Genomic DNA, 288,358 nt, shown 5'->3' with positions numbered 1-288,358 from the left:
TTTCCAATTCTCTGGCCACGCGGAGCCCACATTCGGGCCTAGTAAGTGCCCAGGAGCTGGGCTACAAATGCAGCTACCCCCTTTAGAGTTGGCCTTGGTGTCCACAGGCCTCTCTCCCAGGGGCCGGGTCTGCTCAGGCCTGTGGACACCTCTCCAGCCCTGCTGGAAAAGTGCAATTCCTGGAGTGTGTTCTGACCAGGAAGGACTCCTCAGAGCTCCTGAGGAAGGCATGGGCCCCTGGCCTGAGGCTCACTGCAGCTGTCCCAACCCTGTCACCACCTCTGGGCTGTGGTTTGGTTTGGTTTGGTTTGATTTTAGAGACACAGTTTCACTCTGTGATCCAGGCTGGAGTGCAGTGGTGCAATCATAGCTCACTGCAGCCTTGAACTCCTGGCCTCAAGTGATCCTCCCACCTCAGCCTCCTGAGTAGCGGGGACTATAGGTGCCCACCACCACATCTGGTTCATTTCTAAATTTTTTTGTAGAGATGTTGCCCAGGCTAGTCTTGAACTCCTGACCTCGAGCAATCCTCCTTCCTCAGCCTCCCAAAGTGCTGCAATTATAGGCTTGCGTCACCCCACCTGGCTGATTTTTATTTGCCTATTTATTTATTTATTTTTGAGACAAGGGTCTTATTCTGTCACCCAGGCTGGAGTGCAGTGGCACAGTCATAGCTCACTGCAGCCTCAAACTCCTGGCCTCAAACGACCCTCCCACCTCAGCCTCCTGAGTAGCTGTTCATGCTCAACACCTGGCTCATTTTTAAGTTATTTGTAGAGATGGGATCTTGCCATTTTTCCCAGAGTGGTCTTGAACTCCTCCTGGCCTCCAACGATCCTCCTGCCTTGGCCTCCTAAAGTGTTGGGATTACAGGGGTGAGCTGTTGCACCAGACCCCAGTGTTTGTCTCTGAGGGACTTCCCTACACATGACCTCACCTGACCTTCAGAGAAACCATCCAGAGGGAAAAGAGACAAGGTCATTACCTGCGCAGGGAGAGCCCTTGGGCCAGGTAAATGGCGCAAGGTATGGGCTGAAGCTTCCCTTGGGGAGGGAAGGGACATAGGTCATGGGACAAGGTGATGTGGCCTGGACACGGTGGGGCACTTTGTCATCCTGGGTGAAAGTAAGGACGTAGGAAGGATGGGAGCATGGAGTAATAGCAGAGTGGGTGACATGAGAAAGTGGAGGCCCGGCCTGAAAACGGAGGGGGACAATGGTGGGAGGTGATGGGCAGTGGAGATGCCAGCCCGGCCCAGCAGAGACTCAGAGCTGTGGCAGCGGCGCCCCCTGGTGGCCGTGATGGTGCCTGCTTCCCCTTCCCTGGAGATTTGATGGCAACATCACGGGAGAAATGATTCAAAGCTGAGCAGGTGCCAGGCACCGTTCAATGTACACAATACATGGGTGTTTCTCTTTTAAATTTTTTATTTAAAAGATTATTTTAAAAAATTTTAACAGGCAATTTTCCTTGGGTCTTGAAGTCATAATTTCTTTTTCTTTTTTTCTTTTTTTTTTCTGAGACAGAGTCTCATTCTGTTGCCCAGAATAGAAAGCAGGGGCACAATCACAGCTCACTGCAGCCTCGACCTCCCACCTCCCAGGCTCAAGCAATCCTCCCACCTCAGCCTCCCGAGTAGATTGGACTACAGGTGCACACCACCACGCCCACCCAATTTATATATATTTTTTGTAGTGATGAGATCTCACTGTGTTGCCCTGGCTGGTCTTGAACTCCTGTGCTCAAGTGATCCTCCCACCTCGGCCTTCCAAAGTGCTGGGATTACAGATGTGAGCCGCCACGCCCAGCCTGCGTGGGTGTTTCTACAAAATCTTAAGTATCTCTCACAGCAACCCTGTGATTGCCACTATTATCACTATCCCTTTTCACAGCTGAGGAGACCCAGGTTCTGAGAACTGAGGACCGTGATATATCCTATGCAGTGCTATACTGGGATTTGAGAAACCCAGGCCCACCCAACCCACTTCAAAAACAAAAGTAGGCCAGGCGCAGTGGCTCACGCCTGTAATCCCAGCACTTGGGGAGGCCGAACCAGGTGGATCACTTGAGGTGAGGAGTTCGAGACCAGCCTGGCCAATATGGTGAAACCATGTCTCTACTAAAAACAGAAAAATGAGCCAAGCATGGTGGTGGGCGCCTGTAGCCCCAGCTACTCGGGAGGCTGAGGCATAAGAATTGTTTGAACCTGGGAGACGGAGGTTGCAGTGAGCTGAGATCGCGCCATTGCATTCCAGCTTGGGTGACAGAGCAAGACTCTGTCTCAAAAAAAAAAAAAAAAAAAAAAAATGTAGATCCAGCAATTCCACTTCTGGGTAGATGCTCCAAAGAATTGAAAGCAGGGACTCCAGCTGATATTTGTGGGATTTTTTAACCTCTTTTTTTTTTTTGAGGTGGGGTCTCACTCTGTCCCCCAGGCTGGAGTGCAGTGGCAAGATCATAGCTCACTGCGGCCTCAACCTCCAGGCTAAAGCAATCCTCTTGCCTCAGCCGCTCAAGTAGCTGGGACTACAGGCATTCCCCACCATGCCCAGCTAAGTTTTTTATTTTTTGTAGAGATGGGGTCTTGCTATGTTGGCCAGGCTGGTCTCAAACTCCTGGCTTCCAGCAATCCTCCCACCTCGGCCTCCCAAAGTGCTGGGATGACAGGCCTGAGCCACTGCACCCGTCCTCAACAGATATTTGTACACCCATGTTCATTGCAGCATTATTCACAATAGCCAAGAGGTAGAAGCAACCCAGGAGTCCACCTACCAATGAATGAACAAAATGTGTCTATCCATACAATGAAATATTATGTAGCCCTGAAAAGGAAATAAATGCTGACACCTGCTACTGCATGGAAGAACCTTGAGGACATTATGCTCAGTGAAATCAGACAGTCACAGCTGGGCGCTGTGGCTCACACCTGTAATCCCAGCACTTTGAGAGGCTGAGGTAGGAGGATCACTTGGGCCCAAGAGTTCAAGACCAGCCTGAGCAATAAAGTGAGACCTCATCTCTACAAAAAAATTTTAAAAGCCAAGTGTGGTGGTGTATTCCTGTAGTCCCAGCTTCTAGAGAGGCAGAGGTGGGAGGACTGCTTGAGCCAGGGAGGCAGAGGTTGCAGTGAGCAGAGATCATGCCACTGCACTCCAGCCTGGGGGACAAAGCCAAACCCTGTCTCAAAAAAAAAAAAAAAAAAAAAAAAAAAAAAAAAAGAAGAAGAAGAAGAAAGAAGGGAAGGAAGGGAGGGAGCGGAGGAGAGGAAATAAGTCAGTCACAAAGAGGCAAATATAGCTGGGTACAGTGGCTCACACCTGTAATCCCAGCACTTTGGGAGGCGGAGGAAAGTGGATCACTTGAGGTCAGAAGTTTGAGACCAGCCTGGCCAACATGGTGAAATCCTGTCTCTAATAAAATACAAAAAATTAGCTTGGCGTGGTGGTGCACGCCTGTAATCTCAGCTACTTGGGAGGCTGAAGCACAAGAATCACTTGAACCCAGGAGGCAGAGGTTGCAGTGACCCAAGATTGTGCCACTGCACTCCAGCCTGGATGACAGAGTGAGACTCGTCTCAAAAAAAAAACAACAAAAAGGCCGGGCGAGGTGGCTCATGCACTTTGGGAGGCTGAGGTGGGTGGATCACCTGAGGTCAGGAGTTCGAGACCAGCCTGGCTAACATGGCAAAACCCCGTTTCTACTAAAAATACAAAAAAATTAGCCGGGCGTGGTAGTGCGCACCTGTAATCCCAGCTACTCAGGAGGCTGAGGCAGGAGAATCGCTTGAACCTAGGAGGCAGAGGTTGCAGTGAGCCGAGATTGCACCACTGCACTCTAGCTTGGGCAACAAGAGCAAAACTCCAAAAAAAAAAAAAAAGGCAAATACAGCATGATTCCACTTATATAACGTACCTAGAATAGTCAAACTGATAGAGACAGAAAAAAAGTAAAATGTTGGTTATCAGAGCCTGGGGATAAGGGGGATGGAGAGTGAGGGTTAATGGGGACAGTTTCAGTTTGGGAAGATGGAAAAGTTCTGGAGATGGATGGTGGTGACAGTTGCATAATATTTTGTTTATTTCTCTCCTGTCTCTCTTTTTTTTGAGACAGAGTCTCGCTCTGTTGCCCAAACTGGAGTATGGTGGCGCAACCTCGGCTCACCACAACCTCCGCCTCCCAGGTTCAAGCAATTCTCCTGCCTCTGCCTCCTGAGTAGCTGGGATTATAGGTGCGCACCACCACACCCAGCTAATTTTTGTATTTTTAGTAGAAACGGGGTTTTGCCACATTGGCCAGGCTGGTCTTGAATTCCTGACCTCCTGCCTGCCTCAGCCTCCTAAAGTGCTGGTGTTACAGGCGTGAGCCACCATGCCCAGCCCGGTTGCACAATATTTTTGATGTAATAAATGCCACTGAATTGTACCCTCAAAAATAGCTAAAATGGCAAATTTTATGTTATGCATATTTTACCATAATTAAAAAAAAAAAGCAAGTGTAGGATCCACTCCCAGCCGGGGCTCTGGCCCTGCCCTGGCCCCACAATGGAGGAAGGTGCTTCTCTCCCATTAAGGTGGACACGCATTGACCAGGATTTTGAGCATGTGGTTTTTCCCTTCCCTAGCCCGGGCCTCGACCTTCTATGACAATCCGCTTTCCTCTTTCATGTGATTTTACTTTCCCAGACTGGAACATTCGCTTTCTGTTCACTTTACTGAATGACTCTTAGACATCCAACCCCTCTCTGTCCTCTCTCTTCCCTGAAGCTTCCTTGGCACACGACACACCTAGGCAAGCCTGGGTGGGTAGAGGAGTGGTTCACCCCATCCCTGGAACAGGCTCAGGGGCTTTCGGGCATAAAGGCCTCCTCCCTGGCTTGATGGTCAACCTGTGCCCAGTGTCACATCCATCAAATGACTTTGTATTTCCCAGCTTCTCTTCCACCCCCACTCTCTTGGGAGAGGTCAGGCCCTTCCAGCCCAGAGTAGGGGTCAGTGTGGACCTGGGATTTGATGTATACTCTAAACTTGGAGAAAAAAAATGGTTAAAAAGTCCCCCAAGGGCAGCAGCAAATCGGGCTCTGTCCCCAGATGCATTTGTGACGAAAGGGATTAGACTCTTTGCAGATCCTGTTAAAACCAGCCACCGCGTCCATAGGTTGATCCAAGAATTCTCTGCAAAGTCTGTAAAATTCCATCCTTGGTCTTGCTTGCTTTAATGACAGTCTTTCATATTTTTGTCCTAACGTGTTCCTTCTCAGCCTGATTTTTTAACAAACTGGCAACTTTGAAATGTAAAACAGTGAAATCTAGAATTTTCTCCCAGAGAAAACTTTTCCAGAGAGAACACACACACACACACACACACACACACACACACATCAATTGAGAACCATATGCTAAGAGCAACTATGTTTACTTTACAAAAGAATAATGTCTTGGCTGGGCACGGTGGTTCATGCCTGTAATCCCAGCACTTTGGGAGGCCGAGACAGGCAGATCACTTGAGCTCAGGAGTTCGAGACCAGCCTGGGCAACATGGTGAAACCCCATCTTTACAAAAAAAATTAGCCGGATGTGGTGGCACGTGCCTGCAGTCCCAGCTACTTGGGAGGCTGAGGTGGGAGGATCGCTTGAGCCTGGGAAGTGGAGGTTGTGGTGAGCCAAGATTGCACCACGGCACTCCAGCCTGGGAGACAGAGTGAGATGCTGCCTCAATAATAATAATAATAATAACAACAACAACAACAACAACAACAACAACAACATCTTGAAATATCCATTTCTGTCTCTTTCTTGCCACTGGAGACAAAACAGTGAGCCAGGTTGCAATTTTTTTTTTCCCATTCCTCACTCCTGGAGGCAGCCAGGCCACTGGGTTCTGAGCTCCTTGTCTCCAGAGAGTTGAGAAGAACATGCTAGAGTCAGCTTGCTTCAAGTCTCAGCTCTACCATTTGCTAACTTTGGGTAAATCATTCAAGCCTCAGTTTCCCCATCTGTAAAACAATGAAGATTATCAATGTAACTACATCCTACATGGAGTAGGCAGCAGACTACAAGGGTGTCTCGAGACCAGCAGAGGCAACATAGTCTTGCTCTGTCACCCAGGCTGGAGTGCAGTGGTGCGATTATAGCTCACTGCAGCCTTGAACTTCTGGGGCTCCAGCGATCCTCCTGGCTTAGCCTCCCAAGTAGCTGGGACTACGGGCACATGCTATCACGCCTCACTAACTTTTTAACTTTTTCGTAGAGATGGGGTCTCGCTATGTTACCCAGGCTGGTCTTAAACTCCTTGCCTCAAGCATTCCTCTTGCCTCTACCTCCCCAAGCAGTGGGACTACAGGCATGAGCCACTGTGCCTGGCTAATTTTTAAATTTGTGGCAGAGACAGGTGTCGCACGATGTTGCCCAGGCTGAGTCTATATTTTCATACGGTCATTATTCCCCATGTTAAACTTAGAGGCAAAGTCTTATTATTATGGTTGTAGTTGAGAAAACCTGGGCTCAGCAATATAACAAGGTTCATCTGAGGTCAGCCAGTTTATAGCACACCTGAGTTGGGACTGGACCCCGCCCGCCTCTCTCCCCTGCCCCGCCCACCAACTCTTCTGTTGGGTACAAGGTGCTGCCTACATAATGCAAAATATCCACAGTAAATTACAGCGAGGTGAGGCTGGAGCTGTAGTCTGCATGACAAAGCAGTCTTTAACACACAAACACACACTGCAGTAATCACCACGTACAGTATTCCCCTGTGAGAGTTAGTTGGCTTTCAGGTTGAAAATAAGCTGATTCTCTGAAACAAGAAAAATGTCAGATTACTTTGCCAAAAAGAGATTCAGATACTTTTTATTTGAGACAATGTCTTGCTCTGTTGCCCAGGCTGAGTGCAGTAATGCAATCATGGCTCACTGCAGCCTCGACCTCCTGGGCTCAAGAGATCCTCCTGCCTCAGCCTCCTGAGTAGCTGGGACCACAGACATGCACCACCACACCTGGCTAATTTTTTATTTTTTGAAGAGATAGAGCCTCACTATGTTGCCCAGGCTGACCTCAAACTCTTGGGCTCAAGCAATGCTCCCGTCTCAGCCTCCCAAAGTGCTGAGATTACTGGGATTACAGGCGTGAGCCATAGCACCCGGCCTCAGACACACAGGACGAAATCTCCAAACTGCTTCTCTATAAAGAACAGAGGGTGACTCAAGAACGTGAGCTCGGCTGGGTGTGGTGGCTCACACCTCTAATCTCAGCACTTTGGGAGGCCAAGGCGGGTGGGTCACTTGAGGTCAGGGTTCGAGACCAGCCTGGCCAACATGGTAAAACCCCATCTCTACTAAAAATAAGAAAATTAGCCAGGCATGGTGGCAGGTGCCTGTAATCCCAGCTACTCAGGAGGCTGAGGCAGGAGAATCACTTGAACCTGGGGGGCGGAGGTTGCAGTGAGCCGACATCGCACCATTGCACTCCAGCCTGGGTGACAGAGTGAAACTCCGTCTCAGAAAAGAAAAAAAATGAACGTGAGTTCAAGGAACCTGACCCTCACGCCGTCTTGTTTCCACCTTGGGTGTTTATTTCCTTGTTTATTTGTGTTTCTTTTCTCCTTTCCCAGAAAGCTGACTTCATGAGACCGAGGATCTCATTCATTGATTGATGCTACATATTCAGCATGTTGGATAATGAGGTTGGTGAGATTAATGAAATCCCGTCCACCAGGGCCGACCCACAAAGAGCCTTTTTATGAAGAACATGCTCCTGAACTCCACTCCAGAACCAGCTTTTGAAAAGAAAAATCTGAAAAAAATTGACCTCAGTTAAACTAGTCCAAATCCCTGAGCATAACCAAATCTTTCCTCATTCACTCTTCCCTTGGACCATGTTTAGTTCAGTTGCTGATGACAATATTTGTTTTAGTAAGGTTGTCACTCTACCTTGGGTGAAGATTTGGGTTCTGTGGACTGATGTTTTTATTTTATTTCTTCATTTTATTTATTTATTTTAATTTACTTTATTTTATTTTATTTATGTTATTTTATTTTTTTTAGTTGAGACAGGGTCTCACTCTGTTACCCAGGCTGGAGTGCAATGATGTGATCGTAGCTCAATGCAGCCTCAAACTCCTGGGATCAAGTGATCCTCCTGTCTCAGCCTCCCGAGTAGCTGGAACCACAGATGCATGCCACCACGCCCAACTATTTTTTTTTTGGTAGAGACAAGGTCTCGCTATGTTGCCTAGGCTGGTCTCTAACTCCTGGGCTCAAGCCTACCTCAGACTCCCAAAATGCTGGGATTGCAGGTGTGAGCCATTAGGCCTTGCCAAGATGTCTTGATTTAAAACAAAGCCCTCTTCTGTGTTTGACACAGGGCCTTTCCACTCATGCTTGTGCCCTCTGCCACGGTGCTGTGGTTCTCACCCTGGGATTTTTATTCCCTCTGACGTGCCTTCCTCTGGTGACATCTATAGGCAGCTGCGTAATTCATGCCCACAAAGAAGGACAAACCGAGGAGGCTGGAGAAGTCAGGGTTCCTCTGGAAATAAATATTCTGTTTTCTGTTGCATGCACACATATATGCACTTTTTTTTTTTTTTTGAGATGGAGTTTTGCTCTTGTTGCCCAGGCTGGAGCGCAATGGCATCATCTCGGCTCACTGTAACCTCCTCCTCCTGGGTTCAAGTGATTCTCCTGCTTCAGCCTCCTGAGTAGCTGGGATTACAGGTGCTCACCACCACGCCTGGCTAATTTTTGTATTTTTAGTAGAGATGGGGTTTTGCCATGTTGGCCAGGCTGGTCTCAAACTCCTGACCTCAGGTGATCTGCCCACCTCGGCCTCCCAAAGTGCTGGGATAACAGGTGTGAGCCACCACACCCAGCCCACTGCTCCCTTTTGACCAATAATTTGGGAATGTCATTTTAAAAAAGCTTTAATTCTTTATATAGCCTTTAACTCACCCTTCCAGGAACTTAAAATGTTTTTATTTTTTTCTTGAGACAATGTCTCACTGTGTCACCCAGGCTGGAGTGCAGTGGTGCGAACATGGCTCACTGCAGCCTGGATCTCCTGGGCTCAAGCAATCCTCCCACCTCAACCTCCCACGTAGCTGAGACTATAGGCGCACATTGTCATGCTCGGCTACTTTTAGTATTTCTATTTTCTTGTAGAGACGGGGGTCTTGCTGTGTTGCCCGAGCTGGTCTCGAACTCCTGGCGTCAAGCAATCTTCCCACCTCAGCCTCCCAAAATGTTGTAAAAATTGTGGAGATTTCCCCAACTTATGGCCAAGATGGATTAACCCTCTTGCCTTAAATACCTACAAAACCGTACAACACATATGCAAAGGCAGTTTTTAGACACCGGTCAATAGGTGGCACTAAAGACCGTGATCTCTGTTAGGGGAGAAACCAATGAGGCAAAGTGTTTCCAGCTGCTGCGGGAGGAGGGCAGCCGGGCAGAGCCCAGTGGTCTCCCTGAGTGCAGGAGACAGAGCTGAAAGTGTGAGCAGGCCTGGCCAGGTGCAGTGGTTCACGCCTGTAATCCCAGCACTTTGGGAGGCCGAGGTGGGTGGATCATATGAGGTCAGGAGTTCGAGACCAGCCTGGCCAACATGGTGAAACCCTGTCTCTACTAAAAATACAAAAAATTTAGCTGGGTGTGGTGGTGCATGCTTGTAATCCCAGCTACTCAGGCGGCTGAAGCACGAGAATCACTTGAACCTGGGAGGCGGAGGTTGCAGTGAGCCAAGATCGCGCCCCTGCACTCCAGCCTCGGCCACAAAGTGAGACTCCATCTCAAAAAAAAAAAAAAAGTTTGAGCAAGCCAAAGCAGCTGGAATTTGCAGGATGGAATCCCGCGGGAGAGATATGCAAAAAAAACCAAACCCTGCAGCTTTGCAAAGGAAACCTCTTGACTCTGAAGCTGAGTGGGATCAGCTCACGCATGGAGGAAATTATCCGAGCAAGACCAGGGGAAGGAATCACACAATAGAAACAGGCAGAATAATTCCAAAGTCTACAAAAAGCTGGGAACCGTTCGTGTTCCCAGCAGGCAAAGTGAAAAACCTCATAATACACGGAGCATTGAGTCAAGCATTCAGAGGGGTATTGCTTTCGTGGTGCGGCAGAATTGGCCCTAGACTAAGGGTTCTGCAAGTCTCAAAAGGACCATGCATCTGGGCGCAGAGGTTCATGCCGGTGATCCCAGCAGTTTGGGAGGCCGAGGAGGGTGGATCACCTGAGGTCAGGAGTTCAAGACCAGCCTGGCCAACATGGTGAAACCCCTGTCTCTACTAAAAATACAAAAATTATCCAGGCGTGGTTGTGCGCACCTGTAGTCCCAGCTACTCGGGAGGCTGAGGTAGGTGCATCGCTTGAACCCAGGAGGCAGAGGTTGCAGTGAGTCGAGATTGTGTCACTGCAGTCCAGCCTGGGTGACAGACTGAGACTCCCTCTCAAAAAAAAAAAAAAAAAAAAGGATTATGCCATTTCCAAGTCACTTAACCATGTCCCAGAATAAAGCTCAAGAATATATTTTTTAAACAAGAATATTCAGCACCCAACCAGGTAAAATTCACAATACCTGGTGTCCAGTAAAAAATCACCAGGCATGGCAGGAAGTGTTGGCTCACACTTATAATCCCAGCACTTTGGGAGGCTGAGGCAGGAGAACTGCTTGAGGCCAGCAGTTCAAGACCAGACTGGGCAACATAGCAAGACCTCATCTCTACAAAAGTAAAACTAAAAAATTAGCCAGGTGCGGTGGTGCACACCTGTAGGCCCAGCCAGATGAGAGGCTGAGGTGGGAGGATCACTGAAGCCCAGGAGGTTGAGGCTGCAGTGAGCTATGGTGGTGCTGCTGCACTCCAGCCTGGGCAACACAGCAAGATCCCGTCTCTAAAAAGTAATAATCACCAGGTATGCCAAGAAGCAAGGATTATACCCCAGGAAGAGGAGAAAAACCAATGAAATGAAATGACAAAGATAGAATTAATAAAGAGATTAAAACAGCTACTACAACTATTTGATGTGTTCAAGAAGGTAAATGAAAATATGAGCATGTTAAGGGTAAGTATGATGGCTCACACCTGTAATCCCAGCACTTTGGGAAGCTGAGGCGGGCGAATCATGAGGTCAGGAGTTTGAGACCAGCCTGACCAACACGGTGAAACCCCGTCTCTACTAAAAATACAAAAATTAGCTGGGCGGGGTGGCACATGCCTGTAATCCCAGCTACTCAGGAGGCTGAGGTAGGAGAATCGCTTGAACCCAGGGGGCGGAGGTTGCTGTGAGCCAAGATCGTGCCATTGCACTCCAGCCTGGGCAACAAGAGAGAAACTACATCTCAAAAGAGAGAAAAAAAAGAAAACTCGCTAGGCATGGTGGCTCACACCTGTAATCTCAGCACTTCCTGAGTCTGAGGCAGGTGGATCACTTGAGGTGAGCAAGGTGTCAGAGCCCCAGCACCAGGAAGTGGTCGATTGGAGGGTTGGTAAAAAGAATTTGCTGACATCAGGCTGGGCATGGTGGCTCACATCTGTAATCCCAGCACTTGGAGAGGCCAAGGTGGGTGGATCACTTGAGGTCAGCAGTTCAAGACCAGCCTGGCCAACGATGGCCAGGAGAAATGTAGCGATGGTGTAACCCCATCACTACTAAAAATACAAAAATTAGCTGGGCATGGTGGTATGGGCCTGTAATCCCACCTACTCGGGTGGCTGAGGCATGAGAATTGCTTGAACCTAGAAGGTGGAGGTTGCAGTGAGCCAGGATGGCACCACTGCACTCCAGCCTGGGGCACAGAGAGAGACTCTCTGTCTCTCAAAAAATAAATAAATAAAATAAAAATAAGAAAACTGATGTTCTGAGAGATTAAGTGAATTTCCCAAGGGCAGACAGCTAGAAAAGCCCAAGATAGGATGGGATCTCCTGTCTCCTGAGCTTCTTTCTATCCATTCAAGGTCATATCTAGATAAGAACATGAGGGTTTTTTTTAATTATTATTTTTTAGAGACAGGTTCTCTCTCTGTCACCCAGGCTGAAGTGCAGTGGCACAATTGTATCTCACTACAGTCATGAATTCCTTGGCTCAAGCAATCCTCCCACCTCGGCCTCCCAAGTAGCTGGAACTGCAGGCATGCGCTACCATGCCTAGCTAACTTTTTACATTTTTGTAGACATGGGGTCTCACTCTGCTGCTCAGGCTGGTCTCAAACTCCTGGCCTGCAGCAATCCTCCTGCCTCGGCCTCCCAAAGTACTGGGATTCCAATCGTGAGCCACCGCACCTGGCCAACATGAGAGTTCTTTTTTTTTTTTTTTTTTTTTTTTTTTTGAGACAGTCTTGCTCTGTCACCCAGGCTGGAGAGCAGTGGCACGATCTCGGCTCACTGCAAGGTCTGCCTCCTGGGTTCACGCCATTCTCCTGCCTCAGCCTCCCCAGCAGCTGGGACTACAGGAGCCTGCCACCACACCGGCTAATTTTTTTTTATTTTTATTTTTAGTAGAGACGGGGTTTCACCTTGTTAGCCAGGATGGTCTCGATCTCCTCACCTCATGATCTGCCCACCTCAGCCTCCCAAAGTGCTGGGATTACAGGCGTGAGCCACCGCGCCCGGCTCATTGAAGCTTTTGGGTGACAACGTCTCTTCCTTGATGGTTTTCTTTTTGTTGATTTTTGTTGTTTGTTTTGTTTTTTTGTTTTGTTTTGTTTTTTGAGACAGTTTCAGTCTTGTTGTCCAGGCCGGAGTGCAATGGCGTGATCTCGGCTCACTGCAACCTCCATCTCCCAGGTTCAAGCGATTCTCCTGCCTCAGCCTCACGAGTAGCTGGGATTACAGTCTCCCACCTATAATTTTTGTATTTTTACTAGAGACGGGGGTTTTACCATGTTGGCCAGGCTGGTCTTGAACTCCTGATCTTAGGTGATCCACCTGCCTTGGCCTCCTAAAGTGCTGGGATTACAGGCATGAGCCACTGCACCCGGCCAGTGTTTTTTTATTGGATGGTTTTTTCCTGGGTTCTGAATCTCATGGGGATGTCTGCCCAATACAAGGAGACCCCCCATAAAGAGAACCCACATCATGGACAAGTGCAGATAGATAAAAATACGGGACCCTGGAGCGAGAGATACCGGCTCTCTCATTATGTGGGGTTTACTTGCAATTTCTCCTTAATTAACTCACTTAAGTCTTCATTAAATGTTGCCTCCAGCTCATCCGTAAGTTGAGACGGAGCCGCTCATATTTCTTGTTCATGAAAAAATCAGCATCCTATAGCATTTTGTTTCTTTTCTGCTATAGCATTTCACATGTGCCTAAGCAGTTTGGGGCTCTCCCGATATGTATATGTATGTATGTATGTATGTATGTATGTATGTATGTATGTATGTGTATATATATATATATATTTTGTTGTTGTTGTTGTTGTTGTTCTTATTGTTCCTGCTCAAAAACTGAAACATTGATTTAGTGACCACAGAGTTGGCCAGAGAGCAAAAACAGCAAGAACAGGTTTTGGGTGAAAACTGCTGGAGAACTTCTTGGCAAGAAGTCCTCAAATGGGGTAGCCTGGAGGTGGCTCACTAATGCTGACACCAAATGTGTGTGCCACAGGTGGTGGTGGTTATAGTTGTTGCTGGTTTTTAGCAGGATGGGAGGGAGATGTGCTTTAAGAATCCCAGTTCTGGCCGAGCACGGTGCTGTGGCTCACGCCTGTAATCCCAGCACTTTGAGAGGCCGAAGCGGGCAGATCACCTGAGGTCAGGAGTTCGAGACCAGCCTGGCCAACACGGTGAAACCCCATCTCTACTAAAAATACAAAATTAGCCGTGCTTGGTGCCACTTGCCTGTAATCCCAGCTACTTGAGAGGCTGAGGCAGGAGAATGGCTTGAACCCAGGAGGCGGAGGTTGCGGTGAGCCGAGATCGCACCATTGCTCTCCAGCCTGGGCAACAAGAACGAAACTCAGTCTCAAAAAAAAAAAAATCCCGGTTCTTGGGGAGGAAGTTGGAATAGAACCAGTTGCGTCATGTGATAGACACTTCCACTGTGTTTTCCAAAGGAAATTTACATTCAGGAAGGAAAACATGTTGAAGAATGGAAGGAGAGCCAAGAGAGTTGCTCAATACTTGGGTAATGCGTTTCTTATTCAGAGGAAAGTGAGTTTAGCAGGGAAGGAGGGTTCCAGTTCCTCCCTCACCAGTGCTTGGCATGGGTCAGCCCTCCTCATTTTGGACATTTTCATTAATGTGTGTTGGCATCTCATTGTGGTTTTATTTATTTATTTATTTATTTATAATTTGTTGTTGTTGTTAGAGACAGGGTCTCGCTATGTTGCCCAGGCTGGTCTCAAACCCCTGGGCTCAAGTTATCCTCCCACCTCGGCCTCCCAAAGCATTGAAATTGCAAGCATCAGCCACCACACTCGGCCTACTTTTTAATTTAAAAAAAATTTTTTAGAGACAGGGTCTTGCTATGTTGCCCAGGCTAGAGTACAGTGGCTATTCAGAGGCACGAACATTGCACACTACAGCCTCAAACTCCTGAGCTCAAGTGATCCTCCTGCCTCAGCCTCCTGAGTGGGTGGAACTATAGGTGTGTGCCACTGGGCCCTCACGGTGGCTTTAATCTTCATTCTCTAAGGATGAATAACGTTAAGCATCTTTTCATGTGCTTGTTTGCCATCCATTTTGGAAGTTCGTTTTAAAGATAGGATCCATACACCAGCATGTTTGTACTGTGAAAGAAGATAAATTATCAGGACCCCGAACTCACTATGCCAAAGAGAAAGTCAAGCTTGGAAACTGAGTCATGCATTACTGCCTTCCCTTTTGTTCCCAAACGGAGAGCTATATTTTCATAACCCCATGTCCTAGCCTCAAGCATAAGCCAGGTGCCCACCAAGATAGAAGGTTACGTATCTTCCCAGATGGCTCCCTCACAAGTTGCTCACAAAGTGAGACCCTAATTCTTTCAGGATATATCTCCCCCTATAAACTAGCCCTAAAAGCAAGTTCTGTTAAATCTCACACTGACAATGTCAATTACCAGCTTATTTTCACATGGATAGGACAAGGACAAGACCATAAATCATCCTTCCACCTACCCTGAGAAAAATGCAGCATGGCCCTATTCCCCTACTCTCTCTTTTCATGTTTACTTTATGTTATGTAAAATGCAGATTTACTGAGCTCAAGATGAATGCAGCATAAACTGTTTACTCCCTCTTTTCACGTTTATCTTATGTAAAATGTAGATTCACTGGGCTTAAGATGAATGCATCACAGACTCTACTCCTTTTCAAGTTTACTTTATCTTGCGTAAAATGTAGATCTACTGAGCTCAAGATGAATGCATCATGGACTCCTCTACTCTTTTCACATGTTTATTCTATGTAAAATGTAGATTTACTGAGCTCAAGATGAATGCATCATGGACTCCTCTACTCTTTTCACATGTTTATCCTATGTAAAATGTAGATCTACTGAGCTCAAGATGAACGCATCATGGACTCCTCTACTCTTTTCACATGTTTATCCTACGTAAAATGTAGATTTACTGAGCTCAAGATGAATGCATCATGGACCCTTTACTCCTTTTTTCACATGTTTTACTTTACCTTATGTAAAATGTAGATTTCCTGAGCTGGAGACGAATGTCTCATTGACATGTAAAATGTAGATTTATTGATCACTAATCAGAGCCTTGAGAGAATGAGACCATTTGCCTCTCTGCCTACCCTCCCTTCCTTTATCCCTCCTGCTTGCTCTTTCCCCTTTAAATAGTGAAGTCCCCAAACCCTCTTTGGAAACTCACAGGTCACAGATGCTCCTGTGGCTGATGTTCCTCCCGGGCGTGTCCTCAAACTGCTGCATCAACCTCAGTCAATGGGGACTCATGCCTCAGTCCCTTTTTCGGTTAATATTATGTTAATGGGAAAGATCTATTAGGGAGAGAGAAATTGATGGCACAGGAGAGGGAAGGGGGAGTACCTGGAGTGATGTGCTTGAGAGGGTGTCAGGAATGGAATCCAGTTTAGATGGTGGAGGGGCTGGCTTTAGATAGGATGTGGATGGTTCATTTTTTTTTTTTTCTCGAGACGGAGTCTTGCTCTGTCACCCAGGCTGGAGTGCAATGGCATGATCTCAGCTCACTGCAACCTCCACCTCCTGGGTTCAAGCAATTCTCCTGCATCAGCCTTCCAAGTAGCTGGGATTACAGGTGCGTGCCACCACGCCCAGCTAATTTTTTGTATTTTTAGTACAGATGGGGTTTCACCATGTTGGCCATGCTGGTCTCAAACTTCTGACCTCACGATCCACCTGCCTCAGCCTCCCAAAGTGCTGGAATTACAGGCGTGAGCCACTGTACCCGGCCTGATGGTTCATTTTATAGCTAAGGCAGGAAGGCAGAGTGAGTGGATGCAGATGCTGGGAGAGGGCCGATGTTGTCTAGGGAACCTGGGGACACTCTCTTCTGGTTGTTACTGTTTTCTCAGTTAAGGAGAAGGCAAGGTCTTCAGCTGAGGATGAAGACATGTTGGGGTTTGAGAAGGAGATCAGGAATGCAAGAATGATCTGGAGAACAACGGGACAAAGAGGGGGCCAGGTGCTGTGGCTCATGCCTGAAATCTCAGCACTTCAGGAGGCCGAGGCAGGAGGGTCGCTTGAGCCCATGAGTTCGAGACCAGCCTGGGCAACATGATGAGATCCCATCTCTACAAAAAATAAAGCATTAGCCAGGCATGGTGGTGTGTGCCTGTGGTCCCAGCTACTGGTTGGGGGGGATGCTATGGTAGGGGAAATCACTTGAGCCCAGGAGGTTGAGGCTGCAGTGAGCTGTGATCGCACCACTGCACTCCAGCCTGGGTGACAGGGGGAGACCTTGTCTCAAAAAAAAAAAAAAAAAAGAGGAAAAATGACCTTCACGGTGTTCTAAAAAGCAGTGGCTTCCAGTTCAGAAGGGGTTTGCTGCTCTCTGTCTAATGAGTTGGGGTTCTCTTTTCTCCTCCACGTTCTAGGGTTTTGATGCCTCTTAGCATCACCATCTCTCATTTGGGGAGCAATTATGAATCTTTAGTAAAAGCTCAACTTTTTTAAGAAGCAAAACCAGCAAGAAAATTCAGCATGTCCCGGTTTTCTAGACAGCATCCTCAAAGATCACACCCAGGCGCTTAATAATTTAGCCTTTTGGGCAAAGTTCTCATTAGAATAGATCAAATAGGCTGGGCACGGTGGCTCACGCCTGTAATCCCAGCACTTTGGGAGGCCGAGCCAGGCGGATCACCTGAGGTTGGGAGTTCGAGAGCAGCCTGATCAACATGGAGAAACCCCGTCTCTACTAAAAATACAAAATTAGCCGGGTGTGGTGGTGCACGCCTGCAATCCCAGCTACTCGAGAGGCTGAGGCAGGAGAATTGCTTGAACCCGGGAGGCGGAGGTTGCAGTGAGCCGATATCGTGCCATTGCATTCCAGCCTGGGCAACAAGAGTGAAACTCCCTCTCAAAAAAAAAAAAAAAGAACTAGGGAAATAGAGTGTGATTTCCTGGCAGGAATTTTGACTGGCATGAGACATTTGACTTAAAAGACCTGCGGAAGACAGCGGGCAGCGGCTGTAGTTTGATACCATTGGATATGACCTGGGATTCCCATTAACCAAATTTGGTGTCATCATGACCCAGTCACCCGATCTAGTCACCCTGAGCCCCTCTGCAACTGCTTCAGGTGTTTCCTGGCCAGTGTCGGCCGACGAGTAGTGTGATTTGCAAATGCCTGCATTATTCATGTTTTTGATCTATTCTAATGAGAACTTTGCCCAAAAGGCTAAATTATTAAGCGCCTGGGTGTGATCTTTGAGGATGCCGTCTAGAAAACCGGGACATGCTGAATTTTCTTGCTGGTTTTGCTTCTTAAAAAAGTTGAGCTTTTACTAAAGATTCATAATTGCTCCCCAAATGAGAGATGGTGATGCTAAGAGGCATCAAAACCCTAGAACGTGGAGGAGAAAAGAGAACCCCAACTCATTAGACAGAGGGCAGCAAACCCTTCTGAACTGGAAGCCACTGCTTTTTAGAACACCGTGAAGGTCATTTATGGTGGCCATCCCATTCCCATAGCTTGTCAGCCAAGGTGTTTTTTTATTAGGCTGGTGCAAAAGTTATAATTGCAAAATTATATTACAGTTGCGATAATGCAAAAACCACAATAACTTTTGCACCAACCTAATTAATAAACATGAGTCACCTCTAGCGATGGGAGAACACTAAATTCATAAAATAAAACATACTCAGCTGCGACCTGGAAGTCCCAGAGAACTGTTCTGGGCTTGGGCAACACATACCCTGTGCATTTAGAGACAGTGAGTTTAACTGTGCATTTAATACATAGGTAACAACAATACTGAAATCTTTTGTTCTTTTATTCATTTTTGGAAAAGAAAATGCATATACACATCTAGATGTAGGTCAAATATGCCACACTCTTGATAATAATAGAGTTGTCTTCATTTGGATAAAGATTTTAATCACTTCAGTCCCATAATTTCAGGGCAGTTTAAAAGCTATTCATGAATAGTATAGGTATTTGTACAAAAGTCCAGTATTTTTCTGCTGGGGGCAGTGGCTCGTGCCTGCAATCCTAGTGTTTGGGGAGGCTGAAAAAGGAGGATTGCTTGAGGCTAGGAGCTGAACACCAGCCTGGGCAACATAGCAAGACCCCCATCTCTACAAAAAAAAAATTTAATTAGCTGGGTGTGGTGGTTAGCACCTGTAGTCCCAGGTACTATAGAGGGTGAGGTGAGAAGGAGCCATTGAGCCCAGGAGTTCAAGGTGACACTGAGCTATGATTGTGCCACTGAACTCCAGCCTGGGCAACAGAGTGAGATGAAGGACAGTAGGAAGGAAGGGGGGAGGGAGGGAGGGAGGAAAGGAGGAAGGGAGGGAGGAAAGAAGGAAGGAAGGGAGGGAGGGGGGAAGAGAAGGAGGAAAGAAGGAAGGAAGAGAGGGAGGGGGGAAGAGAAGGAGGGAAGAAGGAAGGAAGGGAGGGAGGGGGGAAGAGAAGGAGGGAAGAAGGAAGGAAGGGAGGAAGGGAAGGATGGAGGGAGGGGGGAAGAGAAGGAGGGAAGAAGGAAGGAAGGAAGGGAAGGATGGAGGGAGAGGGGAAGAGAAGGAGGGAAGGAAGGGAGGGAGGGAGGGAAGAAGAAAGAAAGGAAGAAAAGAAGGAAGGAAGGAAGGAAGTTAGAAAGGAAGGGAGGGAGGGAGGGAAGGAAGGATGTTGAATTTCCTACCTCCTTGATAGGATGGGAGGGATTGGAGTGAAAATTAGGTTGACTTATTATATTAAAAAACCAAATGTGTTGTTTGATTTTCTCACATCTGACCGGTGTACTGAGAATTTAAACTCACTCAACTCCCAGTAATAACTGCTAAAACCATTTGGGTGAATTTCTCTGTAGCCTTTTACTGATATGTGGTGGATTTGTATTGTGTCAATTTAGCAAAACTGGGACTGCATTTCCTATAATTCCCCTCCCTGCCTAGTTCCAGTTTATTGTGAGCAAGAAGACATATCTGTGGAGGGTGGAGGTTGGCACTGGTTACCATGTGACCCGCTCCCACAATTGTGTAAGGTCCAGTCCCTATAACCGCCATCCTGTGTCTATAAGTATATATTTTCCAATTTACAAAATGCATTTAGCATAGTGCCTGTTTCACTTTACAATATGTGGTGGATATTTTTCCGTATCATTAAGTAGACTTGTAGACTATCCTTTTATTTTTTATGGCCCATCAATTAACAAATCCCTGCACATTGGACGTTGAGGTGATTTCCAATTGCTAAGAGAAGCAAAATCTTTGTGTCCATCTGCAATAGTTTGTTCATTTTTCTTGCAGTTCTTTAAAAAAAATTCCTCCTTGCCTTCTGGCCTGTATTGTTTCTGATCAGAAGTCTGATGTCAGTGGGTGCAGTGGCATGCACCTGTAATCCCACCTACTCAGGAGGATTGCTTGGGCCCAGGAGTTCAAGACAAGCCTGGGCGACATAGCAAGACCCCATCTCAAAAAAAAAAAAAGAGAGAGAGAAGTCTGATGTCAATCTTTTCTTTGTTCCTCTGAACATATTGTGTCTCTTTTTTCTGGCTGCCTTTATGATCTTCATCTTCTCTTTATCACTGGTTTTAAACAATTTTATAATAATGCGCCCTTTATACGTGTTGGCTCTTCCTCCTCCTCCTCCTCCTCCTTTTTCCTCCTCTTATTTTTTCTGGAGGTTCATTGAGCTTCTCGAGCCTACTTTCATCCAATGTGGAAAATTTTCTGCCATTATTTCTTTAAATATTTTTCTGTTTCTTCCTCTTTCTCCTTTCCTCTGAGACTCCAATTACATGTATATTAGGCCACTTGAAGTTGTCCAATAGCTCACTGATGTGTGGTTTTATTTCTTCCAGAATTGTTTCTCTCTGCGTTTCAGCTTGTATCTTTTCTATTGCGATGTGGGGGTGTTTGGGAGGGGATTGGTTTTGTTTTGGGGGGTTGTTTTTTTTTTAAGACGGGGTCTTGCTATATTGCCCAGGCTGGAGTGCAGTGGCACAATCTTGGCTCAATGCAGCCTTGACCTCCTGGGCTCAGGTGATCCTCCCTGGTAGCTGGGACCACCAAACCTGGCTACTTTTTAAAATTTTTTTTGTAGAGATGGGGTTCCACCATGTTGTCCAGGCTGGTCTCAAACTCCTGAGCTCAAGTGGTCCACCCACCTCAGCCTCCCCAATTGTTGGGATTACAGGAGTGAGCCACTGTGCCTGGCCTCTTTCCCACTGCTCTGTTTTCAAACTCATTACTCTTTTTTTCTTCAGTGTCTAATTTGCTAATCCCATCCAGTGTATTTTTCATCTCTAGCTTCACTGTGTTTTGTTGTTGTTGTGTTGTTTTGTTTTTTTGGAGACAGGGCCTACCCAGGCTGGAATGCAGTGGCAAGATCATAGCTCACTGCAACCTCAACCACCTGGGCTCAAGCGATCCTCCTGCCTCAACCTCCTGAGTACCTGGAGTCACAGGCATGCACCACCACACCCAGGTGAACTTTTTAATTTTTGTAGAGATGGGGGTCTCACTATGTTGCTCAGGCTGGTCTTGAACTGCTGGCTTTAAATGGTCTCCCACCTCAGCCTCCCAAAGTGCTGGGATTACAGGTGTGTGCCACTGCGCCCAGCCACTCTCATCTTTATTTCAGCCTTTTCTTCCCCCAACAATGCTCTAGTAAGCTCAGGAAGACACAGCCAGCCAAAGGTCTAAAGGGCTTTTGCCATCAATTTCACTGAGTAATTTAGAGCAAGTGTCTAAGAGTGAGGGGGAAAAAAGACATAGCCAATAGTCTCTCAGATAATTTTAAGGAATTTTCCTCTCCTGCAGCATTTGGATAAGAAATGATGTCGCTTCTGTCTTCCTTTGAGAGTCAGTTAGAAGGCACTGGGAATGTGAAGTCTGACACCCATAACAGCTCTGGGCTACCCAGAAAGTCAGCTAAACCAATACTCATGCCAAGAGCTACTGAGTCCAGGCCAGTCACAGTGGCTGACGCCTATAATCCCAGCACTTTGGGAGGCCAAGTCAGGTGGATCACCTGAGGTCAGGAGTTTGAAACCAGCCTGGCTAACATGGTGAAACTCTGTCTCTACTAAAAATACAAAACTTAGCCAGGCATAGTGGTGTACGCCTGTAATCCCAGCTACTTGGGAGGCTGAGACAGGAGAATTGCTTGCACCCAGGAGGCAGAGGTTGCAGTGTGCCGAGATCGCGCTATTGTACCCCAGCCTGGGCAACAGAGTGAGACTCTGTCTCAAAACAAACAAACAAACAAACAAACAAACAAAACAAAACAAAACAAAAACGACTGAGTCCAAAGTTCTAAATAGCTGGGTTGACTTCATACCATTGGCATTCTGAATACAATACTAACAGAAAGCTGCAGGAAGAAAAGAGAGAAGAGAGGAACTCAGGAACCATGAATGTTCCCCACAAGGGGGTGCCAGGCCCTCCTAGACCCACCTGTGTACCTACCCCTTCCCCAAGGCCATTGGCAGCTGGAGTCTTAAAATACTTCCTGCAGCTCTAGCTGGGCATGGTGCCTCATGGCTGTAATCCCAGCACTTTGGGAGACCGAGGCAGGCGGATCACTTGAGGTCAGGAGTTCAAGACCAGCCTGAACAAAGTGGTGAAACCCTGTCTCTACTGAAAATACAAAAATTATCCAGGCATAGTGGTGTGCGCCTGTAGTCCCAGCTACTCAGGAGGGTGAGACAGAAGAATCACTTGAACCCGGGAGGCGGAGGTTGCAGTAAGCCGAGATGGCGCCACTGCATTCCAGCCTGGGCAACAGAGACTCCATATAAAAATAAAAATAAAATTTAAAAATTAAAAAAATATATTTCCTGCAGCACTGTATCCTCCCCTATGATCTCACTCCCACCTGCACCCTTCTCCAGTCCCCTCCCACCTGCACCCACCTGCATTACCCCAGAACAGTTTCTTCTGCACTACCCAGGAACAACTCACCGCCCCACCCATCATCTGCACGTGCTCACCCTGGCGGCCTCATCCTAACCTCTCGGAAGCATTCAACTTGCCGGGTCCATTCTCGAAGCATTCGTACCCTCGCTCCCGCCCCTGACATTGGCTGACCCAGGACAAGAGCACAGAGGCCCACGTGCCACGTGTGTGAATTGCAAGTGAAACTGACAAGTGGTTAAATACAGTATGTTTGTGCCATCCTCCAGCCTTGACAAGAGTATTCTCATAGCAACAAAACCATAGCTATGACATCTTTGCTTTGTTTTCTTTGTTATTATATATTTTGGGCAGAGGAGTAGGCTGACATTTGCAGAATCCTTTATTTTTATTTTTATTTTATTTTATTTTATTTTATTTTTGGAGACAGGGTCTCGCTCTGTCACCCAGGCTGGAGTGCAGTGGCATGATCATGGCTCACTGCAGCCTTAATCTCCCAGTCTCAAGCCATCCATCCTTCCACCTCAGGATCCTGAATAGCTGGGACCATAGGCTTGTACCACCCCGCCTGGCTAATTTTTAAATTTTTTTTAGAGACAGAGTCCCACTATGTTGCCCAATCTGGTCTGAAACCCCTGGGCTCAAGCGATCCTCCCTGCCTCAGCCTCCCAAAGTGCCAGGATTACAGGCGTGAGCCACTGCCCTCAGCCTTTGCAGAATTCTTTATGCATTCTCATAGCAGCCTGCCCATTGGCTGGGGCCAGAACAAGCCCTTATTAATAATAATTTCTTCTCACTGGGGTTCTGAGCTCTGTGTCTTACAAAATAAGCCATTAGTCCAGGCCGTGTAGGAAAATCAGGGAACCAGAGATTTCAGCACACATCTGAAGGTTGGTACATTCTGGCCATCTAATCTCTGAAATTTAGTTTATCTTCATCTGTAAAATGGGAGCATCAATACCTGCCTTAATGTTCTGAGCAGTGAGGTATCTTGTGGAAAATGTTTGCTGCTTTGCTGAGTACAGAAGTGCTTGACATGTCAGCGCAGAGGCTTAACACATGTTAACATAAGTATGCAGTCTTAGCCAATGTTTAATCTGGGCACCCCATGGCCCACTCAAATTGACATACAACATTAACTATCACAACTACCGCATGAAATTCTTGTAAATATCACGCTAATTGGTGAATATCTTTTTTTTTTTTTTTAAGACCGAGTTTCGCTCTTGTTGCCCAGGCTGGAGTGCAATGGCACGATCTCAGCTCACCGCAACCTCCACCTTCCAGGTTCAAGCGATTCTCCTGCCTCAGCCTCCTCCCCAGTAGCTGGGATAACAGGCATGGTAATCCACAAATTAAAATGCCCAGAAAGCCGGGCACAGTGGCTCACACCTGTAATCCCAGCAGTTTGGGAGGCCAAAGCGGGAGGATGGCTTGAGCCCAGGTGTTCGAGACCAGCCTGGGCAACATAGTGAGACCCCCCCGCCCCCGTCTCTACAAAAAATAAAATAAATTAGCTGGGTGTGGCGGCGTGTGCCTATAGTCACAGCTACTCGGGAGGCTGAGGTGGGAGGATCACTTGAGCCCAGGAGGCAGAGGCTGCAGTGAGCCATGATTGAACCACTGCACTCAAGCCTGGGTGACAGAGTGAGTCCTTGTCTCAAAAAAAAAAAGAGAGATAGGGGTCTCACTCTGTTGCCTAGGCTGGTCTTAAACTCCTGGCTTCAAGCAAACCTCCCAAAGTGCTGAGATTATAGGTTTGAGCCACCGCACCCTGCCTGACCTGGGATATCTCTCCCTTGTTCGTCTCGGGGATAATAATATTTCAGAGTTGTTGCCATGGTTAAATGACACGACATCATGTTGGTGAACTGGGCAGTGTTGCACACACCTGCCGAGAGCAGGGCAGGCTTCACGGGTGTGAGACCTGTGGTCTTCAGGGTCCTGCACTTAGAAAGCCTGCACACTTGATTCAATCCGCTGAGGCCCCCATAGTGAAATTCTCTGAACAAGAGGACTTGCATTTCCTTTTTTCTTTCTTTTTTTTTTTTTTTCTTTTAGGGATGGGGTCTTATTATGTTGCCCAGGCTGGAGTGCAGTGGCTATTCACAAGCATAATCCCACTACTGATCAGCACAGGAGTTTTGACTTGCTCCGTTGCCAGCCTGGGCTGGTTCACCCTCCTTAGGCAACCTGATGGTCCCCTGCACCCAGGAGGTCACCATATTGATGCCAAACTTACTGGAGACACCCAATCGGCAGAGCGCACTGCAGCCCAGAGCTCCCGGGCTCAAGCAATCCTCCTGCCTCGGCCTCCCGAGTAGCTGGAACTACAGACACCAGCCACCGCGCCTGGCAGGACTTGCATTTTCACCGTGCACCGGAGCCCACAGATTACGGGTCCAGCGGTAATCAGGGGACTTGTGCCATTTCCACACCCACCGTAGGTCACGAGGGATGCATTTTGCCCTGCCCCGTGGGTAATCAAAGCTGTAAACCCAGGAGAGGTCAGCTCTTATAGATGGGGGCTGTGCGCTCCTGGGGATCCCCCATCCTTGTTATTCATTCGTTCCATTGGGAAACACACAAGCTGTCCTTTTCACGCAGCCCTAAGACACTTTACGGTCTTCGTTTGTAAATAGCAGTCACTTCGTCTCACGAAGGAGCTTGTCCCAAACCCCCATGTGTAAACTTATTTAACCAATTATTGCTCAGTCTGTGAGTGGGAAAGGAAATCCACTCGTAGAGAAGTATCTCATTTATAAATAAACACTCCCATAACTCTGGATCCCACCACATCCCCCACGTCACTACACGGAGACGGCTGGATGCAGAAACTCAGATTCAGAGAGCCAGTTCATTGACTGCTCAAATGTGTTCATTGAATAGTTACACTGTGACAAGGAATGTGCCAATGAAAGACCAAAGATAAAAATGGACGATGGGGCTGGGCACGGTGGCTCACACCTGTAATACCACCACATTGGGAGGCCAAGAAGGGAGGATGGCTTGAGCCCAGGAGGTCAAGACTGCGGTGAACCACAATCGCATCATTGCACTCCAGCCTGCATGACAGAGCCAGACCCTGAATGTACAAAAATTAAATTAAAAAATTAAGGCCAGGCGCAGTGGCTCATACCTGTAATCCCAGCATTTTGGGAGGCTGAGGCGGGTGGACCACTTGAGGTCAGGAGTTCAAGACCAGCTTGGCCAACATGGTAAAACCCTGTCTCTACTAAAACTACAAAAAATTCACAGGGTGTGGTGGTGCACACCGGTAATCCCAGCTACTTGGGAGGATGAGGCAGGAGAATCGCTTGAATCTGGGAGGTAGAAGTCGCAGTGAACCTAGATCTTGACATTGCACTCCAGACTGGGCAACAAGAGCAAAACTCCATCTCAAAAAGAAACTTTTTTTTAAATTAAATTAAATTTAATTTAAAAATCAGCCTGGTGGTGGCACATGCCTGTAGTCCCAGCTACTCAGGAGACTGAGGCAGGAGGACCACTCAAGCCCAGAAGCCTGGATAATTATTTAGTTATTTTCATTTTTTGTAGAGATGGGTTCTTGCTTTGTGACCCAGGCTGGTCTCAAACTTCTGGGCTCAAGCAATGCTCCTGCCTCGGCCTCCTAAAATGTTGGGATTACAGGCATGAGCCACCCAGTCCAGCCATGCTTGGGTTTTTTCAAAACCCATCTGGCTAGGTTGGAGGTGACCCCGCGTGGAGAAGGGTTAAGAGGCCACCACAGTTGTTTCCATTCCCAAAAGAGATGCTGGTGGCTTGGGCTGGGGTAGTGACGGTGGTCCATGAAGAGAAGATGAAGTTAAGAGATATTTAGGAAGACATCTGTTGAGAGAACATGGAAGTAGGTCCACGGTGCCCTCAACTAGCCCATCATACATGATGGAAGGAGGGTCTCCCATGCAGTCAAGAGTTTTGTCCCCACAAGGGCAGCCAGGCTGGGCGCGGTGGCTCACGCCTGTAATCACAGCACTTTGGGAGGCTGAGGTGGGCGGATTACTTGAGGTCAGGAGTTGGAGGCCAGCCTGACCAACACGACGAAACCCCGTCTCTACTAAAAATAATTAAAAAATTAGCCGGGCATGGTGGCAGGCACTTGTAATCCCAGCTACTCGGGAGGCTGGGGCAGGAGAATTGCTTGAACCCGGGAGATGGAGGTTGCAGTGAGCCGAGATCGAGCCACTACATTCCAGCCTGGGTGACAGAGCGAGACTCTGTCTCAAAAAAAAAAAAAACGATCTACTTCCACATCCTCCTATTCTTTCCTGGGAGCAATTAGGAATTGGTGGCCAAAATAATGAAGACTACTGAATCAACGTTTAAAAATTGTTAATATATACATATACATGATATACATAAGCATTACATTACATAAATATGCAAATATGATAAACAACACATCATTATGCATATGCAACATATGTCAGATGCATAACATGATATGCAACATAAAATACATAATATGAAATTTACCATCTTAATAATTTTCTTTTTTTTTCTTTGGAGAGACAGGGTCTCATTCTGTTAACCAGGCTGGAGTGCAGTGGTGTGATCACAGCTCACTGCAGCCTCAAACTCCTGGGCCTAAGTGATCCTCCCACCTCAGCCTCCCGAGTAGCTGGGACCATGGATGCACGCAACCATGTCTGGCTAATTTTTTTTATTTTTTGTAGAGACGGGGTAGTGCTTTGTAACCCAGGCTGGTCTCAAACTCCTGGCTTCAAGCAATTCTCCCGCCTCGGCCTTCCAAAGTGCTGGGATTGCAGACATGCACCGCCTCACCCGACCCATCTTAAACCTTTTGAAGTTCAGTGGCATTAAATATATTCACATTGTGCAACTGTCACCACCATCCATCTCCAGAACTTTCTCATCTTCCCAATCTGAAACTCTGTCCCCATTAAACACTCAATCCCATTACCCCTCCCCCCAGCCCTGCTAACCACCATTCTGTCTGTCTCTGTCAGTTTCAATATTCTAGGTACCTCGTATTAGTGGAATTATACAATATTGTCTCTTTGTGTGAATCTATCTATCTATCTATCAATCTATCTATCTATCTATCTATCTATCTATATATATATATTTTTTGAGACGGAGTCTTGCTCTGTCACCCAGGCTGGAATGTAGTGGCACAATCTCGGCTCACTGCAACCTCCACCTCCCGGGTTCAAGCAATTCTCCTGCCCCAGCTTCCCAAGTAGCTGGGATTACAGACACCCACTAGCATGCCCGGATAATTTTTTTGTATTTTTAGTAGAGACAGCGTTTCGCCACGTTGGCCAGACTGGTCTCGAACTCCTGACCTAAGGTGATCTGCCCACCTCAGCCTCCCAAAGTGCTGGGATTACAGGTGTGAGCCACGGCGCCCGGCCTGAATCAATATTTGATGCTCAGATTGCACATAATGGAATTCAAGTTGTCATCTTAAGTGCCTCCTTGATTCAGAAAACATGTTCACTGAATATGTTATCTTTTTAAAATTTAAATAAATACAATATTTTTCTATAGAGATGGGAGTCTCACTACATCACCCTGGCTGGTCTCGAATTCCTGGGCCCAAGCAATCTTCCCATCTCGGCCTCCCAAAGTGTTGGGATTATAGGCATGAGCCACCACTCCTGGCCTCGTCTCTGGTATCTTTATTTTCTATCAGAAAAATAGCATGAACATAAAAAGTATCTTGGTTTAACCCATATGCTACTTTGATTTAAATGAGCAGATTTTTAAAAAATGTTTTATCTCTATGGACAATTGTAAACACTCCCAAAGAAAAAGAACGGGCTCAGCTAGTTTCTATGGCAACTTAATGTCAGAAACCTAATTCAAAACTCTTAAGACTTATTTTCAGAAACTTTTTTTTTTTTTTGAGACAAGGCCTCACTGTGTCACCCAGGCTGGAGTGCAGTGGTGCAATTGTAACTTGCAGCAGCCGGTACTTCCCAGCCTCAATCAATCTTCCCACCTCAGCCTCCTGAGCAGCTGGCACCACAGGCATGCGCCACCATGCCTAGCTGATTTATTTTTTTTTCCGAGACAGAGTCTCGCTCTGTCACCCAGGCTGGAGAGCAGTGGCATGATCTCAGCTCACTGCAACCTCTGCCTCCCGGGTTCTAAGTGATCCTCCTGCCTCAGCCTCCGGAGTAGCTGGGATTACAGGCATGCACCACCACGCCGGGCTAATTTTGTATTTTTAGTAGAGACAGGGTGTCACCATGTTGGCCAGGCTGGTCTCGAACTCCTGACCTCAGGTAATCCACCTGCCTCGGCCTCCCAAAGTGCTGGGATTACAGGCGTGAGCCATCGCACCTGGCCAGGGCTGATTTATGATTATTATTTTTTTGTAGAGACAGGACCTTGTCATGTTGTCCAGGCTAGTCTTGAACTCCTGGGCTCAGGCAATCCTCCCACCTTGGCTTCCCAAAGTGCTGAGATTACAGGCATGAGCCACCACACCCAATCTTTAGAAACTTCTTTAAGGGGCTGGGCGAGGTAATGCTGGTTGGGAATCGTATTTTCAACTTCTTTTTGCTATTTTTATTTATTCATTCATCAAATAACTGCTGAGCGCCTAAATCTAGGTCAGTCCTGGGCTAGGCACTGGGGAATAAAATGTGGACAAGAGATAGGGTGCCGGCTGGAGGTTTGGTCATTTAAGAAAGGCTGCAGGTATCCCTGAGAGAAACTCTTCACTGACGACACTAGGGGGTATACCATCCTGGTAGGAGAATATATTTGGGGCAAAGTGAAGATGCCCACTGTTTTACCCAGGAAAGAGTCTGAGGTCTTGCTCTAGGTATCCTGAATTGTCTACTTATTTATTTATTTATTTTTTGAGGTAGAGTTTTGCTCTTGTTGCCCAGGCTGGAGTGCAATGGCATGATCTCGGCTCACCACAACCTCCACCTCCCCAGTTCAAGTGATTCTCCTGCCTCAGCCTCTCGAGTAGCCAAGATTACAGGCATGTGCCACCATGCCCAGCTAATTTTATATTTTTAGTAGAGACGGGGTTTCTCCATGTTGGTCAGGTTGGTCTCGAACTCCCGACCTCAGGTGATCTGCCTGTCTCAGCCTCCCAAAGTGCTGGGATTACAGGCATGAGCCACCGCACCCGGCCTGAACTGTCTACTTCTAAGCCACTGTATGTTTCTCATTGCAACACGGGATCTATTTTTGCACTTTTTAAAAACTTCAGGCTGGGCACAGTGGCTTACGTCTGTAATCTCAGCACTTTGGGAAGCCGAGCAGGGTGGATCGCTTGAGTCCAGGAGTTTGAGACCAGCCTGGGCAACATCGTGAGGCCCCTGTTTCTACCAAAAAAAATACAAAAAATTAGCCAGGTGTGGTGGTGTGCGCCTGTAGTCCCAGCCTCCTGGGAGGCTGAGCTGGGAGGATTGCCTGAGCCCAGGAGGTCAAGGCTGCAGTGAGCCGAGATCACACTACTGCACTCCAGCCCGAAGAGCAAAACTCTGTCTCAAAAACAAATAAAAATAAAAATGAAAAACAAACAAACAAAAAACATGACTCCAGCTTTTAAAAAGGAGATCCTAGGCCAGGTGCGGCGGCTCGCACCTGTAATCCCAGCACTTTGGGAGGCCAAGGCAGGTGGATCACTTGAGGTCAGGAGTTTGAGACCAGCCTGGCCAACATGGTGAAACCCCCATCTCTACTAAAAATACAAAAATTAGCCGGGTGTGGTAGCATGTGCCTGTAATCCTAGCTACTTGGGAGGCTAAGGCAGGAGAATTTCTTGAACCCGGGAGGTGGAGGTTGTAGTGAGCTGAGATCATGCCTCTGCACTCCAGCCTGGGTGACAGAGCAAGACTCCGTCTCAAAAAAAAAAGGAGATCCTGACACATGCCACAACACGGATGAACCTTGAGGACATTATACTCAGTGAAATAAGCCAGTCTGAAAAATACAAATACTATATGATTCCACTTATATGATGTCCCTAGATAAAGCAGTCAAACTCTTTTTTTTTTTTTGAAGTGGAGTCTCGTTCTGTCACCCAGGTTATAGTGTAGTGGCGCAATCTCAGCTCACTGCAACCTCTGCCTCCCAGATTCAAGTGATTCTCCTGCCACAGCCTCCCAAGTAGCTGGGATTACAGGCTACCATGCCCAGCTAATTTTTGCATTTTTAGTAGAGATGGGGTTTCACCATGTTGGTCAGGCTGGTCTCGAACTCCTGACCTTGTGATTTGCCTGCCTCGGCCTCCCAAAGTGCTGGGATTACAGGCATGAGCCACTGTGCCCGGCCAGTAGTCAAACTCTTAGAAGCAGAAAGTACAATGATGCTTACCAGGAGCTGGGAGGTGGGGGAACAGGGGAGTTGTGGCAGCTCAATGGATACAGAGTTTCTGTTTTTCCAGCTGAATAAATTACAGAGATCTCTCATTCAATAATGCACCAAGAGTTAACAATATTGTACTATACATACACTTAAAAATGGTTAAGATTATATATTTTATGGAATGTGGTTTTTACCCAATAATTAAAAAGAAGAGTCTAGCACAGTGCTGGCCATATAAAGCCTCAATAAATGTTTGCTGAAAATTAAAAAAAAAAAAAAGGCCGGGAATGGTGGTTCACACATGTAATCCCAGCACTTTGGGAGGCTGAGGTGGGAGAATTACTCGAGCCCAGGAGTTCAAGACCAGCCTAGGCAACATGGCAAAACCCTGTCTCTCCAAAAAATATGTATATTTAAAAAATTAGCCAGGCATGGTGGTGTGTGCCTGTAGTACCAGCTACTCGGGAGACTGAGGTGGGAGGATCGCTTGAGCCTGGAGGTCAAGGCTGCAATGAGCTGAGATCGTGCCACTGCACTCCAGTCGGGGCAACAGAGCAAGACCCTGTCACAACAGAAACAAAATCTTGAGGTGTCTAGTCCTGGCCTCAGCCTCAGAGTATTTGTTTCTGAACTTGTTAGTTTTGGGGGTTGGGGATGCTGGTTTGATTTCCTCCTTTTTGCCTTTTGAGTGTGTGCAGTTTATGGTATAGCTGGGAAACGTCAAAGTCAAGAGTTTTGTAGGAAAATCACGTCACTTAGCCCTGTCTCCTGTGCCGGACGAGTCCTGTGTGTGCACTTGGTGACAATGGCTTTGAGTCTTCAACTCCAGATTGAGGTCAGCCTTACACATCCATAGTTCCCAAAGCTGAAAACAGGCCTGCCTCCAATGGTACCTGCTAACATCTGGGGAGCTTTTCAGCTTACAGAGCACCCTGTATGTGTTTGTCTTAGTTCAGGCCACCATCTCCAGCTTACCAGGCTCTAGAACCTTCTCCACACTTTGCCGACAGGATTCGTTTGCAGAATTGAAACCTTAGTTAAGGTTTGTTGAGGTTGTTGTTGTTGTTGTTGTTTTTACAATTGGCTATTCCCACCCACATTCCCTTGAGACATAAATAGAAAAAAAAAAAAGAGGTTTCATGAGTAAGACAAGACATTTGAGCTGCATTCACCTGATCCTTGAAAAGGAAATCTAAGAGGTTGTAACTATCACTTTTTCTAGCCTATATAAGGTAGGTCAGTAAGGTAGCAAAAGCACATCTGTTGTTTTGCTCCTTCAACTCTTTTTCCTGATTCTTCCTGGGGGAAAACCTAAAACGGTGAGTAACTGGTGGACCCATCAGACCCCAGACTCTTCTTCACTGCATGCATTCATATTAGGCTCAGGTGCTTAGACTCCTGTTTTCCCATGGCTCTGACACCTGGAAGGATTTTAATCTCTGGGAGATGGGCTTTTCATCCATCTGCTTCCCACCTTTCAGGACAGGTAGCATGTCTTCTTCCACAGAATGTCTGCAAGCAGCCCAAACTGTATCCTTTCCCATGTGGAATTTGCAACAGTGCATCTCTCGGGCTGCTGTAGGAAAATGCCAGTGCATTTGTAACATGGTTTATGGCTGCCTATGCAAATGACTGATTATGTCATTATAATTTTTATAAGGAAACAAATGAATCCTTCTTTGGGTCATGTTTTTTTTTTTTCATTTTTGGCATATATTCAAAAGAAGGCTCTGAGACAAAAAGGGCTGGGGTCTTTTTGGTATCTGGTTTTAATTTGGGTATTCTGTCCCGTCACTTAATACAAAACCATGCTTATCACATTTAAAAAATTCTAGACAGGCCTGGCTTGGTGGCTTATGCCTGTAATCCCAGCAGTTTGTGAGGCCAAGGCAGGCAGATCACCTGAGGTCAGGAGCTGGAGACCAGCCTGGCAAACATGGCAAAACCCCGTCTCTACTAAAAACACAAAAATTAGCCAGGCCTGGTAGTGCGCACCTGTAATCCCAGCTACTCGGAAGGCTGAGGCAGGAGAATCACTTGAGCCCAGGAGGTGGAGGTTGCAGTGAGCCAAGATTGTGCCACTGCACTCCAGCCTGGGTGACAGAGTGAGACTCCATCTCAAAAAAAAAAAAAAAAAATCTAGACACACATACAGTTTCAGTGGGCCTGGGAAGATGTGTTTCCCCTGGATGTGCACGTTCCTGTTTGTGGCTTATCGCCTCTCGTTTATTCTGTGTGAGTAGGTAGAAAATGAGCATCACGGACGTGCTCAGTGCTGATGACATTGCAGCAGCGCTCCAGGAATGCCAAGGTAGAGGGGACGTGGGGCAGGGGTGGGATTTCCTCACAGCTTTGCCCCTCCAGCGAGGCAACACAAAATCAAAATGTAGGCCAGGCAGCCAGACGCAGTGGCTCACGCCTGTAATCCTAGCACTTTGGGAGGCTGAGGTGGGTGGATCACGAGGTCAGGAGTTTGAGACCAGCCTGGCCAAGATGGTGAAACCCCATCTCTACTAAAAATACAAAAAAATTAGCCGGGCATGGTGGTGGGCACCTGTAATCCCAGCTACTCAGGAGGCTGAGGCCGAGAATTGCTTGAACCCGGCCTTTTTTGTAGACTCTGTCTACAAAAAAAAAAAAAAAAATGTAGACCAGGCATGGTGGCTCACATCTGTAATCCCAACACTTTTTGGAGGCCAAGGTGAGAGGACTGTTTGAGCCCAGGAGTTTGAGACCAGCCTGGGCAACATAGCAAGACTCCATCTCTACAACATAACAATAAAAATAAAAACTAGCGGGGCATGGTGGCATGTGCCTGTGGTCCCAGCTACTCTGGAAACTAAGGTAGGAGGATCACTCAAGCCCAGGAGGTTGAGGCTGTGGTGAGCTATGGTCGCTACACTGCACTCCAGCCTGGACGACGGAGTGAGACTCTGTCTCTAAATAAATAAATAAATAAATAAATAAATAAATAAATAAATAAATACGAGCTTGGCTGGAAAATTCATGGAATCAGAGAAGAAAACTACTATTTATTAGATAACTAAAATTATAGAGATCTGGGATCTGAGCACACGATTACACTTCTGTAAGACAAAAGAAACCTACTAAACATGAAAGCAAGAAATCACTGAAGGGCCAGGTGTGGTGCTCACACCTGTAATCCCAGCACTTTGGGAGGCCGAGGCCGGTGCATCACTTGAGGTCAGGAGTTCAAGACCAACCTGGCCAGCCTGGCAAAACCCTGTCTCTATTAAAAATACAAAAATGAGCTGGGCATGGGGGTGCACGCCTGTAATCCCAGCTACTTGGGAGGCTGAGGCAGGAGAATCAGTTGAACCCGGGAGGCAGAGGTTGCAGTGAGCCGAGATCACGCCACTGCACTCCAGCCTGGCGACAGAGTGAGACACTGTCTCAAAAAAAAAAAAAAAAAAAAAAAAGAAAGAAAGAAATCGCCAAAGGCCATTTAGCCTGTTGAAATCCAGTGATTGCATTTCCCCCTACCAATTAGACCAGGGATGTTGGGGGCTCGGCCACACAGCCTGTAAAGTGGGCCAGGGGGAGGGGGAGGCACAGAGGAGAGGAGGAGGGAAAAGGAAAATGGACAAAACCAAGTGGAGGAGGGAAGACCGGGGCGGAGGGGACATGGGATGCCATCACAGAGCCATCAAGTCTTGGCTGTCCCAAAATCTTAGACCAGTTGAGCATCCCCGTAGCTCAGGGATATTGTTGAAGTGTTTTTAATCATCTGTGTTTTCAGTACCTTGGCCCCAACATAGAATGTGATCCAATGAGTGTCAGAATAACCCATTCTCTGTTCTTCAGACCCAGACACTTTTGAACCCCAAAAATTCTTCCAGACGTCAGGCCTCTCCAAGATGTCAGCCAGTCAGGTGAAGGATGTTTTCCGGTTCATAGACAACGACCAGAGCGGGTATCTGGATGAAGAAGAGCTTAAGTAAGCTTCGTCCTGAGGCTGTCTGCTACCCGGCACTGCTGGGTGGGCCTGGGGTGCAGTGGGGGCCAGGTTGCTCAGTATTTCTTCAATGGCCAGCCTTGGTGTTGGTCACTCGGCCGAGCATCATTAAAGCAAAGGACATGAGTCAGTTGACCGCACATCTACCCATGCAAAGCCCTCAACATGGGCAGTGAAGACTGCAGGTGCAAAGATTCTTTTTTTTTTTTTGAGACAGGGCCTCACTCTGTCACCCAGGCTGGAGTGCAGTGGGGTGATCTCAGCTCCCTGCAGCCTCCGCCTTCCAAATTCAAGTGATTCTCATGCCTCAGTCTCCCAAGTGGCTGGGATTACAGGTGCTTGCCACCACATCCAGCTAATTTTCATATTTAGAGTAGAGATGGGGTTTCACCATGTTGCCAGGCTGGTCTCAAACTCCTGACTTCAAGTGATCCTCCTGCCTTGGCCTCCCAAAGTGCTGGGATTACAGGTGTGAGCCACCATGCCCAGCCGCAAAGATTCTTTCATGTAAGGGATTTCCTTTGGCAAATGGACTTTAAAAAACTAAAAACTTGGCTAAGCGCGGTGGCTCATGCCTGTAATTCCAGCTACTCAGAAGACTGAAGCACAAGAATCGCTTGAAATCAGGAGGCAGAGGTTGCAGTGAGCCCAGATCGTGCAGCTGCACTCCAGCCTGGGTGACAGAGAGACACTCTGTCTCAAATAAATAAATAAATAAATAAATAAATAAATAAATAAATAAAAATCAAAACCACTAAAAACTTAAAAATGGGCCAGGCACTGTGGCTCACACCTACAATCCCAGCCCTTTGGGAGGCTGAGGTGGGTGGATTGCTTGAGTGAGCCCAGGATTTAAAGACCAGTCTGGGCAACATGACAAAACCTTGTCTCTACAAAAAAAAAAATACAAATGTTAGTGGGGCATGGTGGGGTGCACCTTTAGTCCCAGCTACTCGGGAGGTTGAGGCAGAAGGATTGATTGAGCCCAGGAAGTTGAGGCTGCAGTGAGCCATGATGGTATCACTGCATTCCAGCCTGGGTGACAGAGCAAGACCCTATCTCAAAAACAAACAAACAAACAAACGAAACCTTAAAAATGAAGTGCCCACCATTGGTTTCTACAGCTTAAGGAAACCTTTGCTTGCTAAGACCTTGGTTAATTATTGCAGGTGCTGGAAACAGATGATATGCTTAAAGGAAAAACAAAAGTGTAAACACAGAGATGCATGATCTTTTTGAAAATCCCCATGGATCTTTATTATCCTGTAGGTTTTTCCTCCAGAAGTTTGAGAGTGGTGCCAGAGAACTGACCGAGTCAGAAACCAAGTCCTTGATGGCTGCGGCAGATAATGATGGAGATGGGAAAATTGGAGCAGAGGGTATGTCCACACGTGTACGTAGCATAAAACACTCTAGCTCAGGAAGCATCCGTGAGGGGTTGGGCTGTGAGATCAAACCAATGTGGCTTAAAATCTCCCCTTCTTAACCTTACCGAGCCTCAGTCTTCTCATCTGTAAAATGAGACTAAAGTAAGGATGCAAATGATGTGTGTAAAAACCCTGGCATAATGCTCGGTAGGTACTATAGAAGCTGGTCACACTGATCATTGTCTATGAGCTGCAAAATATCCTTCACCTGACTAGGGGACTAGCTAGCCACCTGGCCAATTATTTGCACCTGCCAACCATAATGCACCTGCATATAGCGCGAGGTATTTCTACCAGTGGGGTTTGAACCCCTCAGAATAAGGGAAAGATTTACATCCTCAGACCAGGGTCCATTGGCATGCGTAGGAAGGCCTCTTCATCTTCAAGGGTTTAGACAAATATATTTTATTGGACATTAGCCCGCCAAGGGGATAATATTAAACAGAGAACAAATAAGCCAACCTCATTTATTGAGTCTTCCGTAGGCAGAATCCTAGGTTTGAGCTTTAGAATACACTAGCACAGCTGTAGGACTATTTTCACTTGATTTTGTCATGTTGCTAGCGTGCTTTTTAACTACTTTGTGCCTGCCAACTCAGCAGAATGTATGGTGGTCCTTCTGGTGGTGCTAATTTGAAATTTAAAACTGCTACGTTAGATGCTTATTAAAAAAAAAAACCTGTTCAAAATTATACCACTATCGCTTACTACATGGGAGTTAATGCAGATAGATAGCTCATAAAAACAGATTAGGTAAGGGGGGATTGCCTTATTTAAACATAACCATGGGCTGGGCGTGGTGGCTCAGGCCTATAATCCCAGCACTTTTGGAGGCCAAGGTGGGCAGATCCCCTGAAGTCAGGAATTCAAGACTAGACTGACCAACATGGTGAACCCCATCTCTATTGAAAATATAAAAAATTAGCCGGGCATGGTGGTGGGCACCTGTAATCCCAACTACTCGGGAAGCTGAGGCAGGAGAATCACTTGAACCTGGGAGGCAGAGGTTGCAGTGAGCCAAGATGGCACCATTGCACTCCAGCCTGGGCAACAAGAGTGAAACTCTATCTCGAAAGAAAAAAAAAAGATAAACATAACCATGAAGGATTTCCAAATAAACAAAGCTTACCAATAAATATAAAGCAAGTCCCCAGTTTTTTATATCAATCTGTAACATCCATACCTTGTTATTATTACTATTATCCTTCTTTTAGTAACAGAAACTTTTGGAGTTTGGTTCAATGGAGGAAAGTCAGTTCAAAGTCCCACCCTATCAAATATATCCTAAAAATGCAATACCCAGCTACAGAATAGAGAAAGAAAATCTCCCCTTCCTGTCTGCAGACAAAAAGTTAAATGTTCACAGATGGTCACAGGTAATTACACTGAATTCAGGCATTATCAGGGAGAAATGATGGGCTTGACAAGTTCTAATTCAAAGACCTCTATTGCAAAGCTGAAGATGTTTGTTAAATAAGATTATTCAGAGAAAAGGAACCCTGTGGACTTCCTTGAGATATAGTCATTGATACCCAGGGTTTTTTTCTTTCTTTCTTTCTTTCTTTCTTTTTTTTTTTTTGAGATGGAGTCTGGCTCTCTCACCCAGGCTAGAGTGCAGTGGCATGATTTCGGCTCACTGCAACCTCTGCCTCCCAGGTTCAAGTGATTCTCCTGCCTCAGCCTCCCAAGTAGCTGGGACTACAGGCACATGCCACCACGCCCAGCTAAGTTTTGTATTTTTAGTAGAGACAGGGTTTCACCATTTTGGCCAGGATGTTTCGATCTCATGATGTCATGATCCACCCGCTTCGGCCTCCCAAAGTGCTGGGATTACAGGCATGAGCCACTGTGCCCGGCCAGTTTTTCTTTCTTTTGTGCCCTCCAAGGGGGCCATGCCCATCATCTGACAATTTTCTTTGCTTCCTTCCCTCTTTGGAATTCTCACAGGCCACGGCATGTCTGTAAAGAACCAAGCCACCTCCACTGACCCTGTTCTCACCTCTTCTGTTCTAGAATTCCAGGAAATGGTGCATTCTTAAAAGCCCCAGTCTCTGGAGAAAAGAGAGAAAGGGATAATCACCTGGAAGGATTCCAAAGCCCTGGGAATGGGGAACCCCACATCCCATCCCTACCTAATTTGTTAATCTTCCCTGAAAACCTTCTGCAGTTTGCTCATTGTTTTAGCGAGGTCACGAGAGAGTCACTCATGACTTTCTTGGTGGTGGGTATATGCCCTGACAACTTCTGTAAGCCCCCCTTCCCCCAACAGGCAATGCCTCTAAAAATCACCCAATAAAGACAGGCTTCTCATCATCTGCTGATGTGTGGGCGTGTTTTTTCCTCAGCACGACACTCAAGCAAGCTGGGACCAAAGGCTTTTTGTAGGATTTCTGGTCCCATCAAGCTTGGAGCGGGTCACACTGGTGTTATGGTCGAGCAAACAAGGAAATCAGGTTTTGGAGGGTGTTTTTGGTTGTTTCTTTAGAGTCACAAATAAATGCCATTGTCAAGCTAGGATTTTTCTCAGCAAATCTTCTGACACTGAAATTAATAGGAAGGGATTTTAGCCAGCATAAAATCACTCTTTTTTTTTTTTTTTTGAGACAGAGTCTCACTCTGTCACCCAGGCTGGAGTGCAGTGGCTCAATCTTGGCTCACTGCAACCTCTGCCTTCCGAGTTCAAGCTATTGTCCCACCTCAGCCTCCCAAGTAGCTGGGATTACAGGCGCACACCACCACGCCTGGCTAATTTTTGTATTTTTAGTAGAGATGGGGTTTCACCATGTTGGCCAGGCTGGTCTCAAACTCCTGACCTCAAGTGATCCACCCACCTTTGCCTCCCAAAGTGCTGGGATTACAGGCGTGAGCCACTGTGCCCAGCCAGTCACTCTTACCAGTGTGTTTTCTGCCATGTGTTAGAAAGCCACTTTGCTTTTAATTAAAAGCAAAAGGTACAAGACAAAACAGAATACGTGTCTGTAGTGGTCTGTAAAGCTCAGGAGAGACTTGCGATTCCAGATTAGTACAAACGGACCCATTTCCTCTTTATTATTTATTTATTTTGAGACAAGGTCCAGCTCTGTCGCCCAGGCTGGAGTGCAGTGGCACGATCTCAGCTCACTGCAACCTCTGCCTCCTGGACTCAAACCATCCTCCCACTTCAGCTTCCTGAGTAGCTGGGACTACAGGCATGCACCACCACACCCGGCTAACGTTTGTGTTTTTGGTAGAGGTGAGGTCTCACTATGTTATTTAGGCTGATCTCGAACTCCTGGGCGCAAGCGATCCTCCCACTCAGCCTCCCAAAGTGTTGCGATAACAGGCGTGAGCCACCACATCCGGCCTTACTTTTTATTGTTTATTTAATAGAGATGGTGGGGGAGGGTCTCACTATGTTGCTCAGGCTGATCTCGAACTCTTGGGCTCAAGCCATCCTCCCACCTCAGCCTCCCAAAGTGTTGGGATAACAGGCATGAGCCACTGCACCCGGCCTTACTTTTTATTGTTTATTTATTAGAGATGGTGGGGGAGGGTCTCGCTCTATTGCCCAGGCTGGTTTGGAACTGCTGGTCTCAAGCCAACCTCCCACTTCAGCCTCCCAAAGTGCTGGGATTGCAGGTGTGAGCCACCACAGATCTATTTTCAAGTCCTTTTTCTTCTTTTCATTTTGAGACAGTCTCACTCTGTCACCCAGGCTGGAGTGAGGTGGCACGATCTTGGCTCACTGCAACCCCTGCCTCCCGGGTTCAAGCAATTCTCCTGTCTCAGCCTCCTGAGTAGCTGGGATTACAGGTGCCCACCACCACGTGCAGCTAATTTTGTATTTCTAAAGACAGGGTTTCACCTTGTTGGCCAGGCTGGTCTCGAACTCCTGATCTCAGGTGATCCGCCTGCCTAGGCCTCCCAAAGGATTCCAAGCCACAATTAGGCATGCGCCACCATACCCGGCCATCTTCTTCTTCTTTGAGAAACAAGCTATCAAAAAAAAAAAAGAGAGAGAGAGAGAGAGAGAGAAACGAGCTCTCAGAGAGGCTCACCTGCTCTCACCCAGTCCTCTGACACCTCCCCCTTCTCTTTCTCAGCCACTGGTTTCCTGGCTCTGAGGCGATTCACCTAAGCCCAATACACCTAGCCTTGCCTTTGGTTTGAGGTGAGCCTCCGGGGTTCTGTTACAGGGCTGTAATTAGGGCTGGGCAGTCTTAAGCCAGGAAATTCTCACCAGGCTGGTTTCCAGGTGGCACATTAAAGCTCTTCTCTCGGGCTAACCCTGCGAGTTGAGGACTCCTGGGAACAATTGAGGCATTTTCTGGAGAGCTTGTGTAAAAGCTCACACTTTTTACTAAACCCTCCAGCTCACAAGAGGCCTTGGAGCTCTTCCAGATTGCTTCTGGCACACTAACCAGCTTAGTGGCTTTTCAGCCTCTGTTTTCCAGAGGGTCATGTTAAATGCAGTTCCTCAAAGTATGGGGCACATACTAGCAGGGGGCCTCAAGATGACTTAGGGTGACAGGCACAAACTTTTTTTTTTTTAACAGTATCACTCTCAGCATAGTGAATTTTTTTTGTTTTTGTTTGTTTTTTGAGACAGAGTCTCACTCTGTCGCCCAGGCTGGAGTGCAGCAGCTCGTTGCAACCTCTGCCTCCCAGGTTCAAGCGATTCTGCTGCTTCAGCCTCCTGAGTAGCTGGGATTACAGGCATGCACCACCACACTCAGCTAAGTTTTGTATTTTTAGTAGAGACGGGGTTTCACCATGTTGGCCAGGCTGGTCTCGAACTCCTGACCTCTGGTGATCCGCCCACCTAGGCCTCCCAAAGTGCTGGGATTACAGGTGTGAGCCACCACACCTGGCTGAGCCTTGATTCTTAAAACAATCCACAGTTTGCCTTCACCGCCACACCGTACACTGGTATTCTGCTCTGCTATTTTCTTTTCACTCCACCGACCGTCCCCAGCTAAGGATTCTTTATCTCATCAACAGTTCTAAATGGGTGATTCTGTCGTTCCATGGGGCTTCTGACCACCATAGACACCTCAAAGAAACAACGTGGATGATAACGCTTTTTAAATCACAGTTGTGAGTTTTTCACGGACCAAGAACTCCATTACCCACTGGAGCTGCCAAGACAACCTCACCCTCATCTAGGTTAAGAGCATGGATTTCTCTCTCTCTCTCTCTTTTTTTTTAAATAGAGATGGGGGGGTCTCACTATGTTGGCCAGGGTGGTTTTGAACTCCTTGTCTCAACCAGTCCTCCCTCCTCGGCCTCTGAAAGTGCTGGGATTACAGGCATGAGCCGTATGTCCAGCCTAATTTCTCTTATTTCTTTTCTGTCAATCAGGAGGGCACCTGAATAGGAAAAATGACTAAAGGGGTTATATGGAGCCACCAGGGGACACTGTGTCATTAAGTCTTACATAGCAAGACCCCATCTCTACAAAAACAAATTCGTGCCCAAAGAGGTTTACTCGTATTCATAGGTGGAATTAAACGCCCCAAGAGCATTCCCCAAATCCAAACACCACAGTTAAAAACTGGTGTGAGTAAAGACAAGACTATTAGCATTGGATTAGGTCAAGACTATTAGGTCTGACTGTCTTAGGGAAAATGCTTAGATGTATACAAAGGGATAAATAGCCAGAAAATTTTTTTTCTTTTTTCGAGTCAGAGTCTCGCTCTGTTGCCCAGACTGCAGTGCAGTGGCGCAATCTCAGCTCATGCAACCTCCACCTCCCAGGTTCAAGCAATCTCTTGCCTCAGCTTCCTGAGAGCTGAGATTACAGGTGTGCACCACCATGCCCAGCTAATTTTTGTATTTTTTGTAGACACGGGGTTTTGCCATCTTGGCCTGGCTGGTCTCAAACTCCTGGCCTCAAGTGATCCACCCGCCTTGGCCTCCCAAAGTGCTGGGATTACAGGCATGAACCACTGCACCTGGCTGGATTTTCTATAGGTAGAATTTTAGTTGGTTATTCATAAATTTTATTCATTTTACTGTTTCAAAACTACAATTCAAATGGACAATTATTTTTGTCCATTTCAAATAACAGTACACTACTTTTTCATTCTTCCAACCCGATCTTAGGGACTTCATTTCAGAGTCTCTGTCAACAGACAATAAGCGGCAATAATGAAGCACTATCTCTATTTAACACCCAAGAATTTCCAGGTGGTACACTTACATGAAACCTAATAATCTCGTCTTTACTCATACCAAAGTTTAATTATGTTATTTGGATTCTGGGTATGCTCTGGTGGGGTTGAGGGGGGATTTATTTCAACTGCTCATACAAGTAAAACTCTCTGGGGATTAGAAAAAAATTTTTTTAGAGATGGGGTCTTGCTATGTTGCCCAGGCTGGAGTGTGGTGATGCAATCACAGCTCACTGCAGCCTCCAACTTCTGAGCTCAAGTGATTCTCCTGCCTTAGCCTCTCAAGTAGCTGGGACTACAGGTGCTCACCAACTGCACCCAGCTAATTTTTGTATTTTTTGTAGAGACAGGGTCTTGCTATGTTGCCAGGGGTGGTCTGGAACTCCTAGCCTCAAGTGATCCTCCCACCTGAGCCTCCCAAAGTGCAGGGATCACAGGCATGAACCACCATGGCTGGCCTCTTTGCACATTTGAGCATATTCATTAATTAGCACTTTTTGATTTAGTTGTTATTTTTCTAAGTTTGCATTTTGTAAAAAAAATAATAATAATTAGCATTTCCAAGTCTTTGATGGGAAGTATAATTTTAAAATAATTTTTTTAAGTTACCTGAGTTTAGTCATTATATGAATTTCATACAAATTTCCTATTCAACATGCATCTCACAATAAAAAGAATGAAAGGAGATGCAGTAAAATTTTAATCCTAGTTATCGCCAGCTGGGAGGATTACAGAACAGGGAGAGAAGACTGGAGCCTTTATAAACGTGCAGCTGGGCGGGGTTCAGGGACTCACGCCTGCAATCCCAGCACTTTGGGAGGCCGAGGCGGGCAGATCACCTGAGGTCAGGAGTTCGAGACCACCCTGGCCAACATGGTGAAACCCCATCTCTACTGAAAGTACAAAAATTAGCCAGGCGTGGTGGCAGATGCCTGTAATTCCAGCTACTTGGGAGGCTGAGGCAGGAGAATCGCTTGAACCCAGGAGGTGGTGGTTGCAGCGAGCCGAGATCGCACCACTGCACTCCAGCCTGGGTGACAGAGAGAGATTCCATCTCAAAAAAATAATAAATAAATAAATAAAAAGAAATAAAATAAAGTGCAGCATGGTAACTAGAGAAAATGAAGGAAAAAAATTAAAATTAAAATTTTAAAAAAGACCAGTCTGGACAACATAGGGAGACCGTGTCTCTACAAAAAAACTTAAAAATTAGCTGGGTGTGGTAGCATGCACCTGTGGTCCCAGCTACTCGGGAGGCTGAGGTGGGAGGATCCCTTGAGCCTGGAAGTTGAGGCCACAGTGAGCCATGATCATGCCACTACACTCCAATCTGGGTGATAGAGCGAGACCCTGTCTCAAAAATAAATTAATAAAATAAATAAAATGAAAAGAGATGCAGAGTTGCCCAATAACTATCACTAAACCAAAGTAGTAATAAATTCTTTTTTTTTTTTTTTTTTTTTTGAGAAAGAGTCTCGCTCTGTTGCCCCCAGGCTGGAGTGCAGTGGCGTGATCTTGGCCTACTGCAACCTCTACCTCCCGGGTTCAAGTGATCTTCCCACCTCAGTTTCCCAAGTAGCTGGGATTATAAGTGCCTGCCACCATGCCCAGCTAATTTTTGTATTGTTACTTGAGATGGGGTTTCACCATGTTGGCCAGGCTGGTCTCAAACTCCCAATCTCAGGCGATCCACCCGTCTCAGCCTCCCAAAGTGCTGGGATTACAGGCATGAGCCACCGCACCTGGCCCAAAGTAGTAATAAATTCTGATTTCAAAAAAATCTTTCATGCCTAGAGTGTGTCCCACACTCAAATTAATGAAAGCTTGGCATGCTATTCTGTTCCCAAAATTTCTATTCATTGTTTGACTCATTTGTATGTATTTTCATGTACTGAAGGAGAATGTTAAATATAACATACCCAAAATGAAATCAAAACTCTAGAGAAAATTAGAACAATCCAGAAAAGGGATTGACAAACATATAACCACCTTTATCTTTGCGCTTGCCTTCTCAATTTTTACCTAATTTGTAGATGACCACAGGTCTACCTCAAGAGAGCTTGTTCTTAGCACCAAAATGATGTATGTTGACTTTGTTGTTGTTGAGACAGAGTTTCGCTCTTGTTGCCCAGGCCAGAGTGCAATGGTGCAATCTCGGCTCACCGCAACCGCCACCTCCCAGTTCAAGCGATTCTCCTGCCTCAGCCTCCCGAGTAGCTGGGATTACAGGCATGCACCATCACGCCTGGCTAATTTTGTATTTTTAGTAGAGACAGGGTTTCACCATGTTGGTCAGGCTGGTCTCGAACTCCCGACCTCAGATGATCTGCCCACCTTGGCATCCCAAAGTACTGGAATTACAGGTATGAGCCACCACGCCCAGCCATATATTGACTTTGAAATGAAAGTCTATGGCCAGGTGTGGTGTCTCACACCTGTAATCCCAACACTTCGGAAGGCCAAGGTTCAAGGATCACTTGAGCCCAGGAGTTTGAGACTAGCTGGGGCAACATAGCAAGATCCCATCTCGAAATTTAAAAGTTAGCCGGGTGTGATGGTGCGGCTATTGTCCCAGGTATTCAGGAGGATGCCTTGACCCATGGAGTTGGAGGCTACAGTGAGCTGTGATCGCACCACTGCACTCCAGTCTGGATGATAGACCAACAACCTAGCTAAAAAAAAAAAAAAAAAAAAAAAAGAAAGAAAGAAATGAAGGTCTAGATTGCAACGTAGGTCACAGAGTTGAAAAATTAGGCATCCTATTATTTTCCCTAATTGCTTATAAAACAGGACTGGAAGTGTGGGCTTTCATTTTGACTATTTTTACTTAATTGTAATTTTGGCTTATAGTTTGGGAGAGTAGTTCATATTTTGGTAGAACATGATTTATTTATTTATTTATTGAGATGGAGTCTCACTCTGTCACCAGGCTGGAGTGCAGTGGCACGATCTCGGCTCACTGCAACCTCCGCCTCCCGGGTTGGCAATTCTCCTGCCTCAGCCTTCCAAATACCTGGGACTACAGGCGCCTGCCACCGCACCCAGGTAATTTTTGTATTTTTAGTAGAGATGGGGTTTCACCATGTTGGCCAGACTGGTCTTGAACCCCTGACCTCAGGTGATCCACCCACCTCGGCCTCCCAAAGTGCTGAGATTACAGGCGTGAGTCACCGCGCCCGGCCAGAACATGATGTTAAAACCAGCTTTGTGTGTTTGCTTTGGCAGCACGTATACTAAAATTGGAACAATACAGAGATTAGCATAAAAAAATAAAAATTTAAAAAACAGCTTTGTGAATGTTTAGTTGTTGACTAATAAGAATTATTAAAATACTTCAAACATTATCTAGTATTTTGCTTCAGCATCTGTACATGATGAAGTATTTATAAGATTTTGTAAATACTATAAGTACCACTAATTAGTAAATACTTTAGTAATTTGTAAATACTAAGTATTTTAATATTTAGCACTACTATATAATTGCACAAAATCTAATTAATTAGTATTTTGTAATAGTTATTTGCTAAGTACTGCAACTCAGTAAATATGTTAGTATTTTGTAAGTAGTCATTTGCTAAGTACTGCTACACAGTAAATACTTTCATATTTTGTAAGCAGTCATTTGCTAAGTACGGCTATTCAGTAAATGTTTTAGTATTCTGTAGGTAGTCATTTGCTAAGTACTGATACTCAGTAAATGCTTTAAGATTTTGTAAGTAGCTATTACTAAGTAGTAGTACTTAGTGAAGACTTAGTAGCAGTATTTACAAAGTAGTTCTTTCTAGCTCATAAGCAAAGCATAGCAAAACAGTGAAGATAGGAAATACTTGTCTATTTGTACAGGTTTACAAGGTACGTAGTTAATTCTCTGTCATGACTGCAGTTTAAGTTTATGTAATGAGCACTCCAGAATCCAATTGCAAGCAAAAACCTATCTTCTATCTCTTCTGCTCATGTTAAGGTATGCGGTTACTTTGCAAACACTTAAGAAGACAGATGAAATTGGAATCACCAGGATGGTTTCCACCTGGCCTGTTAATTTATTCACTGGAAAGACTTCATTTGCATATGTTTTCACAGGTTTCAAAAAGTCAACTTTTTTTGGCGGGGGGGCGGGGATAGATTTTGACATTGTTTTCCTAGGGGCTCTACAATGAATGTAAATCTATTCACCTTAAATTATTATGTTTTTGAGACATGGTCTTGCTCTGTTGCCCAGGCTGGCATACAGGGGAGCGATCACGGCTCACTGCAGCCTCGACCTCCCCAGGCTCAGGTGATCCTCCCACCTCAGCCTCCTGAGTAGCTTGGATACAGGTGCGTGCCACCCCACTCAGCTAAGTTTTGTATTTTTAGTAGAGACAGGGTTTCACCATGTTTGCCAGGCTGATCTCAATCTCCTGACCTCAAGTGATCTGCCCGCCTTGGCCTCCTAAAGTGCTGGGATTACAGACGTGAGCCACTGTGCCTGGCCGGAACTGTGACTTTCTACTTGGAACTGAGCTCCCTTTCCAACACCAAAATGTGTCTTTCCCACAGCTCATTCCCTTGGAATTTTGAGTTCGCAAATTCTTTGTGCAAAACATCTAACTTCTATTTCTGTAACTGAACTTGATTTGAATTCCCATTGTGCTGGGAGTCAGAATCTTAATTATGTCAGGTAATTAAGCAACCTCTTCTCCCTTCTTACTATAGGCTGGGGGAGAGAGTCGAGGCCCCACATGGGACTGGAGTATTCTCAGTCAGAACAGTGAACACAGAGTCATCCTCAATCCTCTCTACTCTCGTGGTCTTGAGGGGCCACTGCTACCTCCTCCTGGTCCTGACCTTGAGGCTTCTCAGCACTGGCTTTCTCTGAATTCCTTCTATGCACAAGTAAATCATTCAGCTTCTTCCTGAACAATAAGGATATCTCGTCCAGATACCCCTGTTCCGTGGTTACTCTACTGTTACTGAGCCATGCTGGACCCAGAGGGGAACTCTGCAAAGCTCACCACTTCCCCCAGCTTCCCCAAGACACACACACCCTCTCCTCTGAGACCTCCAAACCTATGTGGGTATCTGTCATCACTACCACTCCTGCCTCGTACCCGTGCACACCCAAGGACTGTGTTTGGAGAGGCAGATGCATTGAAGTCTAAGTGTTCTTGCATCCTTAACTTTGAAACCATAAAAGCATGTTCTTTTCTTTGATCTCTGGATGTTTCATTTTGTTTTTTGTCATCTCCCTCTTGCGATGCCTCCTGCAATGAATTGTATGTGGGAGGAAGGGAGAGGCAAACATGTACAAGGACACAGAGGTATCCTGGGAGAAACTGTGACTCATACTCTAAAATATTAATCTCACTCACTTGTATAGCACCTTGTGCTTTATTTTTATTTATTTATTTATTTATTTTTTGAGGCAGAGTCTCACTCTGTCCCCCTGCTGGAGTGCAGTGGCGCAATCTCAGCTCACTGCAACCTCCGCCTCCCGGGTTCAAGCAATAATCCTGCCTCAGCCTCTGGAGTAGCTGGGACTACAGGCACCTGCCACCACGCACGGCTATTTATTTTTATTTTTATTTTTTAGTAGAGACAGTGTTTCACCATGTTGGGCCTCAAACTCCTGACCTCAAGTGATCTGCCAGCCTCGGCCTCCCAAAGTGCTGGGATTACAGGCATGAGCCACCACACCCAGCCAAAACATGTATTTCTCATGGAATAATTTCATGCACTAGAGCAAGCTAATTGGGAAAGTCAATAGCAAGGAACAGTAGCAATCGTTTATGAAATAATGATTAGGTGCTGGCACTTGATGCACATTCATAGTCCCATTTAACTCTTCAAGTGAAATTCTCACTTGGCAGGAATTTACTATTAGCCATTTTCCAAATAAGAGATACAGACGAGAGAGTCTCTATCTCTTCTTTGGTGCAAGGAGATTGGTGCAGTCGGTGAATGGCAAAAGTGGATATGTACCCAGATCTGTCTCCAGTCCAAATTCCAGCTCATCACTTCCCTAAATGTGATCTATTCTGCCAGGCTGGATAAGGGAAGTGGTTCTGCTTCCAAACTTAATATGTGACAGATGAGGCAATCTAAACCAAAGTCTTCTTGAGTTTGGTCAAACCATATGCTGCCAAGTCTTGAATCCAAATAACCGTAACGAGCCATCCCAATTATGCCACAACCCACACACCTCAAAGGCAAGGGAATCCCAGGCGACAAGGTCCAGGAACAGCCACTCTGGGGAGTCTGCCACCTGTGATATTGCTCCCATGGCACACACAGTGCCCCATCTGCCTCCAGACCTGCACTGAAGGAATGGGGGAAAGGGGCAAACTTTGTAGGTGTGGGTGATCCAGTGGTCACTTGAGGTCTCTCAAACAAGGACTCTGTAGATTATGCTAATGGGCCAAACAGAAATGTGTTTCTTTTCTTTCTTTCTTTTTTTTTTTTTTGAGACAGGGTCTCGCTGTGTTGCCCAGGCTGGAGTGTAGTGGTGCAATCTTGGCTCACTGCAACCTCTACCTACTGGGTTCAAGTAATTCTCCTGCCTCAAGCCTCCCAAGTAGCTGGAACCACAGGCATGTGCCACCACGCCTGGCTAGTTTTTTGTATTTTAGTAGAGACGGGGCTGGTCTGGAACTCCGGGCCTCAAGTGATTCACCCACCTTGGCCTCCCAAAGTGCTGGGATTACAGGCATGAGCCACCTTGCCCAGCCTTGTTTCTTTCTAAATGAGGCTTCCTTTGTGTCTTTACATTTCCTTCTACAAAAAAACTGCCATGGCACAGGGGCTTATGCCTATAATCCCAGCACTTGGAGAGCCCAAGGCCAGTGGATCACTTGAGCCCAGGAGTTCGAGACCAGCCTGGGTTAACATAGTGAGACCCCAGCTCTACGAAAAATTTAAAAATTAGCCAGCCATGGTGGCATGCACCTGTGGTCCCAGCTATTCGGGAGGCTGAGGTGGGAGGATCACTTGAGCCCAGGAGTTCCAGGCTGCAGTGAGCTATTATCTGGCCTCTGCACTCCAGCCTGGACAACAGAGCAAAGTGCTGTCTTAGAATAAAATACTTTTTAAATAAACTAAAAACAAAACAATGGGCCAGGTGTGGGTGGCTCACATCCGTAATCCCAGCACTTTGGGAGGCCAGGTGAGGCAGAATAGGGCATGAGGGTAACCAAGGGTTAAGGCAGAAACAAAAGAACAGCAGGTGCAGCCAGTTCTAGGCAAGATTAGGCAGCATAGAGGCCACGTGTTCATTCCGTCAATCAGGCGGAGTGGGGGGCGGGGAGGGTGACAGTTTCTGATTGACGGCGGGGGGTGGGTGGTGGTGCGCAAGTCTCCACTTCAGCCTCTGATTGGTCACAGGCCAATCCTTCAGAGGGTGTAACCAATCGGAGGCATCTAAAGGGCACCTAGGGGCGTTACCTAATTCTTCCAGCTTAATAAAAATCCTGACGGGTGCTATTGAGCCGTTTGCTCTATCCCGCTCCTGCTGTGTGAATTGTACTTTCGCTTTAATAAATCTGTCTCTTCCTTACTCCGGTTTTTTCTTTTGTTTCTTTTCGTTGCTTTGTTCTTTTGCTACTTTGGGCATTTTGTTCAATTCTTTGTTCAACACGCCAAGAACCTGGGCAATCCACGGTCAAGACCTTCCATCCAGTAACAGAGGCAGGAGGATTCCTTGATGCCAAGGGTTCGAGACCAGCTGGGGCAACAAAGTGAGACCCTGTCTCTACTCTCTATCTAACTCTCTCTCTCTCTATCTATCTCTCTCTCTCTCTCTCTCTCTCTCTCTCTCTATCTATCTCTCTATCTCTCTCTCTCTCTCTATATATATTTTCTTTTAATTATCTGGGCATGGTGGTGCATGCATGTGGTCTCAGCTACTCCTCAGGCTGAGGTGGGAAGATCGCTTGAGCCTGGGAGTTGAGGCTGCAGTGAGCTATGATGGCACCACTGCACTCCAACCTGGGTGACAAAGCGAGATCCTGTCTCTAAATTAAATTAAAAACAATACCACCAAAACAACAACAGGTTCACGCCTATAATCGGAGCACTTTGGGAGGTCGAAATGGGAGACCATGTGAAGCCAGGAGTTCGAGAGCAGCCTGGGCAACACAGACCCCACCTCTACAAAAAATAAAACTGGCCTTGATGGCGTGCCCTGTAATCCTAGCTACTTGGGAGGCTGAGGCAGGAGGATGGCTTGAGTCCCAGAGGTTGAGGCTGCAGTGAGCTGAGATCCCGCCGCTACACTCCAGCCTGGATGACAAACTGAGATCCTATCAAAAAACAAACAAACAAACAGTGCCCCACTCAGTTTTTCCTGAAACGCGCAACCCTCGCCTGTAGCCAGGAGAAAACTCCGCAAGCCAGCAAAACACAAACTCGGCCGGGAAACAGACAACAAGGCCACCCTGGGGTGCCAGAAGAGGACGCTGCGAGGCGGGTTCTTCTTCCTGGTCGGCGGCGAGCGCTTCCGGGGTGGTGGCGAGGGAGGCGGAAGTGCGGTGTTCTAGCAGGTGGCTGCTTTCTGTGGGCTGGCTGTGGGAGGCTCCCGAGGTGGGGACCCGGCCGGGATGGCTGCAGCTGCGGCCGGGGCCGGGAGCGGGCCCTCGGCGGCCCAGGAGAAGCAGTTCCCGCCGGCGCTGCTGAGTTTCTTCATCTACAACCCGCGCTTCTGGCCGCGGGAAGCAGAGGTATGCGGAGGGGGCGGCGCGTGAGCGGGCGGCGTCGGTGCCCCCAGGGGCGGCGGCTCTGTGGTTCTGCCCACCTCGAGCGGCACTGACCTAGCCTGCGTTGTTCCAGGTGCTGACCCCGGGCCGGGGGCTGCGGCGGGGACCTGACAGCAGGCAGGGACCGCTTCAGGTCCTGGGTCGATGTCTGTCTATGGAATAAAGCCCCGTCAGGTTTGTATCACTCCACACCCCAGGTTCAGTCTCTTTGCGCTTTGCTTTGCGTCAGTTCTGGGAAATTAAAATTGAACTTGGCTTTGTTAAGTGGGTAGTCCCCAACTAGAAGCGTGGAAGCAGAGTGGCAGACGCTAGCCTTCAAATGATGCAAGCCAGGAGGACCCTGTAAAAGTTTTCACCCAAATGAGGAAAATTAGTTCCGGGACACGTGTGTGTGTGTGTGTGTGTGTGTGTGTGTGTGTGTGTGTAAGTTCCGGGACACGTGTGTGTGTGTGTGTGTGTAAGTTCCGGGACACGTGTGTGTGTGTGTGTGTGTGTGTTTGTGTTTGTGTGTGCTGAGGTGGGGACAGCGACTTTCTCAAAGGATGTCCGGAGCTGTGTTTCGTTACCAGCAAGTCAGAGTTCTTTTAAAGACTGTCCAGACTGGGCGCTGTGACTCAAGCCTGTAATCCCAGCACTTTAGGAGGCCGAGATGGGAGGATTACTTGGGGCCAGGAGTTCCAGACCAGCCTGGGCAACAAAGCAAGACCCCCAACTCTACCAAAAAAAAAAAAAAAAAAAATCGAAAAATGAGCCAGGCGTGGTGGCACGCACCTGTATTTCCAGCTACTCAGGAGGCTGAGGCCAGAGGATCGCTTGTGATTGAGGCTGCAGGTGAGCTGTAATTGGGCCACTGCACTACAGCCTGGGTGACAGAGACCCCATCTCCAGAAAAAGAAAAAAAAAAAAAACTCGTCAGTTCAAATGCCTGGGAACTGGCTGGATTTAATTTTCAGGGAGCTATGTGTCTGCAGATGTGCAAACCTTTATTTCTTACAAGCATTGGTGTATTACAGATTAGCTCTAGGAAAGAAATCTGGAGACTTGAGTTTCCATAAAAATTACCTGGTGCTACTTCAGATGTGACTTACTGACTATCGAAATTGCCTTCTGACTGTTGGGCAGTATTTGCACAATGATGAGATAATTCCTGTTATTCATATTATTTTAAATAGAGATGAGGTCTCACGGTGTTGCCCAGGCTGGTCTTGAACTCCTGAGCTCAGGTGATCCTCTCACCTCGGCCTCTCAAAGTGCTAGGATTACAATTCCTGTTTTTCTAAAACCGGTTTTTCTTTGGTTTTGTCATTAGCATGTGCAACACAAGAGGTCGACACTGAACTTAGCGTTTTCAATAGCTAAGATGAAGTGTTTCTATTCATGATGTGCTTCTGTTTCCTCATGTTTCAGGAGGAAAATAAGCTTTTATTTTATCATCCAAATGAGGTAGAAAAGAAAAAGAGGCCGGGCGGGTGGCTCAAGCCTGTAATCCCAGCACTTTGGGAGGCCGAGGCTGGCGGATCACGAGGTCAGGAGATCGAGACCATCCTGGCTAACACAATGAAACCCCGTCAATACTAAAAATACAAAAAAATTAGCCGGGCGTGGTGGCGGGCGCCTGTAGTCCCAGCTACTCGGGAGGCTGAGGCAGGAGAATGGCGTGAACCCGGGAGGCGGAGGTTGCAGTGAGCGGAGATCGCACCACTGCACTCCAGCCTGGGTGACAGAGCGAGACTCCGTCTCCAAAAAAAAATAGAAAAGAATGAGAGGATTAGAAATGTCGGATTGTGTGAAGCTATTGTACAGTTTACAAGGTAATACCTCTAAGTGTGCCTTTAGAGTTCAGTGAATTCTTAAAACTGCTGCTGGAGAATTGTCCCAAACATATTTTTTTAACCTTTGTAGGACCTTTAGCCCATCAAAACCTGCAAAATCTTTACATACGCAGAAGAACAGACAGTTCTTTAATGAACCAGAAGAAAATTTCTGGATGGTCATGGTATTTACATACACAGTGTATCTTTCTGAAATTGTATGGTGAAGTTATGGGTGATCTTTACTATTCAGAATTTAGCAAAGTTCTCTGGCTATTGCATCCAAGTAAAATTAAAATAAAATTGGTTGCAATTTTAAAATCAAGTTCTTCCTATTTGCTTTATTCGTTCTTGGGTCTGCTTTAAGAAGCTGTGTTTCTTGTGCTGTGGCATGTTCAAAGTTTTTAAACTAAGGCAAAATAAACATGGTCTAATGAATTCATTGTATAATTTCAGTTTATCAAACTTTGTAGGTTGTTCGGAATTCTATAATTGAAAAACAGTAAAGATGGAAAACCAGTTATTGAATATCAAGAGGAGGAGTTGTTGGTAATGTGTCATTGTTTATTTATTTATTTATTTAAATGTATTGCTGAGTATGTTGAATGCCTTCCTTGGTCAGATTTAAACTAGGTGGCTTTTGCGAAAGTTTCTCAGGGTATATAGCAAAGGTTTATGTTTATCATTTACATGAGCATAATCTTTTTAAAATGTATATGCACCCTATCTCACTAATACCTTCTATTCCTCATCTATATTGAAAGCCCTCCTAAAGTAAGGCTTACTGATTCACAAATTAGAGTTTAAACACTTCTGGCTGGGAACAGTGGCTCACACCTGTAATCCTAGTACTTTAGGAGGTCAAGGCAGGCAGATCACTTGAGGTCAGGGGTTCAAGACCAGCCTGGCCAATGTGGCGGAACCCTGTCTCTACTAAAACTACAAAAACTGGCCAGGGATGGTGGCGCACACGTGTCATCCCAGCTACTTGGGAGGCTGAGGCAGGAGAATCGCTTGAACCGGGGACGCAAAGGTTGCAGTGAGCCAAGATTGCATCACTGCACTCCAACCTGGACAACAGAGCGAGACTCCATCTCAAAAAAAAAACGCAAACACTTTTTTTCAGCACACGACTATGGTGGGACCAAGTTTGTAAACATTATCCTGTTTGGCCAAGAGTCAGTGTACCTTTGCCATCTATCCAGTAGACATTGTTTTTCCCTTGAACTGAGATGTGTGCTGTGTTTTCGTGTGTGCAGGACAAGGTTTATAGCTCGGTGCTGCAGCAGTGCTACAGCATGTACAAGGTAAGCATGGCATTCTTACTCAACTCAGAGTCCAACCACTTACCCCTATCTCTAGGCTCAGGGTTGTTTAAAGAGAAATCTGTAAATGACTGCAAAGTGACTCTGTATTTGTCTTAGAGAAGAAAATAATGAGGCCTTTGAAACAGGTAGTGAGGTTTATGCCTACATTTATTCAGTAAGTATTGAACTCCCTTCTCTTTTCTCAGCCTTATAGTAGGAATGTGTCCCCATTGATGAAAAAGTGTGTCTATGTGCTCAAGGAACGTACAGAATGCAGATAATTTTATGATTTAAAAGTTTCAGTGAGGCAGGGCACTGTGAATCACACTGTAATTTCAGCATTCTGGGAGGCTAAGGCGGGAGGATTGCTTGAGCCCAGGAGTTCAGGACCAATCTGGGCAATATAGGAAGGCCCCATCTCTACAAAAAATTTTATAAAAGTTAGCCATGTATCATGGTGCATGCCTGTAGTCCCAGCTACCTGGGAGGCTGAGGTGGGAGGATCGCTTGAGCCTCGGAGGTCGATGCTGCAGTGAACTGTGATTGCACCACTGCACTCTACCCTGGGCAACAGAGCGAGATTCCATCTCAAAAAAAAAAAAAAAGGATAAAAAGTTTGATGATTCCATTCATTGAGAGGAAACTGAAAAATAACAAAAATGTGGGTGATATTCTGTATGTAAATTGAAACTTCAGGATAAGTTGAAATTTTTGAAAGATGCCTAAAGCAATTAGGTGGTTTCATAAATGAGACAACATCACTTAACAGTAGTTTTTGTAACATATTTTTAACTTAAGTTTTCTCATGTAAATATTCTCTGTATTGAAAAGAACTGGGAGATTTAATAAGCTGAATTAATAATTCCCTAGAGCCTATATCTTGCTTGGCACATAGGAGATAGCCAAAGTCAACATCTATGTGAATTCTTGAATTCACACTTCCTTGGTTCACAAAAATTGGCTGTCATAAGTGTGACTTCGACTTACTTGATTCCTCTTGTTTTTTGTTTTTTGAGACGGAGTTTTGCTCTTTTTGCCCAGGCTGGAGTGCAGTGGTGTGATCTCGGCTCACTGTAGCCTCTGCCTCCCAGGTTCAAGCCATTCTCCGGCCTCAGCCTCCCGAGTAGCTGGGACTACAGGTGTGCACCGCCATACCGGGCGAAGTTTTTGTATTTTCAGTAGAGGCGGGGTTTCGCCATGTTGGCCAGGATGGTCTTGATCTCCTGACCCCGTGATCCGCCCTCCTCAGCCTCCCAAAGTGCTGGGATTACAGGCATGAGCCACCGCATCTGGCCAAACTTTCTGATGAAAACTCTAAGTCCACCTAAGCTAAGGACAGGAGTTATAGCTTCCATGAATTTTAAAACCAGACCCACCGATTTGAGTAAGCAATTACTCTCTTGAAGGAGAAAAGTCAGAAAACATAATGATGAAATCACTAGTACCTAACTGGCATGTGGAACTATTTTCTGCTTATGAACTATCAACTTTAATTTCATTTCCAGATGACATGGTCTCAGCTGTTCTACAGTGTTTATAAATGTTCTAAATCAAGGGAATTCATCAATCTAGTAGAATAAAATATTTGAGTTCTTAATTTCCTTTAATTAGGATAACCTTTTTCTTCAAGTGAAGAGAATGGTTTTATTACATAGTTTTCTTCGGAAAAGATAGGCTGTATTTTCTAGCAGTTACGAATTTGTTATGTATGATGATCTGGTTCTTGGAACATTCTTGAATCTAGTGTCTCTAAGGCAGGTGTGTACAGCAAGAAGTGAATAACACAGAAATCAATGATGAAAGCATTAGAAGACAATTGAGTCTGTCAGAACTGCAAAATATTGCTGAGTGTGGATTGCTCTGAAATCTGAAAACATTACTTGTGAATTGCTTCTATTCAAAATGCAGACACAATGCCAGGTGTTGGTTTACTTGTTTCCCATTTTTCAACCCTCTTTTCTAGGCAAAGGTGTCCAAATTATGCAGACCCACAGAATCTAACAGATGTCTCTATATTCCTCCTCCTAGAAGTCTCAGGGGATCCAGAACTGCAGCCGGTCCTCGCTGGGCTGTTCCTGTCCATGTGCCTGGTCACGGTGCTGGGGAACCTGCTCATCATCCTGGCCATCAGCCCTGACTCCCACCTCCACACCCCCATGTACTTCTTCCTCTCCAACCTGTCCTTGCCTGACATCGGTTTCACCTCCACCACGGTCCCCAAGATGATTGTGGACATCCAGTCTCACAGCAGAGTCATCTCCTATGCAGGCTGCCTGAATCAGATGTCTCTCTTTGCCATTTTTGGAGGCATGGAAGAGAGACATGCTCCTGAGTGTGATGGCCTATGACTGGTTTGTAGCCATCTGTCACCCTCTATATCATTCACCATCATGAACCCGTGTTTCTGTGCCTTTCTAGTTTTGTTGTCTTTTTTTTTTCCCTCAGTCTTTTAGACTCCCAGCTGCACAACTTGATTGCCTTGCAAGTGACCTGCTTCAAGGATGTGGAAATTCCTAATTTCTTCTGTGACCCTTCTCAACTCTCCCATCTTGCATGTTGTGACACCTTCACCATTAACATAATCATGTATTTCCCTGCTGCCATATTTGGTTTTCTTCCCATCTTGGGGACCCTTTTCTCTTTCTCTAAAATTGTTTCCTCCATTCTGAGGGTTTCTTCATCAGGTGGGAAGTATAAAGCCCTCTCCACCTGTGGGTCTCGCCTGTCAGTTGTTTGCTGAGTTTATGGAACAGGCGTTGGAGGGTACCTCAGTTCAGATGTGTCATCTTCCCCCAGAAAGGGTGCAGTGGCCTCAGTGATGTACACACTGGTCACCCCCATGCTGACCCCCTTCATCTACAGCCTGAGAAACAGGGATATGAAAGGTGTCCTGCGGCGGCCGCACGGCAGCACAGTCTAATCTCAATATCTTATCTGTTCCATTCCTTTGTAGTGTGGGTTCAAAAAGGCAGCAAGGTCAAATAATGATAACACAGGGTGAACACCTACTGTGATATTAGGAGTAATACCTCCCTAGGATATAAAGAATACCGTCACACAGTATACACAAAAGGGGTATACCCACTGTGATATTAGAAGCAATATCTTCCTATAATATGATGAAAATTATCACAGGGTATGCCCACTGTGTGATCTTAGGAGTAATCTTTACCCTGGATATTATGACTAACATCAAGGGTGTACATACCCGGGGTACACGCACTGTGATATCAGGAGTTGTATCTCCCTAGGATATTATGAATCATATCACAGGGTATACACTATGTGTGTACATCCACTGATATTTCAAGTCATATCTCTCTATGAGATTACAAATAATATCAAAAGGTGTACACCCCTGTGACCTATTAGGAGTAACGTCCTTCCAGGGTATTACAGATAACGTCACAAGGTGAACACCTTTTGTGACATTTTGTACACCCTTTGTGACATTTTGTACACCCTTTGTGACATTGAAAGAAACATCCCCCTAGGATATTACGAGTAATGACAGGCGGTGTACACACATGGTGTACACCGTCTGTGCCATCAGGAGTAACATTCCCCTAGGATATTATGAATAATATCACAGCAGGTGTACACACATGGTGTACACCCCATGTGACATTAGGAGGAACATGCCCCTAGGATATTAGGAATAGTATCACAGGTGTTGAATACGCATGATATACACCCCTGGTGACATTAAAAGTAACAAGCCCTTAGGATATTATGAATAATATCACAGGGAGTACACCCCGTGTGACATTAAAAGTGACATCCCCTGAGGATATGATGAATAATATCAGAGGGTGTACATGCATTGTGACCTTAGTAACGTCTCTAGGATATTATAAATCATATCACAGGGTGTACACGCATTGTGACATTGGTAGTAACATCCCGCTAGGATATGACGAGTAATATCACAGGGTGTACACCCCCTGTGACAATAGTAACATTCCCCTAGAATATGACGAATAATATCACAGGAGGTACAGCCCCTGTGATTTACGAGTAACATTTCTATATAATATTACACGTCATAGCACTGTGTGACTCTGTGTACACCCTGTATGACATTAGGAGTAACATCCCACAAAACAATTACGAATAATATCACAAGGTGAACACCCTCTGTGACATGAGGAATAACGTAGTTTTAGGATATTATGAATGATATGACAAGGTGTACACACCCTGTGATGTTAGGAGAAATAGCCGTCTAGGATATTAGGAATAATGTCACAGGGAACACACCCCCTGTGACATTAGGATATTACGAATAATATGCCAAGGTGTACACGCATTGTGACATTTGTACTAATATCCCTCTGGTATACTATGAATAATATCACAGGGTGTACATCCCTGTGACATTAGGAGTAACGTCCCCCTTGAATAGGAGGAATAATATCACGGGGTACACACCCTGTGACTTTAGGAGTATCACCGCCCTGGAATATGAGGAATACTGTCCCAGGGTATTAACCACCTGTGACCTGAGGAGTAACATCCTGTTGGAATATTACGACTCATATCACGGTGTGTACACCAACTGTGATATTAGGAGTCCTATTTATTTTTAGGATATTAGGAATAATATCACAGTAGGTGTACACAAATAGTATGTACACCCACGGTGATATTAAAAGTTATATCTCCCTAGGGTATTCCGAATAACATCACAGTGGGTGTACACCCACTGTGATATTTGAAGTCATATCTCCCTAAGATGATAAAAAAATCAAAGGGTGGACTCTGTCTGTGACATCAAAAGTAACATCTCTGTGGATATTCCGAATAGCATCACAGGGTGTACACAGCCTGTGACGTTAGGAGTAGCATCCCCATAAGATATTCTGAGTAATATCACAGGGTGTACACCCCATGTGACATTAAGAGCAACATCTTCTTAGGATATTACGAACAACCTCACAGGGTGTACGCCCCCTGTGACTTTAAAAGTAACATCCCCCTAGAATATTAGGAGTAATATCATGGGTGTACACCCCGTGTGACATTAGGAGTAACATCTCCCTAGGATATTACGAAGAACATCACTGGGTGTACGCCCTCTGTCTTATTATGAGTAACATCCTTCTAGGATATGAAGAATATCACAAGGCGTACACACACTGATATTCGGAGAGATATCTCCCTAGGATATAAGGTGTATCACAGAATGTACACGCATGGTGTACACCTACTGCGACATTAAAAGCAATATCTCCCTATGAGAGTATGAGAAATATCAAAGGGAGAACACTCTCTGTGATATTAGATGTAATGTTTACCATGGATATTACAACTAATATCACAGGGTGTACACACATGAGGTACACCCACTGTGGTATTATTTGTACTGTCTTAGATATATCTCTAATATAACACAGAGAGCTATAACTCTGTAGTATCTGAGATATTACAAATAATATCACAGTCTACACATAGTGTACATAGTGTACACCCACTGTGAGATTTACAGTAAAATCTCCCTATAAGACTACAAATATTATCGAAGTGTGTGCATCCCCCGTGACCTTAGGAGTAACATCCTTCTTGATATCAGGAATCATATCATGAGGCATACACACCCTGTGACATTTTGTACACTCTTTGTGACATTCAAAGTCACAGCCCCCTAGTATATTACGAATAATATCAAAGGCGGTTGATGCACACGGTGTACACATCCTGTTACATTAGGTGTAATCTTTTTCTGTGATTTATGAATATCACAGAAGGTGTACACACATGCTGTACACTCCAGGTGACATTAGGAGCAACATCCTCCCAAGATATTAGAAATAATATTACCAGGGTTGCATACACATGGTGTACTCTCCCTGTGACATTAGCAGCAACATTCCCCTAGAATATTACAAATACCATCAGAGGGGGTGTACACACATAATGTACGCACCTTGTAAAATTACGAGTAGCATCTCCCTACGATGTTATGAATAATATCACAGAAGGTGTACGCACATGGCCTATACCCCACGTGATGTTAGGAGTTACATCTTTCTAGTATGTTAGGAATAATACCACAAAGGTGTTCACACATGGTTAACAGCATATGGAATATTAGGATTAACATCCCTCAAGAATATTACAAATAACATCACAGGGGCTGTGCACACATGGTGCACATGCCCTGTGACATTAGGGGTACATTTCCCTGCACATTGCAAGTAATATCACAGAGTGTGCACCTTCTGTGACATTTGGAGTAACATCCCCTAGGATAGTATGAATAATATCACAGGGTGTACATCCCCTGTGACCTGAGGAGTAACATCCTTCTAGGACATTGTGAATAACATCACAAAATGAATGCACAGCCCCTGTGACACGAGGAGTAACATCCACCTAGGATATTCTGAATAATATCACAGAGAGTACACCCCATGTGACAGTAGGAGAAACCTCCCCCGAGGATATAACGAACAAATACAGAGGATGTACACGCGTCGTGTCACTAGCATTAACATCCATTTAGGATATTACGAATATTATCACAGTGTGAACGCCCCCTGTAATATTAAGAGTAACATCCCCCTACAATACTGGGCACCATATCATACGGTGTACACCCCCTGTGACATTAGAGGTAACATTTCATTAGGTTATGATGAATAATATTACAAGGTGTAAGGCCCCTGCGACATTTGGAGTAACATTTCCATAAAATATTATGAATAATATCACTGTACACCACGGGTGACATTAGGAGTCCCAGCCTCCAAAATTATTGTGAATAACTTCACAGGGTGTACACCTGTTTAGGAGTAACATCTTTCTAAAATATGACGAATAATATCAAAAAGTGTACACCCCATGTGACATTAGAAGCAACATTGCCCGAGGATATAAGAAATAATATCAGATTGTGTACGTGCATTGTGACATCAGTAGTAACATCCCTTTAGGGTATGACGAGTATTATCAGAATGTGAATACCATCTGTAACATTAGGAGTAACATCACCCTACAACATCGGGAATAATACCACAGGGTGTACACCGCCTGTGATATTAGTGGTAATATTTCTTTAAGATATTATGAATAATATCACGGGGTGTACAGCCCCTGTGAGATTAGGAGTAACATATCCAAAAAAGCTTGACAAATCATATCACGGTTTATACACCAAGTGTGACATTAGGAGTAACATCCCCCGAAACTATTATGAATAACTTCACAGATTGTACACGCTCTGTGATATTAGGGGTTCACATCTTCCTAGAATGTGAAGAATAACATCACAGGAGGAACACCCCCGTGATATGAGGGGTAACATCACTCTAGGATATTACGAATAATATAACAAAGTGTACCCAATTTGTATGGTAGGAGTAACATCCCCTGGGATACTACAAATCATAGCACAGAAAGCACAGCCCCTGTGACAACAGGAGGAACATCCCCTTAGGATATTACGAATAACATCACAAGGTGTACACACATTGTGACATTAGTAACAATAGCCAGCTAGTAGATGGTGAATAATATCACAGCGTGTACACATTTGCAACATGAGGAGTCACATCCCCCTAGAATATGAAGAAGAATATCACAGGGTGTACACACCCTGCGACTTTACGATAATCACCCCCCTGGATGACTACAAATAATTTCACAGGATGTGAAACCCCTGTGACAATAGGAATGATATTCTTCTACGATATGACAAATAATATCACAGTGTGTACACCCACTGTGATATTAAAAGTTATACCTCCCTCAGATATGGTGAATAATATCACAGGGTGTACCCTCTGTGGGATACTAGCAGTCATGTTTACCATGGATATTACAAAGAATATCACAGGTGTAAACACATGGGGTACGCCCACTGTGATATTAGGAGTTACGTCTCTTGAAGATATTAGAAATAATATCCCAGTGGGTGTACCCCATGTGTGTACACCCACTATGATACTTTAAGTAATATCTCTCTATAAGATTACAAATAATATCGAAGGGTGTACAGGTCCCGTGACATTAGGAGTAACATCCCCCTACAATATTGGGAACAATATCACATGGTGTACACCCCTGTAACGTTAGGGGTAACATCCCCCCAGAATATTACTAATAATATCACATGGTGTACACGCATTGTGACATCAGTAGTAATATCCAGCTAGCATATTTTCAATAATATCACAGAAGGAACACACGTGTGACATTAAGAGTAACATCCCCCGAGAATACTAAGAATAATATCACAGGGTGTACACCCCCTGTGACATTAGGAGCATCATCTCGCTAGAATATTACGAATAATGTCACTGGGTGTTATCTTCTGTGACATTAGGAGTATAGACCCCTGGAAAATTATGAATACTCTCACAGGGTCTACATCCCTGTGACATTAGGAGTAACATCCTTCTAGAATACCACGAATCATATCACAATGTGTACACCCCCTGAGTCATTAAAAGTAAAACTGTCCTAGGACATTACGAAATAGAACACAGGGAGTACACCCCGTGTGACATTAGAAGTAACATCCCCCTAGGATATAATGAAGAATATCAGAGAATGTACCTGCATTGGGACATGAGTAGTAACATCTTAGGATAATACGAAGAATATCAAAGGGTGTACACACATTGTGAAATTACTAGTGAACTCCCGCAAGGATATTACGAATTTTATGACAGGTCCGACTCGCCCTGTGACATTAGTAGTCACCTATTCCTACAATATTATGAAGAATATTAAAGGGTGTATAGGACCTGTGACATACGAGTAATATTTCTAGAGAATATGACACGTAATATCACCGTGTGTACACCCCGTGTGACATTAGCAGTAACATTCCACAAAACTATAACGAAAAATTTGACAAGGTGTACTCCCTCTGTGACATTAAAAGTAACATTTCCCTAGAATATGACGATATTATCACAGAGTGTACACCCTCTGTGATATGAGGAGTGACATCTTCTAAAAACAATACAAGGAATTTGACAGGGTGTAGAAAACCTGTGACATAAGGAGTGACATCCCCCAAGTATATTACCAATAATATCAAAGGGAAAATACACCGTGTGACAATAAACTAACTTCCCCTTAGGAGACTAAGAATAACACCCCAAGGTGTACACACATTGTGACATTCTTATTATTGTCCCGCTAGGATATTATGAATAATACAACAGGGTACAGAGTCCTGTGAAATCAGGATTAACATTCCCCTAAAATATTACGAACATCGCAGGGTGTATCCCTCCTGTGATTTTAACAGTTGCATCTTCCCAAAATACGGAAAATAATGTCCCAGGGTGTCAACCAAGTGTGGCAGTAGAGAAAATCTCCCAGGAGTAACGTATTAATAACCCCCCACGATGCGGGCAGTAATATCGCCCCCCTCTCCCACCCTGGATATTACGATCCACATCGCAGGGGGGCGAGGGCGCCCACCGAGATGCGGTGAGTAATATAAGCCCCCTCTCCCCCCCTGGATATTAGGACCCACATCGCAGGGGGGCGGAGGCCCCCCTCGATGCGGGGAATAATCTCACCCCCTCTCTCCCCTGGATATGACGATCCATATCTCATGGGGGCAGGCGTCCCCGCGACTCGGGGAGTAATATCACCCCCCATTCCCCACATGGATACGAGGATCCACAACGCAGGGGGACGGGCGACCCCCCCATGCGGGGAGTAATATCACCCCCATCTCCCACACTGGACAAGACGATACATATCGCAGGGGGGAGGGCGCCCACCACGACGCGGGGAGTAATATCACCCCCCTCTCCCACCCTGGACAAGACGATCCACATCGCAGGGGGACGGGCGCCCCCGCGACGCGGGGAGTCATATCAACCCCCTCTCGCACCCTGGATATGACGATTCACATGGCAGGGGGGCGAGGCGCCCCCCGCGATACGGGGAGTAAGAGCCAGCCCCTCTTCCCCCCCTGGTTTTTAGGATCCGCGGTGGACTCACAGCCTGTTTACCATATTGTGAGCAATATCATCTCCTCGTCTGGAGATTATGATCTGTTTCACAGACGGGTGTACACCCGTCTGTATTGGGAGTAATATCATCCTCTTCCTCCCTGAATATTAAGAAGAGTATCACAGGGGTGTTTCCACTCCCTCGGATATCGCGTGTCATATCCTCCTCTCCCACGTTGCAATTAGAAACAATATCAGTGGGGGCGTGTCCAGCTTCTGTGATATTGAAAGTAATATCATCCTCTTCCCTCCAGGATCATGGGAGCAATATCCCTGGGGGGTGTCCACTTTCTGCCATATACGTAGTCATATCACCCCCTCCGCCTTGGAATATTATGAAGGACCATCTCACACGGGGGTGTATACTTTCTGCGATATTGGGAGTAATATCAACCTCTCGGCCTCTGAATATTAGGAAGAATATCACAGGGTGGGTGTACACCTCCTGCTCTATTATGGGGAGTCATATCTATCTACTATGGGGAGTAATATCATCCTCTCCCTTTCAGGATATTAATAACAATTTCACAGGCTGGGTGAACACAGCCTGCGATGCTGGAATTAATATCACCCTCTCCCCCTCGGGATACTAGGAAGAGTATCACAGAAGAGTTGTACACTCCCTGCGATATTGGGAGTAATATCATACGCTTCTTCCGTGAATATTAGGAGCGATATCACTCGGTGGCTGTACATTGATTGCTATGTTGGCAGTCATGTCATACTCCACCCACTGGGTATTAGGATTGGTGTCACAGGGTGAGTGTACACCTACTGCAATATGAAAATTAATATCATGCTCTCCATCCCTGGATATTAGGAACAATATCACAGGTAGGTGTACACCCTCTGTGGTGTTAGCAGTAATAATATTCTGAATTATTAAACATCAGTCTTATTAATAATTATCAATGGTAATATTAATTAACAGTATAACGTTATTAATCATTAATGATTATTTCAAGATATGATTATGCATGATTAAAATTAATTATTAATATTAATGTCACTTTTAATATTAGTTATTAATCTTAATATTAATTATTGTTTTATTACCGACATCACTTATGATTGATTGAAGTAACATTAATTAGTGATATCATTATTTTATTATTAATAGTGATATTGCTATTATTTATAGTAACCATTAATGTTTTTCATCCGTACTAAGTTTTACTGTCTCTACTGTAATTATTAATATTGATGATTACTATTGTTATTATATTTATTAATATTAATAATTAATAGAACTGTTCCCGATATCCGTGGGAGAGAGGATATTACTCCCAATATCGCAGAAAGTGTACACCCCTCTATGATGTTACTCCTAATAGCCGGGGGGTAGAGGATGACATTATTGAAAATAGTGCAGTGGGTGTACATCCCTTCGGTCATCTTGTTCCTAATATTGTGGGTGGGAGCGGATGATATGACTCCCAATATCGTAGGGGGCAGAGACCTCCCCTGTGATACTGTCCCTAACATCCAAAGGTGGAGAGGATGATATTTCTTCCAATTTCGCCGGGGGTGCACACCACCCTTGTGATATTGATCCTAATATCCAGGCGGCGAGAGGATGATATTAGTTTGAATATTGCAGGATGTGTACACTCCCTAGGGATATTGTTCCTAATATCCAGGGATGGAGAGGATGATATCACTCCCAATATAGCCGGGGGTGTACACCCCTTGTGTGACATTGCTCCTAAAGGGCAGCGGGGGAGAGGAAGATATTACAGCCAATATCGCAGGGGATGTACACCCCCTTGTGACATTCTTCCTTCTATCCTGGGAGGGAGAGGAACATACTAGCGGCAATGTCGCAGGGGCTGTACACACTCACTGTGATATTGTTCCGAATATCCGGAGGGGGAGAAAATGATGTTACTTCCAATATCGCAGGGGGTGTACATCCTCCTGTGATATTGTTTCTTATATTCAGGGGGAGAGGATGATATTACTCCCAATATCGCAGGGGTTGTACACACCTCCTGGGATACCGGGAGTAAGAGCCAGCCCCTCTCCCCTCCTGGCTCTTAGGAGCCCCATCGCAGGGGTTGAGGCCCCACCCCGGGGTACGGGGAGTAAGAGCCAGCCCCTATCACCCCCTGGATCTTAGGACCCCCATCGCAAGGGGGTGAGGCCCCCGCGATGCGGGGAGTCATATCACCCCCCTCTGGATATGACGATTCACGTCGCAGGGGGGCGGGCGCCCCCTGCGATGCGGGGAGTCACATCGCCCCCCTCTCCCCCCCTGGATATGACGATCCACGGTGGTCACACAGCGTGTTCACGTTATTGTCAGTAGTATCTTCTCCGCCTCTGGAAATGACCAACTATGTCACAGACGGGTGCACATCCTCTGCGCTCTTTGGAGTAATAGCATCCTCTTTCCCCTTGATATTAAGAACAATATCACAGGAGTGTTTTTACCCCTAGGGGCATTCCGTGTAGTATCATCCTCTCCCACGTTGAAATTAGGAACAATATCACTGGGGGCCTGTCCACCCCATGCGATATTGAAAGTAACATCATCCTCTTCTCTCCTGGATCATGGGAACCGTATCACTGGGGTTGTGTACACTTTCTGCGGTATTGGGAGTAAGATCATCCTCTCCGCCTTGGAATATTAAGGACCATATCACAGTGGGGCTGTACACACCCTGTGCTATGAAGAAGAGTATTATCCTCCCCTGCCCTGCACATTGGAAAAAATATCACAGAGTGGGTGTACACCTCCTGCGATGGGGGGGTGATATCATCTTCTCTTCTTCCGGATAATAGCAACAATAATACACAGGTTTGTACACTTTCTGTGATATTGGGAGTAATATCAACCTCTCCACCTTTGAATATTAAGAACAATATCACAGACTGGATGTACACCCCCTGCGATATTGGGAGTCATATCAGCCTCTCCTCTCCGTGGATATTAGGAATAATATCCCAGGATGCATGTACACCTCCTGCTGTATGGGGAGTCATATCGTCCTCTCACTTCCTGGCTGCTAGGAACAATATGAGAGGGTGGGTGTACACAGCCTGCGATATTGCGAGCAATATCACCCTCTCCCCCTCCGGATATTAGGAACAATGTCACAGAAGAGGTGTACACTTCCTGAGATACTGGGAGTAATAGCATTCTCTTCTTCCGGGAATATTAGGAGGAATATCACCGGGTGGATGCACACCCACTGCTATCTTGGGAGTAACGTCATACGCCACCCCCTGGAGATGATATTCGGATCAATATCACCAGGTGGGTGTACACCTACTGCGATATTGAACGTCATATCATGCTCTCTCCCTCCCTGGACATTAGGAACAATATCACTGGTGGGTGTACACCCACTGAGGTATTAGGGATAATATTCATATTAATTCTTCCTCATTTATTAACATGAATATGTATTACCAATATTAATATTAATATTAAGAAATCATTGCTAAAAATAGTGTTCAGATTATTAATATTACTGTTAATTATTAGGAGCTAATATGACAGTTTTCTAATGAATAAGATCAATATCACTCTTTAAGACCAGGCGTCATTAATCATTAATATTCATCATTTATTGTTATCGTGAGTATAACTCTTTAATACGAATTATCATTATTATCGGTATTGATTTTAAGAATTATATGATCAGTTATTAATATTGATAATTATCAGTATCAATTAATAATTGAGATTATTAATTGCGGTAAGTAACATTGCGCCATTCCACCCCTCCCTCGGCAACTCGTTTACGACCCAAAACGGGGATCCAAACGCCCCTGAGAGAGCAGCGGTATACTGGGAGACAGGAGGATGGTCACGTGGTGGAGAGACGTGTTTTTGTGTACCAGTCCTTCACCTCTGCCGACCTTCTCAACTGGGAAAACAATACCCCGTCCTAGAGCGAAAAGCCGCAAGCACTAATTGATTTGCTCCAAACTGTTATCCAGACCCACAACCCCACCTGGGCTGATCGCCACCGGTTGCTCATGTTACTCTTTAAGAGAGATGAAAGGCAAAAGGCGGAGAGGGCTCCACGTAGCAACTAAGTGGCTAGAGGAACATGCACCAGCTGATTATCAAAACCCCCCAAGAGTATGGAAGGACCCAGTTACCAGGAACCCACCCCCAGTTGGACCCACATGAAAGAGAGGATATGCAAAGGCTAAACTGAGACAGGGAAGCTCTCTTAGAAGGATTCAAGAGGGGAGCTCAGAAGGCCACAAACGTTAACAAGGTCTCTGAGGTCATTCAGGGAAAAGAAGAAAGTCCACCACAATTCTACCAGAGACTGTGTGAGGCCTATGGTATGTAAACTCCCCTTGATCCTGATAACCCTGAAAATCAGCGCATGATTCACATGGCTTTAGTCCGTCAAAGCGCGGAAGACGTTAGAAGAAAACTGCAGAAGCAGGCTGGGCTTGCAGGGATGAATACATCACATTGATGAGAAATAGCTAAGCAGGTGTTTGTAAACAGGGATGCAGTAAGCCGCGAGGGAAAGTGCAAAGAGAATGAAGGTCAGGCCCGGTGAAATGCCGACCTGTTTGTTAGCTGCAGCAATCAGACTGTCCCCTCAAAGAAGCAAGGGAAGGGGGGCGCTGGGAAAGAAACTCAGCTTGGCTGTCAGAGTTTGCAGCGTCACTAGTATGCTTATTGTAAAGAAATAGGATAGTGGAAGAACAAATGCCCTGAGCTCAAAAGAAAACAAGGTGACTCAGAGCAGGAGGCCCCGGACAAGGAGGAAGGGGCCTGGCTCAACCTGGCAGAAGGGTTATCGGACTGAGGGAAACCAGGCTCAAGTGTTCCCAAAGAGCCTCTGGTCAGAATGACAGTCGAGGGTAGAGACATTGATTTTCTTGTAGATAGCGGTGCTGAACATTCGCTAGTAGCCGCCCCGGTCGCCCCCTTATCCAGAAAGACTATTGAAGTCACCAGAGCCACGGGGGTTTCAGCAAAGCAAGCTTTCTGCTTGCCTGGGACTTGCACTGTAGGAGGAGATCAAGTGATTCATCAGTTTTTGTACATGTCTGACTGTCCCTTGCCCTTGTTGGGAAGGGACTTGCTTAGCAAGCTGAGAGCTGCTCTCTCTTTGACAGAACACAGCTCTTTGCTGCTAAAGTGACCCGCCATGGGAGTCATTATGACCCTTACGGTCCCCCGAGAGGAGGAATGGAGACTTTTGTGAACTGAGCCGGGCCAAGAGAGAAGACCAGCTCTGGCTAAGCGGTGGCCAAGAGTACAGGCAGAAGACAACCCTCCAGGGTTGGCCAGTTAAGACTGGGGCCCAGCCGCTTAGGCAAAAACAGGACCCGGTCCCCAGAGAAGCTCTTCAAGGTATCCAGGTCCTTCTTAAGCACCTAAGAACTTTGGGTATGATAGTTCCTTGTCAGTCTCAACGGAACACTCCCCTCCTGCCTGTTCCCAAGCCATGGACCAAGGACTACAGGCCGGGACAGGATTCGCGCTTGCTTAGTCAAGCTACCCTGACTTTCCATCCAACAGTACCTAGCCCGTCCACATTGTTGGGGTTGCTGCCAGCCGAGGACAGCTGGTTCACCTGCTTGGACCTGAGAGACGCTTTCTTTCCTATCAGATTAGCCCCGGAGAGCCAGAAGCTGTTTGCCTTTCAGTGGGAAGATCCGGAGTCAGGTGTCACTACTCAGTACACTTTGACCGAGCTTCCCCAAGAGTTCAAGAACTCCCCCACCATCTTCAGGGAGGCGTGGGCTCGAGACCTCCAGAAGTTTCCCACCAGAGACCTAGGCTGCGCATTGCTCCGCTAGGGTGATGAGCTTTTGCTGGGACACCCCACGGCAGTCCGGTGCGCCAAGGGAATGGATTGCCCTACGCCGACACCTGGAGGACTGTGGGTGTAAGGTGTCCAAGAAGAAAGCTCAGATCTGCCTACAGCAGGTACGTTCCTTGGGATTTACTATCCGACAGGGGCAACGCAGCCTGGGATCAGAAAGAAAGCAGGTCATTTGTAATCTAGCAGAGCCTAAGAGCAGAAGGGAGGTGAGAGAATTCTTAGGAGCTGTGGGGTTTGTAGACTGCGGATCCCAAACTTTGCAGTATTAGCCAAGCCTTTGTATGAGGTCACCAATGGGGCGGGGACCGGGAACTTTTTGAATGGGGATCCCAACAACAGCAAGTCTTTCATGAGTTAAAGGAGAAACTTATGTCAGCCCCAGCCCTGGGGCTACCCTATCTGACAAAGCCTTTTACATCCTATGTGTCAGAGAGAGAGAAAAGATGGCAGCCAGACTTTGAACCCAAACTGTGTGGCCCTGGCCGAGGCCAGTGGCCTACCTCTCCAAACAACTAGACGGGGTTTCTAAAGGATGGCCCCTGTGTTTGACGGCCTTGGCAGCAACTGCCCTGCTAGTACAAGAAGCAAAGAAGCTGACTCTTGGGCAGAACCTGAACATAAAGGCCCCCCATGCTGTGGTGACTTTAATGAATACTAAAGGACATCATTGGCTAACGAATGCCAGACTCACCAAGTACCAAAGTTTGCTCTGTGAAAATCCCCGTATAACCATTGAAGTTTGTAACACCCTACACCCCGCCACCTTGCTCCCGCTATCAGAGAGCCCTGTCGAGCATGATTGTGTAAAATTGTTGGACTCAGTTGACTCTAGCAGACCTGACATCCGGGACCAGCCTTGGGCATCAGTAGACCGGGAACTATGCGTGCATGGGAGCAGCTTCTTCAACCCCCAAGGAGAGAGAGGTGCAGGGTATGCAGTGATAACCCTGGACACTGTTGTTGAAGTCAGATCGTTGCCCCAGGCCACTTCAGCCCAGAAAGCTGAACTCATTGCTTTCATTCAGGCCTTAGAACTCAGTGAGGGTGAGACTGTCAACACTTACACTGATTCTTGGTATGCCTTTTTAACCCTTCAAGTGCATGGAGCATGCTAGAAAGAAAAGGGCCTATTGAACTCTGGGGGAAAAGGCAGAAAATATCAACCAGAAATCTTCCATTTATTAGAAGCAGTATGGAAACCCCACAAGGTGGCAGTTATGCATTGCAGGGGACACCAGCGAGCTTCCACCTTGGTGGGCTTGGGGAATTCCCGTGCTGACTCAGAGGCTCAAAAAGCAGCATCTGCCCCTTTCCAGGCATCAGTCACAGCTCCTTTGCTCCCTCAAGCACCTGATCTTAGACCTGCTTATTCTAAGGAAGAAAAGGACTTTCTCCAGGTAGAGGGACAAGTGATGGAGGAAGGATGGATTCGGTTACCAGATGGGAGAGTAGCTGTGCCACAGCTGCAAGGAGCTGCAGTTGTACTGGCTGTGCAAGAAACCACCCATCAAGGTCAGGAGTCACTGCAAAAAGTTGTTAGGCCGGTATTTCTACATCTCGCCTTTCTCAGCCCTTGCCAAAACAGTGAGGCAGTGATGTGCCAGCTGCCAACAGCATGATGCGAGGCAAGGTCCAGCCATTCCACCTGGCATACAAGCTTATGGAGCAGCCCCCTTTGAAGATCTCCAGGTAGACTTCACAGAGATGCCAAAGTGTGGAGGTAACAAGTATTTACTAGTTCTTGGGTGTACCTACTCTGGGTGGGTGGAGGCTTATCTAACACAAACTGAGAAAGCTCGTGAAGTAACCCGTGTGCTTCTTCGAGATCTGATTCGTAGATTGGGACTGCCCTTCTGGATCGGCTCAGATAACGGGCCTGCGTTTGTGGCTGACTTGCTACAGAAGACGGCAAAAGTATTGGGGATCACACGGAAACTGCATGCCGCCTCCCGGCCTCAGAGTTCCGGAAAGGTGGAGCGGATGAATCGGACTATCAAAAATAATATTATTGTCTTCCCCGCTGTATATGTAAAACAACACCACGAGGGGCGTCAAGCCACCTGCTACATTGGAGGGAATCTTATCCTCTCCCCACCTCCTTCAGTCCCGGATATTAGAGGCAATAACACAGGGGTAATGTACACCCACTGCTTTATTGGGAGTAATGTCATCCTCTGCCTTCTTGGATATTAGGAACAATATCACAGTGTGCGTGTATGCCTGTCGCGAAATTCAATGGAATGTCATCCTGTGCCTCCCTGGATATGACGAACAACATCACGGGGGATGTACAACTTCTGAGATATTGGGAGTGATCTCATCCTCTCCCCTCTGGAAGTTAGGGACAATATCACAGGGGTAGTGTACACCTTCTGTGACGTTGGGACTAATATCCTCCCACCTCCTGGATATTAAAAACCATGTCACAAGGGGCGTGTACACACACTTCGATATTGGTATGAATGCCATCCTCTCCCTCTTTGGATATTCGGTGCCATATTTCAGGTGGGGTATCCACCACCCGCAATATTGGAAGTCATGTTACTTTCTCCCCCCCTGGATATTAGAAAGAATATCACAGGGGGGTGTGAACAACCCTTGCGCTATTTGGAGTCATATCATCACCTCCACTCAAGAATATTAAGAACAATATCTTAGGGGTGGGGGTTGTACACCCCCTTTCATATTCGATATCATCCTCTTCCCCCCTGGATATTAGGAACAATATCAGGAAGGGATGTACAGACCCTGCGACATTTGCTGTCATGTAATTGTCTCTCCCCTAGATATTAGGAAAAATGTCACTGGGGATGTGAACACCTCTGCGATATTGAGAGTAGTATCATCCTCTCCCCCCTTGCATATTGGGAACAATATCACAGGTGGGGTGTACTGCCTCTGCGATATTGGGAGTACAATTATCCTCTCTTCCCCTGGATACTAGGAAGGGTATCAGAGGGGGAGGGTGTACATTCCCTGCGATATTCAATGTCACCTTATCCTCTCCCTCCCAGGGTATTCAGAACAATAGGACAGGAGGGGTGTACACCTTCTGCGAAACTGGGAGTCATATCATCCTCTTTCGCTCTGGATATTAGGAACAATATCACAGGGTTGTGTACCCACCCTGCGATATTGGGAGTCATATCATCCTCTCTCCCTGTGGATATTAGGAAGAGTATCACAGGGCTGTGTAAACCCCCTGCGGTACTGGGAGTAATATCATCCTCTCGCCCTCTGGATATGAGGAAAATTTTCACAGGGGTGTGAACACCCCCTGCGATATTGGGAGTAAGATCATCCTCTCCACCCAGGAAATGACTAACAAGGTCACGGGGGGGTGTACTTCCCCTGCGATATTGGGAGTAATGTCGTCCTCCCCAAACCTGGATGTCAGCAACGAGATCACAGAGGGGGTGCACACACCCTGCGACATTGGAAGTAATATGATCCTCTCCCCAACTGGATACTGGGAAAGATACCACAGCGCGGGTATACGTTTCCTACGCTGTTGGGAGTAATATCATTCTCTTCCTTTCTGGATATTAGGGAGAATATCACAGGGGTGCTGTACAATTACTTCGACATTGGGAGAAACATCATCCTCTATTTTCCTGGATATTGGGCACAAAAACACAAAAGGGTGTACAAACCCTGCGATATTGGGAGTAATAGCATACTCTCCTTCCCTGGATGTTAGAAAACAATATCATAAGGGCTGAACACCCCCCGCGATAATGGGAGTCATGTTTACTCTTTCACAGGCCATTTGGAACAATATCATAGGGGGCGTTTACAAACAGGGGTGGTGTACACCCCCTGTGATATTGGGAGTAACATCATTCTCTCCACCTCCGGATATTAAGAACAATATCCCGGCGGGAGGTGGTACACCCCCAGTGATATTGCGAATAATGTCATCCTCTCCTTCCCTGGATATTAGGAACATATCACAGGGGGGTGTACACCTTCTGTGATATTGGAAGCAATATCATCCTCTCCCCCGCTGGATATTAGAAAAAAATATCACTCACGGTGTACACCCACTGTGATATGAGGAGTAATATCTTCCTAGGGTATTATGAATAATTTCACTGTCTGTACACACATGGTGTACACTCACTGTCATATTAGGAGTAATATCTACCTAGTAGATAACAAATAACATCATAGTGTGTACACCCACTTTGATATTAGCTGTAATATTTTTCTAAGTTGTTACAAATAAGATCACAGAGTGTACAAACATGGTGTACACTCACTGTGATATCAGGAGTCATATCTCTGTAATATATTATGAATAATATCACAGGGTGTACACCCACTGTATTATTAGGAGTAATATCTCTGTAGGATATTACAATTAAGATCACAGGGTGTAGAGCCACCATGATATTAGGAGCAATATCTTTCTAGGATATTACAAATAATATCACAGGGTGTACACCCACTCTGCTGTCAGGAGCAATATCTCCCTAGGATATCAAAAATCCTATCACAGGGTGTCCAATCTCTGCCTTCCAGGTTCTAAGGGATTCTCCTGCTTCAGCCTCCTGAGTAGCTAGGGTTACGCGCCACCATGCCCGGCTAATGTTTTTTTATTTTCACTGGAGACGGGGTTTCACCACATTGGCCAGGCTGGTCTGGAACTCCTAACCTCAGGTGATCCATCAGCTTCGGCTGCCCAAAGTTCTGGGATTACAGGTGTGAGCCATGGTGCTGGGCCAAGAGTTATATATTCAATTCATTTGGAAACACAGCTCCCATCTTTGAGTGTGCGTGTACTTTTATGAAGAAATGATGTCAGAAAACCGAAGGATGATAATAAATATGAAAAGTAACAGGCATGTGAAAAGGTCTTCCAATTGAGAACTATAAGGTTTGATTTCGTTTTCAGATAATGGGGTCCTAGCTCTTGTGTCGTCCTTTTACATATTCTACATCAATGGAAGTTGTAGCACGGTGTCAGAATAAAGTAGAGTGTATTTCACGGCTTCTTAATTTCTTTCAATTAGACAGATCTTTTTCTTAAAGAGAGAAGGACATTGTCATTGCATTGTATTTTTTCGGAAAAGAGTAGGCCGTATTTTACTGAGATCACGGATTTGTTATATATGACGTTTTGGTCTTCTAATATTCTTCAGTGGATTTTCTCTAAAGTAGTATGTACAGAAAGCCTTGTATAGCAAAAAAGTAAATCACGTAATAATTCTGAGATTTTTTGGAATTGTCATAACTGAGAAACATTGCTGGCAGTGTATGGTCCGCAAGTGTGAAAATGTTCCTTGTGAATTGCTTGCATCCAGCATTAAGGGCTGGTTTTTAGCTTTTATTTTTCCAATCCTCTTTCCTTCTCAAGGTGTCCAAGACACACAGAGCCACGGAATCTCACAGATGTCTGAGAATTCCTCCTCCTGGGACTCTCAGAGGATCCAGAACTGCAGCCGGTCCTCGCTTTGCTCTCTCTGTCCCTGTCCATGTATCTGGTCACGGTGCTGAGGAACCTGCTCAGCATCCCGGCTGTCAGCTCTGTCTCTCCCCTCCACACCCCCATGTACTTCTTCCTCTCCAACCTGTGCTGGGCTGACATCGGTTTCACCTCGGCCACGGTTCCCAAGATGATTGTGGACATGCAGTCGCATAGCAGAGTCATCTCTCATGCGGGCTGTCTGACGCAGATGTCTTTCTTCGTCCTTTTTGCATGTATAGAAGCCATGCTCCTGACTGTGATGGCCTATGACTGCTTTGTAGCTATCTGTCGCCCTCTGCACTACCCAGTCATCGTGAATCCTCACCTCTGTGTCTTCTTCGTTTTGGTGTCCTTTTTCCTTAGCCTGTTGGATTCCCAGCTGCACAGTTGAGTTGTGTTACAATTCACCATCATCAAGAATGTGGAAATCTCTCATTTTGTCTGTGACCCCTCTCAACTTCTCAAACTTGCCTGTTCTGACAGCGTCATCAATAGCATATTCATATATTTCGAGAGTACTATGTTTGGTTTTCTTCCCATTTCAGGGATCCTATGGTCTTACTATAAAATCATCCCCTCCATTCTAAGGATTTCATTGTCATATGGGAAGTATAAAGCCTTCTCCACCTGTGCCTCTCACCTAGCAGTTGTTTGCTGATTTTATGGAACAGGCATTGGCATGTACCTGACTTCAGCTGTGTCACCACCCCCCAGCAATGGTGTGGTGGCGTCAGTGATGTACGCTGTGGTCACTCCCATGCTGAACCCTTTCATCTACAGCCTGAGAAACAGGGACATACAAAGTGCCCTGCGGAGGGTGCTCAGCAGAACAGTCGAATTTCATGATCTGTTCCATCCTTTTTCTTGTGTGGGTGAGAAAGGGCAACCACATTAAATCTCTACATCTGCAAATCCTGCCCCTTAGTCACATTATTTTTGTGGCTTGATGGCTTTTATTCCTTTCTGCATTTCCTTTGTGAATATTGCTTTCTTCGTTATGCCTTTAACTGGAATGGGTGAGGATTCTGGTATCCTTTGTTTAGCAGAAACCTCATGACTGAATCCTCTATACCTAGGCGGCCTCTTTTAGTTTCTGAGCAATAACCCTGTCATCCAGGTGGAATCACAACCATCTTTTTATATACACGAAGTCCTCACTTCGTTTTGGAATTCCCTGAAAACTGACTTTATGGAAACAATGTACAGGAGGTCCTCCAACACCATTGGTTGTTCAAAGTTGTGTAGTTATACTGTTGATGAAAAATAAGTGGTTTCACTATACATCATTTTGCTTCGAGGTGAAGTTTCCAAGAGACTTTCAAAGATGTTAAGTGAGGACATACTGTACATCAAATTCATATCCTCTTCCACAGTTCATGTGGAATTTCTTTATAAACTGCTTCTAGAGAATCTATTTAGGCAGGTTATGTGTAGAGATCCATGTCGCCGTTCCTCAATCTTGGTTTTGAGTCAACTCACCTGGGGAGCTTACAAATGATGAGGCCCTGGGTCTCAATACCTGAGATTCTGATTTCCTTGCACCTGTGTGAGTATGTGGATTTTTTTTTTTCTTTTAAAGCCCCAGAGGTGGTTCCAATGACGAAGTTTTTAGAGGCATCAAGCTCCAATGTGTAAGAACAGAAATTAATTGTAATATGATTTCTTCAAATATTATCTTCAAATGCATTGTCCATCAACACCATACAAATGTTTATTATGCTGTTTTTTCTTACCATTTCACATTTTCTATTTCTTTCTTTTCCTTATTTTTTGAGTCAGAGTTTCACTCTTGTTGCCCAGGCTGGAGTTCAATGGCACAGTCTCGGCTCACTGCAACCTCTGCCTCCCGTATTCAAGCAATTCTCCTGTCTCAGCCTTCCAAGTAGCTGGGATTACAGGCATGCGCTAACATGCCTGGCTAATTTTTTGTGTGTGTGTATTGTTAATAGGGACAGTGTTTCTCCATTTTGGTCAGGCTGGTCTTGAACTCCCGACCTCGGGTGATCCGCCCGCTTCCGCCTCCCAAAGTGCTGGGATTACAGGCATGAGCGACCGCGCCCAGCCACCACTCAGCATTTATATTTTACATTTGTTGAAGTTGTAGATTTATACACACATTGATTGCTGCTTTGTTATACACTTGCATATACATAAGATGGGAAATAGAAAAGAATAAAATGGACACAGTATCCCTGAGGTTTCACATTCTGAGACATTTTAAAAATATTTGCTCTTCAGAAATTTGTTTCAATGAAGAAACTGTGGTATACACACCCAATGAAGTATTATTCAGCCTAAAAAGGAAGAAACTCCTCTCCGCTGCAGACAAAATGGATGAGATTGCAGGTCTGTATATTAAATGAAAGAAGCCAGGCACAGAATGACAAATATTTCATGTCCTCACTTCTATGTAGGAAGAAAAAAGGACACCTTGGCCAGGTGTGGGGGCTCAGGCCTGTAATCCCAGCACTCTTGGAGGCTGAGTCGCACGGATCACTTGAGTCCAGGAGTTCGAGACCTGCCTGGCCAACATGGTGAAACCCCGTCTCTACGGAAAACACAAACAATGAGCCGGGCATGGTGACGCGTGCCTGTAGTCTCAGCTACTCAGAGGGCTGAGGCCCAAGAAGCACTTGAACTCGGGAGGTGGAGCTTACAGTGAGCCCGGATTTTGCCTGTGTACTCCAACCTAGGCAACAGAAAGAGACTCCATCACCCACCTACACACAATAGGAATCTCAGGAAGGTGGAAAGTATAAAGGTGATCAGCAGACGCTAGGAAGAAAAGGGGTGGGATAGGGAATGAAGACAAGTGGATAATTGTGTCCCAAAATACAGAAAGATGGAATAAGTGAGTTCTAGTGTTTGATAGTACAGTATGAAAATTTTAGTTCACAAGAATTGCTTGCATATTTCCAGATGCTTTGGTAAGAAGCTTCCTAACTTTCTCATTATGCTGGTTTTTAAGCTCTTCTCTTTCCGCTCTTGAAATCATGCTGGTTTTTTGTTTTTTGTTTTTTTTTTTGAGATGGAGTTTTGCTCTTGTTGCCCAGGCTGGAGTGTCATGGTGCAATCTTGGCTCACCATAACCTCTGCCTCCTGGGTTCAAGCGATGCTCCTGCCTCCACCTCCCGAGTAGCTGGGATTACAGGCATGCGCCAGCACGCCCAGCTAATGTTGTATTTCTAGTAGAGACGGGGGTTTCTCCCTGTCGGTCAGGCTGGTCTTCAACTCCGGACCTCAGGTGATCCGCCCTCCTCGGCCTCCCAAAGTGCTGGGATTACAGGCGTTGAGTGACTGCGCCCAGACCATGCTGTATCCTTATCTGTTGTCTGTTGTTGTTTGTTTGTTTTGGAGCCCAGAAATAACTTCTCACCTATATGTTCAAATGATTTTTCACATGAGTGCTAAGAAAGCTCATTGGTGGAAAAGCAGCCTTTTCAAGAAATGGTGTTGGAGAAACTTGATTTCCACATGCAGAAGAATGAAGGTGGACCCTATGTCACACCAGGTGCAAAAATTAACACAAACTGGATCAAAGACCTCACCCCAAGGGCTAAAAGTATCATACGCCTAAAAGAAAACATTGGCCACGCTTTCATGACATCAGATTGGGCAATGTTCTCTGGGATATGACACCAAAAGCATAGGCAACAAAAGAAAATTAGATTCCTTGGATTACATCTAAATGACAGACACTTTTGTGCAGCAAAAAACACTGTGAACTGAGTGAAAAGATAACCCATGGATTAGGAAAAATATTTGCAAAGCATATATCTGAAAAGAGGCTGATATCCATCATATATAAAGAACAGCTAGAACTAAACAACAAGAAACCCAAAGCATCCCATCAACAATGGTCAGAAGACTCGAGTAGACGTGTTCCTAAAGAAGATATAGCAATGGCCAATAAGCATCTAAAATGATGTTCAAAGTCACTCATCATAGGGAAGCACAAATCAAACCAAGAATGTCATACCACACATTAGGATGGATATGATAAACAAACAAGCATTGGTGAGACTAGAGGGAAGTAGGAATGCTCGAATATGATCGGAGGGAATGTAAAACCGTGAAGGAACGGGGAAAATAGTATGGCATCTACTGGAAAAATTAGAAACAGAATGATCAGATGTTCCCGCAGTTTCATTTGTGGGTACCTACCAAAAAGAATTAGAAGCCAGGAGTGGAAGACAGATTTGTGTACACCCATATTCATAGCAGCATTATTCACAACAGCCAAAATGTGGAAGCAACCCAAGGGTTCGTGGACAGATGAATGACAAAGCACACTGCAGTTCCTTCATACAATGGAAGACTATTCAGCCTTAAAAAGGCAGGCACTTCTGGCCGGTGCGGTGGCTCACGCCTGTAATCGCAGCGTCTTGGAAGACCGAGGTGGGCGGATCACCTGAGGTCAGGAATTCAAGACCAGCCTGGCCATCTTGGTGAAACCCTGTCTCTACTGAAAATGCAAAAAATGAGACGAGCGTGGTGGCGTGTGCCTATAGTCCCAACTACTCGGGAGGCTGAGGCACAAGAATGGCTGGAACCCAGGAGGTGGAGGTTGCAGTGAGCCCAGATTGTGCCACTGCACTCCAGCCTGTGAGACAGAGTGAGGCTCCATGGAAACACAAAACAAAACAAAGTCAAACGAACAAACAAACAAAAGACAAACAAACAAAAAAAAACAGGCACTTCTGACGCAGGCCACAACATGGATGAACCTTGTAAACATTATCATCAGTGAAATAAATGAATCCCAAAAGGATAAACACACCCAGGCTCAGTGGCTCGCACCTGTAACCCCAGCACTTTGGGAGGCTGAGCCAGGCGGATCACTTCAGGTCAGGAGTTCGAGACCAGCCTGGCCAATATGGTCTCTATTAAAAATACAAAAATTAGCTGGGCGTGGTGGCGCACGCCTGTAATCCCAGCTACTCCGGAGACTGAGACAGAAGAATCGCTTGAACCCACGATGTGGAGGTTGCAGTGGGCCGAGATCACGCCACTGCACTCCAGCCTGGGTGACAGAGAAAGACTCTGTCTCCAAAACAAGAAAATTAAACACGGTATGATTCCACTTATCTATCAAGTGTCTAGAGTAGTTAAACTCAGAGAGTTGCAAACTAGAAAGGTGGCCCCCAGGGGTGGGCAAGAGAGAGGAGTGGAGAGCTTGGTGAATGGGTGCAATTTCCATTTTGAAAGATAAAACTGTTCCAGAGACGATGACGGTGATGGTTGCTAAACAATGTGAACGTACTTAATGTCATGAAACTGTAAACTGAAAAAGAGTGGAAACTGTAAATGTTTATACTGGCCATTCTATATGAACTAATATATATTTATAATTTTTAATATTTATACATGGTATATTTTCCCATAATAAAGATGAAAATTAAAGCAGTTGGATGTTTAAAAAGAAAAGAAAGAAGTGAAGAATACACACCAGCTTTCTCCTGATTAAAGGAAGAGCCCCAAAGCTTCTATGGACACTCACTTTTCTCTTCTTCTTCTTGCATTATTATGAGGAAATCCTTAGTGGTTGGGGAACTTGGGCGACTTTGACTAATGAGGAGCTCTGTGCCTTGAGCCCCCAGGCCACAGAATAGTAAATAGTCTGTGCCTCCAGCCCTGCAGTGTGAGGTTGCAGTCCTGTGGGCTCCACAGACATCACCTGTATCAGGAGGCTCATGTCTTACCCTGTCTTCTTGCCAGCCTCGAGGACGGAGTCTGAGCCTCCATGGTGCACCATGCAGGGAGGACAGTGGACCTGTTCTCCGTGGTCATGGCCCAGCAGAGGGGAAGGGCAGTTCAGTGAGTGTAGGCAAAAGAAAGAGCGATCAGACTCTTACTGTGTCTATGTAGAAAGGAAAGACATAAGAGACTCCATTTTGAAAAAGGCCTGTACTTTCAACAATTTCTTTGCTGAGATGTTGTTAATCTGTAGCTTTGCCCCAGTCACTTTGAACAAACCACTTTGACCCAACCTGAAGCTCACAAAAGCATGTGTTGTATGAAATCAAGGTTTAAGGGATCTAGGGCTGTGCAGGACGTGCCTTGTTAACAAGTTGTTTCCAAGCAGTATACTTGGTAAAAGTCATCGCCATTCTCTATTCTCAATAAACCGGGGGCACAATACACTGTGGAAAGCCTCAGGGAGCTCTGCCCTTGAAAGCGCCGTATTGTCCAAGGTTTCTCCCCATGTGATAGTCTGAAAAGTGGCCTCGTGGGAGGAGAAAGACCTGACCGTCCCCGAGCCCGACACCAGTAAAGGGTCTGTGCTGAGGTGGATTAGTCAAAGAGGAAATCCTCTTGCAGTTGAGAGAGAGGAAGGCCGCTGTCTCCTGCCTGCCCCTGGGAACTGAATGTCTCGGTATAAAACCCGATTGTACATTTGTTCAATTCTGAGATGGGAGAAAAACCGCCCTATGGTGGGAGGTGAGACATGTTTGCAGCAATGCTGCCTTGTTATTCTTTACTCCACTGAGATGTTTGGCTGGAGAGAAACATAAATCTTGCTTAGAGACACGTCCAGTCATAGTACCTTCCCTTGAACTTCCTTATGACTTAGATTGTATTGCTCACATGTTCGTTGCTGACCTTCTCCTTATTATCACCCTGCCCTCCTACTACATTCCTTTTTGCTAAAATAATAAAAATAATAATCAATAAAAACTGAGGGAACTCAGAGGCCTGTGCCGGTTCAGATCCTTGGTATGCTGAGTGCCGGTCCCCTAGGCCCACTGTTGTTTCTCCATACTTTGTCTCTGTGTCTTATTTCTTTTCTCAGTCTCTCATCCCACCCAACTAGAAATACCCACAGGTGTGGAGGGGCAGGCCACCCCTTCAAGTGAGTGCTGAGGGACGGTCAGGAGCCTTGTTTCCTCCTCCTCAGGACAAACAGGAGAATGCGCTGGGCAGATGTGAGGAGACCAATATGCAAACTCTGTCCTCAGCAGACTGTGGAGTTTCTGTTCTTGGTTGTGCTGGGGGTCTCAGAAATCTTATTCAAAATTTTTCTTTCCTCCCCCACTGGTTGTCCTTTTCATAGACATCTCACCCATGATAGCAGGGAATCAGTCCCTCTAAACTATTCCCTAAGAACAACAAAGAGATTATGAAGGTGATGATGAGGATAAAGAGGATGACGACAGACACCATGGCATCATGAACCCTTACTGAGGGCTTCCTAAAGGCCAGGCTCTGAGCTCTGTGCTCTATGCAGCTGGTTTCATTTCATCTGCATAGTCTCCACGTTATTAGTGCACATTTCATGATGATTTTACAGACTAGAAAAGGCGCAACGGATTTTCATGTAGCTTGTACCAGATCACGAAGTCAAAAAGGGTGAAGTCCAATTTGAACCAGGCAGTCTAAGTCCAGACACATGGCATTTGGCCAGTCCTCTCCCTGCATCCAACCTGCCCTCTCAAATCCTCGTCACTCAGGCCGATGGCCCTGCTCACTGTGCCCTTCCCTTTCGGGGTTCCTTGTAGACCACATCTAGACCAGTGGGTGCCACAATCACTGTGTCATGTATAGAAAGGGCAGCTGAGATCACATCAAGGATTCCAGAAAGAATTGGCACAGGATCATTCGGGACGCATCCCTCCCTTGCCCCTGTTCCTGGCTTTCCTTACAGCTTTCGACTTCCTCAAAGGAGTCATCAATTCGGAGTTTGGCTTCCATTCCTATTGAGGAAGCTGGAAAGCATTTCAAAAATGCTCCTCCGATGTGCCTGTGGTTAAGACCTCTGAGCTCTGCTTAAAACTTTTGGAAGCTGGGCGTGGTGGCTCATGCGTGCAATCCCAGTCCTTTGGGAGGCTGAGGCAGGCGAATCACAAGGTCAGGAGTTCGAGACCAGCCTGGCCAACATGGTGAAACCCTGTCTCTACTAAAAATACAAAAAAAAAAAAAAAATTAGCCAGGCATGGTGGCGTATGCCTGTAATCCCAGCTACTGGGGAGGCTGAGGCAGGAGACTCCTTTGAAGCCGGGAGACAGAGGTTGCAGTGAACCGAGATCAGGCCACTGCACTCCAGCCTGGGCAACAGAGCAAGACTCTGTCTTAAAAAAATAAATAAATAAAAATTACGAAAAAATGTGCTTGGATGGGCTTGGCAAACTTTAGCCATTAGCTCACGTACCACTTTGGAAGGGCATACCTTCAGTCACTTCACCCTTTAATCCCTTTGTTCAAGACTAAAGTTCTGAGAGGAAGTCTAATCGGCTGAGTTGTGTCCATGTGGGCAGTGCAGGAAAGGGTGCAGCAGGAGGCGGCTCCAGGGACGTCTTTGGCTTCCATCATGGGAGAGCAGGCGCCTGGATTATCCACCCTAACAAATCTGGACAAAGGAAAACGAGGTTCTTTGAGGAAGGAGACATAGAGCCCAAGGAGCTAACCAAGAGACAAATAGTCATCCTGTCTTGTCATTTTCTTTTACACATGTGTGTACATTATCTTACACTTATCACTTTGTTTTCTTTCTCTCCTTTAATTGCACCTGGTTGCCAAAAGTTAAAATAAAATGAAAGTATTGAGATAGCTCAGTAACTGACTTTTGGTCAATTGCCTTTTCATATAGTGAACAGCTGCCCAAACGATTGTGTCTGTCACTGTGCAAATTTGCAAGCGTTTGCATGATCACTCCCAATCCCCCAACACAGGGCTGTGTTACAGCACAATTTAGTTCAGTGTTTTGCTCTCTGCAACAGGGAGGTTCTCATCCATTACAGGTTGCAGTAAAAACAGGGGTACCATAAGCAACCACTTCTTTCCTCAATGATGTGATGAAAGCAAAAGCCAAGTAGCTCCATATATCCAACTTAAAAATATAAAAAGTTATGCCCGTGGACTGCAGTTGGAGCTATGGCGGCGGCAGCTGTCGCTGGGCCTAGCCCGGGGTGTGGACCTGGGGACTCCCCAGAAGGGCCCGATGTGGAGGCTCATGGAGCGTCGGTGGAAGGCGCACAGGATGCTAAAGCTTTACAACGGCCTCTCAGAAGGGGAGGCGGTGGGACTCCCCGCGGGGTCCGACCCCCTGGACCCCACTGATCTGAACGGGGCGCACTTCGACCCGGAAGTTTACCTAGACAAGCTGCCTAGAGAGTGCTCTCTGGCCCAGCTGATGGACAGTGAGACGGGCATGGTGCAGCAGATCCGGGCTCTAGACAGCGACATGCAAACCCTGGTCTATGAGAACTACGATAAGTTCATCCCAGCCACAGAAATTGACAAACAGCATAAAACTGTATGAGGAATTGCAGGAGACCCAGAATTTCCCAAATAACCTTGTAAAAGAAGAACAAAGTTGGAAGACTCACACACACAAAAATACATACATATATATAAAGTTGTGTTTTCATTCAGTTGTAAATGTTTAGTAATTTCTATTGTGATTTTTCATTTAACTCATGAAAGGATATTTTTAATTTTCCTAATGTATGCTTGTGTTTAGCTATCTTCTTGCTGTTGACTTCTAATTTTGTTGCATTATGATCAGGAAAATGTGGTCTGGACAATGTCAATCGCATAGTGGATTTTGTTGAGACTTCTTTATGGCCTAATATGTGGCCAGTTTTTTTGTTTGTTTGTTTGTTTGTTTGTTTTGCAAATTCGCCACATGTTGTTAAAAGGACTGTGGATTATTTGTTTTTTTTAGGAGAGTTTTTATTTTTAAATAGATAAGTTTCTCAGTGTAATTGAAATCTAGCTTCAATTAACAATATGCTAGATTGCTCAAACCTTAGGATGTTAGTCAGTGTAACAATAGACTGCTGCTGAGACGAATAAACCCTGAACTCTCAGTGGGTTGGCACCCATAGCATAGTCTGGTGCAGGGCAGGGGTTCTCCTTGGGGGCCCTTGTCCAACAGTGATTCAGAGATTCTGGAGGTTTCCATCTTTTAATTCTGCCATCTCAGAGTTTTTCACTTGTAGCCATATGGATAGGAAGAGAGGGAACATAGCTCACACTTGCCTTTGATAACCTTGGCCTGAAGGGATTTCTTACATTCCTATTGGTGGAAATGCAGTCACATGGTTCCAAACTAACTGCAAGTAAGGCTGGGAAATGTAGTCTTTCTGCATGTCCAGGAAGAGGAATGGTGTGAACACAGCATTGTCTTTGACACACTAAGCATGTGCTAAAGAGTTCTTACTCTTATAGGAGGTTTGTCTGTCCTGTGTAACTTTCTCAGTTTTTGCTTAGATAGTTTCAGGCAATGTTGTTTGGTGCATTCAGCTTGATGATTATTATGTCCTCTTGGCAAAGTAGTCAAGATTCCCATCAGTTTGAATGAAACTGTTTTACAGATAGGTCAGGAAATGTTAATACTTTAAAAGGCCCTTCTATTCCTCCACTCTACAGATAAGAACAACAGAGTCCTACAGAGAGGAGGTCATGGGTCTCACTCATGAGTGGCAGAATTGAAACCAACATGACAGTAACTTTGCCTTTCCCCCATCATGTTGTTCTCCCTCTATCTTCACTCTGCTGATTTCTTCACTTGCTCCATACAGACCTCCCAGTGCCAAGTGTATACGTGTGTCCGGAATTGGTGGGTCTCACTGACTTCAAGAATGAAGCCACGGACCCTCCTGGTGAGTGTTACACTTCTTAAAGGTGGCGTGTCTGGAGTTTTTTCCTTCTGATGTTCGGATGTGTTCGAAGCTTCTTCCTTCTGGTGGGGTTCGTGGTCTCGCTGGCTCAGGAGTGAAGCTGCAGACCTTCACGGTGACTGTTACAGCTCTTAAGGCTGCACGTCTGGAGTTGTTCATTTCTCCTGGTGGGTTCATGGTCTCGCTGGCTTCAGGAGTGAAGCTGCAGACCTTCTCGGTGAGTGTTACAGCTCATAAAGGCAGTGTGGACCCAAACAGTGAGCAGCGACAAGATTTATTGCAAAGAGCGAAAGAACAAACTTCCACAGTGTGGAAGGGGACTCCAGCGGGTTGCCACTGCTGGCTCGGGCAGCCTGCTTTTATTCTCTTACCTGGCCCCACCCACATCCTGCTGATTGGTCCATTTTACAGAGAGCCTGAATGGTGTGTTTCGACAGGGCGCTGATTGGTGCGTTTACAATCCCTCAGCTAGACACAAAGTGTCCCCACGTCCCCACTAGATTAGCTAGATACAGAGTGTCCACACAAAGGTTCTCCAAGTCCCCACCATAATGGCTAGATACAGAATGTCGATTGTTGCATTCACAAACCCTGAGCTAGACACAGGGTGCTGATTGGTGTGTTTACAAACCTTGATCTAGATACAGAGTGTCGAGTGGTGTATGTACAATTCCTTAGCTAGACATAAAGGTTCTACAAGTCCCCATCAGACTCAGGAGCCCAGCTGGCTTCACCCAGTGGATCCCGCACAGGAGCTGCAGGTGGAGCTGCCTGCCAGTCCCTGTCCATGCACCCACACTCTTCATCCCTTGGGTGGTCGATGGGACTGGGTGCCGTGGAGCAGGGGGCGGTGTTCGTCGGGGAGGCTCGGGCCGCACAGGAGCCCACGGAGTGAGGAGACTAAGGAATGGCGGGCTGCAGGTCCCGAGCCCTGCCCCGCGGGGAGGCAGCTAAGGCCCGGCGAGAAGTCGAGCACAGCAGCTGCTGGCCCAGGTGCTAAGCCCCTCACTGCCCGGGCCGGCAGCTCCTAGTGCGGGGCTGCCAAACCCACGCCCACCCGGAACTCCAGCCGGCAGGCAAGCAGCGCGCGTAGCCCCGGTTCCGGCTCACGTCTCTCTCTCCACACCTCCCTGCAAGCTGAGGGAGCCAGCTCCGACCTTGGCCAGCCCAGAAAGGGGCTCCCACCGTGCAGCCGCGGGCTGAAGGGCTCCTCAAGTGCCGCCAAAGTGGGAGCCCAGGCAGAGGAGGCGCCGAGAGCGAGCGAGGGCTGTGAGGGCTGCCAGCATGCTGTCACCTCTCATAAGGAGTGATTAATCTGAGCTTCTCCAGAAAGTCCATTCCTGGTAGGCACTGGGAATAAGAAATCTCAGACTATAAAAAAAATCAAGTGGTAGCACTTTTGTGAATGGCTCCCAAATTAGATCCTTTACTTTTTTTCTTTTTCATGAAGCACAGTTGCCCAAAACACGCTCAGCCTGAGATGAAGCACATATTAGAGAAAGGTTCTCTCTATAGCATTATGTATTACTTGAATGAGCATTAAAAAGAGAAGACGGGACATGCTCTCTCTAGCTATTATTACCTGCACTATACAGTTGACATACACAAGCTCATTATTGCATTATGTTTTATTCAACAAAATAACTTTAATGTTGAAGCTTAAATTGAGTTCACTAAAACATCTTTGTCTCCAGCATAGTGTGCCTCAAGTGTCTCCTTGGTGCCTGAATTTTCTCCAGAATTATAGTGCTGAAGCTATGGAAATGGTGAAATTATATGCAATCTGCAAAACAATGTGGCTATAACGTGGTAATTGGCCTTCCACATAATTAAAGGAACATTTCCTCATCAGAGCTGTTCCATCAGAGACCCAAAGGATATCATTGTACAAATCACCCACTTAGGAAAACCTTTATTCCCAGTAGCCTATACAAATCTGGTTATGCAAACAGATTTGCTTATTCAGTAACATTAATGGCTTCTCATAGTTAAAAAGTCATCAATGTGTTTGACCTATAATCTGTTTCCTCTGTGACCAAGTGTCATTTTTATTTTGACAGTTAGGAGCCTTTTGACTCTTTCACAGCTGGCATGAAGGTACAGGGAGGCAAATCTCAAAAACCAACAACCTGTGTATTCCCAGCCTATTAATCAATAGAAAATCACTTCAACTGGATTACGGTCTTGTACCTGGCAGAAAGGCTGTTATGGACATTGGAATTGGATTTTTACAGTTGATATGACACCTCCTTGAGTCAGATCAGATTCGTGTTTGATAGACTCTTGCCAAAAAATTGCTCCAGGGTCTGTGCAGTAGCTAAAGCCTTTTTGTTGTTGTTGTTGTTGTTTTAAAAGCAGCATTAAATGTTTTCATGAAGACCTTCCCAGCAGTGATTTTATTGGGAATATGGTCTTTAGCTCTGGTCCTGAATAACTCACACTGAGGAAACCTCTAACAAGTGTTGTATTGGAAGATGTCTGATGGATGGTTGGTTTTAATAACAAATCTCTTCCCTTTTTCTGTCCCCTGTGTTCTATTCTCCTTTCTCTACACATTATTCTGGGAGGATTCACCTATTCCCAAAGTCCTTTCCTCTTTATTTCCATTCCAGAGCTCTCTGTATAACTCCAGGCTGATGAATCCAATGGCCCAGTTGTTATCTCCACTTGGCTGTCTTTCTTGCATTGACCTCATCTTACCTTGCCTCTCCTGATTTTCTCTTCTGCCTGGGCTCACCACGTCAGATTCACACCACCATCCACCCAGCTTCCAAAACACCTGGGCCTCCTCCTTCATTCCTCCCTCTGTCTCAGTCAAGTTAGTCTACTGTCTCCTCTCCATCCTCACTGCCACAGCCTTGGTCCAGCCAACCATCTTGTCTCACTTGGCGTATTGCAGCCTCCTACCTGGTCTACTCACCTCCCACTCTCCTCCAGTCAGACTGCTCTTTTTATAGCACAAAGTGGATCATTACTCCCCTGCATAAAAACATCTACTGTCTACCTTTGTCTACAAGATAAACACGACAAAGAACCTTTAAGATTTGGCTCCAACTTACCTCTATATTAGTCAATTTTTACAATTATATGAACATCTCTCAGCTCCTCACCCTCTCACGTCTCGATTTTTGCACATGCTCTTCCCTCTGCTGGGAATGATCTTCCACACCTCTCCTATCGACCTGGCTAATTCCTACCATTTTCTAGTCTTCAACTGAGGAGTCCTGTGGTGGAGAAGGATTTCTCACCACCTGATAGAGATTGCATGCCCACCCACCTCCGGGCATTTATTTATTTATTTATTTATTTATTTATTTATTTATTTGACGGAGTCTCGCTCTGACCATGCAGGCTGGAGTGCAGTGGCGCGATCTTGGCTCACTGCAATCTCCGCCTCCCGGGTTCAAGCAATTCTCCCACCTCAGCCTTCTGAGTATCTGGAAATACAGGTGCCCACCACCACATCTGGCTAATGTTTTTGTATTTTTAGTAAAGACAGGATTTCACCATGTTGGCCAGGCTGTTTTCGAACCTCTGGTCTCGAGTGATCCACCCACCTTGGCCTCCCAAAGTGCTGGGATTACAGCATGAACAACTGCACCTAGCCAATCGGGTGCCCCTTCTATGTGCTCCCATTGCCCCAGGCATACTGTCACCATAACTTTTACCATTCTGAGTTGAAAATGATTTTTTTTTTTTGCTTTTTATTTCTCTCATTAAGTGCAAAGCTCATTGAAAAGAGGATGGTGGTTGTTCACTGTTGTACTCCTAACCTTTGACTCAGTGTCCTGAGGTTGGCTCTAGAGCTGTGCACACATGTTCAGACATTGGAGCACATCTTGTCTAGCACCTCTTTTGAGGTGACTTAGAGAAAAGTCAGTAGGCACTTCCCCAAGGATGAAACAGAAGCTTCACCTAAACCAGTTCTTCAAATTCAGCCTGCATTAGTATCCTCTGAGAGCTTATTAAAAATACAGTCTCCTAGAGCCCACTCTTCAAGAGTCGGTGAGTTGCTTCATCAAAATATATACAGAATTCAGGCAGTCTTCAGCGCCAGCCTGGTCTGAGCCACTGTGGACTCCCACCTGCAGAATCTCCCTGCTGGTCTCCTTGCTTCTGCTCTTACCTTCTTATTACCCATTCAAGTAGCCAGGGTGATCCTTTTTAAAATTTTTTTAAAATTTTTTTGAGATGAAGTCTCAGTCTGTTGCCCAGGCTGGAGTGTAGTGGTGCTATCTCAGCTCACTGCAGCTCTACCTCCTGGGCTCAAGCCATCCTCCCACCTCAGCCACCTGGGTAACTGGGACCACAGACATACACCACCACACCCGGCTAATTTTTGTATTTTTTGTAAAGACACGGTCTTGCTATGTTGCCCAGGCTAGTCTTGAACTTCTGTATGCACCCACCTCAGCCTCCTGCATTTTTAGGAGGCCCCTCTTGTAGGGATTTTGATGCAGAGGCCTGGGTGCCTCATGTCTCCTCCCATCTCTCTCTGTCTTTCTGTCTCTGTCTCTCTCTCTCTTTGTCTTTGCCTTATAGCTGCCCTGGGGACTAGACTCTGCCTTAGGCATCCCTCTGACTCTTGTTTGCTTTTACACTGAGGCTGCTTTAAGTTGCACATTGATCTGAAGCCTTGGGCTTCTGTTCCTATTCCTTGCTTTTGTTGGAAGGGCCATGCAGCTTCTTGACAAATTGCAAAGGTGCCCACGAGTTTTCAAGTCCCCAAGAACCAAACCAGATGACAAACAAGATGCAGCCCACAGCTGGAGAGACAGATTTCATGTCCACACAGAGACTCCAAGATGCTGAACTGAAATCCACCCCGAAACCTGCTTTCTCTCTCATTTAAGTTCAATGTGAACTGGGGGCTTGCAGGGCAGGGCTGGTGACCATTCACAGGGCAAAGATGCTTTGAAATGGCAACTGAGAATGGTGTGGTTGTTGACAGATGGCACGTCAGAGCATAGATTAACATGGAAAGAGAAACTCACCCCTTGGGGGCAGTGTGTGAGGCTGGCAGCCACACAGAGGGCTTTTCATGCGAGCTCTTGCATAGATGCAAACAGCCAGGAGGTTTTGCTTTCTGAGCCTTAGTGGAACCATGTTCCTCCCTGCACATTGCCGCTCTGCAGCAAATGTTTATTCCTGTTGCATTGATTAAAAGTACTTACCAGGCCGGGCGCGGTGGCTCACGCCTGTAATCCCAGCACTTTGGGAGGCTGAGGCAGGCAGATCACAAGGTCAGGAGATTGAGACCATCCTGGCTAACACGGTGAAACCCCGTCTGTACTAAAAATACAAAAAATTAGCCGGGCATGGTGGCAGGCACCTGTAGTCCCAGCTACTTGGGAGGCTGAGGAAGGAGAATGGCATGAACCCAGGAGGCGGGGCTTGCAGTGAGCCGAGATTGTGCCACTGCACTCCAGCCTGCATGACAGAGCAAGACTCCGTCTCAAAAAAACAAAGTGCTTACCGAAGGGGTTTGAGGGCAGTGGTGACAGTGTGAGTTATGGCTCTGCCGGCTGCCAGTGGAGCCAGCCGCTCTGCACAGCCGTGCAAGTGTGTTTTGAAAAGTGGCTCAGCCGGCCAGGAGTGACTGGCTGTAAATATTGCTGCCACAACATCTTGTAGCCTGATTGGGGCCGTGTTTGCAGAACCCCTAAACCACTACACTTGTTCAGGCTTAAAAATAAGCTTACTTTTGTTTGTTTGTTTTGTTTTATGAGATGGAGTCTTGTTCTGTCACCAGGTTGGAATGTAGTGGCATGATCTCGGCCCACTGCAACCTCTGCCTTCTGCGTTCAAGTGATTCTCCTGACTCAGGCTCCCAAGAAGCTGGGACTACAGGCGTGTGCCATCATGGCCAGCTAATTTTTGAATTTTTAGTACAGACGGGGCTTCACCATGTTGGCCAGGATGGTGCGATCTCTTGACCTCGTGATCTGCCCACCTTGGCTTCCCAAAGTGCTAGGATTACAGGCGTGAGCCACCGTGCCTGGTCAAACATAAACTTACTTTCTTACCTCTTCTGCTGAACTCTATTTGCTTCTTTTCTCAACTTCTGCTGAACTCTATTTTGCTTCTTTTTCCTGGATAAAGCTCTTCTTTATCCAGAAGAGCTTTTAGCAACAAAGTTACCCAATGCCCTTCCCTAGTCTCTCCTTGCAACTGGCTCTCGGGGGGTGGGGGGGGGGGGTTGGGGGGGTGGGGGGGATGGGGGGTGAGGGGGGGTGGGTAGGAGGAAATCCTTGACAGAACCAATTTACATGACTGTTTGGAGGACTCTCGCTAGCCCCAGGAGGTGTTTGCATTTTTAAATTGGTTAGTAGTGTCAGAATGTTTCATGAGTAAGAGCACAGCCTCTAAGTTGGATACCATGAATTTAAATCTCAACATGGCCATTTTGTATATAACCAGAGGATGGATTTGGGGACCCAATGGATCTACCATGACATGAACTTGCACCAACATTCACCTGACCTCCAAAATGCCTATTCTGTCTGGTAGACCCTAGTCTCGCCCTAGTGCCAGTTCAGAGCCTGTGTCCAGTGATCCTGCACAGGTCCCATTAGTTCCTTTTCTCCTGTTCAGTCATCCAGGTAAAAGGCTGTGTATTCCCTTGGGGGCAGGCTGGGAGAAAGATTGACAGTATAAATTTTTGGCAGTGGAGCAGAGTCCTTTCTGGAGGGGACCTGGCTTCCCATTCAGACAAGGGACTCTGGGTCTGTGAACTGGCTTATGTCTGGGAATTGACTGGGGACTGTGACTCTGTTTTTATGATTCAGATTAGACTTCTGCTCACCTGACCTAGAACTCTTCTGCAAACACAGATCCAGTAAAAATGTGGCAGGCTTCTTATCTATTTCACTTCTAGGAATGCCATGATCAGCTGGCACCATAGGTCTCTGCGAGTCAGGCTATTCTGGTTGCAGCTTTGACTCTGCTGTCTTTTATGGTAACTGCATCCACCTTGCCTTTGGGGATTGAGTGCTCTGATCACTTGGCCCCAGCCCCTGTAGTGTGCCTATGTCACTTACCCTCTTTATACCTCAGTTTCCTCCTCTATAAAATGGGCATCCTCATTGCACCCACCCCAGGGCTGCTGTGGGGTATAGATGGATTAGCATATGGAAAGTAATAGAAGAGGGTCTCATAGCCCATGTGTCGTTATCAGAATTATTTCGTGACTGGGGAGAGCTGGAGGAGAGAGGAAGGTGCTGAGCAGACCCATGTGTTCTCCCACCAGTGTTTCCTGAGCACCTATTATGTGCTGCCCACTGTGAGAGCTGTTAGGGTTGAAATAGGGAGCACAGCAGGGTAGGGGCTGCCATCAGGAGCTTAATGGGGAGACCATTGTGCAACATGTTTCCAGCGCTTGGGGTGGAGAAGTTCAGGGAGTACAGGGACCTAGGATCCTGGGCAGAATCATGGAAAGGACACAGCCTCCCCAGCCTCTCCTGCCTCCTCTGCCTCCCTGGCCTCCTCTGCTTCCCTGGCCTCTCCTCCTTCCTGGCTTCCCCTTCCACCCCGGCCTCCCCAGTCTCCCCTGTCTCTCCTGCTTTTGAGGTGGGCCAGGAGCTGCTGGTGCTCACTTAGCCTGTCCTGGACTCTGGGTGTAGCACTTTGATGTCCAGAAAATACCCCCGGGTTCAGCTCATCACACAGCCAAGGCAGGAGCTCCACACTGACACTAAGGGTGCATCCTGGGCTCATTCATCAGGGCATGCCTCCAAAATATTTCTCCACATCTCCTCCCTTTGCCCACCTGCATTGTCTCTGTGCCTCAGCCCCGGCTGGGGGCCTGCAAGGATCCCCTATATCCTCTGCCCCTGCACGGCTGGGTCCCAGGCCATCTGTCCGCCCACCACACTTCTCTCACCTTGCCAACCACGCTCCAGCCCCACAGTCGTCTTTCTGCTTCTTTCCCAGCCTCTGGGCTTTTGCACACGCTGTTCCCTCTGCCTGAACACCCTCCACTGGGCTGAGAACAACTCTCTGAGACCTCTCTCAGCTGTTGCTTCCTTTGGAACAGCCGCTGCTGCTGTCACTCTCCCAGCTCCAAGACCTGCTGAGCCTCCTGTCTTTTTTAGTTCCCATGCCCCCAGCACTTCTCCTTGGCCTCCTTTGGCCCAATTGACAATGTCCATTCTCAATGCCTTCTCACCCAGCGCTGAGCCCCACTGGGTGAAGGCAACGCCTGTCATGTGCACCACAATATCCCCTCCCCCATCACCACGACTGGTCCACAGTGATGCTCAAAAAAGATCTGTTGGTAGGCAATGCGAAGGTGCATTCATGTCATCCTGAAGGCGGAATTCTCCACGAGTTTTGAGCAGCCTCGGTTTTCCCACCACCTCCAAATCATGCAAGACACAGGGTAAGAGCAAAGACAAGGTGGCTGTGGCCGATGTCCACCCTCTCGGGGCGTCCCTTCTCTTCTCTCCTCCTTGAGCAGGGAGACCATCGGGGTGCAACCTGGTTGGGGCGGGGAGGAGGTGCAGGGCCTGGCCAGAGCGGGCCTGGCCACGGGCAAGGGACAGCGACCTCCTGGGCCAGGACAGGTGAGAGCGGCGCAGGCCCGGGCCCGGCGTGGCGGAGGTGCGCGTGAGCGGCCAGCAGAGGGCGGCAGAGAGCCAGGAGCGGCCCGCAGAGGAGCCCGCGCCGGCCCCGGTGCCCAGCTCCGCGCCGCGCGGACCCACCGAGCCCGCGCTCAGACGCCCCAGCTCCGCCGAGAGGCCGCTTGCGCCGGGTCCTTCTTCTTCCCCAAGTGCAGACAGAGCCCCCGGGGCCATGGCCAGCCCTTCCGGCAGCTCCAAAGCCACTGGCAAGCCCCGAGGCAGGGACGGCCGGCCCAGGAGGGAGGAGGACGACGTCCCTCCCGAAGAGAAGAGGCTGCGGCTGTTGCTGGAGGCGGGAAGCGCGCAGCCCCAGGACTGCGAGGACGGCGAGGACGCGCCGCGACCGGGCAGGGAGGAGACCGGCACCCAGACAGGTGGCGACGGCAGAGGAGTAAGTGACACGGGCGGGGGGGTCCGGGGGTGCCGGGAGCGCGGGGGTGCTGGGGACGCGGGGTAGGGGCGGCGGGAGGCTCCGTGGCCTGCCCCAGGTTGAAGTTGGGAGGGCGGCCTTCATTCTGAACACATTTAGGCAGCACGGGCAGCCCTCCTCGCCGTGGGCTGCATCAGAGCCCCCCTGCCCAGTCTTGGGGTTGCTCCCGGATGCTGTCTGGCAGGCTTGCTCATGGTGACATCCTCATCTCCCCGTGCACGTTACTGCATTCAGAGCTTGGGTCACCTGGACACTGAACTCAGGTGAATTTTCTCTGAGATCCCGGGAGAAGGAGGACAGTTCTCTGGAAGGTTTTCCAGGGCCGATCACGGAAAGGATGAGAAGGGAGAGGTCCTGGTCGGGGACACAATTACGGTGGCAGTGTAACACCAGGAAACTTTATTGCGTGAAGTCCCTCTCACTCCCTCTACCTCCTTCTTTTACGTGGACTCTGCCAAAGACCAGGATACCAGAATGCACTGCAGTGACCAAACGTAGTGGGACCTTGGGAACGCGAGTCTGGAGCCAGGCGGCTGGGGTTTGCATCCTGGTTCTGCCCCTCCTTAGCTGGCTGACATGGCACAAGCCACTTACCCTCTCTGAGCCTTACTGTCTTCAGTGGCAAATGGATCTGTCAACAGGCCCCATTGTCTGGGGTTGTTACTGCTGAGATTAAGGGATGCTCGTCCATAGAAAGACTTAGCGTTGTGCCTGGCACATAGTGTATGGTGGATAAATCGGACTTAGGACTAAAACTCATGCCTTGGTGTGTTTTTGCAGTGATGTTTTGTTCTGGGGTGCATCACAAGAGACACGGTTCTTGGCTGGGCATGGTGGCTCAAGCCAATAATCCCAGCACTTTGAGAGGCCGAAGGGGGAGGATCGCTTGAGCCCAGGAGTTTAAGACCAGCCTGGGCAACATGGTGAAGCCTCATATCTACCAAAAAAAAAAAAAAAAAAAAAAGCCAGGTATGGTGGTGTGTGCCTGTAGTCCCAAGTACTTGGGAGGCTGAGGTGGGAGGATTGCTAGAGCCTGGAAGGTTGGGCTGCAGTGAGCTGTGATCATGCCACTGCACTCCAACCTGGGTGATAAAGTGAGACTCTGTTTCAAGGAAAAGAGAGAGAGACAGACAGACAGACCCACAAGAGTCTTAAGCCAGAATCTTCATGTTAAAATGCCTTCTGGAGGCTAAAAGGATGATATGTTGATAATGAAATATGTAAAAGGCAGAAACCCCACTGAATTGTTTGGTCCACAGAGGGAAATGGGAATCGCATGACCTGAAGGATGATGGAGGAACTGAACAGAAACCATCCTTGTTTCCTGCATCTGAACGTGGCACCCTCTTTTCACGGTGTCTGTATCTGCTCAGTCCGGCGGCCCCTCGAAAAGAGGGAATCTTGATTTTCAAACTTAAAATTTGGCCCAAAGCCCACTGCTGCCCACAATGCCCGCCAGACACATTCCTCTTCCTTTTTAGTTTCTATGGGAATGCTCTCTTTGAAGAACCCATGAAGCAGTGTCAGGCTGGTACGAGGATCAGCAGTGATTTCTTTGAGGAGGAGAGCCCGTTTCTTCACTCACAGGCCATGTCTGAGTGGATCAAGAAGAACAGAGTGCCCTTTTATGAGATTTTGTCTGCGTAGACCATTAGCTTTGTAAAAATGTCAAAACCATCCTCGTTCTTTAATAGCAGATTATTTTGGACTTTTCTCTGCAAGAAGCAGCATGGGCATTCAGATGCTTTTAAGGATAAAATGTTCTTTCTCATCACCAGGCCTGGTGCTCTGGATGGCTGAGGTTTTAATGTGACTGGATGTCCCTTGGAGTGGCTCCCAGGCTGTGCTCTTGTGGTTGGGTGGCAAGGGGTTGCCTTATTCGGTGGTGGCTAGAGGAGATTTTAGCAGATAAATCGGGACCCCAGGAGCCCCTGAGTGCCAAGTCCTGCTGCAGGGCATGTGTTTATGGTGGGGAGGCGGGGGGGTGGAGGGTCGGGCACATTGATTTCCTGCCAATATCAGAAATTTCACGGGCTTCTTGTGTATCCATAAACACCCATCCCATTGAGAAGGCCTAGAAAACCTGGCCCTCCCCAAGCCTTTATTGACCGCTTGTGAATGATCCCAGTGTGTGTCTGACCAACAGCTCTTCCTGGAGGGAGAGAAGTCTCTCATAGGTATTTGGTTATCAACCTCAACCATTTGCTGAGCCTTCCCCAAGACCAGGCACCTCGGCAGAGATTTCTGGGTTGTCAGGCAGAACCGAGCATTCAAGGGTGATAACTCACTGGAGTCCCTGAAATCCCTGATGAACGCACCAGGTAAAAGCATCCAGGGTTGAAACCAGATCAAGAAGGTTATTGTCAGCCTGCGGCTCCTGTAGAGGTGCATCTACTTTGCAGGTATTTTCCTTCTTGCTGAGGAGAAACCTGGGTTTCTTAGCTTTGGCACAGTCACAACACTTGGGGTCAGACCATTCATGGTGGTGGTCGTGGGGCCGTCCCATGTATTGTAGGATGGTTAGCAGCATCTCTGGTCTCCATCCTCTAGGTACGATTCTACCCTCCCAGCTATGGCTACCCCAGATGTCTCCAGACGGTTTCAAATGCCATGGAGCAAGGGAGTGGTACGTGAGCAAAACCACCCCAGTTGAGAGCCATTGGTCTACACTTGTGGAAATGTTTGAGGGTGAGAGTGTCGAGCTTGGGTCCCTGCTGTACCCTTTATGAGCAATGCGGTCTTGGAAAATTAATACTACTCCAGGGGCCTCAGTTTTCTCATCTATAAAATGGAGATAAATGAGATACACTTCCATAGGAAGGTTATATGGGATTTACTGAGATAATAAGACAGTAAATGGAAAATGCTGGGCATAGAATTTATTTATTTTTATGTTTTTTAAAGATGGAGTCTTACTCTGTTGCCCAGGCTGGAGTGCAGTGGCATGATCTCTGCTCACTGCAACCTCCACCTCCTGGGCTCAAGTGATTCTCCTGCCTCAGCCTCCCGAGTAGCTGGGATTACAGGTGCCCACCACCACACCTGGCTAATTTTTGTATTTTTAGTAGAGATGGGGTTTCACCATGTTGTCCAGGCTGGTCTCAAACTCCTGACCTAAGGTGATCCGCCTGCCTCGGCCTCCCCAGGTGCTGAGATCACAGGTGTGAGCCACCACGCTGGGCTGGGCATAGCATTGTAACACAGACAAAGCACAAAATACTTGGGCAATATCTTTTTACATTTGGCTTGTCTAGACTCCATCCTCCATCCCCTCATGCACTGGTGTGGTGCAGACCAGAATATCACCCACCTAGACTGCAGAGTGGATTTGGGTGGCATCTTGGCTTTCTGCACAAGACTTGCCTGTTCCCCACCACATCCCCCTGGTTCTCAGGGTCCAGGATTCCAGGAAGCAGAGATGTGGGCAGGCAGGGTAGGTGGCCCACCCAGTTCACTCCCACGCTGGGGACCTGCAGAGCTGGCAGTCCGAGACAGGGTGTTTGGACCAACATCTGGGTTTCTGGATTTCCATTTGAGCACAGCTGGACTACACAGGCTGAAGCTTTCTCTGCCGAGATATAGATATTTCCCTGGTGACGATCTTTCAAGCTGACATGAAGACATGGCCGCCCACTGGAACGTGGTGTGTCTGCCGTGGCGCTCTTGTAATTTGTGAGGCAGGCTCCTGAGGAATGCAGTGCGTAAGTGGGAAATGGTGGGAAGTTCTCGCATCCCCCCCTGGCCAAAAGTGCTGCCTGCACAGGTTGGTGGACGGTCCTTTGAGCAGGAAGAAGACATGAAGCACATTCCTGTTAGCTACGACAGAGAGGGGCAGGGTACACACTGGACATTTCAAGCCCCTCCAGAGAAGCAAGTCTTACTGTGCTAGGAGTACTCGTGGAGTGCGGGCTGTGTTGCCCTGGGCTTTAATTATTTCAGGAACATTTAACTGCAGGGTTGGCAGGCCAGATCTTGATATGTGTTTCTCAGTTGGAAAGACTTTGGACCATAGGGAAATGTCTTCTCAATTCTTTTAATTGCATTAAGGTTGTCATTTTTCTTCTTGTGGCCTCTGGAATGTGACACAGAACTCAAGGGACAGAAAGGAGATGAGTTGGAGGCTGGGACAGGGGTCCCTGCCAGGGATGCTGGTGACTCACATGACGGTGTTGATGTGTGGAGTCCGGTGCCTGGTTTGGGGAATGTTCGTGGGATATGTTCCAAAGGACTGACGGACCTATCAGGTACTGGAGGTGAATGGTCAAGTCTGATCTCAGGGCTGACAGTGTCAGGCAAGGACAGGAAGTTGATGTTGGACTCATTGGCTGAGGTTGCTTGGGACCCAGGGGGCAACGTGTGCCAGGACAGATGGGTCTGGGGCTAGGAAGGCAGGTTTGGGCTGGAGACTTGGGCTTGGGAGGCATCCCAGGTAGACAGTGGTTGAGGCTGTGGAAATGACTGTGATTGCCTGGGATGAGAGTGGAGACGGACAAGATGGGGGTTTTGCTCTAAGCCTGGGGAACCCACCTCCCAGGTTCAAAGGATTGTCCTCCCTCAGCCTCCCAAGTAGCTGGGAATGCAGGTGCGCGCCACCATGCGTGACTAACTTTTGTATTTTTAGTGGAGTTGAGGTTTGGCCAGGCTGCTTTAAACTCCTGACCTCAAGTGATCGGCCCACCTTGGCTTCCCAAAGTGCTGGGATTACAGGCATGAGCCACCATGCCTGACCATTTTTAAATACTAATTTTTATGAAATATTTTCAAACACATTTTACTGTACGTTGGAAAAGTCAATCATGATTTGAAAACTTTATCAAAATCCAATCAAATGTCAATTAACCATTTAATTGTGGATGAGTAAGGAGACTATTTTGACCAAAACATGTTAGAACAATTACCACTTATAGAAATAATCTATGTTTTAATGTTTTAGTTGAATTAAACAATCTTTTATATTCTGTCCAGGTGCAGTGGCTCACACCTGTAATCCCAGTACTTTGGCAGGTCGAGACTGGCAGATCACCTAAGGTCAGGAGTTTGAGACCAGCCTAGCCAACATGGCGGAACTGTCTCTACTAAAAATACAGAAATTAGTCAGGTGTGATGGCACACACCTGTAATCCCAGCTGCTTGGGAGGCTGAGGCAGGAGAATCATTTGAACCTGGGAGACAGAGGTTGCGGTCAGCCGAGATCGCACCACTGCACTTCAGCCAGCCTGGGTGACAGAGCGAGACTCTGTTTCAAAAATAAATAAATAAATAAAATAGAATTCTGAATTTTATTTTTAATAATTATTTTGTAAAAAGAATGTCTTGTTTTTTGGAGTTGTTGAATTTATTGAATTGACAAAAATTATGTACAAGAGGGTACAACATGATGTGATTGAAGTATGTATACATTACAAAATGGCTAAATCAAGCTAAATAACATCACCTCCCAGACTTATTTTTTTATGGTGAGAACACTTAAAAAATCTACTCTCTTAGTGATTTCCAAATGTATGATATGTTGTTATTAACTATAGGTACCATGTTGTCCCATGGATATCCTGAACTTATTCTTCCTCTCTAAAAATGACATTCTGTGTCCTTTGGCATCTGCCCACTTCCCCACCCTGGCAACCATCATTCTACTCTGCTTCTGTGAATTCAACTTTTTTCTTTTCTTTTTCATCCTTTTTTTTTTGAGACAATCTCATTCTATTGCCCAGGCTGTAGTGCAGGGGTGTGATCTTGGCTCACTGCAGCCTTGACTTCCCAAGCTCAATCAATCCTCCCACCTCTGCCTCCTGAGTATCTGGAAGTACAGGCATGCACCACCACGCTCCACTAATTTTTGTATTTTTTTGTAGAAATGGGGTCTTGCTATGTTATGCAGGCTGGTCTCGAACTCCTGGGCTCAAGCAATCTGCCGGCCTCAGCCTCCCAAAGTGCTGGGATTACAGGCATGAGCCACCATGCCTGGCTGAGTTCAACTTTTTTAGATTTCACATATAAGTGAGATCATGTGGTATTTGTCGTTTTGTGCCTGGCTTATTTCACTTAACATAATATCCTCCAGGCTCATCCATGTTGTCTTAAATGGCAGGATTTCCTTCTTTTTGAAGGCTGAATAGTATTCCATTGTGTACGTACACTACATTGTTGCTGGAAGTGTAATGGAGGCCAGTTGGGGGAGGAGGGGGAAAAGATTCACTCTAAGTCTAGATGCTCCAGCACCCACCCAGGATGTGTGCAAGGAAGTGCAGGATGCTCCTGGTCTTGCAAACTGTGGTTTGTGGGACTCCAAAGCCCCTATCCTTCCACAGTGCTTTCTGTCTTGTTATCACATTTCCTTGGAGGAGAGCCCAGCCTTGGTGGAGAGGGCTGCTCTGGCTTTGTCCCTCAGCATGAGATGGCAAAGGATGGTGCTGCTGGGAGACCCTCACGTCTGCACACTGGGGGCTGCTTGCCTTCTCCATTCCTCCTTCAAGTATCTGAGCAGCTCCTGTGTGCCAGCTGCTGGTCTACAAGATGGATCGGTCCTTGGAGATCACGCTGTAGCAGAGGAGGCAGGCTGTAGCCCACACGCCACAACCAGCCCCCTGCCTGTTCACACAAATAAAGTTTTATTGGAATACAGCCACACCCATTTCAGTGCATATTGTCTGTGGCTGCTTTCCTGCTACAATGGAGAGTTGAATAGTTGGGACAGAGACCTATGGCCTGCAAAGCTGAACTATTTACCATCTGGCTCTCAAGAAAAGGGAAAAAAAAAAGCTTATCTTTGTACCCCGACAGTCTTAGATTAAGAGTACTTTGTACCACCCTGACGTCCCAGGCGGCCATGAGTCCAGCCACTCCTGAAATGTACACAAGTCTGGGCTAGGGTTGCAGCAGGTGAGTCCCAATTTTGCAGGTCTTTGGCATCAGGGGCACAACCCAGGATTTTGAGTGGGGTTTCCTCACCACTGTGGCTGGGCACTGGGCTAGTGTGCTTTCTGATTTTTGTATGGGGAAGAGAAAGGAGGGAGGAAATGGCAACTTGTTGCCCTGTTCTAACATTTTCCTAAGATGGGTCTCCAGGCAAGGGCTTGGGATCTCACCTTGCACAGCTTACAAAACCCAGTGAGGCTGGCTGTCTTGGCGCTGCCACTCTGAGGGATGGAGCCCCCAAATTACTAGGAAGGGAGATAAAAGAATGGTTTCTGCAAGCACAAGAAGTGGCGTTATTGAAATTAACATTTCCCCCAAGTTTTATAATGTCTAGGCATGCATATTTAAGTGTCTGTCTCAAAAGCTCTTGCTAATAACAAGATGTTGCATTTAATTTCCTTTTTTTGTTCTCTGAGCAACATGCAGCTTCCTGCACAGCCCTCCTTGCAGGCAACTGCACTGAGGTGACAGTCCTCCTGACTGCCAGCACAGATCCCCAGGGCCTCTGAGAGCCCTGTATTCTGGGGGCAGCCTTTCCCCCTTCTATTTGGCCCCAGCTGGAAGGGGGCAGGTTACCCACAGCGCAGCACAGGGCTCCTGCCTTAGCTTAGCTTAGCTCCTGCCTAAGCACAGGGCTCCTGCCTTAGCTTCTCTAGGGAGTCTGGCTCCCTCTGACCCTCTAGACCTCACCAGCTGAGGATCAGAGCCCCGGGGCAGGAGCCCTGTGCTCTGATAGAGCCAGACTATGTTTCCAAAAAAAAAAAAAAAAATTTATGTAGAAAACAAAAAACAAAACATCCTCTTGATTTGCTTTTCTTGATCTTGCTTCTCAGAGGTAACACTGGGAAGGGTTGGGGTGTACCTCTCCACACCTTTTTCTTTGATTTCTTTTTATTTTTTATTCTACGTTCTGAGATACATGTGCAGAATGTGCAGGTTTGTTACATAGGTATACATGTGCCATGGTGGTTTGCTGCACCTATCAACCCGTCATCTAGGTTTTAAGCCCCGCATGCATTAGGTATTTGTCCTAACGCTCTCCCACCCCTTGTCCCCCACCCCCGACGGGACCCGGTGTGTGATGTTCCCCTCCCTGTGTCCATGTGTTCTCATTTTTCAACTCCCACTTATGAGTGAGAACCCGCAGAGTTTGGTTTTCTGTTCCTGTCCACACCTTTTTCCTCTGTGCACACAAGCACATGTATTTGCATATAAGTGTTTATTGTAACCTTTTTTAAAAAGTAAAAATGGAATAATGCTATATTTATTCTTTGGAAAGCCTGCTGTTCAGGCAGCATGTCTTTGACATTGTCTCACGTTGGAACCTGGGTACCACCTTCTTCTCCCAGCAGTTATTCTGACGTGTGGATGCACCACGCTTCATTTAACCAGCCCTGCACCGATACGTCTTTGGATGGTTTCCACCTTTTCCCAGTCACAGATGGTGTTCTGATGGATTTCCTTACACACATCACTTGGTGCTCTGTGCCTGCATTTCTGTGAGATGTTCCTGGAGGTGGGCTCTCTAGGTCAGAGGGGGATCTGTGCTTAATTTGCATCCTGTGCAAAATTCCCTCCAGTCATCCGGCTCCCCAAGGGCTCACATGGTACTGTCCTCTGTAGACATCATCTTCTGCAGATGATGGCACGACTGCCTCTCTTTCTTTTACTCACACCAGTCTGCACCCTGGTGTCCTGGGGGGTCCAGCCCCTACCTGCTTGTCGGCCCCCACCCCACAGTCCCCCCAGCCCCTGCTAACAGGGACTCTGGCTTCTGAGCTCTGGCAGACTGCCTCACTCTGGAGAAGTTTGCTTTCTCAAACATTCCTGGCAATGTTACTGCAAATCTCGAGGCCTGCATTTGTCTTCTTCAGGTCTCAGTTTCCTCAAAAGTAAAATGGGGTTAATGTGATGCTACTGTCTGCATCCTAGAGCTGCCATGAGGGTTCAGTGAGATCACTGTTGAGAGCACGTTCACAGCGCCGGCCTTGTGCGCAGTCAGCACGTGTAGGGCAGGGCTGTTGCTGATACGTGGTTGACTGTCATTGCTAGACTGTGGCTTTACCGGGGGCATTGTCTTTAGTGCCAAGCCCAGAGCCACCCCTAGTACCTGCTGTGTTTATAGAGTGATTGAGTGTCAGGGTCAGAGACTAGGGCAATGGCAGCAGAAACAGAGGAAAGAAGTGGGGCTTCTAATAGGTCCTGAGCCAGTGGCCCTTGAGATGAAGACTTCTTGCCAAGGTCTGGGGCTGTGCTGTGTGTTCTAGGCCCGAGACTGGAAGCTAGGCCTGGCTGCAGCCCCGGCTGAGCTGGGGAAGTGCAGGTCAGCATCCTGCTTCATTAGGACACCTCCAAGCCCAGCTTAGACCTGGATGCCAGGTGACCCTCTGTTTACTCTGAGCCCAGACAGAGGACAGGGAAGTGTGCAAGTGTGGGAACCCTCATCACAGCCCTTGACTCTGTAAGGCATATGGGTTTGTGCACGTGTGTGAGCACGGCCATGGCTTCTCTGTGAGTTTCAAGCTCGAGGTTGTGTTTATGCAGGGTTAGGCTTGCCAGGTAAAATACAGGAAGTCCAATTAAACCTGAATTTCTCATTAACCTTTTTTTTTTTTTTTTGGTGCAAATATATCCCATGCAATATTTGGGACCTGCTTACCCTAAAAAATGATTTGTTGTTTATCTGAAATTCAAGTTTAACTGGCATCCTGTCTTTTCACTTGCTACGTATGAGAGTTCCGTGTGGGGGTTATGAGTGTGCATTTGTGAGTTCCCATGTGAAGGACTCTCCAAGTGTCTGTAGGTGCCAGGATGGAGATGGACAGAGAAGATCCTCTCGGGCCGCTTTAGTGGCACCTAGAGACTGTGGGGTAGGACACTTCAGCCCCAGGGGCCTAGGCAGCACTGTCCAGCACCTGTGTGCTCCTGTCTTCTTCATGGGGTCTGACTTCCCTGCCATCTCTCTCCAAATACGGTGGCAGGAGCTATCCCATCCGCCCCCATCTGGAGCTCGGCTGCCCAGCCAGACAAGATGGCAAACAGTGTGCAGATGGCTGCAAAGCTTTCCCCAGCTCCTTCTGCAAGGGGACTGCAGATGAAATGGAAGCCCTCATCCTCACCGCCTCCCTCTTCCAGAAAACCCAGGCAACAGCCACCTCTGAATGCTGCTTGAGAAGCTTCTCCCTCCTGGTGATTAAACCACCCCAAATAAATAAAGCACTGCATTTCCACCATAGGCTTGTTCACATGCACGCAGCCTATTGTCTTGGATCCGCCTGTGTGCCTGATCCATCATGAGGGGTTCTCCTCTGAGGTGCTTGCAAAGAGCTGCTTGCAAAGAGTTGCTTAATTTTCATCTGAAAGACTCTCTGTAGAAACCAGGCCCAGCTTTGAAGAAAGCCTTTTCTCCCCCTTTAGCAAATTCTGTGTCATTCTTTTTTTTTTCTTTCTTTTTTGAGACGGAGTTTCACTTTTGCTGCCCAGGCTGGAGTGCAATGGTGCAATCTCGGTTCACTGCAGTCTCTGCCTCCCAGGTTCAAGCGATTCTCCTGCCTCAGCCTCCTGAGTAGCTGGGACTACAGGCACCCACAACCATACCTGGCTAACTTTTTTGTATTTTTAGTAGAGAGGGAGTTTCACCATGTTGGCCAGGCTGTTCTGGAACTCCTGACCTCAGGTGATCCAACTCAGCCTCCCAAAGTGCTGGGATTACAGGTGTGAGCCACCATGCCTGGCTGGAATTCTGTGTCATTCTGGATACTTATCATGACTTCAAGCATCTAGGACTCTGTCCTGGGTATCCTGAGCCTGAGCATGTGTGTCCAGCTGGCTTGGAGGTTGTCTACAGGCAGGTTGAACTTGGCCTCTGAGTCCATGCAGCCTCACATGGGAAATACCACCAAGGAGCCTCATCGTGTGCTTTTAGGAGATAGTTTCTATTTAGTTATTGCTGAATCTGTTACAGACAGGGTCTCGATTTCTTGTAAGTCCTGTATGAGGTCGGTGCTGTGATTATCCACATGTTCACTTGTTCTCTCTGGCCTCTTTCAGGCTCTTGAACTTCCTTTGCTCTTTTCCTGCCACAGGGCCTTTGCATATCCTGCTCTTTCTTCCTGGAAAGATTTTCCCTCTCCCTGCCTCTTCACCTGGTCACGGTCTCATCTGACAGTGGAGTCACTACATCCTCAGGGACGCCTGGCCACACTGACTCAGTCACAGCAACCCCCTGTTACCTGCTTTCATGACACCAGGTGCCTCTCTGTGGTAGACACTAGCTCAGCTACGGCTTCCTGTTTCTGTGCGTGTCATCCTTCCCCTTCAAGACTGTGGTCACCGTGAGGGCCAGGGCCATGCCTGTTTCTGATTCTCATTTGTGTCTCTGGTGTTTAGTATATGCTTACCTAGAATTTGATTAATGAATGACGGCATACCCATTTTACAGATGAGAAAGTTGAGGCTCAGGAACATTGTGTAACTTGCTCGGTATTAGATAGTGATGGTTTGAAGCGATCTGGCTGGTCGCTGGGTGCACACTCTTAACCACTTCACTATGGTTCTTCTCTCATGGTAGCTCTCCAACAGCAGGAGTGACAGACAATTTTAGGACAGGTATAACCAGAATCCCAAGGGTTATCCTAGAAGGTGGTGTCAGGAACATGCTTGCCTATGGGCCTTCTTACTGTATTGCATAAAATACTCAGTTTTTCTGACTCGCCTTTAGTAAAGACCTTAGCAATATTTGAAGCACAGTTGTCTGTAGGAAAGGGTGGGTGTTTATACTTTTTTAAAACGGAGTCTATATCATATTTATCTTGTGGTCTGCCATGCCCCCCGCTCTTCTTCAGCTTCAGTTATGCAAAATTCACACTTCTTCTCTTGAGTGCCTCTCTCTTACCTGTTCAGTTTCTTTTCTGCGTTCGAGATTGCTTAGAATTTTTCCCCATTACTACAGCCTGCTTCCCACCTGTATCCCCCAGCCAGCTTGTTCTGGATTTTGTCAACAACATTTCCAGCGTTTAGTGAGGGCTGGACTGAAGGAAAGCCTTGGAAAAGGCTGTGTGATGAAAGGTGAAGATACCTAATGTGCAGGCAGACATCAGGGTTAATTCAAAGGCTGGAAGAAGGGCTCACCTGGAGAACTGGAAATGTCTTTGAGCTGAAGGTCATGTGCAGGTGGAACGAAGAGGGTGAGCCTTTTGGGGTGAACTGCAAGTATTTGATAAGATCCCTGTCCCCATGATTGGGGAAGTCTTGATAAGCATCCTCGATGTGATGGAGGGATCAAAGAACCCATGGCTCTACCTGTCCAGCATGGCAGCAACATGACACAGCCAAGTTATTGATTATTGGTTGCCCAGCTGTCATCACTCAACATCTTCTGTTAGTTATAGCTGTAATTTGCACTAGTTGTCAATGCCAGTTTTGACTTTCCTAGTCAATAAAGTGTTCCGAGAGTGGCGACTAAGGCTGAGCACTACCCATAATCATGAGTATTACAGAGGCAAGCCACCTTGCCCACCCACCTGCAGGTGATGACACACCCTAGGAAATCACTCAGTTCTTTGGAGGACCCTGAATAAATGCTCAAGTCCATCTGTTCATCTGTCCGTCCATCTATCCACCATTCCATCCATCCATCCATCCATACATACATACATACATACATACATACATGCATACATCCATCCACCCACCTGCCCATCTATCCACCCACCCACCCACCCATCTAGCCATCCAACCCACTGTCTTATGCACCCAGCTATCATCCACCTACCCACCCACCAACCCATCTATCCATCCACTCACCCATGCATCTATCCACCCATTCACTCATCTACCCATCTATCCACCCACCCGTGCATCCATTTATCTATCCCTCCACCCCCTCACCCACTCATCCATTTCTCCACCCACTCAGCCATCCCTTCACCGACTCAACCATCCATTCATTCATCCACCTGCCCACCCACCCATCTTTCCATCCACCCATCTATCCATCTGCCCACCCATGTATCCATCCACTGCTTGTCCTTCTGTTCATTTATTCCACAAAGACTCATTAACCACCTACTAGATTCTGGGGAGGTATCTGCTCTAGTAATTGAGAACATGGTTTCTGGAATCTGATTCCCTGGGCTCAAATTGAGCTGCCTCCTAGCTAGCTGCTTGGGTAAGTTATAGAAACTGTGCTTTGATTTTCTTATCTGAAAATTGGCTTTAATAGCTTATACTCTTGCAGATATAGTGAAGATTAAATAAGATGTCACATTAAAAGTGCATCATCGACACTTAATAGAGATTAGGTTTTACCATTCATTATTATTCTTGGCAGATGCTGCAGATAACGTGGAGAACATACGAAAGGCACATGTTTTAACCAATAGTGACGTACAAGTGCTAAGTTCTGCAGTAGGGGAAGGGCAGAAAGCCATGGAGAGGGCCTGGCCCAATCCTGGAGCCTCAGAAAAAAGTTCCCCGTTGAATTGCTGTTTTAGCTGAGACTTCTGGGATGGGTAGTAGTTGGAGATCCCAGACAGGAGGTGACCGAGTTAGCAAGGGAAAAATTGGGTCCTGGCACCCATGGCAGAGTTGAGTGATCCAGTCTTTCTGTCTCCACTGGCTGGAAGTCCACCAGATCTGGGAATGTCCAGTTGGGGGAGGGGGCTGACAATGATCATGACCTTCACCTGTCCTCACATGTCCTCTGTGTATCTGCAAAGCCTCTGCCTCAGTCTCCTCTTCTGGAAAGTGGAATTGGAAACCACATCTGCTTCTCTCCCAGGACTGCTAGGAAGACAAGATTAGATGGCAGGTGAGAGCTCTTTGAAAATGAAAACATTCTGCTATTTGAATGCAAAGTGTTCTTCTTTGCCTGTGATGTTTCCTAATCTGTGAAATCATACTGGACCTCGAAGCTGTCTATTAAAAAAATATATAGCAAATTGGCTGGGCAGGGTGGCTCATGCCTGTAGTCCTAGCACTTTGAGAGGCTTAGGGGGTTGGATCACTTGAGGCCAGGAGTTCGATACCAGCCTGGCCAATATGTGAAACCCCATCTCTACTAAAAATACAAAAATTAGCCAGGTGTGGTGGCGTCTGCCTGTAGTCCCAGCTACTCAGGAGGCTGAGGCACAAGAATCATTTGAGCTCAGGAGGCAGAGGTTGCAGTGAGCCGAGATGGCACCACTGCACTCCAGCCTGGGCGACAGAGCGAGGCTCTGTCTGAAAACAGAAAAAAAAAAAAAAGCAAAGTTAACACTTCCTCCATCTCTCCCCTAGGGGAGGCAATTTGTCAAAGATTGTTGTTGGATTTTACACACAGGGAAATCCAAGGAATGTGTGGAAACCAGACCAGGACTCTCGTCTCCCTGTTTACAGGGTCTTAAATGGGGGAGCCACTTTGGGTTCTTTCCACAAGATTGCTTTGTAAAAAAAACAAGAAGCAAACAAACAAAAAACTCAAAAAAACAGCCCTGACCTAAATATTCACAAGGGACCTTAGGCAATATCTGCAAACAAAAGTGAGTGATGAGTGGAATCTGTCATCTTTACAACTAAGACAGCTCCAGAGTTGAAGCAAGTGGAAATATCTCTAGAGACAGAGACTTGGGCGGGTTTGCCAGTTACAAGCTAGGAGAACCTGGGCAGGTTTACCTCTCTGAGCTTCTGTGACCTTGTAAAATAGGCTGCATTGCGCTAAACTTGCAGGAGGAATCCCAGCATCCTCCTGTGCACAAGGCTGGTTTCTTCCCATCCTTTTCCTTGTTCTGCCTCTCTCCTCTCTCCAAGAGATGAATGCATTTGGACCCAGTAGGGGCCTACGTTTGCAAAAGCTCTCAGGTGATTCTAATGCAGCCAGCCTGGCTCTGAGAGTGAGTTCTTGGACACTTCTGGAGGCACATTTACTAGTGAGGAAGGTCACTATGTGCTGAAGGCATGACTCATCTTCCATTCCTTTCTTCCATGAAGCAAGGTGCATGGGTCGACTGAGCTGGGAGAGTCCACGGTGTCAGCCTCCCCTATGCTTCCCTCCCTCCTTATTCCTTGTATGCTGTACTTTCTTGATTTCCTGTACTCTGCACCAAGCCAGGAGATGGTAAGATCTCAAAAAAATCATTTTTTTGGGAAATGGGATCAAGAGGGTTTTTGTTTGCTTGTTTGTTTGTTTGAGACAGGGTCTGTTGCCCAGGCTGGAGTGCAGTGGCGTGACCTTGGCTCACTGCAGCCTTGACCTTCTGGGCTCAGGTGATCCTCCCACCTCAGCCTCCTGAGTAGCTGGGACTGCAGGTGCACACCACCATGCCTGACTAATTTGTCTATTTTTTGTAGAGATGAGGTTTCACCATGTTGCCTAGGCTGGTCTCAAACTCCTGGGCTCAAGCAGTCCTCCATCCATCTCGGCCTCCCAAAGTGCTGAGATTACAGGCATGAGCTGCTGTGCCTGGCCAAGGTTTTTTTTTATTATTATTATTATGAAAACTTTTCAATAAACATAAAAGTAGAGAGACTAGTTTAATGAGCTATCATATACCTATCACACAGATTGAAAAACTATTAACATTTGCAATATTTACTCCATTTGTTTTTCTGAAGTATTTACAAAATAGTTTACAGTAGTTATGTAATTGCATCCTGATATTCACCCCTACGTAATTTACTTTCCCTCTAAAAACATGAGGGCATTTTTTATATGATCATTGTCATACCTAATCAAATTACCAGTAATTCCTTAATATCCTCTAAGATCAAGTTTACATTCAGATGTCTTGTCCTCAAAATGTCAATTGTGATTATTTTTTTCTTTGAGCAAAGATAATAAGATCTCAAGATTTAATGACAGAGATTCCATGTTAGCCCTGATGTCTAAGTTCTGTGGTCCATTGTGGCTTTACTTGAAAGTCTAAGGCTAGGCATGGTGGCTCACATCTGTAATCCCAGCACTTTGGGAGGCCAAGGTAGGTGGATCATGAGGTCAAGAGATCAAGACCATCCTGACCAACATGGTGAAACCCTGTCTCTATTAAAAATACAAAAATTAGCCAGGTGTGGTGGCGGGTGCCTATAGTCCCAGCTACTCGGGAGGCTGAGGCAGGAGAATCACTTGAACCCGGGAGGCGGAAGTTGCAGTGAGCTGAGATTGCACCACTGGACGCCAGCCTGGGTGGCAAGAATGAGACTCTGGAAAAAAAAAAAAAGTCTTTCACTGTGGTCTCATAATAAAAGGACACTCCATTTCCCATCTGGCCCCTGCTCCTTAATGTTAGCCCCCTCCTGTGGGGAGGAGGGGGTGCCTTTCAGTGCGGGTTCAAACATTCCCAGGGCTGGCTCTCATCCCAATAAAGCCCATCGTCATGAATGAATGCTTCCCTTGCAGGTTATTCTAAGTATTGTAAATAGTGCACGTGGAGTGTCCTCATGATGCCTGGGATGTAGTGAATATTTATAGGTTTCTTTTAGTGCCTTTTTTTTTTAGTGTTTTCTATAGTTCCATGTTTCTACAACCCTTAGGAACATCAGAATCATGTGTGTGGGGGTGCTTATTAAATAAACCAGTTCCTAGAGCTCACTCCCAGTGACTGCCAGTCTGATGATTAGGGGCTCAGCTAGGACCTAGGTTTGCAAAAGCTCCCAGCTGATCTCATGCAGCCAGCCTGGCTCTGGCTCTGGCTCTGGGAGCTGGGTTGGGAACTAGTCTTTGGTGCTATTCTGCTGAAACTTCAAGTTGGGCTCTTTGACTCCGTCTTGTATTGTCATCACTTGTATTCAGGTCTGTTCTTCCCCTGGATTGTAAACTCCTTGATGTCTGGGTCATCTCAGCTCATGAGCTGAGCTTTCAGTGGGTGCTCAGTGGAACAGGTGCTGAATGGAGTCAGGCTGTAGGGAGGCCAGCGTGTGTTGGTAAGTGAGAGACAAAAATCATTTTAAAAAGAATCTTTTTGCCCTTCAGTTGTGTTTGCCATGAGTTAATGTGATTTACTCTAGTGGAAGCCAGTGCAGCTTAAGTGGAGGTCTTGCCCTGAAATGGAGCCAGGTTATGGATCAGCAGAGCTGCCAAAAGCGTTTTGGGGGAAATGTTTCTGTGTCACCCTCAGTTGATTGAACTCAAGTTTTCACTCCCGTTTAACACCACGTGGGGGCCATTCTGACTTCTGCGGAGTGGGTATGATCAGATCTTCTGTAAAAGTGTAAGTGAGGGGGCTGGGCACGGTGGCTCACACCTGTAATCTTAGCACTTGGGAGGCTGAGGTGGGTGGATCACTTGAGGCCGAGAGTTTGAGACAAGCCTGGACGACATGATGAAACCTCATCTCTACTAAAAATACAAAAATTAGCCAGGCATGATGGTGCATGCCTGTAATGCCAGCTACTCAGGAGGCCGAGGCAGGAGAATCACTTGAACCTGGGAGGTGGAGGTTGCAGTGAGCTGAGGTTGCACCACTGCACAGCATTCCAGCCTGGGTGACAGAGCGAGACTCGGTCTCAAAAAAAAAAAAAAGTGTATGTGAGGAAACTGGAATTGAGTTTGGGGATGTTGGGGGATGGAGGTACTTCATTTACTGAACAACAAAAACCATAGGATACCAATGCTGGAGGAAGAAGCATCATCCTCAGTTTCTACTAACTCAACCACGCATGAGATGGGGACTTGGTGTCCGAGAGAAAAGCTTCTTTTTAGGTCTTCAACCTTGATCAAACGATTTCTGAATTCCTCATACACATATAATCAGGTGCTATGAGTGGTACTGATTGGATAATCTTTCTGTCGTTTCCTGTGCTAGGAAGGAAAATACATGTACAGCCAACTTCCTTGAGGGTTCGTTCTTTTGCATCAGGGTGTCTCAAACTGCTGCCCTTAAAACACCTGTAAGAGAATCATCCAGGCGGCTTGCTCGCTCTGCATGCAGTCCCTTTAGAATGAGAGTCAGAATCCCCGGGGCTGGAGCCACAAAATGAAATGACATTTCAACGAGTTTGTCATCATGTAAGAGAGAATAGGTGAGTATTTGGATACCTATAATACAAAGTAGATTCAAAAAGAATGACTTGATTATTTTAAATGTTGTGTTTTAAAAAATTTAATACAGAAAAGGCTGGGCGCGGTGACTCATGCCTGTAATCTTAGCACTTTGGGAGGCCAAGGCGGGTGGATCATTTGAGGTCAGGAGTTCAAGACCAGCCTGGCCAACAATATGAAACCCCATCTCTACTAAAAATATAAAAATTAGCCAGGCAGTAGTGGTGCGTGCCTGTAATCCCAGCTACGGGGGAGGCTGAGGCAGGAGAATTGCTTAAGCCTGGGAGGCAGAGATTTGGTGAGCTGAGATCGTACCACTGCACTCCAATGTGGGTGACGATTGTTTAACCACCACCAAAATGGGTTCTGAGTCCAACTATTAATATGAAGATGACATCCATTGTGGTCTTGTACATTTTGTTGCCTTTCCGGGGTGAAGGACATTGGTGACCATTTGTTTCCTCTGGAGCGGTCGATTGGTCATGAACTTCCTGGTCCAGGTAGTTACTGTGTCATTCATGATGGTGGTTGATCCTCAGGTAGTTAGGGAGGAAAATAAACAAGAAGTTATATATTTAAAATCACGTTTCAATTTTAGACCTGATTAATTGACTTAATAAAGGGCATTAGCACTTCTACTTCCTACAGTCCCTCCCTTTACCTCTGGAAACTAGTTATTTCTAGGTTGTTTTATGTTGTTAAGGTTGACCACCTTCTCTTTCTGTTCTGCAATCATAGTCCTATCACTAGCCTTTTGTCATGGTCATTCAATTCACAAGTTGCTTATTTTTTAATTTCTTGGCTGACTAAATTTTATTATGAAGACTTTTTTTTAAAGAGCTCAGAAATACTGTATTCTTTAAGTTCTTCAGCATGTGATAGTGTCTTTTGCCTATTTTAATTGGGCAATAATTTAGCTGGCTATAAAATTCTTGGATTATACTCTGTTTCCCTTAGAAATTATAGGCACCCATCCACTGACATTTCATTGTGCTTTCTTTTTCTTTTTTTTTTTTTTTGAGATGGAGTCTTGCTCTGTCACCCAGGCTTGAGTGCAGTGGTGCGATCTTGGCTCACTGCAAGCTCTGCCTCCCAGGTTCACACCATTCTCCTTCCTCAGCCTCCCGAGTAGCTGGGACTACAGGCGCCCGCCTCCATGCCTGGCTAACTTTTTTGTATTTTTAGTAGAAACGGGGTTTCACCGTGTTAGCCAGGATGGTCTCGATCTCCTGACCTCGTGATCCACCGGCCTTGGGCTCCCAAAGTGCCGGGATTACAGGTGTGAGCCACTGTATGAGCCCAGCCTCATTGTGCTTTGTACTAACCCCCTTTCCCTAGCCTCTTCCAGCTTGTCTTCTTCTCTCCCAGTAGTTTCTTCATGAAGAGGCCATGTGCTATATTCCATGAGATATTTCACACTCAAAGAAGACTTCTTTTATACTCTTTTGATAATTTGTCTGGGAATCACTGTCTTGATTTATAAGGGAGTTTGTAATAAATACAGTAAAAGAGAAACACAACATATTTTGAGACATCAGAGAAGGGAGACACCAATTCATTAATATTTGGGGTTAGCAGGGAAGGCTTAGTTAAGAGGTAACATCTGAACTAAGCCTTGAAATAAGGGAAGGATTTGGCCACGCAGTAATGGCGAGAGAGTAGAAGCAAGACATGATGGTTAGTGTTATGTATCAATTTGACTGGGTTGTGGGGTGCCCAGATATTTGGTTACACATTATTCTGGGTGTGTCTCTGAGGTATTCTGGATGAGGATAACCCTTAATTGGTAGACTGAATAAAGCAGATTGTCCTCCCCAATGTGGGTGAGCCTCATCCAATCCACTGAAGGCCTGAACAACACAAAAAGGTAGAGTCACAGAGAATTTGCTTTTTTTACCTGATTATATTTGAGCTGGGACATCAATCTTCTCCTGACTTTAGATGTGGACTCGAGTTGGAACTATATCATTGGCTGTCCTGGGTCTCCAGCTTGCTGGCTGCAGACTCCAGGACTCCTTAGCCTCCATAACCATGTGAGCCATCTCTTACAACAAATCAATCTGTCTCTCTCTATGTGTACAGCTCTACCTCTATCTCTCTGCTCTTTCTCTGGAGAACCTAGAATAATACACAAGGTTATATTAGAGAAGAGGATGACCCAAGGAAAAGCATGGAGGCAGAAAACTGCAAAGAGGGTTTGGGAAGACTGGGGTCCTGATGGGGAGTTTGGATTTCACTGTGTGTAGCATGGAGAATCCTTGAAAATATTGAAGAGGTGAAAATTGTATTTGTGGAAGAACACCAGGAGTATGTGAAAAGAAAACCACTCACTCCATTTTAGCTCCACTGAAGGGGGCATCAATGGGATGCACTGGGGACATGGGTTGGAGGGTAGTTGAGGCCATATCTGGAGGATCTTTACTTCTAGGCTGAGTCTGAAGTTATCTTTCTGGGGAGTGGGAGATTACAAATCTTTGAGCTCCACTCAAGAGATGGTTTTGCTAACAATGGCAGGGTGATGGTGGTGGTGGTGGCGGTGGTGGTGGGAAACTGGTAGCATGAATTCTAATTGGGCTTCTGTTATTCTAGCAGAGAAAATTGGGGAATGGACTTTCAGTAGAATAATACAGATCTGGGAATCAACTGCACGGAGGAGGTAGTTATAGGTGATGAGATGTCTCAGGGACAAAGTTTGGTAGAAGGAGAAAAGATACTAGGCTAGTACAAAAATAATTGCTGTTTTTGCCATTACTTTTAATGGCAAAATCCGCAATTACTTTTGCACCAACCTAAGAGGATGCAAACTTCGGAGCCATCTGCATCAGAGGGATTGATGAAGATCAACAAAGTTTAGGAACACAGGAAAGGAGCGGGGAGGGTAATGACTTGAGGGCATAGCAGGGATAATCAAGGTTTTTCTTGTTAGCATGTGGAGACTTAAGCATGATTATATGTTAAACACCTGGCACATACATGGTGCAAAATATTTATGAGTGAAATGACAAGTGAAGGTGGTGAGTCATGGGAGTTCCAAGGGAACGGATGATAAAGGCAGGTCTCAAATGAGGCACAAGTGGAGAAGGTAGCTTGGAAAAGGAGAAGGATGCTTCTCCTTATAACATGGGAAAGGCAGAGGAAGGGGGTCAAGATACAGTGATCTAGGGGTGAGATGGAAGTGAGTTGAGAGAACTCAACTCTGGGCTCTGAAACCCCTAGGGATGGGTTTTGGAGGCTTTGAGATATGGAAGAGGTTTAAAGTCAATTGCTATAGCAAATATGGTTTGGAATTTATTTGTGATACTTAAAAATATTGCTGAACAGAAGTGAAGTCTACCCTAGAGTTGGATGGTGAGATTATTTAGTGGAACTACCAGATCCATGTTGTGATTCTTTCCAGTATCATTCAGCAGCCCTTGGGCAGTTGCGAGCCAAGTCATCAGTGGGGTATGGAGATTTTCCAGGTGGGTGTGGTTGAAGAAAGGGAAGAACGAGTTTAGGAGCACATTACAAGAAGAAGGTGACTGTAAGGTCCAGGCTGAGCAGGAAGGTAAAGCAAGAAGGAAACATGAGGTTGTGAAGAGAAGTTTAGAGGGATGAGGAGGCAGGAGAGGTGAACAGTTGCATGATGTAGCTAGAGTGGCGATATTAGATCTTGGGGCCAGAGAGCTTTACAATGATTATGAAGATCAAAGGGCATTAGAATCAAGCTATAAAGAGCCACTGTTTGATGTTGGGATGTGAGGGTGCTGCAGGTGGATGTCTGGACATTGATGGTGAGAACATGGTCACCCTGGCCCTGCTGGGTCTTTGCTAAAGAGACTGTGCTCTGTTCTTGGGGCCGTTTTCATCACCTGATTAGAGCAGTGGTCCCCAAATGGTGTTCTTTGGACCGTCTGTATAAAATGTTCATAGGTTAAGGATAAAATGGAAAAACAGAGAAAATGTCACAGAAATGTGCCTATTGTTGAAAGACCACCAGCTGTCCTTTTTGGAGGATTGTTCTTTATTCTAAAAATGTATATATTCTATTCTATTAAAACATTTTTGTATTTGCGTTTTTTTCTCTTTTATGAAATGCCATGGGGTAGAAATTTGTAATGTATCCAATTCTCCTGTCTTCATGCATTGCCCTGTGGTGGGGGAGGGGATGTGGCTAGTACTGGCCAAGAGGCTGGGGGCAGAGGTGCAATGTTAGACTTCTAGCCTGGAGCATTTAATTCTTAGTACGAGACTCTCTAGCATTCTTCTCCCTCTGTTCCCTGCTTGGTGATACTTGAGGTATTGCAACCCCCATTAACCTTAGTCTTAGGGCAAGTTTGATGGGAAACAGAGCACCCCACACCTCCCTGCAGATGTAGCATGAGTGAGAAAAACAACTTCTGATGTTTGAAGTTACCAAGATTTAGGAGTTGTTTGTTATTGCAGCAAAACCTCACCTATTCTGACCAATCATGGTGGAATTTCTGTGTGTGTGTGTGTGTGTGTGTGTGTGTGTGAAACTGGTAGTTTAAAAAAGTTCCTTCTTACCCAAAAGAAAAAAAGATAGCAACCTTATGTTTGTTCTCAAATTAAAAAAATATTTTTACTCATTTATAAAATAGAAAAATCCGAGAATCTGTAGCTTAGAGAACTACAGTGTGGGATGTCTATAAAGACCAGGTTATTTTATCAGCTCCTAACACCCCTTAATAGAAGCTTAGCCAAGACTTGCACTATTTCAGTCTCTCCCATTCCACATTCCATGGACTCTTGAAGAGACATTGATTAAACGATGCAGCCATGAACCACCCTAACTCAATCCTAGTGGCAGAACCCCCCTTTTACTGCAGAATGAGCTTCTTGCTACAGTGATACTGCAACCCCTTAGATATATCCTGTACTAATTATATTAAAACACGACCAATGCTTTTGCTTTGTTGTCCCCCAAATTAAACACATTAATCATGAGAACCCAGAGAATTGGATTTAGTGTAACTGATTCCAAACTGTCAGTAAGAACATAATTAAGTTATATTTTTCTCCAATTCAAATAAAAGAAAATTGACAATAAAATGCTGATCAATATGTGTAGCTCAGGAGGTAGAGCCTGCTTTGAGATGCAGAAGTGTTTGTTTTTTTTAGATCTATATTCTTGAGTAAAGAAAAAATCCATCTCTCTTTCCTAGAGGGGAAGACTTTCAGAGCTGGGCTTGGCAACAACCTGACTATCAGAGGCTGAATTAAACAAATATGTACCTCCCTGGAGTGAATGGTGCGTTTCTCCTGTTCGGGGAACCGTGCTTTTATGGTGGAGTTTGCGTTCTGTCTTGGTCTCCGGATGTGTGTATCTGTGGGTGGATGTCTGCATGGAAATGGCAGTGTATACCTGTGTAGGTGTGTACAAAATTCCCATGTGAATCTCAGCTTTGTGGGGATCTCCGGTTCTTGAGCCCAGTAGATGCCATTTGAAGAAAAAATCACTTGAAAATGAGACAGAAAGAATGGAAACTAAATCCTAGCTCTAAAGGCACCAGGCTGATTTAAAAAAAAAAAAACTCTGGATCTTCTTTGTTTTGGACTCTACCTACCTCTATATGACATTTCTGTTTCCTATGAGATGATTAGAATGAAAAAGATCCTGAGCACGAAAGAGCAGATACTATGTGATAGTGTGTATGTCAGGGTGTCAGCTGTGACACTGCTGACATTTTGGCTCAGCAATTTCTCTGTTCTATGTGTGGGGGTTCCCTGTGCATTTTAGGATGTTGAGCGTCATCCCTGGATCCCTGGACTCACTGGATGCAGTAACACAACTCCCCCCAAGTAGACACAACCCCCAGTGTCTCCAGATATTGCCTAATGTCCCCAGGGGGCAAAATAGCCCCATCTGAGAACTGCTGCTTTCATAAAGCACAATGTCAGATGAAATAGGTGGAGGCTGTTTGTAGTCAGGGGTTAGTAGAGATGGAAGAGACCCCAGGAATATCCTGGAAGGGTCTGTAATATTTTGTTTCTTGAATTGGGTGTCAGTAATATGGAGATGTTCAGGTTTGTTGTTGTTGTTGTTGTTGTTGTTGTTTTGAGGCAGAATCTTTCTCTGTCACCCAGGCTGGAGCACAGTGGCACCGTCATGGCTCACTGCAGCCTCTGCCTCCTGGGCTCCAGCAGTCCTCCCACCTCAGCCCTCCCGAGTAGCTGGGACTACAGGCATGTGCCACCACTGTTGCCTAATTTTTTATTTATTTATTTTTTGTAGAGAGGAGTGTCTCACTATGTTGCCCAGGCTGGTCTCAAGCTCCTGGGCTCAAGCAATCTGCTCATCTCGGCCTCCCAAAGTGCTGGGATGACAGGCATGAGCCACTGCGTCTGGCCAGTATGTTCAGTTTGTAAGAAAAGTACTGTGTTGACCTCTTCTATGTGCACATTTCTTTAAGTAATAATTCAATAAAGCATTTAGAAAAATTGGTCATAATAGGAGTGATTTGTAGAGTGATTGCCATGAAAGCTGATCACCTTAATTTGAACTACTCTGAAATGAGCACCAGGGGCCACCAAGAGGACCCTTTCAAGGTGTCATAGCCAAGGAGAGGAGTGCGTTGTGTACATCTCTGCATAAAGGATTTGCTGGTTACATGGAAGGATGAAGCCTCCTTCTGAGGACAGAGGCAGCAAAGCAAGTGGAAGCCCAAAGCATTGAGCTTTCCAAATGGACTTTGCTAAAATCTTGTGGATGACTCATGCTCTTAACATACACCCATGTACATATTGTCCATATACACATTAATTCTGTAACAAGGCCCACACTTAAGGGTTTTTTTTTTTCTTTTGAGACAGTCTTGCTTTATTGCCTAGGCTAGAGTACAGTGGCATAATAGTGACTCACTGCAACCTCCGCCTCCCGGGTTCAAGCAATGCTTGTGCCTCAGCCACCTGAGTAGCTGGGACTACAGGTGCACAACACCATGTCTGGCTAATTTTTGTATTTTTAGTAGAGACAGGGTTTCACCATGTTGGCCAGGCTGGTCTCAAACTCCTGGCCTCAAGTGATCTGCCCACCTCAGCCTCCTAAAGTGTTGGGATTACAGGTGTGAGCCACTGCGCCTGGGCCCACACATAAGGTTTGAGTTGAGATAGAGAAACTCTGGCAGGACTGAGGAATTGGGCCACAGTCTCTGGGAAATATGCACAATTTCTGGAATCTTCTATAATTCCAGAGTTCCCACTTTCTGTCTCCTGTTTATTCAACAAACTTGTATGGAACCACAGTGTGTCTAGAACTTGCCAGGTGTGGAGGATAAAAAGATGACTGAGATCGGGCATGGTGGCTCATGCCTGTAATGCCAGCACTTTGGGAGGCCAAGGCAGGCGGATCACTTGAGGGCAGGAGTTTGAGCACAGCCTGGCCAACATGATGAAACGTCTCTACTAAAAATACAAAAATTAGCCAGGCATGGTGGCATGCACATGTATGTAGTCCCATCTACTTGGGAAGCTGAGGCAGGAGAATCGCTTGAACCCAGGAGGCAGATGTTGCAGTGAGCTGAGATCACATCGCTGCATTCCAGCCTGGGAGACAGAGCGAGATTCCATGTCAAAAAAAAAAGATGACTGAGATACAGACTCCCTCAGAGTTGACTCTAACACAAATTAGGTAAGAGCCCAAGGTCTGGCTGGGCCAGCACCTTGATCGGCCTCATCCTGCAGCGTCTACTAGAATGAAGAACACTTTTTTCTTTACCCATGAAAATGTTTTGTGCTTCATACCCACAAGTGCAATTTGTGTTAATTCTGCAAAATTTGCCATATAACTGTGCCTGTATTCTTAGCATTTTTCCTTTGAGAGATTTCTCAGCATATCATCTTTGGACTATGTGGAATTGGAAATTTACTTAGAGTCAACAACAAGTACAGGAAAGTCAGTTCTTAAGAGTTAGGTTTTCAAAGACATTGGATAAAATAAAAAATCGAGTACAGTCAAGATTATACGTGCAAATCCCCTCATCATTCATAAAGTTTAGCAGTCAGTCTTACCGTGGCTCACCAGGTCCAATCCATACTTCTTCCTCCACGATTGGAGCAGAGGGTGATTTTTTTTCTGAGCAACTGATGAAGTCATTTAGAGACCATTTGCAGTAGGAGCCATGTGTACTAGAGACCAATCAATGTGCCCTCATGGCAGCATTTCTGCCTCTCTCCCTCTTTGTTCTTGCCAAGTACCCACAGTTCATTTTCCATAGATTGAAAGAGCCCAAGTTGGGCCTATATCTAGGAGTACAATTGCTGGGTCATTTGGCAACTCTATGTAGAATTGTTTGGGAAGTTGTTAAACTGTTTCTCACAGTGGCTACACCATTTTAATTCCTACCAGCAGTGTATGAAGGTTCTAATTTCTCTGCATCCTCACCAAAACTTGTTATTTTCTGTTTTTTTTTTTTTTTTTTTTTTTTTGAGACAAAGTCTTGCTCTGTCGCCCAGGCTGGAGTGCAATGGCACAATCTCAGCTCACTGCAACCTCTGCCTCCAGATTCAAGTTAATCTCCTGCCTCAGCCTCCCGAGTAGCTGGGATTATAGGCATCTGCCACCATCCCTGGCTAATTTTTGTATTTTTTTAGTACAGACAGGGTTTCACCATGTTGGCCAGGCTGGTCTCACACTCCTGGCCTCAGGTGATCCACCTGCCTCGGTCTCCCAAAGTGCTGGGATTACAGGCTTGAGCCACCGCACCAGGCCAATTTTCTCTATCTTCAATTCTAGCCATGCTTATGGGTATGAAGTGGTATCTCATTGTGGTTTTGATTTCTGTTTCCCTGATGATGAATTTCATTGAGCATCTTTTCATGTGCTTATTGGCCACTTGTATGTCTTCCTTGGAGATGCGCAATATTTTCATATTCAAAAATGAAAGCACAGGTCCACACAAAATTTTGTACATGAATAATTACAGTAGCATCACTCCTAAATAACCCAAAGAGTGAATTAATCCAAATGCCCATCACCAGATGAAGAGATACACCTATTGTTGTCTACCCACATGGTGGAATATTATTTGATCACAAAAAGGAGGAAAGTACATACGCTACAGCGTGGATGAACCTTCAAAACAGATGAAAGATCACATTCTACATGGAAAACATTTCCACATTCAGATGGAAATCTATGGAAATAGGAAGTCGATTAGTGGTTGCTTAGGGCTGGTAGGGGCATGGGAGGATGGGGTTGTTAGCTAAAGCGTATGAGGTTTCTTTTTGAGGTCATGAAATGTTCTAAAATTGACTGGTAATGTTTGTGTATATCTCTGAATATATTAAAAACCATTGAAATGTAAAAAATGCAAAGAAAAAACAGCCCAAGTTGCAATTTTATTCAACACTTGATTGGCTTTAAAAATAGATTCCAGGCTGGGCATGGTGGCTCACATCTGAAATCCCAGTGCTTTGGGAGGCTGTGGTGGGAGGATTTCTTGAGGCCAGGAGTTCCAGGCCAGCCTTGGCAACATGGCAAGACCCTGTCTGTACAAAAAAAGAAAAAATAAATAACAGCTGGGTGCAGTGGCTCACATCTGTAATCCCAGCACTTTGGGAGGCTGAGGTGGGCAGATCACCTGACATCAGGAGTTCAAGAGCAGCTTGGCCAACATTGTGAAATCCCGTCTCTACCAAAAATATAAAATTTAGCCTTTTGGTACTCCAAGCAGCACCATGGCAGTTGTTAAGAACAAGTGCCTTATGAAAGGTGGCAAAAAGGGAGTTAAGAAGAAAGTAGTTGGTCCATTCTCTAAGAAAGATCAGTATGATGTGAAAGCACCTCCTATGTTCAATATAAGAAATATTGGAAAGACTTGGTCGCCAGGACCCAAGGAACCCAAATTGCATCTGATGGTCTCAAGGGTCTTGTGTTTGAAGTGAGTCTTGCTGATTTGCAGAATGATGAAGTTGCATTTAGAAAATTCAAGCTGATTACTGAAGATGTTCAGGACAAAAACTGCCTGACTAACTTCTATGGCATGGATCTTACCTGTGACAAAATATGTTCCATGGTTGAAAAATGTTCAACAATGATTGAAGCTCATGTTGATGTCAAGACTACCGATGGTTACTTCTTTCATCTGTTTTGTGTTGGTTTTACTAAAAAACACAACAATCAGATACTGAAGACCTCTTATGCTCAGCACCATCAGTCTGCCAAATCCAGAAGAAGATGATGGAAATCATGACCTGAGAGATGCAGACAAATGACTTGAAAGAAGTGGTCAATAAATTGATTCCAGACAACATTGGAAAAGATATAGAAAAGGCTTGCCAATTTATCCTCTCCATGATGTCTTCATTAGAAAAGTAAAAATGCTGGAGAACCCTGGATTTGAAAGGCATGGAGCTTCGTGGTGAAGGCAGTAGTTCTGAAAAACCCACTAGGGACGAGACACATGCTAAAGTTGAATGAGCTGATGGATATGAACCACCAGTCCAAGAATCTGTTTAAAGTTCAGACTTAAAACAGTAGCAAATAAGAAGTCCTATTTGTGAAAAACAAACAAGAAACAACAATGAAAGAGCAAAATTAGCCTGGTGTGGTGGTGCATGCCTGTAATCCTAGCTACTCAGGAGGCTGAGGCATGAGAATCACTTGAACCCGGGAGACAGAGGTTGCAGTGAGCCAAGATTGCACCATTGCACTCCAGCCTGGGTAACAGAGTGAGACTCTCTCCAAAAAGAAGAAAAAAAAAACTATCCGCGCTTGGTGGCATGCGCCTGTAGTCTCAGCTACTCTGAAGGCTGAGATGGGAGGATGGATTGAGGCCAGGAGTAATTTGAGGCTGCAGTGAACTATGATTGTGACACTGCACTCCAGCCTGGACTGCAATGACAGCTGAAAATGACAGGATTTCATTCTTTTTTTATGGCTGAATACTATTCTATTGTGCGTATATTCCCATTTTCTTTATCCATTCATCCATTGATTGACACTTAGATTGATTCCATATCTTGGCTATTGTAAATAGTGCTGCAGTAAATATGGGGGTACAGATATCCCGTTGATACACTGATACCTTTTTTTGGATATATACCCAGGAGTGGGATTGCTGCATCATATGGTAGATCTGTTCTTAGTTTTTTGAGAAATCTCTGTACTTTTTTTCATAATGGCTGTACTAATTTACATTCCCACCAACAATATACAATAATTTTCTTTTCTTCACATGCTTGCCAGCATTTGTTGTGCTTTGTCTTTTTAATACCCATTCTAACAAGTGTGTGATGATATCTCATTGTGGTTTTGATTTGCATTTCCGTGATGATTAGTGATGTTGAATATTTTTTCATAAACTTGGTGATTTGTATATTTTCTTTTGAGAAATGTCTGTTTATTTTTTGATAGTTTCTTTTGCTGTGCAGAAGCTCTTTCATTTAATTAGATCCCATTTGTCAATTTTTGCTTTTGTGGCAATTGCGTTTGGCATCTTCACCATGAACTCTTTGCCCATCACTATGTACCAGATGGTATTGCCTAGGTTGTCTTCAGCGTTTTTATAGTTATGGGTTTTACATTTAAGTCTGTAGGCCATCTTGAGTTAATTTTTGTGTATGGTGTAAGGGAGGGGTGTTGTCTTTTCACTCTGTTGATTGTTTTCTTTGATATGCAGAAGGTATTTAGTTTAATATAATCCCATTTGTCTGTTTTTGTTGCTTGTACTTTTAAATGTTAGCGATACAATCTTTGTTCTCAAGCGTTTCTCCTGTGTTTATTTCTAGTAGTTTTATAGTTGTGGCTGTTACATTTAAGTCTTTAATTGATTTTGAGTTTATTTTTGTAAGTGATGAGAGATAAGGGTCTAGTTTTATTCTTCTCTGTTTGGATATCTAGTTTTCCTGGCACCATTTAATGAAGAGGGTGTCCTTTATTCAATGTATGTTCTTGACAGCTTTCTTGAAAATCAGTTAGCTGTAAATATGTGGATTCATTTCTGGATTCTTTAGTCTGTTTTCTTTGTTTTTGTGTCTGTTTTAATACCAATACACGCTGTTTTGGTTACTATAGCTTTGCAGTATATATATATATATGTGTATATATATATATACACACACATATACACATATATATACACACACATATACATATATACGTATATATACACATATATATATGTATATGTATATATATATATATATGTGTTTTTTTTTTTCTTTTTGAGATGGAGTCTTGCTCTGTCGCCGAGGCTGGAGTGCAGTGGCGTGATCTCTGCTCACTGCAAGCTCTTCCTCCCGGGTTCATGCCATTCTCCTGCCTCAGCCTCCCGAGTAGCTGCTGGGACTACAGATGCCCGCCACCACGCCTGGCTAATTTTTTGTTTTTTGTTTTTAGTAGAGACAGGGTTTCACCGTGTTAGCCAGGATGGTCTCGATCTCCTGACCTTGTGATCCACCAGCCTTGGCCTCCCAAACTGCTGGGATATAGGCTTGAGCCACCTCGCCCGGCCTCTTTGCAGTATATTTTTAAATCAGGTAGTGTGAGGCTTCTAGCTTTGTTCTTTTTGCTCAGTATTGCTCTGGCTATTTGGGGTCTTCTGTGGTTCCATATGAATTTCAGGGTTTTTTTTTTCCTGTTTCTGTGAAGAATATAATTGATAGGGATTATACTGAATCTCTAGATTGCTTCGGGTAGTATGGTCATTTTAACAGTATTAGTTATTCCAACCCACGAGCATAAGATGCCTTTCCATTTGTTTGTGTCCTTCTCAATTTATTTTATCAGTGTTTTGTGGTTTTCATTGTAGAGGTTTTTTGGTTTTTTTTTTTTCCTCATCCTCGGTTAAGTTTATTCCTAGGTATTTTATTTTTGTAGCTATTGTAAATAGAATTTCTTCCTTGATTTCTATTTTAGCTAGTTTGTTACTGGTATATAGAAACATTACTGATTTTTGTATGTTGATTTTGTGTCCTGAAGCTTTACTGAATTATACATCTGTTTTTAAAAATGTTTTTTATTTTTTATTTTTTATTTTTTGAGAGAGTCTCACTCTGTTTTCTAGGCTGGAGTGCAGTAGTGCAATCTTGGCTCACTGCAACCTCCACCTCTCGGGTTCAAGCGATTCTCCTGCTTCAGCCTCCCAAGTAGCTGGGATTACAGGCACCTACCACCATGCCTGGCTAATTGTATTTTTGGTAGAGACAGGGTTTCACCATGTTGGCCACGCTGGTCTCAAACTCCCAACCTCAGGTGATCCGTCCACCTTGGCCTCCCAAAGTGCTGGGATTACAGGCATGAGCTACCATGCCCAGCCTAATTTATTTTAAGAGTTTTTTGGTAGAGTCTTTAGGTTTTTCTGTTTACAGGTATAAGATTATGTCATTTGCAAAGTGAGACAATTTGACTTCCTTTTGTCCATTTGGATGCCTTTTATTTCTTTATCTTGTCTGATCACTCTGGCTTGGATGTCCCATACTGTGTTGAATAAGAGTGGTGAAAGTGGACATCCTTGTCTTGTTCCAGTTCTTAGAGGAAAGGCTTTTCAATTTTTTCCCAGTAGTAGGATGTTAGCTGTAGATTTGTCATATATGCCTTTTCTTAGGTTGAAGTGTTCCTTGTATGCATAATTTGTTGAGAGTTTTCATCATGAAGGAATGGTAAGTTTTACTGAGTGATTTTTCTGCATCTGCTGAGATGATCAGATAGTTTTTGCCTTTCATCTTGTTGATGTGATGTATCACATGTATTGATTTGTGTGTGTTGAGCCATCTTTGCATTCCTGGGATAAATTCCACTTGATCATGGTATATTATCTTTTTCATTCATCATTAGATTTGGCTAGGTAATATTATGCTGAGAATTTTACCATCTATGTTCATTAGGAATATTGGCCTGCAGTTTTCTCCTTTTGTTGCGTCCTTGTCTTGATTGGATATCAGGGTAATGCTGGCCTTATACAATGAGTTAGGAAGAATTCCTTCCTCTTCAATTTTTGGGAATAGTTTGAGAAGAATTGGTGTTTGTTTTTCTTTATAAATTGGGTAGAAATCAGCATAAAAGCCTAGTCTAGGGCTTTTCTCTTTTGGGAGACTTTTTGTTACTGAGTCAAACCTGCCATTCATTTTGGGTCAGTTCAGGTTTTCTGTTTCTTCCTAGTTCAATCTTGGTAGGCTGTGTATGTCTGGGAATTTATCCCTTTCCTCTAGGTTTTCCAATTTGTTAGCATATGGTTGTTCATAATAGCCTCTAATGATCCTTTTTATTTCTTTGGTAACAGTTGTAATGTCTCCTTTTTCATTTCTGATTGTATTTATTTGGGTCTCTCTTTTTTTTTTTTGCTTAGCCTCACTAGTGGTTTATCAATTTTGTTTAACTTTTCAAAAAACCAACTTTTATCTTGTTGATTCTTTGCATTTCTTTTTTGTCTCTGTTGCATTTGGTTCTGCTATGTTATTTATATTTTTTCTTTCTACTAATTGTGTGTTTGATTTGTTCTTGCTTTTTGAGTTCCTTGAGGTGCATCATTAGGTCGTTTATTTGAAATCTTTCTACTTTTTTGGTGTAGGCATTTATTGCTATAAACTTTCCTCCTAGTACTGCTTTTGCTGTATCCCATAGGTTTTGCATGATGTGTTTCCATTTTCTGTTTAAAAAAATTTTTGATGTCCATCTTAATTTCTTCATTGACCCAATGATTATTCAATAGCATGTTTAAGGTCCATGTATTTGTACAGTTTCCAAATTTCTTCTTCTTATTGATTTCAAGTTTTATTCCATTGTGGTCTGAGAAGATACTTGATATGATTTTAATTTTTAAAATTTTATTGAGCCTTGTTCTGTGTCCTAACATATGGTCTATCCTGGAGAATGTTCCATGTGTTGATGAGATAATTGTATATTCTGCTGCTGCTGGATGAAATATTCTGAAAATATCTGTTAGGTCCATTTGGTCTAAAGTGCAGCTTAAATCAATGTTTCTTTGTTGATTTTATGTCTAGATGAACTTTCCAATGCTGAGAGTAGGATATTGAAGTTCTCAACTATCATTGTATTGGACTGTATCTCTCCATGTAGATTTAATAATATTTGCTCTATGTCTCTGGATGCGCTTGTGTTGGTTGCATGCATATTTGGAATTGTTATACTTTGTTGCTGAATTGATCCCTTTATTACCATATAATGACCTTCTTTGTCCTTTTTACAGTTTTTGACTTAAAGTCTGTTTTATCTGATGTAAGTTTAGCTACTCCTGATTATTTTTGATTTCTGTTTGTGTGGTATATCTTTTTCCATCCCTTCACTTTCAGTCTGTGTGTGTCTTTACAAGTGAAGTGAGTTTCTTGTAGACATTGTTGGGTCATTTTTTATCCATTAAGCCTGTCTCTATCTTTTAGGTAGGTAATTTAACCCATATTCGAAGTTATTATTGATAGGTGAGGACTTATTCTTGTCATTTTGTTCATTGTTTTCTGGTTATTTTGTATAGCCTTTTGATATGGTTTGGCTGTATCCCCACTCAGATCTCATCTTGAATTCCCATGTGTTGTGGGAGGGACCCAGTGGGAAGTAGTTGAATCATGGAGGCAGGTATCTCCCATGCTATTCTTTTAATAGTGAATAAGTCTCATGAGATCTGATGGTTTTAAAAGGAGGAGTTTCCCTGCTCAAGCTCTCTCTTTGCCTGCTGCCATCCCTGTAAGATGTGACTTGCCTCTCCTTGACTTCCGCAATGATTTTGAAGCCTCCCCAGCAATGTAGAACTGTAAGTCCATTAAACCTCTTTCTTTTGTAAATTTCCCAGTCTTGAATGTGTCTTTATAGGTTGTGTGAAAATGGACTAATACAGTAAATTAGTACCAGAAGTGGGGTGTTGCTAAAAGATACCTGAATATGTGGAAGTGACTTTGGAACTGGGAAACAGGCAGAGGCTGGAACAGTTTGGAGGGCTCAGAAGGAGACAGGAAAATGTGGGAAAATTTGGAAGAGATTTCCTAGAGACTTGCCCAAAATGCTGATGGTTATATGGACAATAAAGTCTAGGCTTAGGTTGTCTCAGATGGAAATGAGGAACTTGTTAGGAACTGGCACAATGGTGACTCCTGTTACGTTTTAGCAAAGAGACTGGTGGCTTTTTGCCCCTGCTGTAGAGATTTGTGGAATTTTGAACTTGAGAGATTTAGGGTATCTGATAGGGTATTTGAACTTGAGATTTAGGGTATCTGATAGAAGAAATTTCTAAGCAGCAAAGCATTCAAGAGATGACTTGGGTGCTGTTAAAGGCCTTCAGTTTTATAAGGGAAGCAGAGCATGAAAGTTTGGAAAATCTGCAGCCTGACAATGCAATAGAAAAGAAAATCCCATTTTCTCAAGAAAAATTCGATCTGGCTGCAGAAGTTTCTTTAAGTAACGAGGAGTCAAATGTGAATCCCCAAGACAATGGGGAAAATGTCTCCAGGGCATGTCACAGGTCTTCATGGCAGCCCCTCCCATCAAAGGTCCAGAGGCCTAGGAAGAAAAGATGGTTTTGTGGGCTGGACCCAGGGACCCCTGTTGTGAGCAGCCTAGGGTGCCTGAGTCCTAGCCACTCCAGCTGCAGCTAAAAGGAGCCAAGGTACAACGTGGGCTGTGGCTTCAGAGGGTGCAAGCCCCAAGCCTTAGCAGCTTCCACATAGTGTTGAGCCTGTGGGTGCACAGAAGTCAAAAATTGAGGTTTGGGAACTGCTGCCTAGATTTCAGAAGGTGTATGGAAATGCCTAGATATCCAGGCAGGAGTTTGCTGCAGGGGCAGGGCACTCATGGAGAACCTCTACTAGGGCAGTGCAGAAGGGAAATGTGGGGTTGGAGCCCCCACATAGAGTCCCTACTGCAGCGCCACCTAGTGGAGCTGTGAGAAGAGGGCCACCATCCTCCAGACCCCAGAATGGTGGATTCACTGACAGCTTGCACTGTGTGCTTGGAAAAGCTGCAGACACTCAATGCCAACCCGTGAAAGGAGCCAGGAGGGGGTTTAAACCATACAAAGCCACAGGAGTGGAGCCCACCTCTTACATCAGCATGACCTGCATGTGAGACATGGAGTCAAAGGAGATAATTTTGGAGCTTTGAGATTTGACTGCCCCACTGGATTTTGGGCTTGCATGGGTCCTGTAGCCCCTTTGTTTTGACAATTTCCTGCCATTTGGAATGACTGTGTTTACCCAATGCCTATACCCCCATTGTATCTAGGAAGTAACTAACTTGTTTTTGATTTTACATGCTCATAGGCAGAAGGGATTTGCCTTGTCTCACATGAGACTTTGGACTGTGGACTTTTGAGTTAATGCTGAACTTAGTTAAGACTTTGGGGGACTGTTGGGAAGGAATGATTGGTTTTGAAATGTGAGGATATGAGATTTGGGAAGGGCCAGGGGCAGAATGATATGGTTTGGTTGTGTCCCCACCCAAGTCTCATCTTGAATTCCCACATGTTGTGGGAGGGACCTGGTGGGAAGTAATTGATTCATGGGGGCAGGTCTTTCCCATGCTGTTCTCATGATAGTGAATACGTCTCACAAGGTGTGATGGTTTTGAAAAGGGTAGTTTCTCTGTAGAAGCTCTATCTTTGATTGCTGCCATCCATGTGAGACATGACTTGCTTCTTCTTGCCTTCCAACGTGATTCTTAGGCTTCCTCAGCTATGTGGAAGTGTAAGTCCATTAAACCTCTTTCTTTTGTAAATTGCCCAGTCTCAGTCAGGTATGTCTTTATCAGCAGTGTGAAAACAGACTAATACACCTTTGTTCCTTTTTTCTCTCATTATTTATGGTTGCAGTTTGGTGGTTTTCTTTAGTGGTGATGTTTGAATCCTTTCTTCTTTGTGTGTCTGAACTACCAGTGAGTTTTATACTTTCATGTATTTTCATGATGGTAGATATTGTTCTTTTGCTTCCCAATGTAGGACTCCCTTAAACATTTCTTGTAGGAGCACAACAAACAAGACACAAACAAACAGTCTTTTGCTTATCTGGGAAATACTTTTTTATTATTACTATTTTTTTTTTAGCAATGAAGTCTCACTCTGCCACCCAGGCTGGAGTACAGTGTCATGATCATAGCTCACTGCAGCCTTGAACTCCTGGGATCAAATGGTCCTCCTGCCTCAGCCTTCTGAGTCTCTGGAATTGCAGATGTGAGCTACTGTGCCAGGCTCCTTCATTTGTGAAGGATAGCTTTGCTGGGTATAGTATTTTTGGCTTACATTTTTAAATTTTTATTTTACTTGTAGTATGCATCCCCTTTTCTCCTAGCCTGTAAGGTTTCTGCTGAGAAATCCCCTGTTAGCCTGATGGAGATTCTCTTATAAGTGACTTGATGCCTTTCTCTTGCTGTTTTTAGCATTTTCTCTTTGTCTTTTGACAATTTTACAATAATGTGCCTTGGAGAAGACCTTTTTGAGTTGTATTTATTTGGTAATCTTTGAGCTTCCTGCATTTGGAAGCATTCAGGAAGTTTTCAGTTATTATTTCATTAAATAGGTTTTCTATGCCTTTACCCATCTCATCTCCATCCAGAACTCCCAGAATTTCAGTTTTTGGTCACATACGTGTCCCATATGTCATGTAGTCTTGCTTCATTCTTTTTTCTTTCTTTTTGTCTGACTGGATTATTTTAAAAGACTAGTCTTCAGGTTCAGAAATTCTTTGTTTTGCTTGATCTAGTCTATTGTTAAAGCTGTCAATTATCTTTTGTATTTATTTCAATGATTTATTCTCTTCCAGGATTTGTGTTTGGTTCTTTGTTATGCTGTCTATCTCTGTTGAATTTGTCATTCAGATTCTGAATTGTTTTCCTGTTTTTTTTTTTGTATTCATTATCTGTGTTCTCTTGTATCTCCCTGAGTTTCTTTAATAACATTATTCTGAATTTTTTTCAGGCATTTCATAGATTTTCTTTTCATTGGATCTGTTGCTGGAGAATTATTGTGCTTCTTTGGAGATGTTATGTTTCCTTTTTCATATTTCTTGCATCCTTATGTGACTATCTGTGCCTCTGACATAACAGTCATTTCTTCCAATTTTATGGATTGGCTTTTATATGGGAAAGACCTTTTCTTATAGCTGTATCTACAGTGTTCATTGGATATCACACTTTGGCTTTGATTCTGGGTGGGTACAGTGGTATAGTCTGCATATGATTCCTTCAGCTGTAATTGGCATGAGTGGTGCCTGTGAGTCATTCAGTGGCTTAGACTGCAGTGTTTTTTTTTTTTTTTTTTGTGGTTGTTGAGATGGAGTCTAGCTCTGTCACCAGGCTGGAGTGCAGTGGCACAATCTCAGCTCACTGCAACCTCTGCCTCCCGGGTTCAAGCAATTCTCCTGCCTCAGCCTCCTGAGTAGCTGGGACTATAGGCAAGTACAACCATGCGCAGCTAATTTTTGTATTTTTAGTAGAGATGGGGTTTCACTATGTTGGCCAGGCTGCTCTCGAACTCCTGACCTTGTGATCTACCCGTCTCGGCCTCTTAAAGTGCTGGGATTACAGGCAGAAGCCACCACACTTGGCCAGACTGTAGTTGTTATTGGAGGCTGTGGTGAGGCTTTGCTGAGGATGGGGATGCCAGGAAGTCTTGTCCTTCAGCATCAGTGGTAGTGGTGGTGGACCAGGTGTGTCAATACTAGGGACCGTGGGCAGTGTTTGTGGGCACTGATGATAGCCTGTCTGCGTGGGCCAATCCCTGGGCCTCCAGGTGGCTCCTTTGGTTGCTGGCAGTGGCAGCACTGGGCCAGGTGGGCAGGTGCACCACTGGGCTCCTGGGTGGTGTGCGTGGCAGGCTGATCTCTAGTTCTCCAGGTGACGTATGCAGGTTCTGGTGGTGGGTAGGCAGGCGTTTCCTCAGGCCTCTCAGTAGTAAGTGTGAGCACTAGCTCTGGAGGCAGGTGAGTCAATCTCCAGGCCCCCAGTTGGTACATTGAGGCACCAGCATATTCCTATGCATTTCTAGATAAAAGTATTTTTCAGAAAACCTGAGCATATGTCCTATTAATACAACTTACCCTCATCAGCTCTGCATGAGAAGAAGGGGGAATTCCCTCAGTAGAACAGTCAGAATGGAATCACAGACTTGTTTTTAGCCAGTCACTGGTAAGGTGGGGTAGGCTAAAATGATAAGCTCAGAATCTAAACCTTAGACTAGGGAATGGCAAACTTTTTCCATAAAGAGGCAAACGGTAATATTTTAGGCTTTTGGTCTAGATAACCTCTGTTGTAGTGACACAGTGGTGCCATCGTAGCCTAAAAGCATATGTAGACAATGGATAAATCAATGGACCTGGTTTTATTCCAGTAAAACTTAATTTATACAGTCAGAGGGTCAGATTTGGCCCTTGGTCTATAGTTGGCCAACCCTGTTTAGAGCAGTCAAAATTTATTCCCTGGGGCTGGGCCAACTTTTTCTTAAAAAAAAAAAAAAAGAAAGCAACCCACTGTCAGAATAAAATAAGGTTTCTATTTAAAAAGAAGAAGAGGCTGGGTGTGGTGGCTCATGCCTATAATCCTAGCACTTTGGAAGGGTGAAGCAGGAGGACTGCTTGAGGCCAGGAGTTTGAAACCAACTTGGGCAATATAGTGAGACCCTCTCTCTGCAAAGAATAAAAAAATTAGCCAGGCATGGTGGCACATGTCTGTAGTCTTAGCTACATAGGAGGCTGAAGGGTAAGATCACTTGAGCCCAAGATTTTGAGGTTACAGTGAGCTCTGACTGTAACCATTTGTACTCTAGCCTAGGCAAAGAGGGAGAACCCAAAAACAAACGAACAAAAAAAAGGTTGGTTGGGGCGGGTTGGAGAAGAAAGTATTTCTGAATTTCTGGGTAGGTTACTGGTAGTGTCAGGCCAAACTAGCTCTACAGTCATATTCATTATAAATAAAGGCAACTAGAAGATCTCCATCTAGCTATTAAAAATTGGTTAAAATCTACAGAGATAAAGGACGGTGACCCTTGTATCAGTTAGTTGTTGTCACAAAATGCTGCATAACAAGTCACTCCAAATCTCAGTGGCTTAATACAACAATCGTTTATTTTCATGGATCTATGGGTCAGCTGAGGATTGGTCAATCTAGCATGAGCATGTCTGGGAAGCTCGACTTTGCTCTTGGTGTCTCTTATCTTCTGCTGGAAGCAGCAGTCTGGCCTGGGCTTGTTCTCATGGTGATAGCAGGAGTGAGCGAGCACAAATGAATGCACACTTTCCAAGTTTTTGGTCATACAGATTAATATTCCAGTGGCCAAAGCGAGACACAATTCAAAACCCAACATTAGGGACTGGAGAAATATACTCCGATTCTTCAGTGGGAGGAACTGCAGAGACAAATAACAGAGTCTTGGATACAGGGAGGACATGGATCCATTAATGTACCTTAATCAATCGCAACCCTCTAACCACCAATACAATTAAATAAGTATTTGTTGAATGCACTTGTGCCTGAATGCTTCTGGCTGCAGCCCAGGCAATGGGGGCCTGACTGGGGAGGGACCATAGCAGGGACTCGATGTCCTGCAGGTCTGCATGTAATTGTGCACGGCCGACTCCACATTGGTCATGGATGACTTGCTTTATCCTGCGTCCTCAAGGGGCAACGATTGGCTGATTATATTTCTGAACAATTTTGACAAAGTTGTTTTCAAGAGCCCAGGAAGCAAATCAGTTATAGATTTGAATTTTGCAGGGGGTCAGAATTGTTGAATATATATATAGTCTTTTACATGCTGATAATTATTTCCACATCACAAAGAAGGCCGGCTATTAGGAGGCTGCTGTTCAATTCCTTTGCCCCGTGAACTCATGAGCTGTGTCTATGTGGGGGGCACTCAGTTGTTAGAGCTGTTTTCCTTCATAATAACATCAGCCAACGTTCTAAATAAATTCAGGAAATTAAATAGTCTTCCCCAGACAGGTACTTTGCCCTTCTAAAGTGAATTACACATTCTAAAATAAAACATAGTCACATTAAAAAACCAAAAGGTCTTTGTGTCAGGTTGGTCTGGCTTCAGCAAAGATAATATTAGCCTCCAGAGTAGGAGATCCATGGAATCCACAGTATTGCACTTGGCAGCCCCACGTCTTGTTTTCTTTTCTTTTTTTTTTTGTTTTTAACTAAAGGAGTTGGCAATTTTATTTTCACATTTCCCTATACAAATGAAAACTGCATCTTTTTTGGCCCCACTTCTCCCCTCCAAAACTATTCTCTTTGATAGGGCAAGGGGGCAAGTCTTCCTTATGCTGTTAAGAAAACCCGATATCACAGCAGCATGATCTCCTGGTGAAGGGAGCAGGTAAATATAAAATTCATATAGGCCAGGCGCAGTGGCTCACACCTGTAATCCCAGCACTTTCGGAGGCTGAGGCGAGCGGGTCACGAGGTCAGGAGATTGAGACCGTCCTGGCCAACATGGTGAAACCCCGTTTCTACTAAAATAAAAAAAATTAGCCGGGCATGGTGCACACGCCTGTAGTCCCACACTACTCAGGAGGCTGAGGCAGGGGAATCGCTTGAACCCGGGAGGTGGAGGTTTCAATGAGCTGAGATCATGCCACTGCCCTCCAGCCTGGGTGACAGAGGAAGACTCTGTCTCAAAAACAAAACAAAACATTACAAACAAAAAAAACCACAACAATAACAACAACAAAACAACACTGATGCAATGAGGCCTCCCCTCTATCCTTATCTGTCTGGTCGAGTCATTCTGGGCTGACTGGGCACCATCATGAGACGGGCAGGAGGTCTCATCATTGGGTACCCAGGCATCATGGGCATGTGGCCTCCCGTGGGCGGCCTCATTCCAGGAGCAGGTCCCACTGGCATCATCCCAGGAGGAGGAGAGCCCATCATTGGCATCATGGGCGGGCCCCCCATATGGGCTGCTGCCATCATTCTGAAATGTGTGAGAAGTGTCAAATACACATTAGATTGTGAAGACTTAATATAAAAAGAAAGCAAAGTATTTTGTTATTGTTAAAATATTTTATACATGTTGACCTGGTATTTTGGATAGGTTTAAATCTGTGATATTTTTCCAATTACCTTCACTTCTTTTGTTTTACTTTTTAAAATGTGGTTACTACAAAATGCAAAAGTAAATATGTGGCTTGCATCATATTTCATCACATTTAGTGTGGACCCTGAGGATCTAGGGGAGTTAAGTTGAGGGTGACCCAGGTCAACGTGAATTGCTCTGAAAGAGAAGCAAAGGGCTTAAAGAGAATGTATAAATGGAGAGAGGGAGCTCAGTCTCACAGGGTGAGGAAAGGCTTTCTTTCTTACACAGTCTGGCACTTCTTCCAAAGATTAAACACAGAGTTCTATGACCCACCACTTCCACTCCAGTTTATGAAAGAAATGAAAATATATGTCCATCCAGAAACTTGTACACAAATGCTCATAGCAGCATTATTCATAATAGCGCCAAAGTGAAAACAACACAAATGCTTGTCTACTGATGAGTGGAGAAATAGAACATGGTTTGACTATGCAATGGAATATTATTCAGTCATCAAAAGGAATGAAGTACTAACACGTGCTACAACACGGATGAACTATGAGAATATTAAGCTAAGTGGAAGAAACCAGTCACAAAAGGTCACATATTCTAAGATGTCATTTATATGAAATGTCCAGAACACGCAAATCTATGAAGACAGAAACCCTGTCTCTACTAAAAATACAAAATTAGATGGGCATGGTGACACATCCCTGTAATCCCAGCTACTCGGGAGGCAGGAGAATTGCTTGAACCTGGGAGGTGGAGGTTGCAGTGAGCCGAGATTGTGCCACTGCACTCCAGCCTGTGACAGAGACTCTATCTCAAAAAAAGTAGATTGTCAGGGCTTAGTGGGAGGAGGAAATGGCAGGTACCTGCTCATGGATACAGGGTTTCTTTTTGGGGTGATGAAAATGTTTTAAAATTGATCATGATGGTGGTTGCCGAGCTCTGTGAGTGCACTGAAACCATTGATTTGTTCACTTTAAATGGGCAAATCATACGGTACCTGAATTATATTTTAATAGTTATATTTAAAAAGTAAAATCTTCCTTGAAGAGATGACACTTAAGGAGAGGCCTAGGGGGTGGGATGAGTTCACTATGTAGAGAAATGAGGAACAGCATTTCAGGGTGAGAAACAGCATAGTGAAGTCCCTGAGGTTGATAGGCATAGAGCAGATTTAAGGGACTTTTTTTTTCAGACGGACTTTCACTCTTGACGCCCAGGCTTGGGTGGAGTGGTGCGACCTTGGCTCACGGCAACCTCTGCCTCCCGAGTTCAAGCGATTTTCCTGCCTCGGTCTCCCGAGTAGCTGGGATTACAGGTGCCATCCACCACACCTGGCTAATTTTGGGATATTTAGTAGAGATGGGGTTCCACCATATTGACCAGGCTGGTCTCGAACTCCTGATCTCAGGTGATCCAGCCGCCTCAGCTTCCCAAAGTGCTGAGATTACAGGCGTGAGCCACTGCGCTCAGCCAGATTTAAGGGACTTTCAAGAAGTTTGTGTGGCTGAAGCCTTCAGGGCAAGCGAGAGAATCAGGAAATGAGGCTGGAGAAAGAGAGGGGCTAGGTCACGGAGGGTCTCACATTAGTGTGTGGAAACTTCACACGAGTGGTCCCACCTTGGGCATTCCACCTAACTACTCTGTGTCCCAGCTTCCCCACTGGTGAAATAAAGGGCTGATGTAGGGATGGAATGAGATAGTGTGTGCTCAGTAAAGGTGACCTTTTATAATTTTTTTTTTTTTTTTTTTTTTTTTTTTTGAGATGGAGTCTCACTCTGTCGCCCAGGCCGGAGTGCAGTGGCGTGACCTCGGCTCACTGCAAACTCCACCTCCCGCGTTCACGCCATTCTCCTGCCTCAGTCTCCCAAGTAGCTGCGACTACAGGTGCCCGCCACCACGCCCGGCTAATTTTTTTGTATTTTTAATAGAGACGGGGTTTCAACGTGTTAGGGAGAATGGTCTGGATCTCCTAACGTCATGATCCGACCACCTCGGCTTCCCAAAGTGCTGGCATTACAGGCGTGAGCCACCGCGCCCGGCCGAGTGTTTATCATTGTTAACCCACACAGCAGAGGGAGCCATTGAAAGCGAGTGATCGGTTTGGATGCACCTTCTGAAGTGATCGCTTTGGTCCCTGTGAGGAGTGCAGATTGTCACAGGGCCAGGGAAAGACAGAGGCCAGTGAGGAGGCATTTGCAGTCAAACAGCTGGAGGTGATGGTGGCTTGGTTTATGGTGGTGTCAGGAGAGTGGCTGAGCAGTGAACGGATCTGAAAAGATTTAGGAGGTAAAACCCACGTGACTTGGTCACTGAATGTGGGTTGGGTGGGCTGGAGGGAAGGTAAGAAAGAATGAGAAGAAAAACATACTCAAGTGGGCCCTCCAGCCTAAGGTTACTTGAGGTCCCTTTGTGAAGAGGAATGTTTGTGTTTATGATGAAGATGTCTAGACTTTCAAAGGCCATTTGCAGTATTTTTTTTTAACAGCCAACAACTCCTCCTTCCCTATGCCCTAGACATATGAATTTTTTTTTTTTGCCCTAATTTATCACAGAGGAATGGATGTTTATTTGCTTTAATGAGAAATGCGGAATGCCAATAAGAAAGCATATTAAATTAATCTGGATTGCTGTGAGGGAGTTAAATCTGTTTAGATGTGCACCAGTGTTACTATAATAGTTTGGCCTAAACCCATTTCTGGCCTGCGGCTGCAGGAGGTTGACTCCCAGCTTGCTTCCATTTGAAAGATCCCAGCAACAAGCACACTTGGCATTTCCAGCCAAACCCACTTTGTGCAGCGAAGGAAAAGTTGAGGAGTGCCTCTGTTGTTTTCCCCTAAATCATTTGGCAGAAATGTGGCTGGGAGCTTCATTGCTGATTTTTTCAGTTTTAATATTGCTGTGGAAAGCCTGTACCAACACTCAGCCATGTTATTCATCCACAGCTCCAGTCTGGGCTGTGATTTGTTTTTCCTTTGAATGACACAACCTTATTTTCCATTAAGACTCAATGCAAATAGGCACTCATGCACCATCACCATCACTCCCCCTGCTTGGCGGAGGGAAGTCAATGGAGTGATTCTAGTTTGGTGTTCATATTGGTGGGATTTATTTATTTATTTATTTAATCTCTGTCTGTCACCAGGCTGGAGTGCAGTGACGCGATCTTGGCTCACTGCAACCTCTGACTCCCTGGTTCAAGCGATTCTCCTGCCTCAGCCTCCCGAGTAGCTGGGCTTACAGGCATGTGCCACCATACCCGGCTAATTTTTTGTATTTTTAGTAGACACGGGGTTTCACCATGTTGGCCAGGATGGTCTTGATCTCCTGACCTCGTGATCCGTCCACCTTGGCTTCCGAAAGTGCTAGGATTACAGCGTGAGCCACTGTGCCTGGCCTGGAGTTGTTTTTAAAAGCACATTTCTCTCAAATTAACTCCGGGGTGTCCCACTGTGACTTGGGAAAAGGTTGGATTTTCTGGAGGGGGAAAGTCAAACTTCAAATAGAATTTGGAGGCTGCCACTGTGGCTCATGCCTGTAATCCCAGTACTTTGGGAGGCTGAGGTGGGTGGATCATGTAAGGCCAGAATTTCGAGACCAACCTGGGCAACATGACGAGACCTCGTTTCTACTAAAAATATAAAAATTAGCCAGGCGTGGTGGTACATGCCTGTAATCCCAGCTACTTAAGAGGCTGAGGCAGGTGTTATTGCTTGAACCTGGGAGGCAGAGGTGTCCTGTGTCCAAACCCTATGAGGCGTATCAGCTGGCTGAAGATAAAATCGGTCACGCTGTGTTGGGATTGGGGTTGCTGTTATCATACCTCATCCCCACCCCTGCTAGGCATCCACAAATAGTCATCTTCAATGAGACGTCCCTCCTGCCCCTGGCTGCCTTATTTCATCTGCACCCAATCGTATCCATTGCTTGTCAGTGGGTCTCAACCTTGGCTGCACCTTGGAATCTCCTGGGGAGATGAGACAATACCAAGGCTCTCTCTCACTTAGCGTGATGTTTCCAAGGTCCATCCACATGTAGTAGGTACCAATATTTCCATTGTATGGATACAGCACATTTTGTTTGTTCATTCATCAACCAAATGGCCATCTTGGTTGTTGCTACCTTTTGGTTATTATATATATTACATGATTCCATTTATGTGAAAGGCCCAGAATAGGCAAATCTATAGAGGCAGAAAGCAGGTAAGTGGTTGCCAGGAGCTGGGGGAAAGGGGAGGGGATGGAGAGTGCTTGATGGATACAGGGTTATTTTTTGTGGGGGCGGGGGCTGTTAATGAAAATGTTTTGGAACTAGACAGAGATGATGATTGCTTAACATTGTGAATGTATTTAATGATACTGAAGTGTATGGTTTCATACAGGGACTTGTATGTTATGTGAATTTTGCCTCATTAAAAAAATACTGCTAGGAGCAATGGCTCATGCCTGTAATCCCAGCACTGTGTGAGGCCAAGGCAGGCAGATCACCTGAGGCTGGGAGTTCGAGACCTGCCTGGGCAGCATGGTGAAACCCTATCTCTATTAAATACAAAAATTAGCCAGGCGTGGTGGTGCACACCTGTAATCCCAGCTACTTGGGAGGCTGAGGTAGGAAAATGGGTTGAACCCGGGAGACAGAGGTAGCAGTGAGCTGAGATCGCACCACTGCACTTCAGCCTGGGTGACAGAACAAGATTCCATCTCAAAAAAAAAAAAAAAAAAACCACACACAAAACCCAAAAATACTGATGCCCATGTTTCATCCCCAAGAGATTCTGTAATAATTGATCTGGGCTGCAGAGCCTGGGCACTGGGGTTTTAAAATCTCCCCAGGTGATTCTGATGTGCAGCTGTGTTTGAGAATCTCCTTCTGGAATGAACTTGTTCATGTTTTACTTCTGTTGTTTTCTAGCCCGCCAATGTCTTTCTGTTTCCCTTCACATCTTTGGGGGGTAATTTTTACAATGCAGTCTTAACAACCAGCTGCCTCAAAATGCACTGGGATCCCTCGTAACCAGGTAGCTCCCCATCTCCAACTCTGACCTGCCAAGTCAGAATCTTGTGCGTGGGGCCCAGGACTGTACATATTGAAACAGGCAGTGACCTGGGAACTATTTCTGAACACCCCTAGGTTTCCCCTGTGTTCGCCCTTTCCTTTCACATTTGGACCCCTTTGTGTGCTGACCACTGGGCTGTTTCACATGGATATAACATAAAAAAGACAGGCCAGGTGCATTGGCTCATGCCTGTAATCCCAGCACTTTGGGAAGCCGAGGTAGGCGAATCACTTGAGGCCAGGAGTTCAAGATCTGCCTGGCCAACATGAGTAAACCCCCTCTCTACCAAAAATATGAAATTAGCTAGGTGTGGTGATGCACACCTTTGATCTCAGCTACTCAGGAGGCTGAGGCTGGAGAATCCCTTGAGCCCAGGAGGCAGAGACTGCAGTGAGCCGAGATCGCACCACTACACTCCAGCCTGGGTGAGAGTGAGACTCTTAAAAAAAAAAAAAAAGACAGAGATGATCCTTCCTTTATGGAGCTCTCAGTAAAACAAGAAAGCTCACGATGTCCTGGCATTTGTCAGAAATACATTTGGTATATGTAGCTGGGGTAACATGCTTGACATGCCTATTGAAAGCTTCTGGGTAGGAAGAGAACAATCATCACAGCATCACAGCCTGGCATAACTGTCTCCCAGGACAGGTCTCCCTGGGGAGACTGAGACCACAACTCTGAAATCAGAGCTTAAATCCAGGTTCTACATTTCGCTCAGTAATGTACATGATGTAGGACAGTTTTTATATTAGTTATCTATTGCTGTGCAACAATATTACTGCAAACTTTGTGGCTTGAGACAGCACACAGTTATCACTACGTGGTTTCTGTGGGTCAGGAATCCAGCGTGACTCAGCTGGGTTCAGTGCAAGGCTGCAACCATAATGTCAGCCAGGGCTCAGTTCTCATCTGGAGGCTTGACTGGTGATTGATCTGCTTCCCGTATCATCTGGTTGTTGGCAGCATTCAGTTCCTTGCAGGCTGCTGGTCTCAGGGCCCCAGGTTCCTGCTGTCCTCAGCTTCCTGCCACATGGGCCTCTCCATCTGGCCACTCACGACATGGCAGCTCACATCCTCAAAGCCAGCAAGATAGCCTCCCAGCAAGACAACTTAACATCCTATCTAACATAATCACTACATCCCATCACCTCTGCCATATTCTCTTGGTTATAAGAAAGTCATAGGTCCCTTTGTCAGACGAGTAGATTGCAAAAATTTTCTCCCATTCTGTAGGTTACCTGTTCACTCTGATGGTAGTTTCTTTTGCTGTGCAGAAGCTCTTTAGTTTAATTAGATCCCATTTGTCAATTTTGGCTATTGTTGCCATTGCTTTTGGTGTTTTAGACATGAAGTCCTTGCCCATGCCTATGTCCTGAATGGTATTGCCTAGGTTTTCTTCTACGGTTTTTATGGTTTTAGGTCTAACATTTAAGTCTTTAATCCATCTTGAATTGATTTTTGTATAAGGTGTAAGGAAGGGATCCAGTTTCAGCTTTCTACATATGGCTAGCCAGTTTTCCCAGCACCATTTATTAAATAGGGAACGCTTTCCCCACTGCTTGTTTTTGTCAGGTTTGTCAAAGATCAGATAGTTGTAGATAATGCGGCATTATTTCTGAGGGCTCTGTTCTGTTCCATTGGTCTATATCTCTGTTTTGGTACCAGTACTATGCTGTTTTGGTTACTATAGCCTTGTAGTATAGTTTGAAGTCAGGTAGCATGATGCCTCCAGCTTTGTTCTTTTGGCTTAGGATTGACTTGGTAATGCTGGCTCTTTTTTGGTTCCATATGAACTTTGAAGTAGTTTTTTTCCAATTCTGTGAAGAAAGTCATTGGTAGCTTGATGGGGATGGCATTGAATCTATAAATTACCTTGGGCAGTATGGCCGTTTTCATGATATTGATTCTTTCTACCCATGAGCATGGAATGTTCTTCCATTTGTTTGTATCCTCTTTTATTTCGTTGAGCAGTGGTTTGTAGTTCTCCTTGAAGAGGTCCTTCACATCCCTTGTAAGTTGGATTCCTAGGTATTTTATTCTCTTTGAAGCAATTGTGAATGGGAGTTCACTCATGACTTGGCTCTCTGTTATTGGTGTATACGAATGCTTGTGATGTTTGCACATTGATTTTTATCCTGAGACTTTGCTGAATTTTGCTATTTTTAGTAGAGATGGGGTTTGCTGAATGCAGCCCCCAGTCACGTACTCCCTTCTTGGTCAATTGATCACGACTCTCTCATGATCACGACCCTCTCACGCGGACCCCCTTAGAGTTGTGAGCCCTTAAAAGGGACAGGAATTGCTCACTAGGGGAGCTGGGTTGTTAGAGACGTGTGCCACCACTCCAGCTAATTTTTGTATTTTTAGTAGAGACGGGGTTTCCCCATGTTGGTTGGCCAGGATAGTCTCGATCTCTTGACCTCGTGATCCACCCACCTCGGCCTCCCAAAGTGTTGGGATTACAGGTGTGAGCCACTCCACCCAGCCCAGAGAAGGCTTTTCATACTTGCTTGGCAGCCTCCTGCATCCTACGCCAGCACCTGGCGCTCACAACCTGTGGGCTGCTCTCATCCGTGATCATCTCTCCCCAGGCCTGCTGTTCCTTGAGAAAGGAAGTTGTAATGGGCAGAATTCTAGGACAGCCCCCAAGAGAACCACTCCCTTATATCTGCTCCCTGTATCATCTCTTCTTGAGTGTGTGCAGAGCTTGTGATTTGGCCAAGGGGAAGGAATTTTGCAAATGTGATTATGGTCACACTTGCTTTGTTAAGCACATTTGCTCAGCTGACTTTGAGTTCATCCAAAGCAGGATGATCTTAGGTGGGCCAGACCTAATCAGGTGAGTCTTTTAAAGGTGAAGTTTCAGAGATTCAACCCTTAGCCTCCAAGGAGACACAAATGGCCATGCTGTTAACTGTCTTTGGAGGTGGCAGCTCTAGGAGCTGAGGGCCTTCGTTCAACAATTGCAAGAAATTGAATTCAGTCCACAAACTGAATAAGCTTGGAAGAGGACACTGAGCATCTGATGAGACCCCAGCTGACACTCTGGTTGCAGTATTGTGACCCTGAATAGAAGACCCAGTTAAACCCTGCCCAGACCCTTGGCTCATGGAAACAGATAATAACTGGATGGTGTTTTAAGCTGCTCAGTTTGCACTGGTAAATCCACCAACAGGAAAGTAATATAGAAGTTAAATGGGCCAGGCATGGTGGCTCATGCCTGTAATCCCAACACTTTGGGAGGCTAAGATGGGTGGATCACAATGTCAGGAGATCGAGACCATCCTGGCCAACATGGTAAAACCCCGTCTCTACTAAAAATACAAAAATTAGCCAGGCGTGGTGGCACGCACCTGTAGTCCCAGCTACTCAGGAGGCTGAGGCAGGGGAATCACTTGAACCCAGGAGGTGGAGGTTGCAGTGACCCGGGACCATGCCACTGCACTCCAACCTGGGCAACAGAGAGAGACTCCATCTCAAAAAAAAAAAAAAAAAAAAAAGAAGTTAAACGAATACTTTTGACCATTGATGGAAGTTGCTTTCATTCCCTCTTACTTAATCATCTTTATCTTAGCCCTGAAAGAGGGATGCTTTAACCCCATTTGTAACAAGTGAGTCTGAGGCCCAGGAAAGTGATAGAATTTAGCAAAGTCCACCTTGCTACCTGGTGGCCCCAGCTAGAACTCAGCCCCAGGTCCATATACCTAAAGTCATTACAGCATCCACTAAAATTTTGCCCCTCTCTCGATGCCTTCCTCTTTAGAAGCCTGTTCCTTCAGGGATAGATCCCAACTCAGTGTTACAAGGTACTAAACTCTGATTTTCACAAAATATAGTAACTGCCCCCCAAAATTAATAATAGTATTTTTGAGCTGGGCACGGTGGTTCATGCCTGTAATCCCAGCACTTTGGGAGGCTGAGGTGGGTGGATCATGAGGTCAAGAGATCGAGAGCATCCTGGACAACATGGTGAAACCCCGTCTCTACTAAAAATACAAAAATTAACTGGGAGTTGTAGCAGGCGCCTGTAATCCCAGCTACTCGGGAGGCTGAGGCAGGAGAATCGATTGAACCCAGGAGGCAGAGGTTGCGGTGAGCCGAGATTGCACCACTGCACTCCAGCCTGGCAACAGAGCAAGACTCCGTCTCAAAAAAAAAAAAAAAAAACTATGTTTGAGTCCTTATGTGTCAACCACTGGGCTATCCCAACACCAATAGCTATTATGATTATGATTATTTTTTCCATTTTATTGATGAGGAAACCAACACATAGAAAGGTAAAGGAACTTGCCAAAGGTGACGGTCACACAGCCAAAGAGCTGTAGAAGCAGCACAGGAATACCAGCAAACTCACAGCCAAGCTCTGCTTTTCACCTTCACATCATACAGTCCTCAGACTAAAACCCTAACTCTGACCTTCCAAATCAAAAATCATACTCAAGGCCGGGCGCGGCGGCTCATGCCTGTCATCTCAGCACTTTGGGAGGCCGAGGCAGGTGGATCACCTGAGGTCAGGAGTTCCAGACCAACCAGGCCAACATGGTGAAACCCCATCTCTACTAAAAATACAAAACTTAGCCAGGCGTGGTGGTGGGTTTCTGTAATCCCAGCATTTTGGGAGGCTGATGAATGAAAATCACTTGAACCCAGGAGGCAGAAGTTGCAGCGATCCATGATCATGCCACTGCACTCCAGCCTGGGCAAGAGAGTAAGACTCTGTCTCAAAAAAAAAAAAAAAATTGTGCCTAATAATAGCTTGGAAGAGCACATATCTTCTGTGAAGGTTGTTGGACTACAATTAGCTTCAAAACACAAATAAGTAACTGTGTTTAAATGAGGCCTTCTGTGTAATAACTAGGGAAAATCAATGTGGCTATTCAAATTTGTTTCCCCTTCCAGGCACAGAGAAGTTGCCCATGACTCTGTGATCCGTTTTGTCCAATGAACCATGAGCAGCAGCAGCAACTTGAGTCACCTCCAGGTGGAAGTGTTAAGAGGCTCTATGATCCACCACATTCCCTTTCCCCTGAAGGGTGATCAAGGACACATGCAGAGATGGGGCTTTTGTCAGCCTGGATCCCTGAGTGAACACAATGAACAGACCACCACACAATGCCCTAACACAGCCCAGACATGCAACGTGACCAAGAATAAGCCTCACTGTGGCCAGGCATGGTGGCTCATGCCTGTCATCCCAGAACTTTGGGAGGCCAAGGCGGGTGGATCATTTGAGGTCAGGAGTTCAAGACCAGCCTGGCTAACATGGTGAAATCCTGTCTCTACTAAGTACAAAAATTAGCCAGACAGTGGTGGCATGGGCCTGTAATCCCAGCTACTCAGGAGGCAGGAGAATCACTTGAGCCTGGGAGGCAGAGGTTGCAGTGAGCTGAGATTGCACCACTGCACTCTAGTCTGGGTGACAGAGTGAGACCCTGTCTCAAAAACAAACAAATACCTCACTGCATGAAGCCACTGAGATTTGGGGATTGTTGTTACTGCACCAGAACCCAAATCATCCTGACCGCTAGGGTGTCCTAACTAGGGTTTCTTCCCAAAAGCAAAGGCATTTTTAAAGTTCGTGACATTTAAACAAAAGAGCAAATACCAATATCTACCACTTTGTCAGGCTAACAAACCCAAACAAAGCCAACAGCCAGAAGTTAAAATAAACAGATCATTAGGTTGAAAATAGAACTGTAAAAACAGGCACAATTGACTTCATTTAGTGATTGCAAAGAACATCAGGCAAGACACAGGTGTGGTCAGCATAACATTTATCACATGCTTAATTGCACATGTTTGACTAAGAAAAACACAAAGTATTTAAGCTCATCTGTAGTTCAAAGTGCCTATCCGTGTATTTATCTATTCATCCTGATGTATTTATTGAGCAACTCTTTTGTGCCAGTCACTGTGCTGTGTTGCGGGAAGTCAGGGACCCCAAACGGAGGGACCAGCTGAAGCCATGACAGAGGAACGTGGATTATGAAGATTTTATGGACATTTATTAGTTCCCCAAATTAATACTTTTGTAATTTCTTATGCCTGCCTTTACCGCAATCTCTAAACATAAATTGTAAAGATTTCATGGACACTTATCACTTCCCCAATCAATACCCTTGTGATTTCCTATGCCTGTCATTACTTTAATCTCTTAATCCTGTCAGCCGAGAAGGATGTATATCATCTCAGGACCTGTAATAATTGCGTTAAGTACACAAATTGTACAGCATGTGTGTTTGAGCAATATGAAATGTGGGCACCCTGAAAAAAGAACAGGATAACAGCAATTGTTCAGGGAATAAGAGAGATAACCTTAAACTCTGACCGCCGGTGAGCCGGGCAGAACAGAACCATATTTCTCTTCTTTCAAAAGCAAATGGGAGAAATATCGCTGAATTCCTTTTCTCAGCATGGAACGTCCCTGAGAAAGAGAATGCGCACCTAGGGGTAGGTCTCTGAACTCGCCCCCCGGGGCGTACCTGTCTCTTATGGTCGAGATTGCAGAGGTGAAATAAACTCCAGTCTCCCATAGCACTCCCAGGCTTATTAGGAAGAGAAAATTCCCACCTAATAAACTTTGGTCAGACCGATTGATCTCAAAACCCTGTCTCCTGATAAGATGTTATCAATGACAATGGTGCCAAAACTTCATTAGCAATTTTAATTTCACCTTTTGCATCTCCTCGAAATGTCTGCCTTTGCACACTCTCCCTGAAAGAGGAGAGCAAGGGAGCCAGGATAGAAAGTGAGGTGGAGAAGGGTAGAGCTCTGGACGGACAAGCAGGAGATACACAGCACAACGAAGCACACTAGGTAACATACCAAGCAGGGGAACCTGTCTTTCGCTACATAGGCAAGATGCTACAGGAAATGGGCTCTGGGTTTACACAGATTATGACTCAATTCTCTACTGTTGTGAAGCTGTGTTTGGATAAATCCCTCAACTTTTCTGAGTCTTATTTTTTCATTTGTAAAATGTAGATAGAAGACCTACTTTCCCACATTGCTCTCAGGTTTAAAGTACGTCAATTAGGATACAGCAAAGTCTGTTTGATACTGAAAACTTTCCAGCAAGAATGAACCTTAGAACAAGTCATCTCTCATCTTTGCTCTTGCCTGTAACTACTAAGCGACTACTCCATCTTCTGTTCTTAGGGATTTTAAATTGTTGGCGTTTTTGATTTAGTCAGGAATGCGTTGTATGGGGATATCAAACCTGCATGTTCTCCAAGCATTGACTGTAGTCTGATCATAGTAGGTCGTGCACATATAATTTTACTATTTCTCAATTTATTTCGGTGCTGATGTAATTAGTAAAATACGATTTAAGAGTGTTATGATACTTTTTTTAAATCGTGATGTCTTTTCTTCATCAAAGAGACTTAAAAGCACATAATCATCTTGTGGAGGCAAGTTGACAAAATCCTTTTTGAGATTCTAAAAGGAATCTTTGTACTTAAAATGTTTAAGGACCACTGATGTATTTTGGCTTCATGTATCAATTAGATTTAGATTTTATTGTTTTAGAGATGGGGGTCTCCCTTTGTCGCCCAGGCTGGAGTTGAGCTCACCTCAGCCTCAAACTCCTGGGCTCAAACTATCCTTCTGCCTCACCCTCCTGAGTTGCTGGGACTACCATGGTGTGCCACCAATTTTTATAGAGATGTGATCTCGCTGTGTTTCCCAGGCTGGTCTTGAACTCCCGGTTTCAAGTGATCCTCTTGCCTTGGCTTCCCAAAGTGTTGGGATTACAGGCGTGAGCCACCGCTCCTGGCCCCGATTTATTAATAGATCTTATAAGGACATTTTAGGCCTCACGCATCAGTTTCTTAGGACAAGCTTTTCTCTGCACTGCATAATAAATCAGACGGTAGTGCAACAAAAAAACGGTGATGATTTCCCGAAGAACAAACCAAGTTCAGAAGCCTCCCTAATTGTCAGAACAGCAGGTAGCCTGGGCGGAGCTCTGAGGCTATCCTTAAACAGGCGCACTGAGACGCAAGGCGCTGGAAACAAAAGAGCTCCTCCTTGCGCCCTCCCGCCGCCCCACTTAGTCCTGCTCCGCCCCGGACACCCCGCGGCCCCGCCCCTGTGCGCGCTGGTTGGTCCTCGCAGGCATGATGAAACTTCCCGCACGCGTTACAGGAGCCAGGTCGGTATAAGCGCCAGCAGCCTCGCCGCCCGTCAAGTTGTCCACATCCCTGGCCTCAGCCTGCCACATCACCCTGACCTGCTTACGCCCAGGTGAGCCGGGTCCTGCGCCCCGTGCCCTGCGCCCCGCGCCAGCATCCTCCTCGCGTGCCCTGGGGCTGCTCCGGAAGGAAGGGGTGGAGGATGCGGTCTTCAGCCTGGCACCCGGCAGACGCGGTTCGGGGGCGCCTGCTGATGCTGCGGCTCCTGCGGTAGGGAGGGCGGGGCGGACGCCTAGCGATTGTTACGCACCTGGCAGCTAGCGGAAGGACCTTTCTGTCCTGGTTCCCTGAAGCATCGAGAGGGAACCGCGGCCGGCAGGCCGGACCGCTCCGGAGAGGAGGCAGCGGCGGTCTGAGCCCCTGTAAATGTTATATGTGTACTTTTTTTTATTTTGTGGCGTCGAAGCCTGTGGACATTTTCGCGGTCCGGGTCCCTGCGGCGGACGGGTCGGATCGTGCTCGTGGCCAGGGCGCAGTCAGGTGTCGCGTGGTCCTGATCTAGGAAGAAGAGACTGCGGCCTTATCACCGTCTCGGTGTCTGCTTTCACCTTCAACTGCCCCCCTCCTCACCTGGACCGCTCACCCTCCTCCTCCCCTCTCACCCCGCCATCCCCACCAGTCCCCACCCGTCTCTGTAGACTGCAAGACTCAGCAAGTGACTTGCTGAGCAAACCCTGCCGAGAAGAGGTCTGTTTAGGGACACAGGCGACCAAGTACAGAAAAAGGCAAAAGAACTAGCATGCCTTTTTCAATGGCTGTCATTTTGCAGGGCTGGCTTCAGATGATTGTTATAGCTTTAAATAAAAAGGACAGTTTTCATCTCGGCCCGTGGCCTACATTATTTCTTTACTGTCCATTGCCCTGGGCGCTTGACTAATAATTTAACAGCAGTTTTTTTTTTTAAATTTTAAATCATGATTCATAACATTGCTGTAAGAGTAATTAGAGGTAAAGTAGGGCTTGAACCTGTCTGTAGTTGGTTACTTACTGAGATCTTAATATAAAAGTAAAGGGAGAGGGTGAAGTTGTAAGTAGCACTAAGTGGAATAGAAATTAAATGCACTGAAACTGCCATGTCCAGTTCGGTAGGCGCTAGCCACCTGTAACTGTTGAGCACTTGAAGTGCTGGCTAGTCCTAACTGAGATGTATTGTGTTAAATACACTGGATTTTGTCGTTGGAGTAGGAAGAACAGTGTAAAATATCTGCTCGATAATTTTTTATATTGATTACATATATGTTAAAATGTTACTATTTGGGACATACTGAGTTAAGTTTATTTAAAATTAATTTCACCTTTTTCTTTTAATGGGGCTACTAGTATATTTAAAATTACATATGTGGCTTACATACGTATTTATTGGACAGCACTGCTCTAGAAGTTTAGGAAGAAATAAGAAAAATATTGAGAACAGGTAGCGGCAGTAGGAACTTTGCCCTCCTATAAGACTGATTCCAATAAAAATAATAATTGGCTTTTTCCTACTAGAAAAAATAAGTGTACTTTACATGCCTCTTTGTTCTCCCTTTTTCCCCTCCAGTTTAGTGGTTAGAATGTATTTATTATAGCAGGATTAATACAGGGGTTCACTAAGCAGCGTTAAGAAGACTTAGGTAACTGATTCCCTGATGACCATACTTGATTTTCAAAGCACTTTCCTAACCCGTTTTAAATTGATATAGAGTCAAAGGCAGATGGCTTATTAGTAGTCATCTCATTTAAATCTTATGGAATTTTTCCAGTAAATCTCAAATAATTTGTTATAGGCTATTTGGGCTATTTGGTCAAGTGCATGGAAGAGACAGCATAGGACATGTGGTACTTCATTTCCAAATTGCTTGAGATGATTTTCATTCTAACCATATGTTATTTGGTTCTGGTTTTCCGGAAAAGCCAGCTAAACCTTTGGTTCTTTTAGATATAAATGAAATATCATCAAAGAATTGCTCAAAGTGACTTATGCAACTTGAATGTATATTTTTTCCTTAGGGTGTTTATCCCAAATTATTTGGGCATTTGCTGCAATTCGCAGTTTTTTAAAAAAAAAAACACCAAAATAGTTATATTTCAAGTTAGAGATGTTTTAATTAAAACATCTTGTTTTTGGTGTATCCATTGACATTCTCAAAACGGAATGTATCTGGACCTCTGTGTACAATCTTCATAGCACTCAGACACTGAACAGAAAGGCAGTCATCACTGCCAAACAGGGCCCAAATGCCACACATGGTGCAATGTGTCATTTTGAGCTGGCAGCAGCCAAATAAAACAGCCCTTTATTTCACAGTTGAGAATTTGAAATTGGAAAGTAATTAACGTATGTAAGGGTGATTTATTTGCTTCCGGGCTTATAGGGATGAGCCAAGTTTTTTATTAGGGATGTTGTTGCTATATATGTCCCACCTACTTTGCTTCCTTACTGAACAATGCAACTTTGAGACAGAAATATTTGAGAACATTTTTGTCAGTTAGGACATTTTGATAGTGAATATTTTGTATCTTCTATTAACTTGAAATGTTTTATTTGTTATAAAGCCAGGATATCTGATATCAAATTAAATTTTTTTTTCCCTTTAGATTTTCTTCAATCACATCTGAATAAATCACTTGAAGGTAACCTAGATGTAATATAGTGAAATGCTTGAAAGAGCTGCGTATCTTTTACACTTACAGCAGTGTGATTTTCTGTTGTACCCATTATATGGTACCTGCAGCTAGTTCAGATAAAGAGGGCATTTAACTGTCAAGGGAACCTGAGAGGAGACTCTAGTAATCTGGAAAGTCTGTTGGATCTTTGAGGGATTTTGGGATGGTGAGAGTGGGGCTAGGATCTCTGGCTAGGTTGGAGCCAGCCTGCATTTGTATGTGTATCTTGGAAGCAAACTTAGAATGCAGAGACAGATGTGGCATGGATGCTGTCAGCTCTAGCCAACCACTAAATCCTAAGGTGGGAGAGATGCAGACTTTGGCTAGGTGCTAAGCTGCTGTAGCTGGTTGAATGTAGAGGTCACTATCTTTTCCGAATACCTGTAAGTAAATTAAATCATTCTCTACTCCCATGTGCCTGCCAACCTAATGGGAAATCGCGATAGAAAAGATGGTTTAAATTTTAGTCTTTGAAGTGGTTTATGCACGTCTCCGGAATCAAGATTTAATGCAGAGTTGGATTGGATATTGAATATTTTTGATTTGTCTGCTTTTCTCTCCATAGAAAGCTTATAGCTTCATTGCACCATGTGTGGCATTTGGGCGCTGTTTGGCAGTGATGACTGCCTTTCTGTTCAGTGTCTGAGTGCTATGAAGATTGCACACAGAGGTCCAGATGCATTCCGTTTTGAGAATGTCAATGGATACACCAACTGCTGCTTTGGATTTCACCGGCTGGCGGTAGTTGACCCGCTGTTTGGAATGCAGCCAATCCGAGTGAAGAAATATCCGTATTTGTGGCTCTGTTACAATGGTGAAATCTACAACCATAAGAAGGTGAGGAGAAAGAAACCAGATGTCTGGATGCGATTAAACTTCAGAGTTTGTTGGTTACGATGATGTTACATATTCTGTATCATGCTTTTTCCTTTGCAAAGCACTCTATGTTCGTTATCTCATTTGCTCTAAGTACGTAAATAGGGAACTGATGAATAAAAAGGTGAGTGAAATGACTTGGTCACAAAAAAAGTGATAAAAATGGGGATTACAGTTCAGTTTCATTGACTCTTAGAATTTTTTCTCCTTCTCCCCAGCTTTTCATTTTGAAAAAATTCCTAACATACAGTAAAGAACAGAACAACGAGCACCTAGATTAAATAGTCATTAATGTTTTGCCATAGTTGCTTGATTTTTCTTTCTACACACACACACACACACACACACACATTTTTTTGCTGAATCATTTGAGAGTACAGTGCAGATATTATGACACTCCTAAATATATAAGCATTTGTCTCCTAAGAATAAGGACATTCTTCTACATAATATCAATGCCATTATTAAACCTAAGAGTCCATAATACCACCTAATATCCAGTTAATACTTAAATGAAATTTCCCTAAGTGTCCCAAGAATATTTTTATTTATTTTTATTTATTTATTTATTTTGAGACAGAGTCTCACCCTGTCACCCAGGCTGGAGTGCAGTGGTGAGATCTTGGCTTACTGCAGCCTCTGCCTCCCAGGTTCAAGCAATTCTCCTGCCTCAGCCTCCCAAGTAGCTGGGACTACAGGCACCTGCCACCATGCCCGGCTAATTTTTTGTATTTTAGTAAAGACAGGGTTTCACCATGTTGCCCAGGGTGGTCTGGAACTCCTGAGCTCAGGTAATCTGCCCACCTTGACCTCTCAAAGTGCTACCAAGAATATCTTTATAGCTGATTTTTGTTTGTTTTGAGCCAGATTTCATTCAAGGTTCATGCATTTGGTTGGTATGTTTCTTGGTATTTTTTGAGACTTCTTGATAGATACCTGTCATGCATTGATAGAGATTTATATCCTAATCACATTTTGGACATTTTTATCTGTGAACAATAGCTTTTGTCATTGTTTGTTGCCTGCTCATAGGAAGACTCTTAATAATAGTCTTCTCATTTAAAAAGTTTTAAAATAGTTATTCAGGAAATTCCTTTTACACATTTCTTTATTCCTTTATTAAGGGTCTACTATGCACCAGACATCATTTTTCTAGGTGATTAGAGATGAAATGGTGAAAAGGAAAGGCAAGAATGGAATTTCCTGCTAGTGGGAGGTAGAAGAAGAGTGTATTAAAAATTTTTTCTAAGTCAAATAATGTCATATACATGAGAACGCTAGGTGGTATTATGGCATTATCAGCTTGGCCTTCCCCTTAAATGAAATAGGAAGTGCCCTGTTTCACTTGAACAGTGTTGTTTCTTTTATTAAAAAGTTACAAGAAGTTAAATATTTTGAAAATAATTAATTTCTATTCTAAATTAGCCAAATGTTATATTTGTAAAAGTAGAGAAGTTTGTTCCATTGCTTCTACCAAGCATCTAAGTTTATGTAGTTGGGGCAGCTAGCAGTCTGTCTAATGAGCAGAATGTATACTTTAGGCTTATATAAAGTATTCAGAAATCCCCCCCACACCTCCTTTTTGGTAAAAATAAAGTTTACCACTACAATAAAATACAGCCAGAGGTGTACTGGGAGTAGAAGGAGACTGAATGAAAGAAAGGAGGAATGGGGTAAAGGCTGGGGCAAAGAGCAGGCCCTCTCCCTGCAGGGGAGTATCAGGGGCCTGCAGCCAAGTCAAATGACAGCATGACATCAGGAGGCAAGATTTGAGGGCTTTTATATAAGGTGCAGCATTGGAGTTTGGTTTTAGGAGAGTAGGAAGTAATACATCCGTTACCCAAAGGACCCTTCTCCTTTTTAAATAAATTACCTGCAAAGTTTAGGCCAAAGAGGTGGGCAAGGTAGATTTGGGAAGCTGTTGCTTACTAATATCACCGAATGCTTTATGGTCACTAACCCTTCAGGCAGTTCAGCCCAGAAGAGTCAGCAGAAGACTGTTTACAGGCCCCCACCTGCTAGTTACAGATCATCCCTGATAGAGCAGAGAGGGGTGACCAGGTAGTGACTTTGTAGCCACTGGAGGCAAAGCCCATTTTTGGACAGTTCAGTGAGGACTTATAGACAAAAGATTCACAAATTATGGAGTGAGCTGGATGGAGTGTGAAGCATATTTATGGGTCATGCGCATACATAATAGGTTTACTTTTTGAAATTTGAAAGCATGTTTTAAGCTTATCTAGGATTTCCACCTGATTTAAACCTCTTCTTTAATGTCAGCCAAAAACCCGAGTACAAAGAAGAAAGAGGAATACATCAAGGACTTTTCATCCTCATAGTTTGCCATTAATGGCTCATAGTTTGCCGTCGATGGTGGAGAGTGTCAGAATTGGGGAGTAGCCTAATCAAACCTTCTTACTCTGCATGCAGTGGCAGACAGTCCCTTTGCTGTTCTTTTGGGGAATGCAGACTAATAAAGCGCCACCGTCATTTTATCTATCAGTAAGGAGTAGCTTTAATGCTACTGCAGTGGTGGAAGCACTGGGCATTGTCATCCACCCCTGGGGACCAGCAGCTTTGTTTTGGATCATGTATCTGTTATTGTGATGGAGCCATTTATTTTTCAGGGAATGATGCCAAATGATGTTTGTCCCTTTGCTTTACATTTTTATAGCTAGGACTTTGAAGCTGAATTGGAGGAACTTCTTAGCCAATACTATCTTCTCAAACCAAAAGTTTATAGTTGCAGAAGACACGTTTTTTAGTGTCATGGCAACCAGGCAACCTATTATCTTAACTTAAATTTAGAGGTTGAGCATCCCTAATCTGAAAATCTGAAATTTGAAATGCTCCAAAATCTGAAACTTTTTGAGCACTGACATGACATTACATGTGCATTTTGATGTCACAGTCAAAATGCAGATGTAAAACACGCAGTTTATTTGGCATTCCCGAGGGAAAAAAGACCCTCTCAGCCCGCTTCAGCTGCAGTATAACTTTTCTACACATGCCCAGATTTCCCCATGCAAGCACGCCCACAAAGGGTAATAGAATGGCACATGTTCAAGCTGGATATGCCATTGGCAGGATCCCCACAGATGGGACTTATGTGCATTATCCATTGTGTATTTTTGCTTATTTTCTGCTCTGTGGTGTTAAGATACTGAAAATGTCAAAAAGACCTGTAGATATTTCTATGAGCAGCAGTGATAAGGAAAAGTAGAAACACTTATAACACAGAAAGTCAAGCTGTAGGAGAAACTGGACTGTAGTATAAAGGTATAGATGACATGGTGAAAATGCGTGATAGAGATATTGAAGGACTAGAGCTACCTGCATTCATAACAGAACAAGAGGTCATGTCAGTTTATAAAATCAAAGAGAGCCTTCCAAGACAAAAGCCATTGTTAATGAAGCAGATGACTCTGGAGAAACATTTAAAAGTCATCTGGCCGAATGCCTCTTCAATCTCAGAGGACCCGCTTCCTAGTTGCTCAGCTGCTTCTGATATTTCTTCTCACCTGAAAAAGGAAAAAAAAATACAGTGTATAGTAACCTTTTAATCAAAACGCAGCATTGTAGGTGGAGTCTGAAAGCCTGCCATTGTTTGTACAGCTGTTTAACAGCTGATGCAGGTATTCTGGTGATTCTACTATGCTACTTATTACTTTCTTACTGTATTAATGGTATGTCATATTTTATAAGCATATGAAAATGATTGCTCATCAGCAGCATAATAAATTCAGAGTCAGGAATGATGGTCAATGATGTCAAACAGCCACAGATTTTCCACATGGTAGCTGAGATAGTGACCCCTTTGCTTTCTGATGGTTCCATGTATGCAAACTTTGTTTCATGCACAAAATTATTTGAAATATTATATAAAATTACCTTTAGGTTTTGTGTATAACATATATGAAACATAAATGAAGTTCATGTTTAGACTTGGGTCTCATGCCCAAGATATCTCACATATATGCAAATATTCCAAAGTCCAAAACACAAAACACTTCTGGTTCCAAACATTTCAGATAAGGGATACTCAATCTGTATATATATAAATATATGTATGTATTACATATATGGTATGTATATAATATACATTTCCATCCCTCCACAGGTTACTGTTCTGGCACATTCCCATTATGTTCTGTTTATCAGACTGCAACTAAAATTTTCATGGGTTCAGCTTTATGTTGAACAGAATTTGCAGAATATGAGTTGAAGCGAACCCTAGTTTAATAATGCTGTGATTCTCCTAAATCACCAAAGTGCATGAAAGGATTATAGAGCTCAGAAATACTGAAGCATCTTTGCAATAAAAAATTATTAGTGAATGTACAAGGAGTCTAACATTTTGGTTTTGCTTTCGCTTCCTAAGATGCAACAGCATTTTGAATTTGAATACCAGACCAAAGTGGATGGTGAGATAATCCTTCATCTTTATGACAAAGGAGGAATTGAGCAAACAATTTGTATGTTGGATGGTGTGTTTGCATTTGTTTTACTGGATACTGCCAATAAGAAAGTGTTCCTGGGTAGAGATACATATGGAGTCAGACCTTTGTTTAAAGCAATGACAGAAGATGGATTTTTGGCTGTATGTTCAGAAGCTAAAGGTAATAATAAATTTTTCTATAGATTTTCATTATTGTCTTGGTTGTATGTTTTCTTTTAAATTATATTTGAAAATCTCTTAGAGAGCAATCCAGAATTTTACAAGTGACTAAGTTATGAGTCTTTATCTTTTTTTAAAAAAACAGAGGAGTTGTACTCTCCTTTTCAGCACTTAAATTCTGTAATCCTTGAAGGATGATTCTTTAGTGCAGTCGTTTATTCTTTGCTGTGCTAATATGCTCTACATCTAGCTTGATCTTAAGTGCAGTTTTAAGTTTTCCTGTGTCATACTATAATCGTAGGGTTGACTCTGCAATTATTGCATTGTGGTACTTTGCTGCCGTTATAGCACAGCAAGTGTTAGGATTTCTGAAACAGCTTTATTGATAATTCACATACCATGTAATTCACCCACTTGAAGTATATAGTTCAGTGGTTTTTAGTATATTCACAGATGTTGGTAACCAACACTCCAATCAGTTTTAGGATTGTTTTTCCACCTCAAAAAAAACCAAATCAAATCCTATGCCCTTTACCTTAGTTTTTGCTGGCAGGATCAACTAGGTTTTTGTTTGTTTGTTTGTTTAAGAGATGGGGTCTTGCTCAGTCGCCCAGCCCAGGCTGGAGTGCGGTGGTTTGATCATAGCTTAGTGCAGCCTTGAACTCCTGGGCTCAAGTGATTCTCCCACCTCAGCCTCCCTAGTAGCTAGGAGTATAGGCATGCACCACAACACCCTGCCTCCTGTGCCCTTTAGCTTTGAATTCCATCTCTCCATATCCATCAGCTGCACCCCTGCAGTTGTAGCCCCGGCAATCACCAGTCTTTCTGCCTCTGGATTCCCTATTCTGTATGTTTCATATGAATGGGATTATATATCATATGGGCTTTTGTGACTGGATTCTTTCACTTGGTATAGTGCTTTCAAGATTTGTTTATGCCGTAGCATGTATCAGTACTTACTTCTTATGGCCAAATGATATTCCATTACATGGATACACTGCATTTTGTTTATTCGCTTGTCAGTTGATGGACATTTAGGACATTATTTACCCCTTTTGGCTATTATGAATAATACTGCTATAAACATTGGTGTACAAGTTTTTGTGTGGACATTTCTCTTGGGTGTATATCTAGGAGTAGAATTGCTGGGACACATGATAACTATGTTCAGTTGAAGAACTGCCAGACTAATTTTTGAAAAGGCTGCATCATTTTTTATTCACTCCAGCAGTGTATTAAAATTTCTGTTTCTCCACATCTTCACAAACAGTGTGTGACTTTAATTCTAGCCATTCTAGTGTATGTGAAGTGGTATCTCATTGTGATTTTGATTTGTATTTTCCTGTTGACAGTGATGTCCAGCATCTTATCTTATGCTTATTGGCCATTTGTATATCTTCTTTGGAGAAATATTTGTTCAGATCCTTTGCCATTTTTTTTCCTTTTAGGGATCATTTTATTTTAAAAACATAATAGACTTCATTTTTTTTTGAGCAGTTTTAGAAAAAATTGAGAGGAAAGTGCAGAGAGTTCACATATGCTCCCCCTACAGTGCCCCTGCCCAGTTTTCCCCACTCTTAGCATCTTGCATTACTGTGCTACATTTATTAGATTTGATGAACTGATACTTATATATTAACTGAAGTTCATAGTTTACATAAGGGTTCACTCTTTGTGTTTTATAGATTTTTCGATTTGACAAATGTTTAATGCCATGTACCCACCATTACAGTATTATGTAGAACAGTTTCATTGCCCTAAAAATCTCCTATGCTCCACTTATTCATTCCTCCCGTCCTCTTCCTCCTAACCCCCTAGTCATTACTGATCTTTTTGCTTTCTCTCTCACTTTGCCTTTCCCAGAATGTCGTATAATAGTTGTAATCATATAGTATGTAGCTTTTTCAGACTGGCTTCTTTCACCTAGCAGTATACATTTATAGTTCTTCTGTGTTTTTTCATGGCTTGATAGCTCATTTATTATTATTATTATTATACTTTAAGTTCTAGGGTACATGTGCATAACGTGCAGGTTTGTTACATATGTATACATGTGCCATGTTGGTGTGCTTGCTGAATAATATTCCATTTGTTTGCATGCAATGCAGTTTGTTTATCCATTCTTGAATTACCCATTTCTAATTGAGTTATTTTGTCTTTTTATTACTGAATTGTAATAGCTCCTTATGTATTCTAGATACAAATCCCTTCTGTTCATCAGGGTTGCAGGATACAAGATGAATATACAAAAATCAATGGTATTTGACACACTTTAACTGAATACTACATACTTAAAATGAGCAATCAAAATGAAATTAAGAAAGCAACTTCATTTATAATAGCATCAAAAAGAATAAAATACTTAGAAATAAATTTAAGAAGTGTAAAACTTGTACTCTGAAAACTATAAAACGTTGTTGAAAGAAATGAGAGGAGATCTAAATAAATGGAAAAGTATCCCATGATCATGATTTGAAGGCTTAACATTGTTAAGATGGCAGTCCTCCCTAAACTGATTTACAGATTTAACTTGATCCCTATCAGAATCCCAGATGAGTTCTTTGTGAAATCTACAAGCTGACTCTCAAATTCATATGGAATTGCAGGAGACTAAGAATAGCCAAAACAATCTTTTGAAAATGAGGAACAAAGTAGGAGACCTCAAACTTAACTGATTTTAAAACTTACTACAAGACAATGGTAATAAGGACAATATAATACTGACAGAAGGATAGATGTATAGACGAGTGGGATAGAATTGAGAGTCAGAAATGAACCCACACATATATAATCAACTTATTTTTGACAAGGGTGCCAAGATTATTCAGTGGGGAAAGAAGTTTGAAAACTGGCACAGGGGCAACCAGATATGTAACCATATGCAAAACCTGGAGTTGAATCTTTACCCAACATCGTATACAAAAATTATGGATACAGAAAAATGGATCAGGCCAGGCGCGATGGCTTATGCCTGTAATCCCAGCACTTTGGGAGGCCGAGGCGGGTGGATCACGAGGTCAGGAGATCGAGACCATCCTGGCTAACACAGTGAAACCCCGTCTCTACTAAAAATTAGCCGGGCATGGTGGCGGGCGCCTGTAGTCCCAGCTACTCAGGAGGCTGAGGCAGGAGAATGGCATGAACCCAGGAGACGGAGCTTGCGGTAAGCCGAGATCGCGCAACTGCACTCCAGCGTCAGTGACAGAGCGAGGCTCGTCTCAAAAAAAAAAAAAAAAAAAAAAAAAGGATCAAATGAATCAGTTTTGAACTAATCCACTTAAATGTAAGGGCTAAAACTATAAAATCCTGAGAAGCAAACATAGAAGTAAATTGTCATGACCCTGGATTTGGCAAAGCTTTCTTAAATATGAGACCAGCAACAATAATAAAAATCAATGAATTGGACTTCATCAAAATTAAACATTTTTGCACATCAAAGGACACCATCAAGAAAGTGAAAAGACAGCCCACAAGTTGGAAGAAAATACTTGCAAATCATGTACAGCACTTTTTGATGGTAAACTTGAGGAAGACATTTATTTTTTATCCCTTACCTATACAGCAGTAACATCCTAATATCTCTCTCCCTGCCTCTTTTTGCCATTCTTTAAATTCTTTCTCACTTAATTTTCAGATTTAATATTGGCTGAAGCAGGGATAATGAGATCAATCAAAGGGGTCCTTAGGACACTAGTCACAGTGTTTGTACTAATACTGGAACTGGCTTATTTTCAGGCATTTCTAGTGTGATCAGATGGCAAAGAACAAGCATATATATATGTCAGTTGCCAGGACTGCTGGGAAAGCCTGGTAAAGAGAACACTGGGGAAAAGCAGCCTCCTGCTCCCCTGGGCCTTCTTTGAGCCTGATGATCACTTGATATGGAACTTACCCTCTGAAATTCCTTGATTGTTCTTTTCTATATCCTTGACACTGTCCTTTTCCAGACCAAATTATCTCATCTGGAATACTGCAACAATTTTCTTTTCTCACTGCTTTTAGAATAACCTGTCAAAAACTCATCTGATTATAGTATTGCCTGCTTAAAACCTTTTAATTACTCCCCATTCCCTATCCGGGTTGTGTAGCTCACTTGAGCTCTGCTGGCTGGTGAGGGAATCTGGGTCCTTTTTCTGGTATTTGAATTCAGTGCTACACAGGTTACTGGCTGGGTAGAATATCTCAAATTGTAAATCACGAGTATTCCAATGTAGATAGTCCGTTACGATCTACAATAAAACATTGATGTTTGTATCAAAGATCATGGTGATGTGAGGTTGGGTACTGTACTGTCTGTGAGAATTTATTGAGGAAATTTAAGTTATATGGTTTTATTCACATATAGTGTATAACAACTAGTTAAGGGATAGGTGTCTTCTTATCTGACTTTAAAGTAGCTAAAAGTGGATCACTGTACTTGTTAAAGGTCTGGGAACCATGGCTGTGTTCTGAAAATACCTCAGTGATGACAAATAAATGACTCCCAGCCTATCATAACATTAGGACTCCAGTTCATCCCTTTGCTTCATAAGTGTGTCTTTTCCTTTTGTGTATTTGCTTTAGTATAGAAAATAGGTTTTCTTGATTAGAAATCTAAGAAGAAGAAATTGAACACTGGAGATTTTTCTATTTCTTTGAATTACGAAAAGTTAGTGTAATTTGGCAGTATATCCCTGTGCCATTATTATCTCTCAGGTAAGTAGATGGTAGGGCTTAGGAAAATAGAAAAATTTTTTTCCTATTTTGCTTATTTAATGGGTATGTGTTTGTATTAAAAAGGGAAAATAGGAATGTAGATGATGTTAACTAATCGTGAAAGTTATTGGGAAGGGTTACCTAATTTGAATAAAGGTATCATTGTGAATTTCCAGGTCTTGTTACATTGAAGCACTCCGCAACTCCCTTTTTAAAAGTGGAGCCTTTTCTTCCTGGACACTATGAAGTTTTGGATTTAAAGCCAAATGGCAAAGTTGCATCCGTGGAAATGGTTAAATATCATCACTGTCGGGATGAACCCCTGCATGCCCTCTATGACAATGTGGAGAAACTCTTTCCAGGTAGCAGACACCCACCCACCTATTCCCCATCCTTCTCCAAGGGAAAAAAATTTTAAGTTGTATTCTCCCATCATTTGAATGATTTTAGTTTCAAGACCTACTTCCTATTTTGTTTGGAGGGAACACATTAAGATTTGGCACACTCCACCATTGAGTAAATACCATCATGATAGATGTTGATGATTGTGTATTTCATTTCAATAACTAATCCAGCCCAAGATTTTCTGGAGCTGTTTGATTTACTGCTGTGTTTATAGGTTTTGAGATAGAAACTGTGAAGAACAACCTCAGGATCCTTTTTAATAATGCTGTAAAGAAACGTTTGATGACAGACAGAAGGATTGGCTGCCTTTTATCAGGTGAAGTCAATTAAAAAAACCTAATTATATTTCATGTGTGTTTAATTGAAATGATTTGTAGCCATCCCTTTGGTTTTTACTATAAAATATTTACTGTATGATTTACTCTTTCCTTCATTATAGGATGGAAATGATTTTTTATAAGCTGTATTTAATAGTCATAGTCATACTCCAACTTGAGTTACACTATAGCTATGTTATTGGTGTTAAGAGTGAGTCAGTGAATGTTCTTTAGAATTCTGTGTAGTGATTTTTAACCAATTCAAATACTACTATTATCACAGTTTATATATTTTTCTCTTGTTGAAGTTGATTTCAGTTTATAAAACTTGGCGGATTTTAAATAGTAAAACTATGATCTTGGTGTTTATCAGGAATATACATCTTCTGTCCCTGTCTTATGCAAGGCACATAACTAGGACACTTCCACTTCCTCTTTTGCATGTAGGGGGCTTGGACTCCAGCTTGGTTGCTGCCACTCTGTTGAAGCAGCTGAAAGAAGCCCAAGTACAGTATCCTCTCCAGACATTTGCAATTGGCATGGAAGACAGCCCCGATTTACTGGCTGCCAGAAAGGTAAGGTGCTGTCTCTGTCCCTTGTGTAGTGTAGTTAGAGTAGACTTGTTATTAGAATGAAAATGGAGTCAATAATGGGTGATTCTACTGCTGCTGTATTGACTGGGTCAATTGTTTTAAATTGATTGTATTAAAATAGAATGAAATGGCTGTTGGATATGCACTGTGTTGTACACTGTCCTCTGTGTACTTTTATCTGTTATGACCCATGCGATTCTCACAAAGACCCTATGATGATAAGTATGCTCTTTTGAAAGTAAAGGTGTCTGGGCATGGTGGCCTACACCTGTAATCCCAGCACTTTACGAGGCTGAGGGAGGTAGATTACCTGAGGTCAGGAGTTTGAAACCAGCCTGAGCAACATAATGAAACTCCATCTCTACAAAAAAATACAAAAACTAGCCAGGCTTGGTGACGCATGCCTGTAGTCTTAGCCTTATGGGAGCCTGGGTGACAGAGCGAGACCTTGTCTCAAAAAAAAAAGAAAGTAAAGGCATAAGTCAGGTGCAGTGGCACACACCTATAGTCCCAGATACTTGGGAGGCTGTGGTGGGAGGTCTGAGCTCAGGAGTTCAAGTCCAGGCTGGGCAACGTAGCAAGACCCCATCTTGAAAAATTAAAAAAACGGGTTTTTTGTTTGTTCGTTTTTTTTTTTGTTTTTTTTTTTTTAAACGTAAAGGCATGGTATCATGGCTAAGACTGCAGACTTTGGAACCTGACTTGTGGTTTGAAATCCTGGCTCTACTCATTTATGTAACAAAAATAATAGTGTCTGCTATGGGGAAATTTTAAGGTGAAATGATATAATTCATGTAAAGTAAGTAGGGTAGAACTTAGCATGTAGTAAGTACTTAATGAGTGTTAGCTGTTATTATTATTTTTGAAATTACTGTATTTAGAATACTGTGGGCAGAGGGCAGCTTGTCTGTATTCAGTGAGCGGGAGACCTAGTTCCCACTATGGAGGACTTTCATAGCATGGATGAGAAAAAGCTAGAGAGCAGTCTCAGTGCAAGGTAGTCAATGCCGAGAGAATCCAAAATAGCCAAGGAAAGCAGAATGAGGGGAAGGGCCGTTCTATATAAGAATAACATCCTGGATATAAAATTAGGCATTTAAGAAGGACCAAAAAAGACCAAGCTTAGCGTGGGACCATGTTGGACTAGAGAGAGATGAGGTGGGTTAGGTAAAATAGGTAGAGAGGGAGGTGCCAACTGGGAGAATGGTTGAAGCCTTGGCACCAGAGGAGCTGAGGGGAGACTTACTTCCTGGTGGTGGAGTTGAAGCAGGTGAGGAAACAGTGCTGGATGGGGCTTGTATGTGGTGGGCTGTAAAGTCATTTTTCTTTTTTTCCCTTGTTTAGTTTTCACCATTGTTAATTCATAAAGCTTTGTGAACTCCCATCATGTCTGATTTTCAAGGGAAGTTATTTTCTTTAACAAGTAAATGGGTATTTCTTTATATAATAAGGTGGCAGATCATATTGGAAGTGAACATTATGAAGTCCTTTTTAACTCTGAGGAAGGCATTCAGGCTCTGGATGAAGTCATATTTTCCTTGGAAACTTATGACATTACAACAGTTCGTGCTTCAGTAGGTAAGGTATTATGATATTATTAAATAAAAAGCTTTTTTTAATACTGAAAAAAATGTAAGGTTTAAAAAAATTATTTCAAGCCATAGTTTAAAAATGTTATTTAAGGATGAATGCAAATTAAATCCCTATGTTACTGATTATTTAAGACCACTTAAGAATTCTCTGAATCTCTTTTGGAGTGAAGGGAACAATAAATACGTAGTTCAACCACCACATTGTTGGTGTCACTGTTGGTGTTTCCCCAGGGAGCAGATACATATTTTCTGCCCTCTACCTCCCATTTCTCTTATAGTTTCTTGGGCTACAGTCTATATACAGTGAGGAAATAGGTCTATTTGGTAATGCATTTTTGATAAGAAATAGTCATTTTAGATATATTCCATCACACAACTTACCAGTCACTAGCTATCATTGCTCTGCAAACAATACTAATTTTATCTTGTAGATAATGTATCTACTGAGATTGGAAGTATACCCCAAATCAGACTGATCCAGTGTTATTAAGCCTTTATATGCTACTGCCTCCCTTGAGAGACTTGCCTTGGAAGGCAAAAATATCTTAGGTATTACAATGGTTTATGGCCCTCCAAAACATCACAATAAATAAGCAGATAGACAGGATAGCTCTGGTATTGGAATTTCATGGGGCTGGGGTGAGGTTAGGAAAATAAATGTCTAAAAAGGCTCTCTAGCTGAGGTGATAATAAAAACAAGGTTGAGAAGAAACACTGGTTTAGAGAGATGTGGTGCAGGACCAAGGAGGCAAGTTTAATAACTTATATAGTCTCCCCAGCTTTATGTGAAATCTGGTAAATGGGGAGTGGCAGGGGGAAAATACCCATCAAAATTAACACTAAACCACCAAAACGGTTATTCTTATTTTTGTGTCATAATACCACTATGAAAGGCATGATTTTTAGGTATTTGAGTCATTGTTCAGCTTAGCAAAGTTTTGAGGTGGACATTCTTGGTCTAAAAACATTAGAATTTTAAAACCTGTTTAGAAAATGACAGAATGGTTCCAGGTTATTTTATTTTACAGTAGTACTTTTGGATTAAGTACATATAAATGGCTTGTAAATACAAGGTCATTATTGTGGAAACTACTTTATATTAATATGAAGTCCAGTATAGTAGTAAAGCTTTCAATTATTTCCAAAAATCAAATCAAAGGCATTTTTGGTGGAAGGTTATGTTGACATTAAAGTTAATTTCTCTCTCTCATTTAAGGTATGTATTTAATTTCCAAGTATATTCGGAAGAACACAGATAGCGTGGTGATCTTCTCTGGAGAAGGATCAGATGAACTTACGCAGGGTTACATATATTTTCACAAGGTAACCACTCTGAAGTGGAGGGATATTCATGCTATATTAAGAAAAGTATGAATTGTTTGACTATTTTCTATCATCTTTCAGTATGACAGTGATATTTTTGAGTATCTTGTGAGGTTACAAAAGGGAATCTGATAGTGTTTGCTTTCTATCTCTTGGGGAAGAAAGAAATTTTAATGTGTCAGATAATTTTTATTCTTTAAAACTAGTTACAGCTGGGTATGAGGGCTCATGCTCATACCCCCAGCTGCTGAGGAGGCTGAGGTGGGAGGATCACCTGAACCCAGGAGATTGAGGCTGCAGTGAGCTGTGATTGCACCACTGCACTCCTGCCTGGTTGACAGAGTAAGACCCTGTCTCTAAAAAAAAAAAAAAAGTTAAAAATAAATAAATAAAACTACTTACGCTTGAGAATCCCCTTTCTGCCATTTCTTAGCATCCTATAGAATTATGACTGTTGCCCAGTGTGTTCATTTTATTCTAATATTAGCAGTTTGGTAGGAAGGAAGGCATGTTTTGTGAAGCATTGCTTACTACCCCCGTTCAGTTATTTACTCCCTTCCCTAAATTTGTTTAACTTTTTGTCTTATCCACCTTTAGGATTGGAGAGGGAGAAAGAAAAACTGCTTTGTGTGCCAAAAGCAAAACTCTTGGTGTTTTTGTTTGTGAAATAGGCTCCTTCTCCTGAAAAAGCCGAGGAGGAGAGTGAGAGGCTTCTGAGGGAACTCTATTTGTTTGATGTTCTCCGCGCAGATCGAACTACTGCTGCCCATGGGTAATATTTTTAGAGGCTATTGTAAAACAAAAACAAAAAAACACCAAAAACAAAACAAAACAAAACAAAAAGCTCAATACCCTGAGAAAATAAAAATCAATAGCTGATTGGCTATATGTTACATATAGTTGGCTATATGTTACAAAGTGTGACTTTTATAGAGAAAATGAAGCTGTTTCTTAACTTTGTCCCAAAAGGATTAGGCCACATTTCAAAGTGGTGTTGTGGTATATGGAGAGAAGTCTTCTTCCATAGGTTGTTTGAGGTGGAGTTTTCACCTTTAAAGGGTAACAACATTCTGCTCACATCTGAACAACCAAGATGGAAGAGGCAAGGCTGCTACAGCAGCTACTGTTAAGTGTTTTAAAGAGAAGTAAAGATCGTAAACATCATGTGACAAGTAGTGAGTGCCCACCATGCCCATGTGGTGCTGTAGTGACCCTGAGGGAATAGAGTAGTGAAGATACAAGGGGTTTGATTACATTATAAAGAACCAGGTTTCTTTGGTTATCATTCTAATTGTCTAAAGATATGTTGAAGAACTGAAGACTTTTACTGTACAGGATAAACAACTGACATTAAATGTCTTAGTTGCCTCAGCTGAATCACACCTAGATCAGGATATAATTAAATATGGGTTTGAGGAATGAACTGAATCTGGTCATTATCCTCTCTGCTTGTCCTAACTAGAGTCAGTAGGCTTCAGGAAACCGGTGATATGGAATTTGATGTAATATAGTGGGACACTGGTTTATATCGCATATTGTATGTGAATTGTTAATCAGTGGCAAAAAAATACTGTGTTGTCATCACAATTGTTAGAAGAGATGGTCTCACCTAGAAAACACTGAGTTAGGTCTAGGCAAGGTATTTTCTTAATGATTGGGTCACTCATGTTTTGTAACTTTTTCTGCTTTTTGAAATATGCATTTAACTATTCCTAGAAGGGAAAGTAAAAGTAATAGTCTCAGTTAGTTTTACTCCCTAGATGACATGATATATGTATTATTTTAAATGAAGATTTATTTTTTGTATCTATTCATTAGCGTAGGGCAGTCATTAGGAGGCTTGTATGTGACTGTATGACCTTAACATTTCTTAAGATCTGGTTGAATTGATGGGAAACTGAATCAGAACCTAACCTGGCAGGCACTAAATACCCATTTTAATTTAGATTTTCTTCTTTTCTCCTTTAAGTCTTGAACTGAGAGTCCCATTTCTAGATCATCGATTTTCTTCCTATTACTTGTCTCTGCCACCAGAAATGAGAATTCCAAAGGTAGGTAAATCAACTCAAGGTAAAACTGTCCATTGCCATCAGATTATATTTGTAATTTTTACCTGATGCTCCTTTTCTTGTCATGTCAGAATGGGATAGAAAAACATCTCCTGAGAGAGACGTTTGAGGATTCCAATCTGATACCCAAAGAGATTCTCTGGCGACCAAAAGAAGCCTTCAGTGATGGAATAACTTCAGTTAAGAATTCCTGGTTTAAGATTTTACAGGAATACGTTGAACATCAGGTATAATGTCTTTAAAAACATTTTCAGGAATAAGACAGTTTGGATGCAGAGCTGTCATTGCTGTTCATTTTGTATTTAGTTTGAATGATACATGTATTTAGTTTGAATGATACATACATCAGATATCTCTCTGTTAGGATGTCCCTATCAGAGAGATTCAGAGTTTCTGTAAACAATTATCTCTTTTGTAAGAATTACGTAAGAATTAAGTAGCATGAAGGATTATAAAGTGGCATCTAGAATCGAAAGAGAGAGGAGACTTACTACTAATCATCACTGATCTTCATTTATCAGATTTTTGGGCACCTGCTGGGTGCCAGATCTTGTTAGGCACAAATGACTAAAACAGAGCCACCAAGTATTAAAAATATGCATATGAGTGTTCTTTAAAAGGCACTGCAGCTATCCATATTATGAATACTTTAGCATTTTCTAAGTGATGGGTGATTCAAAGGGTCTCATACAAGTTACAGTCACGTCTTAACATTTTCTGTTTCATGAAATGAGACTAAACACAAGTATTTCCTGCCATTTTAAACCGTTTTGCTCTTATATGCTTATTCTTACAGGTTGATGATGCAATGATGGCAAATGCAGCCCAGAAATTTCCCTTCAATACTCCTAAAACCAAAGAAGGATATTACTACCGTCAAGTCTTTGAACGCCATTACCCAGGCCGGGCTGACTGGCTGAGCCATTACTGGATGCCCAAGTGGATCAATGCCACTGACCCTTCTGCCCGCACACTGACCCACTACAAGTCAGCTGTCAAAGCTTAGGTGGTCTTTATGCTGTAATGTGAAAGCAAATATTTCTTCCTGTTGTATGGGGACTATGGGTAGATAGGGGAACAATGAGAGTCAACTCAGGCTAACTTGGGTGTGAAAAAAATAAAAGTCCTAAATCTAAAACATTGCTGTAGTCATTTATGTTCATACAGTCTCTTCATAAGAGGTAACTAGAAATGTTTTGCTGTATCACAGTAAAGTGGAGGGTAAGCTAGGAAAAGGGAAAATTATCAGATGTCTGCAAGAACTCACAGCCCTCTCCTGGCAGAGCTGCTTTAGATGACATTTGCATCTTGTGCCCGTGTGGCTTCCTTCCAGTCCTTGCCTCATCTTAGGGACGTCATCAAAGGACTACACTATTTTTGTTCTGCCTACATTCCTAACAGCTGCCTAGGCAGACTCAGACTTGAATCTTCTGTAGGAGTTCATCACAGCTCTATTTTGCAAGATAGTAGTTCATTTTTTTCTCTTTTATGTTGAGCCAAAGCCACTTCTGGAGACTTGTCCTAGAGCAGGGGTCAGGCTTTTAAAAAATTTTTTATTTGTTTTTAATAAAGAGCCAGATAGTAAATATTTTAGGCTTTGTGGACCTCTTTTGGAACTGTTCAGCTCTGCCATTATAGTGCAAAAGCAGTTACATAGACAATATGTAAACAAACGAGCGTGGCCATGTTCTATTAAAAGTTACTTATGAAAGCAGATGGTGGGCCAGATACGGCCTGTGGGCCATAGTTAGTTGATTGCTGTTCTAGAGGAACAACTAAGCTAACTAAGCATTTCTGATGAAAGTCTAAACCTTTGTCAGATGAGTAGATTGCAAAAATTCTCTCCCATTCTGTCGGTTGCCTGTTCACTCTGATGGTAGTTTCTTTTGCTGTGCAGAAGCTCTTTAGTTTAATTAGATCCCATTTGTCAATTTTGGCTTTTGTTGCCATTGCTTTTGGTGTTTTAGACATGAAGTCCTTGCCCATGCCTATGTCCTGAATGGTAATGCCTAGGTTTTCTTCTAGGGTTTTTATGGTTTTAGGTCTAACATTTAAGTCTTTAATCCATCTTGAATTAATTTTTATATAAGGTGTAAGGAAGGGATCCAGTTTCAGCTTTCTACATATGGCTAGCCAGTTTTCCCAGCACCATTTATTAAATAGGGAATCCTTTCCCCATTTTGGAATCTATTCATCTGTCAAAGGGCTAATATCCAGAATCTACAAAGAACTCAAACAAATTTACAAGAAAAAAACACCCCATCAAAAAGTGGGCAAAGGATATGAACAGACACTTCTCAACGGAAGACATTTATGCAGCCAACAGACACATCAAAAAATACTCATCATCACTGGCCATCAGAGAAATGCAAATCAAAACCACAATGAGATACCGTCGCACACCAGTTAGAATGGCGATCATTAAAAAGTCAGGAAACAACAGGTGCTGGAGAGGATGTGGAGAAATAGGAACACTTTTACACTGTTGGTGGGACTGTAAAGTAGTTCAACCGTTGTGGAAGACAGTGTGGCGATTCCTCAAAGATCTACAACTAGAAATACCATTTGACCCAGTGATCCCATTACTGGGTATATACCCAAAGGATTATCAATCATGCTGCTATAAAGACACATGCACACGTATGTTTATTGTGGCACTATTCACAATAGCAAAGACTTGGAACCAACCAAAATGTCCAACAATGATAGACTGGATTAAGAAAATGTGGCATATATACACCACGGAATACTATGCAGCCATAAAAAAGGATGAGTTCATGTCCTTTTTAGGGACATGGATGAAGCTGGAAACCATCATTCTCAGCAAACTATCACAAGGACAAAAACCCACATGCTGCATGTTCTTAGTCATAGGTGGGAATTGAACAATGAGAACACATGGACACAGGAAGGGGAACATCACACACCAGGGCCTGTTGTGGGCTACAGGGAGGGGGGAGGGATAGCATTAGGAGATATACCTAATGTAAATGTCAAGTTAATGGGTGCAGCACACCAACATGGCACATGTATACATATGTAACAAACCTGTACATTGTGCCCATGTACCCTAGAACTTAAAGTATAATTTAAAAAAAAAGTGAGTACCATAAAAAAAAGTCTAAACCTACTTGAAAGAGAAAGTACAATAACGCATTCAAAGAACAGGTAGAAGATTTTCATTTGAATGCTCATTGGTTGTTTAGGGACAACATTTTGAAATACATTATAAAGGTGAATTTAGTTCTTAGAAACTTTTGAAAAGGGAATTGCTGGTGTACAGATAAATACAAGGATGCTTAATAGAGGAGTGAGTAGGCAGAAAATTATCTGGTAAGTTGGAAGAAGGGTGTATTTTAGGCTACCCATAAGCCTGTATGATATAAGAATATCGCTAAGAAAGTGAGGAAAGTCATTCATCTTAGATGACTTTTGTTTGTTTGTTTTTGTTTTGTTTTAGACAGTCTTGCTCTGTCACCCAGGCTGGAGTGCAATGGCTTGATCTCAGCTCACCGTAACCTCCACCTCCTGGGATCAAGCAATTCTTGTGCCTCAGCCCCCCAAGTAGCTGGGATTACAGGCAGGTACCACTGTGCCGGCCAATTATTGTGTATTTAGTAGAGATGGGGTTTCACCATGTTGGCCAGGCCAGTCTCAAACTCCTGGCCTCAAGTGATCTACCCACCTTGGCCTCCCAAATTGCTGGGACTACAGGTGTTAGCCACTGCACCCGGGCCTAGTAGATGACTCTTAATGATAATCTTGTGTTTGTAGGTGCTTAAGTTGCCTAAACCTAGAATGATTTGATTCTAGGCATATTTATTCCTGGTAAAGCCTCAGACAGCCAAGCTAAATGACATCAAAAATACTTGGGAAACTTGGTTGAGAATGATTACACAGTGTACATGACAAGATTAATGTATGACATAAACCCCAAATTGCCAGTTTTCCAGGGAGTGGGGTCTGGCTCTAGATTTTTAACTTTAGTGACTGAGATTTGGCATATTTAGTTACCACCCAGAAGTTTGATAGTAAAGATACTTAGTTAAGCCAATTTCATAGCAGCAAACTATAGGTCAATTATAATGGCAGCACCTTTCTGGATTTCAAACTACACACAAGGCTTATAGAAGGTTCTTGGCACAAAGAATAAAGCTAGCTTTTTCTCTTCTTTTGCAATTTAAATTATAGAAGATTTGAAGAAACGGCCCTTGAATTGTTGTACACATGACTTAATAGCTCACTTATTGGCTAAGCCTGTTTTCCTGGATATTGGTAATTTAGTGCCAAGGAGGCACTAATCTACACAGCATCTCTAACAACCAATAGTCCAGTTCCTTTGAGCATAAATTAAAAGATTATTAGCTGATGTCATTCTGCCATTTCAGTCTGATGTGAGCACTGTCGTGAATGACCCGCCCTTTAGAGGTTTATTTCACTTTCTCTTAAAATCTGCTAAAAGGTACCGTATAGTTTGACAGAATGATACACTTCTATTTTTTAAAAAAAAGAAAAGTAAAATCCACCTAAAATCTACTTTTAAAGTTTTAACATTTTCTTGAAGATCTTTTGCTACAAAGGGACAATTGTATATGTGTGGTAGGTTATCTTGGTTGACATAAGGCCTGAAAGCTTCTTAAGTCCTTTACAAGTAAAAATATAAAAAGGAACTAACCTTAAGCCTATGATAGCCCAGTCTCCAGAGGATTATACTTTGTGGGAAATTTGCTTGTATTAGACTGTGATATGAACATCTTGAGGCCACAGAGTCAGAGCATGCTCCTGAATGCCTCCTGTCTTGGAATTGCCTTAGTTTGGTCTAGAATCTTTGATAAAGGATCATTGGACTAGGTCCCTAAGAAGGGAAAGTCTGGCCACGAAGAAGCAAAGTGGAAGCTGGGCAGGGAGGCAGTTATGTGTGGTTCTAGACTGTGCAGTGGAAAAATCAATACCAAGCATGTACTTTGCAGCTTTTCTAAGTACTTTTATTGTGTTAGCTCATTCCAATCTTAGGAAGTGTGGCAGATTTTATTTTCTAAAAGTGGCCATAGCAGTGTTCCTGGTCCCGTGTACTCTTCCAGAGCCTGGCTGCCCCCCTGAAGAAGCAGCCTATTTCTTCTCTCCTTGAGCCTGGGCAAGATTTTGCAATTGCCTAGTAGTAGAATACAGTGGAAGCGATGCTGCGTGACTTCTGAAACCAGGTCACAAAAAATGATGTAGCTTCTGCTTTCTCTCTTTTGATGTATAAGGAAGCCCAGGCCACGTGGAGAGGCTGTATGTGAGTTTGGGCTGACTGCCCTAGCAAAGGGCTTAGTCGACAGCCAACAGCAGCCACCAACTGCCAGCTGTGTCAGGGAGTGAGGCTCCAGATGGTTCCAGCTGCTAATCTTTGAGTCTTCTACCTGGAGCCCATGCATGGGAAGGAGAGATGAGCCATCCCTGTTGTGTGCTCTGTCCAAGTTCTTCATTCACAAATCTGTGAGCATAATAAAAAAGCTTGTTTGACACCATTAAGTTTTGTGGTTTCTTACACAGGCATAGTAACTGAAACAGATAAACACTGTCACCCCATTTTACACATATTAAATATGTTGCTCAGTCATTTGGCTAATTAGTAAGTGGTGGAACCTCAAATTAGCTAGGTAGGTTGACTGCAGAGCCTTTGAGTTGTTCTTTTCTAAATATTGTCTTGCAATGTCAGCCTGAAACTATATCCTGGGTCTCTGGTGTGAGTTGGGAGACTAAGGGAAAGGGCTTTTATTGGGAGCAAGAACAGGGATTGCAGGGAATCTCCCAGGGATTGCAGTGAGGCTAATTGTTTTCTGTAATGGCATGAGCTAGGTGATACTGAAAAAACAATTCCAAAATTTCAGTGCATTGTCACAAAAGGTTTTTTTTTTTTTTTCCCTCAAACTATGTGTCCATCTTAGCCTATGGGGGGCTCTGCACATTGTTGAGGGGGTTATAAGCACTCTGGAACCGAGGCTGATGGAGGCACGACCTTGACATAATTCCACCATCAGCAAGGCAGGGGATGGAGAAAGTGGTGAATTATTTACTGAAACTTAAAGCTTCCACTCTGAAGTGACACATCACTTTTGTTCACATTACATGTAAGTCACGTGGCCACACCTAACTTCAAAGGAGCATGTACCAGAAAGGAAAATAAAATATCTGGAGAATAGCACTAGTGACTCCCCAAATCTGCTCTTCAGTAACAAAATACTGAATTCACTCTCCTATGCAAGAAATATATTCACCCCCTTTGGAAGGTTACGACTGAGGAATTCCATTGTGCAAGGATTCCAAGCCCAGAGTTTAGGATCTCTGGGTGATGTACTTATGTGGAAATCTATTTCAGGGCTGGAGACGGCACTTCATGAACTAAGAAAAAAGTGATCTGCTCCCCATCTGTCCACTATATAATTCAGCAGGAACAGAATAACTGCGGCAACAACAAAACATATTCAAAAAGAATAAAACAGAAGAAATATAGCAAGCCCTACTTAGGAGCAATTTTGACATCCTGTGGTCAGTCACTTGAGGGCCTCCAACTCCAGCAGAAAATTACCCTTCAGGGCTCATCAGCCGCCAAGTCATCAATGTGTTGGCAGAAGGAGGCAGATTGAAAGAACTGGGAGAATCAGTATCTGAGCACAGGTGAGAAAGGGAACAGTTTGAAGGGAAAGGGTTGATTTCGAGCAATAAAGCCAATTTGGCTCATACCATTATAATTGTGGTTATACAGAGTAAGTGTTAACATTAATTGGTTACCCTTCCTGAGTGCCAAGGACTGCTCTAAAAGGTATAATCAGTCTTCACAACAGTTTGTGAAGTTTGTTCCTTTGAGCTCATCCATGTTTTGTGGATAAGGAAAGCAACATACAGAGGTGTTACATTGCGTGCCTGAGGTCACATAGCTAACACCTAATAGAAGTGGGATATTGGATCCCAGGTTTCAGGGTTTTAGAGACCTTATGCTTAACCCCTACTCTGTGTTACTTTTCAAAGGGATAGACTATAGAATATAATTACATACATGGAAAAATTATAATTCCATATTTTTTCTCTACTTCTGTCTTGTTAATGGGAGTATATGGCCTATTTTATAGGTAGCTCATAAGTTATTTATAAATTTAAGCATAAGATACTATTTTAATTTTTAAAATTTGCCATGAGCATGTATATGTATGCATCAGTGGAGTAATTTAGATCTTCTGTGACTTAGATGTGATTTTGATCTTTGTGAGTTTTTACCTGATTTCAGGACCTACCTAGTCAATAAATTGATACCGATAAATTAATTCATAGTCCTCTTTGCAACTTGGTGAATTTTTAATAATACTAAGAAGAAAGCCATACCTAGAAATTGCCAGTATATTTTACAAATTGCTTGTGGCAGTATAAAATATTTATTTACTATCTGAGGGCTACAATATAAAACAAAACCACAGGGTGGCAGCAACAACACATATTTTTCTCTGGAGGCAATTTTATGCCTTTTCTGAAAGGTGGTGGTGTAGGGAAACTTTTATGCTAAATTGAAGAGATGACATCTTTATTTCATAAAATCACCCACGCACAGAAGCTCTATAATTTGTTATAAGTAATTAGTGAGCAGTTTTAATAATTAACTATAAGTAATTAGTGAGCAGTTTTAACCTGTAGACATCATATGACTGTTGTACAGGCCACTATGAACTTGTATATGTATTGTTTTTGTGAACCTTTTATCTCCCTCTTCTTTGATCCACTAGCCTAAACATACCTGCACGATGTGTATTCTTACATAAGTGAGATCCTTTATACTCTGGAAGGTAAGAAAAGATGTGAACAACCTCAAATCTGCTATTTGCTTTTTGAATGTAGCAAAAATCTACATAAACTCATTTTCATAATTACCCACTCTACTAAACCCTGGCTTGTCTCAGTTTATGCAAATGTAGCTAAAAGACAAAATGTGTATTGAGCACTTAGTTTACACATAATACCAGCTAATGTGTACTGATGACTTACTGTGCACCTAACACTGGTGTACGACCATACTCAGTCTCTATGGCAATTCTGGGAGGCACCCACTGTTGGTACCATCCCCATTTTATGGCTGAAGAAACAATGTACAAGCAGCCCAAACACTGAACAAGAAGATGGTCAATTTGTGGCCAATAGACTCGTCTGTCAATTATAATGGATACCACAGAAAAGAGCTCCATATTACAAGGCAATTTTCATATGTAGACAGATGATTCATAGAACTTGGTGAGCCCCCATTACGATGACCTTCTTTCTATGTAAGAAGTGCCTTTAGTTCCTACCAGCAAAGCTGTATCCTCTATCTATTAACTTTATGCTTCACAGAATTGAACTCACAGGTAGTGGATTTAGTGGAAATGTTGGAAGTTATGGAGCAGCAGGTTTGAAAGTGGAGAGGCAGGTAAGAACCCAGCATGTGTGTCGGTCCATTTCAGGTAGTGAGAAGAAAACACAGTGAAAAAGAACGATTTAGGCCGGGCGCGGTGGCTCATGCCTGCAATCCCAGCACTTTGGGAGGCTGAGGCGGGCAGATCAACTGAGGCTGGGAGTTGGCGACCAGCCTGACCAACATGGAGAAACCCCATCTCTACTAAAAATACAAAATTAGCCAGGCCTGGTGGTGCATGCCTGTAATCCCAGCTACTCGGGAGGCTGAGGCAGGAGAATCACTTAAACCCAGGAGGCGGAGGTTGTGGTGAGCCAAGATCGCGCCACTGCACTCCAGCCTGGACAACAAGAGTGAAACTCCATCTCAAAAAAAAAAAAAAAAAAAGGAATGATTCATTATTGCATAAAGTGGCTGGGTTTCTGGGGCTCTGTACCAACTGACCAGATCAAATTCAATGAACTGCTAGCTTGGGAGCTTTGCTAAACACACTGAAGGCAACCTTATAGCAATCCTATTACATTATTCTGTGACCAAGGATAATGTAAGACATTATCTGTTTTATTGGGCACAGGAGTTATATAGGTTGTATGCTCCCAAATGACCACACGGTGGGGTAGGATGATCCTCAACTGACTGTTCAACAAACGGGAATTTTTCTATTGGTTTTAACATCTGAATCTTGTGCATCTGTTAATTTGTAGTTTAGCTCTTTTCGTGTTCATAGATTAAAACCAAAACCCCAGCTAATGACCTTGTACACATCTTTGTCATATTGTGCCATGTGATACATAATGTCACAGACCTTGGATTGCATTGCAAAGCCACCTTTCTTCCATCTTCCTGACATTGAAATACACTATTTCCCGTGCTCCACCCTGACTCTGATTCACTTTGGCTAGTGGTGGGGGAGGTCGTCTCCCTAGCAGAAATAGTGAATACAGGAGAAAGCAAGGGTTGGGAAGGGCCACTGGGAAAGGGGGGAAAATGTGAGTTCTTCTTTGGGCAGTAATATGGTTTAGATGTTTGTCCCCTCCAAAATTATGTTGAAATGTGACCTCCAATGTTGGAGGTGGGCCTAGTGGGATGTATTTGGGTCATGGGGTCAGATCTCTTACGAATGAATGGCTTAGTGCCATCCCCTTGTTGATGAGTGAGTTCTCGCTCAGTTAGTTCACATGAGATCTGGTTGTTTAAAAGAATCTAGACTCTCCCCCCACCCCTGCCCCCACTCTTTGCTCCCTCTCTGGCCATGTTACCTGCCTGCTTTTCCTTTGTCTTCTGCTGTGAGCAAAAGTTCCCTGAGGTCTCCCCAGAAGCCTAGCAGATGCTGGTGCCATGCTTGTACAGCCTGCAGAACTGTCAGCCAAATAAACCTCTTTTCTTTATCAGTTACCTAGTGTCAGGTATTCCTTTGTAGCAATGCGAAAGTGAGAGGTGACAATGTGCTAGCAGCCTTCGCTCGCTCTCAGCCTCCGCATCCACTCTGGCCACGCTTGAGGAGCCCTTCAGCCTGCTGCTGCACTGTGGGAGCCCCTCTCTGGGCTGGCCAAAGCAGGGGCCGGCTCCCTCTGCTTGCCGGTTGGTGTGGAGGGAGAGGCGCCAGCGGGAACCAGGGCTGCACGTGGTGCTCGCAGGCCAGCGCGAGTTCCAGGTGGGCACAGGCTTGGTGGGCCCGCACTCCGAGCAGCCGGCTGGCGCCACTGGCCCCGGGCAGTAAGGGGCTTAGCACCCGGGCCAGCAGCTGTGGAGGGTGCACTGGGTCCCCCAGCACTGCCTGCCCGCCCGCGCTGTGCTCGAATTCTTGCTGGGCCTCAGCCACCTCCCTGCAGGGCAGGGCTCTGGACCTGCAGCCCGCCATGCCCGAGGGCCCCCCCCACCCACCACGGATGGCCAAGCCTCCCCTAGAGGGGAGCCGCCCCCTGCTCACCAGCGCCTGGTCCCATCGACTGCCCAAGGGCTGAGGAGTGTGGGCACGTGGCACAGGACTGGTGGGCAGCTCCACCCAAAGCCCCCCACACCTGATCCACTAGGTGAAGCCAGCTGGGCTCCTGAGTTGGGTGGGGACTGGGAGAACTTTCATGTCTAGCGGGAAGATTGTATATGCACCAATCAGCACTCTGTGTCTAGCTCCGGGTTTGTGGATGCACCAGTCAGCACTCTGTATCTAGCTAATCTGGTCGGGACTTGGAGAACTTTTATGTCTAGCTAGAGGATTGTAAATGCACCAATCAGCACTCTGTGTCTAGCTCACGGTTTGTAAACACACCAATCAGTGCTCTGTGTCTAGCTAATTTAGTGGGGACTTGGAGAACTTTTGTGTCTAGCTACAGGATTGTAAATGCACCAATCAGCACTCTGTGTCTAGCTCAAGGTTTGTAAATGCACCAATCAGCACCTTGTCAAAATGGACCAATCAGCTCTCTGTAAAATGGGCCAATGAGCTCTCTGTAAAATGGGCCAATCAGCAGGATGTGGGTGGGGTCAGATAAGGGAATAAAAGCAGGCTGCTAGGCTCTCTTTCCATGCTGTGGAAGTTTTGTTCTTTTGCTCTTGGCAGTGACTCTTACTGTTGTTTGCTTTTTGGGTCTGTTTTGTCGTTATGAGCTGTAACACTCATGTCGAAGGTCTGCAGCTTGGCTCCTGAAGCCAGCAAGACCACGAATCAGATGGGAGGAAGGAACATCTCCAGATGTGCTGCCTTTAAGAGCTGTAACACTCACCGAGAGGGTCTGCGGCCTGATTCTTGAAGTCAGCGAAACCAAGGACCCACCAATTTCGGACATAAAAGGACTTAGAACAGGCAGAAAAGTTTGTGATGATGGCAGTGGACATATGGACCATGTGATATGTAATATACGTTATCACCCAACCAGAAATTACACACTGACATGCTGCAAGGGGCCAGGCAGGTGAACATGTGAAGCCTCTTGGGCAGGGTGGGGGAGTTGTGGCCAATGGCAAGGAAAGCCCAGGAATAGTTTGCTCCTCAGATCCAGCCTTTTCATGCCATGTGGCAACACTGGTGGTCTTTTATTGTGAGAGAATCCAGAAATCCAGATTTTTGTGGAAAAAAATTCCTGATTTTAAAATATCAATTAAAATGGTTATTTTTAATTATTTATTCATTTTTTTGAGACGGAGTTTTGCTCCTATTGCCCAGGCTGGAGTGCAATGATGCGATCTCTGCTCACCGCAATCTCTGCTTCCCACGTTCAAGCGATTCTCCTGCTTCAGCCTCCTGAGTAGCTGGGATTACAGGCATGTGCCACGACACCTGGCTAATATTGTATTTTTAGTAGAGATGGGGTTTCCCCATGTTGGTCAGGCTGGTTTTGAACTCCTGACTTCAGGTGATCTGCCCACCTCAGCCTCCCAAAAAATATTGGTTAAAATGTTTAAGAATTTTCAGGTTAAATAAACCATGTCCTGTGTGCTGAAATTAATCTAGATAAATTAATCTACACATACTCCGTACAACTCACACAATCAGTAGCTCTACCTTGACACTTCTTCTTAATAGAAAGACCATAACATTACTAAACACCAGAAGGAATTTTGTGCAGTTTTATTTCACCTCTGCCTTGTGGCATTCCTTCAATAAGCCTGTGTTGAGCGTCTTCTTGTCAGGCGTTACTCTACTCCGTGGAGAATAAGGACTGTACGTGTAGGGAAGGAAAATATCTTTTCCTCACCCATCCTAGGTTCATGGCTGAGGCTCCTATAACAAAATACAGATTAACAAGAAAAGGGCATACATATCTATTTATTTGTTTATTTATTTAGGAGGCAGAGTCTTGCTCTGTCACCTGGGCTGGAGTGCAGTGGCGCAATCTTGGCTCGCTGGAACCTCCACCTCCCAGATCCAAGCAATTCTCCTGCCTCACCCTCCCAGGTAGCTGAGACTACAGGCACGTGCCACTATGTCCAGCTAATTTTTTTTTTGTATTTTGGTAGAAACGGGTTTCACCATGTTGCCCAGGCTGGTCTTGGACTCCTGAGCTCAGGCAATCTGCCCACCTCGGCCTCCCAAAGTGCTAGGATTACAGGTGTGAGCCACTGTGCCCAGCCAAATTTATTTAATGTTTTATGTGACATGAGAAACTTCATAAGAAATGAAGACCCAAAGAAATGGTTAAGCCAGTATATTTTTATGTTAGGTTTGATGAACAGTGGACAGTTGAGAAATGTGATAAGACAAAGAGGGCATGATCTGATGGCAACAAACAGGGAAACTTAAAAGACTGTTTGCTCAGATTCCTTTGTGATCCTTCATCTTTAGAGATAAGGACACTCCTTTTCTCTGGGTGTAGAGGACACCTCTTCCATAAGGGTCTTATGTCCTACTTTAGGGAAAGGTGAAAAAAGAAATTCTTCCTAGGTTTTATGATCTACTCCAGGGAAGAAGGGGGCAGAGGAAACTCAGAGACTTCCCTGTTTCTGCCAGTTTTCAGTGTGCCAAAGTGTTATATTTTGGAATAGCATGTCCTGAACCCCATCCTGTGTTATCTGCCCTGTCATATATAGGTGTCTTGATTCTCTTGTCTCTGACAAAATTTTTAATTCCCAGTGGTCACGAACCATAGTGCTTTAGTTTTAAATATAGTATGGAGCTTAATTTGCAATCATGAGAGTAAAAGGCTCTGAATAAAGATGTTAATTGATTTATGTACCATTTGTGCTTATTCAAAAGACATCTCTGTCTCTATTTTGCAGAAAGAGACATAAAGATGTTTTTATTACATGGAACAACTGGTAGAGCAATAGAAATACAGTCAATCTCATTCTCCCATCTGTTCTTATTTGCCCCTAGAACTAAAACTTCATCAGATGGTTTGGTGTTAAATGCGACAAAAATGTCAGCACTTTAGACTCATATCTGGCTTCCTGTTGGGCACCTCCACATGTCCTCTGCTGTTATCACAAATTTTGCTGCTCAACTCAGATCTCACATTCCCACACCCCAATTTCTTTTATATTCCCTATCTCAGCTGGGAGACTACCTTCCCCACCATCAGCCAGGTGAGTCACAGATCAGGAAGGAGCACTGGGCATGGCATACTTTAATGTCAGGAGCATGGAAGAAAGCTGGAATTGCAATGCAACCCAGGGTCTGAGAAAGACACGAACAGTGCAGCCTTGGACCATACTGACTTCCAGTCACATACAAATCACTCATATTTTTCAATTTTGACATTAGGACGAAGTATTTGTCAAGGTGGTAGGATGGGACATATTTTATTGAGCAGTTGTGTTTGCTTATTTATAACTTTTGCTCATTTAGATATGTGATATGTGGTATTCCATTTGTACTCTTGTACCAGTACCCACAACTGTTAGTAAGGTCAAAGTGATGCTGGTGGTGGAGGTGACAATTTCTTACCTGGACCCAGTGGCACTATGGATGGGAGATTCCTGCTTGTTGTGAGAGATGTCTGAGGCTTCCTTTGCCAGATTCTAAGAGATAACCAGAGAAAAAAGAAGACCAGAATAGGAGTAGGGTTACCTGCTGGCCCTCCTCTGCTCCCCCTGAGGTTAAAAGCCTTCCTACATGCCTCTGCCTAGTGGCAGTGAGCAAGGATGGCTGGCATGGATTCACAAATGGAACAGGAGACTGTGAAAATGTATCCCAAGAGATATTTTGGGACTTGCTTACTTCTAAGAGAATAGTTGCAGTCTAGCAAAATGGGGGCACTGGGAGTGGGGACTAGACATGAAAGACTTGGAGATAGTGGGGAGAAAGGAGTAACATGGAGCAGAGAAGACAGGTACAAACAGGATAGTTTTCAATGACCTCAGAAATGTTCTATTGTCCCACCCAGAAGGTGTAGTGAGATCAATGCCTTCTTAAGGTATAGAGAATGAAAAAGCCAGTGAGGGAGAGACTGATTTATTACTGGGTGCAGGGGGCACCTGATATTCAATCCCATCTCTTACATCTGTATTATTTAGGTTTTTTCACTAAAAACCCTGGTAAAGAACTGCTTGAAGTGTGTGTGTGTGTGTGTGTGTGTGTGTGTTTCTTAGGCAAGATGCCCATCAACAGAGGAAATAGATTACCTGAAATCTCTACTCTGTCTCTCCACAAGAGCAGGCATTAGAGACCCATCCCAGCAAAAAAAATGCAGATCCATACTATTGTTTAAAGACAAGAAGCCTAATGGGATCATAGGTCTGGAATAAAGAGCTGACCAACCTTCCTCTCTGCCCCTATGGTCCCCACAGTGGTGCATGTCACCTAAGGCAGGGTGCAAGGTAATCTGTTGAAATACAGGGGAAGCTGAACTTCTATTTTTCATTTTTTCCTTTAAAATTTCTATTTTTGTACATCATTTACAAAATGTATGACATGTCAGTATATTAATAATTAAATATATATCATGCTCTAAATTTTTTACTGATGGTGTGGACAAATGTTGGAAGATCATAGTACTCATAGATAGAGTTCACACTCCCTTCATACAGCTTACAAGAAGTCCTTACATTATTAGGCTAAATGCCTATCTCTCCAGCTCATAACTCACCATGCTTTGTTTGCATGCTCAGGCAATTCCAGACTGTCTGCAGTTTCTGCCACACATCAAGAAGTGAGGAAAGCAGGCCGGTTGCGGTGGCTCATGCCTGTAATCCCAGCACTTTGGGAGGCCGAGGCGGGCAGATCACCTGAGGTCAGGAGTTCGAGACCAGTCTGGCCAACATGGCAAAACCCCGTCTCTAATAAAAATACAAAAAAATTAGCTGGGTGTGGTGGTGCATGCCTGTAATCCCAGCTACTTGGAGAGGCTGAGGCATAAGAATCACTTGAACCTGGGAGGCAGAGGTTGCAGTGAGCCGAGACTGCGCCACTGCACTTCAGCCTGGGCGACAGAGGGAGACTCCATCTCAAAAAAACCAAAAGACCAAAAGAACAAAAAAAGAAGTGAGGAAAGCAGAAAATAGGACAGAGGAAAAGTTAAGCAAAGATGAGGTTTCTGCTGTAGTTCAGCCTTAGCCTGCTCCCACCGAGTTTGAATGGCATACCAAAGTTGGCATCACCTTAGGATGAGGGGGCCAGGTTTTGCAGGCCTGTATGTCAGCCCTCACCTGTGAATGCCTTTGGAGGAAGTCAGAGTCTTCCAGAAACTTCCAGGTGAATAGCAATTCTTCAGAGAAGGCTGCAGTTGTGAGCCATTAGTGGCTATCATTCACAGCAGCTGGCGAACTTGGTGTACCTATCTGGTAAGGGTTTGGGGTGGAAGAAGCACCAACAGCATTACTGCATTTTGCCAGACTGATTTCTACAAATGTGTAATGAGCTTTACAGGAATGGTAATCATGCAAGAAAACTGTTGTTTTATTCTTCATCAACATGCTAATTGTAAGTCTGGCAACTTTTTTAGTCTTGTGTGTTTTCCCCTTTAAATACAGTTTTATTTTTGGTTATCCAGCCCTTCTAAAACCTAACTTATTTTCTAAATACCTTAGTTTCTGAATCTTTCTTTGCACCTAGATAATTTCTGTTAATCTGTGAGACTTACCTTAGATGTCGGTTTTTCTGGGAAGCCTCCTTCAATCATCTACAGCTGGGATACTTTCCTGCCACTCAGCTCTCATAAAATCTGATGTAGTCTGATTTTCATGACACTATAGCAATGTTGTAGAATTATCTAGCTATATGAATTATCTAGCTACGTGTCTGAGTCAGTCAGGATTGGTCAGGAAAACAGAAGGCACTCCGTGTTTTGGGGGCAGAAAGGGTTTGTTATTAGGAATTAGGGGCTTGCTTGACTATTGGAAAGGCTGGGGAGTAGTGAAGACCAGGCAAGCCAGCGGGAAGGAAGCGGACACTGGAGATCTTATCCTGAGGCAACAGGGCAGCGGGTTCTCAGGAACTTAACAGCAAGCTGCTGCAAGTCTTAGGAATCTCTAAGAGGTCCCCCAGCGTCTCACGGTGCAGCAGCAACACAGATGGGTTCTCAAGAGCTCACCAGGGAGCCACTCTGAGCCTCTCATTTTCTTCAGTCAGGATGCAGTTGCCTCTAGAGAATAAAACTTCTCTATTTCTTCTGTCTTCCAAATCTTGAGTGACTTCTATGGGAAACTCCATGTCCTAGGTAAATGGATTGTGGGAGAAGACCTTAAAAGGGATGATGGTGATGCGCAGTTGACAATAGATGATTCAGCATAGTATCTCATGATAAATGTCAAGAGACAAAATTGCAACAAGTTTAGTTAAATGATCAAATTGGCTTTTATTTGTGATTCATGAGTCAGGTAGCATCTCATCTAAGAAACAGAGTGGTGCTCTGTTGGGCGTGATGGAAGAGTCAGTTTTTAAAAGCTTGAGCAGGAACAAGGAAACAGCATAATACAAAAAGCAGATTGGTTAACAGCAGGTTACCTTCCTTGTAAGGGTTAAAGCAGAGGGGACTTTCTGATCATATTGGCTAAAACTGGCCTGTTTGGGGTTTGGCTATTATTTCTTTTTCTCTCTTAATTTCTCAGAAGGTCAGATTAACAACTTAGTTTCAATTTGGTGATATGGAACTTTAGCATGGGTTACACCATTTTGGTTTGATCTGTTGGGGCCTAGTGCAGGGAGCTTAGTTCAAACCAATGGCCTTCTAGAAATTTTATTTAACAGAGTGTATGAGCTTTTCACCAGCTGGAGAATGTATCTTTCTCATGTTTATGTTCCCAAAGTCTAGTGCAGTTCCTGGAAAATAAAGGTGTGCAATAAATGTTCATTAAATAACAGAATAAGTGATGAGGAGAGGACAATAGCTCCCCAAAGTCAGATAATTTTGGTTATGTTATAAACGATGTTATCAGAGATCAGTAGTTCATCTCCAGAAGAGCCTCGTGTTTAGTAATTTACGGTAGAGATAACGGCAATTCAGGTTGATATTTTTTCTATGCTGACCAAAACTGTCACATTTCTGAAAGCTAAAATCCTAGGTAGAAGGAAACCTTTGCAATTCAGGGCACTGAAGCTGTTGAGGCATGTTAGGCCAATCTCTGAATTATTATTACCTCTTTTCAACTTTTTCTTAAATTTCTTCCAGTGCTCAGGAACCATGTGTATATTAAGTGAGCTGCCACGAGGTGGCACTCTTGCTTATTTGTTGTAGTAGGCCACTGCCTTCTACACAAGGGATGTGATGGAGCCAGAAATGTTAGTCTTAAAGCGACTAAACTGCCCCTCAAATTAAAACATTGTCGTTAGTTGAAGTAAGATACACACATTGCTTTAAATAAGAATTAAAGCAAACGCGAAAATGAAAGAGAAAATCAGAGCCTAATGTCGTTGTCTATAATGCTTTCACCATCTGAGTCACTTGTCAATTGGCACTAGAATCTTGTTCTCCAAGGTGTCCCCAGGGGCTCTTCTTCCCAGTTACTCTGTCCCTGCTTCGTGTGTAAGGTGGGATGATTCAGAAGTTTATTGTCTTATCTTACTTCTGAAGTCTATGGGGGACTCAATTTTCTTCTTTTTTGTTTGTTTTTGAGACAGTACCTCCCTCTGTCATCCAGGCTGGAGTGCAGTGGTGTGATCACGGCTCACTGCAGCCTCGACCTCCACCCAGGGCTCCAGCGATTCTCCCACCTCAGCCTCCTGAGTAGCTGGGACCACAGACATGCACCACCGTGCCTGGCTAATTATCTTATTTTTTTTTTATATAGAGACAGGGTTCCCCTATGTTCCCCAGGCTTGTCTTGAACCCCTGGGCTCAAGCTATCCTCCTGCTTTGGCCTCCCAAAATGCTGGGATTACAGGCATGAGCCACCACAGGTGGCCTGGAATCACTTCTCTATGGGAGAAAAACCCCAGCAGGTGAGTAGGCTTTTGAATTAGCTCAAATTATGGCTAAGAAAGTGTTGCTCATGACCAATAGAGGCACACTTGCTGTAGCATGACTGAAATCCTTCCCTTTAAGATCCACAAATTTCCTTCCAACCAAATTAAAGCTTTCCGTAGGACTTACACTTTTTTTTGAAATCACAGAAGTAATCCATGCTCATTGTATAAAACCCCCGAAATAAATATAAACAAAGAGAAGAAAGAAAAACATAATTAATCTCAGCCTCAATAACCAATAGCATTTTAGGGAATGTCCTTTATTACCAATTTATTTATACATGTGATTGACTTGGTATACTCTTAGTACATACTCTGTTCCAGGCACCATGCCAGGTTTTGAGTTTGCAAAGAAGAACAAGATTTTCTCTACAAGACAAATATAGCCCCCTCTCTCTGATTATATAAACACATGCATATATAAGTTTTATAAAAAGGTCATATTTTACAAACAGTGGGCCCTCTGTGTCTGCCATTCTGCATTCATGAGTTCAACCAACCACAGATCAAAAATGTTTGGAAAAAATTTTTACAGTACAATAGAAAGTAATACAAATAAAAACCAGTGTAGTATAACAACTACTTACATAGCGATTGCAATGTATTAGGTATTATGAGTAATTTAGAGAAGATCTGATGTATCTGAGAGATTGCGTGTAGGTTAGATGCAAATACTATGCTAGTTTATATCTGGGACTTGAGCAACCTTGAATTTTGATATCCACTGGGATCCTGGGACCAATCTCCATGGGTGTGGAGCCTTGCGTTTCCCCATTAATGATATACTAAGATCATTTTTCCATGTCCCTAAATACTTTTCAAAGGCATTATTTTAAATTCATAATATTTTATTTTCTAGATATACCATAGTTTATTCATTAAATTTTCCTATTCTTGAAAATATACGTGTATCTACTCTTTTACTACAAAAAATAATGATTCATGACTATGAACATATAGTCAGAATGAATAAGATCTAGTATTTAATAGCACAACAGGGTGACTACAGTCAAAAATAACCTATTGTACATTTCAAATTAACTAAGAGTATAACTGGATTGTTTATAACAGAAAGAAAGGATACATGCTTGAGATGATGGACACTTCCATTTATCCTGATTTAGTTATGCATCATATGCCTGTATCAAAATATCTTATATACTCCATAAATACATACACCTACTATGTACCCACAAAATAAGAAAAAGAGATTCAGTGAACAATATTGTAGCCAATTTTTTGCCTGCAACCACAATTACATTCCTAGTCTAAATTGCCAAAGTTGGGGTTGATGGATTAAATGACTTGTAAAATTTTAAGGCTTTGCTAGCTATGTCTAAATTTCCTTCATAAGGGCAACATCAATTTTGTCCCTATTCTTGTACTTCTGTGAATCCTCACCAATACTGAGTGTTTTCATTTAAATATATTTTCACTGTAGGTAAAACATATAAATATATTTATATTTAGTTGTTGTTTAAATGTATATTGTTTATACCTGATTACTAATGAGGTCGAATATGGTTTTTTATGTTATTAGCCATTTGTCTTATTGTTTGCTTGCTAATTCCTCAGTTCAGTTTTTTATTGGACATTAGTTTTTTCTCATTGCTATGTAGGGATTTTTTGTATATTTATTAACCCCTGCAATTATGTTTCTAGTTTCATATTTGTATTTTATTTTTGTCATATTCTGTTTTTGTCATACAGAACTTAACACTTCATAAGTATTTTTTATTTTATCTTATTTTTTGATAGTCATTTTTCCTTTAAAGTTTGTAATTTTAGATTAGAAAATCATTTAGGCATCATTTAGAAAGAAGAGTAGAAGCAAGGATGAACATTTTTATTTGCTCATTAGAAATTATCCTCTAGAATTAGCTCTCTTTTCTTTGATTTAGAATTTCTCTAAAGAATACTTGACCCTGCAATAGGGAAGTTACTAAATCCTTCAACTTCTTTTGGGAAGCCTTCCCAAAGATTGTTAACTGGGAGAGAGGGCAGCATTGTTTCCTTGGGGGCCATTCTGAAACATATGGGAGCGTTTCCGGTTCCCATACATATATGACTGGGACAATCTACTGGCAGTTAGTGGGTAGGATCCAGGAATGCTAAACATCCTGTAATGTACAGAACAATGAAGAATTGTTACTCCTGACTAAGAATAGCAGCTCCCATTGAGACAAACTGTTAGACTATCCAAAGACATCTTTAAAAAATACTGTTTCTTGAAAACATTGTATCAAAACACATTTCCAGCGCAGACGTGGTAGTATTTTTTTCCACAATGTATTTATATATGTACACGTAATGGATTGGATGAAATACATCAAACCTTTGCTTTAATAAGATTTAAATTGCTTTATCCAATCTGTCAAGATAACATAGGCTTGAGTTGAGTAAGGTCACTAGACAGGTGACTGGTTATTAATTTGACTTATCAGGTAAGTTAAATTACTGATTTGCTCAGAAAGAGTTGCAGAGGGGTTGGAATTAATTAATTGGACTTGTAAACTGAGAGTAGTTATAATCTTAGTGATGCTAAAAAAAACGCTAGTGGGGATACCTCTCTTTCCCATTTCATCATGCTCTCATTCTGTATTCTTTAGTAAAGATTGTGACCTCATGGTTGCCAATGCAACTGCTTTTGCTCAATATTATTTTTCTGATTGCTCTGGGTGCTGTTTGCACCAATGCAAATGTAGAGGGCAGGAAATAGACAAGTGTATTTTTATCTGTTAGTGCATCGTTCCTGGAAATATAATTATTTTGTTCACCTGAAACTGCCTTTGATCAAACAAGTTGGTATAAACCAGAGGGGTTTTTTTTGTTGCCAGCCGATGGCAGTGATTATTAACTTGTCATTCCAAATACAAGGTGTTGGTTTTACCCAGGAGTCTAAAGTGCTATATTAATTGCAGGGTTTATTGTGTTCTAGTAAAAATTAGTAAGAGTCACACACTGCCTTTGGGGGAGAGGACTGAATTTACATGCTTGATATAATGTCATTTAAAATATTAGTTAACAAGACATGGAACACAGAAGAGTTATAAAATTTACTTTTATGCAAAATATTGAATAGTGACAAGGATTTAACAACAAAATTTGATTATTGTGACCAAATCAAGTAACATGTCTTGGAAAATTAGATTCTAAAATATACTTAGAATATGATAAGCTTGTTCTCTAAGTTTGAGCTCCAGAGCAGGATGTAGCAGTAATGGTTGATTGTTCTTTGCAGGCACTGGCAAGATACATTCTGGAATACAGACAACAAATGATGCAGTCCAAATGGAAGGAATCATCAAAAAGGTAATGGAAATCAAACTACAAACACCACCTTCCCGTTACGTAAGTTCTTGGATAGTGTATGCAAATCTGAGGAAGATATAGTGGAGCTGTAGAAGTCTAGGAAGAGTCCACTAAAATGGTCAAAAGAAATGAACAGGAACCATGTTAAGGTGGACTCAAAGGATGAGTCTTCACCAAACAATAAAGGGGAAATGGGAATGTGATCAGAATGATTTTTTTCCATGGTCATTGGGCATTGGTTTACCTTCTAAAGGGGTTAATATATGCTTTCAGATTTGTACATTCATGCAATTTGCATATCAAGAGTGTGTAGAAGATAAAATTGCAAACGTTGAAGGCAATGCATCTAAATAAGGTGTTTTCTAGTAAGTTTAAAAAGGGAGAAAATGAAAGTTTTGGAGATACATCCCATCTTCTGAGGTTGAAGTAACTGAGTGAAGATAGCTTTGCCTTTCTACAAATGACTGTGGGTTATGGAGACAGGTCACTTGAGCTAGAAGAACTCAAACCCAGTGCCAGAGATTATGTTTATATTTTTATCAGAATTACAATTCAGTTTGGAAAGGTAAATGCAAATCATTGTACTACCATGAGTCTAGAAAATTAATAGATTGAATTGACTCTTCAATTCACATATTGAATAGTCTTATTGGAGGTGTTCAGAGGAAGCTGGACAGATCTTATTGGAGATGCTAGAGAAGACTTATGCATTTGATGTGACCAGATTAGATTTGTGATTCTATGACTTACTCTTTTGAAAGGACTGTTAAGAGAGGAAAATGAAGATCAATCTTATGAGTAGTATGAACCTAAATATAAAATGTTTTGATTTAGGGCCAGGCGCAGTAGCTCACGCCTGTAATCCCAGCACTTTGGGAGGCCGAGGCAGGTGGATCACAAGGTCAGGAGATCAAGACCATCCTGGCTAACACAGTGAAACCCCGTCTCTACTAAAAATACAAAAAAATTAGCCAGGCGCGGTGGCAGGCGCCTGTAGTCCCAGCTACTCGGGAGGCTGAGGCAGGAGAATAGCGTGAACCTGGGAGGCGGAGCTGGCAGTGAGCCGAGATGGCGCCACTGCACTCCACCCTGGGCGACAGAGCGAGACTCTGTCTCAAAAAAAAAAAAAAGTTTTGATTTAGCAATAGACAATGGAGCTGCAAGTTCTCTTTATTTCTTTTATTTCTCTGTCTCCAAATTGAAATTACCTGATTTATTTATTCAGTAGATATTTGTAAAGCTCCTACTCTGAGCCAGCACTATAGGCCCACAGTAGTTTCTCAATACGTGTTAACTTAATGGACAAATTATAACTAGTAAGAGGACAGGGAAGATCAAACCATAGTTTCCCTCCTCACATGGGCAGAAAGAAAATAATGAGGAAGAGAGGAACACAGTTGAAGAAATGGGCTATAGATCTACTGAGGAAATAACCATAACGTGAAGTGCTAAAAGTTTCCCTAAGTAATTCTTTGACACTATCCCATAAATTTTGAAATGTATTTTTATTGTCACCTGTTCAAAATACTTCCCAATTTCCCTAATGATTTCTTCTTTGACCTGTGGGTTTCTTAGAAGTATGTGATTTAGTTTTCAAGTATTTGGGGAATTTTCCAGCATTACTTTATTTGTTGATTTCCTATTTTATTTCTATTATGGTCAGAAAGCATTGTTTGTGTGATTTGAATTACTAAAAAATAATTAAGTTTTTAAAACTTTTATTTTAAGTTCAGGGGTACATGTGCATGTTTGCTATATAGGTAAACCCATGTCATGAGGGTTGTTTTGTCATCCAGGTATTAAGCCTAATACCAAATAGTTATTTTTTCAGATCTTCTCCCTCCTCCCATCCTCCACCCTTTGATAGGCCAGAGTGTGTGTTGTTTCTATGTGTCCATGTGTTCTCATCATTTAGCTCTCACTTATAAGTGAAAACATGTGGTATTTGGTTTTCTGTTCCTGCATTAGTTTGCTAAGGATAATGGCTTCCAGTGCCATCCATGTTGCTTCAAATAACATGATCTCATTCTTTTTTATGGCTGCATAGTATTCGATGTTGTATATGTACAACATTTTCTTTATTCAGTCTACCCTTGATGGGCATTTAGGTTGATTCCATGTCTTTACTATTGTGAACAGTGCTGCAATGAACATGCATGTACATGTATCTTTATGATAGAAGGATTTATATTCCTCTGGGCATATACCCAGTAATGGGATTGCTGGGTCAAATGGTAGTTCTGTTTTTAGCTCTTTGAGGATTCGCCAAACTGCTTTTCACAGTGACTGAACTAATTTACCTTCCCACTAACTATGCATTTTCTTTTCTGTGTAGCCTCACCAGCATCTGTTGTTTTTTTGCTTTTTAGTAATAGCCATTGTGACTGGTGTGAGATGGCACCTCATTGTGGTTTTGATTTACATTTCTCTAATGATCAGTGATGTTGAACTTTTTGTCATGTGCTTGTTGGCCACATGTATGTCTTCTTTTGAAAAGTGTCTGTTCATGTCCTTTGCCCACTTTTTAATGGAGTTATTTATTTTTGCTTGTTGAATTTTTAAGTTTCTTACAGATTGTGGATATTAGACCTTTGTCAGATGCATAGTTTGCAAAAATTTTCTCCCATTTTGTAGGTTGTCTGTTTATTGACAGTTTCTTTTGCTGTGCTGAAGCTCTTTAGTTTAATTAGATCCCATTTGTCAGTTTTGCCTTTGTTACAATTACTTTTGGCATCTTTGTCATGAAATCTTTGCCATTCCTATGTCTAGAATGATACTGTCTAGGTTGCCTTCCAGGTTTTTATAGTTTTGGGTTTTACATTTAAGTCTTCAATCCATCTTGAGTTGATTTTTGTATATGGTGTAAGGAAGGGATCCAGTTTCAATCTTCTGCCTATGGCTAGCCAGTTATCCCAACATCACTTATTGAATAGGAAGTCCTTTCCCCATTGTTTGTTTTCGTCAGCTTTGTCAAAGATCAGATGGTTGTAGGTGTGTGGCCTTGTTTCTGGGTTCTCTATTCTGACCCATTTGTCTATGTGTCTGTTGTTGTACCAGCAGTACCATGCTATTTTGATTACTGTAGCCCTGTAGTATGGTTTAAATTTAGGTAATGTGATGCCTCCAGCTTTATTCTTTTGCTTAGGATTGCCTTGGCTATTCAGGCTCTTTTTTGGTTCCATATGAATTTTAAAATAATTTTTTCTTTTCTTTTGAGTGACTGTACAGAATGGGACTTTTGGATTTGGGTAGTCACTTAGTATATTGCCAGCTGAAGTAAAACTAGCTGCTAGCGCTGCTGTAATAAACAACCCACAGATCTCAGGGCTTAACATAATAAGTGTTTTTATATTTTTCATAGCCTAAATAGGAAGGGGCAGCTGTTTCTTTAATGATTGAGGTACTCAGTCTCCTTCATCTAGTGGCTTTATCATCCTATAAGTTCTTTTCAAATTTCTGCACTGGAACCTCTGCATTCAGTTGCCTAATGAGCAAAGAGAAAGAATATGAAGATGATATAAGAAGTTACAGGAGTCAATTTTGAAAGTGTTTTATAATACTTCTGCTCACTTTCCACTAATCGGACTCCAGTCACATGGCCCAACATAGTAAGGTGGGCAGAAGATGTTGTTTAGGGGAGTTCTCAGGAAGAAGATAAACAACATGGATAATGAGGAGTGCTAGTGTTCTCAGCTGTAATAAGTTTACAATTATGAACTAGGCTATTAGATAAAGGCATATATTCCTTGAATATTTATACTTTCTGAAGTTATTGGTTACTTTCATCTCTAAACAGAACATCTTAAGCTTTCTTTCTATAAAACTGCAGAAAATTTCAATAAAGTCCTTATAGGATTGCTGCTTGTCACGTCTCACCCAATAGCTGTTCCTGGCTTTTGATGTTTCATCTCTGCTACTGCAGGCTGACCCAATTTGCTATAAATATGAGCACAGCTCCCTTTCTTCATTCTCTAAGACCACACCAATGCAAGCTAGACAATAGGTAGTAGTGATTATCAGCAAAGCTTTATTGAAGGCCTAGATGTACAATCAAGGGGGCATTCCAACATGGAAAAGAAAGAAATTCAATTTGCTGTTTCAAAGCTCCAGCAACCAAACCCTACCATGGAAGTTTCTCTGCAGATCTTAGGATCTGACCTATTGGCATGAATCTAGAGGCCATTCAAAGGCTGTCTCCCAATTTCTTCTTTCTCTTATCCCAAAGTCCTTCCGTAAACAAACAAACCAAACAAATAAACAACCTTTTCTCAGCTGCCAGAAGAAATCAGCAAAATGCTTACTTAAGAATACCATACCTATTGGCTAAGCAACCAATCAAGCAACAACAAAAGCTATGGGAAATAGCTTTTCTGCCAAAAGGAATCATCTTTTACCTCATTATGCTGGAAAATTCCAACCACTTTAAGACTCATTATTTCCCATACAAAGTAGTCTTTTGTTCTTGCTTTGTCCATCTAAAAAGGCTTATTTATTTATTTATTTATTCATTTATTTTGAGATGGAGGCTTGCTCTGTTGCCCAGACTGGGGTATAGTGGCATGATCTCGGCTCACTGCAGCCTCCACCTCCAGAGTTCAATCAATTCTCCTGCCTCAGCTTCCCGAGTAGTTGGGACCACAGTCGTGCACCACCATGCCCAGCTAATATTTTTTTGTATTTTTAGTGGAGACTGGCCAGGCTAGTCTCGAACTCCTGACCTCAGGTGATCCGCTCGCCTCAGCCTCCCAAAGTGCTGGGATTATAGGTGTGAGCCACCACTCCCCACCACAAAAAGCCTTTAAATAATTTCCCCAAATAACAATTTTCTCCCTCAAGTGCTCTCCTACTTCCTAGAAAAATGATTCCTCATACCCCCTTGCTTTGTTTTTCTGTTTGATTCCCTCTGACATTATTTCTCCTTATACCAGTGGTATATTCCAATAAGGCTTTTATTATAACTTTAGGAAATGTTTAAAAAGCTAAAGGAAATCTGAACTTTCAGACAATCTTTAGGAAAATGGTGCAGACATTCTCAACCTTGTCTGCACATTAGAATCACTGGGGGAGCTACTAAAAATCTTGATCCTCAAACCACACTCCAGAACAATTAGATTAGAAAGAGGGAGGAGACGAGAGTTAGATATCTATTACTATACTTTTGAAATTTCTTCATGAGATTCCAATGTGCTGTCAAGATTGAAAGCTACTGGATTAGAGAGACCCATCAGCAATTTAAAGGAGTTTACTTTCAGATGATGGTTAAATTACAACCAGGTATATGTGTTTTCAGAAGTAGAGAGCTAGGTATACCTTTAGAGTGATTTCTCTTGGCAAATAGCCTACAATTCCCTTGGATTATCACTGTTTGAAGATGCTGACAGTAGAATATGATGTATTGGCTTCCATGTGGATTTAGATTGCTGTTTTTTTCCACAAGCAATAGCATCAACCATGATAATAACTTGGCTGTCAAATATGCACATTTCAAACCTGGGAATGATTCCCATTATCAGTTAAATTTTATCATGTAGGGGTAATTAAGACATTTTACAATAAGTATAATTTAAAGTAAAGGAAATCATATTAAATTTCCCATGGCTAAGATTATTAGACAACTAGTAAAGCTTTTAGAAGCAATGACATGAAGGAAACGCAAGAACAATTAAATAACTTTACAGATATTCTAAATTCTCAGCTAGCATATAGCTCTATGTGGTATTAATTAACATTAATAATTAATGTTATTAAATTATTAATAAAAAAATTAACATTAATTTTCTGTGCCCAGGATTATCTTCCCAAAATAATGAAAATTGTCTGAATTCCACCTTTTCTACAATTAAATAGCTGTTTACGAAGTATATTAGCCCATTTTCATACTGCTATGAAGAAATACCCAAGACTGGGTAATTTATAAAGAAAAAGAGGTTTAATGGACTCACAGTTTCACGTGGCTGGGGAGGCCTCACAATCATGGCAGAAGGTGAAGGAGGAGCAAAGCACATCTTACATGGCGTCAGGCAAGAGAGCATGTGCAGGGGAGCTGAACTTTGTAAAACCATCAGATCTTATTCGCTAACCATGAGACTTATTCACTAACATTGAGAACAGTATGGGAAAACCTGCCCCCATGATTCAATTACCTCCCACCAGGTCCCTACTATAACATGTGGCGATTATAGGAGCTACAATTCAAGATGAGATTTGGGTGGGGACACAGCTAAACCATATCACAAAGGAATTGGAGAATTTTGTATGTATATATTCTATGTATTGCTTTCAAGATTTTTATTCATTTATTTTTTTAAGATGGGGCCTCACTCTGTTGCCCAGGCACTATAGTCTCCAACTCCTAGGTTCAAGCAATTCTCCCACCTTAGTGTCTGTTTGGGCTCCTGACTAGCTGGGACTACAGGCAAGTGCCACCATGGCTGGCTATAAGATGTCTTCCTTACCCTAAAAGTACATTCAACTCTTACTTATCAGGGACTGATTAAATGGCTGCCTTGCTTCTGTTGTTCCCATTCTTATCATTCCACTTCTGTCTGGGATATCAATACATTTTAGTCTTCCAAATCAGAAACTTTCAAGTCATCTTTGACTTTTTATTCTGCTCCCTTCCCAAACTCCAGGGCCATTAAAATAAATTATTTCTCCCTTTGGAATATCTTTCAGATGTTGTGCATCATCTACATTTCAGCTGCCCCTTTGGAGAATAGGCTTTTATTACTGAGCTTCGTAGCTGGTCTCCCAGTCTTCATCAGTCTCTCTCTTTTGAATTAACCCTGCTTTTCTATGAATTTTACCTTCATAGTGATCCCTTTCAGCAAAGCCACAAATTCTAAATCCCTTAGCCTGCTTCTTAAGGCCTTTCATAAGGAGATTTTTCCCTGAGTCTCCAACCTATTTCCTGCTATTCCAACACCCATCTGGGCTGACAATGTAGATTTTCCATAGGAAAGTCTAAAAGATTTTTTTAAAGGGGAGATGATGCTTACAGATAATTATTAGGTAGTTTAAAAGTTGTTTTCAATGCTGCACAATTCCCTGAAGATGCAGTCTAGTTGATATACAAAATACAATTTATTTATTTCCTCTAGAACCAATTGCTCTGTTCCTTGGGTAAATCACTTGGCCACTTGCCTTGATTATGAAGAAATGATAGTTAACCCCTGATCCCCATTTATTTCTTGTAACAATGAGCAATCAAAGGAGATGGTAGGCAAATAGATGTGGGACTCATGAGAAGTTTATGAGTCAAAAAGATGTTATTGTTGGTTTTGAAATGCATGCGAAGCTCATCCATTAAAGAATCAGCTCCTCCCACTCTCAGGAAGATAGCACTAGAGGTGCTGATTAGTGTGCCTGCTCCCCTCTGCTTCTTTAACTCTATGGAATTGCCGTAGTCTTCAATCCTTGCTGAAGAAACAGGATCAGGGGATCAAGTTTTTTACTTTGTAACCTACTTTTCCCAGTTTTTTGGACCCGGGGTGAGTGGGCAATGTATGTTGGGCTCCTATAACAAAGTACCATAGACCGAGTAGCTTATAAACAACAGAAATTTATTTCTTACATTTCTGGAGGCTGGAGGTTTAAGATCAAGGTGCTGGTAGATTCAGTGTCTAGAGAGGGTCGGCTTCCTGGTTTGTAGACCTTCTAGCTGTGTCCTCACATGGTAGAAGAGGATAACTGTGGTCTCTGTAGCCCCTAATACGGGTACTAATCCCATTTTTCTTCAGGGTTCCACCCTTATGATCTAATTACCTGCCAAAGGCCCTAACGCCTAATACCATTACATTAGGGATTAGATTTCAACATGCGAATTTCGGAGGATGCAAACATTCAGTCCATAGCTGACAGTAAACCTAAAGATAGCTCAATCACAGACCCCAGCCAGTGGCCTATGGCTTAGCTGACTTAATTATATTTACTCTTCAGGGAGTTTGAACTAAGTAACATCAAGAGGCTTGGAAAGTTAATGGTGGTAGCTGAAGGATGCAAAAAAAAATAGTATTTTTAACAACAATTTCATCAACATTTTGCTCATTTTATTTCATTTACCACCTCCACTTTCTTCTCTTAGATTTTAAAAGCAAATCCCAGATACCATGTTATTTCATCTCTAAATACTAAATAAATTTTTTAAAAAAATGTTTTTACAGAATAGTAATTTTTAAACATTGTCTGATACCCAGTCCACATTCAGATTTCTCCAGTTGTCTCAATTATGTCTTTTTACAGTTAGTTTGAGTTAAAATCCAAATCAAAATCAAACGTTCATATTACATTTGGTTATTCTGTGACAGCTCCCTCTGGTTGTTTGGTCCTATAGAATTTCTCACATTCTGAATTAGGCTGATTGCTTCTTTAACCTTTTAAAAGTTAAATGTTTCCTTCTATCCCTTATATTGCCTAGAAACTGAGAGTTGGAGGCTTGATTAGACATTCAAGTGAAATTTTTAAGGCAAAATCACTTTATAGCTACTGTTGTATAACTTTTTAGTAAGCCCCGTTATGAAGCACATCATGTCTGGTTGTCCTCTTTTAGAAAAGCTGGCCACATATATTGTTTGTCACACTTCCCATAGAGAGTTGGAGTCTCTTTCTCCTCCCTTCAGTCTGGGCTAAATCTTGTGGCCTGCTTGGCCTGCAGAATGCTCACAGCCAGTTACAGGCCCAGACTCCAGGAAAGCTGGCCAAATGCACATCTAGGGAAGCTTCTGTCCTTGGCTCCTTCATCCTACTTTCTCCCTCCCACTATAGTGAAGCATTTTTTAAAAGTTAGTTTTTGGTTTATCCTTTCATTATTTCTTTATGAAAATATAAATAAATATGTTTATTTATATATTTTTATTCTTTTTTTTACACAAAAAGTAAAATACTGGAAGTAGGATACTATACATGGCTTTTTTCCCTTTACAATGTAACCTAAAGATCATTACATATCAGTATATATTGTTCTCATTACTTTTTATAGTTACACAGTTTTCCATCATTGCATGTATAATAGTCTACTTAATCCGTCACCTTTTGATGGAAGTTGGGTTGTTTTCAGCTTTATGCTTATGCAAATGATGTTACAATGAATAGCTTTGTGTAGATATCATTTGGTTTTTTTTGCCAACATGTCAGAGCTAGATTTCCAGGAGTGAGGTTGATGGGTGAAAGGGCCCACGTATAACTTTGCTGGGTAAGGTCAGCTGAAATTGAAGATAGCAAAGGGAATCTATTGGGAGAGGTGAGAAGGCAGTAGAAGCACTGAGGAAAGTGGAGACCCAGAGAGAGCAATGAGGTGGTCCCTTAGCCGGCCACTGGGAGAGCAGGCAGTTCCTAGAGCCACCTGAATGTCCTTTGAGTGTGGGATTCCAATTTTAGGTCTGATTCACCTGTATCTTTAAAAAATATTTTCTTAAGGTAACCTGAGTGGGACTCTGATCTTTGGAAACAAAAGAGTTTAACTAGAACAGTGAGTGAAACTATATTGAAAAGTTTCTATCATTACTATTTTTATAAATTTCATTTAATCTCTGATATTTTATTATGAAAATCTTCAAGCACACAGAAAAGTTGAAAGAACAGTACAATGATCATCTCTATAGCCACCATCCAAATATGACAATTATTAATATTTTTCATGTATACTTTTATTCTGTAGGATAATTTAGACTAAGTTTCAGATATCATCACACTTCAGTTCCTAAATACTTCAGTATGGATTTCCTAAGAATAAGGACATTCTCCTAAATAACTACAACACTGTTATCAAAACTAAGAAAATTAGCAATGTTTTCCTAGCGTCATCTAATATTTCACACATATTTAAATTTCCACGTAATTTCTAGAATGATTTTATAAATTCCTTTTTTTCAAGGCATATCCAACCAGGATACATGTACTACATTTGAAATATATATGTAAACATAAATTCATGTTAAGGAAATATGCTTTATTTTATAGTTTATTAAGTTTTATTAGAAGAGTTTTATACTTGTGTTGAATAAATTTTAGCATCTATGGGGAAGATCAAGTAATTTTTTCCCCTGACCTCTTAATATGATGAATTTTATATTAATGGATTTTTCAATATTAATTTTCTCTTTAATTTCTTCAGTAAACCCCACTTGGTCATGATATATTTTTAGAAGGCTGCTGTTGGATTTTGCTTGCTAATATTCTATTTAAGATTTTTGCATTGCTGTAAGTGCCAGTGGTCCATGATTTTCTTCTGTGTGTGTGCAAAGCAATAATGTTTATTAGGTTTGGTTGTCAGTGTTATGCTCACTTCAAACTCTTGGAGTTTTCTTTTTCTTCTTTATGCTTTAGAACATTTAAAATAGATTGGTATGATCCATTCTTTGAAGGTTGGTATAGTTCCCTTAGTATAGTTTGTAGGCCTTGTGCTTTCATGGGGCTAGGGATAGGTTTTCTATTTTTTCTATTTCTTCTGTAAAATGTGATATATTTAAACAACTTGAAAATAATATTTGTTGGGTTAGTTTTGGTATATTAAGTTTTCTTAGAAAATTATTTGTGACAGAGGTTTTCAATGTGTTTGTTAGTTTTTTGGTATACATGCAAGTAACCTGTTATAATTTTTAATATTCTGTATTTGATGGTTACTTCCTCATTGCAACTTTTTATCTTGGGTATATGTGCTTGGAGTCTTTTTTCTTTTCCGATGAGATGAGCTAATGCTTTTCTATTTTTTTTATCCTTACACATAACCTTCTTTCACTGAAAAGTATTTATACTAATATTGTTATGCTTTTAACAATTTATTCCTTCTGGTTTTTTGAGGTAGTTGCTTTCTTGTTTTTTTTCTAACTTTTTGAGTCGGATATCTAATTAATTTTTATTTCATTTAATTGACTTAATTGGTATTTAATGTTATTAATTTTCCTTTGATTACAGTTTTAATTATATTCCATAGATTCTGAGATGTAGTATTTGTATAAATATTTTTAGAAATTCTGAAATTTCAGTTTGTTTCTACTTTGACCCAAGAATTATGTAATACTAAGTTTTAAAATTTCTAGATAGAGGGGTGTTTTAAAATTTTATTGTGAATTTCTGGTTTATTACATTGTGATTAGATAACATTTTTGATTATCCTTACTTTGATGAGACTTATGAAACTTTTATTTGTTTGTTTGTTTTGAGATGGCATCTCACTCTGTCCCACAGGCTGGAGTGCAGTGGCATAATCTCGGCTCACTGGAACCTCTGCCTCCTGGGTTCGGGTGATTCTCCTGCCTCAGCCTCTCGAGTAGCTGGGATTACAGGCACATGCCACCATGCCCAGCTAATTTTTTTCATATTTTTAATAGAGACAGGGTTTCACCATGTTGGCCAGGGTGGTCTAGAACTCCTGACCTCAGGTGATCCACCTGCCTCGGCCTCCCAAAGTGCTGGAATTACAGGCGTGAGCCACCATGCCTGGCCTCAGGTTTTCTTTATGAGTTAATACATGGTTAATTTTTATTAGTGTGCCATGTTTACTTGGAGAATAAAATGATATTACCTAAGTTTTTGTCTATTCTTACTTCTCCTGTAGCTTCTGAGTTTTGAATTTATTTCTATGTCATTTGGGTGCATAAGATATTATGGCTTTTTGTAAATTGTAGCCTTTAGCATTAAAACTAGTCCTTTTTTATCTTATTTAATGTTTTCTGGTCTAAATTCTACATTACCAGATATCCCAATCTCCAGTTTTTGTTTGCATTTTCCTAGTATACCTTTGCTGTCTCTTTATATTCAGCCTTTCTGAATAACTTTAAGTATGTCTTGATTCTGCAATTATGTTTTGATTTTTTGTGAGTCAGTCTGATCATTTAAAAAAATCTTTTTGATTATAAAAGTAATATGTGCCTACTGTAAAATAACTGGGAACTGTAGAGATACAGAAAAAGAAAAAAACAAGCACTTCTAACCTTCTACTCCAAGGACAACTACCAGCATTAGGTCACATTTCATTTAGTTGTTTTTATCTTCTTTATAAAATATTTGTTATAAAATATTTCTACTATATTTGTTGCCTCTTTTGAAAGGAACATTATTCTTCAGGACATGAATTTCATTTTTATGTGCTCCCATTTCAAGTTTTCAGAATAACCCCTCGTGTATATATACTAAAGTTCATGTAGTTTTTTTTTTTTTTAAAGAACTGTCATTAGATTTCTTGTAAAAATTTTGAGTGTCTTACATTTTGTGATTATGTAGAATATACTCTCTACTCTCTGGTCTGGCAACATCTTCAAGAGTGGATCAATGAGAGTTGAATGACCATGTAATTTGTTCTCTGAACTGGGACTTTTTCAAACTGAAGGGGGTGCTATTGATATTTAGCTCAAAATAACTGGCATTGGAAGTTGATGCTTTGATTATCAGTGTTGCCTTATGGTTGAAGGATGTGAAGCACAGAGAGGTTAAATAACTTGTTCAAGGTCACACAGCTCATATATTAAAAAAATTGTTTTAAAGATAGAGTCTTGCTCTGTCATGTGGGCTGAGAATACAGTGGTATGATGATAAGTCACTGAAACCTCTAACTCCTGGCCTCAAGCAATCCTCCTTCCTTAGCTACCCAAAGGGCTGAGATTACAAGCATGAGCCACTGTGCCCAGCCTCACACAGCTCATAAATGGCAGAACTGGGATTTGAACCTAGGCAGTGTGGGTCAAGCATCTGCATCACTAACTGCTATGTGACCTAGTCTCCTGTAATCATTTTTTAAGTTTACAATTCAGTGGCATTTATTATATTCATAATGTGCAACCATCACTACTATCTGGTTCCACACCTATTTTCCCCACAGTGTAATTTTTTACTTTATTTCTTACTGATAAATAATATATGCACATATTTATAAGGTATATGTGATATTTTGATACATACATACAATGTGTAATGATCAAATCAGGGTATTTAGGATATTTGTCACCTTAAACATTTATCATTTCTTTGTGTTGGGAATGTTTCAAATATTCTCTTTTAGCTATTTTGAAATATACAATATATTATCATTAACTACAGTCACCCTGCTGTGCTATTGAACACTAGAACTTATTCCTTCTATCTAACTGTTGATTTTTTAATTTTTTTTCATTTTTAGGGAGATTTATTCAACAATTAATATAACAAGACCTTCCCCTAGAAAGCTTCTTAGGGATACACAGCACTTTTCAGACCCATAAAATAGTTGTGTAAAAGTGATCAAATTTCACATTGTGAAACGAGACACAATGCAGCTTTTTAAAATGCTGACGAGGCATGAGCAACCTGGTGGCTTTCTTTTGCTTTTTGACCACAGTATGATCTGAGCATGTTTTGAAGTGGAGGAGAAAAGTGAACAGAAATCAGTGAACTCCATCAGAGAACCATGGTAGGTTTATTCATAAGCTGCTATGAGCCACCACGTCCTAGGTTTCTTTGTTTTGCAGCAACAGTAGCTGGAACACAAACATTGAGCTCATGATCCACCGACATTTCCTCATTGGCTTCTGCCATTTAGCATTGCAGGCCCAGCCCAGTTTGATATTTTTATTCCTTTACAATTAAAATGTTTTGGTTTTTGATGTTGTTGTTGTTGTTTCTGCTTGAATACTTCTGGAATTTTGTCTCTATCCCTGCAATTTAAATATTCCCTGGAATATGGCTAAATATAGATCTGATGTTATTAATCTTGCCTAAAGTGAAGTGAGCCTTTCAGTCTATACACTGAAGTGTTCTGCTTTGTGGCTTTTCCAGTGGTTCCATTTATTTGTTTGTTTTCCAGGAATATTGTTAGGAACATTCCCAAGCTGAGGAGCTGGTACCCACTGATAATCTGGAACTTTGAGTTCAAGCTGTTCCCTTCTACTGCCCAGCTGCCCTGTCATTGCTGTCCTCGGTCTAAGGGCCAGCAACGGAAAAGAGTAGAGTGGCCTCCTAAGTATGCATAGACTATGGGCTCAGTTTACTGTAGGTTGCAGTGAACACTAGCAATGGACATGTCTCGAGTTAATGCTTTGACCTCGGGATTTTAGGACCTAAGGCTCAACATTTGCCTTTTATAACGTCCATGCAACCCACCCCTGCCTGTTATGTGACACATTCCCCCTCTCAGGCCTAAGTTTATAGCTCTCTGGCTATAAATTTCTAAGCATGGGGTCTACCCCAAATGCTGGCACCAATAAAAACAAGTGAGACAAGAAAACCCACCCTTTACTTCCACCTCCTGAGGCTCCTCAGTAAGGAGATATTGAAGCTTCTAGAGTAAACGCACAGGCAGCATGGAGGAAGAGTCATGCAGGTCCCCATGAAAAGATATCTGACTTGAGATCACTCCCATTTGATAGGAGTAGCATTTGCTATTGAGAAAGCATCCAAAAGTATTCCCATCCCCCAAACTAACTATAACTTTATTGTTGAATCTCTGTTTCTCTGTTCTGTATCTTACACACCTATAACTTTCCCTTTCAACATTTTTATCTCTTTCTGGTAAAACGGCTTAAATTCACCTTTGTCATTACCAGTCCATGTCTGCATTGTGAATTCTGCTCTTTGCTGCTTTCAAACCAGATTTAATTTGGCTTTTGTGCTTGGCATCCTCTTCTTGTCTCTATGATTCTTCAATTTTCCTTTTGTTCCTTTTTACCTCTTGTATCTTTTGTTTAAAAAGGTAAAAATTCTTCAATTTTACCGCTTATCTTGATGTGTTTTTTTCCTCTCTGTCTTACGGATTTGGGCTCCTATTTCATTAAATTCTTGATGTACATCCTAATTAATACACCAAGGAAATTTCTTCTGGTTCTTATGCTAGTTATTTTGCAGTGCAGTGCTTTTCCCTGAGTCTTCAGCAGGATGTTCCCCTCCCCTATTCCTAGCATTTTTCATTCCAACTCTCCTATGTGGGTTTCTTTTTTCTGGCTTACTTATTATTATTATTTTTTATTATACTTTGAGTTCTAGGGTACGTGTGTAAAACGTGCAGGTTTGTTACATATGCATACATGTGCCATGTTGGTTTGCTGCACGCATTAATTCATCATTTACATTAAGTATTTCTCCCAATGCTATCCCCCCCCATCCCTCCATCCCATGACAGGCCCTGGTGTGTGATGTTCCCCATCCTGTGTCCAAGTGTTCTCATTGCTCAATTCCCACCTATGTGTGAGAACATGCAGTGTTTGGTTTTCTGTCCTTGCTATAGTTTGCTCAGAATGATGGTTTCTAGCTTCATCCATGTCCCTACAAAGGACATGGATTCATCCTTTTTATGGCTACATAGTATTCCATGGTGTATATGTGCCATATTTTCTTAATCCAATCTATTACTGATGGACATTTGGGTTGGTTCCAAGTCTTTGCTATTGTGAATAGTGCCGCAATAAACATACGTGTGCATGTGTCTTTATAGTAGCATGATTTATAATCATTTGGGTATATACCCAGTAATGGGATCACTGGGTCAAATGGTATTTCTAGTTGTAGATCCTTGAGGAAACACCATACTGTCTTCCGCAATGGTTGAACTAGTTTACAGTCCCACCAACAGTGTAAAAGTGTTCCTATTTCTCCACATCCTCTCCAGCACCTGTTGTTTCCTGACTTTTTAATGATTGCCATTCTAACTGGTGTGCGATGGTATCTCATTGTGGTTTTGATTTGCATTTCTCTGATGGCCAGTGATGATGAGCATTTTTTGATGTGTCTGTTGGCTGCATAAATGTCTTCCTTTGAGAAGTGTCTGTTCATATCCTTTGCCCACTTTTTGATGGGGTTGTTTGATTTTTTCTCGTAAATTTGTTTAAGTTCTTTGTAGATTCTGGATATTAGCCCTTTGTCAGATGGGTAGATTGCAAAAATTTTCTCCCATTCTGTAGGTTGCCTGTTCACTCTGATGGTAGTTTCTTTTGCTGTGCAGAAGCTCTTTGGTTTAATTAGATCCCATTTGTCAATTTTGGCTTTTGTTGCCATTGCTTTTGGTGTTTTAGACATAAAGTCCTTGCCCATGCCTATGTCCTGAATGGTGTTGCCTAGGTTTTCTTCTAGGGATTTTATGGTTTCAGGTCTAACATTTAAGTCTTTAATCCATCTCAAATTAATTTTTGTATAAGGTGTAAGGAAGGGATCCAGTTTCAGCTTTCTACATATGGCTAGCCAGTTTTCCCAGCACCATTTATTAAATAGAGAATCCTTTCCCCATTTCTTGTTTTTGTCAGGTTTGTCAAAGATCAGATGGTTGTAGATGTGTGGTGTTATTTCTGAGGGCTCTGTTCTGATCCATTGGTGTATATCTCTGTTTTGGTACCAGTACCATGCTGTTTTGGTTACTGTAGCCTTGTAGTATAGTTTGAAGTCAGGTAGCGTGATGCCTCCAGCTTTGTTCTTTTGGCTTAGGATTGTCTTGGCAATGCCGGCTCTTTTTTGTTTCCATATGAACTTTAAAGTAGTTTTTTCCAATTCTGTGAAGAAAGTCATTGGTAGCTTGATGGGGATGGCATTGAATCTATAAATTACCTTGGGCAGTATGGCCATTTTCACAATACTGATTTTTCCTATCCATGAGCATGGAATATTCTTCCATTTGTTTCTGTCCTCTTTTATTTCGTTGAGTAGTGGTTTGCAGTTCTCCTTGAAGAGGTCCTTCACATCCCTTGTAAGCTGGACTCCTAGGTATTTTATTGTCTTTGTAGCAATTGTGAATGGGAGTTCACTCATGATTTGTTTCTCTGTTTGTCTGTTATCGGTGTATAGGAATGCTTGTGATTTTTGCACGTTGGTTTTGAATCCTGAGACTTTGCTGAAGTTGCTTATCTGCTTAAGGAGATTTTGGGCTGAGATGATGGGGTTTTCTAAATATACAATCATGTCATCTGCAAACAGAGACAATTTGACTTCCTCTTTTCCTAATTGAATACCCTTTATTTCCTTCTCCTGCCTAATTGCCCTGGCCAGAACTTCCAACACTATGTTGAATAGGAGTAGTGAGAGAGGGCATCCCTGTCTTGTGCCAGTTTTCAAAGGGAATGCTTCCAGTTTTTGCCCATTCAGTATGATATTGGCTGTGGGTTTGTCATAGATAGCTCTTATTATTTTGAGATATGTCCCATCAATACCTAATTTATTGAGAGTTTTTAGCATGAAGCGCTGTTGAATTTTATCAAAGGCCTTTTCTGCATCTATTGAGATAATCATGTGGCTTTTGTCTTGGTTCTGTTTATGTGATGGATTACGTTTATTGATTTTCATATGTTGAACCAGCCTTGCATCCCAGGGATGAAGCCAACTTGATCATGGTGGATAAGCTTTTTGATATGCTGCTGGATTCATTTGCCGGTATTTTATTGAGGATTTTCGCATCGATGTTCATCAGGGATATTAGTCTAAAATTCTCTTTTTTTGTTGTGTGTCTGCCACGCTTTGGTATCAGGATGATGCTGGCCTCATAAAATGAGTTAGGGAGGATTTCCTCTTTTTCTATTGATTGGAATAGTTTCAGAAGGAATGGTAGCAGCTCCTCTTTGTACCTCTGGTAGAATTCGGCTGTGAATCCATCTGGTCCTGGACTTTTTTTGGTTGGTAAGCTATTAATTATTGCCTCAATTTCAGAGCCTGTTATTGGTCTTTTCAGAGATTCAACATCTTCCTGGTTTAGTCTTGGGAGGGTGTATGTGTCGAGGAATTTATCCATTTCTTCTAGATTTTCTAGTTTATTTGCATAGAGGTGTTTATAGTATTCTCTGATAGTAGGTTGTATTTCTGTGGGATTGATGGTGATATCCCCTTTATCATTTTTTATTGCATCTATTTGATTCTTCTCTCTTTTCTTCTTTATTAGTCTTGTTAGTGCTCTATCTATTTTGTTGATGTTTTCAAAAAACCAGATCCTGGATTCATTGATTTTTTGAAGGGTTTTTTGTGTCTCTATCTCCTTCTGTTCTGCTCTAATCTTAGTTATTTCTTGCCTTCTGTTAGCTTTTGAATTAGTTTACTCTTGCTTCTCTAGTTCTTTTAATTGTGATGTTAGTGTGTTGATTTTAGATCTTTCCTCCTTTCTCTTGTGGGCATTTACTGCTATAAATTTCCCTCTACACACTGCTTTAAATGTGTCCCAGAGATTCTGGTATGTTGTATCTTTGTTCTCATTGGTTTCAAACAATATCTTTATTTCTGCCTTCATTTCGTTATTTACCCAGTAGTCACTTCAGGAGCAGGTTTTTCAGTTTCCATGTAGTTGTGCGGTTTTGAGTGAGTTTCTTAATCCTGAGGTCTAATTTGATTTCACGGTGGTCTGAGAGACAGTTTGTTGTGATTTCTGTTCTTTTACATTTTCTGAGGAGTGCTGTACTTCCAACTATGTGGTCAGTTTTGGAGTATGTGAGATGTGGTGCCAAGAAGAATGTATATTCTGTTGATTTGGAGTGGAGAGTTCTGTAGATGTCTATTAGTTCTGCTTGGTGCAGAGCTGAGTTCAAGTCCTGGATATCTTTGTTAACCTTCTGTCTCATTGATCTGTCTAATATTGACAGTGGGATGTTAAAGTCTCCCATTATTATTGTGTGGGAGTCTAAGTCTCTTTGTAGGTCTCTAAGGACTTGCTTTATGAATCTGGGTGCTCCTGTATTGGGTGCATAAGTATTTAGGATAGTTAGGTCTTCTTGTTGAATTGATCCATTTACTATTATGCAATGGCCTTCTTTGTCTCTTTTGATCTTTGTTAGTTTAAAGCCTGTTTTATCAGAGACTAGGATTGCAACCCCTGCTTTTTTTTTGCTTTCCACTTGCTTGTTAGATCTTCCTCCATCCCTTTATTTTGAGCCTATGGGTGTATCTGCCCATGAGATGGGTTTCCTGAATACAGCATGCTGATGGGTCTTGACTCTCTATCCAATTTGCCAGTCTGTGTATTTTAATTGGGGCATTTAGCCCATTTACATTTAAGGTTAATATTGTTATGTGTGAATTTGATCCTGTCATTATGATGTTAGCTGGTTATTTTGCCTGTTAGTTGATGCAGTTTCTTCCTAGCCTCGATGGTCTTTACAATTTGGTATGTTTTTGCAGTGGCTGGTACCGGTTGTTTCTTTCCATGCTTAGTGCTTCCTTCAGAAGCTCTTGTAAGGCAGGCCTGGTGGTGACAAAATCTCTCAGCATTTGCTTGTCTGTAGAGGATTTTATTTCTCCTTCACTTATGAGGCTTAGTTTGGCTGGATATGAAATCCTGGGTTGAAGATTCTTTTCTTTAAGAATGTTGAATATTGGCCCCCACTGTCTTCTGGCTTGTAGAGTTTCTGCTGAGTGATCTGCTGTTAGTCTGATGAGCTTCCCTTTGTGGGTAACCCGACCTTTCTCTCTGGCTGCCCTTAACTTTTTTCCTACATCTCAACCTTGGTGAATGTGACAATTATGTGTCTTGGGGTTGCCCTTCTCTAGAGGTATTTTTGTGGTGGTCTCTGTGTTTCTTGAATTTGAATGTTGGCCTGTCTTGCTAGGTTGGGGAGGTTTTCCTGGATAATATACTGAAGAGTGTTTTCCAGCTTGGTGCCATTCTCCCCATCACTTTCAGGTACACCAATCAAATGTAGATTTGGTCTTTTCAAGTAGTCCCATATTTCTTGGAGGCTTTGTTTGTTTCTTTTTACTCTTTTTTCTCTAAACTTCTCTTCTTACTTCATTTGATTAATTTGATCTTCAATCACTGATACCCTTTCTTCCACTTGATCGAATCGGCTACTGAAGCTTGTGCATGCATCATGTAGTTATTGTGCCACGGTTTTCAGCTCCATCAGGTCATTTAAGGTCTTCTCTACGCTGTTTATTCTAGTTAGCCATTTGTCTAATCGTTTTTCAAGGTTTTTAGTTCCTTGTGATGGATTTGAACATCCTCCTTTAGCTTGGGGAAGTTTGTTACTACTGACCTTCTGAAGCCTACTTCTGTCAAGTCATTGAAGTCATTCTCCATCCAGCTTTGTTCCATTGCTGGTGAGGAGCTGTGATCCTTTGGAGGAGAAGAGGCACTCTGGTTTTTAGAATTTTCAGCTTTTCTGCTCTGTTTTCTCCCCATCTTTGTGGTTTTATCTACCTTTGGTCTTTGATGATGGTGACCTACAGATGGGGTTTTGGTGTGGATGTCCTTTTTGTTGATGTTGATGCTATTCCTTTCTGTTAGTTTTCCTTCTAACAGTCAGGTCCCTCAGTTGCAGGTGTGTTGGACTTCACTGGAGGTCCAGTCCAGACCCTGTTTGCTGGGTATCACCAGCAGAGGCTGCAGAGCAGCACATATTGCAGAACAGCAAATACTGCTCCCTGATCCTTCCTCTGGAAGCTTCATCTCAGAGGGTCACCCAGCTGTATGAGGTGTCAGTCGGCCTCTACTGGGAGGTGTCTCCCAGGTAGGCTACATGGGATTCAGGGACCCACTTGAGGATGCAGTCTGTCCATTCTCAGAGCTCAAACACCATGCTGGGAGAAGCACTGCTCTCTTCAGAGCTTTCAGACAGGGGAGTTTAGGTCTGCAGAAGTTTCTGCTGCCTTTGGAGTATACAGAGGCAGGCAGGCCTCGTTGAGTTGCAGTGGGCTCCACCCAGTTCAAGCTTCCTGGCCGCTTTGTTTTCCTACTCAAGCCTCAGCAATGGCGGATGCCCCTCCCCCAGCCAGGCTGCCGCCTGGCAGTTCCATCTTGGACTGCTGTGCTAGCAGTGAGCAAGGCTCCGTGGGCATGGGACCTGCTGAGCCAGGTATGGGATATAATCTCCTGGTGTACCATTTGCTAAGAGCATTGGAAAAGTGCAGTATTAAGGCGGGAGTGTCCTGATTTTCCTGGTATAGTCTTTCACAGCTTCCCTTGACTAGGAAAGGGAAAACCCCTGACCCCTTGCGCTTCCTGGGTGAGGCGATGCCCCACCCTGCTTTGGCTCACCCTCAGTGGGCTGCACCCACTGTCCAACCAGTCCCAATGAGATGCACCAGGTACCTTGGAAATGCAGAAATCACCCGTCTTCTACGTCAGTCACGCTGGGAACTGCAGACCGGAGCTGTTCCTATTTGGCCATCTTGGACAGAAGCTGTTTATTTTTATCCATTAACTAACTTCTCTCCCTATTCTCCTCCCCCATACACCCTTCTCAGCTCCTGTTAGCTATCATTCTATTCTTTACCTTCATGAGATCAACTTTTTTTAGTTCCCACGTGTCATTGAGAACATGTGATATTTTTGTCTTTCTGTGCCTGGCTTACTTCTCTTAACATGGTGACCTCCAGTTCCACCCACGTTGCTGCAAATGACAGGATTTTATTCTTTTTTGTGGCTAAATAGCATTCTATTGTGAACATATTGTGCTACATTTTCTTTATCCATTTATTCATTGATGGATACTTAAGTTTAGTTCATATCTTGGTTATTGTGAGTTGTGTTGATATATTAATTTCTTTTCCTTTGGATAAATAATCAGCAGTGAAATTACTGGATTATATGGTAATTTTATTTTATTTATTCATTTTTTTTTTTGAGGTGGAGTCTCACTCTGTCGCCGGGCTGGAGTGCAATGGCACAATCTCGGCTCACTGCAACCTCTGCCACCCAGGTTCAAGCGATTCTCCTGCCTCAGCCTCCCAAGTAACTGGGATTACAGGCGCATGCCACCATGCCCAGCTAATTTTTTGTATTTTTAGTAGAGACGGGGTTTCACCATGTTGGCCACGATGGTCTCTGTCTCTTGATCTTGTGATCCACCCACCTTGGCTTCCCAAAGTGCTGGGATTACAGGCATGAGCCACTGCGTCCAGATGGTAATTCTATTTTTAACTTTTTGAGGAACCTCTATACTATTTTTCATAATGGCTATAGTAATTTACATCTCCACCAGCAGTGTATAAGAGTTTCCTTTTCTCTGCATCCTCCACAGAATTTTTTTTTTTTTTTTTTTTTTTTTTTTTTTTTGGTAATAGCTATTCCAACTGGGGTAAGAAAATATCTCACTGTGATTTTGATTTGTGTTAGCGCTGTTAAGTATTTTTTCATTACCAGTTGGCTTTTTGTATGTCTTCTTTGGAAAATATCTTTTTACTCTGTTGACTGTTTCCTTTGCTGTGCAGAATCTTTTTAGTTTAATATCATCTCATTCATCTATTTTTGTTTTAGTTGCCTGTGTTTTTGAGGTCTTACCATAAAATTTTTGCCTAAATGAATGTCCTGAAGTGTTTTACCCTATGGTTTCTTCTAGAAGTTTTATAGTCTTGGGTCTCTTGTTTAAGTCCTTAATCCATTTGAGTTGATTTTTGTATTTTGTATATGGGAAGAAACAGGGATCCAGTTTTATTCTTCTGCATATGAATATCCAGTTTACCCAGCACCATTTATTGAGGAGACTGTTCTTTTCCCAATATATGTTTTTGACACCTTTGTCAAAAATCTGTTGGCTGTAATGATTTTCTGTTAGATCTAATACCGTATGATTTATATATCTGGTTCCTTTGGTGTTGGGTGTATATATATTCAAAATTATTATATCTTCTTGCTGAATCGACCCCTTTATCATTATATAATGACCTTATTTGTCTCTTCTTACTATTTTTGACTAAAAAGCCTGTTTTATCTGATATACATTAGATACTTCTGCATGATTTTGATTTCCATTTGCATGGAATATCTTGTTCCATCCCTTCACTTTCAGTTTACATGTGTCTTTACAGGTGAAGCAACTTTCTTGTAGGCAGCAGCATATAGTTGGTTTATTTTATTTTTATTTTTTTGAGATGGAGTCTTGCTCAGCCACCCAGGCTGGAGTGCAGTGGCATGATCTTGGCTCACTGCAGCCTCCGCCTCCCAGGTTCAAGTGATTCTCCTGCCTCAGCCTCCCAGGTAGCTGGGACTACAGGCATGTGCCACCAAGTATTTTTAGTAGAGACAGGGTTTCACTATGTTGGTCAGGCTGATCTTGAACTCCTGGCCTCAAGTGATCTTCCCATCTTGGCCTCCCAAAGTGCTGGGATTCCAGACATGAGCCATCATGTCTGGCCTCAGTTGGGCTATATTAAATTTATTTAGCCAGTATATATCTTTTAATTGGGTAATTTAATCCACTTACATTCAAATTTATTATTGACGTATGAAGTTTTGTTTTCATCATATCGTTCATTGTTTTCTGGTTGCTTTGTATTTCCTTTATTTCATTCTTTCTGTCTTATTGTTTGTCATAGCAGTTTGCTGGTTTTCTGTAGTGGTAAAATTTTAGTCCCATCTCTTTCTCATTTGTGTGTCTGCTCTACCAGTGAGTTTTATACTTTTTTGTGTTTTCATGATGTTAGATATCATCCATTCACTTTCAAATGTAGGACTCCCATAAACATTTCTCGTAGGGCTGCTTTACCGGTAATAAATTTCCTCAGTTTTTGCTTGTCTGGAAAGATTTTATTTCTCCATTTTGAAGGATGGATTTACTGGGTATAGTTTTCTTGGTTCTCAGTCTTTTTTTTCCTTTAGTACTTTAAATATATCATCTCATTTTCTTCTGGCCTGTAAGACTTCTGCTGAGAAATCCAATGTTAGTCTGGTAGGGTTCCCTTCTAAGTGACTATATGCTTTTCTCTCACTGTTTTAGAATTCTGTCTTTATTACTGACTTTTGACAGTTTGGCTATCATGTATCTCAGAGAAGACCTTTTTGCTTGATTCTATTTGGGGTATATTTGAGCTTTCTGTATCTGGATATCTATTTCTCTTGTAAGACATGGAGACATGGGAAGTTTTCCGCTATTACTTCATTAAATAGCTTTTCTATGTCTTTGCTCATCTCTTCTCCTTCTGGAAAACCCAAAATTTGAATATTTGGTCACTTGATTGTATCCCACATGTTCTTTCTTTTTTATTCTTTTTTTTTTTGGTGGGGGAGGGTGGGGTTATTTAAAAGACCTGCCTTTAAGTTTAGAAATTATTTCTTCTGCTACATCTAGTCTATTGTTAAAGTTCTTGATTGCATTCATTGATTTCTTCAGTTCCAGGATTTCAGTGTGGTTCTTTCTTAATGATATTTATCTCTTTACTGAATTTCTCATTCAGATCATGAATTCCTAATTTCTAATTTTATGTTTTTCTAACTTATTTGTATTGTTTATCTGTGTTTCCTTGTATCTCACTGAGCTTCTTTAATGCCATTATTTTGAATTATTTTTCTGGCATTTTACAGGTTTTATCCCTCCCATTAGAATCTATTGCTGAAGAATTATTGTGATCCTTTGGAGATATCATGTTCCTTGCTTTTTCATATTTCTTGTGTCTTTGTGTTGATATCTGCACTTCTGGTGTAACAGTCACTTCTTCCTTTTTTTTTGGATTGGTTTTTATGGGGAAGGACTTTTTCTGTACATATATCTATAGTGTTAGTTGTATAGGTGCTTTAGCTTTGATTCTGGGTATGTATTGCAGTATAGTCTTTGAATGATTTCTTTGGCTACAGTCAGCATCAGTGGTGCCTGTGATTTTCTCAGTGGCTTAGGTTGCCCTTGTTAGTGGAGGCTGTGGTTAGGCTTTGCTGGGAATGGCTAGGCAAGGCAGGCAAGTCTTCAGGCCCCCATGGTGGTAACGGTGGGCTAAGCATACCTATCCTTGGGTCCCTGGGCAACATATGCAGGCACTGGTGTTAGTGAGTCCAAATAGGCCAATTCTTGGGTTTCCAGGCAGCTTGTTCAGGTGTCAACTGTGGCAGCAGTAGAATTTGTGGTTTGGTGGGGTGTCCTTGGGCTTCTAGGCAGCATTTGTGGCATCAGCCATGGTGGTAGCTATGGTGGGTCAACTCTTGTAACCCAAGGTTACGTGTGTTGGTGCCAGCAATGACTGTAATAGTTTGGTAAGGCCAGTCTCCAGGCCTCCAGGTGGTATGGGCAGGTGGGTCTCACTGGTGTTGGTGGCAGCAGGCTGTGAGGATCCATCCTCAGGCTCCTGGGAGGAGTACATGGATACTGGCAGTAGTGGGTGTGGTGGTCTCCAGGCCCCTGAATGTGGTGCTCAGGAGCCAGAAGCAGGTGAGCTAGGCCTTCGTGTTAAGCCTCCTGATGGTGTGCATTTTTAACATAAGTGTCAGACAGGGCCGGTTGATCCTCAGGCCTCCAGACAGTACTCAGATAGATTTCTTGTTTTCATTAATGTCTTTATTAATTTGCTCTTGACTTTGACATTCATATGGTTGACATTTGGTTAAGGAAGTTTTGTTTGTTTTTGTTTTTGTTTTTGTTTGTTTTTTGAGATGGAGTCTTGCTCTGTCACCCAGGCTGGAGTGCACTGGCATGATCTCAGCTCACTGCAAACCTCTGCCTCCCGGGTTCAAGGGATTCTCCTACCTCAGCCTCCCGAGTAGTTGAGATTACAGGTGCCCACCACCATGCTCAGCTAAATTTTGTATTTTTAGAAGAGACGGGGTTTCACCATGTTGGCCAAGCTTGTCTCAAACCCCTGACCTCAAGTGATCTGCCTGCCTCGGCCTCCCAAAGTGCTGGGATTACAGGCATGAGCTACCATGCCCAGCTGGGTTAAGGAAGTTTTATCCACCCAAAAAATGTCCTTAGTTGAAAACTAGACATCAAGGATACCATCTTCACAAGTGAGGATGGATACATCAAAAATGCTGCTTTCTGTGTCAAAGATCAACACATTTTGTTTGACAGCAACCATCCTGATCAAGCCTTAAGCAGTAGCAGTGGCATTTGGGTAGCTGGCAATACAGAGACCAGTAACATTTATAGCATTGTTTGCACCTTGGCACTGAGAGTCATTAAAGCTCTGGTACTGTGGTGATGTCCCAGCTTGCCAAAGTGAGCTCCTATAATTTTGTTCATTTCGTTCAAACCAAAATTTTAATATATATATATATATATTTTTTTTTTGAGACAGAATTTTGCTCTTTTTGCCCAGGTTGGAGGGCAATGGTGCGATCTCAGCTCACTGCAACCTCCGCCTCCCAGGTTCAAGCGATTCTCCTGTCTCAGCCTCCCAAGTAGTTGGAATTACAGGCATGGACCACCACACCAAGCTACTTTTGTACTTTTAATAGCAACAGGGTTTCACCATGTTGGCCAGGCTGGTCTCAAATTCCTGACCTCAAGTGATCTGCCCACTTAAGTGCTGGGATTACAGGCATGAGCCACAACACCTGGCCAGAAATTTTTTTTTCTTTTCTTTCTCTTTCTCTCTCTGTCTTTTTTTTTTTTTTTTTTTTTTTTGGAGTCTCGCTCTGTCACCCAGGCTGCAGTGCAGTGGTGCAATCTTAGCTCACTGCAACCTCCACCTCCCAGGTTCAAATGATTCTTGTGCCTCAGCCTCCCTAGTATCTGGGATTACAGGTGCGTTCCACCACACTCTGCTAATTTTTGTATTTTTAGTAGAGGCAGGGTTTCACCATGTTGACTAGGCTGATCCCAAACTCCTGACCTCTAGTGATCCTCCTGCCTCAGTTTCCCAAAGTGCTGGGATTATAGGCATGAGCCACAGCACCCAGCTTAAGCCAGAAATTTTAAATCTCCTCTACCTAGACTGCCTGTCTTACTGGAGAGTTGAGTAATCAAATCATTGCCCAAGCATACACTGGGCCCCAATAATCATATTGCGGAGTTCATTGTAACTTGACTAGTTGCAGTATCAGTGATCAGTCATGTTATGTCTGTAAAGGTGACATAATGTGGCTGAGTATTGGCAATGATCTCAATCTCCTCATCCTGAAAGACACCCTCTTAGGAATGGATGGTGAAGGATCAGTGCCAGTTGCAAGTTTCTTCAACATGGCTGCAGGGGAAGCCTGATCTAGCTCACTAGAGAAAGTGACACCAGAACTGCTGCTGCATTCAATAACTATTATTTCAACATGCAAAAATATGAAGACATTCAAAGAACTGTATGATAAACTTGACTTTGAAGTTTGTTTTCTCACATGTTTCTTTATACTTTAGGTTAAATTATTTTATTTTATTTTATTTTTTAGAGACAAGGTCTCACTCTGTCACCCAGGCTGGAGTAGAGTGGCACAATCATGGCTCACTGCAGCCTCGACCTCCCTGGGCTCAGGTGATCCTCCCACCTCAGACTCCCAGGCAGCTGGGACTGGAGGCATGTGCTACCACACCTGGCTAATTTTTGTATTTTTTGTGTATTTTTTTGTAGAGACAAGGTTTTGCCATGTTTCCCAGGATGGTCTCAAACACGTGGGCTCAAGCAATCTGCCTACCTCAGCCTCCCAAAGTGCTGGGATCATAGGTGTGAGCCACCCTGCCTGGCCCGTTAAATCATTTTAAAGGTTTTTTAAGGTTTAAGTATGTTAATATTGCATTTTGTCTTCTCCAACTTGCATTTTTCATTCAATGTTTTGTTTATGAGATTTATCTGTGTTTATATGTATAGCTCTAATTCACTGTTGCATAAAATTACATTGTTTGAGTATATCCAAATGTATTTATTTTTCCATTTTCCTCATGATATATTATTAGAAGGCTTTCAGTTTTTTCATTTTTGTGAACAATACTGCTGTGATTGTGAATGAAAAGCTCATCAATTAAAATAAACACTGTATCAAAAATATCTTAATGAAATATAAAAGATAATCTACTGAATTTATTTTCAGTATGCATAACCAACAGAGGGTTGGTATTCAGGATGCATAAAGAATGCCTACAAATCAATAGGAAAAAGATAATAAAAACCTCAGTATAAAAATGAGGAAAAAGTTGTGAGACAATTTATGGAGAGCAGAAGAGTAAACTTGAGTGACTAATAAAATATTAAAAGATGCTCCATCTCACTAGAAATAAAAATATGCAAATAAAACTACAATAACTGTGCCCATCATGCTATACAAATTTGAAAAAACATGGCCGGGTGAGGTGGCTCACGTCTATAATCCCAGCACTTTGGGAGGCTGAGGCAGGCAGATCACAAGGTCAGGAGTTCAAGACCAGCCTGACCAACGTGATGAAACCCTGTCTCTACTAGAAGTACAAAAATTAGCCAGACTTGGTGGTGTGCACCTGTAATCCCAACTACTTGGGAGGCTGAGGCAGGAGAATTGCTTGAACTTGGGAGGCGGAGGTTGCAGTGAGCCGAGATCAGGCCTCTGCACTCTAGCCTGGGTGACAGAGCAAGACTGTGTCTCAAAAAAAAAAAAAAATTTGAAAAACATAATGAGCCCAAATGTTAGCAAAGATATGGCTTGATGCATATCCTTTTTATTTGGCTTGTGGAAGTTTAAATTGGTACACCAATTTTGGTGCGTAAATTGGCAGTATCTAGAAAAGTTAAAGAGAAGAATACCCCTGACACAGTACCTCCACTGCTGAGAATATATCCTAGAGAAACTCTTATCCAGGTATCCAGGGAGATGTATACAGATGTTGTTTATAGTTATTTTTAATGAGCATTTTTCTGTTAGCGTAATTTAGAGCATGCCGCTCAGACTAATTTTAACAATAGAATGATTTAGCTATCTCCATCTTTAATTGATCAGTGTGTTAATATAAAATAATTTTGATGGCCAGCAAAATTATTTAATGATTCAAATTCACATGTTTATTTTCTTTTGCATTTATTATGTGCCTACTGCATACTAGGTGCTATGTTAGATGGTGGAGTGAATAAGGCATAGTAACTACTGGCTGTAATTTTTCAGTTTTAAAAAATTACTTAAATATTTCTATCTCTGTTCTTATAAACATCTCTATTCCAGAAGACAAGTTCCAGCTTTATAGGAAGTGTAATATTCTCTGGATTAACCCACTCTTGTTTCCCGTCATCTATATCTTGTCATGACCATGGAGGATGCTCAGTAATCACTGGTTGGTGGTGATCAGTGATAAAGTTCTTGTCTACCTATCTCCTGGGCTCTCATCTGTAAAGAGACATTAAAGACATTCATTTAGTCACTAATAGGAAATGAATAAATGGATACAGAATGACTTGTGAAACTACAAAACAGACAAGAATAATTTTCTGAAGTTCCATCTTTCAGAACTGTCCCATGCCCAGCTTCTGAGATGCAGAAAAAATAAGAATAATAAAATATGAAAAAGAAAAAAGAGAAAGAACTTCTGGTGTACTCTTAGTATACTTTCTAATGCATTGCTCCTAAAGCATTTCAAAGCGAAAATGAAAGGCTTTTTAAAAGTTTTTTTTTCTTTAGAGGATGTTTGTTTTCTATTTACCAAATGCAGTATCCTATATATATGAGACAAACCAATTTTTCTATTCCACATATTCATCAAATTGGTGAACATTTCCCTCTCAGTTGGCAAATTTGATTTTAATCTGATAAGCTTGATTTCAGAATCTGCAGTGTTCATCTCATCAAATCTGCCAATAGGATGGAAACATTGCAGCCAAGCAATGAATAATTATTAATCATTTTGTGTGAAGTTTTGGGAAAAGTAACCTAAGCTTATAGGCAACATGAAAAAGTCTCTCTCTTGTGACAAAATAATCTGTACTTGTAGCATACATATCCAAACTATGCACTTCTGGCTGAATTTTTCCTGCTTTGTGTGGAAGCAATGAAGAGCACAGATACATTTTGCTTCTCTTTGGTTTTCCTCCAAGGAAGCTGGTCAGACTCAGGGGATGGTCATCAGCATCCATAGCAAAAATGAGTTAATTTCATAGTAACAGTGCATGGCAGAGAGGGTAGATAAACTCTGAATAAACTACACCTTCACTAGTCCTACTCGAACACTTTGGGAGAATTTCTGCTACCTACCATGACCTCCTTTGCTTTATTTCTACTGAAGAATTCTACTCCTTGGGGTCCTGGGGCAAGAATGTATCTCTTATATTCAAACATACCATATGTTGTTACCACCCCACAGAAGCAGAATTGGCCCTCACCAACAATTTAGTTTTGATGTCAAGATCAATAATGCTACATACACACAAGTTATGAAATGTTTATTACTTGTATAAGGAGGCTTTCTGGGGAGAGTGAGGCTTGAGAGAGCAAGGAAAGGAGAATGGCTTGGAGTTTTTGTGGTGGTTAGTGGGTGGGGTTGGGATTAGATTGGAATTGCGCATAGGCAGAGGCTTGTCGATATGGTTTGACTGTGTCCCCACACAAACCTCATCTTCAATTGTAGTTCCCATAATCTCCACTTGTCGTGGGAGGGACCTGGTGGGAGGTAATTGAATCACAGGGGTGGTTCCCCCATGCTATTCTCATGATAGTGAGTAAGTTTTCACAAGATCTGATGGTTTTATAAGGGTCTTCCCCCTTCACTTGGCTCTCATTCTTCTCTTTCCTGCCTCCAGGTGAAGAAGGCTGTGTTCCTTCCCCTTCCACCATGATTGTAAGTTTCCCCAGGCCTCCCCAGCCATGCTGTGAGTCAATTAAACTTCTTTCTTATAAATTACCCAGTCTCGAGTATTTCTTCATAGCAGCATGAGAACGGACTAATACACTTGTGTAATTTGAATTTCCTGCTGGAATCAAAGGTGAAAGTATCCCGGGTTTCTTATCAGTTTGCCCATATATGGGGCAGACGATGAGGCATAAAAGTTCTCATCAACAAATAGTGTAAGACTTTATTATACCATCTGTATCCTCTGCTTCTATCAAGCAAATCTCTCACTCCTTAGACTGGGGAGAGGGGATAAGGAATAAATTGCTGTTTTTACCAAGACAGTGACACTTAGAAATTCCATTCACTTTCAATGCACAAAGTACGTTACCTCATTACTTCTTTAATTTGGGCTTATTCTGTCTGCTTAGTTGTAACATCATGCATTGTATTAAACTTTCTCTAAATTTAACATTTATTTACATATTTTTGCTTGCTTAAACTCCTCAGTATTTAGAGTGTTCAAGTACAGTTTAAAAATACATATTTATTAACCTAATCTGATTAAGCAGTCTAAATATGTGCTCTCAATTTTAGGCTAAGTAATAAGTCTGGTTTCAAACAATGATATTCAAATAATACTTGAGGTAGAGGGTGGTATTAATAGGAAGAAACTAGAGAGGACACAGGGCTTTCTTCCTTCCATAGCTATGCAAGAGAATCTAAGATATGAAAAAAAAATTAGATAATTAGATGTGCAGAGAAGCACACCTTTCTCTCTTCCTCTGGTTAAAGAGGATGAAGGGTTTCTAAATAGGGTGGAGAAAATCATCAACGAAGAAAGCCAAAGAGATAAATATTCTGGGGATTTGTGACCACTGTGGATGGAAAGTGGGTGAGCAGCAAGTATTCACAGAGGTGGGAAAACACCCAGGCTCACTTCAGGCAAGGCTTTGCCCTGGGGCTAGACCAGACTTGGGGAGAGGCTCTTCTGCCTGGGAAAAATGTGGAGCAGCTCCAACAGTGGGTGTAGCGAATGAGAGGCTTTTCTTGACCACAGCTTCAACACAAAGATGACAGAAAACTGGCCAGGGCTTTCACGAATTTCATGAGGCTTGGGAAGAAAATGATGGGCAAGAGACAAACAAGTATGCTAAGTAGAAATGCAAGGAGATAGGTGAAAACTTCCTATGAAAAAATAGGAAATTGATACATTGGAGTCATCTTTGATATCAGATACCAGTAGATGTATACAAGTGGAGATGATACCTACTCTTAGGAGAAACACAGCAAAATAAGTTGGGATCGAAATTCCAGAATATATTCATTTATGTGTTCCCTCATTCAGTCTTCAACAAATCTTTTCAAGTGCTTTTTATGTACCAGGCTTAGTTTCGGATATGGGAATAAAAATGTAAGGAAGATGAAGACTCTATTTTCAAGAAGTCTGTGGTTTTGTTTAGTGCCTGGAAAAATGGAGGGATGAAGTCTTGACTAGGTTCAAGTCCCAGGAAAGTCAGGATGTAGAGAACAAAACTAAGCATATCCCACATTTATATCTACCAAGGCTTTAGTAACAGAGGACACATTATTTTTTGATTGATAGGGAGCTGACTATAGATATGTTTTTCTAGAACTAATATATACTTAAAAATAAGAAATGCAACTTAAATGTCAGTAAGGGGCTTCTCTACCCCTCAAGACTTAGGCAAAATGGATGTAGAACTTCAGTTTTCTGCGAATTCCTTAAGGCCGGAGTGTGAATGGGGCTAATTGATCATCTGAAGGTCACTTCACCTATGGAGTTATGGATTGCCACCATTGCAACCCTTGCACAAACTTTGCCTTTTCTTCAGTTTCCACCCCTGCAACACCTGAACTATTCACTGGCAAGGAGAAAGATCACCATGATTGAATGGCCTTAGAGCAGAGTTTCTCAACCCCAGCCCTATTGACATTTAAGGCTGGGTAATTCTTTGTTGTGGGGGTTATTCTTTGCATTGTCAGGACAGTGTTTAGCGACACTTCTGGGCTGTATTCATGAGATGACATTAGCATGATAGTAGTAACCTCCCCTCAACTTGTGACCAACAAATGTTCCCCTGGTGTTAAAATCACTCTCAGTTGAGAACCACTGGCTTAGATTATTCATTCTTCACTTTGGAGTGGGGTTTTGGTAATGGTGTGGAGCTAGAGGGGTGATTGTGGGATGGATGTCAAGGAGTGTTGTGAATATTTGCTAGTTCAGGGCCAACCTGTCACACAACTCCAGAAGGCACCCTTCACCTTGTGTTTTATGTATTGGCACTCCTACTACACATATCTCTCATGAATCGTGTTCCTGGAGTAGTTTAACACAGAAGTACCATAATAGTTATCTACTCAACATACAATCTCCCCTTTCATTCTCAGTAACAGATTCAGGCCCCAACCTGTCAGGAGCATCAGCTCTGACACACTGTGGATTAGACAAAGTTCATCTTTAATATTCTCAGCCTTCTCTGTCTGTTCCTCTTTGCTTTCTTCAACTTTTCCCACCCACTTCCATCCTCAAGTTTCCTGGCAGTTACAGTCCTCTTGTCAAGGACAAAGTCCACTGTGAATTAGTGTCATGGGCCTGAGGAGGGGCTGATAAAGGAGTGAATCTCTCACAGTGGAAGCACAGGCCCTAGAACACTTGGTGATCAAAATAATAATAGTATTAGCTAATATGTCGACCACTACTAGATGTCAGTTACTTTGCTAGACACAGTATTTGTATGTCTCATTTAATCTTAACTACTATTTTCTGAGGCAAGTGCAATTGTCATTCCCACAAAACAAGGAAGTTTCCCAGTGTTAAACAGCTAATAGGTAACAGACTTGGACATTGAACCCTGGCGGTCCAACTCCAGGGTTGGGGCTCCTAACCACTTTTCTGTAAAATGGCATCTCAAATTAGACCATACAAATAATCACTGTGGAGATAACCACTTCCTGCACTCATGTCAAAGTCTGGCCTTGTCCGTTCCTATAACAGAGACAGAACTGAAGAACTGTGCTCTACCTTCAGGGATTAGGGTGGGGAATCGAGGAGGCCAGTGAGAAGCACCAGCCAAATAGTCTGGTTCTGGGGTTGTCTCAAGGTTAGGTTTGACTCAGCTGAGATGGATATCTGGGGGCAGCTAGACATTGTATAAGGATAAAGTATGAGGCCAGATCACATTTGAGCTGGAGAGAAGAACACCAAAACCAAAGCGCTAAAGTCTCAAACAGGAAGCCAACCATGCCCGGAGCTGGTAGACTGTGGAGGCCCATGTGGAAGGGAGATCCAGTGTGGCCTAAGGTGAGCACTCAGCAGCCAAGATGCCTGAGTGTTTTTAGCTGCCTATCCTGGGAGCTGGCTGTCCTGGGAGGTTAGACCTGAGTTAAAGGCAGAGAGTTGGGGATGGTCCATTGTGTCCCATGGGAGCACAGCATAATCCAGGTCTTCCTGGGTTGGTAACCACAAAAAATGAACATAGAAACAGGACTCTACCCACTCCTGCAAGACCGACATTCTACATGGCTTCAGGAGCAGATGGAGTTATCAGTTACTCAGCAGGTATGACTTAGAGAAACAGAAGCACCAAAGAAAGCACCTTTAGCCTCCAAAATCTCTCTCCTAGCTGCCTTTTATGGCATGTAAAATTTTGCCACCATAGATTCATTTATTTGGATTCGAGCTCATGTAAATGTCCATAAAAGGTAAGATGGCAAGCTTTCATCTTCCATTGGTTACTTAAGAGTGGATGAGTTTCCATTGTGAAAGCAAATGAGTGATACGGTTTGGCTCTGTGTCCCCACCCAAATCTCATGTCAAATTGTAATTCCCAGTGTTGGAGGAGGGTCCTGGTGGGAGCTGTTTGAATCATGGGGGCAGACTTCCTCCTTGCTGTTCTTGTGATAGAGTTCTCCTGGGATCTGGTTGTTTAAAAGTGTATAGCACATCCCCACCCCTACTCTGGCCACTTGAAGACCATGCCTGTTTCCCCTTCTGCCGTGACTGTAAGTTTCCCAAGGCCTCCCCAGAAGCGGAAGCCTATACAGCCAGCAGAACTGTAAGCTGATTAAACCTCTTTTCTCATTAAATTGCCCAGTCTCAGGTATGTCTTTATAGCAGTGTGAGAACAGACTAATACAACAAGCCCTTGTGGAAGGTACACAGAGCAGGTAAGTTTAGAGGGTGGCCTAGAAGGGAAGGACAGATTCTGGGTATTAAGAAATGTTCAGTAAGAGTAAGGCCAGGTAGGCACAGCCATGGTAACTCATTTTAGTCGGGGGCAGAATGAGGACACAGGGACACAGTGAGATGGGGAGTTACTGGGAATGAGAAGAGGAACAGAAAAGGTGGTGAATGTGTGGTCACAGGGGAAGGGTTGGTGATACATCAGAACTCGACTTGTTAGTTACCTCAACATTTGAGGGTCCCAACCCTTTGATGAGGGTCTTTTCTGTTGTCGAGCTTCATTTTGAATATTTGTCCCCACTAATCTTTTTTTTTAATATGTAAAATTTTTCTTTGTTGTCTTAGGTTAACCTCTCTTTCTTTCTCTGTGCATATTGGGTGTGGCAACATCACTTAGTTTGAGTAACTCGGACCAAAAATTTCCCTGTAAAATATCCTTGCCAATTTTCAGGGAATTCAAACGTATCCAAAACTCACAACGTCCTTTGGTAGTAATGCAGGAGTGTTGTGCAGCAAAACACTCTTAAAGATGATATATTACGGCATCATTTCACCAAATGCTAGTTCTGCTTTGAGTATTTTGCAGAGTATGGGAAAATAGTTGCAATGGTGGCAATAGAGAGTTGGAGCATTTTTACACTTAATCATTAAACATGGAGTTATAGATATTTAAGCAGAATATCAAATGGGAAAGCAAGCTGTGTACATGAACAAGGACTATTCAAGAAAATAAATAACTCTGCAGACACCATCAGAAGCTCAGTAATGTGAACATTCAGTAAATGCTCGTGCTGGGAGGGATGTTTTATTAACGCCATGTCATTAATAGTTTCAGAAATGTCTGTAAAATATGGCTCTTGAAGCTGAGTTTTATGAAGTTGAGATGTACCCGAGAAAAGTGGGAATAGCTAGAGTTTCTTTTGGCAGGAGCCTGGCAGGACAAGAAGATGCTGTGGGGTGGGAATAGCTGAGTAGGGGGCAGAAGGAATGGCATACTAGGAGTAGTGTTACCTGAAGGCAAATATGAGGAAGGAGGAGCCAGGCTCTAGGTCAAGGGAATGATCCTGCAATGGAAGTCAGGAGCATGGTCATATCTGACAGAGTCAGTGTAACTGGGTGTAGAGTGTGCACCTGGAGGAGGGTGGAGTCTTGTCCAGGTCTTCGCAGAGGAGTCTTTTAGATGGCCTGCCCTGCTCACAGTATCCATTTTAGGCTCTCCTTTTTTTGTAAAAAATAGATTTTTAACCTTTAATTAAATTAAATATGAACTATTTCAGGCATAGAAACAAGGATTAAGAGCCTAATAAACTCCTATATACACATCACTCAGCTCAGAAAATAACATAGTACACATACTGTTGAGGCCCCTGTCCAGAGGTAAGCACTATCCTGAATTTCATGTTTACCATTGCTGCTAGCGTCAGAGTTCTATGACATATGTAGGTGTCAATGTATATAGTATTGTTTTACATATTAAAAATTTATTGGTCGGGTGTGGTGGCTCACACCTGTAATCCCGGCACTCTGGGAGGCTGAGGCGGGCGAATCACCTGAGGTCAGGAGTTGGAGACCAGCCTGGCCAACATAGTGAAACCCTGTCTCTACTAAAAATACAAAAATTAGCTGGGCATGGCCATGTGCACCTGTAATCCCAGCTACTCAGGAGGCTGAGGAAGGAGATTTGCTTGAACCTGGGATGTGGAGGTTCCAGTGATCCAAGATCATGCCACTGTCCTTCAGCTTGGGTGACAGAGTGAGACTCCATCTCAAAAAAATTTTTTTTAATTAAGGCTATATACTTTCTGCAAAGCTCACTTATTTCTGCTCAACATTATGTTTTTGAGATTTACCCATTTTAATTGTTGCATAGTATTCCATTGAATAAATATTCCACAATTCGTTATTTATCCTCCTACTGATTGATGTATATGAGTTTTTCTAGGGTAAATGCCTAAGAGTGGAAATTCTAGACCATAGAATTTGTGCATCTAAAACTTGTCCCAATAATTGTAAGGGGCAGTTATTAACTCGTAGGAGTTATTTATTTATTCCAGACTCCAGTTCTTTATCAGTTTATACGTAACAACCAGTGGCTTCTTTTTTATTTTATGGTGTCTCTCTATAAATAGGCATTTTTTAATTTAGTTGAATTTGCTGATCTTTTGTTTTAGATTGTGCTTTTCTACCTTAGGGTTATAAAGATGTTCTTCCAAATTTTCTTAAGTTTTAAAGTTTTGATTTTTAAATTTAGTCCTCAATCCATTGAAATTTGTTGTTGTATATAAAATGTGAACTACTAAATAACATTTTAAATATGGATGACCCATTGTCCTAACACAATTGTTGAAAAGTCCATCATTTTCCCACTGATCTGTGAAGGCAGCCTGTTTCTATATATCAGTAGGTACATTACAGCATTGAGATTCTGCACTATTTACTTGTCTATTCTAATGCCAGAACTACTAGGTATTATTTACTATAGCTTTTATAATCTTAATATTAGGGTTTTTTGAAATTTAAAAACGCTATTGCTAAAAAATGCTAACATTCATCTGAGCCTTTAGCAAATCATAATCATTTAGCTGGTGGAGGGTCTTGCCTCAATGTTTGATGGCTGCTGACTGATCACAGCGGTGGTTGCTGAAGAATAGGATGGCCGTGGCAATTTCTTAAAATAAGACAACAATGAAGTTTGCCACATCAACTGATGCTTCCTTTCACAAAAGGTTTTTTTATAGCATGCAATATTGTTTGATGGTATTATACTCACCATGGAAATTCCTTCAAAATTGGAGTTAAATCTTTTAAACTCGGGGATTTTTTTGACATAAGGTTAGATGAAGCTGAGTTGGACAGCATTTAAGTAAACATAGGTGAAAAATGCACCAAATTATACATAGATATTTTCCTCAGAGTTTATTCTTATTTTACATATTTATCTTGATTATTATCATTTGCCTTTTGCTTTTTCATATTAACTTATGAGAGGGTTTTAAAATTCCTTCAAACACTCTGATTAAGAGTCTAACAAAGCTTGTATTTAGAGAAGTCAATTACTTCTTCAGAAACAAAAATGTTTTGGGGCTTAAATCAACAATGAGATACCACTATATACCTATTAGAATGGCTCAAATCCAAAATACTGACAACACTGAATGCTGGTGAAGATGTGGAGCAATGGGAGATCTAATTCATTGCTGGTGGGAATGCAAAATGGTATAGCCACTTTGGAAGACCATTTGCAGTTTCTTACAAAAATAAATACAGTATACTTTTACCACACAATCCAGCAATTGTGCTCCTTGGAATTTCTCCAAATGTGTTAAAAACTTATTTCCACACCAATAACTGCACACAGGTGTTTATAGAAACTTTATTCATAATTGCCAAAATATGGAAGCAAACAAGACGTCTTTCACAAGGTGAATGGATAAACAAATTGTATATCCAGACAATGAAATACTATTCATTGATTTTTAAAAAATGAGCTATGAAGCCACACAAAGTCATGGAAGAACTTAAATGCATATTGCTACATGAAAGAAGTCAATCTGAAAAGCCTACCTACTGTATAATTTCAACTGTATGATAATCTGGAAAAGGCAAAAATGTGGAGACAATAAAAAAGATCAGTCTTTGCCAGGGTTTCGGGGGAGGTTTGGAGGAATGAATTTTTTCAAAAATGTTATTGGAGAACTAACTTTCAGAATGAGGCAATGAGATTGAACTAGATTGAGTTGGATATCTGTATTATTTGCTTTCATAGCACCTTGTTTTCACTCAGAATATGAGATATATCTCATTCCTGTAATTAGGGGGTGAGCTTCTTGAGGGGAGTGAACAGTTTTATTTATTGTTTTATTACCAGTGGTAGTGGACAACCCAGCACTTGTTTGGTGCTCAAAACGTTTGTGAATTAATGTATAGCTCTGATGATGCAATATAATAGGAACTTATAAAGGAGATGGGAGGAAGACTACAAGGAAAAAATACATAAGATGAACAAATGCTCATTTGTCATAAACAAACAGAATAAAAATGAAACAATAAAACCAAACCTTAAGCCCCACTATATTTTCCACAGTCACACTTTATGCTTAGATGTGAAGATTTCACTTTCCTTGGATTCACCTGCTTCTATAGAGATAAATCTGCAAGTAGAGGATGCTGCCATAAGTTTGTGAGTGTGCCTTCTGGAAGGTCTCTAGGGTGGAGGCAAGCATGCTTTTCTTCCTTACAAAAATCCCCCTAATATAGCTAACTTAAAAAATGTAAGTAAACATTACATTCAAAGGAAAATAATGTAGATCAGGTGTCTAGAGGAAAACACCTGGGTGTAATTTGGTGTCATCTTCACTTATACTTAAATGTTGCCCAGGCCAGCTTATTCTAACCTCATACCAGACACTGACTCTATTTGCTACTATGACTTCTTGTTCTAGCTCTTCCCACCCCAAGCTTTTTACTATTCCCTCTCAACCCTTTTTACCCAACCCTCAACCAACCAACCAACCAGCATTATCTCACTTACAGACATCAAAGGTGCCATCAAGAGGGGGGCAGCATATGCCATTAAATGGGAAAACCTATTTTCAGAAACCTGGTTAACTAACAAGGGGTTAGTGTCCAGAAGAGATAAAGAACCCTTATGAATAAATAAGGAAAAGGAAGTCAATCCAATAGAGAAAATGGGTAAAAAAAAAAAAAAAAAAAAAAGAACAGAAGTGCGGGCTGGGTGCGGTGACTCACGCCTGTAATCCCAGCACTTTGGGAGGCCAAGGCGGGCAGATCACCTGAAGTCGGGAGTTTGAGACCAGCCTGACCAACACGGAGAAACCCCTTCTCTACTAAATATACAAAATTAGCCGGGCGTGGTGGCTCATGCCTGTAATCCCGCTACTCGGGAGGCTGAGGCAGGAGAATCACTTGAATCTGAGAGGCAGATGTTGTGATGAGCTCAGACCACACCATTGCACTCCAGCCTGCAAGAGCAAAATTTCTTTTTTTTTTTTTTTTTTTTTTTTTTTTTAGAGGGGGATTTGGCAGGGTCACAGGACAATAGTGGAGGGAAGGTCAGCAGATAAACAAGTGAACAAAGTTCTCTGGTTTTCCTAGGCAGAGGACCCTGCGGCCTTCCGCAGTGTTTGTGTCCCTGGGTACTTGAGATTAGGGAGTGGTGATGACTCTTAACGAATATGCTGCCTTCAAGCATCTGTTTAACAAAGCACATCTTGCACCGCCCTTAATCCATTCAACCCTGAGTGGATACAGCACATGTTTCAGAGAGCACAGGGTTGGGGGTAAGGTCACAGATCAACAGGATCCCAAGGCAGAAGAATTTTTCTTAGTACAGAACAAAATGAAAAGTCTCCCATGTCTACCTCTTTCTACACAGACACGGCAACCATCCGATTTCTCAATCTTTTCCCCACCTTTCCCCCCTTTCTATTCCACAAAACCGCCATTGTCTTCATGGCCCGTTCTCAATGAGCTGTTGAGTACACCTCCCAGATGGGGTGGTGGCCGGGCAGAGGAGCTCCTCACTTCCCAGTAGGGGCGGCCGGGCATAAGCGCCCCTCACCTCCCGGACGGGGCGGCTGGCCGGGCGGGGGGCTGACCCCCCACCTCCCTCCCGGACAGGGCGGCTGGCCGGGCAGAGGGGCTCCTCAATTCCCAGTAGGGGCGGCCGGGCAGAGGCGCCCCTCACTTCCCCGACGGGGCGGCTGGCCCAGTGGGGGGCTGACCCCCCCACCTCCCTCCCGGACGGGGCGGCTGGCCGGGCAGAGGGGCTCCTCACTTCCCGGTAGGGGCGGCCGGGCAGAGGCGCCCCTCGCCTCCTGGACGGGGCGGCTGGCCGGGTGGGGGGCTGATCCCCCCACCTCCCTCCCGGACGGGGCGGCTGGCCAGGCGGGGGGCTGACCCCCCCACCTCCCTCCCGGACGTGGCGGCTGGCCGGGTGGGGGGCTGACGCCCCCACCTCCCTCCTGGACGGGGCGGCTGGCCGGGCGGGGGGCTGACCCCCCCACCTCCCTCCTGGACGGGGCGGCTGGCCGGGCAGGGGGCTGACACCCCCACCTCCCTCCCGGACGGGGCGGCTGGCCGGGCAGAGGGGCTCCTCACTTCCCAGTAGGGGCAGCCGGGCAGAGGCGCCCCCCACCTCCCGGAAGGGTGGCTGGCCGGGTGGGGGGCTGATCCCCCCACCTCCCTCCCAGACAGGGCGGCTGGCCAGGCGGGGGGCTGATCCCCCCACCTCCCTCCCGGACGGGGCGGCTGGCCGGGCGGGGGGCTGACCCCCCCACCTCCCTCCCAGACGGGGCAGCTGGCCGAGCAGAGGGGCTCCTCACTTCCCAGTAGGGGCGGCCGGGCAGAGGCACCCCTCACCTCCCGGATGGGGCGGCTGGCCAGGCGGGGGGCCAATCCCCCCACCTCCCTCCCAGACGGAGCGGCTGGCCGGGCAGAGGGGCTCCTCACTTCCCGGTAGGGGCGGCCGGGCAGAGGCGCCCCTCACCTCCCGGACGGGGCAGCTGGCCGGGCGGGGGGCTGACCCCCCCACCTCCCTCCCGGACGAGGAGGGAGGACGCTCCTCACTTCTCAGACGGGGTGGCTGCCGGGCGGAGGGGCTCCTCACTTCTCAGACAGGGCGGTTGCCAGGCAGAGGGTCTCCTCACTTCTCAGACGGGGCGGCTGGGCAGAGATGCTACTCACATCCCGGACGGGGCAGCAGGGCAGAGGTGCTCCCCACATCTCAGACGAAGGGCGGCCGGGCAGAGACGCTCCTCACTTCCCAGATGTGATGGTGGCCGGGAAGAGGCGCTCCTCACTTCCTAGATGGGATGGCGGCCGGGCAGAGACGCTCCTCACTTTCCAGACTGGGCAGCCAGGCAGAGGGGCTCCTCACATCCCAGACGATGGGCGGTCAGGCGGAGACGCTCCTCACTTCCCAGACGGGGTGGCTGCCAGGCAGAGGCTGCAATCTCGGCACTTAGGGAGGCCAAGGCAGGCGGCTGGGAGGTGATTGTAGCGAGCCGAGATCACGCCACTGCACTCCAGCCTGGGCGCCATTGAGCACTGAGTTAACGAGACTCCGTCTGCAAACCCGGCACCTCGGGAGGCCGAGGCTGGCAGATCACTCGCGGTCAGGAGCTGGAGACCAGCCCGGCTGACACATCGAAACCCCGTCTCCACCAAAAAAATACGAAAACCAGTCAGGCGTGGCGGTGCGCGCCTGCAATCGCAGGCACTCGGCAGGCTGAGGCAGGAGAATCGGGCAGGGAGGTTGCAGTGAGCTGAGATGGCAGCAGTACCGTCCAGCTTCGGCTCGGCATCAGAGGGAGACCGTGGAAAGAGGGGAGAGGGGAGAGGGGAGAGGGGAGAGGGGAGAGGGGAGAGGGAGAGTAGAGATGACATTTATTGGCTCTGCATGGCCTACTCAGCCTGCAGGCTGTTGAGGGATACCTTGTGCAAAATTTCATCTCAAAAAAAAAAAAAAATGAAAGAACAGAAGTGCTACTGAATACTGCCAAATGAGCCAATTAAATTGGCAGAAGCTAGAAAGACTGATAATACTAAGTGCTGCCAAAGATGCAGAGCTGTGGCAACTCTCATTCAGTGCTGGTGAGCATGCATATTGGTACAACCACTCTTTTTTATGTATTTTTATTATAGTTTAAGTTCTAGGGTGCATGTACACAACATGCAGGTTTGTTACATATGTATACATGTGCCATGTTGGTGTGCTGCATCCATTAACTCGTCATTTACATTAGGTATATCTCCTAATGCTATCCCTCCCCACTCACCCCACCTCACAACAGGCCCCAGTGTGTGATGTTCCCCTTCCTGTGTCCATGTGTTCTCATTGTTCAATTCCCACCTGTGAGTGAGAACATGCGGTGTTTGGTTTTTTGTCCTTGCGATAGTTTGCTGAGAATGATGGTTTCCAGCTTCATCCATGTCCCTACAAAGGACATGAACTCATCCTTTTTTTATGGCTGCATAGTATTCCATGGTGTATATGTGCCACATTTTCTTAATCCAGTCTATCATTGTTGGACATTTGGGTTGGTTCCAAGTCTTTGCTATTGTGAATAGTGCCACAATAAACATACGTGTGCATGTGTCTTTATGGTAGCATGATTTATAATCCTTTGGGTATATACCCAGTAATGGGATCACTGGGTCAAATGGTATTTCTAGTTCTAGATCCTTGAGGAATCGCCATACTGTCTTCCACAATGGTTGAACTAGTTTACAGTCCCACCAACAGTGTAAAAGCATTCCTATTTCTCCACATCCTCTCCAGCACCTGTTGTTTCCTGACTTTTTAATGATTGCCATTCTAACTGGTGTGAGATGGTATCTCATTGTGGTTTTGATTTGCATTTCTCTGATGGCCAGTGATGATGAACATTTTTTGATGTGTCTGTTGGCTGCATAAATGTCTTCTTTTGCGAAGTGTCTGTTCATATCCTTCGCCCACTCGTTGATGGGGTTGTTTGTTTTCTTCTTATAAATTTGTTTGAGTTCTTTGTATATTCTGGATATTAGCCCTTTGTCAGATGAGTAGGTTGTGAAAATTTTCTCCCATTCTGTAGGTTGCCCGTTCACTCTGATGGTAGTTTTTTTTGCTCTGCAGAAGCTCTTTAGTTTAATTAGATCCCATTTGTCAATTTTGGCTTTTGTTGCCATTGCTTTTGGTGTTTTAGACATGAAGTCCTTGCCCATGCCTATGTCCTGAATGGTATTGCCTAGGTTTTCTTCTAGGGTTTTTATGGTTTTAGATCTAACATTTAAGTCTTTAATCCATCTTGAATTAATTTTTGTATAAGGTATAAGGAAGGGATCCACTTTCAGCTTTCTACATATGGCTAGCTAATTTTCCCAGCACCATTTATTAAATAGGGAATCCTTTCCTCATTTCTTGTTTTTGTCAGGTTTGTCAAAGATCAGATGGTTGTAGATGTGTGGTATTATCTCTGAGTGCTCTCTTCTGTTCCATCTGTCTATATCTCTGTTTTGGTACCAGTACCATGCTGTTTTGGTTACTGTAGCCTTGTAGTATAGTTTGAAGTCAGGTAGTGTGATGCCTCCAGCTTTGTTGTTTTGGCTTAGGACTGACTTGGTGATGCAGGCACTTTTTTGGTTCCATATGAACTTTAAAGTAGTTTTTTCCAATTCTGTGAAGAAAGTCATTGGTAGCTTGATGGGGATGGCATTGAATCTATAAATTACCTTGGGCAGTATGGCCATTTTCATGATATTGATTCTTCCTACCCATGAGCATGGAATGTTCTTCTATTTGTTTGTATCCTCTTTTATTTTGTTGAGCAGTGGTTTGTAGTTCTCCTTGAAGAGGACCTTCACATCCCTTGTAAGTTGGATTCCTAGGTATTTTATTCTCTTTGAAGCAATTGTGAATGGGAGTTCACTCATGATTTGGCTCTCTGTTTGTCTGTTATTGGTGTATAAGAATGCTTGTGATTTTTGCACATTGATTTTGTATCCTGCAACTTTGCTGAATTTGCTTTTCAGCTTAAGGGGATTTTGGGCTGAGACAATGGGGTTTTCTAGATATACAATCATGTCATCTGCAAACAGGGACAATTTGACTTCCTCTTTTCCAAATTGAATACCCTTTATTTCTTTCTCCTGCCTAATTGCCCTTGCCAGAACTTCCAACAATATGTTGAATGGGAGTGGTGAGAGAGGGCATCCCTGTCTTGTGCCAGTTTTCAAAGGGAATGCTTCCAGTTTTTGCCCATTCAGTATGATATTGACTGTGGGTTTGTCATAGATAGCTCTTATTATTTTGAGATACGTCCCATCAATACCTAATTTATTGAGAGTTTTTAGCATGAAGTGTTGTTGAATTTTGTCAAAGGCCTTTTCCACATCTATTGAGATAATCATGTGGTTTCTGTCTTTGGTTCTGTTTATATGCTGGATTACGTTTATTGATTTTTGTATGTTGAACCATCCTTGCATCCCAGGGATGAAGCCCACTTGATCATGGTGGATAAGCTTTTTGATGTGCTGCTGGATTCGGTTTGCCAGTATTTTATTGAGGATTTTTGCATCGATGTTCATCAGGGATATTGGTCTAAAATTCTCTTTTTTTGTTGTGTGTCTGCCAGGCTTTGGTATCAGGATGATGCTGGCCTCATGAAATGAGTTAGGGAGGATTCCCTCTTTTTCTGTTGATTGGAATAGTTTCAGAAGGAATGGTGTCAGCTCCTCCTTGTACCTCTGGTAGAATTCGGCTGTGAGTTCATCTGGACCTGGACTTTTATTTGCTGGTAAGCTATTAATTATTGCCTCAGTTTCAGAGCCTGTTATTAGTCTATTCAGAGATTCAACTTCTTCCTGGTTTAGTCTTGGGAGGGTGTATGTGTCCAGGAATTTATCCATTTCTTCTAGATTTTCTAGTTTATTTGCCTCAAGGTGTTTATAGTATTCTGTGATGGTAGTTTGTATTTCTGTGGGATCAGTGGTGATATCGCCTTTATCATTTTTTATTTCATCTATTTGATTCTTCTCTCTTTTCTTCTTTATTAGTCTTGCTAGTTGTCTATCAATTTTGTTGATCTTTTCAAAAAACCAGCTCCTGGATTCATTGATTTTTTGAAGGTTTTTTTTGTGTGTGTCTCTATTTCCTTCAGTTCTGCTCTGATCTTAGTTATTTCTTGCCTTCTGCTAGCTTTTGAATGTGTTTGCTTTGCTTCTCTAGTTCTTTTAATTGTGATGTTACGGTGTCAATTTTAGATCTTTCCTGCTTTCTCTTATGGGCATTTAGTGCTATAAGTTTCCCTCTACACACTGCTTTAAATGTGTCCCAAAGATTCTGGTATGTTGTATCTTTGTTCTCATTGGTTTCAAAGAACATCTTTATCTCTGCCTTCATTTCGTTCTGTACACAGTAGTCATTCAGGAGCAGGTTCTTCAGTTTCCATGTATCTGAGCGGTTTTGAGTGAGTTTCTTAATCCTGAGTTCTAGTTTGATTGCATTGTGGTCTGAGAGACAGTTTGTTATAATTTCTCTTCTTTTACATTTGCTGAGGAGAGCTTTACTTCCAACTATGTGGTCAATTTTGGAATAAGTGCGATGTGGTGCTAAGAAGAATGTATATTCTGTTGATTTGGGGTGGAGAGTTCTGTAGATGTCTATTAGGTCTGCTTGGTGCAGAACTGAGTTCAATTCCTGGCTATCCTTGTTAACTTTCTGTCTTGTGGATCTGTCTAATGTTGACAGTGGAGTGTTAAAGTCTCCCATTATTATTGTGTGGGAGTCTAAGTCTCTTTGTAGGTCTCTAAGGACTTGCTTTATGAATCTGGGTGCTCCTGTATTGGGTGCATATATATTTAGGATAGTTAGCTCTTCTTGTTGAATTGATCCCTTTTCCATTATGTAATGGCCTTCTTTGTCTCTTCTGATCTTTGTTGGTTTAAAGTCTGTTTTGCCAGAGGCTAGGATTGCAACCCCTGCCTTTTCTTGTTTTCTATTTGCTTGTTAGATCTTCCTCCATCCCTTTATTTTGAGCCTATGTGAGATGAGTTTGCTGAGTACAGCACACTGATGGGTCTTGACTCTTTATCCAATTTGCCAGTCTGTGTATTTTAATTGGAGCATTTAGCCCATTTACATTTAAGGTTAATATTGTTATGTGTGGATTTGATCCTGTCATTATGATGTTAGCTGGTTATTTTGCTCGTTAGTTGATGCAGTTTCTTCCTAGCACCGATGGTCTTTACAATTTGGCATGTTTTTGCAGTGGCTGGTACCAGTTGTTCCTTTCCATGTTTAGTGCTTCCTTCAGGAGCTCTTTTAGGACAGGCCTGGTGGTGACAAAATCCCTCAGCATTTGCTTGTCTGTAAAGTATTTTATTTCTCCTTCACTTATGAAGCTTAGTTTGGCTGGATATGAAACTCTGGGTTGAAAATTCTTTGGTTTAAGAATATTGAATGTTGGCCCCCACTCTCTTCTGGCTTGTAGAGTTTCTGCTGAGAGATCTGCTCTTAGTCTAATGGGCTTCCCTTTGTGGGTAATCCAACCTTTCTCTCTGGCTGCCCTTAACATTTTTTCCTTCATTTCACCTTTATTGAGTCTGACAATTATGTGTCTTCGAGTTGCTCTTCTCGAGGAGTATCTTTGTGGCATTCTCTGTATTTCCTGAATTTGAATGTTGGCCTACCTTGCTAGGTTGGGGAAGTTTTCCTGGATGATATCCTGCAGAGTGTTTTCCAGCTTGGTTCCATTCTCCCCGTCACTTTCACATAAACCAATCAGACGTAGATTTGGTCTTTTCACATAGTCCTGTATTTCTTGGAGGCTTTGTTAATTTCTTTTTATTCTTTTTTCTCTAAACTTCTCTTCTCGCTTCATTTCATTCATTTGATCTTCAATCACTGATACCCTTTCTTCCAGCTGATCGAATCGGCTACTGAAGCTTGTGCATGTGTCACGTAGTTCTCGTGCCACGGTTTTCAGCTCCATCAGGTCAATTAAGGCCTTCTCTACATTGGTTATTCTAGTTAGCCATTCATCTAATCTTTTTCAAGGTTTTTTAACTTCTTTGCGATGGGTTTGAATTTCCTCCTTTAGCTCAGAGCAGTTTGATCTTCTGAAGCCTTCTTTTCTCAACTCGTCAAAGTCATTCTCTCTCCAGCTTTGTTCCATTGCTGTTGAGGAGCTGTGTTCCTTTGGAGGAGGAAAGGCACTCTGATTTTTAGAATTTTCCATTTTTCTGCTCAGTTTTTTCCCCGTCTTTGTGGTTTTATCTACCTTTGGTCTTTGATGATGATGACATACAGATGGGGTTTTGGTGTGGATGTCCTTTCTGTTTGTTTGTTTATTTTCCTTGTAACAGTCGGGACCCTCAGCTGCAGATCTGTTGGAGTTTGCTGGAGGACCACTCCAGACCCTGTTTGCCTGGGTATCACCAGCGGAGGCTGCAGAGCAGTGAGTATTGCTGAACAGCAAATGTTGCTGTCTGATTGTTCTTCTGGAAGTTTCATCTCAGAGGGGTACCTGGCCGTGTGAGGTGTCAGTCTGCCCCTACTTGGGGTGCCTCCCAGTTAGGCTACTCGGGGGTCAGGGACCCACTCGAGGAGGCAGTCTGTCCGTTCTCAGATCTCAAGCTGCATGCTGGGAGAACCACTACTCTCTTCAAAGCTGTCAGACAGGGACATTTAAGTCTGCAGAGGTTTCTGTTGCCTTTTATTCAGCTATGCCCTGCCCCCAGAGGTGGAGTCTACAGAGGCAGGCAGGCCTCCTTGAGCTGTGGTGGGCTCCACCCAGTTCGAGGTTCCTCACCACTTTGTTTACCTACTCAAGCCTCAACAATGGCACGCGCCCCTCCCCAAGCCTCGCTGCTGCCTTGCAGTTTGACCTCAAACTGCTGTGCTAGCAATGAGCGAGGCTCTGTGGGCGTGGGACCCTCTGAGCCAGACACAGGTTATAATCTCCTGGTGTGCCATTTGCTAAGACCACTGGAAAAGTGCAGTATTAGGGTGGGAGTGACCCGATTTTCCAGGTGCCATCTGTCACAGCATTGCTTGACTAGGAAAGGGAATTCTGTGACCCCTTGCACTTCCCGGGTGAGGCGATGCCTCACCCTGCTTCGGCTCACACTCGGTGCGCTGCACCCATTGTCCGGCACCCACTGTCCGACAAGCCCCAGTGAGATGAACCTGGTACCTCAGTTGGAAATGCAGAAATCACCCATCTTCTGCATCTCTCACACTGGGAGCTGTAGACTGGAGCTGTTCCTATTCGGCCATCTTGGAACCGCCCCAGGTACAACCCACTCTTAAGAAACACTTTGCATTATCTAGGAGAGTTGAACATGACCATACTGTATGGCCCAGCCATTCTACTACCAAGTATTGGGAAACTTTGGCATGCAAGTACTAGGAGATGGCTACCTAAATGTTTAAAGTGGCATTGTTTTTAATAGGCAAAAACCTGGAAACATCCAAGTGTTTATAAACAGTAAGATCCATATATAAATGTAGAATAGTTAGCAAAATTATACTGCAGTGAAAAGGAATCAACTCCAGTACATACATCAATATGGACAATCTCAAAGATTTGAACTTGAACAGAAGATGCAAGTTGTAGAAGAAGACACAATATTATTCCATTGCAAATGTTCAAACATAGGGGCACATAGGTCATAAAGACTAAAAGGAAACTAGAGAATGGTTACAATTTCAGGATAGTGGTTCCCTCTAAGAAGGTTGTTGGGGTGGGGTGTTCAATCGCAGAATGGTTTCCAGGGATGATAATGTTCTATTTCTTGTATTAGGTGGTGGGCATATGGGTGTTTATTTTATTGCTGCTCTTTATTTTTTATTTTTAAAATTAATTAATTGAGAAAATTTTGAGAGATGGGGTCTCGCTCTGTTGTCCAAGCTGGAGTACAATGGTGCAGTTATAATTTACTGCAACCTTGAACTGCTGGGCTCAAGCAATCTTCCTGCTTCAGCTTCCCAATAGCTGGGACTAGAGGTGTATGCCACCATGCCTGGCTAGTTTTTAAATTTTTTTTTATAGAGCCGGTGTCTTTCTATGTTTCCTAGGCTGGTCTCAAATTCCTGACCTCAAGTGATCCTCCCACCTCAGCCTCCCAAAGTACTCAGATTACAGGCATAAGCCACTGCGCCTGACCTATTTTTGCTCTTTAAACTGTACAAATGCTTTCTATACAAACTTGTGTGTAAGTTATATTTTATAATTCTAGCAAAAGTCACCTATAGATACATAGGGCAGTAACCTCCCACAGATTTAAGATCAGCTTAAATTGTTCTTGATGCCTTACCTTTGCTCTTTCTTTTCAAGCCTTCCCTTCCCACTCTGCAGGCTTCTGCTTCTTTATGTCATTTCCGTTTTCAGTAGTTCACTGTCTCCCTGACTCCTTAGTACTCTGCTCACATGCCACAAACCTGTGAACCTATCCCACTAATGTCCCTCTGTGGTTCTGGAGAGCAGTAAAATGCAGTGCTGCATGAGAAAAGTACCTAGGCAAGAATAGAATTACATAATCTGATAAGTTAATTAATTACGTAAGCTCATTTTTATTAGAGCCATTTTGTGTGCCAAGCTGTTTGCCAAGTATAAGGATACAACCTTATCCCCAGCAGGAGACCCACAGCCTATTACAATCTGTCAAGTGCATTTCCCCTGGCTTGCTAATGCTGATGAATTTGAGGTGGCTTCTGCTAGTAGGATTATTTTGGGAAGGATTTTTCTGTCTTCCATAGGGGAAGAGGTAACATCTGTGTAATAGATTTGCTATCCCTAGATCTAAAGTCCAAGCACATAAAAGAAAAGTGAAGAGGACAGGAGTCACTCTAGAAAGAATATCTGAATGTATCAACATGCACATGTGTGTTAAAAATAAAAGATACTTTAATATCAAACAGAGGAAGAAAAAGTTTGCTCAATAAACCCTTGCTATGAAATCTTTTTCCTGTGAGTGTCTGTGGTACAGTTTTATTTTCCATTTATTTGGCATTAGCCATGAACCCTTTTGTCTTTAATGCCTTTGCTTCATCTGTTCAACTCAAGTATTAGCTTTGTATGGTAAAAAGAGCTTGCATTTACGTCTCACATGGAAATTAATGGTAAGCTTGTATATTATATATTTCAGTAGTATTTATTGACTGATTTGTCTAACTTAATTTTAGTACCAGGACTGAACCAAATATTAAGTACCATTTAGATATAATGGCTTGCAGTGAGACAAATTTCTTCCTTGTTGGTTTATTTTTCTAAGGGGGGTGGCTTATATTTCTTGGAAATGAAATAACCTTAGATTCTGATTCTAACTTGTAAACCAATGATAAACTTATTAGTGTGTGGGGAAAATCACAGATGCTTAATAATTGAATTGTTTCTTCCATAAAGAAACCTTTTTAAAAGTTCAAAACAATGTAGCACTGTACTTCTTTTTATAGCATTCCACCTACATAGTATAATTTAGGGTAAGTGCTTTATAGCGTATTTCAAATACAGATTGTCACCTTAAATATATATTCTTTATTTTATTGCTAGAAGTTGTTAGGTATTTGTATACTACAGAGCAAACATCATCCCTCTTTGCCTTAGGAACATTTCCTTTAGGCAGAAACATGTAAACAGGAGATAATAGAAATGGACCAGAGAAAACATTTGAGCATAGTATAGCTTAACTGTATGATACCATGTTTCTAATTTTTTGATGGAAGATTTAGATCTGGGAAAGACATGTATTTTAGAATCAAAGGGGAAGTGACAACTAAGTAAAACAACTTATTTGAAAACTTGATCTACTAAACCAGAGAATAACATTAGTTTTTTTTTTTTCTTCTGCATTTTGAGAACATTTTTGGGTTTAAAAGGACTGGTCTCATAGGTCTGCCTATGTCTTGTGGTTTCAGGTAGATCTGGACCTCTCTCATGCTTTCCAAAATCATTCCCCATCTGCTGGTTGATACTGTAAATATCTACAACAGTAGGCAACTCATTCATTCTACTATTAGATTTAAGGTTTAAAGTGAAGTTTTCCTGGGAGAATGTAACACAGTGATTTACTATCAAACTAAAATTTCCATTATTGATAACCAGATTCTTAATTAGAACAGATTTTGGTAGATGGGCAAGGGAGGAGAGCATAGAAAGGATCATAGTAAGCATGAGAAATCCAAAATAAAAATTCAATTTACAGCTGCTTCTCTTCTAAAATGTCAATGCCACAAATAAAAAGTTTTAGGGCCGGGCCTGGTGACTCATGCCTGTAATCCCAGCTCTTTGGGAGGTCGAGGCAGGTGGATCATCTGAGGTCAGGAGTTCAAGACCAGCCTGGCCAACATGGTGAAACCCTGTCTCTACTAAAAATACAAAAATTATCCGGGTGTGGTGGTGCGCGCCTGTAGTCCCAGCTACGTGGGGGGCTGAGGCAGCAGAATCGCTTGAACCCAGGAGGCAGAGGTGGCAGTGAGCTGAGATTGCACCACTGCACTCTAGCCTGGGTGACAGAGCCAGACTCTGTCTCAAAAAAAAGAAAAAAATTTAAGTGTGTGTGTGTGTGTGTGTGAACTATCACGCATAAAGTATTTAGGAAAGGTAACTTTGCTCCTGATGTTGACTAGTCCCCAGTCCCCTATTGCCAGTGAGCTTCTTAACACACTCCAATCCTGACAATGATGCTGGACACCATTAAAGTGTTTAATAGATATCCTTTAAAAGAGACAGAATATCAGCTCCTTTTTCTGCATGTCTGTGCCATGGGACAGTGAGAGAAATCAATATAAAACTACTTTTTCTCTCTTGGAAGCTCTGTTGGGGAGCAACTCAGCATTGGCAATACCAATTTCATCATAACTGGATAAATATAGGAATTAGTATTATATAATTTTTATCTCTTTAGTATATTTCTTATATAATTGGTATGTGATAAAATTAACAGATGATAATGAGAAATTTTTTTATTATTATACTTTAAGTTTTAGGGTACATGTGCACAATGTGCAGGTTAGTTACACATGTATACATGTGCCATGTTGGTGTGCTGCACCCATTAACTAGTCATTTACATTAGGTATATCTCCTAATGCTATCCCTCCTCCATCCCCCTACCCCACAACAGGCCCTGGTGTGTGATGTTCCCCTTCCTGTGTCCATGTGTTCTCATTGTTCAATTCCCACCTGTGAGTGAGAACATGTGGTGTTTGGTTTTTTGTCCTTGCGATAGTTTGCTGAGAATGATGGTTTCCAGCTTCATCCATGTCCCTACAAAGGACATGAACTCATCATTTTTTATGGCTGCATAGTATTCCATGGTGTATATGTGCCACATTTTCTTAATCCAGTCTATCATTGTTGGACATTTGGGTTGGTTCCAAGTCTTTGCTATTGTGAATAATGCTGCAATAAACATACGTGTGCCTGTGTCTTTATAGCAGCATGATTTATAATCCTTTGGGTATATACCCAGTAATGGGATGGCTGGGTCAAATGGTATTTCTAGTTCTAGATCCCTGAGGAATCACCACACTGACTTCCACAATGGTTGAACTAGTTTAGAGTCCCACCAACAGTGTAAAAGTGTTCCTATTTCTCCACATCCTCTCCAGCACCTGTTGTTTCCAGACTTTTTAATGATTGCCATTCTAACTGGTGTGAGATGGTATCTCATTGTGGTTTTGATTTGCATTTCTCTGATGGCCAGTGATGGTGAGCATTTTTTCATGTGTTTTTTGGCTGCATAAATGTCTTCTTTTGAGAAGTGTCTGTTCATGTCCTTCGCCCACTTTTTGATGGGGTTGTTTGTTTTTTTCTTGTAAATTTGTTGGAGTTCATTGTAGATTCTGGATATTAGCCCTTTGTCAGATGAGTAGGTTGTGAAAATTTTCTCCCATTTTGTAGGTTGCCTGTTCACTCTGATGGTAGTTTTTTTTGCTCTGCAGAAGCTCTTTAGTTTAATTAGATCCCATTTGTCAATTTTGTCTTTTGTTGCCATTGCTTTTGGTGTTTTAGACATGAAGTCCTTGCCCATGCCTATGTCCTGAATGGTAATGCCTAGGTTTTCTTCTGGGGTTTTTATGGTTTTAGGTCTAACGTTTAAGTCTTTAATCCATCTTGAATTAATTTTTGTATAAGGTGTAAGGAAGGGATCCAGTTTCAGCTTTCTACATATGGCTAGCCAGTTTTCCCAGCACCATTTATTAAATAGGGAATCCTTTCCCCATTGCTTGTTTTTCTCAGGTTTGTCAAAGATCAGATAGTTGTAGATATGTGGCGTTATTTCTGAGGGCTCTGTTCTGTTCCATTCATCTATATCTCTGTTTTGGTACCAGTACCATGCTGTTTTGGTGACTGTAGCCTTGTAGTATAGTTTGAAGTCAGGTAGTGTGATGCCTCCATCTTTGTTCTTTTGGCTTAGGATTGACTTGGCGATGTGGGCTCTTTTTTGGTTCCATATGAACTTTAAAGTAGTTTTTTCCAATTCTGTGAAGAAAGACATTGGTAGCTTGATGGGGATGGCATTGAATTTGTAAATTACCTTGGGCAGTATGGCCATTTTCATGATATTGATTCTTCCTACCCATGAGCATGGAATGTTCTTCCATTTGTTTGTATCCTCTTTTATTTCCTTGAGCAGTGGTTTGTAGTTCTCCTTGAAGAGGTCCTTCACATCCCTTGTAAGTTGCATTCCTAGGTATTTTATTCTGTTTGTAGCAATTGTGAATGGGAGTTCACTCATGATTTGGCTCTCTGTTTGTCTGTTGTTGGTGTATAAGAATGCTTGTGATTTTTGCACATTGATTTTGTATCCTGCAACTTTGCTGAATTTGCTTTTCAGCTTAAGAGGATTTTGGGCTGAGACAATGGGGTTTTCTAGATATACAATCATGTCATCTGCAAACAGGGACAATTTGACTTCCTCTTTTCCTAACTGAATACCCTTTATTTCCTTCTCCTGCCTAATTGCCCTTGCCAGAACTTCCAACACTATGTTGAATAGGAGTGGTGAGAGAGGGCATCCCTGTCTTGTGCCAGTTTTCAAAGGGAATGCTTCCAGTTTTTGCCCATTCAGTATGATATTGACTGTGGGTTTGTCATAGATAGCTCTTATTATTTTGAGATACGTCCCATCAATACCTAATTTATTGAGAGTTTTTAGCATGAAGTGTTGTTGAATTTTGTCAAAGGCCTTTTCTGCATCTATTGAGATAATCGTGGTTTTTGTCTTTGGCTCTGTTTATATGCTGGATTACATTTATTGATTTGCGTATATTGAACCAGCCCTGCATCCCAGGGATGAAGCCCACTTGATCATGGTGGATAAGCTTTTTGATGTGCTGCTGGATTCGGTTTGCCAGTATTTTATTGAGGATTTTTGCATCAATGTTCTTCAAGGATATTGGTCTAAAATTCTCTTTTTTTGTTGTGTGTCTGCCAGGCTTTGGTATCAGGATGATGCCGGCCTCATAAAATGAGTTAGGGAGGATTCCCTCTTTTTCTATTGATTGGAATAGTTTCAGGAGGAATGGTACCAGTTCCTCCTTGTACCTCTGGTAGAATTCGGCTGTGAATCCATCTGGTCCTGGACTCTTTTTGGTTGGTAAGCTATTGATTATTGCCACAATTTCATATCCTGTTATTGGTCTATTCAGAGATTCAACTTCTTCCTGGTTTAGTCTTGGGAGAGTGTATGTGTCAAGGAATTTATCCATTTCTTCTAGATTTTCTAGTTTATTTGCGTAGAGGTGTTTGTAGTATTCTCTGATGGTAGTTTGTATTTCTGTGGGATCGGTGGTGATATCTCCTTTATCATTTTTCACTGCGTCTATTTGATTCTTCTCTCTTTTTTTCTTTGTTAGTCTTGCTAGTGGTCTATCAATTTTGTTGATCCTTTTAAAAAACCAGCTCCTGGATTCATTAATTTTTTGAAGGGTTTTTTGTGTCTCTATTTCCTTCAGTTCTGCTCTGATTTTAGTTATTTCTTGCCTTCTGCTAGCTTTTGAATGTGTTTGCTCTTGCTTTTCTAGTTCTTTTAATTGTGATGTTAGGGTGTCAATTTTGGATCTTTCCTGCTCTCTCTTGTGGGCATTTAGTGCTATAAATTTCCCTCTACACACTGCTTTGAATGTGTCCCAGAGATTCTGGTATGTTGTGTCTTTGTTCTCGTTGGTTTCAAAGAACATCTTTATTTCTGCCTTCATTTCATTATGTACCCAGTAGTCATTCAGGAGCAGCTTGTTCAGTTTCCATGTAGTTGAGCAGTTTTGAGTGAGATTCTTAATCCTGAGTTCTAGTTTGATTGCACTGTGGCCTGAGAGATAGTTTGTTATAATTTCTGTTCTTTTACATTTGCTGAGGAGAGCTTTACTTCCAACTAGGTGGTCAACTTTGGAATAGGTGTGGTGCTGAAAAGAATGTATATTCTGTTGATTTGGGGTGGAGAGTTCTGTAGATGTCTATTAGGTCCTCTTGGTGCAGAGCTGAGTTCAATTCCTTTGTATCCTTGTTAACTTTCTGTCTCGTTGATCTGTCTGATGTTGACAGTGGAGTGTTAAAGTCTCCCATTATTATTGTGTGGGAGTCTAAGTCTCTTTGTAGGTCACTCAGGACTTGCTTTATGAATCTGGGTGCGCCGGTATTGGGCGCATATATATTTAGGATAGTTAGCTCTTCTTGTTGAATTGATCCCTTTACCATTATGTAATGGCCTTCTTTGTCTCTTTTGATCTTTGTTGGTTTAAAGTCTGTTTTATCAGAGACTAGGATTGCAACCCCTGCCTTTTTTTGTTTTCCATTTGCTTGGTAGATCTTCCTCCATCCTTTTATTTTGAGCCTATATGTGTCTCTGCATGTGAGATGGGTTTCCTGAATACAGCACACTGATGGGTCTTGACTCTTTATCCAATTTGCCAGTCTGTGTCTTTTAATTGGAGCATTTAGTCCATTTACATTTAAAGTTAATATTGTTATGTGTGAATTTGATCTTGTCATTATGATGTTAGCTGGTGATTTTGCTCGTTAGTTGATGCAGTTTCTTCCTAGTCTCGATGGTCTTTATATTTTGGCATGATTTTGCAGTGGCTGGTACCGGTTGTTCCTTTCCATGTTTAGCACTTCCTTCAGGAGCTCTTGTAGGGCAGGCCTGGTGGTGACAAAATCTCTCAGCATTTGCTTGTCTGTAAAGTGTTTTATTTCTCCTTCACTTATGAAGCTTAGTTTGGCTGGATATGAAATTCTGGGTTGAAAATTCTTTTCTTTAAGAATGTTGAATATTGGCCCCCACTCTCTTCCGGCTTGTAGGGTTTCTGCTGAGAGATCCGCTGTTAGTCTGATGGGCTTCCCTTTGAGGGTAACCCGACCTTTCTCTCTGGCTGCCCTTAATATTTTTTCCTTCATTTCAACTTTGGTGAATCTGACAATTATGTGTCTTTGAGTTGCTCTTCTCGAGGAGTATCTTTGTGGCGTTCTCTGTATTTCCTGAATCTGAACGTTGGCCTGCCTTGCTAGATTGGGGAAATTCTCCTGGATAATATCCTGCAGAGTGTTTTCCAACTTGGTTCCATTCTCCCCATCACTTTCAAGTACACCAATCAGACGTAGATTTGGTCTTTTCACATAGTCCCATATTTCTTGGAGGCTTTGCTCGTTTCTTTTTATTCTTTTTTGTCTAAACTTTCCTTCTTGCTTCATTTCATTCATTTCATCTTCCATTGCTGATACCCTTTCTTCCAGTTGATCGCATTGGCTCCTGAGGCTTCTGCATTCTTCACGTAGTTCTCGAGCCTTGGTTTTCAGCTCCATCAGCTCCTTTAAGCACTTCTCTGTATTGGTTATTCTAGTTATACATTCTAAATTTTTTTCAAAGTTTTCAACTTCTTTGCCTTTGGTGTGAATGTCCTCCCGTAGCTCTGAGTAATTTGATCGTCTGAAGCCTTCTTCCCTCAGCTCGTCAAAGTCATTCTCCGTCCAGCTTTGTTCTGTTGCTGGTGAGGAGGTGCGTTCCTTTGGAGGAGGAGAGGTGCTCTGATTTTTATAGTTTCCAGTTTTTCTGTTCTGTTTTTTCCCCATCTTTGTGGTTTTATCTACTTTTGGTCTTTGATGATGGTGATGTAGAGATGGGTTTTTGGTGTGGATGTGCTTTCTGTTTGTTAGTTTTCCTTCTAACAGACAGGACCCTCAGCTGCAGGTGTGTTGGAGTACCCTGCAGTGTGAGGTGTCAGTGTGCCCCTGCTGGAGGGTGCCTCCCAGTTAGGCTGCTCGGGGGTCAGGGGTCAAGGACCCACTTGAGGAGGCAGTCTGCCTGTTCTCAGATCTCCAGCTGCGTACTGGGAGAACCACTGCTCTCTTCAAAGCTGTCAGACAGGGACATTTAAGTCTGCAGAGGTTACTGCTGTCTTTTTGTTTGTCTGTGCCCTGCTCCCAGAGGTGGAGCCTACAGAGGCAGGCAGGCCTCCTTGAGCTGTGGTGGGCTCCACCCAGTTCGAGCTTCCTGGCTGCTTTGTTTACCTAAGCAAGCCTGCGCAATGGCGGGCGCCCCTCCCCCAGCCTGGCTGCCGCCTTGCAGTTTGATCTCAGACTGCTGTGCTAGCAATCAGCGAGACTCTGTGGGGTAGGACCCTCCGAGCCAGGTGCAGGATATAATCTCGTGGTGCGCCCTTTTTTAAGCCTGTCAGAAAAGCACAGTATTCGGGTGGGAGTGACCCGATTTTCCAGGTGCCGTCCCTCACCCCTTTCTTTGATTAGGAAAGGGAACTCCCTGACCCCTTGCGCTTCCCGAGTGAGGCAATGCCTCGCCCTGCTTCGGCTTGCGCATGGTGCGTGCACCCACTGACCTGCGCCCACTGTCTGGCACTCCCTAGTGAGATGAACCCGGTACCTCAGATGGAAATGCAGAAATCACCCATCTTCTGCGTCGCTCAGGCTGGGAGCTGTAGACTGGAGCTCTTCCTATTCGGCCATCTTGGCTCCTCTGCATCTATTTGATTCTTCTCTCTTTTCTTCTTTATTAGTCTTGCTAGTGGTCTATCAATTTTGTTGATCTTTTCAAAAAACCAGCTCCTGGATTCATTGATTTTTTGAAGGTTTTTTTGTGTCTCTATTTCCTTCAGTCCTGCTCTGATCTTAGTTATTTCTTGCCTTCTGCTAGCTTTTGAATATGTTTGCTCTTGCTTTTCTAGTTCTTTTAATTGTGATGCTAGGGTGTCAGTTTTGGATCTCTCCTGCTTTCTCTTGTGGGCATTTAGTGCTATAAATTTCCCTGTACACACTGCTTTGAATGTCTCCCAGAGATTCTGGCATGTTGTGTCTTCGTTCTCGTTGGTTTCAAAGAACATCTTTATTTCTGCCTTAATTTCATTATGTACCCAGTATTCGTTCAGGAGCAGGTTGTTCAGTTTGCATGTGCTTGAGCAGTTTTGAGTGAGTTTCTTAATCCTGAGTTCTAGTTTGATTGCACTGTGGTCTGAGACATAGTTTGTTATAATTTCTGTTCTTTTACATTTGCTGAGGAGAGCTTTACTTCCAACTAGGTGGTCAATTTTGGAATAGTTGTGGTGTGGTGCTGAAAAGAATGTATATTCTGTTGATTTGGGGTGGAGAGTTCTGTAGATGTCTATTAGGTCCTCTTGGTGCAGAGCTGAGTTCAATTCCTGGGTATCCTTGTTAACTTTCTGTCTCGTTGATCTGTCTAATGTTGACAGTGGAGTGTTAAAGTCTCCCATTATTATTGTGTGGGAGTCTAAGTCTCTTTGTAGGTCACTCAGGACTTGCTTTATGAATCTGGGTGCTCCTGTATTGGGCGCATATATATTTAGGATAGTTAGCTCTTCTTGTTGAATTGATCCCTTTACCATTATGTAATGGCCTTCTTTGTCTCTTTTGATCTTTGTTGGTTTAAAGTCTGTTTTATCAGAGACTAGGATTGCAACCCCTGCCTTTTTTTGTTTTCCATTTGCTTGGTAGATCTTCCTCCATCCTTTTATTTTGAGCCTATATGTGTCTCTGCACGTGAGATGGGTTTCCTGAATACAGCACACTGATGGGTCTTGACGCTTTATCCAATTTGCCAGTCTGTGTCTTTTAACTGGAGCATTTAGTCCATTTACATTTAAAGTTAATATTGTTATGTGTGGATTTGATCCTGTCATTATGATGTTAGCTGGTGATTTTGCTCGTTAATTGATGCAGTTTCTTCCTAGTCTCGATGGTCTTTACATTTTGGCATGATTTTGCAGTGGCTGGTACCAGTTGTTCCTTTCCATGTTTAGTGCTTCCTTTAGCTTTTTTAGGGCAGGCCTGGCGATGACAAAATCTCTCAGCATTTGCTTGTCTGTAAAGTAATTTATTTCTCCTTCACCTATGAAGGTAGTTTGGCTGGATATGAAATTCTGGGTTGAAAATTCTTTTCTTTAAGAATGTTGAATATTGGCCCCCACTCTCTTCTGGCTTGTAGAGTTTCTGCCGAGAAATCAGCTGTTAGTCTGATCGGCTTTCCTTTCTCTCTGGCTGCCCTTAACATTTTTTCCTTCATTTCAACTTTGGTGAATCTGACAATTATGTGTCTTGGAGTTGCTCTTCTCAAGGAGTATCTGTGGCCTTCTCTGTATTTCCTGAATTTGAATGTTGGCCTGCCTTGTAGATTGGGGAAGTTCTCCTGGATAATATCCTGCAGAGTGTTTTCCAACTTGGTTCCATTCTCCCCATCACTTTCAGGTACACCAATCAGACGTAGATTTGGTCTTTTCACATAGTCCCATATTTCTTGGAGGCTTTGTTCATTTCTTTTTATTCTTTTTTCTCTAAACTTCTCTTCTCGCTTCATTTCATTCATTTGATCTTCCATCACTGATACCCTTTCTTCCAGTTGATCGAATCGGGTACTGAGGCTTGTGCATTTTTCATGTAGTTCTCGTGCCGTGGTTTTCAGCTCCATCAGGTCCTTTAAGGACTTCTCTGCATTTGTTACTCTATTTAGCCATACGTCTAATTTTTTTTCAAGGTTTTTAACTTCTTTGCCATGGGTTCGAACTTCTCCTTTGGCTCGGAGTAGTTTGATCATCTGAAGGCTTCTTCTCTCAACTCGTCGAAGTCATTCTCCGTCCAGCTTTGTTCCATTGCTGGTGAGGAGCTGCATTCCTTTGGAGGAGGAGAGGCACTCTGATTTTTAGAGTTTCCAGTTTTTCTGCTCTGTTTTTTCCCTATCTTTGTGGTTTTATCTACCTTTGGTCTTTGATGATGATGACATACAGATGGGGTTTTGGTGTGGATGTCCTTTCTGTTTGTTAGTTTTCCTTGTAACAGTCAGGACCTCAGCTACAGGTCTGTTGGAGTTTGCTAGAGGTCCACTCCAGACCCTGTTTGCCTGAGTATCACCAGCGGAGGCTGCTGAACAGCAGATATTGGGGAACAGCAAATGATGCTGCCTGATCGTTCCTCTGGAAGTTTTGTCTCAGAGGAGTTCCCGGCTGTGTGAGGTGTCAGTCTGCCCCTACTGCAGGGTGTCTCCCAGTTAGGCTACTTGGGGGTCAGGAACCCACTTGAGGAGGCAGTCTGTCCGTTCTCAGATCTCCAGCTGCCTGCTAGGGAATCACTACTCTCTTCAATGCTGTCAGACAGTGACGTTTAAATCTGCAGAGGATTCTGCTGCCTTTTGTTTGGCTATGCCCTGCCCCCAGAGGTGGAGTCTACAGAGGCAGGCAGTCCTCCTTAAGCTGAGGTGGACTCCACCCAGTACGAGCTTCCTGGTGGCTTTGTTTATGTACTCAAACCTCAGCAATGGCGGGTGCCCCTCCCCCAGCCTCGCTGCCACCTTGCAGTTTGATCTCAGACTGCTGTGCTACCAGTGAGCAAGGCTCTGTGGGCATAGGACCCTCTGAGTCATGCATGGGATATAATCTCCTGGTGTGCCGTTTGCTAAGACTGTTGGAAAAGCGCAGTATTAGGGTGGGAGTGACCCGATTTTCCAGGTGCCGTCTGTCACCGCTTTCCTTGACTAGGAAAGGGAATTCCCTGACCCCTTGCACTTTCCGGGTGAGGTGATGCCTCGCCCTGCTTTGGCTCATGCTTGGTGCGCTGCACCCACTGTCCTACACCCACTTTCTGACACTCCCTAGTGAGATGAATGTGGTACCTCAGTTGGAAATGCAGAAATCACCTGTCTTCTGCATCGCTCATGCTGGGAGCTGTAGACTGGAGCTGTTCCTATTCGACCATCTTGGCTCCACCCCCCAATAATGATAAATTATTTGATATCAGGTGTATAATGGGCAGAGTTGGTATAAGAATTTTCCTTAACACTGGTTAAACATTGAGAAATTTGAAAATAAAACTTGAACTTTTTGTGGTAGACAGAAAAACAACCTCAGCTTTATTAGGCTTATGGAAAGCCAGTTTGAGAATTTATATTCCAGACAAAATCCACTGGTTGGGTCAAGTGCAGTTTAACTGTATGTCATGAGCAGATCTTTTCCTTGGTTATTTACTTTAGGTTTTGAGAGAAATTTCTCAATATGACATAAGGAATGGTTTGGCTACAGGAATAAAAGGAAATAGTATTAAATTTCCTGCAGAGGAGAATTACAGTTAGACAGCAGTGACATCCTCAGAATTAGGATTTGAGGAAAATGCACGAGTCAAAATATCCTGAGTACTCAGATTTAGAAATGGCTGAATGAAAGCAGTGAGTAGAAGAATGACCTGGGAGCATCCCCTTAGTGTTTCAGTGATCCTTGAAGCTGGGCTAAATCTGAGGAAGCTGCAGGGGACTTGAATTACTCAAAGAATTTGGCTTTGGCTTTGACTTTTGTCCTGAATGTACAGGTTAAAAGGACACACAGTCATACCACTCTCCAAGATAATATTATTATCAAAATGGGTAATATAATTTTTGTTTTAGAAGCAAGTAAGTGGGGAGGTCAATGTGGGTTAGTGTTTTTAGGAGAAGCTTCTAGTTAGGATAATAGATTGAAAATAAGTTACAAAATCATCCATCTCTAATACTTCACACAATTAGCAAAAATAAATACCAAATAGCAGGAAGAAAATCATCCACAACAACCAAACAAAAAGAGGCATAAGGTAATACAATCAACCACAGCCACCACCATCAACAAGCTTGGCATCTGAGGAAGAAGCAAAAGGCTCTTGTATTCTTATGCAGACAGAACAGCAGAGCAAGGTAAGTTCTTAACCTCCATGCTCCAGAAAGCATACAAGTGAGTCTGCTAAACTCTGACAATACTGAACTGTCAGAAAAAATTGTGAAGTTCTTTGAAATAGATTTTAAAAAAAGAAAAACCATTAAAGATTATACTTACTGTCCTGTCTAGTGCTCTCTTCCAGGTTATCTCTGCCTTTCACTGTTTTTGAATTACATTACAAGTCTATAATTTGTACGGAAGTGATAGTAATGCAAATGCTTTTTTCTGTAAAAGTATAAATTTTGTCCAGTGCCATGCAATTGATTATTGCCTTGTGGATTCTGACCAGTTTCACTAGGTTTTGTATCTATGTATAAATTCATTTTAGCATTTCTTATCTGCCTGTATTTAGGTGATATTTTGAATTCTAATTTGAACAGGTATATATATATATATATATATATATATATATATATATATATAACATAGAAGACATTATATTTGGGGAAACAAATTATAATCTATTGTGCTAAGAATATGGAGTGGGTAGGTTATCCAATGTGTTGGCACACAAATTCATAGTACTTTTGGTCATAGTACATTTTTATAATTCTTTTTGTTTCTGTAAATTCAGTAGTAATATTCCCTCTTGCATTTCTTTTTTTAATTTTATTATTATTATACTTTAAGTTTTAGGGTACATGTGCACAATGTGCCAGTTAGTTACATATGTATACATGTGCCATGCTGGTGCACTGCACCCATTAACTCATCATTAAGCATTAGGTATATCTCCTAAAGCTATCCCTCCCCCCTCCCCCCACCCCACAACTGTCCCCAGAGTGTGATGCTCCCCTTCCTGTGTCCATGTGTTCTCATTGTTCAATTTCCACCAATGAGTGAGAACGTGCGGTGTTTGGTTTTTTGTCCTTGCGGTAGTTTACTGAGAATGATGACTTCCAATTTCATCCATGTCCCTACAAAGGACATGAACTCATCATTTTTTATGGCTGCATAGTATTCCATGGTGTATATGTGCCACATTTTCTTAATCCAGTCTATCATTGTTGGACATTTGGATTGGTTCCAGTTCTTTGCTATTGTGAATAGTGCCGCAGTAAACATACGTGTGCATGTGTCTTTATAGCAGCATGATTTATAGTCCTTCGGGTATATACCCAGTAATGCAATGGCTGGGTCAAATGGTATTTCTAGTTCTAGATCTCTGAGGAATCGCCACACTGTCTTCCACAATGGTTGAACTGGTTTACAGTCCCACCAATAGTGTAAAAGTGTTCCTATTTCTCCACATCCTCTCCAGCACCTGTTGTTTCCTGACTTTTTAATGATTGACATTCTAACTGGTGTGCGTTGGTATCTCATTGTGGTTTTGATTTGCATTTCTCTGATGGCCATTTTTTCGTGTGTCTTTTGGCTGCATAAATGTCTTCTTTTGAGAAGTGTCTGTTCATATCCTTCGCCCACTTTTTGATGGGGTTGTTTGTTTTTTTCTTGTAAATTTGTTTGAGTTCATTGTAGATTCTGGATACTAGCCCTTTGTCAGATGAGTAGGTTGTGAAAATTTTCTCCCATTTTGTAGGTTGCCTGTTCACTCTGATGGTAGTTTCTTTTGCTGTGCAGAAGCTCTTTAGTTTAATTAGATCCCATTTGTCAATTTTGGCTTTTGTTGCCATTGCTTTTGGTGTTTTAGACATGAAGTCCTTGCCCATGCCTATGTCCCGAATGGTATTGCCTAGGTTTTCTTCTAGGGCTTTTATGGTTTTAGGTCTAACGTTTAAGTCTTTAATCCATCTTGAATTAATTTTTGTATAAGGTGTAAGGAAGGGATCCACTTTCAGCTCTCTACATATGGCTAGCCAGTTTTCCCAGCACCATTTATTAAATAGGGAATCCTTTCCCCATTGCTTGTTTTTCTCAGGTTTGTCAAAGATCAGATAGTTGTAGATATGCGGCGTTATTTCTGAGGACTCTGTTCTGTTCCGTTGATCTATATCTTTGTATTGGTAGCAGTATCATGCTGTTTTGGTTACTGTAGCCTTGTAGTATAGTTTGAAGTCAGGTAGTGTGATGCCTCCAGCTTTGTTCTTTTGGCTTAGGATTGACTTGGCGATGCGGGCTCTTTTTTGGTTCCATATGAACTTTAAAGTAGTTTTTTCCAATTCTGTGAAGAAAGTCATTGGTAGCTTGATGGGGATGGCATTGAATCTATAAATTACCTTGGGCAGTATGGCCATTTTCATGATATTGATTCTTCCTACCCATGAGCATGGAATGTTCTTCCATTTGTTTGTGTCCTCTTTTATTTCCTTGAGCAGTGGTTTGTAGTTCTCCTTGAAGAGGTCCTTCACGTCCCTTGTAAGTTGGATTCCTAGGTATTTTATTCTCTTTGAAGCAATTGTGAATGGGAGTTCACTCATGATTTGGCTCTCTGTTTGTTTGTTATTCGTGTATAAGAATGCTTGTGATTTTTGTGCATTGATTTTGTATCCTGAGACTTTGCTGAAGTTGCTTATCAGCTTAAGGAGATTTTGGGCTGAGATGATGGGGTTTTCTAGATATACAATCATGTCATCTGCAAAAAGGGACAATTTGACTTCCTCTTTCCCTAATTGAATACCCTTTATTTCCTTCTCCTGCCTAATTGCCCTGGCCAGAACTTCCAACACTATGTTGAATAGGAGTGGTGAGAGAGGGCATCCCTGTCTTGCCCCAGTTTTGAAAGGGAATGCTTCCAGTTTTTGCCCATTCAGTATGATATTGGCTGTGGGTTTGTCATAGATAGCTCTTATTATTTTGAGATATGTCCCATCAATATCTAATTTATTGAGAGTTTTTAGCATGAAGCGTTGTTGAATTTTGTCAAAGGCCTTTTCCGCATCTATTGAGATATCATGTGGTTTTGTCTTTGGCTCTGTTTATATGCTGGATTACATTTATTGATTTGCATATATTGAACCAGCCTTGCATCCCAGGGATGAAGCCCACTTGATCATGGTGGATAAGCTTTTTGATGTGGTGCTGGATTCGGTTTGCTAGTATTTTATTGAGGATTTTTGCATCAATGTTGATCAAGGATATTGGTCTAAAATTCTCTTTTTTGGTTGTGTCTCTGCCCGGCTTTGGTATCAGGATGATGCTGGCCTCATAAAATGAGTTAGGGAGGATTCCCTCTTTTTCTATTGATTGGAATAGTTTCAGAAGGAATGGTACCAGTTCCTCCTTGTACCTCTGGTAGAATTCGGCTGTGAATCCATCTGGTCCTGGACTCTTTTTGGTTGGTAAGCTATTGATTATTGCCACAATTTCAGATCCTGTTATTGGTCTATTCAGAGATTCAACTTCTTCCTGGTTTAGTCTTGGGAGGGTGTATGTGTCCAGGAATTTATCCATTTCTTCTAGATTTTCTAGTTTATTTGCGTAGAGGTGTTTGTAGTATTCTCTGATGGTAGTTTGTATTTCTGTAGGATTGGTGGTGATATCCCCTTTATCATTTTTTATTGAGTCTATTTGATTCTTCTCTCTTTTCTTCTTTATTAGTCTTGCTAGCGGTCTATCACTTTTGTTGATCCTTTCAAAAAACCAGCTCCTGGATTCATTAATTTTTTGAAGGGTTTTTTGTGTCTCTATTTCCTTCAGTTCTGCTCTGATTTTAGTTATTTCTTGCCTTCTGCTAGCTTTTGAATGTGTTTACTCTTGCATTTCTAGTGCTTTTAACTGTGATGTTAGGGTGTCAATTTTAGATCTTTCCTGCTTTCTCTTGTGGGCATTTAGTGCTATAAATTTCCCTCTACACACTGCTTTGAATGTGTCCCAGAGATTCTGGTATGTTGTGTCTTTGTTCTCATTGATTTCAAAGAACATCTTTATTTCTGCCTTCATTTTGTTATGTACCCAGTAGTCATTCAGGAGCAGGTTGTTCAGTTTCCATGTAGTTGAGTGGTTTCGAGTGAGTTTCTTAATCCTGAGTTCTAGTTTGATTGCACTGTGGTCTGAGACACAGTTTGTTATAATTTCTGTTCTTTTACATTTGCTGAGGAGAGCATTACTTCCAACAATGTGGTCAACTTTGGAATAGGTGTTGTGTGATGCTGAGAAGAATGTATATTCTGTTGATTTCGGGTGGAGAGTTCTGTAGATGTCTATTAGGTCCTCTTGGTGCAGAGCTGAGTTCAATTCCTGGGTATCCTTGTTAACTTTCTGTCTTGTTGATCTGTCTAATGTTGACAGTGGGGTGTTAAAATCTCCCATTATTATTGTGTGGGAGTCTAAGTCTCTTTGTAGGTCACTCGGAACTTGCTTTATGAATCTGGGTGCTCCTGTATTGGGTGCATATATATTTAGGATAGTTAGCTCTTCTTGTTGAATTGATCCCTTTACCATTATGTAATGGCCTTCTTTGTCTCTTTTGATCTTTGTTGGTTTAAAGTCTGTTTTATCAGAGACTAGGATTGCAACTCCTGTTTTTTTTTGTTTTCCGTTAGCTTGGTAGATCTTCCTCCATCCTTTTATTTTGAGCCTCTATGTGTGTCTGCACATGAGATGGGTTTCCTGAATACAGCACACTGATGGGTCTTGACTCTTTATCCAATTTGCCAGTCTGTGTCTTTTAATTGGAGCATTTAGTCCAGTTACATTTAAAGTTAATAGTGTTATGTGTGAATTTGATCCTGTCATTATGATGTTAGCTGGTTATTTTGCTCGTTAGTTGATGCAGTGTCTTCCTAGCCTCAATGGTCTTTATAATTTGGCATGTTTTTGCAGTGGCTGGTACCAGTTTTTCCTTTCCATGTTTAGTGCTTCCTTCAGGAGCTCTTTTAGGGCAGGCCTGGTGGTGCCAAAATCTCTCAGCATTTGCTTGTCTGTAAAGTATTTTATTTCTCCTTCACTTATGAAGCTTAGTTTGGCTGGATATGAAATTGTGGGTTGAAAATTCTTTGCTTTAAGAATGTTGAAAATTGGCCCCCACTCTCTTCCGGCTTGTAGAGTTTCTGCCAAGAGGTCCGCTGTTAGTCTGATGGGCTTCCCTTTGTGGGTAACCTGACCTTTCTCTCTGGTTGCCCTTCACATTTTTTCCTTCATTTCAACTTTGGTGAATCTGACAATTATGTGTCTTTGAGTTGCTCTTCTCGAGGAGTATCTTTGTGGCGTTCTCTGTATTTCCTGAATCTGAACGTTGGCCTGCCTTGCTAGATTGGGGCAGCCAAGATGGCCGAATAGGAACAGCTCCGGTCTACAGCTCCCAGTGTGAGCGACGCAGAAGATGGATGATTTCTGCATTTCCATCTGAGGTACCAGGTTCATCTCACTAGGGAGTGCCAGATAGTGGGCGCAGGACAGTGGGTGCAGCGCACCGTGTGTGAGACGAAGCAGGGCGAGGCATTGCCTCACTCGGGAAGCGCAAGGGGTCAGGGAGTTCCCTTTCCTAGTCAAAGAAAAGGGTGACAGACAGCACCTGGAAAATCGGGTCACTCCCACCCTAATACTGCACTCTTCCGACGGGCTTATAAAACGGCGCACCACGAGATTATGTCTCTCACCTGGCTCGGAGGGTCCTATGCCCACGGAGTCTTGCTGATTGCTAGCACAGCAGTGTGAGATCAAACTGCAAGGTGGCAGTGAGGCTGGGGAGGGGTGCCCGCCATTGCCCAGGCTTGCTTAGGTAAACAAAGCAGCCGGGAAGCTCGAACTGGGCGGAGCCCACCACAGCTCAAGGAGGCCTGCCTGCCTCTGTAGGCTCCACCTCTGGGGGCAGGGCACAGACAAACAAAAAGATAGCAGTAACCTCTGCAGTCTTAAATGTCCCTGTCTGACAGCTTTGCAGCGAGCAGTGGTTCTCCTAGCACGCAGCTGGAGATCTGAGAATGGGCAGACTGCCTCCTCAAGTGGGTCCCTGACCCCTGACCCCCGAGCAGCCTAACTGCGAGGCACCCTCCAGTAGGGGCAGACTGACACCTCACACAGCTGGGTACTCCTCTGCGACAAAACTTCCAGAGGAACGATCAGACAGCAGCATTCGTGGCTCATGAAAATCCGCTGTTCTGCAGCCACCGCTGCTGACACCCAGGCAAACAGGGTCTGGAGTGGACCTCTAGCAAACTCCAACAGACCTGCAGCTGAGGGTCCTGTCTGTTAGAAGGAAAACTAACAAACGGAAAGGACGTCCACACCAAAAACCCATCTGTACATCACCATCATCAAAGACCAAAAGTAGATAAAACCACAAAGATGGGGAAAAAACAGAGCAGAAAAACTGGAAACTCTAAAAAGCAGTGCGCCTCTCCTCCTCCAAACGAGCGCAGTTCCTCACCAGCAACGGAACAAAGCTGGACGGAGAATGACTTTGATGAGTTGAGAGAAGGAGGCTTCAGACGATCAAACTACTCCGAGCTACAGGAGGAAATTCAAACCAAAGACAAAGAAGTTAAAAACTTTGAAAAACATTTAGACGAACGTATAACTAGAATAACCAAGACAGAGAAGTGCTTAAAGGAGCTGATGGAGCTGAAAGCCAAGGCTTGAGAACTACATGAAGAATGCAGAAGCCTCAGGAGCCGATGCGATCAACTGGAAGAAAGGGTATCAGTGATGGAAGATGAAATGAATGAAATGAAGCAAGAAGAGAAGTTTAGAGAAAAAAGAATAAAAAGAAACGAACAAAGCCTCCAAGAAATATGGGACTATGTGAAAAGACCAAATCTACATCTGATTGGTGTACCTGAAAGTGACGGGGGGAATGGAACCAAGTTGGAAAACACTCTGCAGGATATTATCCGGGTGAACAGGTTTTAACACCTTATAGGTTCCTTCATTAATTAATGATTTAAATAAAATCTTTGGCATGCATTTATTTTATATCTATGTGAGTCCTGATTGTACCCTCTTTTAATAAGTATCCTTTAATATTACCAATGGTTTAGGTCTAAAAAAGATCAATCTGACTGGGCATCTTTATGTTTTTTTCCCTCTGACTGGTGAGTAGTGAAAACATCTGGGAAGAAATAGATGCAATATGTAAAGTGTACTATGGAACTGATTCTTGGTGATAAAAATAAATGCTCTAAGGTCACATGTTGAACAGAGAACATGCTGGAGCCACCTCTGCAATCCTCCTTCCCCACCTCTAATTCCTCCCAGCCCCATCCCACTGCCTGCTGTCAACCTTCACACATGGAAGTAAGTGGAGTGAAACCTGGTAAAAAGCCCTTATGAAAACTCAGAAGAGAGAATGGAGCCAGGATATTGCAATAAATAAAGTATATTGCCTAAGTCATATTCTTCTCTTCCTACCTACCATTTAATCACTGCCATTCCTTCAAATTACAGACAAGTGGATAGACTTAAAATACTCAGCTCTTAGACTGTATCCCTAAGAGTAAAGAAAAACTGGTTTCATATTTGGGGAAAAATCATAGCAGACAATCATAGCTTTTCTAGCTATGGTATTTTGCCCACATCCTTCAGAGCACTACCAGTCTACCATTTGCCAGTATCTTTAACTCTTTTCCTTTAGGCCTCCTCTGAATTTACAGGAGGCTTCCTGACCGTGGGGTCGGGGCGGGGCATTGACCAAATGACTGATAGCAGTTGATGTATGAGTACGTGAGCAACCTTGCTCCTTGGGTTGGATAACTTTGAGGAGCATATTTTGAGTTATTTCTCAGAATCTACCCGAGGAATTAAGCTCCAGTTGCGTCCAGTAGTGGCTAGCCTTATAGACATACCCTTTATTCAGTGACTTCCCTTCTAGCTCATTTCTCTACTCCCTGCTGGACTTTTACACTTCCCAAATAAATTACTTGCTATGGAATATTTGCCGTAGGATATGCTTCTGATTACCCAAATTAAGACAGGATTCAAAAAGCCATTCATAATATACCAAAGCACATACAACGCCTGGCCAAAGCTGTCTAAGTGCATCAGCTAGGGTCCTAGCAAAAATGATGGCAAACTCAAAGGTTTTAACTGAAAAGCATTTAAGGAAGAAACTACTTACCAAAGTTTGAATGATGTTAAGGAAACCAATAGGAGATGGAGAAGCACTGGAGACTAGCAGAGCCAGAAAGATATTTCCTAAAGAGAAGAGGAGAAAGAATTGTGCTAGTGGAGTCATGTCAGTGATGGAGCCATGGAAGAGAGGCCACCAGGCAGAAGCTGCAACAGTAGAGGGATGTGGTCATTGTAAGACCATGGCAAGGCAGGAAAGGAGTGGGGATAAGTGCCTAGACTTTTCCCTCTTTCCATCTTCCAACCTCCTGCCAATTCTTCCTGTTGGCAGAACCCAATAAAAAGCCAGAGGGCAAAGGAGTCTGCTGTGGTAATGAAATCAATGTAAGTCAGCCTCCTTGGTCACAGAGCATGTGAGAGGAGGGTATAAATGGATCTGGGCATGGTAAGAAGAAGGAAAATTATCAGCAAACTAAGTGAGCAATATCTAAATAAATGGAATGGAAACTATACAAACATTTGACAGCAAAATAAAAAAGGAAATAAGCAAGTATGCAAAAGATAGCCAATTCATTCTAAAAGAAAATATCAACCAAGGAACATTTGCTTTACACTATAGAACAACCTAATAAAAATTTGAATCTGATATAGAGCTCAAAAATAAGATGCTAATACAACAAAATGAGATTAAAAGAAAAATTTCCAAACCCAAGGAAACAATTTGAGGATCAAATCTCAAAATAACAGAACTAATAAATGTACAGAAATGTCAAGAAACAGAATTAATATAGCTGATACTGAAAATAATGACAAGGAGAAATGAATAATCACAGATAAAGTTAATAAAAAAGACAAAAAGATTAAAACAATTAGAGAAATTAATAAGTATTGAGGACAGAAAAGATCCAACATAAGAATGGCAGACATCTTTTAAGTAGAGAACACATGAAAGTAAAATAAGTATTAAAAATATGAGAAAATATCCCTACAATAAAGAATAAAAATTCTGATTGAAAATACTAATGAATTACAAGTAAATTTCATCCATAACACTCAACATGAACATATTCTAGTTGTAATGTTGTACCTTAAGGATGAAGAACACTCTAAGCATCCAGGCAAAACAATCAAATCATCTACAAAGAGAAAAAAAAGTTGATTATCAGATTTCTCAATTGAATATTGCAAATTTTAGAGGCACTGGAGAAATCTCTATTCTGAGGGAAGTAAGGTGTAACTCAAGGATATTATACCAGCCAACATGTTTTTCAAGCAGAAATGCAATACCCAGATATTCTCAAGCATTGTTAGTAAAGGATCCTGAAGGAGCTGGGATTTGCGAACATCCTGATGATGGGCAATCGACAGGCTTGGAGGAGAGTAAGGAGTCTTTCTGAGGAAGAAAAGAGATCATTGGCAAAGATGTGGAGGGTGATTCTTGAAGATAGCAGGAAGACAATGATGGCTAGAATTGAGAGCATGTCTTGGTAAGTGAGGGAGACATAGTTACACAGGTAAGGTAGGCCCAAATCATGGAAGGCCTTTAAAGGCAGGATGAAAAATTATTTGTTTCAGTGGGTTAAGAATGGGTCAGTGGAGATTCCTGGGAGGTAGATGACATATCAGTCATGTATCTCTGGTGGATAGTTATACCTATAGTTGCCATTTCCTGCAGAGCTTAGAACTATGATCAATTACTGCTTAGATTATCGCAATACTATACTACTACTACTCTGGGTGCCCAGTAGATTATTTCCCTCAGTGCCTATGTAAACCAATGCAATTATAGTCTTGCTTGTAAACTTGGTGTTTAGACATATTTGTGGACTCTTTGAAGTCATTGGATGAATTATTGTTCTGTCTTTTGTGTGCTCTCTTAAATGTGTCACCATTTCATATGTACTTTACTTACTACTGCAGAATTCTACATGACCCCTCAGTAACCAGAATGTTAATTCATCTTCCTAAGTGCTGACTTACTACCAAAGAGATGATTAAGCACTTGACTGTATGGATAAGTTAATTCTCAGTTGGCCAACAATAATAAAGTCTTTTGTATGAGTGGATTTCAGAACTTATTTTTTTCCCATTCTCAACAAGAATAAGTCAGTATCAAAACAGAAGAATGAAAAATGTATCCCTTTAATCAACAAATGTATACATAGAGAACTCATTCTGTAGAAAGCTCTGCAAATGAGAAAGACAAGATTCCTGCTTTCAAGGGACTTGCTACCTAGTGTATCCGCAGTACAAAGAACAGGTAGTGAGGTGAAAGTGGAACAAAGGGTTATTTTAGATAGAGGAGAGGTTAGGTACTTCCAAGAGGTTGGAGGTTGCTGGACTGGGAAAAACAGGTGGGATTTTTACAGGCTCAGATAAGGCTGAGGAGCAGAGTAACAGGAATCAAATTTGGTGACTGAGTGCAAGTTGAGTAAAAAATGAAAAAAGGGACCCTAAATCCCTGGTGAGGGGCCAGTGCAGAGTCCAGGAGAAAGACAGAGAATAACTGAAATAGAGTTGTAGCTGTGGAAGTGGACAGATGGGACAGCTACCAGCAGCAGGCGACACATTTTGGTCTGTGTAATAAATGCATTTTTTACTGAGTTCAAAAAAGAGGCTTAAGATCCTCATAGATGGAGCATTGTCTTTGCAATATGCAAAGCCATCATTTGCCATTTCTTTTATTTTCATGATGAAGGGAAGAATCAGCTCTTTTATAGGAAGAACATAATTTTGAATAGTTGATATATATAATCTCAAACTAGAAATTATAAAGTGATCCTGTTTCCTTCAATAATCTTATGAAATTTAGTTTTGGTATCTCTCCCTTACATAAGGCTTTGTAAGCCTCTAAGTTTTGTTTAAAATTTGGTGAGTGAGCAAGAACTTCTGTAGCTCATTAATCTCCATGCCCATAATCTTCATAGCACAGCCTCAGAAATGTGCTGAATCCTGATATGTCTTTTGTTTCAGCTCAATGGAGCTCACAGCTGGGCCAGTGCTGTGGCAAGCTGCTGAATTGCCTGGTTTCTGTGGTAGGCAAAATCCTAAGATGATCTCCAACCTTCGAGTGTGGAAGGGACCTGTAAATATGATGGGTTATCACTCCCATGATTAGGTAATACAATATGGCACAGGTGGCCTTAAAAGAGGGAGATTACTCTGGATAAACCTGACCTAGCTAAGCAGGTGAGCCTTAAAAGAGACCGGGCTCTTCCTGGAGAGCGATTGGAAGTCTGGGAAATTTGAAGCATGAGAAGATTGAGTTCGAGACAGATTTGGCTCCGTTGTTGGCTGTGGACCACATGGCTAGGAGTAAGGGCAGCCTCTAGGAGTTCAGAGCATCCCCCAGGTGACAGCCAGCAAGGAAACAGACTTCAGTCCTAAAACCACAAGGAACTGAACTCTGCCACAACCACATGAGCTTGGAAGAAGCCCCGAGCTCCAGGTGCAAGTGCAGCTGACCAAGACCTTGATTGCAGCCTAGAGAAAACCTGAGCTGAGTACCCTCCATGGCATGCTTGGACTTCCAAACTACAGAATTGTGAGCTAAGAAATAATTGTTTTCAGCTTCCAAGTTGGTGGTAATTGGTTCTGCTGCAGTAGAAATGAAATCAAATTCTAAATCTGAATTTGCCTGGGTTTAAGGAAAGCCAGTAAATGATATTCCCACAACTACAACCAAATAATTATCTTGGAAACTAAGTAGAAGGTCTTGTCCTTGCTGCTCCAATGTCACTGAGGGGTGGCGTGACTTCTCTGTATGTCAGCTTCCTGGGTCATAAATGAAGAAGCTAGGTAAGATGGTATCTAGTTTCTCTAGCCTCAATATTCTATGATTCTCCTCTGGCCACTTCACCTATAACTGATAAAAAGAAAGCTGTTGCTACAAGAGTAATTCCATTTTCTGCTTGCAACATTGAGCGGGGAGGAGGAAGTGCACTTGCTGGAAATAATTCTGCAGTGCTTGCTGAAGATACGGTTTTATTTTTCTATCCCTATTTCCCGGTTCACTCACCTGTGCCACACTCATGAGATAGACATTGAAACCTATAGGGTCAGTACTCTGAGCAAACATTAATACCTGTACAGATGGTTTGGTCTATCTTGGGAGATTTATGAATAGAAATATTTTGAAAGATAAATGTGTCATGTTACAGGTCTGTTATCTCAAGCAGTTTCGTCTTTATTTTATTTAAAACAAAACAAAGCCAAACTGCACAAAACAAGAAAATAAAAACATGTCAGTTGATCCAATAAGGATATGTCGTCTCTGCTTCATTGGCAGATGGAATATGCAATTTATTTCCAGCATACGACTCTTTCCCTGTTGCTATGGGCATAAAAATGTGTGGCATGCTTCACACACCAACTAAGTGCTGAGAAAGAAGAATGATGAGATGGTCATTGTATTGCTTCTGAAGCCAGGCGTCCTGACCTTCAATAAACTGGTTTTGTGCTGCAACTTAATAGATGGTAATGATTAAACACACTCAGTGATTCAAGTTTTCCTGTAAAGCCTGGATGAAATCCTAACTTGTAAAATCTCTATACCCGCCTCACTGTGATTGGGGACTCCTATTAACACAGCAATCTGAGTCTTAGGATTTGTTTTGTTTTGTTTATTCCTCTTGTTGTATTTGAAGACTAAGAGGATATTTTTCTCTTTTGTAAACTACAGAACTTATTAAGGTTCATCATAGAGATATTAATAATGCAGACAAGCAAAAAAATTCTACAGTCCGAATTAGAGAAAAATCATTGTTCAATTCTGGATATGCCTCCTTCCGTATTTAAAAAATAAAGACATTTATTTGAATGTTGTGAGGTTGGGCACATCCAGGGCCTGTCTGTGTCACGATACTAAATTGCCACTCTTCCACCTTCCACTTTCCCTGGCCTGTTTCCAGCGGCTTCTGACCCAGAGCTCAGAATAAACTCGTTCACCTTTCCCAGCCCACTTTGATTCAGCCATGCCCCCGCCAACCACTTTCCTCTTAAGCCAAGGGCTGACCTTCTTATCTAGTCCTTCCTCCCGCCTTTCAGTCCCTCAAAGCCTTTCCTTCCCTGCTTTCCCCTCCCAGGGCTTTTCTCTGTTCACTGTATATTAAGGACATCAGTCCATGTCTGTAAATGTTGACTTGAATCATTATTTTAAGTGGTGGCATATCGTTTCTTCAGATGCCTGTAATGTAACTTGTTGAGCCAATCCTATATTGTTAAACAATTTTTAGTTTTCACTGTAAAAAAAAACCACTGTGATAAATGCCTTATTTGCAAATATTTGCATTTTTTTGAGACAGGGTCTTGCTATGTTGCCCAGGCTGGCCTCGAACTCCTAGGCCCAAACATCCTCCTGCCTTAGCCTCCCCAGTAGCTGATGTAACCCAGAGTCCCTGGTTTTTCGGGTACCAGTGTGAAAAACTACTTCCTTATAACTGTTGCACCTGGAGTTCTTGTTGTTTTAAATAGCTTCAAGAAGAAGTTCAGGCTCTGTTAAAACAAACAAACAAACAAAAAAACCCCAGCTGTATCCAGAGTGGCCCGAGTCTAAGATGAACTTTTGCAAATGCTCATCATCACTGTACTAAAAACCCCGCCCAGGAAGGAGCTCATTTGCTACGTTCTATTCATGAGACTGTGCCAGAGCTACATACAATGACTCAGCTAACCAGCCTATTAAAAATCCTGTTTTCACCTCTGTTCAGGGAGGAATTGCTTTGGGGAATTATCCCTGGTGTCCTTCTTACTTGTTGCAAATGGTAAAATCTCCTTGTTAATTAAATCCTCCTTGGTTGTGGTCATCTGACTGTCACCCGCTGAACCCTCCCCTTGTCTGGGTAACTCTGGGACTACTGGCACACACCACTGCACCTGGCTATATTTGTATCTTTGTCCAGTTATTTTCTTGGGATAAGGTACTACACATAGAGTTGCTGAGTAAACTGCTGTAATGGGTATTTGTCCCTTTTGACCATTCAGCATCTACTCACTCTCTTGTTTGGCAACAAAACTAAGCACCCTAATTCTTCGGGGGTGCCATCATCCCCTTTGTGTGTAGAATTGGTAGAATTATAACATAAATTGTCCTGCTCTCACCAGTCAAGCTAGGCCAATCAGATTATCTATTTTCTCTTGGTAGTAGTTCTTGAGGGCAATAATGTAAGAAATTAAAAATATTGGGGGCTCTTTTGTTTATTCATTCTTTTATTCCATGAGGATGGTCTGATGATTTGTCCAGTTCCATTTTTTTTCCTGGACTTGGTTTTCCAACTTTCCCTTTGAGTCTATGAACTATCCAAAATCCTTCCAACGAATTTATTTTTCACATAAGTTAGTCAAAGATAGTGTCTGTTAATTGCAACCCTAATGGAAACAAAGGAAACTAAAATTTTAAGATTTTAAAATATAAATCATCAAGCTGACTTTCCAAAATGTATCACTTTATACTCCTATCAACAATGTATTAAACCGTCCCTTCTCTCATTCCTTCCTTAAAACAGAATATTATAAAATATTTTAATGTTTTGCTGAACTGGTGAACAGTCTTTTACTTTACTGTCAGTTTTTTACTTTATGTATAGATGCTCCTAGACGTAACGATGGGGCTATGTTGTGATACTCCATTGTAAGTACAGGGGCATCCTAAATGTATGTCACTTTCACACCATGGTAAAGTCAAAAAAATTTAAGACAAATCATTTGTATATCAGGGGCCATTTGTATTTATCTCTACCTTTAAAAGACTTTTTGTACCCTGGGATTAAAAAACTCTAAATTCTTCTTTTACAAAATAAGTTTTAAAAAATATTTAGATCACGAATCTCTTTGGAATGTTCTGGAATTTTGTTAGATGTAAGGCAGGGCTCTAATTCTTTCGGTGGTATTGTTGGCTATGGTGAGCCAATACTGATTCAAAGTGACTCTTTACTACCTTGACCAGCATTGGAATAGCTCGTCGTTTTCCTTTTTCCAGCAAGCTGAGTCCAAAGACATCTGTTACTTTACCTTACTTTCTATTATGCAGATTTTTTCATATTCTCTTTTTCCTACCAAATTTATTTAAGATTTAGGAACACATTTTAAAACCACTACTATATTTTAGTTAATTTTATCTTTACCTTTTAGAAGTTTCCACTTTGTGTATTTCAACACCATGTGATTTTTAAAGTAAATATTCATAAGTTATTTTCATTGTGGATTATATACTCCTTGTCCCATTTAATTTTTTTTCTTTGAATATTGATATTAATTTTATAATACCGTGTTTCTTTTTTTAATCTTAATTGTTTTTGACCCGCCAGGTTTTTACATTGTTTTAATTTGTTTGATTTCCCTTGTCTTAGATAAATCTCCATATATAACATATAGTTTCAGCGATTTCACTTTTTATAGGCAAGTTTATCCTACTTGCATTTGTTGTTATATTATGTGTGTTTGGCTTTGCATGTGCTATCTTTACTTATATTTCCAGTTTTACTATTCCTTCTCTTTTGATATGTAGTCTCTGATTTCTTCACGTTTTTACCCTCTTCCCTTCTCTTCCTTTCCCAGTTAGAAGATAAAAGCATCTGCTTTTTATTCTCCTCGAAATTTTCTATGTATCTTTCAAATAAATGTATAAGTCTTTATAAGTCTGTGTTTCCTCATCTGCCAACTTTTGAAGTAAAGTTATATTTTCTGTCAGTCCTCAAGACAAATAATAAATAGATACTTTTTTTTTTTTTTTTTTTTTGAGATGGAGTCTCCCTCTGTCACCCAGGCTGGAGTGCAGTGGCGCAATCTCGGCTCACTGCAACCTCTGCCTCCCGGGTTCCAGTGATTCTCCAGCCTCAGCCTCCCAAGTAGTTGGGACTACAAGCACGCACCACCACACCCAGCTAGTTTTTGTATTTTTTAGTAGAGACGGGGTTTCACTATATTGGTCAGGCTGGTCTCGAACTCCTGACCTCACGATCTGCCTGCCTCAGCCTCCCAAAGTGCTGGGATTACAGGCGTGAGCCATAAATAGATACTTTATATTATTACCCCTGCCTTTTCCCTTCATTGTGTTGGCATTTTAAAAAATTTTTGATCTAGTCCATTATCCTCAAACTGTTCTTATTTTTACATTATGTAGCGGTTTTTTAAAGAACTATAGCAATTACATTTTGTTCTATAACTCTTGTTAGCATGGTGATTTACACTCAGTTGAGTGGTCATCAACAGTCTTTTCATATTATGCCTTTTCCAATTGTGAGTTTTACATTTTGTTTTATTTTTCAATTGGCTTTTTTTCCCCTTGATATATGAATGACCTAGGAATACCACATTTTGGATAAATTCTTTTTCTCCACAACACTTAGTGGACAGTTCTTCAGTTAGCATAATTAATTGCTAATTAATTAATTCTGCTCTCCAGCTACCATCTCCTTTGCCTGGAAAGTGTCCTTGCTTTTCTATCACAAAGCTTGTGGAATTGCTTTTTATCTTTTAGTTTCTGTAACTTCTTGAACTTTATGGTTCCTTACCAATTTTTTTAATAGGGAACTCTCTCTTTGGGGTTGTATCCATTTCTTGTCATTATGAACAGTGTTTTTATATACATTTTTATACATGCTTCCTGAATATATTTATATAAAATTTTCTCTAGGATATATTTTTTGGAGTAGGATTCCTGAGTTTTATGGTATGCACATGTTCCACTTCACCAGGTAATGCGAAATTATTTTCCAAAGTGTTTAGCCAATTTCCATATAATACCAGCTGCACGAAAGGATTCCTATTGATGGGTCCAGATTCAGGGCAGGAGCAAGTATTATTCAAGCAGAGAATCCATACAGGTACTTGTGCTCATAAAATCACTGGAATAACTAGGGAAACAAACGTTAAGCCTGCCAGTGGAATAGTGAATTCAAGAGCACAGTACCATAGCTGAAATGCAAGGGACAGAAGCTGCTGGTGCTGCATGTTGCAACCCTGAGTCTGGCTGCCACATCTGTCTTTAAGTGCTCACACTTGTATGGGCTGGCTTGCAAGCAATACCAGCAGAAGGAAGATGGCCTCTGCTTCATTTTACCTTCCAAAACTTGTTCAATACACCTATTAAACAACTGTACTTTTCTTTCTTGCTATTTTTTCCTCTGCAGAAGAGGTTTTGCTCTTCCTTTCTTTTATATATATATATATATATATATATATATATATATATATATATATATTTCCCAATTCTTGGTTTTAATTAGGATTATTTCTGGCCCATCTCCCTGTCCTACCACGGAGGCCCAATGTTTAGTCCACCACTTTCTACCCTCCAAAATGTACAAAATATCTAGGCTAAAAAAATTTTTAATCAAAACAATTTATAAACCAATTAACGGTTTATAAAGTTAATTTAGTACAGCTTGACCAGCATTAAAAATGAAATAAAGGCTGGGCATGGTGACTCACCCCTGTAATTCCAGCACTTTGGGAGGCTGAGGCGGGAGGATTGCCTGAGCTCAGGAGCTCGTGACCAGCCTGGGCAACATGGTGAAACCCTGTCTCTACTAAAATACAAAAAATCAGGCAGGCATGGCGGCAGTGCCTGTAATCCCAGCTACTTGGCAGGCTGAGGCAGGAGAATTGTTTGAACCCGAGAGGCAGAGGTTGCACTGAGCCGAGATCACGCCACTGCACTCCAGCCTTGGCGACACAGTGAGACTCCATCTCAAAACAAACAAATAAATAAATAAAAGAAAAATGAAATAAAATCGTATAGGAGAGTATAAAAATAACAGTTTATCACATATAGTATATTCTTACAGTAAGTGTATTTTTTGACACCAATTATATACATACATGCAGTAGGTATGTATTTATATATGTATTAGTTTTCTATTGCTGCCATAACAAATTACTACAAATTTAGTGGCTTAACATAAAAAGGAATGAATTAATGGCATTCTCGGCAACCTGGATGGAATTGGAGACTAGTATTCTTTTTTCATTTTAATTTTTTAAATTATACTTCAAGTTCTAGGGTACATGTGCACAACGTGCAGGTTTGTTACATATGTATACATGTGCCATGTTGGTGTGCTGCACCCATTAACTCGTCATTTACATTAGGTATATCTCCTAATGCTATCCCTCCCCCCTCCCCCTACCCCACAACAGGCCCCGGTGTGTGGTGTTCCCCACCCTGTGTCCAAGTGTTCTCATTGTTCAATTCCCACCTATGAGTGAGAACATGTGGTGTTGGTTTTCTGTACTTGTGATAGTTTGCTCAGAATGATGGTTTCCAGCTTCATCCATGTCCCTACAAAGGACATGAACTCATCATTTTTTATGGCTGCATAGTATTCCATGGTGTGTATGTGTCACATTTTCTTAATCCAGTCTAACATTGATGGACATTTTGTTTGGTTCCAAGTCTTTGCTATTGTGAATAGTGCCACAATAAACATACGTGTGCATGTGTCTTTATAGCAGCATGATTTATAATCCTTTGGGTATATACCCAGTAATGGGATGGCTGGGTCAAATGGTATTTCTAGTTCTAGATCCCTGAGGAATCGCCACACTGACTTCCACAATGGTTGAACTAGTTTACAGTCCCACCAACAGTGTAAAAGTGTTCCTATTTCTCCACATCCTCTCCAGCACCTGTTGTTTCCTGACTTTTTAATGATTGCCATTCTAACTGGTGTGAGATGGTATCTCATTGTGGTTTTGATTTGCATTTCTCTGATGGCCAGTGATGATAAGCATTTTTTGATGTGTCTGTTGGCTGCATAAATGTCTTCTTTTGAGAAGTGTCTGTTCATATCCTTTGCCCACTTTTTGATGGGGTTGTTTGATTTTTTCTTGTAAATTTGTTTAAGTTCTTTGTAGATTCTGGATATTAGCCCTTTGTCAGATGAGTAGATTGCAAAAATTTTCTCCCATTCTGTAGGTTGCCTGTTCACTCTGATGGTAGTTTCTTTTGCTGTGCAGAAGCTCTTTAGTTTAATTAGATCTCATTTGTCAATTTTGGCTTTTGTTGCCATTGCTTTTGGTGTTTTAGTCATGAAGTCCTTGCCCATGCCTATGTCCTGAATGGTATTGCCTGGGTTTTCTTCTAGGGATTTTATGGTTTTAGGTCTGACATTTAAGTCTTTAATCCATCTTGAATTAATTTTTGTATAAGGTGTAAGGAAGGGATCCACTTTCAACTTTCTACATATGGCTAGCCAGTTTTCCCAACACCATTTATTAAATAGGGAATCCTTTCCCCATTTCTTGTTTTTGTCAGGTTTGTCAAAGATCAGATGGTTGTAGATGTGTGGTATTATTTCTGAGGGCTCTGTTCTCTTCTGTTGGTCTATATCTCTGTTTTGGTACCAGTACCATGCTGTTTTGGTTACTGTATCTTTGTAGTATAGTTTGAAGTCAGGTAGCGTGATGCCTCCAGCTTTGTTCTTTTGGCTTGGGATTGACTTGGCAATGCAGGCCCTTTTTTGGTTCCATATGAACTTTAAAGTAGTTTTTTCCAATTCTGTGAAGAAAGCCATTGATAGCTTGATGGGGATGGCATTGAATCTATAAATTAACTTGGGCAGTATGGCCATTTTCACAATATTGATTCTTCCTATCCATGAGCATGGAATGTTCTTCCGTTTGTTTGTGTCCTCTTTTATTTCATTCAGCAGTAGTTTGTAATTCTTCTTGAAGAGGTCCTTCACATCCACATCCCTTGTAAGTTGGATTCCTAGGTATTTTATTCTCTTTGAAGCAGTTGTGAATGGGAGTTCACTCATGATTTGGCTCTCTGTTCATCTGTTAATGGTGTATAGGAATGCTTGTGATTTTTGCACATTGATTTTGTATCCTGAGACTTTGCTGAAGTTGCTTATCTGCTTAAGGAGATTTTGGGCTGAGACGATGGGGTTTACTAAATATACAATCATGTCATCTGCAAACAGGGACAATTTGATTTCCTCTCTTCTTATTTGAATACACTTTATTTCTTTCTCTTGCCTGATTGCCCTGGCCAGCACTTCCAATAGTATGTTCAATAGGAGTGGTGAGACACCCTTGTCTTGTGCCAGTTTTCAGAGGGAATGCTTCCAGTTTTTGCCCATTCAGTATGATATTGGCTGTGGGTTTGTCATAAATAGCTCTTATTATTTTGAGTTACGTCCCACCAATACCTAGTTTATTGAGAGTTTTTAGCATGAAGCGCTGTTGAATTTTGTCAAAGGCCTTTTCTGCATCTGTTGAGATGATCATATGGTTTTTGTCTTTGGTTCTGTTTATATGATGGTTTCTGTTTATTGATTTGCATATGTTGAACCAGCCTTGCATCCTAGGGATGAAGCCCGCTTGATCATGGTGGATAAGCTTTTTGATGTGCTCCTGGATTAGGTTTGCCAATATTTTATTGAGGATTTTTGCATCGATGTTCATCAGGGATATTGGTCTAAAATTCTCTTTTTTTGTTGTGTGTCTGCCAGGCTTTGGTATCAGGATGATGCTAGCCTCATAAAATGAGTTAGAGAGGATTCCCTCTTTTTCTATTGATTGGAATAGTTTCAGAAGGAATGGTAGCAGCTTCTTTTTATACCTCTGGTAGAATTCGGCTGTGAATCTGTCTGGTCCTGGACTTTTTTTGGTTGGTAGCCTCTTAATTATTGCCTCAATTTCAGAGCCTGTTATTGGTCTATTCAGAGATTCAACTTCTTCCTGGTTTAGCCTTGGGAGGGTGTATGTGTCCAGGAATTTATCTATTTCTTCTAGATTTTTCTGGTTTATTTGCGTAGAGGTATTTATAGTATTCTGTGATGGTAGTTTGTATTTCTGTGGGATCAGTGCTGATATCCCCTTTATCATTTTTTATTGCGTCTATTCATCTCTCTTTTCTTCTTTATTAGTCTTGCTAGCGGTCTATCCATTTTGTTGATCTTTTCAAAAAACCAGCTCCTGGATTCACTGATTTTTTTGAAGGGTTTTTTGTGTCTCTATCTCCTTCAGTTCTACTCTGATCTTAGTTATTTCTTGCCTTCTGCTAGCTTTTGAATGTGTTTGCTCTTGCTTCTCTAGTTCTTTTAATTGTGATGTTAGCGTGCCAATTTTAGATCTTTCCTGCTTTCTCTTGTGGGCATTTAGTGCTATAAATTTCCCTCTACAGAATCCCAGAGATTCTGGCATGTTGTATCTTTGTTCTGGTTTCAAAGAACATCTTTATTTCTGCCTTCATTTCGTTATGTACCCAGTATTCATTCAGGAGCAGGTTGTTCAGTTTCCATGCAGCTGAGCGGTTTTGAGTGAGTTTCTTAATCCTGAGTTCTAGTTTGATTGCACTGTGGTTTGATAGACAGTTTGTTGTAGTTTCTGTTCTTTTACATTTGCTGAGGAGTGTTTTACTTCCAACTGTGTGGTCAATTTTGGAATAAGTGCGACATGGTGCTGAGAAGAATGTATATTCTGTTGATTTGGGCTGGAGAGTTCTATAGATGTCTATTAGGTCCACTTGGTGCAGAGCTGAGTTCAATTCCTGGATATCCTTGTTAATTTTCTTCCTCATAGATCTGTCTAATGTTGACAGTGGGGTGTTAAAGTCTCCCATTATTATTGTGTGGGAGTCTAAGTCTCTTTGTAGGTCACTCAGGACTTGCTTTATGAATCTGGGTGCTCCTGTATTGGGTGCATGTATATTTAGGATAGTTAGCTCTTCTTGTTGAATTGATTCCTTTACCATTATGTAATGGCCTTCTTTGTCTCTTTTGATCTTTGTTGGTTTAAAGTCTGTTTTATTGGAGACTAGGATTGCAACCCCTGCTTTTTTTGTTGTTGTTGTTGTTTGTTTTCCATTTGCTTGTTAGATCTTCCTCCATCCCTTTATTTTGATCCTATGTGTGTGTCTGCACATGAGATGGGTCTCCTGAATACAGCACACTGATGGGTCTTGACTCCTTATCCAATTTGCCAGTCTGTGTCTTTTAATTGGAGCATTTAGCCCATTTACATTTAAGGTTAATATTGTTATGTGTGAATTTGATCCTGTCATTATGATGTTAGCTGGTTATTTTGCTCGTTAGTGGATGCAGTTTCTTCCTAGCCTCAATGGTCTTTACAATTTGGCATGATTTTGCAGTGGCTGGTACCGGTTGTTCCTTTCCATGTTTAGTGCTTCCTTTAGCTCTTTTAGGGCAGGCCTGGTGGTGACAAAATCTTTCAACATTTGCTTGTCTGTAAAGTATTTTATTTCTCCTTCACTTATGAAGCTTTGTTTGGCTGGATATGAAATTCTGGCTTGAAAATTCTTTTCTTTAAGAATGTTGAATATTGGCCCCCACTCTCTTCTGGCTTGTAGAGTTTCTGTTGAGAGATCTGCTGTTAGTCTGATGGACTTCCCTTTGTGGGTAACCTAACCTTTCTCTCTGACTGCCCTTAACATTTTTTCCTTCATATCAACCTTGGTGAATCTGACAATTATGTGTCTTCGAGTTGCTCTTCTCGATGAGTATCTTTGTGGTGTTCTCTGTATTTCCTGAATTTGAATGTTGGCCTGCCTTGCTAGGTTGGGGAAGTTCTCCTGGATTATATCCTGAAGTGTATTTTCCAACTTGGTTCCATTCTCCCTGTCACTTTCAGGTACACCAATCAGACATAGATTTGGTCTTTTCCCATAGTCCCATATTTCTTGGAGGCTTTGTTCATTTCTTTTTTATTCTTTTTTCTCTAAACTTCTCTTCTCGCTTCATTTCATTCATTTGATCTTCCATCACTGATACCCTTTCTTCCAGTTGATCGAATCGACTACTGAAGCTTGTGCATGCATGATGTAGTTCTCGTGCCATGGTTTTCAGCTCCATCAGGTCATTTAAGGTCTTCTCTACGCTGTTTATTCTAGTCAGCGATTCATCCAATCTTTTTTCAAGGTTTTTAGCTTCCTTGGGATGGGTTTGAACATCCTCCTTTAGCTCGGAGAAGTTTGTTATTACCGATCTTCTGAAGCCTTCTTCTCTCAACTCGTCAAAGTCATTCTCCATCCAGCTTTGTTCCGTTGCTGGAGAGGAGCTGTGTTCCTTAGAAGGAGAACAGACACTCTGATTTTTAGAATTTTCAGCTTTTCTGCTCTGGTTTCTCCCCATCTTTGTGGTTTTATCTACCTTTGGTCTTTGATGATGGTGACATACAGATAGGGTTTTGGTGTGGGTGTCCTTTCTGTTCGTTAGTTTTCCTTCTAAGAGTCAGGACCCTCAGCTGCAGGTCTGTTGGAGTTTGCTGGAGGTCCACTTCAGACCCTGTTTGTCTGGGTATCACCAGTGGAGGCTGCACAACCACACATATTGCACAACGGCAAATGTTGCTGCCTGATCATTCCTCTGGAATCTTTGTCTCAGAGGAGCACCCGGTCGTATGAGGTGTCAGTTGGCCCCTACTTGGAGGTGCCTTCCAATTAGGCTACTTGGGGGTCAGGGACCCACTTGAGGAGGCAGTCTGTCTGTTCTCAGATCTCAAACTCCTTGCTGGGAGAACCACTACTCTCTTCAAAACTGTCAGACAGGGACGTTGAAGTCTGCAGAAGTTTCTGCTGCCTTTTGTTCAGCTATGCCCTGCTCCCAGAGGTGGAGTCTACAGAGGCAGGCAGGCCTCCTTGAGGTGCGGTGGGCTCCACCAAGTTCGAGCTTCCCAGCTACTTTGTTTGCCTACTCAAGCCTCAGCAATGGTGGGCACCCCTCTCCCAGCCTCGCTGCCACCTTGCAGTTTGATCTCAGACTGCTGTGCTAGCAGTGAGCAAGGCTCCATGGGCGTGGGGCCCTCCGAGTCTGGCGCCGGATATATTCTCCTGGTGTGCCATTTGCTAAGACCATTGGAAAAGTGCAGTATTAGGGTGAGAGTGACCCAATTTTCCAGGTGCCATCTGTCATGGCTTCCCTTGGCTAGGAAAGGGAATTCCCTGACCCCTTGTGTTTCCCGGGTGAGGCAGTGCCTCGCCCTGCTTCGACTCACGGTCTGTGGCCTGCACCCACTGTCCTACACCCACTGTCCGACAAGCCCCAGTGAGATGAACCTGGTACCTCAGTTGGAAATGCAGAAATTACCCGTCTTCTGCGTCGCTCAGCTGGGAGCTGTAGACTGGAGCTGTTCCTATTCAGCCATCTTGGAACCTGGTTTTTTTTTTTTTTTTTTTTTTTTTTTTGAGATGGAGTCTCGCTCTGTCGCCCAGGCTGGAGTGCAGTAGCACAATCTCAGCTCACTGCAAGCTCTGCGTCCCAGGTTCACGCCATTCTCCTGCCTCAGCCTCCTGAGTAGCTGGGACTACAGGCGCCTGCCACCACACCTGGCTAATTTTTTGTATTTTTTAGGAGAGATGGGGTTTCACTGTGTTAGGCAGGATGGTCTTGATCTCCTGACCTCATGATCCGCCTGCCTCACCCTCCCAAAGTGCTGGGATTACAGGCGTGAGCCACCGTGCCCGGCCAAGGAGTCTTTTATTCTAAGTGAACTAACTCAGGAATGGAAAACCAAACATCCTATGTTCTCATTCATAAGTGGGAGCTAAGCTATGAGAATGCAAAAGCATAAGAATGATACAGTGGACTTTGGTGGCTCCAGGGAAAGGGTGGGAGGGGAGTGAGGGATAAAAGACTACAAATTGGGTTCAGTGTATACTGCTTGGGTGATAGGTGCACCAAAATCTCACCAATCACCACTAAAGAACTTACTCATGTAACCAAATACCCCTGTTGCCCAAAAACCTATGGAAATTAAAAATAAATTAAAAAAATAAAAAAATTTTAGTGGCTTAAAACAGCACCCATTTATTATCTCACAGCTGTGTAGGTCAAAATTTCCAATTCCCATAAATACCAGCTGCATAAAAGACTTCCTGTTTATGGGTACGGTGTGGTTCAGTGGAGTCCTCTGCTTAGAGTGCTACAGTATTGAAATAGAAGTGCCAGGCAGGCTGTATTCCTTTCTTGGAGTTCTAAGAATGAATCCACTTCCAATGTCACTCTTGTTATTGGTAGAATTCAGTTCCATGTGGTTATTCTACTGAGGTCCTCATTTCCTTGCTGGCTGTCAGCTCAGGATATTCTAGCTTTCGGAGGCCACCCACAATCTTTGGCTCATGGCTCGTTTTCTCTGCCTTCAAAGCTAGCAGTGGATGAGAATGAGATGAAGTGAGTCAATTAGAGTACAAAATTAAAAGAGGCACTCACTTATGTAAGTGCATTTGCAGGACTCTGAAAGTGAATGCCTCTTTAAATTTCATATCCTGGGTATCTTATTCACCTCACTTACTCCTGACCCCACTGCAGTGTGTGTGTGAGTGTGTGTGTGTGTGTGTGTGTATGTGTGTGTGTGCGTATATTGTATCACAAAGAATATTTTCTTTGAGTCAAAAACGTTTGGAAGACATTACTCTAGGCCAGTGGTTCTCAAATTTTAATGTGTAGAAGTCACCTGGGAATCTTGTTAAACTGCAGATTCTGATGTGGTAGGTATGGGGTAGGGCCTAAGATTCTGCATTTCTAACAATGCTGCTGATTCCCAGAAAATACACTGATGAAATTAACAAGCCCTCTAAATGATTCTGATATATGCTATAATTTCAGAACCACTCTAGTTCTCTTAAAACACTAATTACTGGACCCAGCTTCCAAAGTTATTGATTTAGTAGATTTAGGAAGACACTTAGGAAATTGTTAGAAATACAGCCTTCTAGGTGATGCTGCTGCCACTGGTCCAGGGAACACACTTTGAGAACCACTATAGTGCTCTGGACCTCTGGGGTCCAAACTTATCTTATCAGGCTGGAGTTCCTGCTTTGCTATCAGCTTCACATGGCTTATTGCAATTTCTCAACAGTGTCTTTCATTGTTTTAAAAGCATATTTTAAAATATTCCTCCTTTTAAAATAGCTTAAATGATTTGAGGCTATATGACTTTGGGCTCTCTACTATTCCATATTGCTAAAAATTGAACAAAATTCACATTGCTTTTATTTGATGGTTCAGCATTTGTCTTAATTCAGTTTATTTTATTGAGGAGCTGCAGGGTTCATCTAAAATTTTTCTTGGTTAGGAAGCTAAGTTGTTTTATTTCAGCTATACACAGAATGCCCTCTCTTCCCTCAAATTCAGTAAGTTTCAGGGAGGGTAAAATATAATATAGGCGTAAACTGCAGACAGAACTCAGAACATGATAGCCCAAAATATGGCATCTTGGAATACTGAGTCTTAAGCTGAAAAATTAAGAAAACTGCAGAAGCAGGAAGGTTTCTTTGACCTTCTCATGCCCCCCCTCTCTCCTCAAGCAGTCCATAGAAACTAGAATTCTTTTTTTCTTTTCTCCCCTGAAGTGGGCCATAAAACCAAGCTGACCTTCCCCTGAAGCAGGTTATAAGACCTTCATTCCAAAAGACCCTCACTCCAAACAGTCCTCCCTCTACCTGGATAAAAGGACCATCCTTATCTCTGAAGACACAGACACAGAAAAGAATATGAACAAACAGGCTTTGCTGAGTTCCCCCCCAGTTTATTATCATTGCATCATCTTCCTTTTTGCCCAATCACGTTTCTTCACAACCATCTTTTTTTTAAAATCAGACTTAGCATAAAATACACAGAGATATTCCTGTTTTTTCAGATCTTCATTTCTGAGGCTTCTGTGTCACCTATAATTTATATTAAACTAACTCGTATGCTTTTATTCTGTTTTTTTGTTATAGGAGTCTCAGCCATGAACCTTGAGATGGTTAAGCAAAAGATGATACTTCTTCTCTCCTAGACTGCCATCTTTATCAGAAGCTCATGTCTTAATTTCTGATGGGTCTTCCTGAAAACTAAATTTTCCTTTTTAGCCTCTCTATCAAATAGATAGTAATCAGTAAATGAACATTAAGTAAAATAGGGAAGTTGTTCAATAATTTTTAAAATTACAGGGGTTAAGATAAAGAATATTTTATAGCTCATCAATTATGAAATTCTAACATGAAAAACAATTCAATACACTGATCATTCTCAGGCATTCAATATATTGATCTTTAAGAGATGAAACTGAGTTCAAAGATTCCTTGTTCATCTCCATAATGCCAGTGCCTATCACAGAGCCTGATACCTAGCAGACACTCAAAATGTGTGGCAAATGGATAGTGTTTGGATGAATGAACTATAGAATAGAGCAGCATTAGCAACTAGAATAAAATATTGGTTTGTCTGAATCAGACATGAGGTATATCATAACAAATTTGTTAATAATAGTAAAAATTATAAGGTTTTTGAAATTTGAAAAGAATAAAAGTTAAGGTAAAAAATAGCATCATTTTAATTCATTTACATTCTCTTATGTTTTCTTAAGTTTAAGTATTTTGAGGGTCACCTCATTAGGAATTATTCACAATCTTCAGAATCTCTTGTCTCTTCTGCAGCTATCCATCTAGATATATATCTTGGGATTGCATCACACATGTTTTGTGAATATCATACATTGTGTTTCCATAGTAAAGTCCTTTTTAAGAAATACTGAAATATATCATCCAAATAATATATTTCATCATGTATAATAAAATAATTTTATCTAATTATTTATAATTAATGCCTATTACATTAAATAAAATGATATTTATATCAAACATTATTTTGGCCTAATAATTTATAATATAAATCACACAAGAAAACAACTACAGTTTATTTAAACATGAGTAGTAATTATTAATCATATATCATTACATAATTACAAATTCTTACATAAGTGATTAGCTCTTCAAAAGAACATTTTCCTTAAGTTTTAATAGTTTCTAAAATATTTGAACAGTTGTTTGCTTAGACATTTTTCTTTCTCAGTTTATTCTCCTTAAATCAAGACAATTACATCCACAAGCTTGTAAGAAATTTTTTATAAAGTTTTGGAAAAGGGAGGAGACGTGACATTCTCTTCTATATTATTACAGCAATTTTGAGGAAAACCTTGACAATCCAAAAAGCAAAGTGAAAAGAAAAATGAGATAGGCACATTGTTTAATATGCAACAAGCACTTTTTAATATTCTTTATACTATTGTTGGTTAATAGAACTTTTGAAGTTTTTTTTCCCCATTGAAAACCAGGATTTGAGGTGACCCACAAGATTGATTCATTTTCTGGGTCAACTGCAAAGAGGACAGAGTATCTTAGACTATTACTGAATAATAGAAGACATATGTAGTTAATGTAGAAAGTATATAAAAAATATAGTCTATCCTGGACATTGAGGAAAATACACTGGCATGTCTTCACTATGTATAACATTGACACCATCAATAATGTATCACAATGATGATATGAGATAAAGTATGTTAGCCATCTAGGAGTATAGATAAGAACCCCTTCTAAGAGATCTTTCACTATTAAAAAAATAAGGTATTCTTTTGTTTGTTCTATGGAATATGTCACTGCAGGGTATTACATTAGAGATGCTTACCCACTCTGAACTTTTGTAAGGCTATTTTCTGTATTTCAGAACCACCTACATGTTTTCACTAATTTAAATAATTCTAGTCCTCTCTATATTCTTGTTTGCTACAAAATGACTCTTGAAAATGATAATTTCAGACTTTCAAGTTGTTGGTCTTATTTTATTCCAAGCTTTTATTGAATTGCTGGCAACTCAGAAGCTCCAGTATATGGTCACTTGGTACTTCAGCCCCATTGATCTTTCAAAAAATATTATATTACATCGCAGTGGGTAGTTGAAGATTTATTTAAATAAAATTGTAAAGAAAGCCATCTAAACAAGCCTCCTTTCCACTTTATATACCTTGCCATTATGTAGAGCAAGTATTCTGAGAATGTAATTGGAGTACCTCTTTAAGATATCCAGTAATAATGTTACTCAACTGATTTATTTGTACATTGAAGTAGAGAAAATATCAGGACTCTCAAATATTAAAGCCACCTTTAAAAGATAAAAATGTAGCCATTGTGGATATTTAGAGGAGCTGATGCAGATTCTGAAGGCAACTTCTGGAGTTCTATGCATATATTAAATAATGTTAGCATCATGGAACTAAGTGCATAACACCCCAAGGTCACTCTTTTGAAATGAACAGCACTCTTTGATGGATCAACCATAGTTCAACAAATTTCCCCTAGTTCCTGGGACTGCCTTTGTCTTTATGTTCATGGATGTTTTCTTAAGTTGTGGTGACAGGACAAGTGTGGAGAGGGAGGTTTAAGACCATGCTGAGGTAATTATTGCTGAAAAGAACTGAATTTGGTCAAAATAAGACTCACAAGCACAATCTTGATTTTTGAAATTGCCTTATGTATTTTCTGATGAACAGATTATTCCATTATCCAAGCCCAGGTCATGTGTCATCTTTTTTTCATTCATACATTTCTCCCCACCCCCATTCAATAAGCATGAGCGCCTGCTATGGGCCAAGCACTATTCCAGGTGAAAGGGATCACCAGAGAGAAAGAAGAAAATGATCTGTGCCATCACAGAGGTAATCGTACTTAAAAAATATTCTCTTATGGTAATTAACAGTTTTGTTATTTGGGCATATTTTAATCTCCTATTAGATATGAGGCGTTTTGATGTCAGCCTCATGGTCCAATTCATGAATATTTTCCCCATTGCACTTATCACAAGGTCTTACCACTATAAGACAATTAAGTGTGATGGATGAATGAATGATTAAATAAACAGAGGAGTGAATGAATCAATCTTTCTAGTCTATTATGTCTGAGCAATGCAACATAATTTTTACTCTTCTGAAATAGTATGAAATAAGCTCAACCTTTGGAATAGAGTCATATAAAATTTGGTGGCACCAAAAAGTTATTATAATAAAATTTTAAAAGTCTTCCAAATGTATTTGGAATTTCGGAATGCATTTTTGTAACAACATAACCAAATGAGGAAGGGAAAAAAGACTGCAAATGTGTAATGATATATTTACCTAATAGACTTAACACCTATTTAGAAGAGGCCATTAATGTGTATTATAAGAGAATAATATTTTATGAAATTGCAGTAGGGAAGTTTTTTATAATTCCCTAAATATTTCTTTTTGCATAATAATAACTCAATGAACAAAGCTTAGAAATTATCTCTGCACTTTGGTTTATTTAGAAAGAGTTTCCTTTCATGTGTGTAAATGATCTTTGAAGAAATAAATTACACAGGTAAATATTTTTAGAAATTGAGATTAATATGAACAAAATTTAGGGAAGAGAGGAAAGAAAATGTCTATTGGAAATGTCTTCCACTGAGGCACCTTCCTTCTTTTCTGAGATGTCCATGTGGGTTTGGCTTATTCCACTCTCTTCTTTAGCTTTTAATTTCTTCCTAGACTTCCTGTCCCAACAATGTCATTTTATCTTTACTTTTTTATATACCTAAATTATTTTGGTATACATTATTTTTGTTCATGAGCAGGCTCAATTACAACATTTTTTATGCAAGGTGTTTCACTTAACTGAACTTTGAAAAATGTTCTTCAGTTTCAAAAGGCATGGGGCAAGGGAAGGAGAATTTATTTCAAATTTATGGGTTTGTCCAGAAATTCAGAGGCAGAGTTACCCAATAGTAGTAAAATGGACCTATAGCTCCTCACATATGCACACACACTTGCTTCACTCTTTTTTTCAAGAGGCAGGATAGTTAGCATAGGGGAAGGTGAATGTCGGTCACCACCACTTGCCATCAATTTGCAAGACTGATATCTAGGGAAAAGTTTCAAATGATGGAGCTATGAAAGATGTTTGTCTTGAATCCCATAACTTTAAAAATTGTGTGTCTGTCATGTTACATACACACTGAAAAGTATATCATACATATACATATGGTTTGGAGAATGGTTAGAATAAAATAAACAGCAATGTAACCCCCATGTTAAGAAATCAATAGAGTGAATAGAGTCAATAGTTAAGAAATCTACCCAGTACTTCAGAAATGCCCTGTGTACTCCTCTTTTCTTTCCTCCAGCAAAGGAAACCACTGTCTGGTGTTTTGTGTTAATTATGTTCTTGGTTTTCTTTATGGTTTTGCCACTTACTTATGTATCTCTAAACAATATATTGTTTAGTTTATTTTTGTTTTTAACTGAGTAAAAAGTGCAAACCTAGCTGCGTAAGGAAAGGAGAATATTGCCACTCTTAGATGAAGGTTCCAGAGAAGGTAAGCCAAACAGAATTTCTGGGCCATGATCTGGTCTCACCTTCCTTTGGAGTTTACAAGTGCCCCTTCTGAGGAAACTGGAAAAGGCCATGAATTTGTCTTAGAAAGCATAAAGAAATTTGGCAGACAGTTGGGATAGACGTGGAACAAGATACCAAGAAGAAGCATGGCCCGAGGGAGTCGGCTGTTTTCTATTTTCTGTTTACAGCCCACAGAAGCCTAACTCCAGCTCTCAGGAGTATACTGAAGCCAAACCTTTCTACAGGATGAGATGAGAGTCCTCTGCTGATCCAGGCATAGGGCTTAGAAGGGACAGTGGGAACCTCATTAGCACATGGGCCAGTTCTCCTGAGTGTTCTGTTCCTTGGTTTAAAAGATAGCAGAATTTTAGCAGGAATCTTAGTGATGACAACCCACATCATATTGAATAACACTTTTGTAACCTATATTAGAAGCTTGAAGTACAGTGAAGTCTTCATCTCTAGAAAGAGATACCTGTTGGCCTGGCGCGGTGGCTCACGCCTGTAATCCCAGCACTTTGGGAGGCTGAGGCGGGCGATCACGAGATTAGGAGATAGAGACCGTCCTGACTAACAGGGTGAAACCCCGTCTCTACTAAAATATACAAAAAACTAGCCAGGTGTGGTGGTGGGCGCCTGTAGTCCCAGCTACTGGAGAGGCTGAGGCAGGAGAATGGCGTGAACCTGGGAGGCGGAGCTTGCAGTGAGCTGAGATCATGCCACTGCACTCCAGCCTGGAGGACAGAGTGAGACTCTGTTTCAAAAAAAAAAAAAAAAAAAAAAAAAAAGGAGAGAGAGAGAGAAACCTGTTATAACTCTTAAATGACATTTCTCCGTCTCTGAAAATACTTAAACATCAAACAGGTAGTACATTGGCCTTCATACAGAATCGAGAAAGATCCAGTAAGATCTCATGCAAGCCTGTCTCTCCAACCTCATATCTCACCACCTTCTCTGTGCTGTAACCATGCTCAAATATTTGCACTGCTTGGAACACATCCTGTTTTTTTTAATACCTCTTTGTCTCTGTTCATATTGTTCTTGTTTCAGGGCTCCCTTCCTGCCTAATTTCCCTGGCAAACTTCTCATCCTTTAAGACTCTTATCTGTCTTATATGGGAATTATTCCTTCAGCCTCCTGGGTGGTACTCATCTCTGTGTTCCCACAATACTTTTCACTTATCACTGGCGTAACCTTATCAAGTTGTATTTGAATCATTTTTCAACCTGCGTATTCCCCCCACTTTCTGTGAGCTTCTTAAGATCAATGACTGCAACTCATACATTGTTTAACCATAACTGTATACCATTATCACATCTAAACATTAACAATAATTCCTTATTGTCATCGAATGTCCAGTGTTCAAGGTTCTCTGATTATCTCATACTTCATTTTTATTTGTTAATATAGGATTCAAATAATGTCCATATATTGCAATTGGTTGATATGTCTCTCAAGTCTCTTTTCATCTCTAAGCTACTCTTCCGTTTCCTTTCCTTTTCTTTATCTTAAAATGTATTTGTTGAGGAGCTGAATATCTTTCTTTAGAATTTCCATTGTCTTTCCCATGAAGTCATTTATTATGTAACTCTAACTTTTTTATTTCCTCCAAACTGGTAGTTAGATCTAGAAACTTGATCAAGCTTGAACGTTTTTGGCAAGACTTCACACACAATGTTGTTTAATTCCATTAAGAAACACATATAACCTGTTTATTTCTCATTTGTGATGTTAGTATTGATTGATGACTATTGCCTACATCTATTAGTTCATAGGGGCTGTAAAATAGTGATATTCTAATTCTTACATTTTTGTCTTCATTTGTTAGCTGGAATACTTCTATATAGAGAAATTTTTAACAGCTTATTTACTAAAGGCAGAATAAATGCTTGAATCCTTCCCTTTATTCACTACAATTAAAAATAACGGGTTGGTTCTGTGGCAAAAGACTAAGATTTGTTTTCTCTGGGCAGTTAATGCTTAGTACAATGACTAGCACACAAAAGGAATGTCCTAATACCATGTTATATAAGTGAATAGAGTCAATAAATTAATACACAAGTTAAGTGAATGATTGAATCACACTGATTGTACACAACCCTATACATACAACACATAGCAGCCCTGTAAATGGCTGCTTCTTAAGACAGAGAGATCTGGAGGTCCTTAGCAGACTGATGTTCAGACATTCCAGGCCCCAGTCATGCCCACTGAGTGCTGCATGGTCCCAAGTAGGATGGGGGAACTGGCTTCTCATAGCCCCACTGCAAGGTGATGTAGCACTGGATTGCGGCCTAATTGGTTCTGCCCTCTGTACTGATAATCATACTCTGCACTGGCTTGTGCACATCTCCTACTAAGACATTTCTTAGGCATGCCATGGATATGTCAGTGTACAACTATTGATTTTTAGTACAGTTATAGAGTTGTGCACATCTCCACAATTTTAGAACATCATCTCAAAAGGAAACACTGTAGCTTTAGCAGTTACCCCCCATTTCCTTCCCACTGGCAACCACTAATACATTTCTGCCTCTACGGATTTGCCTATTCTGGACATTTTATATAAGTGGAATAATATGTACTCTTTCTTGACTGGCTTCTTTCACCTAGCAAAACATTTTCAAAGTTTATCTATGTTGCAGCATTTATCAGTATTTCATTTATTTTTATTGCAGGATAATATTCTTATCATATGGATGTACTGAATTTTGCTTATTCATTCATCAGTTTATGGACATTTGGGTTGTTTTCACTTTTTCTCTATACGAATAATACTGCTATGAACATTCTTGTACAGGTTTTTGTGTAGACATATGTTCTCATTTCTCTTGGTTATATACCTAGAAAGGAAATTTCTGGGTCATGTGGTAACTCTTATGTTTAACATTTTGAGGAACTGCAAACTGTTTTCCAAAATGACTGCACAATTATATATTCCCAAATGCAATGTAGGCGGTTCCCAATTTTTCTACATTTTTACCAACACTTGTTACCTGTCTTTTTTATTATAGCCACCCTAGTGTGGGTGAAGTGGCATCTCACTGTGAGTTTGGTTTACCTTTCCCTAAGAGTTAATGATGTTGCTTTTCATGTGCATATTGGTCATTCTTTGGAGAAATGCCTGTTTAGATATTTGCCCATATTTGTCCCTTATCAGATATGTGATTTTCAAATACTTTCTCCTATTCTATGGGTTGTCTTTTCACCTTGTTGATAGTGACCTTTGACACAGAAAAGTTTTTAACTTTGGTAAGGTTTAGAAAAATTTATCTAATTTTTGCTTTTGGTGTCATATCTATGAATGCTTTGCTAACCCAAGCTGCAAAGATTTACTGCTGTGTTTTATAGTTTTAGGTCATACTGAAGGTCTGTAATCCATTGGAGTTAATTTTTGTGTATGGTGTGAGGAAGAATTCCTCCATCATTCCTTCACCTGTGGATATCTAGCTATCCCAGTACCATTAAAAAAGAAGACCATTCTTTCCCCCATTGATTGCTTGACCACACTTGCTAAAAATCAGTTAACCATAAATATGCGGTTTTATTACTGATCCTCATTTTGATTGCAACAGTCTATATGATTAACCTTATACCAGAGCTGCACTGTCTTGATTATTGCAGCTTGGTAGTAAGTTTTGACATTGGTAAGTATGAGTCCTCCAAGTTTGTTCCTTTTCAAAATTGTTTTGGCTATTGTGGGTCACTTGGTTTATTACAAGAATTTTAGGATCAGCTCATCAATATTTCCAAAAGGAGCTGGGAGAGAGCTTTGAGACCCACCTTCACCTTTAATATGTTATTGAGGTATATTATAATGATAAGCTTTCTAATGTTGCATCTCTGGGAAAGCCTTATTTAATCTTTTTTGTGTGTAATATTTTATAACATATATAACATGTAAGTATATAATATGTACATATATTATAAAATTATTATATCTTATACATTGTTTACATAGCTTATATAATAGCATATACATAGATTTGTTATTTCTATTATTTGTTTCTATGGTCACAAGTGGGGATGGCCTACAGTTTTCTGTTCTAGAGTCCTTCCTTTGGTTTTATATCAGCGTTAGGCTAGTCTTATTAAATGAGTTCAGTAGTTTCTTTTAGGTGTAGACTGACCTCATTAAATGTGTTGGAGAGTTAACTTGCCCTTATTTTCCTATTTCTGAAACAGTTATTAAAGATGGAAAAGTTCATTACTTTCATTCTTAGAGTTTTAGTTGGAATTATCTATTAAATGGTCTGGGTTACTGCCTTTTAGATGTCAGTGTGGGTTAGGAGGTGTAGTTAATGAGTGTATAATGAGCTATAAATACTTCCATTTTCAGTGGGCTATTTTAATACTCTAATTTTGAACAATAATAATTTCTAATAACCAAAAATTATACTTTCATACATTCATTGGTGTAGAATTTTGTATAGCAGTATCTTAAACATTTTTCCAACTCTTGTGTATATATAGCTATTTTTTGTCAATGTCAAGTTTTACCTTATCTTTTTTCAATAGCTTTCCAAAGTTTATCTCTTTAAAATTATTTCTTTCATTTTTTTGTCCTATTGTTCAATTATCTGAAAATTCCACATATATATTTTAAAGTATGTCTATTTGGTAAAGATTCTTCCTCCTCAGTTTTATTAAGGTATAACTGACAAATAAAGATTGGATATATTTATGGTATACAACTTGATGTTTTGATATATGCATACCTTGCAAAATCATGAAATCAGGCTAATTAACATATCTCTCACCTCACAAACTTTTGTTGTGTGTGAGATAAGAAAATTTAAGATCTATATTTTTAACAATTTTCAATATGCAATACGTTATTATTAACAGTAGCCACCATGCTCTGCAAGCTTAATGCTTCAGAACTTATTCACCCTGTCTAACTGAAACATTTTTACCCTTTGACCAACATCTCCACATTCCTCTTCCCTTCCGCCAGCCCCTGGCAACCACCATTCTACTCTCTGCTTCTATGAGCTTGACTTTTCAAACTCCACATATAAGTGAGATCATGTAGTATTTGTGCCTGGCTTATTTTACTTAGCATAATGTCTTCTAGGTTTATCCATGTTGTTACAAATGATCAGATTTCCTTCTTTGAAAAGATTGAATAGTATTTCAT

General features: G+C 42.8%; 2 protein-coding genes, 1 long non-coding RNA gene, 1 other non-coding gene and 2 pseudogenes across 12 annotated transcripts; 5 read left to right on the top strand and 1 right to left on the bottom strand.

Moving 5' to 3' along the window:
- The first annotated feature begins 7,600 nt into the window (after positions 1 to 7,600).
- Positions 7,601 to 47,129, top strand: OCM2 (oncomodulin 2). Of its 3 annotated transcripts, none has more exons than XM_054656348.2 (4): positions 7,601 to 7,677; positions 34,629 to 34,761; positions 36,049 to 36,158; positions 47,054 to 47,129. In XM_054656348.2, the coding sequence occupies exons 2-4, from the start codon at positions 34,682 to 34,684 to the stop codon at positions 47,110 to 47,112; spliced, it is 249 nt and encodes an 82-aa protein (XP_054512323.1). In that variant the 5' UTR covers positions 7,601 to 7,677; positions 34,629 to 34,681; the 3' UTR covers positions 47,113 to 47,129. The 3 variants fall into 3 exon arrangements, with proteins under 3 accessions (XP_054512323.1, XP_054512324.1, XP_009451938.1); XM_054656349.1 differs by lacking the exon at positions 47,054 to 47,129 and adding an exon at positions 38,220 to 38,516; XM_009453663.4 differs by lacking the exon at positions 47,054 to 47,129 and adding an exon at positions 38,220 to 38,503 and having other exon boundaries at positions 36,049 to 36,172.
- Positions 47,130 to 49,505: 2,376 nt separating this feature from the next.
- On the top strand, positions 49,506 to 112,920 carry LOC101058335 (collagen, type I, alpha 1a). The gene is made up of 7 exons (XR_010158910.1): positions 49,506 to 51,051; positions 53,372 to 53,447; positions 85,989 to 86,069; positions 94,367 to 95,099; positions 108,773 to 108,864; positions 110,022 to 110,148; positions 112,832 to 112,920. It is a non-coding gene; the product is annotated as a collagen, type I, alpha 1a (long non-coding RNA).
- LOC100614909 (olfactory receptor 7E24-like) lies at positions 54,212 to 65,090 on the top strand (annotated as a pseudogene).
- A 29-nt stretch (positions 112,921 to 112,949) lies between the features above and the next one.
- Positions 112,950 to 169,560, top strand: ASNS (asparagine synthetase (glutamine-hydrolyzing)). 7 transcript variants are annotated; one of them, XM_009453235.5, is made up of 14 exons: positions 145,351 to 149,340; positions 149,695 to 149,975; positions 151,866 to 151,901; positions 152,500 to 152,771; positions 157,192 to 157,429; positions 162,300 to 162,485; positions 162,743 to 162,844; positions 163,293 to 163,420; positions 164,890 to 165,016; positions 166,247 to 166,353; positions 167,025 to 167,125; positions 168,323 to 168,404; positions 168,494 to 168,649; positions 169,219 to 169,560. In XM_009453235.5, exons 4-14 carry the CDS (start codon positions 152,523 to 152,525, stop codon positions 169,426 to 169,428), a joined length of 1,686 nt encoding a protein of 561 aa, XP_009451510.1. In that variant the 5' UTR covers positions 145,351 to 149,340; positions 149,695 to 149,975; positions 151,866 to 151,901; positions 152,500 to 152,522; the 3' UTR covers positions 169,429 to 169,560.
- On the bottom strand, positions 115,738 to 115,885 carry MIR548I-3 (microRNA mir-548i-3). Its single transcript, NR_035887.1, has one exon. It is a non-coding gene; the product is annotated as a microRNA mir-548i-3 (primary transcript).
- Positions 122,731 to 125,014, top strand: LOC129144597 (small ribosomal subunit protein eS1-like; annotated as a pseudogene).
- Positions 169,561 to 288,358: the final 118,798 nt, after the last annotated feature.

This window comes from Pan troglodytes, chromosome 6, assembly GCF_028858775.2.
Source record: "Pan troglodytes isolate AG18354 chromosome 6, NHGRI_mPanTro3-v2.0_pri, whole genome shotgun sequence".
Taxonomy (NCBI): Eukaryota; Metazoa; Chordata; class Mammalia; order Primates; family Hominidae; genus Pan; species Pan troglodytes.
The sequence above is the reverse complement of the archived record's forward strand: the minus strand, read 5'-3'. Positions and strand labels throughout refer to the sequence as shown.

Bases quoted from the DNA above. Each gene is read 5' to 3' on its own strand.
- OCM2 (XM_009453663.4), top strand. From the start codon at position 34,682: ATGTCAGCCAGTCAGGTGAAGGATGTTTTCCGGTTCATAGACAACGAC. The intron at 34,762-36,048 runs GTAAGCTTCGTC...ATTATCCTGTAG, and splicing joins CTGGATGAAGAAGAGCTTAA to GTTTTTCCTCCAGAAGTTTG. The intron at 36,173-38,219 runs GTACGTAGCATA...CTTCTGTTCTAG, and splicing joins CAGAGGGTATGTCCACACGT to AATTCCAGGAAATGGTGCAT.
- ASNS (XM_054687090.2), top strand. From the start codon at position 152,523: ATGTGTGGCATTTGGGCGCTGTTTGGCAGTGATGACTGCCTTTCTGTT. The intron at 152,772-157,191 runs GTGAGGAGAAAG...TCGCTTCCTAAG, and splicing joins AAATCTACAACCATAAGAAG to ATGCAACAGCATTTTGAATT. The intron at 168,650-169,218 runs GTATAATGTCTT...TTATTCTTACAG, and splicing joins AGGAATACGTTGAACATCAG to GTTGATGATGCAATGATGGC.